The following is a 288358-nucleotide window of genomic DNA, read 5'->3' on the forward strand; positions in this document are numbered from 1 at the left end:
AGTATGCAGACACCCAAACAGTACATGTTGTTGAAAATGGGCATGAATATTAACCTGCTGCAATTGCAGCCTCAACTCTTCTGGTTTCAGGCTTTCCGCCAGATTTTGGAGCATGGCTGCACGGATTTGCCCCCATTCACATAAAAGGTCAGCCACTGATGTTGGGTGATAAGGCCTGGCTCACAGTTGGCGTTTCAGTCATCCCAAAGGTGTCGGATGATGTTGAGGTCAGGGCTCTGTGTTGGCAAGTCAAGTTCCACACCAAACTGGGATAGTACTACTTGTGCTACTACTGTTACTGTCACCATCTGAATGTTAAATGAACTTGTTCAGCAGCAGTTTATCATCATTCACAAGATGCACACATACATAAACACACACACACTGAAAGAGTCACACACATCGGCTCTCATTACCATCCCCTATTTCAATTTCCACTCAAATTTGCCACAGGCTATGTAAACTACAGTTATTTAAAGGGTTATTTTATCAAACTTCTCATCCTGTTAGTTCCAGTTTTATTGCAGTGGTTTTGAGATCTCTGCTGCGAAGACTTCTGCTGCCACCCTGATACATCTGAAAGGAATAAATTTGTTTGTGGCACTCAAGCATTGAAGTAAGACATTTGAAAAAAGAAACAGCATCTTTCCAGAAATGATCTACCTGGACAGTTTTCAGTGGGACTGTTTTTCAACTGAATATCAAAACCGGGACTTAACCAAAAAACAAATCTATTGCATGGCGAGGCAGCAAGATCCCATTAGGGGTGAGTGGGAGAAATTTGTATGTGTAGTGATCTCAGTGAATGGACCCTTTACTGTATTTTAAAAGTAAATTATTTCTGTGTAAAAATACAGGATCATCTGAGAAGCAGAAGGCATGTTGGTCATCATCCTTGAGTGAATTTATGAGTTTATTTAAGTGTAGCAAATCTACATAAAAACTCAAATTAGCAACACAACTAGAAAAGGGTTCAGTGCATAGGATTTCTTAATTCAGTGGAGTACACTCATGCTAAGCAGAAGACTAAAGACCAAGATGGAAGGAAAACAGCTAGGAAGAAAAAATAACTACAATAACAACATTCAGTTCACAGAATAAACACACTTTGTTTTCAGTGACTTTATCCTCAAATATCCCTCTTCCCAGAAAAAGCATCAACAAGAAATCAGAGATATTAGAACATGCAGCAAAAGACTTGCTCTTTGTCAATAATTAAATGAAAAGTCAATCTAAGCAGACTTTGTTTAAGATGAGGATGATAGACACTGCAGATTATATTCTAATTATTTAAAATGATAAACATAGAAACCAGGCTAAAAGCAAATTACTAATATACATGTTGTGTTCATATTATTAAAAAAAAAGGAGTGGCCAAACAATAGGCCTCTGGGTGTCATGGTCCTGTTGTGCCTCTCTCTCATTCCCTGTGTTGTCCTGCCGTTCTCCCCTCCCTGTGTTTCATGTCAGTCACTGTTACTGTTTTGACACTGATCTGTCCCCAAACGTCCACAGTCTGGTATGGGGAGTGGAGAGCAAACCCTTGTCCATGGATAGCAGATTCTATGGTGGGGTGTAAGGATGGAGAAGGTCCAGTAGGTACTGAGGGAGTATGGCATGGAGGGATTTTGTAGGTGATGCGGTACTTGACTGGGAGCCAGTGAAGGTGACTAAGGGTTGGGGTGATGTGCTGCTGGGGCCTGGTGTGAGTGAGAACCCTGGCAGCTGAGTTCTGTACATATTGGAGCCTTTCCAGGACTTTGCTGGGTGCCTCAAACAGGACACACATTGCAGTAGCCCAAGCAGGAAGTAATGAAGGCATGTGTGAGTAACTCTGGACAAAGTTTGAGTGTGAAGGCCAGAAAGAGATTAGTGAGGACAAGAGGAAAACAAAAAGACATTTAAAACGCATCAGTTCCACCCACATATTTAATGAGCATACAGAGGTGCATAAAATAAAGAGGAATTAATTAGAGGAAGTTGGAGAGGAGAAAGAAAGAACCCCACCTGTGCGACAGCAGTTTCTGATGAGAAAGGAAATAAAATAGAAGCTGCAAAACATTAGGCACAGATGTTGTAACCAAGGGACATATGGTGGTTTATCCAGGTCCTTCATTATCAACATGACAGCATCTATAATTTCTAAGAAAGATGTAAGTATGCTGAGTTCAGGTCAGCTACAGTATATCATCCAAGCTCCTTGTATGAATTCACCTTATAGACTGTGGTTGAGAGCGGCGATTTAGCAGGCTTCTGTGAATACAAAAACTTAAGAAGTTGCCTCTAACAATGCCATTGTAGCTTTTGGACCCTAATTCTTTGGCACAGGGAGGGAGGTTCTGTAGCCAAGAATGCTACTAAACACATTCCCTTTTCAGATGTTCTCACTGCAACAGAAGACTGAGTGGATGCTGCTGGAGAGCATTTCACCTCTACGCCTGTGGTTCATCCTGCTGCTACTGTGATGCCCTGTAGGGTCATGTGTGGGCGTGGCCAATCCCTCTCTCCCTTGCAGGTGAAGAGCTGAGGCTGATTACAGTGACTCTGGGCACCTGGGCTCATTGTCCTGTAGAGTATTTGTACCTCCTTGTCCTCATTCTTAGGCTGCTGCTGCTGGGCTGAGGTGACACACCTCCCTGCTAACTGACTGCACTGTTTCTCTCCAGAGGCTCTACCTTTGGTTTTGGTTTTGGATATATTGTGTTAGTTGTATTTACCTTGTTTTCCTGTACATTACGACACCCCTACACACACACTTACCGATGCATCCGTCATCCTGCGCAGACACTACTGAAACAACAGATGTTCATGCTTCATCATTCAATAACTTTAACTTAGCACATCTTTAACTTAATTTGGTTTATTTTGGTTAAATAAACATACCGTTTACCGTGGTGTGTCTACCTTTTGTTGTGCATGAAAGCTCCACTCTGTTGTTTTTGTTCTTTGGTCTTCTTTTTAAATATTTTCTACATTTCTAAGGGTGCACAGGTGTGCTTGATAAACCATGTGGTTGTATTTGAAATATGCTGTCACTGCAAAACCTAAACTCCAAATGCACCATATCTGAGAAATACACCCAGGATATATGCAGCTGAGTTTGGATTCTACCCTGGTTCCAGACCTCAGAATCACTGCCCACACTTTGTTAAGTGATTCAAAAAGGAATAATCACAATGAATGAATGAGGTTAAGTGGAATGGAAAATCAGTCTTATTCTCAGGCTACACTGATTAATCCAATCAAGGGCAAGTTTTGTATGCAGTCCACTGACAAATATCACATCTGAGGCATTGTGAATATTCAGACAAATATCTGCACAAAAATAAACATTTTTAGTGTTCCGCTGTGTTGATTATTATCAACCGCATGAACCATTTAGCGATGTCTGAAATAGCACCAGGCATCCCAGATATTCACAACACGTGTGATCTAGTGGCTGAATTAAGTGAAGATGCACAACAAGGTGTGTACTGGATCACGACGTCAAGAACTGACAAAGGCAAATAATCCCACAGCAGGCTGTTAGTACGTTCTGAGACACAGGAGGAAGACTGAGTTCTATGATTTTTTCTTTCATAAAAGGGAGAGAATGATGAGCGCTGCAGTGTTGTGACTCATCCTGGTGGTGAAACTACCTTTACAGTCACTCTGGGGATTGTGCAATGAAACACACGCACATGCGCACGCACAGTCCCATCCAATCTGCTATTGCGCATGCTGTATCTGCAATAAGTGGAACTCACTCTCGGCCACCTACGTATCTTTTCTTTGAACTGGCTGAAATGCTTTGAGAGATTTACAATCCTGTTTATTTATTCTTTGATCTGATAGATTCTGATGTCCAAAAACATTTTGCCTATTATTTTAGGCAAAATTCATGTACAACTGCTTGTTTAAAACATTTGAGAACTTTTGTTAAACGAAAAAAAATGTTTACATGTTTATATTTCATTAAGTAAGGAAGTGAAAAAAGTTGTGTTTCAGTATTGGAACCCAAATTTGGTACTGTATTGGCACAAAAAACCTCAGGTCATATCCAACATTAGTGATAGTAGCCATAACATACAGTGAGTGGCTGTAGACAAACGGTTGATCTTCTGTAAATGAAGAGTCAGTGTCGCTGCATCCACTCAGGACTAGTCAGTTAACTGACGATCACAATTCTTCTGTTAATATACGTGGGGTTTTTTTCACACTTGCTTTGGCAAATGTAAGCATCTGTTTCCCATGCCGATTGAGGCCAATTAAATTAAACTGATTTGCATTGCTTATCTTGAAAGGCATACTCAATCTTTGACAACAGTTGTATAATGTCTTATGTGCCTCTGAAGGAGCTCTGCCAAATTCAAGTAAATAAATAACCCCCAAATTTCACCATTGCAGCCCCCTCCCTCTGGAACTCCACATCCTTGACTGTATTGACTGTATCTACTTGTTTTCTAATTGTTTTCTTTTTCCTTTGTATCATTTTTAATCCACATTTCAACAGTTAATACATAACATGGCATATAAAATAAACAATATCTGAAAATACTATTTGGATTTTTTGTTTTCTTTATCTGTATATATACTTTATTAGAGTACAATACATACAGTATTTATGATTGTTTGTGATACGTTCTGCATCATTTAATCAGGCTGACAATGACAGAATGAGTTGTTGTCGCGTGTTGTCTGCTGCTCCTGAATGCACCTGAGCCTGCCGAGTATTTGCACTCTTGACCTATAGATGCTATACATCAAAAGCAAGTGATCTGATCTCAACAGCAGCACAAAGGCACAGCCATTCAGTGAAGTGCATATCCAGGCCTGCTACATGCATCAAATCCATTTTCATTAGCCTGAATGCACAACAGTGTAGCTAATGGGATTTAAGATACTTTGGAGTCAGTTTGTATTGAGCTGGTGAAACCTTCCAGTGCTGCTAAATTGTCTGCTAAACAGACAATGGTCCCACCTACGTGGTGTATGAGTGAATGAGTCACTGGTACAGGAAAATTTAATGCACAGACACCATCCACTTTTCCCCTGAATTATCAGAACGCTATCACTTGTTAACCATCAATCGGTGCAAGTTACATCTATATAATAAACAATAGTGAATATGCTTCCAATATTATAGGTTTATTGTAAATATATACTCATTATTCATACCTGTACAAAGTCGGCTGGCCCCATGCAAAACATTTGTATCAAAACTTTATTCAGTAGAACCATTTCTGGAGTAACATATGCCATGCTTTTGACTTTTTCTTTTTTAAGGTTGTAACACAGACCATCATTCCAGGCATCCAGATTTCCTCTTTCATGCAGTTTTACAATAAGCTGCACTTCTGCTTCTGCAAGACATTTCCAACAAGTATCTCAAATCATGCTCAACCATTTATGGGAAAGAGGGGGGAAAGAGCACAAAGGCTGGATTTGACATTACAGCCACTAGCTGCTCACTTTGCTACAGAGTAAAGGTGTGTAAGACAGGTTTGTTTATGATCACAACAGAGAGCAGGACTTTAGCAATATGTATGTTTTGGAGTAATGATAATAAATGCTTAAAAGATGCACACTGATGGATGTTAGCTTCTGACATTTTAAAGAATACATGGCAGTAGCCACTGGGCTTGGAAGCATTTAAGGCTCACCAAATATAAAAAAAAAACATTTAGAGATACCATGGTTTTCATCAGTTTCTGAGATTTCTGTCTCCAATCCAGTACATTGAATGCGAATGGTATTTTCTTTGTGGCACTAAAAATATAAATTAAAATATCTAGCATTCCGGTCACTCTCAATAATCCGCAGACCTAACTGTGGACAAGTGTCATTCAAACTTCTCTCTTCAAAAGAAATAAAACCCTAGAAAAAAAATATTGACAGCTTGCTAGGTGGACTATCCAGAGCAGTGGTTCCATTCAGGAAGGGGCGGGGCACACAGTTTTTTCTATAAGGGAGTCTGGCAATGATCCAGAGACAAGGACTGTTACTTTGTAATATACGTTGCTGTTGAACTTTAAATATGTCATTTTCCAATACTGTGATTACCATAACTAAATTCTATTCACCTTCCAATGTACTGGGACGGAGACTCCTCAAATGGGATGGAGAAATCTCAAAATCTGTCTACATGGCTAGAGACCACCAGAGGTATGAGAAAATACGTTATCTTTATCTTGTCTTTTTAATTTCGGTGAACAGACCATTTAAAGAGTAACTTAAGCAGAAAATGTTGGTGGGTTTTTTTCTGACCTCAAGTGGTTGAGGTTCTCACTTTGCTGCAGGGGTGTAAAAATGTACTCTGAAGGGCAGCAGACAGTTTCAACTAAAACATGTCAACAACAGAATGCTTTTCAGCCGGGTGTAAAGTTACTCTTTGACAGAGCAGCTGCACCCTGAGCCCGACAGAATATCAAGCTGTCAGCATTACAACAAATTTAACATTGTTGAAAAAAAGCTAACACCATAGAAGCTGCATCAAATATGACCATTCCAAACAAAACGTGTCACTTTTCATCAGGTAAAGAAAAGGTGGAACTAGTCTGATTCACTGCTCTCTTTGTACTCTTTAGATGCACATAACTGAAAAGGCATGACTACAAGCTCACTAACTGATTTTACTTTTACTTTAGTGTGTTTGCTTCCATCCGGAGTACTAGTTCCACACCGACAAGGACGGGTCACTTAGAAATAGTATTTCAGCTGACATAGCTATATATAAAATTAATGGCCACCAGTTTTACCAAACAAAGTATAGGGTCATTACTCTGTATTTTAAAATAAGTCCATAAAGTTAAACATCCAACATATATTTGGGCTACAATGCAGTTTTGTTACATATCAAAACATATTTCATCGGAAAACACGGTTGCTACTCTACGCTGCACTATCTGTTCTCTTTTGCTTAAATGTCCCATAACTTAATGTCTTAATTTTTAATAAATGTATTTAACAACTCACTTAAATGACACACTGACCTCTTTAAATAATTTGTAATGGGATGAAGACTTAATGAGAGCTTAATAAAACATGAATGAAGGTGTGCATGTTCTAATTTAAATGCTTTACAAAGTATCACTTTATTGGAGCTAAAAAATTAACACGAGTTATTTTTAAAAGATAAAATAGAAAGAAAATGCATCACATAAAGAGGGAAGAAATGTTGGCTCACTTAAATGGATTTGTGACAGGTAAACAAACTGGCTGCTTTACATTATTAATGTATAAACCACCTAAACATCAAACGATGATGAAATCAAAAGAAAAACAATCACAATCATCACTGGGAAACTTGGGAAACCTAAGCTTTTAAAGAGTCAACATTATCGATCTAAGCCCACTAAGAATGCAACAAAAGTCAAAACCACATCCAAGCAAACATCAGCTAACACAAGAGAAAAACAGAAAACCATGAGAGCACAGAATGAAAAATGTTTATTGAATTAAATTAGGAATGTAATTAAACGTTTGACTGAAATGAATGAAAGAAAACAAAAAACAAAAAGACAAATCTGGACCACAGTTTGCACCAACAAACACACCATGTAGATGAAAAACCTACAGACAACCCAGTTTCAGTACTAGTCTTCACATTAGTCTTTCTACATCGTAGTAAAGCACAACTGCTACTTAAAAGAGACCAAGATACGAGCCATGGGGAGGAGAAAAATCTTAGGGATTTTCTATAGTGACATTTAAAAGGAGGTTATCGATTCTATCAGTGCATCATTCAGTTTAATGCCTTGCTGTGATGAGTTCTGCTCACTGATCAGACGGCAGGTCAACTGTATCCAAGTCAAAATACAGTTTCTTTACAGCTACAAGCTCTCTGACTAAACAAAGGTAACTGCAGTTTGTTCATAAATAAAAACAACAAAAAAATTACACCAGTTTGTTCATGATTTGTGAACACCTACACAACCCTGGGAAATAGTTGGAAAAAATAAAGTTGCTTGATAATTGATTCTTCTGCCAGGGCGGTTCTGGCAGTTTTGAAAACTGGCTGGGCTTTGCGTTTCTGTAAGTAGACGCAATTTTGTTCCTCTTCTGTTGGCTGTTTTGGTTTCTTGTGCCTCGATCAGATCTGTCTGAATGCGGTTGGGCTCACTCCACTTTGCTGTAGTCCTCTACGTGGCCCAGAACCTTCTTCCTCTGCCGTATCATGTGAAAGTAAAGCTGGGGGAAGACTGGGGGGGAGGCAGAGGAAGATCAGTATGCTACCAACAGACTGAGTGAGTTTTAAGTCACACTAGAACAACAGCATAAAGAATCTTTTTTTTCTGTGTTTTTTTTTTTACACACTCAGTGGCCACTTTATTAGGTGAAAGTGTACAATCACAAGGTAAACCATTACAACTGTTCTGCTATAAAGTCTTTTTTTCATGCCTATAATGTTCAGTTTTTTTGCACTTTCATAAAAGGTGTTACCTTAATTATTGAGGTCATAGTTAGTAATGGTGTTGTACTGGACTGCATTAAGTACAAACAGGGAATATTAAAAAATGAGAAACACCTGTCAATGTAATATCCAGTCCAGTACAACACTACCTTTAACTATAACCTCAATAATGAACACACGATTGAACTTACACATTTCTGACTATGTCAACATAAACTGAACATTATAAAATAAATTTATATATATATATATATATATATAATAAAGGCAGAATTTATGGCCGCGTTATTGAATAATAAAAAAAACAAGACAAAAAAATGGAAATGTTTTCTAACAATTGCGACTTTCATAATTTGTAACTTTGATAATCATTACAAAACTATTATTTATTAATTATGTGATAGATGATCTCATAATCATATCTCATTATGTGATGACACTACCTGATTTAATTGTCAGTGGTGATGACTATTAAGGTGTGTTCAACTCAAGTGACGCGACTGCATACAAAATGTGGAAAGACCCAAACAGACACATATTTGCTGTGAAGGTCGCAAAAGTACATCCACGAGGGTTGTAAATGTTTCAACTAGAGGTAAAACTTCACACTTATCCTGAAGATTTATGATTCCAAATCATGGACGTACCAAGGCAAGGAGGAAAATGTGAGATGCTTAATGAAAACAATGCGAAGTTTCAGTAAATTTTCAAAACAGAATTTGAGCTGCCACACAAACACGGAACAGGCACACTCACATACACGGCTGGTGGGTATGTTGCCATCTACCATAGCTACTACAGCTGACATCTGCACAGTTCTAATCATAATAATGAGATAACAAAGTTATTATTTCAAGAAAGTCTTCTTTTTTGTCAAATGCAATGAACTTCTGTAAATTTATGATTCAAAGTAAATTCTTGCTGGAAGCACAATATCATCGCTGCCTGTTTACGGTCATCACAAAAGGGGGAAAAAAAGTTAAATCTGCATGTTGACTTACGGGGAATGTAGGAGATCATGATGAGGATGAGGAAGGTGTAGTAGTCGAAAGAGAAATTGTACTTGTTGGGGAGGGTGACAGAGTACAGGCCCGTCTTCTGCACGTTTGGCAGCGCTGCATAGATAGTCAGCAGTTCTCCAGTCACTCCCATGGGATACAGCACAATGAAAAAGGTGTACCTGCAGCAGACGGGTTTGTGACAGAGAAATAATAAATCATGCATCTTCATTTTTCATTGATTCTGCAATACTGGTATGAACAGCAACACACCGAAGGACATATGCATGACATTGATTTGGATTTTTTACTGTTTGTGCCGCAACGTACTGCATTGTTAACCAGTGCAGCTCTAAACTTAAGCAATGTCAGACAGACCAATAAAAGAGATGAGGAATGCTTGAGAATGTGCTCAGGTAGGCAATGATTCAAGTAAATAATCATCAACACTGACAAATCAATTTGTAAACACCATCATTTCAGTAAATTTCAGTAAAAAAGGCTGAATTCACAGTTTTAAATCACAAAACACAAATAAAATCCCAAAGTTGTCCTGCAGCTGTTGTGATGAAATCAAACAGCTAGCAGAAATCATATACCATGATGTATATGATGATTATTACATCTAAAACAAAATATTTTGATATAGAAAGGAACCAATACAATGTGCTGCAGATGAGAAAATTCCAAAAAAAAAACCTCTGTATGCTTCAAAATTTTTCTAATCATAGAACTGTTGAAGGATGAAGGAGGAAGAGAGATCCTGAACTCATTTTCTTTACAGCGAGAATAAACATAAAAGAGAGAAAATAAAACGCTGAACCTCTTCCCTAACTAGCACTCCAAACCCAGCGACTGTCTCCTCTGATCCTTCACAGAATGTTCCACAGACGCACAACCAATTTTTCTGCCTCTCAGGGTGCAACTCAAACAGAAAGTCGAATACCAATATAGCGATGGACTCATTTGCTACCTAGCAACAAAGACCGCGGGGAGGGAGGCACGTAACAACTGTTGCCTTGGTTGAAGATGTAGATGAATCACATTAAGAAGGTGAACAGATATAGATTGTTATGGGGAAATTGCACAAGATTTTCTTTAGATTTGAAGAATTTGTTTTTAAAATAACTATCAATTTTGGAAGTAATACCTCTAAAGAGTGATGTGCTACTGTAACAATAATTTCTCCTGTAACAGTGTCACATTCATAAGCCTCATGAACCTATCTCATTATATTGTCTACAAAAACAGTTACATATCTGTTTAGGTTTTAAATGAGGTAATGTAAAGAGTAATATAACAAATTACCTTTTGCAACAATTAACAAGCATAACAAAGCAAATACAATATATTTCACTTGGTTGGTTTAATTGCAAATGTTAAACAATATTCCATAAAACTATCCTTGAAGGTTCAACATCATTATTATTACTGTTCAGTGAAATTTAGAGTCGGGTATAGTCTGAAATGTTTCAACACAGGTACCAATACAAACTGCTGAGTTTCAGCATCACTACTAAATACTACAACATTTTTATCAAGAGTTTAGTTTTTTATATATTTATTATCAATTAATCTGTCAATTCTATAATCTGATTAACTGATTCATCATTTTGTGTAATACATGTCAAAACATTGTGTGAAATGCCATCAGAACTTTGTAGATCATAAAATGAAGTCTTACTAAAATACAGTTGGAGCTCAAACAATTTGTTTTATTGACAAAAATAATCAGCAACTTTTTTGTTAATCAAAAATGGCAAAGTATTACTGGTTCCAACTTATCAAGTGTGAGTATTTGCTGCTTTTCTTTGTCATATTTCATTGTAAATTTAATATCTCTTGCTTCCCGTCTCTGTTGGTCAATCAGAACAAGTAATCTGAAGATGTTGCCTTGGGCGCAAGAAACCTTGGATGGTCAATAATGTAAATAATCATTAGTGTCTGATAAAATCATGGCTTTAAATAAAGAAATATCTGATCAGAGAAGTTAACATTTGTCAATACTCTGACCAACTGACTTAATTCATTCAGTATTCAAGTATTGATGATTGACCCAGTACTTACCGAATAACCAATTTCTTAAATGAGTGTTCACCCATGTGTCTAATGAGTAGACTGAGGTACCACCGTTTCACTGCTCCGACACCCCCATTAGGTTTTGATTTCCCTACCTTGCCCATTTGATGAGGTAAGGCAGGTGATTGAGCAGGCTGAAGGTGTAGAAAGAGTAGCGGATGATCTCTGTCACGGTCCAGGCTGTGACAAACAGCAGCACACTGTCCTCACTCTGCACCTGCAGAAGCACACGCGAGCGATGATTGTGAAGAAGGACAGAGAGAAAGACGTGCTTGCATCATGCTGCGGTAGTTACTCTGTTGTGGGCGAATCTAGACTTTTTAATGGCAGAACCATGCTGTTTGTTTCAGATGCTCAGAGATCAGATCACACTGCAGGCAGATGGTCACTATCCACAGATATTAGATTAAAACCGATGCTTATATGGTGTTAAAAAAAAAAAAGCACACTTCTGATCATACATAAGTCTAAATAAAGATTCCACACAGACATAAAAGGGAATGACAGAAAAATTCACCAAAATTCAGCCCTACAGCAAGACCATCTGACTTTACTTACACATTTACTCCTCTCCGATCTATTAACAGGGCAAACAGTACATCAGCTGGTCACTTTCCAACATGAATCCATGTTTACATTTACACTGCCATGTCATACTGTTTTACTACTGATTTACTATTTATTGTGTGTAAGTAAGGAAACAGAGCGAAACCCATCTTACCTCTCTGACACTGTGTGTGACGGCCCAGGTGAGAAAGACCCGGGACATGACCTGGAATCCAGTTAGGACCACAGAGGACGGTACGATTCCTGGGATATGAGACAAAACACAAATGCTTACATATAAGGATGCAAGAGTACTGGTAGTCACTGCACACACTGAACATATGAATTATATATACTGAATATACTATGTGAGTGGGTGTGTGTTTTCTTTTTGTGGAAGTGTAATTTAAGTAAAAGTTGGATTTGTCTATTCTAACCATTAGATCAATCTTTATATGTTTAGATGCTTAAGATAGCCAAGACAATACATCAATCAATAGATTATAGACAGAAAATGAATCTGCAATCTGTTTTTGATAATCCAATTAATCTTGGTTCATCGAATAGAAACTCTTCTGATTCAGAAATGTGAGGTTATTTGCAGCTCCAGTTTAGATATTAGGACTAATCACTGATGACTATTTCTTAGTCACTGCTTTTACAAAAATATAAATATGTATTTAATGTTCCTAGAAAAATAAAACGGAAAGTTTCACAAGCCTAATATGTGAGTTCAGTTACTAAAAGTGGGACCAGAAGAGAAATGGATGCCTACTAATGACTAATGTCATTTATTTTGGAAGGAGTTGGTTTTCTGGGCCTAAATTCCTTTTTTTCCTCTGTTGCTGTTTTACTTTTGGAAAACAGCTTACATGGACCTCTGCAGTTAAAGTTTCCTTTTTAAATCATCACAACACAAACTGGTCAGAAAAACAATGGTTGTCATGTGGAATAGAGTGCTTGACTGCAGGAGGAAATAAAATCTGTCTCCCAAAAAACGGTAAAATACTTTGTTTATGCCTAAATAAATTGGACAACATTTTAATGGCAAATGTTTAATTAGAAAACATGAAAAAAGGCCCGCACAATAAGTGTAATACATCCACTAGAGGCGTTTCGAGCTAATGCTCTTCTTTATGCTTGTTTTAAATGTATAATACTGTAAATGTACTGTATGAGCTCTAGATGCAGTGTCTTCAACTGGCCAGTAGAGGGGAACCTAGATCTGTGAGTTGTGCTATGAAAAGCTTTTGTTTGTCTGTACATATTTACATCTGAGATACATCTACAAATGCAATCTGACCAGTCATAATTATAATGAGACCAGTCAAAATCACACTGTAAGATTTGCTGACTTGTCACAATGAGTTATGAGATATCTGCAAACATATTTTGACCAGTAAAAATTACTTTTAAGATACCTATAATGACATTACTGGTGGTGTCATTCAACTCCTCAAACATACCAAATGACAACAAGATTTCTATGATTCTGCTTAGATTAGCCAAAATGATACATTCAGAGTCTTACAGTTATTATCATTTTGAATGGTAAAATTGGTTGTGCATGATGTAACTGATGCAAGGCTTTAGAAATAATATGGAATTTTGCAAACCTCATTACAGAAACATCCTAAGTCTAAAATCCTATCTTATCTCAGTTTAGGATGACATTTTGGAGTTATGGGTATTAAAGAAATATTTAGAAAAAATCCTCTTATCTTAGGACAGGATTTCAGCTATTGCAAACATCCTAACTGAAGAATTTCCTAAGTTAGGAATCCTAAATAAGGTTGGCGTAGACTCTGTGCTAAATTCAAAGTAACTGCCAAAATGGCAGCACCACTGTTCTTAGGTCTGTATGGCAATTACAATAAAGAAGAGAAACAACATGAACACCAAAATATTATGATTGACTTGTTGGGGGGGTTGCCTGAATTAAAGGTCCAGTGTGTAATATTTCTGAGGATCTATTGACAGAAATGCAATATAATAACTCTGTTTTCAGTGGTACATTACATAATGAACTGTTATGTTTTTATTACATAAAGCCTAGTTCACACTACACAATTTTTAGCCTGATTTGCCGCTTATTTTTTGTCTTTATAATTGCTATCTTTATAATAACAAACAACAGCTGTTTCGTGTGTAGGTTCACGTCATTCCCATTTCCCGTGTGTTTTCTTGACAAAACGTGGTTTGGAGACCAGCGTTGGCTGACACAGCTGCTGTCAGCTCGTGTAGTGTGTGACCCCCTGACACCGATCAGTCATGTAGTGTGAATGCCACAACGACTCAAGACGGCAAGTTGTGTATAGTGAACGGCACAGCCATCGGCCAAAGCTGAAAGTCGTGTAGTCTGCACAAGACATCAGAATGAGCCATTTCTATCTACATAACCGCGGGTCCACCCTTCCATGGACGCGCCATGTTGCACCGCCATGTTAAAAGTGTGTCTCTTGGATATTTAAAATGGAGATGTGTGGAATTCACATATCAAACAAAACCGCAGTGTGTGATTTCATACAACCCCATGTAATGTAATTAGAGATATCTGCAATTAACATTTTGACAAGTCAAATTGTAATGAGAAACAGTGCCACACTAATAAATGGTAAAATGGTCTGTGATACTCTCTGAAATGTCCTGTGCAAGACTGATGTTTTACTGATAACAGAAAGCAGTGGAGGTGAGGGTGGAGGCTAAAGAGAGACTCACCTAGAGCACAGTGCAGTATCTGTGAAAGGAAAAGATAACAGAAAGTTATTCAATATGCCTCTGGAAGTGGAGCACACACGACAGCTTATTTTAATTTATATGGCTTGCTTTTGGATTAATACTGTAAAATCATGCTAATTTTTATATACTATTATTATTATTATTGATTTGAAGATGAACTAATATTCTCAAGACATACTTAAGATGATTTTTTTTAATGTGCACAACTCTATAATACAAAAACTGACTTTATTCTACATAATGTGTTATGTTTCAGTCAAACTTTAATTCTCGAAAACAACTGACACTATTAAGATCAATTAAATGCCAAGGCGATGGTAGTGGTCAGTCTGTGGACAGATTATCTCATGAATGGGAGATACTGACACTATCACTGAGCTACAGTGTGTCTGGACAGGCTCACTGAAACACCTATTGAATTATTTGTATGTGTGTGCGTGAGCATGATTACCACATGTGAATGCACTAGACAATTCTCTTAGCTAGTTTTGAAGCAGCAGGGGGCTTCGATTATCTCTGTAAATTTCGTCCACTGTATTTATATTAGTTTGAATTCTTACAATTACTATCCAGTATTTTTTGGATTCTATGCCTTTAACTTGGTGTGGCCAGGCATGTCACCACGCTGATCATACCAAACACTGTACAGATAACAGGCCTATGCCACTCCACACATACAGACTTGAATCCAAGACTTGGGCAGCTTTTATTGACTTGATGATTTTTCTAGCAGTTGACACAGTCTGGGATTAATAAGTAAACCAGTTTTTGCTGATTCATTCATTCATCCATTTAGCAATGTGAACGCAAACACCAACATCCTCACAGTTGGTTTCCAACTGTCTGCTTAGACAACTTAATAATGTAACTATAAGCATCAACACTGCTGTGAAATCATTACGTGAAACACTTTAATAAAAGGTGACTTGAATGCTGCAAACATAAAATGGATTTTGTGCGCTGATGATAGCAATAATAGTCGTCTTTGAGATAAATACACACACCGTATTTAATCAAATATATTGTAATATTTGATTTTGTCAACAATGCCCAGATATTTGTGCTTTATCTCACCTCCAGAATAGCCCCAGTCTGAAAGAACTTCAGGGGCTTCTCTATGGAGTAGTACAGCCCATGGTAGCTTCCTCTGGCCAGGTAAGCTCTGACCAGACCCACAGCTATCACCAGCCACCTGGAGAGCGGGGGGGGGGGGGGGGGGGGGGGGTCACAGTATTGTTGTTGCAAAAACTGAACGAGATCTACCAGACAATCTTATCATGGAAACAGAAATCTGTGTTAGACATGTGTGGTTTCTGTTTTGAATAAAGGATTCTGGAGTGACAGGGAGTGCAATATGACAGATAACTCCAGCCACAGAAGTTTAAGAACTGATGAGTTTATAAAATAAGTATAATATATGGTATAATAATAATAATAAATATAACAATTCCTTATAGGAAAAAATTGAAAATGTATTCTGATATTTTGGCAAGAGACACTGGATTTTTAAGGGCTTTCCACATTTAAGAAAAATATATACAATATATACCACTAAAATTGTTTGTCAAGGGTCCCTCTAATTTGTTTATATACAAGTTCAGATGAAAATGATATTTTATATTACAGGATATTTCACAGTTGAATAACAAGCTTTATTACCAAGGATGATAGTAAAAGTTAATACAATTCAATAATACATTTTGAACACAAGTACACTTCATTTGAAATTCAATTATTTTAAATAAAAGATTTTTTTTAAACTATATACTTTAATATATTTTTTTAAGAAAAAATTTATGTCAGGTACATAAAAATGCAGCCTTTAAAACATTTGAAGCTGCAGCCAACATAAACTCAAATGCGGATATTAATAATCTAAAATTGGTCAATTATATCAACCACCTCATACTAATTTTTCAAAACATTAATCTACTATCTAGTTTGGAAGCCAATAATCGTTTTTATAAATCTTTTTCTCTATTAACTAACTAGGTGCATAGTTCATATTGAGCCAGGTAGGCATATTTTATGGGTAGAGGACTGTGGCCTGATAAGGGTTTGAGCAGATACAATAAACAAATGATTCTAATAATGCAATGTAATGCATTACATTACTAGATTAGACCTTAGCAGGATTGAAGTTTCAGTTCACACTTTGCTTTCACCAAGAATGTCACTTCAATCAGTCGGAGGCAGTGATGAATATAAATGTCAGGGCCAACTGGGCAGAAACTGAGCATGCCTGCTTAGCTGCTATGACAGCATCTGAATGCAGACACTGCATTTAAACAGCAAAAATATGGGTCTACAACACCCTAATGTGTGCTCAATACAAAGCAAGCACTTTATGGCTCATCAGCACTGAGACGTATGTGACCTAACTGGTTGGGACAGCGAGCAAACAACACCCCCATTCAGTTGTGCAACAGTCTAAAAACCAGTGCAACACAGAGATTTCTCATTATCTGGGCCAGGCAATGGCGGTTATAAAATGGACGTCTTGCTGCTGTAACACAAATCCAACTGTAATCATTTAAATTGCAAAATGCTATGCAATAAAATCCATCCAATTTTGATTATGATAATAACTATAGTTGCTGGACCATATGGTATAGCGGTTGAATAGTAAGATAAGGAGGGTCAGAATCATTATTGACAGGAACTTGAGTTACTGGGACAACCTGATTAACTTCTAATTAATCATCTTAACTTCTTACAATTTTTTTCATATAAATGTGAAATCCAAAGATGTATTTTTGCATACAAGATACAATTCTGAAGAAAACTTTCCATATAATGTCATGTGTTAGTTTCAAACAAATTCACAGGTTCCTTCTTACTCAACCAGTCATTGAATCTTCCAACATCCCACTGACGTTAGCTAATTTCAGTGATAAAGGGGTCCTTAATAAGCCCTTAGCTGGCTCTTTTTCTTCTCCCTGCACAATATTTTTCATTGTAATGTCTAACGTTATGTCATTTGTCTGATTTTAACTTTTGTAATTAATACAACTCAAATTAAAGCGTTGCCCTGCTAAAATAATGACAATGCAACCCCACACTTTCTGGTGTAAAAAAACAAAAAACAAAACAAACACTGAGTGCAGATAATAAGCCATCTGAATTAATATTTCCTTATTGTATGCTGTTTAAAGGAATGTGCACGCCAGGTGGTTGTCTGTTGCTCATCTACCGTTAATCTGTATAAACCGTTGGACGCTGGGGAAGCACACTCACAGCTTCACAGCATGCTAGCATGGTTTCCAATAATAACTATATTACAATTTCCAGATTCATAATCCAAAAAATAACGCCGTAACACTACAACGGGGAAATATTTCTCATATTATTCATTCATGTCTTCCTCAACAGCGCATACACGAATACACAGACGCTTCACCACAGCAGCATTAGCACGAGGAAACACGCTACATACCCCGCTGTCATAACAACGTTGTAAATGACCAGGTAGGCCGTGGCCAGGGCACCGGGTCCCTTCTTTTTTTTCGGGGCCACATCACTGTGGGCCGCCTTGCTGGTCCCCGGAGCAGCTGCCGACATGACTACAACCCTCAAAGGTCTTTGGTCCTGGACGACGGCGGCTACGGCTGTCAGGTTAGGATAGGAACAGGGGGCTAGACCCGGAAGTGTCGTCCTGAAGCGAGAGGATTAACTTCTTCATACTTCCGCTTTCGCTTTGAGACGCTCTCACTCGTATATCGAATTTAAAGTCGGTGCAACTTTCAATGTGTGACTAATTATTGATTTAAGGTATTTATGGGAACTCTTTATTTTTGTGTAAATCATATCTAGGTTATATGTCTCTCGGGTGCCGCCAGACCTGAATAGGATCGCTAGAACAGGAATTATCTTGAGCTATTTTTGGAATCTTTGTCAATTCCCCCTGTTGCGCGTCCCAGACTCTCAGACCACATACTGTTGTGTTTTGATCCGTCAGCGATCTTCAAAGAAAACCCATTTCCCCAGGTATCGCATTGTGTATACATATCTCAAAAACAATGGCAATAAACAACAGGTGTCCAGTCTTCAAGGCCATTGTGAAGCACCTTGTGGGATCATTCAGCTGGAGCACTTTACTGCACTGAATAGCACTTTTAATAGGTTGAATTGAACTTATTCGCATATTATAGCACTTTATTGCATTAATAGCACTTTAAACTGCGTTTCTTTATAACTTGTATTTTACAACGTATTTACTTGCACTTGCATTTATATTTATATGTGATTTCATTGTGGTTTATTGTATTGTATTATTCTTTCTATTGTCTGTCGTATTTTCATTATATTGATCTCTGTAATGAATTGACCTGCCGGGGACTACAGATGAAAATTAGTCTTCTGGCTTAATCTGGCATCTTTGTAGTAAAATGTGTATTCATGTGCCTTATCCCTTTTAATATAAATGAAATTCCGAAAAATGTATTTTCATTCAGAAGACAATGGAGTGATCATCAGTCACAGGTGACAACAAATAGAATGCCAAACAATTTAAAAGTCAGACAAAACCACACACAATTTTCAATAATTGCATCTGTTGCTGGTTATCACAAGTTAGTGTAATATGCATATTAATAAAGAAAGTGATTCTTTATGTTAATTGATTAAAACTGATTGCTTAAGGAGTGACCAAATTGCTTGAGGACCCACAAAAGTGAACTTATTTACTATTTGGTGTGAAATCCTTTGCAATGACCAACCGTCACCAACACTTGGTCATTTCCCTGGTGATGCTCTGTCAGCCCTGCACTGCAGTCACATTTGCTTCTTGCTTCAGCAAGTGAAACACGTGATCCATTTTTTGATCAGTCAAAATCAAGTAAATAACTAATACTAATACTGTATAATACTACTTTATATTGCTATGTATCATTACACTTCTATTAATACTGTATAATACTATATACATCCACATTTATTATAATTTGTTATTGTATTCTTAGATTTTTGTACTTTACTATACTCTCTACTTACCAACTTCTACAATTATTTCTGATCCTTTTATGCCATGCAAGTATCTGTGACATCGGGGATAATTTATCTTTTGTATTCTGATTCTGATTGTGGGTTTAGGATTGTTGTCCTGCTACATTGTGCAAAAACTGGATGACTGTGTAGAAGGGCTACAAATCCCACACGGTTGAGCTGATATGGCTGTAAATCTCAATCTAAAGTTAAGATTCAGCACTTTAAAGGTATATTCAAATCTAATGGGCTGGGTTAGAACCACTACTCTGACTTTACTGTGACTGTGCTGGACATGATGAAATGAGGATAAAATAAGTCTTTGTGCGGTCATGTTCCTCTTTCCCCCACTAGATGTCAGTGTTTTACTTGCCGCATTAGAGTTAACAGAGGTGTTCAACGCAAGTGCCCAATGTTGGAAAAATTTTTATAGGAATTTATGTCAACGTGCTGTACTTTTGATGGTTAAAACTAAACTAATTAAACGCAGTACAACTATTAAAAGTGTATAATTTACCCGCGGCATTACGGTTTTTAAAAGCACTGTTCAGGCATTATCCAAGGCAGCCAAGTTTCCGGAAGAGTAACTAGTTCGCGATTAATGGACAAGGAAGAGATATTTGTTTAGGTTTAGTCCGAGAACACACATACGTGTCTTTTGTCAAGTAGTCAGGCTCTTTATTTAAATCGTTACGATGCCTTTATTTGCCCAGAACCCATTTGATCAAGATGTTGGTAAGCGAACTCGCTGTTTCTTTGGTGTTTTGAGTGTGACAGAGAGCGACAGGGCCAACACCACTTGAAGCTAACGTTAGCTTAGCATGAGTTATTTAGTCCGCTGTAAGTTTAGTCAGCACTACCAGTTTTTTGTAACAACAGATATCCAAAAGTCTCAGCTGCTTTCTTAGTGTGTAGCTGACAAGCTGCGTGATTGCCAACAACTTCCACTAAGTTTATCGGTCAGTTCATTTGAGTTAACTTTGAGACATAACAACCGAGACGTGCTAACGTCATTTAACGTTACAACATCACCTGATCCCAAAGCAAGTCATATTGGTTGTGTACTGTTTGATTATTTCTAAATTTGGCATGTTACAGTAGGAGTAGGACACAGATTAACGATTGTTTTAAATCTTCGTAACGTTAAGTTATCCGTTTCCCCCGATTAGTATAATCGTAAATAGTGAAAAATGCTCATTCTTCCGTTTACAATGATACAAAATCCGTCTATTTGGGAAGGTGGAACTAAAGTTAATATTTTTGCTTTTCACTTAAACGACTAAAACGACAAATATCAAAATGAATGCTAATCGATTAACAAAATTAGTCCGATGACAGAAAATTAATCAGCAGCTATTTTGATCATCAATTAATCCTCAAGTTGAAGTGCCAAACATTCTGTAGTTCCAGTTATCAGTTGTGAGGATTTGCTGGTTTATTTTCACCTTATGTGATAGGTGATGGAATATATTCTGGTTTTGGACTGACAAACCAGCCAATTAAAGCATTTGTGATATTTCTATATTTTCTGACATTTTATTGAACAATCAATTAAGGAAGTAATCAGCAGAGTAAAGGAAAATAGATATAATTGATAGTTTACTGCCTTAATCCAAATTGTTGGCAATTAATCTTGCATCAGCTGATGGCTGAATCAACTACTCTCTTCTACTCTTCACTACTTTGAGTCAGTTTGATTATAATATGTCAGCTTGGTTGAGTTTTGTCACAGTCATGTTACCTAAATTTTCATGCAAATTTCCTAGGTCACCATCCTCCTTATCTGTCTCTTCAACACCACTGTTCTTGTATGACCAGATGACAGTGCACTGTTACACTTAACTGGCTCTCCAACAAAGGTTAAAGTCAAGGGCATATTGGCTCTCTGAATGTCAGGATGGCGAGTGTCATGGCAAGGTTTACCATGACTCATGTGTGTTTGAGTGATTTCCTGCTCATATTTTACAGCACAGCGGTTAGTTAACTTTTAGGCGGAAAGAGAAGTTGTTGGGGTTTTTTGGGGGTTTTTTGTTTTTTTTTAACAAACCTGCTAAACTGATCACAAGTTAAAATGCTTAAAGATTTGGATGGCTTATACCATCTCAACTGAAACCCTGCAAGTTCACACAACAAAACACCATAATATGTGAAGTAGTGTAGTTGCCATATAGGACTCTTCCAAGAAATTTTAAAACTTTGGTACTACATTAACCAGGTTCTAAGATGTGGAAGCTCAGCACTTGCTATTCATAGCTATAACACTTTCCCACTGTGACTGGCATGTCTGCCCATGAATACATTATGTCTGAAGACAAGCAGCCAGTGAAGACATTTTTCTCACTCGACCATATGCACTGTCTCCCTGTTTGACATATTTCCAGAGAAGGCAACCAATGAAAACAACACAACAGATGACTGGGGACTCATTATGGACATCTGTGACAAGATTGGAACAACAACCAATGGGTAAGCTGGAAAATGGCTTTTACCTTTGAGTAATAAGAGGTCATTAGCATTTGAGCAGCACTGTGGTTGAAACGGTTCCTTATGTATGTACAGTGCATCTGTATGAGAATTTGAGTTTAAAATTAGTTTACACTGGACCTGTGCAGGAGCATGTCTCGTGTAAGGGCACTGTTTGTTTTTTAGTAATTGTTGTACTAGCAATTAATCATATTACTTTCTCTTCTGTTTCAGACCAAAGGACAGCTTGAGATCCATTATGAAGAGAGTCAACCACAAAGTGCCTCATGTCGCCATGCAGGCCCTCAACGTGAGTTGCTGCTATACATTCATGCCACCAAATGTACACACGTCTTGGATACGGCAGACATGCCATCAACAACTCTACTGCAAAAACCTGTTCATATGCAAATAGTTTTGCTCAAAATGGAAATAACAGACAGGCAGCTACAGTACCAGGGTTTTCCCAGACATATTGCATATTTTGTGTCATATGGCTGCCGCAGATGTCCAAAATCACCATTTAAAACCCAAGGATACAAAATTATCCTTGAAAAAAGGAAGATTTGGGGATGGTCAAACTCTTCTGTCCCATTTAGGTGTAAGAAATCAGTGTTTACCAATGCAATTTAGCAGCAATTGAGCTTGCTGCTGTAATTGATTTTAATAGTCATATTGTTAAAGCCATACAGGAAAGTGGAAGATTTAATACTCAGAGGGTTTATCTCAGATGTACAATATGAGAGCTTGTTTCTGCGTCTGAGTCATCATGAGCAAATACTGTCGCATGGCCCTGCTCTATATTTAGATCTCTGCGTCCATCCATTCAGATAATTATAACCCTCTCATCATCAAAACCATTTAGAATTACAAAAGTGTCACCTACTATTAATGTGTATTTAAATAATTCAGTAAAGTGAGGGGTAGAAAAGAAACGCATTGAAAACTGATCCTTTTTTGCGATAATTCACTATATACCAGCTGTTTAATCTAATTTTTATAATTCTGACTACTTCTCTTGCAGTTGCTGGGTGCCTGTGTGTCAAACTGTGGCAAAATATTCCACTTGGAAATCTGCTCCAGGGAATTTGCCAGTGAAGTACGGAGTGTGCTGAGCAAAGTATGTATTAAAAAAAAAAATCCCCTCTCCTCCTCCCCAACCATCTACTGTCCTTTAAGAGCCCTAGAGTATCCTACTGGCATGAAAACACAGGAGAAAGCAACACAGCTGTTTGTTTGCATGTCCTCTGTAGGCCCACCCTAAGGTGTGTGAAAAGCTCAAGGCTCTGATGGTGGAGTGGGCAGAAGACTTCCAGAAGGACCCACAGCTCAGTCTGATCGGTGCCACCATCAAGTCTCTGAAAGACGAGGGCATCAGCTTCCCCTCTGCATCCTCACTGGTATGATGACATAAAAAATGTAAATTTCTAATTTACAAGATGTACACAAAGCAAAAGAAGCAAAGCAAATCAAATGCTGTCTTGAATTTATCATTCATCAGGGTGTTATCTGATGCCCCCCACCCCCCTTTTCTTCATATACACTGCATTATTTATAGTATATTGTAGTGTTATCAGATATGCATAAATGACAAAAAGTACAAATCTTACAAGACAACATTACAACCATTATTTATATCTTTTACATGGTACATTTAAATTGAATCAATCAATGGGTACAAGGTTGAAACTTCAATTATACCATCTTATTCCCTGTTGTTTTTTCAACATCTGGTTCCTGATTTAACCATCACAGTTAAGAAATCCAAGATGCCTCCTTTGTACACAAAGAAATATCTTGAACACATTTAGGGATGCACAGAATGTTCAGCAACCGAAATGAATCGGCCTAATAAGTCGAAAGACCAAACAAATTTTACCGAACAATTACGTTGACATGTCTGCAGTGTGGAAGCATTTTAAAGTGTCTGACAAAGACGCAAAATCGCTGTTTGCAGACACTTTTCTGCTGAATTGTCTCGCAGCACATCCACTCCATCTGTGGCTGACTTCTTAGAAAAGGCAACAAACAGTCTGACCCACTTTGAGGGTTTCTGTCACTCGTTTGTGAGAAGGTGATTAAGCTAGCCGCACCTAAATTTGGACTGCACACGTATTCTTGCATTTATGGTAAATCCACTATAACGGACCAGTGCAAGCTGACCAGCAGGTTAGTGACTTTCTCCTGTCATTTTCTCTCTTTACAAAGACAAGTGTTGCAGTATGAGAGTCCTACCTGAAGAGAGGCTATGAAGTCTTCATGTTACGCGACACGAGAACCACATACAACGTTATTTATCAAATTTGGTCAGACTTGATGAATTTAGCGCGAGGATACACATGTGACAACGTCCGCTTTCTAAATAAGTATGGAAAAAAGATGAATTGGATTATATTCACAGAAAGTATAAAACATATTACATGTGTACATGAAGAGTAAATGGACACATGTAATTTACTTTACCAGACCCTCTTGGGCCTCTGACCCACCCACCGTAGTCTCTGTGAAAAACCTTGTTCGGTATTTGGGAAAGTTTTTCATTATATTCGGCTTCAGCCAAGAATTTTCATTTCGGTGCATCCCTAAACATATTGAATTTGCCAAACACTTTTATTCATGTCGAGCCTTTATGATTTAGTCCACTTCTTTGAAAGAATAAAATGTTTTCCATTTGCTACTTTCACCATGATACCAGCCAGCTCTACTACAATTTTGTTGCTTTCCAAAGTGGCTGTTGGCATGGAAGACCTTTCAGCCACCGCCAGATTTAGCAGCATTTTGTTAAATCCAGTTGCGTCGTAACACTTTGTCTCATATGCTGGAAACTGCATGTTTTGACTTGAATGTCATTCAGCAGATGTAATGAGTTACCGGTTCTTATCCAACGAAGGTTAAAATCAAGGGCAACTGGACTTGGTTGAAGATACTGGAAGACGTTTCGTCCCTCATCCGAAGGACTTCTTCAGTTCTGACTGACTGGCAGGGAAACTCAGCTATTTAACCTCAGTGGGGTCGTTATCTCGGGTCATCGATACCGCTGGTTCGTTAATGTTCCTTGTTGCTGTGACGACAGTCGTTACAGTCGTTAAGACTACCTGTGGCCAAGACTGAACGACCATCGTTGGTATCTTCACCTGAGGCCAATAGGTTACGTTTGTTGAGTTTCCTGGGAAGTGATGAAAGGACAGCATTGTAAGTGGGGGATAAGTGGTGGCGTAGACCCCCTCCCCTGTTCAATGACGGCTTCTCAACCCTGGTGTAGATGGCTTCCTTGACACCTCTTTCAAACCATCCATCTTCTCTGTCTAAAATGTGCACCTGGTGGTCCTCAAACGAGTGTCCTCTGTCCTTCAGATGTAAGTAGACTGCAGAGTCTTGACCTGAGGAGTTGGCCCTTCTGTGTTGAGCCATGCGTTTGTGTAGTGGTTGTTTAGTCTCCCCAATATACAGGTCTGTGCATTCCTCACTGCATTGGACCGCATACACTAGATTGCTTTTCTTGTGTTTGGGTGTGCGGTCTTTGGGGTGTACCAGTATCTGTCTTAGTGTGTTCTTGGGTTTAAAAAACACAGGGATGTTATGTTTGTTAAAAATCCTCCTGAGTTTCTCTGATACTCCAGACACGTATGGAATCACAATGTTGCGTTTGACCTTCTTTTCCTCCTCCCCTGTAGTTTTACCAGTTCTTTCACGCTGCTTTGTTTTGCTAGTTTTCTTCCTTTTAATTACAGTTCCAGTCCGTAGACCACAATAACAAAATAAGTGTGTGTGGAGGCTTTTTGTGGAGTGGTGAGCCTGAAGCAGCAGTTATGGCTGTAGTTTCATTGCAGACCAGTGTGTTGCCAGTGTGAAGGCTCAGGTTTAGTAGCGCTCTTCCGTCTGCGTTTGTGTGGCAAGTCTTTTACTGTGCAATTTCCTTTTGACATATTTTACATAATTCTGCAGGAATGTGCGTATGTCTCAGGACCAGGATTGTCTTTATGATCGTTGGGGACGGGTGTTCTCTTCTTGTTTTATGGTCTATTCTTTGTGTGTTTAATATCTGTATGAATTGTTATACAACAACCTTACATGTTTCAAGGGTTGAAGTAAGCTTTGCTCTCAGGTTGTCATAAAGGAGCTGACCTACATCTGTTTCATCTGTGGTTGTAGTCCCTCTTTGGCTAATAGTTTGTGTTACTTAGTGGGAGCTTTGCTTCTTTAGACATTGATTTTGTCACTCCAGATGTGTGTTTTAAGGGAGAAAAGAGAAATTACTGAGCAAGTCAGACATCAACACAAATTGTGTATACTGAGGTATGACGTATTTTTCACTTTATTTGTCTTTCCCCATGTGTTATTTACTGTCAAATTATGCATGCTCTGTGAAGTTGTGAAACACATTTGCTAACATACAGAAACACTGATTACCTCTTAAAAGGCAAATTTATAAACCCATACCCTGTGTTTATTCATTTAGACAGAAGGGAGCAGGTTCATTCTTGCATTCAGCATTTTATTAGCCTGCATTATATTGAGAGGTGTTTTGTGGTGGTTTTATGGCAGAGCTGTTGTATTTAGATTGTATTAGATTTTATCCAGAATAGGAATGATCAGAGATGTCTTGGATGTCATATGCTGTCCCATCCTCCCTTTGTCACCACTGGCTGTTTGGTTGTGGTGGTGTGCTGTGAAATCTGTTTTAATGGGGAGCAGGTGGCACAAGAGGCAGCAGGTATGACATTTAATCTCTGCCAGCTGATGAGCAAACAGCAGCAGGTAGTGGGACTCAAGCTGTGGCAATGCTTCTTTGTATTTATAGCATTTATGGCAGCAGTGTTCAGCGCCTCACAGCAAGAGGGTCCCAGGTTTGATTCCCAGTCTGTGTGGAGTTTGCATGTTCTCCCCGTGTTTGCGTGGTCCATCATCAAAAAAATAGATTGTTCATGTCAGTACCCTTTGATCAGTGCACTGGCTTGTGATGGTTTAAATGCAGAGAACGTATTTCACTAAACCAAACCAAATGTGATATTTACCTTTAGCTATAAGGTTATACTTAAAGTCCTTTTTAGGTGTCTTTTTTTGTCTGTTTTCGGTCACACTTGTTTCAAGCCAAACAAATGAGTTTTTCATTCCATGTTGTTGACCACTCTTTTGGTTTTCATGCCTGCACAGTCTATAGGTTAAAGTTGCCACAATCACGAACTGGCACTCTTCTAGTCACCAGCTTTTGGAGGGTGCCTATAGATGACATTGTAATGTAATATAAAGGTGTATGTATTTCTGGTGCTCTGTAATGCGCCGATTATTTTTTGATTTTGTGAGCTTAAGGCATTTGCCCATGAAGCACTTTCGGGCACTGTGTACTAACATATGCATAAATCCGCTGTGTGTTTGCTCAGGTGTATTTGCTGTTCTGATATCACATTGTTTAGAAGTTCTATTACCTGGATGGGGAATCATTTGTTTTTGTTTTACAACTCAAGACTAGACTTATTGGTTCTAATCTCTTCAAGTTCTGCAATGATTTGCTTAAATCTCACTTGTGACTTGTCCCGTCTTTATTCAAAATACATCATACCATAAACATTTGATTTGTGTTCCAAATTAGGGGGAAATTACAGCTTGCATCCTACACCCTGTAAATCTTCCGTATGTAAAATTAGCATTTATACTGTATGTGGAACAAAGACAATGGACCAGCCTCTGTAATACTTTCTGTAATAGTTTCTGTAATACTACCAGCATTAGTTCGCCTGCTGTGAATATGTGTGTGAGGAGTTGTTTTTTTTAGTACAGTTGACCTGTTTTGTCCACGTTGACCTCATTGCCGTGTCACAGAGCTGCCTCAGGTTACCTTAGACAAAAGGTAATGAGACAGCTGTGTGGAAGGTTTCTCTCCAAAGGCTAGTGCCACATCTCTGACCAACCAGTAGTACCCAACATGAACTGCAGGTGGCATTACAGTCACTGGAAATCAGTTTTACACTACACTCTCACTCCCTCCTGTATATGTACACACACGCACAGAGATGTGACCTTATCTTTCTATATTGGCCACAGGGGTCCTCCACGAAGGTCAGCACACCTGCTGCGGGCAAAGCATCAGATGATGACAACCTGGCCAAAGGTAAAGTGAGACTGCATCATTAAACTGTACATGCACCTTTATCATCATTAGTGCACTTCATCTGTTGTTTTAAGCATCATTTTCTACAACAGATACATACTTTCCAACTGCTGCACTGTATATTTAAGGCTAAATGTTATCAGTGTATACCAGTATTCTCAGAAAAGTACTCCTTTTTCTAAGCAGTAGAACAGTTTAAATTGATTATTGTCTAGATTTTATGTTCCCATTATTTTCACCTTACATTTAAGCAGTCTTCTGAGAACTGTTTGTATTTTGGGGGGGGAGATCAATCCTGTGTCTGTGCCAAGACTACGCGTTGGTCGTTTGACAAACATCCTCTTCTCCTTTCCACTTGTCTTCTGTTCTCTCTTCCTCCCATCCAAACCTCCACCTCTCCCAGCCATCGAGCTGTCCTTGCAGGAGCAGAAGCAGCAGGCGGAGACACGGCCCCTGACTGTGTCTTCTGACCCCCCAAACTGCACCAACGGTAGTGGGGGGCAAGAGGCCCGGAAGGTGCGTGCGCTGTACGATTTTGAAGCAGCTGAAGATAATGAGCTGACCTTCAAAACTGGAGAACTTATTCTGGTTTTGGATGACAGGTATTGTTTCATAACTTGTCCAATCATGAATCAGCTCTGCTTTATCTTAAAAATAGCAATTTTTGTGCTCTACCATTTCTGTTGCAGACTACCTGATCAGTTTCCTTCAGACTAGAGCTGCAACAATTGCCGATTATTCTGCTGATTAAATATTGTTGAGAAAAGCAGCAAATTATTTACATTTAAGAAGCTGGAACCAGCAAATGTTTTGACAATTTTGCTTGACAATATTATCAAAATAAGGCAACTCATTTGACCACTGGATTAATCAATCAATCAAATTTGTGATATTCTTAGATTATGAAATGCAGGCAAGCAGGATTTTATATATATATATTTTTTTGCTACATGCAGTCTATTGCAACACCTATGCAATAAATCCTACCTTTTGTCTGTTCCACAAATAAAGTAAGGAACACACCGGCATGACCCATTTAGCAGTTAATAAGGGTTTTTTTGTATTGTGATGGCTCTGTCTGGTCGGAAACTCTGAAACTCAGTATGGCTCCCTCTTAGAAGCTCATACATTGATGTTAATGCCTTTTTTGTGATTTTTGTTTATAGCGATCCAAACTGGTGGAAAGGAGAGAACCACAGAGGAGTGGGGCTTTTCCCCTCCAACTTTGTCACAACCAATCTGAATGCTGAGCCAGAGACAGGTGAGTCTTTCTGTTGAATCTGAAAGTAAACATTGTAACCTTTTAGAAAACATACCAGCCTCTGTGCTCTTCAGCTATTTTAAACTGGAGCAAATTAGTTTCAGAAGTGCTTATTGAGGTAGTCCTTTTCCTCCACAGTGGCTTATGTTGAAATGACAGCCAGTCCTGAAGAGACAACTCTGGAAACCAAAGTCGAGCCTGAGCCCGTCTTCATTGACGAGGTACTACATTTACTCAGTGCACATCTTTTACAAACCCAAATTACCTCTCAGTCAGACTACCAACCCAAACTTGCGCTCTCTCTCTCTCTCTCTTTTTCTTTCTTTCTTTCTTTCTTTCCTCCCCCCCCCCACACAGGGGAAGATGGACAGAACACTGGCACTACTGCAGAATGCAGATCCTGCAGATCCGGCTCCAGACTCCCTAGAGCTGATCCAGCTGGAGGGTATAAACCTTAAAGCTGGTGTAAATCTAGTTGCTCTGCTATGCAATGTGAGCTACACTATTGTTTTCTAACTCTGTTTTTTTTCTCCCTTCCTAACTGTAAATATCTGAACAGGTGCATGTGAACAGATGAACCCGCTGATTGATGAGAAGCTACAGGAGATTGACAGGTAGTGTGTTTATAGATGTGAACATTATTATTACTGATTTAAGGCTCATCTAAGTGTCCGAGACAGAGGTGGAAAGTTAATGAATGACATGCTGGATGCATTTGAACATAAAAGGTCTCTAATGTTGTTTTGTGCCATTGCTTTGGCAAAATATCTGTCAAACGAACTAAAATCTAAAGGGCGATATGGCTTTGTCCGTTATCAAAACACAAAAGACTGCAACTTAATTAAATAAGTATAAATTTAATATTAAATCATTATAAATAAGTTAGGAGGTTAGAAAAGGAACAAAGTAATGTTTACTCTGAGTACATTTTAAATGAGCTACTTTTTACTTGAGTAGATTTTTATACCAGTAATTTTACTTTTACTTAAGTAAAAGTTAATCAAACTAATTGTACTTTTATAGTACTTTCTCTTCCACTTCTAGTCTGAGATTATCTAACATCCATCAGCATTTATGAAATGTAGGATAAAGATAGCAACAATTAGCTGTTGAGACTTTGAAAGACCAGTGGGGAAATCTGTAGGACACAAATAAAAATATTCTTATCTAATAACTGCCTCTCTCTGTTTTGCAGGAAACACTCAGAGTGGTCAGAGTTGAATGTGAAAGTTCTGGAGGCCCTGGAGCTTTACAACAAGCTCATGAACGAGGCTCCGTTCTACTCTGCCTACTCCAAGATGCAGGCGCAGTACGCACCAACCGGCAACCAAGCTGTAGCCATGCAGGTCAGGAAAATGCCCCAAAGTTGTCCTCTGTGCTGCCCAAATTCTCACTTGAGCAATCATTTAATCTTTAGCATTTATACTTAAACATTTCATTTATGTCGATGTGCATCATAGTACATTAAAACATGTCTAAGCCTGTCTAGATCAGTTAGCCAGCCAGCTAGCCAACCACAAAACAGCGGTACACAGCCAAATGATAAGGTCCCAAGACAAAGTACAAAATAACATGAGTACCTAGCTCATTCTGCATTTTTAGACTGGATTGCCATTGGCTGGCTCATGTATCAATACTGTCTACACTAGCAATGACAGGACAAGTGTTGGTGTTATGACATAAGGAAAGTATTTTAGTTTGGATTTGGTGTTCTCCGAAGAGTTTGCTTCTTCTGTAGCGACATGAATATGGTTAAAGTGTAATGCCACAGAAACTGTAGCTAGTTTTACAGTATGTCTCCTGTCTAAATGATAGGCAACTTGCACACATAAATTAAGTTTGGCAGATGATTGGGCTTAATTTCCCTATAAAAAGCATACGTTGAATTCATGTATGCTTGGAAAACTTCACACCATCAAAATCACAACATTCAAGCTTGCTGTTGTGCTGCAGTCATCTTCGTCTCTGTTTTGTGATGCGTGTTGACCGTCGAGTCAATATAAAGCAGTACCAAGTCATACATAATTTAAGGTGGATTCAGTTAACGGTTGGTTGACAGAACGCTGAATATTTTCTGTGTTAAAGAAGAGGTTTGTTTTGACAAAATGTGTTAACTCCCATTGTGGCCACCCATGAGTACCCTGCATAATTAAGGTCAACACTGAGTAGACTTTCACTCTTAATTAATTCCATTGATTTCCTGATGTGATGTTTTTCAGGTCATGGAGACAATTGAAGACTAATGTAGAGAAAATCATTAAGAGCAGTCAGAAGAAATATACCTTGCTATTATTCTCATATTTCATTTCTCACATCCTCTACTCGTGTGTTATATTTGGCCAGTAAAGCAGTTGATTTTGTTGTTCCTTGTACTCGTCCTGATAGCTTGACATTCAGTCAACCCTTTTTTTCCTCCCTGGAGAGTTGGCGGCTGCCTGGATTTTCTTGGCAGAGGCTGTTTCTCTGCAGTGATTGATGTCACTGTCTCTCCCCTGAGATTTAGAGAAATGTCGACTTCATTGGGCAGGCCCACACCAGAGTGCTACTTGTTCTTTCTGTGTTCGTTTTTTGCCCTTCATCGTTCATTTTTCTTTTTTTTTTTTGCAAGTACTGTAAAGCTCCCCACCAGATGGTTAGTCCACCTGCAGTAACAAGGATTCTGTTATACAGTAGAATTAGAAAAGTAAAATTCTTATACTGTTCATATTTGATATCATCTTATATTATAAAACAGCTATTGTATATCTGTGTTGCTGATGCTGTTCCTTATAATTTGAAAGTGTGAAAAGTAACTGGAATATTCTTCACTTTATTCATGCAACATGGCTGGGTGTTTTATGTCTCACATTCTGTGTCTAACTCCCAGCCAAATATTGAATGATGTATTTTTATTAGACTTGCTAGGGTCAACCTGAGACAGACAGTTTATGTTAACTTTCTGAGGAAATGCAAAGAAACTCTTGGGGTTTATAAGGTCAGAAACAAAGAAACAACATTTGAGAGGATATGAGAACTTAGACATTTGAGGTTTTATAATAGTTCAATTAAATGTGTTGTCGTTTTTGTACTTAATTAGGGCTTACAGGAATAGTTTGACAATCGGGAAATACACTTATTCACTTTCTTGCCAAGAGTTGGATGAGGATTTATTAAACCACTGTCATGCCTGTACGCTAAATGTGAAGCTACAGCCAGCAACCCTTAGCTCAGCTCAGCTTAGCTTAGCACGAAGACCAATTGGCATAGTGACTTACTGGAGTCTGAAATCTGAAGTCACATCAAATCCAAGTACGTGTTACCCAAAATGTCAAACAATTTCTTTAAATACTACTTATTTCTGTATGTTGTGACTGGGTGTTTGCTTTGTAGTATTTACAGTTTATAAAACATTTTGTTTGTACTTTTATTTTGAAATTTCTCTGTTTATTTGCAAAGAATGCAGATAAAACCAAAAATACACGAGGCAAACTACAAAGGGAAAAGAACCTGTGCATGTTGTTCAAAATAAATAAGACTGATCTGACCATAAAAACAGTCAAAACAGCACCCCTCCTTCTAGTGTTTCTTAACACTAGCCCAGTCCCTAGGTAGTTAAGGATAACCTCAATACTAGTTTCACAGAATTTGAACAATTAATATCCAACAGCCTGAAACAATAATGAGTCATATTAGCGAGCTCAAAACCCCAGCCGCCTCCACAGTCAAGCTGGCCAAGCATTTATAGCTTCTTAGTCCCCGAATCACATCCTCTGCATTGAATCCCTGGACCGGGTGCTGCTCCAATCAAGATCATCAAAACGGGAACCAGGAAGTGATAGGGGCACTACATCCGGGGAACTACAAGCATACAGCGAGAACGCTTAAAGGGTTCGAGTGTTTGCTGTTGCCGTAACAATGATGCTCTCAGCACTTATTAAAGCCGATATGCTCCTCTTTCTGTGTTATCTTCAGGGCTACCTTGGCCCGGCCGGCCCTACCTACATGCCTCCTGCAATGCCCCAGGGTCCTCCTGCGCAGCCCTACGCTCTGCCCACCGACCAGCCCGGACCACTGCACTCACTGCCCCCCAACGTCTCAGCCCCACCCAACGGCCAAGCTGTTCAGCCTCCCTACATGAGGTAAGAATTACAGCCCCACCACTGTAAACAGGACCTCACAAATCAGATTTAAAAACTCTGCAGAGACACGCCAAATACAAATAATGACGTGGGTCACATCATGCGACTGATAAAGGTGGCTCGACGCCTCAGATCTTTTAGCATTAATGAGCTACTAGTTTTGAATATTGGTTAGTTAACAGGTCAGGTAGTGTACTGGTAATGTCAGTGGCATAGACTAGTACAGATAAGGGGCTTAACTATGTTATGAACAAGTTTTTATTTTTACCACTGTGAATTTGTAATACTTCAGAAATTAAGGTCTACTTAAAAAATGGGCATTTTATGGGAAAATCTGAAACGATAGAAACAAATAAGTATATTGACTCTGGTTTTTCAAATCAGGTTAACAGAAAGTTATTTTTGCATCACTGTTCATCATAATAATATGGTATGTTGTGTTGGTTTTGGAGGTAATAAGATATATTTATTGTAGCTTTAAATCAAATATAGATTGTATTAGAGCTCAATGAAATACAGTATCATTATATACTTTATCATTTTCCAATATAAGTTTATATGATGTTATGGAAAATGTCTGCAAATCACCCATAAAGTTTCTGTTCAGTGCAGTGAACTGTGTTCAACTGTTACATCAGGTGCTCATCAGGCTACAGCGTAGCACCTCCCCAAAAATGTATCTTCACATCGCGGCAATGCAGACAGCAAGAACTGTGATCGGTCAGCTTGGTAGCATCACATTTCTCCTACGTATTTCTAACTTGACCTTCTTTTGCCTCAACCGGCTCAAGGGTCATACATAAAATCTCCTTCTGATGCCTTCTTTCGTTTCTGTGGTTGGTAATTTTCGTTTTAAAGTAACTGCTGTACAACACTGATCAGCACCAACTCCATTGTTTGTAGCTACATGTTGAGACTCACTTTCTGTATTTGGTGTTGGTGCTAAGTGTCACATCTGTATTTTTTTTTTTACAGCAGTGGTATGAATGCTCAGTACATGAACCAAGCTGCTGGAGCTCCTTACCCACCCCATGCGGGCGTGGCCATGGACATGTCGACCTATCACAACTCCAGCATGGCTCCTGTGTCCTATCCTGTGGCTGCTCCTCCTCACCAGGCTCCTCATCAGCAGCAGCAGCAGCAGGCAGCATATTATCAGCAGCCTCTGCTGTAAAACTCCAACTGACAGCAGACCTAAAATTAATACATACTCCAGATATTTCAGTTTCCAGTGGTGTGTTCGTTAGGCTTACCTCGTGTGACTGTGTGTGTGACTGTGTGTGTGACTGTGTGTGTGACTGTGTGTGTGGCAATTGCTTTGGGAACATTCCTTTAGCCATTTTTGTGCCTGAGCTGAATTGAACACACCTCACAAAAGTTGAAACAACTGAGGTGTGTATCTGATGCAGGTCTGTTGTTCACTGAGTCAGGACTCTCTCTGTGTGCATGTCCTCAGCTTCTGTATGTGAGGCTTAACATGGTGTCAGGAGTTTTCTCCTGTCCGTCACTTCTTTTTCCTGGCAGACAGTAAATGCGGCGCTGGTCTTCATAAACGTTGCAGGTCAACACAGAAGAAAAGTTAGGTTTGCTCACCATTACCACGGCCATGTAATGAGCAGTCGTTGCCTAATTCTGAAGAAATTTTACAATCCACAGTTCAACTCAACGCTACTCCCACACAATGCTATTTCTGAATTGACCCCCTTCAAAGAACATCTTCTAAGGTGGTAACAGAGGCTCGGGAAATGTCCACTCTCATGTAGATAAATGTGAAGTAATGCTGAATTTTCTCTCACTTGTGGCCATCTATTGACACTACCTTGTCTACACCGCAGTGGAGCAGCTGCAGTCCCCTGTCAGCTTCTACACTGGATACTTTCAGCCACAGTACTGTTGTGCAGTAGACAAATGTAGCAAAATGCAAGATCAGTGTAATTATTTGTGCAGATTGGTATAAAATAGACTAAAATTGCAGGTCTGCATGTAAAACGCTGTGTACTACTGCTTTAGACAGTGGTATAGATCACGGCTGAAACGTGTCCAGTATAGACTGTGTGCAAGCCGATAAAAACACAACTTTTTGAAAGCATTCATAAATCAAATTGGAAACACCAGTCTCACGTTGTAGTTTGTACAGGGAAAACTGAGCTGTTCCAAGGCGCTCATGAATGGCCGTCAGCCTTTGCAGACATACACGATATACTAGCGCTATAACTAGTGACACTAAAAGGCATTTTCAAATATATCTACAGCAATGTGATTATGGCCTAAATGTGTTGTTTTCCTTTTAGCTTTTAGTGACCATCTTGGTTTCCTTCCCTCACCAGCATCCATCACTGGAGCTGATCTGTTTTGAACAGAATTTCTGAAGTATAAACGATATTTTCAACCATCAGATATGTGTGTTAACAGTTATATTTGTGTAAATGGTTCAAAAATGACTTTCCCATAAACTCATTGCCTTTTAATGCATTCTGTGGTTGCATTTGATATATTTAAGTTGATATTTTTTGTGTGTATGTGTGTGTGTGCACATGTATGTATGTTTTACCTATGTAAGGGTTTGAGGGCTTACCCATAATAGGTTCTTCATCATTGTAAAATGATACTGATTTTCACAAGGATAATCAGATTTTACATTGTATGACTTCATTGAGCAGCGTTTCGTAATTAGGTTGAGAAATGGTTAGTTGGATCTCTTTTGTGTTTATTAATCTGATGAAATGCAGCACCTGTTCACGATTAATATCAGTACCTTCCTGCCTCCTATCTTTGTGTGGAGTCTCTTCTGCTTAGCGGAACTTGTTAGGAATCCATGTTTTATGCAAAAACACGAATCTGAATTTCATGTCTATTTACTTAAATTTCAAAATTGAAAAAAAAAATCAATGACATTGCCTGTACTTTGAGATATATATATATATATATATATATATATATATATATGACAGAGACATTATACATGTGTAATTTACTTGGTTGGAGAATGTGTAATTATTACTGTGCTTCTGCTTTTACTTTCATTGTCCAGGCAAAATGTTCAAAAACTTCAGAAGTCTTTAGTTGCCGTTAATAAGAAGAAAGCGAGACATGTTTTAAACCTACTATTGGTTTGTCTGCAGTTTAGGGGTTAAAATTAAGAACTAGCTTTTATAGAGTTTACAGTCCTGTTGCAGTAGATCCGTAGTTATTTTTTTAGTCAGAACTGTCTTTTTCCTTTTCGCGCCTCATATTAAAGGCTTTGTATATTAGATGTATATGAATAACTGGTTTTGTCAGTGACATTGCACCTTAGCTTTGTAAACATTAATTTACCACTGGATGCCTTGTTTTTCTGTATAAATCAAAGAATGACCAGGACACAACTTGGGCAAGTAACTTCAGTCTCAGAATCTGCTGCATATGTATAATTCTGTATATTTAAAATATTCCAGGAAAATATCCTTTACCCAGGATTTTAAAACTGCTTTTGTAACAGAGCAAACTTATAATGTTCTTTGAAATAAAAAAAAATGTACCTTTCATTGAGGGTGGTTTCTACCTACATTTCCCTATGGATGCCTTTAAGTAATTACATTTATACAATTAAGCGCAACAGGATTAAAATAGTAACTGTCCACCTAATTAGCTCTCCTATCCCCTGCACATATCACCAGCCACATGAGGAGGCATGATTTATTTATTGAACTTGGCCTTTTTATGGTTTCTTCTCTTTACTTTTCAAAAAGATGCACTGGGGACTTTTAAATGCCAGTGTTACTCTGGTGGTGAAGTGCAGGTAAAAACTGTTCAATTTAATGTTTGAGACAGACACCATGGGCTGTTCTCCAGGATGCCATCAGGACATGTACACAGTGTAAAGGCTTTCTGTGTGGGATTTTTTGAAAACAGGGCGGCTGGTAGCACTGTCTGGTGAGGAAGACAAGAGATTTTATCATCTGTTGTTTATCCTAGTTAATTTGCTCAGATAAAACTGGGCTGAAGAATGCAGCGCTAAATCAGTATAAAGTGTTGGGCTACAAATACTATTCTTTCTCTCTCTCTCTCTCTCGGGTTTACTTGGGATTTTGTTTTTTTATCTAGCCTCCACTATTTTTTATACCTTGAAGAGAATGAATTTGCATAAACTATGCCAGGTAATGCTGATAGTTTAAGCTGCCTTCAAATGCTCCCCATAAAATTTCAGAAATGTAAATAAAGATTTAAATCATTTTAATCATAAATTCAAAAGCAAGTATAGCTACTGTAATTAAGTATCTTTTTTGGAGTTTGTTTTATTTTAGGCCTAACAACGTTTAATTTGATTTGTTCATACTTTCTCCAGGGCAACTTGTTTGGTTTGTACCAGTACAGGAGAGCTACATAAAAAAATATATATATATATTTAAAAATAAATAACACAAACACTTTTATAGGCCCATCTTATTTTGTTCTCTGCCTAGATGCCACATCTTTGATTTCATGCAGGGTTAGGCTACTAATGTTAGCTTAACCAAATTCATCTTTGGTGTATGCAAATGTTTTATTGGGTTAGAATAATTGGATTGAGTTCACAACTTATATAAATCTGATTTGCCTCCATAAATAATTTAGCCTGCACAAAAAAAAGTCATAAAGATGGGATGTGGAATATGGAGCAATGAAGATGGACATTGTAAAAGAAAATGAGAAAATAGACAAAAGAAAAATGAGAACAAAATTGTGTTTGTCCTATTAGTATCTCAAGTTGAAATGCTATTTAGAATTTCTGCGTCGTCGTTGAACGCAGCACTACAGAAGCTCTGTGTGCTGGGATTGGAGGGGAGGGTCAGTATCTGGTCGCACTTATACATGGGCTACATCCGTGTAGAGTGGGACACAACCTCAGAGTCGAGCGGCCGTAGTACAGTACAAGTGTTTTCTCTTAGGTGTTGTGAAGCAGAACCGGAGCAAAACTGGATCCGGCGGTCCACTGTCCGCCACCGGAGCAGCAGCAGTTCCAGTGGAGCGGCACGGAGCGGCAGCCTCCGCCCTGGACCGACGAACTGGCTGAGATGTCCCGGCACATCTACACCCGACACGGGATAGGAGACGGGCTGCAGAAGCCCGCGTTTCAGGTAAGAACAATCGCGTGAAATCATGGAGCCTCTTCTTCTCTTGTTTTGTCATATCTTACAATTATTTCAATGAATTATACGAACGGATACAAATATCCCACACAAATATTATTAATAATAACATTGATAGGAAAATAATATAGCCTATTGTTATAAGAGAACAATTTTTACACTCCTAATAACAACAACATTGGAAATAGATTTTTCTGCAGACAAACTAAGTGTAGTAGCCTACTGCTCTCTGTTAACTGAAGCTACATTTTTCATCGTTCCTGATGAGCCCCTGAGGTGCCATTAATCAAACAGTGGCACAGGTGCTGCAGTATGATGAAAATTAAAAAAGAAATGAAATTGGGTTTTTAATTATTAAGCATTTTCTGATGAAACTCCACTCATGATGCAGGAGGTGGTCCAACTTCAAGTCACTTTCCCACAGAAGAAATAGATTTCTAGCACTGTGCACAGAGTTTATACTGAACAGGGCCGTAATGTGTATCTCTACTGCATCAGTACCATAAATACATTCAGACAAATCTGATGGATTAAATAAGCACTATGGACAGATCAAGATATGTTATCTCATTGGTGCAATGACTGATCATATAAAGATCTGGTATAGCTAAAAATCAGACCTGCTTATTGATATGCAGTATTGTCCACAAAGACCTAATATAACATGAAACATTAATGGGGTTGTTAACCACAGAATAAAAGGTATGGCGAAATCTCTGATGGTCTACATGCTTGTATCATCTCACAGAAGATGCAGTAAGGCTTTTCTTTATTGATAAAACTCAAAATTTTTGCAGATTAACTGAACTTTTGATTGACTTATTGATTAAATGACAAAACTCTGCATGTATTCCTAATAGATTGTTGAGTAATTTGCCAATCCCAAAGGGAAAATGCAGCTTCACAGCAGCAACATCACATCAATCATGAAACAAATGAGATAGATAAATATATACTGGATATACTGCACAATGACAGTACTATATGGTAAAACACCGTATTGTGCTTGGCTGCATATATTAAATGAAGTCAGTTGCACAGTGAATATACACTATAGTGTACATGCAGTTTGTTATAATAGAGGAAAATGAGCTAACAAAAGCTACTGAGATAAATGCATTGTACAGACAGATGGTATGTGGAGGGTCTGAAAATTGCAAGAGAACGCGGGCAGCATTTGAAGGACTAACTAACAAATGATAATTGAATGCTGATGATTGTAGAGCTGTAACAGTTAGCTAATGAATAGATTATTTGTTTACTAGAAAATGAATTACTGTACTAATTAACTACTGTATTTTAATAATCACTTAAGCCACAATAAATGCTGAACATTACCTTGTCCTAGCTTCTCAAATGTATTTGCTGCTTTTGTCTAATATGAAAGTAAAATCATAGAAAGTTTGAACATACAGCTCCATGGCAACTGAGCACGTTCAGTCTGCTTAAGAGAACGGCCCGTGTGACGCAGTCGAAAGCTCCAGAAAAAGCAAGTATGTGGACTTTGAGTTGGGAGTGTTTTGTCAACTGAATATCTTTGGGATTTGGACTGTTGGTCAGACAAAACAAACAATATGAGAACGTCGTCTTGGCCATTTTTCACACTCTCTTGTATCTGTGGAGGAAGTGTTACCTCACTTGCTCCTCAAGCACTTAAACAAATTGGCTAGAAATGAAAGTGGGTCACACAATGTGAATCTGTGCAGCTTAGCAATGCTCATGTAAAACAAATGTATGATGGTTTTTGGTATGGCAGTGATTAATAAAGCAGTAAAAGACGGACTTCATATAATCAGGCCATCACAGAGGACAAGTGGCAGCTGGAAAGAGCCAGACCCCCGTAAAACCCCAGGGGATAAGACGCTGTTTTTAATGGGGCTGCTGGAGGGAAGGTGTCCTTGAGTTAGTGTGGAAGAGAGTAAGGGATAAATATAGGGAAGATAACAATAACAGATTCACAAATACAGAAAATGAAAAAGAGAATTTTGTTTGTGCGTGTGTGCTTTGTCCTCACCAGGCTAACAGAGGGACTTACTCCAGACGCAGCCGACTGAAGAGGTCAGACGGCAGCACCACCTCCACCAGCTTCATCCTCAGACAGGTAGGATACTTTACTACGCCAGCAGGGCTCATTACCATAACTGGAATTTTTAACATAATGAGTACAGTATCTATAGCCTCCAATAAAGCTCTTCATTTAGTACCACTAAGCTTAGCTGGTCACTGCCTAAGTCACATTCTTATTTGTTTAGGAAATACATATGCAAGATTCTTCATCTGCATCTATTACATTTTAATGGTATGATAACCGTCTCAGAAAATATCCCAGTTTCACAGTATCACTGTGTTACACAATTATTATCAGTTACAGTGACTCTTAAAACAGAAGTTGTTTTTGGGGGTTGAACAAATGCTTTCTTGTAATTTCACAAAACATTATGTCCTGACAAAACTTGAAATGTTTTTTTTAAATGGAAGTATGTGTAAAAAGTCTCTCATTTGAAAATTAATACAAAAGGTGAGACTTTCCATCCTGATAAGCAAATGTACATGTCATGATAACCGTCAAGTTTCATACCATGGTAAACTGCTGCATCCCTATCTGCAATACAATGAAATATTGACCATTTTCAATCATGCTAAATATTGCTTGCTAACTTTACACATGTTACGATGTTAAATGTTACATGCCAAATAAATGTCAGCATGTTAACGTCCAATTGTTCAAACATGTATGGTAAATGTAATGTTAGCATTTAGCTTGAGCTGAAGTAGTAGCACCCATATATCAACACAACCTTTTCATGTATTTAAACATAAAATCTGGGTGAAACTACTTGAAAAAATTCTGTGACAGTCTGTGATGAGAACTTTCTGATGTGTGATATCAATCCCAGCACTTACAGTGAATGAAATCACATTTGGGGATTTGTTGTTTGAAGAAACTCCTGTTGAAATTCCTCTCCATCTTTTTTGAGAGACTTGAGAAAGTGAGTGGTCTGACACCAGTGCACCGCTGCTGGTTGCTGACCTCAATCCATCAAATTGTTCATTCCTCAACTTTCACTCACACAAGTTCAATTCTAACGTTAAGTTAAAAGTGAACAAAAGGATTATGACATCAGACGATTTGTTGCCAAGACTAGAGCCTTTGGCCTCTGCAGTAGTTTAGGGAATCAATTACCTTCATTTGTGTGAGCCTGGGAATTCAGCCTGCTCAGCTGCTCATGAGGCGTCCATCAGCCATGTATAATTCATCAGGACGGGGTTAGACAGGGCTGTTTGAATGCAGTCGCTGCTGCCTCCTTTATATGTGCCACTGTAAAACAAATTCAAATGGGTTTCCGGTATTAAGTCTGTTCTGTAATTCATAATACAGAAGATACTCACCCTAGACTTTGACATTTTCTTTGCATTGCAACTAAACTGGTTCAGCATAGACAGTTTAACAACAGAGCATAACACCAGATGAGTATTTTGATAACTAACGTGCCAGTTGATGCACTGTATGTTAAACCTGTTGATATCTCCCATAATCACTGAATGCCCACTGCATGAAGTTGGCATGGAGAAATTATGTGGCTCACAGGAAGGAGGAAAAACAAGCTAAACCGAAACAAATATGAGAAAAGTAAAAAGAAAGAATCAAAGAACGGATAAAAAGGAGAAGAAACAGAATAATTAAGTAAGACAGAAGGACAGAGAAATGTAAACATGAAATCTATTGCTCATTAAACGCTCCTTAACACCCCCGCTGTGATTTGTGTCATCACCGGTGTGATCGTCATCAGGTGAGAAGAGGAGCAGTGGGCTCTCTTTGATTCCCTCGTGTATCCATAGTAACAGCTGCCCTTCAACAACAGGGGTCAAGCCCAGAAGAGGTTGATTCGCAGGAAACAGTACCTCCCCCTCCTTTTCACCAGAAAGTACGATTTCTTTTTACAGTAAATGCTCAGATGAAAAAAGAGAAAGCTAAGAAGAATGCAGCCTTTAAAAAAATTAAGTTATATCCGATTAATTTACCTTTTCCTCCTCTCCAGAGCATTTCAACATCTCAGTCCTTCAGACTTCAGAAGTCCTGTTGGAATCTCAATTCTTCATGCTTATCCCTGTTCAGTGCTTTGAAATCTTGTTTTTATGGCACATGACAAAAGCCTTGACAAAAGGGTTGATTATATCAATTTGTTTATTTTATTTTTGAATGGGGAATTGACTTTGAGAGCAAAATTAGGTAATGTGTTGCATTTCAAGTGCGTGTTAAATCCCCTGTCAACTTGATTTCATATCTCCAGTATTTCTCTGTTAATATTTAATATTCATGACTAACTGAACAAGAATTTAAAGTTAGAGTTTTAAATTAAAAGAGTCTAACACTCAAAAGCTCATTTAATATGATTCATCAGGAGTGTGTGGGTGTGGCTTGATCAGATTTGATTGACTGTGTTGGCAACATAAGCAAACAACCACACAACTGTCATCAGATCGTGATTCAAAGATTGCCAAGCTCACTTCACCCACCTCAAACCAGTGAGAAGAGCACAGGCAAAAGCACAAATACAGAAAATCTCTGTTTACTTTGGCAGACATGTAGGAGCCCAGCACTCAGAGAAATAAGCTAATATGTTGTCATGAGCTTTAAGTGTTTTTTTCTGTAGGGTCAATTCACTGCAGTGTGTTAGGGTTAAGGGAGGATGAGCCTGGTGAACTCTCTGTGGCATGTCCTCATACAGATTAGTCCATTTAAGGGGAAAGGAAATAAGAAAGAGAAAACGATTAAAAAGGGAGAAATGTTCAAACAGAAAATTCCTTTAAGTAATTGTTTTAAAATGTGAGCATGTTCCCCAAGTTCGGTTGATTTCACAGGAGAGGGACAGAATGTGTTCAAGGAGATACTGTTGATCGGTATGAGTCACCACATGATATGCTGGGCAGATCTGATACAGGGAGCTGCTGCTAGAAAGCTGATCCTCCCAGATGGTGTGCTGAACATCTACATGCACTGCCTGCATGGACAGATGTTTTCTCTGCATGGTCGGTGAGTGGGTGCCTGAACAATATCGTGCCCAACCTCTGAGCTCCGTGATAAGAGGATGCCAAAGCTCTGCAGATGTTTGCTCTCAGGAATAATCCAGAGCTGCAGCATTGGACTGGCACAGAGGACCTCTGCTCTGGTCCCATATTATTTGACATTTGTTTACTTAGATAGCTAATATGCAGTACTTTTGTATGCACATCATGGCTAGCTCACATATCCTGTGTCAGGGCATTGGTCGTGCATGTTCTCAGAAATGAACTCTACCTGTCTGCATGATGCAGTTAATCCCATGAATGGTGGGAGGCAGTATATCAGTAAGCCATGTGAAATAAGGTCAGCGCCAGACTAAAAAAAAATACTTTTTCTGCTGTGGTCTGAACATTAACAGTCCAGTAACCTCTTTGTGTGTCATGTTTACATTGTGAAAAAGCAGAAATTCTTAAAGTAGACATCCCAGTGTTGGCCAGGCATGATTTGGCCCTTATGTGCAACCACTATGTATAATGCTGCTTGCATCATGGTCACTTGTTTTGGCATATGCTTGGTAAAAAAAAGTATCACCAGCCTGTCTTGTGGAGTCTTAAAAATAGCATATATAATATATCATATATAATGAGAGTCCTAATTTCACATACATTTCTACCAGACAAGAGAGGGCGGTAACAGTTGGTTGAGGTACTGAGCAATGTGCCACTAAAAGAAGAGAAAAGAAAGACAGTATGTGCATGTAAACAATGTCGACTCAACTCAAAATTCCATGAAGTGTTATGAAAAGAAATCAATCTGTAACAAAGCAGAAGAACAGTCAGGAGGGGAAGCTAGGCCAGTTCTTATTGAGGTCAATCTCTGTTAACAACATGAAAAGAAAAGACAACAATTTCAGTAACTGACGGCACAGGTAAAGAAAACACTTTTTGTCCTGTTGTTGGACCAGAAAGAGACATAGATCTTCAAGCTAACCAAAAAGGAAAATTATTCCTGATCAGGATCACTTTTCCTGCCAATAATGTTGATATTTACAGTCATGTAAAATGGAAGGCTGCTACAACCATGGACATCCAGTTTTATGTGTGCAACAGTATTACACAGAGACATTGTATGATTTAGATGTAGCTTAGCCTGGTAAGGCAACTAGTTCAACAGAGTTGTATTGTTAAATACAGTCCCCCCATGTAGAAGTAAAAAAACCTGCAGGGAAAGAGATGCTGGAAGTGCTTTTTTTAGACATGGTACATTTTGTTTCCCCAACAAGGTTCACTGATCTAAGTTTGAAAATACATTTTTTGAAATTAGACTAGATTCAACTTTATTGTCATTCTGCAGAGTACGGGCACAGAGCTAATGAAATGCAGTATATAATAAGACTTCAATTTTTAAAGGTAGGATCTATAGAACATATTTTGTTAGAACTACAAATGTCCACACAGCATGTTGTTGTGAGAAACTGGTTGCAATGCAAACTGCAAATTGAATGTTGTACTTTAATGAACCAGCAGTTAAATGTTTTGATAGTCTTGTCAGCTGAGACGAGGAATTTACTTTTTAGTTGTAGCAGAAATGCAGCTGTGAACCCAAGACCTCATCAGCACCTCTTTTAAAAAGTCTGAATTGAAGTCCCAGCCCATATATATCAATATAAAGCCGGCAGATTTGAAAAAAGTGTCATTTAGGGATGGCAAAGCTTTTGAAGCCATAGCTTTCTCTTTAAATTAATTAATTAAATTTAATTTTTGAATCAAAATGCATAAAACAGAAACATCTCTTTAACCAAATTTTTCACCTTTCAGCCTAAAAAGTGATAGGGAAGGGGCTTCTTTGCACTCCTAATCCCTCTTATGTAGGTCACTTGTCTCAACTCAGCAGCCTTTATTTTGGGAATTATTGATGGGGCCTGGCCACTGCTCACACTGGCACAATCACGCATACAAACTTGGGCTGCAACTAATGATTATAAGTGGATTTTAATCGAGAAAATAAAAAACAATAGTGAAAAATGCTTGTTTTGTCTGACAAACAGTGCAAAACCAACAAATCGATTATCAAAATTGTTGTCAATTAATTTTCTTTTGGTTGACAAATTGATTGTTCGATGAATCAATTAATTGTTTCAGCTACTACTTATAGCACTGAACTCATGAGGACTTGTGTATATATATATATATTCGTCGCCTTGTGGCTTGTCCTAACCTTATGATAACCACTTCATGTCACACTAACCCTAACATTAAACCTAGTCATGATTCCAAACCTAACCCTAAAACCAAGTCTTAATCACAAAATCAGAGTTTAAACCTGTGGACACGTTTGTCCCCACAAAATGATGAATAAATAAAACAGTCAAACACATTTTTGTGCTCTGGTTTCCTGAGGTCCAAGCTGAACCTCTGTGCTCTCGAACGCCAATAGAGCTGAATATCTTTAGCTATGTGTCAAACTAAATGCTGAGTGTTGTGTTCTTTGTTAAGTTTGGCTTGTGGTCGATTGTGTTACATGTTGTACTGGTAACAAATTCAAACAGCATAACTATGTGGTTATTAAAGGTATATGAATTGAATTATCCTGCCAACCTGTCAGTATAGTCCCTCTCAGTCTTCAAAATTCAATTGAAGACCTACCTCCTCCGAGAGTATTTACTCATAACATGCTCTCGCTCTCTCTCTCTCCTTCCTTATTTAACTAACGCTCTCAAAAAAAACTATCTTTGCCTTACTTCATGCACCTACATTACTTTTGTCAGTTGGAACATGAAACTCAGTGTTGCAGCACTTATTGTTAAAGGCTTGTCCTTGATTTTTGTGGCTGACTTTCATAGGCCTGAGAGGTGTGAGAGCTGCTGAGGACCACAGACACAGGTCAGTCTCTGATGAAAAAGTAGCACTTAGGACCTCTTTGATGTGTCACAGCTGTTCCTCCACAAGAATATCCGATATATGATTATGAAGCCATTATGTGTTTTGAGAGGTGCTTGTTAAGAGGAAGAAAAAAGAAAGCTGTGGCAGGTTATGATGAAGATGCATCATCTGATAGGAGCAGGTGCATGTGCTGTAACACAGTTTGTCAGGAGAGGGCGCTGTAGCTCTACTTTGTCAAGGAAGCAGCTGAGTCGAAATCTCTTGCAGTTTCACATGGATTGAATAATAAAACAAAATAGATCTGCAATTGATGTAATTGATTATTTTTTTAAGTATTTCCCCTGCATAGCTAAAGTTATAGAAATAGTGTATGAACATGCAGGGAAATAATACATATTAGTATGATACTAATTTGAAATTTATATCTAGACAGCTATTACAGCATTTGATTTGAATTAGCTTTCCATTATGTTTGATTAAATGCCTTACCATAGTAGCCTTATGTCAAACTCTATTTCTCTTTTTGACTGATTTGATCATTTTCCCTGTAACAGACATTTATAAATTGATTTTATGGCCCCAGTGCGTTCACAAAGCTGTAAAGACATGATGAACACTTGTTGTAACAGAGAAGCGGCTCAGTAGCATCAGGTCAGGTCAGTATAATCAAACAGCTGTGACTCTGCCCGTGTAAATTATATATCAATCTTTGCAAATGGGTGTTCAGGATAAGAGATTACCTCAAACACATCCATGCGCAGATGACACACAGTTTGATGGTTAACATCGCTCTCTGGCTGCAGACCTCCCTCTCTGCCTCTTCCTTTTTCAGTATTGTATTCAGTATATTGACTGGAGCCTCCACCAGCCAATCGGCAGGCTACATCCCACCTCTGTCATCAACCAGTACTAGAGGAAGGGATTGGCTTGTGTGATCTGAGCTTGGAAGGCAGATGAAATGCCAGGTCGGCTCTGCCTCTGGGGACAACCAGGCTGCCTTATAATGGGAACCAACACTTGCTCGGCTCGGGGGCAATAACATCCAATTCTGCATCAGGAAAACACAGGGCTCCACCTTTTTTTTTTTTGTATCTGCTGCTCTGGCGTGGTCTAGTTGCTCTGTGATCTACCTTCATGTGGAGAAGGAGGCTGCTGGTGGGCTCTGTCACTCCCCTCTCCTCATCATCCATCCTCTCTGGAACAGGTTGATCCTTTATAGCTTCTGTCTTATTTTGCGCCGAAGAGCTGCTTTTTGGAATCTCACTCCTCCATGTACGATAACTTGTACCTACATGGATTTGAAGACTCGGAGGCGGTGAGTGGAGTGGCGTCTGACACTTGTAAACCATGCTTCTTTGTTGTCTCGGGGCGGGTTGATCCCTTCATAAACACCCACAGATTGCGCTGAGACTTGAGCGGGCTGAGCGCACACTCTTCTCGGGGGAGTTGGGAGAGGTTGGGGGAAGGGTGTGCAGAAGTGTGTGTGTTGGCATGTGTGTATTTGAGAGAGCGTGTCTCCCCTCAATCAACCAAGTGTACAGTTTTCTCACTGATAGTGCCAGCCAGATGACTGTTCTCTTCCTGTGTGGAACGAACAGTGTTTCTTCACCATCTCTCCATATGGATGCTGTAAATCTCTGTTTATGAGCATTGTGGGTATTTGTATCTGAGCATGTCTACTGTATGTGATCTTGTCTTCCTTTGTGGCTTGATTTGTATCTTTCCCACTTGTCGGTCTGTCTCTTCCTTCATCTCACCCATCACTACATCAGGAATACTGAAAAGACTGACAGCAATGATCACACACAATGGCCATCTGTATCATACTGATGTGCTGAAGCATCCAAATGTGACGTCTTTCACAAAAGCCGTGAATGCATGCATGATAAACGTCACATTCCCTTGTCATTAAGTATAAATTCTCATTTACCACACAGAGGTGAGATAGGCCTACCCACTGCCTTTGACACAGAGAGGCCAACATTATTGTTGACGGGCAGAGTGGGAATCCATGGATACAAATGTGTCAGAGCAGAGGAAAAATGCTTACAGGAAATAAATGTAGGAGCTGCTGCTGGGTAGAGGGGCAGAGGGAATCCCACTGAGCCAGAATCTGTCAACACCTTTCTGTAACTCCACCTGACATCCTGGCTGCCTTTTTAAGATTGAATGTGGAGGAGTTTTTCACACATTCTGTCCTATCCACAGTATTACCACGGTTTTATCTTCGGGGGAAAAAAAAAAAGCGTTTTTGTGTCTTGAAGAATTAGCCAATGTTCATCTCTCTAGTCTAGTTTTTATATATTGGTTTATCTTATCTAAGGAACTAAAAAGAACACTACATGGCCAGAAGTATGTGTACAGAAATACATTGCACCTGTATATGATTGTTCAACATCTCAGACCCAAAAAGACCGCTTTAACAGGGCCCATTGTTCTGGTTTCAGGATTTCCATCTTATTTTGGGACCTGGCTTCAGGAATCTGCTCCCATGCAGCCACAAGAACATTAGTGAGGTCCAACACTGATGTTAGGTGATAAGGCTGGCTCAATGTGGGAGCTGCAGTTATTCCCAAAAGGAGTAGTATGGGGTTGAGGCAATGGCACTGTACATGCCAATTAAAGTTCTTCTACATCAAACTGGGAAAAACATTTCTTTATTGACCTGGCTTTGTGCATGGGGGCCTTTTCATGTTAAAAGAGGAAAGCCCCAGAACAGGTAGACTGATAGACAGCGGTGTCCACATACTTTTGGACTGACAGAAGTTCTGCAGTGGGAGGAGTTGCTGGTTTGCTGTTTTTTTTTACCACTCCAAATTTCCATTTAAAATATTTGTATTTAATGATATCTATCATATTTATCAGAGGATTGTGTGGTTTAGGTTTGTGTCATGCCCAACTGTTTAATCTTTGTACTTTTTTTTGGCCACTTAGGAGCGGTGGAACTTGTGAACACAACATTGACATATCCTCACTTTTAAGTTGATATGGTGAACTTGTTGGCAAACATTTGCTTTTTACACATTCAGCAATTATAAAAAAATTTTCTCTATCATGTGGATCCATGTTTCTGTCCACCTGGCGAATTTATGCCAAATATTCATATTCGTATCATATTCTCTTTTGTTTTTGGTCTCTACCAACTCCTGGGGAAAATATCTGGCTCTTTAGCTGTTAAATTCCCCACTGTGTCCAATAACTAGTTATAATAAGATAGTAATAACTAGCTTACTGTGTCTGTGTGCTGTTTGGTGCTGAGCAGGTATTTTGCAATTGTTTTTTAGAGCTGTGCCCCTGAAAATAGCTGCCTGCTGCAGCCAAAAATGATCCTATGAGAGCGGTGAGAGTGGACCAAAACTGTGAAGTACGGGCTGGAAAGCTAAATAATGAGCTGAAACTCGCTATAAAGCTCCATAAAGCTCCTTAAAGCTGACCACATGCATATCCACATATCTGGTTCCCCAAAATAACCTCCTCAGAATGTGTTACTCTGTATGTCCTTGATAGTACAGCACAATCTAGAAATACCATCTGTTTCCTGTTGTTTGTTATCATATTGTCCCATTATTATGGGTCTGAATAACTGATGAGGCTGGAGACTATTTGCTTCCACCTCAAACTGTTCAGGAAATGGCTTCTCTGTAAAATCCTACTATCTAACAGAGACTGTCTCATCCAGCCTATTAAGAGACTGTGTAACTGGAACCATTCAGTACTACTAATTTAAATACAGGTTACATGTAATCTTTTGGATTGACTTTTTCCAATTTCAATCAAACAAAGACTCCAGTCACATTTCTGTCGACACACCAGGTGTGTGGGTCTTCTTTGATCCTCTGTCACGGCTTCCATTGAATCCAGACATGTTCATAAACAATCATTGCTGCTGTATTCCACTCTGTACTATGTTTAGGACGGTACTGGCAGCACTACAGAAGACACTTTTGAGGCTCTTACTCTCCTTGTGGTTCGCTATCAGCATTTGTCATTAGCTTGTGGGTGTCTAGATTTTTCGGAAGTGAGACTTTGTCCAGGGACTTTTAAAGAAACAGACAGGGAAACAAATAGATTAGTTGCATTTTCAACCTGTAATGACCTCCAGGCTCTCTTGTGTGTCTCATTTCCAGCTGATTTCTCTTGAATGTGTTATAAGCTGCTCAGGGACATTTTTCTGGGAAAATTCTCCGCCATAGTTATTCAAGGAAGGTTAAAAACAAGGGCAACTGGACTTGGTTGAAGATACTTGAAGACGTTTTGCCTCTCATCCAAGAAGCTTCTTCAGATCTAATTGACTAGGAGTCCCAGCTATTTAACCTCTGTGGGGGCGTTATCAAGGTGATGGATACCACTTATTTGTTAGTGCTCCTGGCTGTTAACGATACGATAGTCATTATAGTCATTGGATTCACCTGAGGCTAAGTCTGAATGAGCATCGTTGGCAGTGTCACATTAGGAAGTGTGATTTTTTGTTCAGTCTCCTGGGAAGGGACGAAAGGACAGCATTGTAAGTGGGGGATAAGTGGTGTCACAGAGCTCCTCCCAGGTTGAGAGATGGTTTCTCTGCTCTGGTGTCAATGGCTTATTTCACTCCTCTTTCAAACCATATGTGCTCCCTGTCCAGATTATGAACATTGTTGTCCTCAAAAGAGTATCCTTTAAATGTACTCTGCTGAGTCTTGACCTGAGGAGTTGGCCCTTCTGTCTTGAGCCATGTGTTTGTGTAGTAGCTGTTTAGTTTCCCCAATTGACATGTACATGTGCACGCCTCACTGCATTGAACAGCTTACACTAGATTGCTTTTTTGTGTGTTTGGGTGTGCAGTCTTTCGGGTTTCGAGTTTTTGGGATAACCCAGACAAGTATGGAATCACACTGTTAGTGCATTTTCTCTTGGTGTTCTTCTTTGATCTTGTGGCTGTTTTTACAAAGGTCCAGATTTGATATCCACAAGCTTTAAGTGCATCCTTCAGGTGTTTGTGTTCCTTATCTTGGGCTTGGGCGCTTGTTGGTATGTTATCAGCTCAGTGGTGCAAGGGTCCTGATAACTCCTAGCTTGTGGTCCAGTGGGTGGTGAGAGTCAAATGGTAAGTATTGGTCTGTGTGTGTGGGTTTTCTGTATACTGCAGTGTGGAGGTTCCTGTCCTCTACAATGTGTATAGCACAGTCCAAGAAGGCCAAACTGCTGTGCCTGACATCGTCTCGTGTGAACTTGATGTTACTGTCCACTGAGTTGATGTGTTCTGTGACGGCCAATGTTATTGCTGAGTATTTTTATTTTAATCATTGCATTGAAGAGATCCTTCCCCTCTTACAGGACTGAAGTAACCCACTTACCACAATTTTACACATATACAGGAATGTATGACTCACTTTTAGAAAAGCAGAGCCTAGTAAACCAGCTGCAGTGGCCGATTATTAATATTGCAAGGATGATTAAAAGTTATTTCAGTCTGAAGACAAAATTGTGTACACCAACTAGAGCCCTTTAAACATTATGAATAAAGTACTGTAAGTAAACCTCAGTCCCTTATGTGGGCTCAGTAATTTTAAAGCCAGTCTACAAGTATGTTTCTTCTCCAACCTTGTTGGTGGTGGACATAATGAAGAGAATGCTTTTAGCCTTTTAGCTTGGGTCTGATAGGCGTGGGGGTCAGGGCAGGAAGAAGGATGGAGATGGGAGAACAGAACAAGCTTTGGCGTCTGCACAGATAAGACTTGAGTGTGGCACGATGGACTCCAGACTGTGCACTTGCCAGAGATAGATAATAACTTCACCAACAACTCATTGTCAGTGTGTGTGTGGGCTGGTTTTACTATATTCATGAGGTCCAAAAACCAGGATACCACAATACCTGTGGGTTTCGACAGCTTTGTGGAAACAAAAACTTGGTTAAAACGTGGTTTTACGGTTAGGTCAAAGTTATGGTTGAGGTTAGGGTAAGGGGAATGCATTATGTCAATAGCATTCCCACAAAGATAGTGACACAAGACAGTGTGTGTATGTTTGTGTGGTTAGAGACAGGAGACAGAAAGAAAAGAGGGGAAGAGGTTGGTTGGTGGGTTGGAGTTGTTGCGTGTGTCTGTGTACATGATAGTAACTTTGGGAATGCTTCAAATTCCCTCATGCTCTGAATACCTTCCACACCTGTCATGACAATTTGGTTGAACATACACAATTTGCTTAAGAGTTATGGCAGTTAATGTCAAATAGGCCACACCTAGAAAAATTTCTGACTCATTCAAATACTTTTACTAAATTTGGTAAAATTTATGAAAATGCACAGTGTGTTGAAAAGGTGTTTTTCAAAAATATTTAATACTACTAATAATATTTAATAATACTTTAACAATCCTTTTAGATATTAACAAGCATTGCCTCAACGGAAATATATATATTGAAGCAAGGAGCTAAAAAAAAGCAGATTTTTCCCTCTATGACCCACAGTTTGGGAGTTGTGCACTCAAAATGCAATTTACTTTATAAATGCCAATGGTTAATGGCACCAAAACCTAGTGAGCTCTTTTTTGTCCAATTGTCTAACCTTCTACTAAATTTCACTCAAATCTGTTTGGTCGTTTTTGAGATCAGTGCTGAAATGATTATAGCTAAAATTAGTTAATAAAAAGAACATCTTTGGGCTTTTAACTGGTGGTCATTGAAGATGTCGTCTTGGGATCTGGAGACTAGGGATCAGCATTATTTGCTAATTTTCAGATTTTATAAACAAATCTAAAACAATAATGGAAAACTTTCTGATGAAAATAATCATTAGTAGCAAAAAAATTTATCTTCTGTTTCCATTCATTTTTTCGAATAGTGAAATGTAAAACAGGTGCTCGGTCTGTAGTGGCCAGCGGTGTGGGACTTTTATTTTCCTTTCCCTCCAGTCCTCCAGTTATAGATTTAATTTGTAATGAGGCAGTAAATAACAGTTATTTGTATCAAGGAATGACTCCCATGGCTCTGAATGGATCATTAGCAGAGGCGCCTGGAAGCCCTGGACAAAGGCATTAATCCTTTCCGTCCAGCCTGGCAGGTTGATTTCAAAGACTTACTGCAGTACAAATCCTCTTTTGCACATTTTGCCATTTATTTTCATTAAATTATAGATATGCAATTGTATTATTTTTTCACTGAATTCATGTAATAGGCTTTATTTGTCTTAACAATATTTTTATTTTTTACATTGGATGTTGCTATTTGGGTACAAACAGATCATATACTTTCTTTCCCTGCATTTGATTGGCAGGTTGAAAGGCAAACTCCACAATAATAAACTAACTGTATGTCACTGCCATCTGTCAAGCATGTCATTTACTCACTATTGGCGGGCATACAGGGCACATCCACACAGTAAGAATACTATTTACCAAGTCATAAGGGTCACAGTGGAAATAAGCCTATGGGCTTTATTGTGTAATTTATTCCTTGACAGTTTATAAGTGTATTTGAAAACTGTCTTCAAGTGAAGCAGTATTATGTGCATTTTAAGATTGTCAAATAAAATCTGTCTATGATAATACAGAGTTTACCATGAACATACCACACCTCTGTCTCCCTCATTGTGTCATGGAAACAGCTGATTGCAATAAAGAATGCAATCACGCAAAACAGCTGTTCTGCTATGAAAGCGGATGAGTTGGTTGTATAAAAAGAAGATGCTATTGCTCGAGAAGAAATTGATGAACAGGGCAGAATTCAAAGCAATAAATCATGGCTTAGTCCTAATGTCAAGCAGTCCTTTGTAAGCATGTTTCCTGCTCCCATGAGCTTTACCCCATTGTCTGTGTGCATGTGTACCTGCACATGCACTGTGTGCAGTTTTTACGGCTGCTTCCACATGTTTTAAAATTATAATTTTTTTACTTTCATTTATCACAGTTATTTATCAGGTTTCTGATAAAGGATAGATAGTTCATAGTGTTGGTGTAAGAGTTTTTCTTTTGTTCTTGTAAAGATTAATAACATTCATAACATAAATGTATTTCTGTAATCTATGTTACTGCCTGGCTCAAGGCTGGCAACAAAAAGGGAGGCCTCACACAGATAATAGGAACAAAAGTGGTTTATTTAACTCAAACTAACAAACAACTTAACTAAGTTGATGGCGTGGGTAGATATGAGGAACATCAGTCATGTCAGAAGTGTGTGGATGAGTGAGAATGAAGTGTAATGCATGTTGGTGGGTGCAGCAAATTAAACAAAGGAACAAAGGCTGGGGTTGAAGCAGCAGGCCAGCAGAGAGAGTGATTTCTAGAAAGGCAGCCCTTTTATGCCCTCTAGGAAGCCCAACCCAGATGGGCAGGTAGACGCACTGGACCCTCCCAGCTCTACCTACAAGCTACACCCAGAATCTGCAAAACAGAAGACATACAGGCAGGCAGACTGGGGAAGTCGTCACATCTAGAGCCTCAACAAGTGATTGATGTCTTCTCTGATGAATCATTTTTTGAATCAATTAAACACAATTTCCTGGAGCACAAATTCACATCTTCAAATGCCTTATTTTGTCCAAAACTCTATACATTCAATTTATAATGGAATGAAACAAAACAGGGGAACGTAAATTTTTAATAAGGTGCCTGTCCCTTTTACTGGCCTCGTGTGGCTACATGTTTTGACAAATAAACACAGTTCTCAATTAGAAGCCTGCTCTGGTTTTTATAGAAGTTTTTTGGATGTATAAAACCTCTTGAAGCCCAACGGGTCCCCTGCTTGAGCTACTTCTAAGCTGCTTAGATTGGGCAAACCAATATAAATGTTTAAACTTTTATCAATATGGACATGCTACACATCGTTAGATCAGTTAGATTATCCACAATTTAGTCGTTTAGTTAATTTTACAGAAGCAATGAGCACCAAAGTATTATTCATTCAAATTTACTGGCATGGTAAAGGAATTAAAGGCCTGTCCCAAATACAGGCAGGGTGAGTTCAGGGATTTAAGCAAATTAAAGCTATTTATTGTTAAGTTTTATGGTAATAGATTATAAAACTTGTTATACTAATTATTTGATTGATTAGTTATTTGATGCAATCCTTTAATCATACAATCCTGTTGTCATCATCTTCATCACTCTTGTGCAAAGATATATTTTTGATTGTCTTTGAAATTTGCTTTATTAATTAATATTTATGTGAGCAATGTTTATAACCACAGTAGTGTTGTAGTCAAGCCCGCCCAAACCGAGACCAAGTCAAGACCAAGACCAGAGTTTATTGAGACCAAGACAAGACCAAGACTTTTAGGGGCTGAGAGCAGTCGAGACCAAGACCGAGGGAGGGCAAGACCAAGTCAAGATCAAGACCAGTTCCCTGCATTGCATGGCACGCAATAAAATGTGGAACGAGATCATAGGTAGTTCTCAAAGTAATCTGAAAGATCCACTTTCCCATTAAAACACCCACATACAAACACTAAGAGCTGAAATCAACGTAAGCATCGCGGGGAGGGGTGACAGTCGTTAACGGTAACAACACGTTTTAGGGTTATTGGTTGCATTTGAAGCAATAAGATTTACATCCAATCAAAGTCAGGATGTTAACAAATCAGAAAATGCAAAAGCAATTTATTGATATTCCCAAAGTTATGGTCTTGACTGGTCTTGAAATAAATCCAGAGTCCTCAATGTCCGAGACCGAGACAAGACCTAGTACAAAGGGGGTCGAGTCCGAGACGAGACCAAGACCATCAAAAAGTGGTCTTAAGACTCGAGTACTACAACACTAGACCACAGTTCTATTGGCTATTTAAAGACTCACTCGCTTGCTTGCAAAATCTGACATTTCTCTGTTTCTAACACGGCATATCTGTCCGTACTGTACATCCCTGCCCTGTGTGAACGGATGCTGTTAACGGGTTGTGTTGAACAGAGTGTGTAGCAGCATCCATGGGGGCAACAGACTGTGCCATCATCTGTTAGGTAAACATTTGTGCTGGGGCCCAGTTTTTCACCCTACTTGGCTGAGTCTGCTGGACTCCAAACGTCCACCAGCTGGCTATCCATCAAAACGGAAAGCATATCCACCCAACCGGATGAACTGGAGATGTACTGGTGTAACAGCACAGAGCCTCTCCACATTTTAATGAGCAGTTCATAGATACAGATGATTTATTTGGGTTTGTGAATGACTTTAAAGATGATCTTCCTCTTACACAGATAGATCAGACATATAAATCTATACCAAGCATTCGGTGCTGACATTTGTTACTTGACACAAATCAGTCAGTATTTTTAAAGGATTAAGGTTTGATCAACCATAGTTATTTTAAAGGTAAATATTACTGTTGCAAAATTCTCAAAAAGCATAAAAAAGAAAGAACTCTACCTGATTGCAAGATGTTTTAAAAGTTGTCATAAAGAAATAAACATTTAAGACAAAACTAGACTAGCATGTGGATCCAACAATATTATGAGAATTAAGTATGGGCTTACATTTAAGGTCTTTTAGTCAATAAAGTACTTCATGCATTGAGAATTCTTCGAGTCTTTGGCTGATGGAAATGCTTTTTAAACACTGAATAAACAACAAAATCATACATTCTGAAGACTGAGGCTGTTTTTCTTTGCTCCTGAAGAGCTGAGACTTGGTCACAGTAACAGTTGAAACAAAAAAATTGAGACTAACAATTTGAAAGCAGGGATCAACTCCACACTTACTGCTGTCTATCTCATGGCTACAGGCTTCACTAATGTGGCTTGACGGTCCAGATTCAAGCACGCGAGTGTAGTCCAAGATGGAATGCCTCCATGAGCTTCACGCTTCGACATTCGAGTGGTGACTTGCTGTATCCACCACGGCCACTTGGACAAAGAGACACACAGAGGTGTACTCTTATCAATCAAGGTCACGATTCTGTAAAATGCTGAATTTGATCATCACAATTAAATGGTTAGAATAGATTTTATAACATACATACATTTAGGTGTCTACCTGTTGGTAGCAAAATAGGCAGAGCTGCTGGTTTCTCTCTGGGATTCATATTTGATCTCTTCCCGCTGGCTTTTTAAATCAATAAACCAGAGCGTGTGTCAAACATAGTTGGACATTGTTTATACTGGGATTTTTGCTCATCCAGGGGTTGGACGTGTGACCAGTTTTGGAAAAAGGATTCTTACTGTAGCCAACTCTGGCCGCTTTTTGGTGGTATTTGCAGAGGGTTTTTGTCGGTAGAAGTGAGCCAAATTTCAGTTTTCTTAAAAATGCATTGTAAGTGTAACTAAGAAGAATAGTATGATCCTCTCTCTGGCTTGAGCCCTACTCGCAAATAATTCCAAATCCTATTTTTATCTTTTTTTTTGTAGAAGTTAAAGTCTACATCTGTTTTTAGCTGTGACAGTTTTGTCACAGTGCATTTAAGCTATTATTTAGGTTGTCAGCTGTTATGTCCCCTCTGGTTTTATTTCATGGTGCTAAACAGAGCCTTTATGGAGGTAAAGGCTGATAGAAAAAGAGTTGGAATATTAGATTGCTGTGTGACCAGTATGAGTGTTTACACAGAAAAGTATTTCTGGAACACACAGTAACATGATATTCAGTGTACTGCACTATTCAGGAGATGTGTCAGAGAAAATGCTGCACTGTCAACATGACAATTATATTGTGGTGGTTTTGTATTAGTAGGCTGTGGAATATAGTAAGTGTGTCAAACAAACTTGATCAAATGCAATATTTCCAGTAGAAAAGGCCCAGCTTGATGTTAAGATCTGGAAACAACACCGATAACAAGAGTAATGTCTGCACATTGTGTCAGGGTGGGTTTGCTGGGGCAATGGGGATTGGACCCAAATGAAACAGGCAGACGCAGTTCATTGATTAATTGCAAAAATTATCTTACATGTAGGTACAGGCAGGCAGGCAGGCAGGCAGATAGAAGTCCAGGTAATGGAAATGCAAAAACCCAGCAACCAACTAGGAACATGGCAGACAGGAAGACCTCACAATGAACAAGGGAAGTATACTGAACATTCCGAGGGTATTTGGTAAACAGCTTGAAGATGGCAGGTCTGGGGAGTTAGAAACTTTAGGGAAAGGAATTGCTTTAAGTTCATAGCGTGGCGAAGTTAAACAAAGGGTTACCAGGGAAAGCCTACATTTAATAAAAAGGTAAACAAATATGAAAGGAGTACTACAAGAAAAAAGAAGTTTACATGTAAGTGTATGTTGCTGCTAAAAACAAGTAATTTGATTATTTGAAAATCTGTCAGACAGGAGCCTGGAATACGTTCAGATCAGGCAGTTCTTTAGTGCCTCGTGTAAAATAAAAAGACTCAATTGTTTTGGTGTAGGTTACGTGATATGTGCCAAGTGCGGTGCTGTCCCATTTTACCATTATACCCTTATAGCCTCTCACACTTAGGCACTTACCAGGTACGTCTGTGATTCTTGAGGGCTTTAGGATGAAGATTGGGATTAAACTGTGTGCTATGTATTGATTTATTTGTTCATTTATGTTCAATCTTTTGAAGGTGAATACTGATTGCAGGAAGAACCGCTTTGATTGTATGACATCGAAGTGAAAGTCATTATTCAATAACTCAGTCATGTGCTATTTCATGGTCATTGCACTATAATGTATACAGCATTACATCATGCAGCATGGTCCACATCATAGTTTTTACATGTTTTGTAATACTTTGGCACTTATTGCTGCATGCAGTAGTAGCCTGCTCAAGCCAATAGGTAAAGGTTTCATTGTGGACTAACTGGCAGAACTAACTGGAAGAACACAGTGTTAACTGTATTCCTATAGTGCTTTTATAGTGCTTTTTTATAGGTATAAATAGAATCCAGGAGAAACTGACAGACAATGGCAGGTTTGGACTAAAGGACAGATAAAGACAGACAGACTGGCAAACAAAGAAGGTTATAAATGAGTGTAGACAGGTGTGTTACAAACACTGTGGGGCCAATGAATCATAAAAGATATTGATGTCATTGTTGGCAACTGTAGTAGCAGCGGCCATGCTCAGTCTCATCTTTCAGTCCTTCGTCTCATTTAATTGCTGATAACTGGTACCTGACCCTGGTGAGTATGACAGACTGCAAACAACTGTACACAGTGCATTCCCTGTACCTGCACTAGAAAGCAATGATGAGCAGTAATTAGCTTTTGGATCTCAGATAGTATGTGCACCGAGCTAGTTGTCCCTTGCTCATGGGGCAGGCGTCCAGTGTTTCTGCTAATGTAGTGATTACTCAGCTGTAGTGTAGTGCGAAGTACAGATTTTGTGTTATTTAGTGGCAAAATCTCCACTGTAACAGCTAACTAGACTGGACAGAGTGAAAAACACTGCTGTGATGTGTATTCATTTCAGCACATATATAGTAACATTCTGATATATATGTTTTCAGTCTTTGTTCACACTCTAAAACACATGTTTAGCATGAGACAAGTAAGAAGGAAGAAATAAAAATAAACAAATAAAAGGAAAAAGGTTAAACCACTAGTTTGATTTAGCATTCAGCCAGTGTGAGTCGTATTGCAGAGCCACCAATAAGGTCAGCTTGTGCGTAACGAATGCTACAACTGATTCTTATAAAGGTCTATTCCCACTATAATAAAAAATGACAAATCTTATTGTGACTGTTAGTTTACAACAAACATTATGTAAACATGACAACCATGTCTGTTTCTGAGCTCAAAGGGAACAGTGCTGCACCAACACAACTGTCACAAATACATGCAGCCACTCCACTGTGTGTAAGACACTGGTGTTATTACATGGTGCAGTTTTAACATTAAAATTGGACCTCAAGCCAGATCTCCCACATGGGAACCAACAGTTACAGTACCAGTCAGCCAAAGGTGAAGTCCTCAGATGCCAAGATGTCCTAGTTACACTTACATTATATGTGTAGATAATGTGAACATACTACAACTCAGCACTGTTTGATAATGGTAGTGTTGAAGTACACACTGTAGATTTAGCCACCTTTGATGATTGATGGATTTATAGTACAAGTCCTTTAGCCAGGGTTCAAGTCACAGGGCCCAACTCAAGTGTGTGCTTTTCATTTCACGCTCAGGAGCAGGTAACATTATCCTGACGAATTCACCTTGGTGCTGTGCTTGCAGGATATTGGCAAAATCACTACCTAACTATTAAGTCTATTTATAGTTTTTTTAGTTTCTACCTTGTTAATTTCAATGTTTGTCTTTGCATGTCCATGTCCCATGTTGGATTGTCTGTTTTTCTTCTTTTCTTTTCTTAATACTTAATCAATAGAATGATATTCGTATTATAGCCCTGTAATTCATAGCATAAAAAGATGTGAGATATAAGATAAGAAAAGGATATATTGTAGTAATTCTGTACAGAGGTCAGTACCAAGGAGCCGTTTTTGTACATCTTTTAAGCATGGTGGTGGCCTTGGATTGAGATCTGCATTTGGATGTGGTGTGATTATCACTGCTGATGTCTTCATCAGGAGGTCTGAAATAGCACCTCCTCAACAGCTCCCACCCCTCACTGCCAGCTTGCTGCATGTGACGCTTGAGCTTGATGAGCACATTGGTGCTGTGATAAGTCTCTCTGCTCTCTATGCATCCACTGTTGCTTCTGTTTATGTTTGCACATTTTCTTCAGCAAGTCGGTCATAATCTTGCTGTCTCTTCAATTCTCCTTCTATCTGCCTTAAATAATTCAATTCAATTCAATTCAATTTTATTTATATAGTGGCAAATCACAACAACAGTTATCTCACAGCGCTTTTCATAAAAGAGCAGGTCTAGACCGTACTCTATGATGCTATTTACAGAAGCCCAACAGTTCCCACCAAGAGCAAGCACTAGGCGACAGAGGCAAGGAAAACTTCCTTTTAAGAGGCAGAAACCTCGAGCAGAACCATGGCTCAGGGTGGGCGGCCATCTGCCTCGACCGGTTGGGGTGAAGGAGAGAGAGGGAGAGAGGGGGGGGGGAGCAGGAGAGGAACAGAGAGAAAAAGAGAGGGATGTAAGGAGAGAGAGAGGGGAGGGAGGCAGCCTACACAATATACACACAGAGGTACAGACAGTAAATTTGCTATAGACTAAATGAAAAATGGTACAGATATTTATAGTAGTGTTAATGGTAACAGTCGTAATGTTAATGATTATAATAACAATAATAACAATAAGACTAGCAACAATAGTCGTTGCAGCAGAGGGTGTCGAGCAGGAACACGGGGGCAGCAGGTGACCCGCAGCCACAGATCCAGACTCCACAGCTCCAGAGCCAGAAAACCTGCAGGAAGTGATAGGAGGAGAGAGGAGAGGGACGAGAAAGCACAAGACTACCGGAAAGGGGAGAAGTTGTGTTAGTAACATGCAATAATGGGATGAGGTTGCATACAGAGGGAGAGAAAGTAGAGGAGAGAGGAGCTCAGTGCATCATAGGAAATCCCCCGGCAGTCTAGGCCTAAAGCAGCATAACTAAGGGATGGTTCAGGACTCACCTGAGCCAGCCCTAACTATAAGCTTTATCAAGGAGGAAAGTCTTAAGCCTACTCTTAAATGTGGAGATGGTGTCTGCCTCCTGAACCCAAACTGGAACCTGGTTCCACAGGAGAGGAGCTTGATAGCTGAACGCTCTGGCTCCTAGTCTACTTTTGGAGACTCTAGGAACCACAAGTAACCCTGCTTTCTGGGAGCGCAGTGCTCTGGTGGGGTAGAAAGGTACTATGAGCTCTTTAAGATAAGATGGTGCCTGACCATTAAGAGCTTTGTATGTGAGAGGAATGATTTTAAATTATATTCTGGATTTTACTGGAAGCCAATGCAAAGAAGCTAAGACAGGAGAAATGTGATCTCTTTTCCTGGTTCCTGTCAGAACACGTGCAGCATTCTGGATCAGCTGAAGAGTCTTAATGGACTTTTTCGAGCAGCCTGATAATAAAGAATTGCAGTAATCCAGCCTAGAAGTAACAAATGCATGGACTAGTTTTTCTGCATCATTTTTAGACAGGATGTTCCTGATTTTCGCAATATTACGTAGGTGAAAAAAGGCGGTCCTTGAAATTTGCTTAATGTGAGACTTAAACGACATGTCCTGATCAAAGATAACTCCAAGATTCCTCACAGTGGTGCTGGAGGCCAGAGCGATGCCATCAAGGGAAACTATATCTTTAGATAATGCGTCACGGAGGTGCTTAGGCCCCAGAACTATAACTTCAGTTTTATCTGAGTTTAACATTAGAAAATTACAGGTCATCCAGGTTTTAACATCCTGAAGGCACATTTGAAGTTTAGCTAACTGATGAGTTTCATCTGGCTTGATCGATAGATATAACTGAGTATCATCTGCATAACAATGAAAGCTTATGGAATATTTCCTGATAATATTGCCTAAAGGAAGCATATATAAAGTGAAGAGGATTGGTCCGAGGACAGATCCTTGAGGAACTCCATGACTAACTTTGGCATGCATGGAGGACTCATCGTTAACATGTACAAACTGAAATCAATCTGATAAATAGGACTTAAACCAGCTTAGAGCGGTTCCTTTAATGCCAATGAAATGTTCCAGTCTCTGCAATAGGATCTGATGGTCAATGGTATCAAGGGTGGACATTTTTTCTGGTCCTCTAACCCAGCAAACACTGACTTGTACCTCATAAGCACGAAGTTGGGAGAGTTAGAAAGGAGATGACTTCATTTATAGTGATAGTATGAGACTGATCTCCAGCCTAAGGCAGATTTGTGCGGGCGGTCAAGCGCCCATTGAGTTCCAGAGAAATACACATACATTCAACACATATATAACCAGTAAGTTTCAAATCTGGCCAAGAAATGTCCTAGTAAATCAAACATTTTTATTAAGAGTAATAAAAATTCTATTCTATTTCTATTAAGGCTAATGTCATAATTAGGGTCCACTTGTTAGAAAAAAGGATCACTCCACTACACTATACTCAGTTGTCACCTTCATATGCTATGGCCTTCACAGTCACTAGATCTCAACCCAGCTGAACACCTGGGAGATTGTGAAATGCCTTGTTAAATGGCACCCTCCACCTTCATCATTAAATCACCAAACAAAGGAATATCGTTTGGAAGAATGGTGGTCATCCCTTCAGAAGACTTCCACAGAGATCTGTGCCAAGGAGCTCTGGAGCTGTAGGCTCATAGTGGAACAACACCATACTAAAAAACTTTATGATTGTTTTTAGTTTAAGTTGTCACCCATCTGTATCTGCAGTAACCCAAGGTCCTTATTTCACAGCTGTTTCAAGTGGTCAAAAAGCCTTATTTGAAGGAAAAGAGCTGCACAGTAACCATCTTGCTTCCATCGAAGTGATTTTAAAAAATTCTGGGACAAAAAAATGAACAAAAATTGACTTGAACAAATGTCAAATGAAGCCAAAAGCCATTACGTGAATAAGTTGTAAAAAAATATATCTGTATGCTAAATATAAAGCCACAGCCAGTAGGTGGTTCGCTTAGCTTAGCATAAAAATGGAGAACAGGGGGAAACAGTAGGCTCTGTCTAGAGTTTTTAAATGTAAAAACCTCTAAAGCTAACAAATTAACATATCAATTGCCTGGCTCAAGTCATGTCAGTCTTCTCATCAAGTCTTGACAAGAAAGCGAATAACTACATCATCAACTATTTGAATAGTGCATAACCAGGAAGAGATGAGGAGACCGGGCTAGAATATGATAAGAACATTAGATGTTTACATTAGAACTTGCCATTTGAAGCTCTTTTCCTGTGATAATAGTTGTTGCCAGAAGTGTAACAGACAGCCAACTCATAGAATAATGTTAGCTATCTGAGGATAAGTGAAAGATTTTATGTATGTTTTGATTATGCAGATCTTTTTATGTATATATCTTTGTGATATGGGAAATGTATTTTCTCTCTAACCCTGTTCTGTGTTTATGTATATATCTGACTATTTTTGTAATTTATAATAAAGTTTATTTAAAAAAAAAACAACAACAACCCATCCAACTCATAGAGGTTAATGCTTCAATGCATTTCCTTATTCAAGGTTTGCTGGAGATTTTCTATGAGATTGCGGACAAAAGAGAATACTCTCTAAATTCATAGTTACTCAAATTACCATGGTTACGAAACAAATGAGACAGGGTTTGCAGTTGGCATCCCAGTGACTGAGTATTGTGTCTGCCTTGGTGTTCCTAATTTTATCTCTAAAAATAAAAACACAGTCTTTCTGAACCTTCCCTCCCAGCCGGTTCATCATCTTTAATCTGTCAGCCTTTGATCCTGTATGGAAACATACAACCTGTTATGTGACAAAGCACCCCCCCCCCTCCCCCCACCACCACACACACACACACACACACACACACACACACACACACCTGGATTTCTGTCACCTTCCACTAATTAATTTGTACAGTCTCTGTGGTTTTAAGAAACAGGCTCTTATTATGTCCTGCATCTATTTGCACAGTTTTGCATTCAGATTAGTTTAGCATTGAATAGGACATCAAATTACACATACACCATGGTTTATTATTGGATTCTCCACCTTGGATGTCAAATTCAATGTGGATCGAATAAAGAAAGTTGTAACCCTGTGGTCTTTTCACCAGAACTGGTACTTTTTATCCCTCCTGGTCACATGTTTTTTTTTCATCTTCTGCATCCTGTTGTTCTCCAGGGCTCAGCTGATTCCTACACAAGCCGACCATCTGACTCGGATGTGTCCCTGGAGGAGGAGAAGGATGGTGGCCGGCAGGAGAGGGAGCAACAGGCCACTGTCCAGCTCGAGAGGGCAAAGGTCAGTTTCACTGGGATTTTCAGGTCAATAGAGCTACATACTGTACTGTGTATCATATGAAACTCATATAATCTTACCTCACCTCACAACAGACACAGGTTCCAGTTTCCCTACTGATGTTAGCCTTAGTAGACCACAATATAGTATTATGGCATAAAGTTTAATAGTGGCTTTTTCTGCAGTATCACTGGTTGTATTAGACTATAGACCTCTTTCACAGCAACATTTTGACTTGTAGTAGGAAAAGCACAGTTGTTACTAATAACATTAACAATGACTCTGTTCAATTCCCAGTTATCCATCACAGTATGTAAATAGAATTCAGCAATTATATTATTATTTCCTACTTTGACATGTCAAAATATCGAAAGTGAAAAGGTCCTTTTGTTGCAAAATAGTACGAGCAGGGTTTTTGCATCACCTTGTTTTTTTCAGGTGTCTTAACCACTTTATTATCCAAAAACAGACCTACACATGTGGCTATTTTATCCTGATGAAGTTATAGTTATATTAGTAATTCTAGCAGTAGTATTAAACTGTAGTTGTGGCATAGCTATTGTAGAAGTAACTGGACTGTCAGCAAACAGCAGCAGTGCTAGTAAGTACTGTGATGCAGCCTTTAACACCAGGAAAAGACACTGTTTCACCTGAAATATATTGATATCTCCCCCAGATCTATCAGTAAATTAATTTATGTTAAATAATAAGTTAAATTAAATAAAACCAGTTAAATAAATGACAAGAGGAAAAATCATCAAGTTTTTTATTACAGCCCTGTAGTTCATAGTAAAAAAAAAGTAGGAAAATCTCCAGCCGTATCTCTGTATATTCACTGTTGCTTCTGTTATGTTATATATATATATATATATATATATATATATATATATATATATACACATATATATTGTGATATAAAATTTCATATTGTGTAGTAGATTTTATTCATATGTACATTATTGCATACTAATGTTGCCACCTTAATGCTGTGATAACTCTTTTCTCTCTGCTGTTTTATAGACTAAATCAGTGGCATTTGCTGTGAGGACAAATGTCAGCTACTGTGGTGCTCTGGATGAGGATGTTCCTGTGGCTGGCACTGCCATCTCCTTTGATGCCAAGGATTTCCTCCACATCAAAGAGGTACAACTCAGGCACTACCCAATAGCGCTAAATCTGTGGCACTGTAGGGAGGATTGAATTTAGTTCACTCCATTTGGTTTATATATCAAGCAGGCTGGCTTTTTACTATAAACAGTTAAACTGCATCTAAATCAATGGTCAAGGTATATTAAACTAACCATTAACCATAGCAGCCTCTAACTTTATAGAATATCATCCGTTACCCCACTGGCCATATAAACCCGACAATGAGAGAAAGTGGCTGCAACCAAACTCAAAAAACACAGCCTATCATAAGAAAACAATCTCACGAGCATTAATCTGTAAGAATTTCCCCATATGTCAAGAAACTATAAATGTTTAAGCACTGTGTGTCAAGTTTTTCTAGTCATAAAAGAAAATAGAAAAGTAAACATTGTGTTTTGGTTAGGTGCCTACTCCATTTGTGAAAATTTAGAACGCTTGGTCATCCCCATGCTCAAATATGTTGATGCAATTTGTGATAAAGATTTGGGACTTTTGCCATTTGTGTAAGAATTGCATTTTTCTGCAACTGGATGGAAAGCACTTTTCTTACTTGTGTCCTGGAAATGCTCAGAAACCCAATCTCTTTTTGGTCAATTTACCTAGGAAAACCATACATCCTCTGAATGCCCTAGGTCTCTAGTTTGTGGATGTAAAGTTTCATAATGCTAATAGAGGTCACAATAGGTCATTTTATACAGTGAGGTCAAGTTTCAAAAAATGGTCTCACTGCAGTGAATTGGTTACTATGGGGACTAACACTATGCAACTTAAATACTATTTGGCTCATTGAATCCACAAGAGTGTCAGCTTTCCAATCATACCCAATTTATGCCATTCAAATTTTGTTCAATGTATACTGAAGCAGCTCCCAATCATTAATTAGACTTGGAATTCTAATCAAATACACGTTTTTAATAAGGGATTATAAAAAGCTTCATTCATAACTGTCCTACCAGAGTTATGTGAAGAGTTATGTGAGGTTTTCTGTCTGTTTTTTTACTATCCAATCTACAGAAGTACAGCAATGACTGGTGGATCGGCCGTCTGGTGAAAGAGGGCTGTGACATCGGCTTCATCCCGAGCCCTCTGAAGCTGGAAAACATCCGACTCCAGCAGGAACAGAAGAGAGGACGCTTCCACGGGTGAGTAGAGGTGGAGGACTGGATGAGAACTGGGATGTCAGAGTGATGGAGGTGTGGGAATCAGCAGTAGTAGCAGAAATTGTAGAAAAGACACACGGCATCAAAAGTGATAAAGAGAGTTGGAGGGTTTTGGGGGTTGTGTTGAGGAGTGAGCCACTTTAGGGATGAGTAAAAGCCTGCAGTTGAGCCGGCAGATATGGAGGAAAACCAAGCTGTGTCGTGTGGTCCAGCCTCTCAGAGGTGTGCCTGGAACGTTGCCACCACAGAATTTTCCATCAGATGGGTTGATGTGTTTCAGCCACTAAGGCAATTAGTGCTGTTCAGTGCCATCATCTTGTTGCCTTGAGTCATTTTGCTCCCCTGTTTCTGGTTTTCTATTACTAAAAGTCTTTGTGTCTGTAGCCTTAGCCTCAATAAAAACAGTGAAACAAAAATCTTTTTAAGGAGATTACAACACAATCAATCTGAGTCAGTTGACACATATGATTAATCTAAACTCAGTATTATCCTATTTTTATTTCAGTTATTTCCTGTATTTATTTATTTTTTTTAGATCTTGTGTAGCTCAAGGCAACCTCACATTAAAGCAAACTAAAAAACATCACAGTTAACGATTCTATGATATGTTTTTTACATCCAAGAAATAGCTGAACTTCATTTTCTGTCTTTAGCAAACTATTTCGTAGCATGATGTGTAGCCTGAGTACAGTCTGTGGTAACATGTTTCCCAGGAGTCAGTGTTTTACTGATGACATCTTGCTGGATTTCACATTAACACTTTTCTCTTTCTATTCACTCTTCATCATTGTAGCAGTAAGTCTAGCGGGAATTCTTCCTCCAGTCTGGGAGAAATGGTGTCAGGCACATTCAAGCCAAACCCCAACACTGCAGGTTGGTCCCACCGATACAAGTCTATTTAGGAGAGGAGACACTGTCATCCGACTCACAGAGGGAATTTGTCTTATCTGCTCTCTGTTTGTGTCTGTAGTATTCATTCAGCTCCTGTGATATTGTTAGGTGTGTTGTCTCATATAAATCCACATATAGTCCCAATCCAGTGTGCACTTATTCACTTGGTCTTTCCTTTCTTTTTCAGGAAAGCAGAAGCAGAAAGTGGTGAGTGTGCCATTTACATATTAATTCATTAATTCATTTTATAGGGGGTTTGTAAAGCACAGCTTGAGTTACTGATAAAAAGTAAAGTGAAGAATTCCCCAGATCTTCTCTCAATGGCTTAGTTCTAATAATTAATGGTAAACTATCTTTTTTTTAAATTTATACATAGAGCACAAACTTGAATGTTATGAATAATATGAATGAATGTGGCTAGCGAGGTATAAATGTATAAATGGTCTTCTGAAGTTGCCTGAATTTCCCAAATTATTGGAGTGATCTGAGCTTCTTTGAAACTGTACTAATAATGACAATGCTACAGAAGTTGGTTAGTATGGAGATTCTTTTGAAAAGCATGATTGATTACTGTATTTACTGTTTATTTATTTACTTGTTTGTTACTAATACTATTTTAAAATGTTTGACATGTTAGAGAAAACATTGGTTGATTGACAGTTTGGAGCAGCTATCCTGTTTTAACATTTCCACCACAGATCATGCCTTTAATTAACATGTCATTCTCGTGGCAGTTGTTCTTAATGAAAATGTAGTTTTTATCAAACTAAAATGGACGGCTACCAGTAATTTTAACTCACCTCCACTAACAAACCTAATAAAACACTAACATTTGTTTTAGTACTTGCAGTGGATTTCAGCTTGCACAGAAAACAGCGATATTTGTTTGGATTTTCACTGGACATCATCACTGGATGAGCAGTGTTATTTAATTTAGAACGATCCACTTTATTTTGCACCTACCCAAAGTCAGTGGGTTATATTAAATTAATTGGTTGCGGAGTCAGATTCCACGCTGCAGTATAGACATAGACATGTCCCGTGATGACATGTCTATAGCTTAAAACAATACTGTTTTATACTAATTGAAAATCATTAAATCATTTTATTCAAATAAAAATGGTACGTTCTTTAGAGCATCATCTCCATAGCTCGGAAGAAGGCTCAGTTGCTTTAGAGAGACACATGCTGATATTAAATCTTGACTGTAGCTGTGTGCCCCCCTCCCCAGGCAGAGCACATCCCTCCTTATGATGTGGTTCCCTCCATGAGGCCGGTTGTCCTGGTGGGGCCGTCCCTGAAAGGTTACGAGGTAGGACGCGCTGCTGCTCCTCGAGCCATCTGACTCAGTCTCTTTTTCACAGCCACAACTTAAGTCTCTTAATCCTTACATTGCTTAGCCAATAGCTTTCTATAACTAATAATAAAAATACCCAATATTCTAGGTTGTGCACTTTCATATACAGATTGAAAGCTTTTTCATCTTTACTGTGTTAGGCCAAAAAGTCTCTTTATGTAATTTCCTTAGAATGACAATGCATCCATTATGGGCCAAGCTGACTTATGGCTTATGTTGCATCATGTTATGGCTTCTTGTATTTGCACATAGGTCAGTTCCTTCTACAGTTAAGATTCCCAGGCATACAATGCCTGCTCATTGATTACCAGTTACCATTGGAACCACGGGGCAAACAATGAACGAGGAGGTTAGAGATGGCAGCTGGAGTCAGTTGTCAGGGAATCACAGCCTTCTTGCCTCCCATTCTGGTGTTACCGTGGTAACAACCTTCTGGGTAAACTGCATTGGTCTGAAAAAAAATGGAGCATGGTTTGAAATTAGAAACAGAGAATAATATGCACTGCATTAAGGTTTTGGAAAGAGATGAGTGAGACTGAACTGGCATTTTATGTTTCCATAAGGAATCGAGATTTTAGATGTTAACCACCTCAGACACCAGTAGCAGGGCTATTCGTTCTGCCAGTGGTGCAGAATGAGGGTGTAGTTACTTGTATTCATTACAGGGTGCTTAATAAGAGAATTAATTGTATCAAGCTTGTGGGAAGGGTGCGGTGGCGGAAGAGGTATTCAGATATTTTACTTAAGTGAAAGTAGCAATACCATAAATACTCTATTACAACTAAAAGCTGTGTAAGCATTATAAGTTCTTGTTATGCAGCAGAATGACCATTGACAGTGTTATATCACTATATATTATCAATCAATAATCAGTACCGATGTATGTAGTATACTATGTACGCAGTATTTTAATGTTGCAGCTAGTTGAGCTGTACAATAACTACTTAATTTATATATTGTTGGGTAGTTTAGTCCATTTTAGAAAGTGGGCTTATGCTTGAATGTGAAATAATAATCTTCAAAGTAACCGGTAACTGTAGCTGTCAAATAAATGTAGTGGAAGTAAAAAGTACAACGTTTTGCTCTAAAATGTAGTGGAGTGTAAGAACATAGTAGCATAAAATAGAAAACGTCAATTAAAGTACAAGTACCTAAAAAAAAAAATGAAGCAATTTTTGGTTCACAAAATTATTGCAAATGTTAATAGCACTAAATTTCATCTGACAACTGCTCCATGTTTCAGCTCAAAGGACATGCAGCCCCTGTCAACCCTCCGTCACTGTCAAGCTCATTTGAACAAATCAGAGTGACAAGTGGCGCAGTCAAACTTAAGCTGTTTTGAATCGTGTATCCACAAATTCATTGCCTTGAGTCACGCACCTCAGACCAATAGAATAATTGTCTGCCCTGCTTCATCTTGAATTTCTGTTTTAATTGAAGGCCTTGGATTGGCTTTCATATTCATCAGCAAAAGCTATATTGGAGACTGGACTTTGTGATCTCCCCCAATTCATCACCTGTGCATTGGTCTTTCCGACACTTCTCATTGTAGCTCTTAATCACTTTATTTAACGTGGCCCACGTTAGTTCTGCAGAGACCCAGGAGGAAAGAAACTGTGTGCGCTGGAGACAAATCGCTCGGTCAAGTGTGTAATTCACAGACCCGGCTCAGCCGCAGCCTGAATGGACTGAATCAGAATGAATAATAGCATTCAACTCCTACTTGTTTTCTATTCTATAGCATATTCAGTAAATTTGTAAGGATGTTGATGTTGTAGGCCTCTTTTGTTTGCTTGTAACATGCCTTTAATTACCTGATATTCTTCTCCTTCCTCTTCCCTTTTCATTTTGTGTCCTCCGCCTTCGTCTTCGATTCATCGATATAGGTAACTGATATGATGCAGAAGGCGCTGTTTGACTTCCTGAAGCACAGGTTTGACGGAAGGTGAGCAGTCAAAGTGAAGCAGGGTCTTTCATACAGTGCATTATCCTGCTGCCACTTTACTCTGTTTGACGCATATATTTTGTGTTGTTTCAGGATATCCATCACAAGGGTAACAGCTGACATATCGTTGGCCAAGAGGTCAGTACTAAACAACCCCAGTAAGAGGGCCATCATTGAGAGATCCAACACCCGCTCCAACCTTGGTAAAGCTACAGGAACTGTTTCACTCAATGATGTGCATTTCTTGTTGGTGTTGATATTGTGGATGTTATGTAATTACCTTCACTGTCCTTCTTGTTGTCATAGTTGTTCTGCTGTATGTTGTTGTGTTCTCGTAGCGGAGGTCCAGAGTGAAATAGAAAGGATCTTTGAGCTGGCCAGGTCTCTGCAGCTGGTAGTGTTGGATGCAGACACCATTAACCATCCAGCACAGCTCATCAAGACCTCATTAGCACCCATTATCGTCCATGTTAAGGTGTCCTCACCTAAGGTAAGATTTAAGGCCATCCAATAAAACTGTTGATTTTCACATTTGTTCCAGCAAGATTCTATATGTAGTTTTTACATTACATTTTTTCATTTAGCTGATGTTTTTATCCAAAGCGACTTACAATTGCTATGTATGTCAGAGGTCACGCCTCTGAAGCATCGAGGGGTTAAGTGTCTTGCTCAGGGACACAATGGTGGATGTGTCACAGTGGGGGATTGAACCCAGGTCTCTCACACCAAAGGCATGTGTCTTATCCACTGGCCCATCAACACCCCCGCTGCAGTTGGTATCTTTTGAGGATTAACATTATTTAATGATAAAAAAGTAACTTGCTGCATTTGGCAGCTAGTAACAAGCAGAATAATATGTCAAACAGAGCCTCAGAAACAGTTTTAGTTTAATGTCCCTGATATTTACATTTCAAAGTGAAATATGAGGAAGCCCATCCAGGCGGTGAGGAGGTCTTGGGTAGAAGGGATTACTTTTACACTTGGTAATCCTAACTCTTTGTAGATTGTGTTTATTCCATAATTGGAGATATTTTCTTGTGTTCTTTTTGAACTTTATATGTGCTTCCCACAGGTCCTCCAGCGGCTAATAAAATCAAGAGGGAAATCTCAAAGCAAACACTTGAATGTGCAGCTTGTTGCAGCAGAAAAACTAGCACAGTGTCCTTCTGTGAGTAAACTTTAAACACCCTTTTAAATCTAGACAAGCAACAACTACTTAGTTAGGCTTTATTCTGCACCAGTGGTATAACTTTGGAAAGAAATCTATATGCAGCAGCAGCAGCAGCTACACTTTTCTTCTTCCTCTCCCACCTCAGGAGATGTTTGATATTATTCTGGATGAGAACCAGCTGGAAGATGCGTGTGAACACCTGGCAGAGTACCTGGAGGCATACTGGCGTGCTACACACACTTCACTTAGCACACCACTCAACCCCCTGCTGGGACGCAATCTGGGCTCCACCGCTCTCTCCCCGTATCCTTCTGCCATTCAGGTGAACAGTGTAAAAGTTGTCTTGTGTTCTCTTTCTTTGGTAATTAATTTTAAAGTCTGAACTCCCTGATTGTTTATCAGTGTGTTAAATGCTGCTCATCATTCTCGCTAAAATATAACTTCACATTTATCAACCTTCCGGCAGAGGAAAACATACTATTACAATGAGGGAATGTTGTGCTTCTGATAAATGTACTACACCTTAAAGCCATAGCTGTGATGCATGCATTCTAACCAGATTTTCTAGCAATGGGCAGAAATGTTTAACGGAGCAAATCAATCATTATTTTCTCTCTCAAACAGGCCCAAAGAAACCGCAACAGTAACCACACGACAACTGACCACTCACCTGTTGAACGTCGTAGCCTGATGCCTGCTGATGAGAACTACCATAATGAACGGGCACGGAAAAATCGCAACCGTCTGTCCTCAGGCTCACAGCACAGCCGGGACCACTCGCCTCTGGTGGAGGAGGACTACCAGGACCCCTACCAGGATTCTTACAAGCCTCATCGTAACCGAGGATCCCCAGGAGGCTACAGCCAGGACTCCAGACACCGGCTTTGAGTTGTGGCCTGCTGTAAACAAAGTGTAGACTTTCTCTAACCAACCACCATGGGCATAAGAGTTGAGGCAGCTTTGCTGTAACATGATGAAACTACTACACTCATTTGGACTGTAACAACCTCGTATCGATGTGTAGTACCTAATTTTCCCTTTGGCCTTGGCCCCTGCCAAATGAGCATTTGAACCTAAAAAAATAAGAATCCTGCTCTGCTCTTGCTTTGATGTGAACAAGAGATGGGACTAGATATAAACGTAGCACAGAAGCAGAAAAGTTATGTTTTGAAGGGAAGTCTAAAGCTGGACCTGCTCTGAATATGCCCCAGATGTGGCTTGTGAGTGAAGTACACTTGCAGGTGATAGTGTACGATGTAGGCTCTTCTGGACCCTCCCCTGCCATCTCAGCTGTTACTGTAGCATGAAAGTAGGACTGTAATTACAGGTCACTACCTGCCTCAAGCCAGTGCCAGATAGCAAGAGCATCCAGCGGTGATGATCAGCACCGAGCCTGTTTGCACGTGTCCAGGAGCTGCTAGAAGCAGAGTATAATGCATCTTTAATGCTCCTCAAGTTTGTTTGCCAATGTTGCCATGTGAGTGTAATAAATCCAGTGGAAGCCTGTTCCCAAGTCCAGAGTTTTACACTATTTCTTTGAAGTGACATGAATGGTGTTGTGGTGTTCTCATCGGGGTTCACAGTAGCTCCCTGTGCCCCCTCTTTGTTGTTTCTTAATTCCATTTTTGTCATTAACCATATCAAGACAGAAATATAAAAATCATGCAAATACTATCACATTTCAAAGCCCCAAACCTCAGGAATGAGAGGTCATTTATACCTAGAAGTGTGCTGACAGATGTAGCGTTTATGTTCTTACCCATCTGACAGGGATTTGAAGATATTTTACGATTTAGTTGTTATAAAAAGCTGTTAATGTAAGGAAGGAACACTTCCATATATTACTAAAATGCTCATGCCAGCATGTTTTACATATGCCATGCATTTATCAACCACTATTGTCTGTCATGTGTTTGGCAGGACATCATTTGGAATTGATGGAATTGGATTTTAGTGAGTTAGTATATTGAGGGCTTCCATGTGTAAATACTGTCAAATTAACTGAAAGAAAGGAACTTTAATTTATTTAAAGTTTCACTTTCAGTTCATTAAATTTATCCTTTCAAACCTTCCAACTTATGATAAAGATAGCTTTCCTCCATCTTACTTTATTAGGTTTTATAAAATAAAGTAACATTGAAACATTTTCATTTCAAGTAGCTACTTAAGGCCCAATTATCATATATCCATATTTTCAGCTAAAGCTTTTTCATTGTATTCATTGAGTTTCATTAAAGACTCCTAATGAGTGAGAAACTATTTGAAAGCACTTGGGCAGGACTGTGCTGCTTTTGTCATAATGTCTTTTACATGCTACTTTCATGGAAATGCAGAGCAGTTCCCTGTTTCTTATTGGATGGATTCACATGTCTGCTACCAGATAATAAAGGATTGATATATCATTACCTTTTAATGACATATCCTTGTATCTTGTAATTTAATATTTGTTGAAAATCAGGTTTTTATTTCATTTCAAGATCGACAAGGAGACTTCAGTTCTTATCTGCCATAAACAGTAGCTTTTATTGTTGTTGAAAACTCTGGAGAAACAATTTAAAATATTTGAATACTGCCTGTGAGAGAATGATGCATTGATTAGAAGTTTGTGTGTGCTGTCATTTTACAGTTGTAATGAAATAAACTGCCCTTATGCCATTGTATGGATAGCACTGTTTTTTGTTCACACACACACACACATGCATTTTCTGAATGCACCATATTTTTAGCATTAAACACTTAATTTATCCTAATTAATCCTGCATTCTGTTGAAATTTTCAGCACCAATTCCTGCCTTTTCTGCATCAATTTATGGTGGAAATGTTTTTAGGCATTATTCAAATTATTGCATTATTGTCAACAGAAACACAAAACTCAGGCAGCAGGTGACAATTTAAAATAAAAAATATACCTTTCAATCATTCTGTATTTCTTTTTCTTTCAATGATTCAGTGTTCCCTCCTCTTTGTGTCTTTGTTTGGGCAAGTTTCTCTTCCCCAAACAAAGACACAAGGCACATTTTCACCTCAAAGATAAATTAATTCATTTTAATTAGTTTGAAACTCCTGGACTGAATATTCAAAACTTTTTGCATCTATCTCGCATAATTGTTTAATCTGACATCTCCAGAAAGATTTTTAAGAGAATAACGTCATAATTTAATCACATCTCCCCGCCCTGTAATCTGCTGTTCATTCCTTGCTCTGCTGATATGATAGAATCCCAGACAGACAGACGCGGAAGACGTTTGGGACTGGATAAACCTGTGCAAAACGAAACTAACTGAAAACAGTTCACCACAAATCCACACGTTAACTTCAGCAGCTCTGAGCAGCGATTCCTGTCACAGCGTCCGCCGGTGTCCCATCAGTTGGGTGGTGTATAATCGCGCCGAGTCGAACCTATCATTTAGGCTATAGGCTACATTAGATTTTTCAGTGCGCGAGAAAATTGATGAATGGCGTGAGGGCGTTTGAAAAGTGTAAATTGCTTGAGTCTCACGCTCAATGCGTGAGAGTTGGCAGCTCTGATTAAATTGATTCATCATTTCAGTTCAATACAAATCATCAACATTATATAATATAGTACAGTTTCTAACATTATATTATATCCATATAATACATTATTCTGACTCTGCGGTAGCCAATAACGAGTTCATATGAAAATGATTGCAGTATGATTTGTTTTATTCCTATTCGTTTGTAACATATAGATGAAACTACGCATGCGCAAGATTGACAGCCGTCGCAGCGTACTTCACAACAGCCAGCTGATACCTACCAGCTAGCCACAGTGGTGAACGTTTTGGTTTTGTTTTCGGTGACACATTACCCGTAGCGACTCAAATATATATATCCTATGGGAGGGACATGATTAAGGATAAATCTTAAAAGTATGGCGGTAATACTGAAACGCTTTTACAGCTCCTCGTCTGTGTAGTTAGCCAGCTAGCTAGCTAGTTGAAGTTGATAGCACTTGATAGCATCAACGCTAGCTAGCTACGTTACAGCGGATTCTTACAAGCTGGCATCAAAAAAACTAATCGTCAGCCATGGGGATACTATTTACAAAGCTATGGAGGCTTTTTAATCACCAAGGTAAGAATGGTGCCGTGGCATTTATCTTGAAATTGTCGAAGACATGAGAGCTAAGTGGGCTCGATTGTCAAAGAAGGCCCGCTTTGAAAGACAGTTCTGCTCCGTTCATGCTAGCCTTCTACACATGACAGTTTATAAGTCCTATTTTTGCTATCATCATGTGTTTCGCTGTATATGTATATACGCTTACCCCGAGTAATAGTAAGCTATTGATATTGATTCCTCTTTTATCTGGTGAATGTCGTTTTACACCAACTCTGCTCACCGTTTCTGCATTAACTTAACGTTACTGTTAGATTATTTATGCCCTCTCCGGTAGGTTAGGTGAAACCAAGGCGATCCCTGTCTGGCTAGTGATGTTGAATCAGTAAACAGCACATTGTAACATGAGTCCCGGCGTATGGTCCAGTGTTTAGCCCGGTTGACCGGTATTATGACTTGAGATAGCTATGCAAACAGAGCACACTAAAGTCAGCCACATCAGCAGAATGTAGGGGCCAATAAGGATCAATGAATGACTTCAGCGTGAATCACATTGACTTTGCACTACCATTGTAATCACATCACCATATCGGTGTAATGTTCAGGAGTACAGGTAACCCAGCATCCTTGGGCTACACTTTTCACTATCCTGTTTTAGTATGTGTGTACCATGTAAGTAGATTACATGCTGTACACTAGGGCTGGGCAATGTGGCCAAAAATATTGTCACAATGATAAAATAATTGTATCAGTCTATGTTGATAATTAAAACAATTAATGTCAAATCATTATTTCTTTCAGGTTTAAAGGCTGATTTTTGCTCGAGTGAAATTTAAAGAAACCAGATGGTTATTTGTGGTTTTAAAATAGTCTTCATGGTCAGAACATGGCAAACAACAAATCTGATGTAGAACATTCAAAACAATTAAGAAAAATATTTTGTCACTCCGTTTTCCTCAACGAAATAAATATCTTAATAGAAAAATTAAGTGCCGATTCGTTCATGATTCAAAGAAATAAATCAAACGTTTATTGAACACTTGTTATATTGTTATTGAGGAAAATTATATTGCAGTAATTATAATTGTTTCCCAGCCCTACTGTAAACTATGTCTGTCACATCTCCAGATCTTGTTTAATGTAGGGGAAAGTAATGTTACCAGACAGAGATTTGTCAGCTGTTGTCATACCTATCATTAGAGCTGAAACAAATAATTGACTAGTCAACCAACATAAAATTAACTTTGATTTGCTGCTTTTCTCTGTTTTTAGTGCCTTTGTAAAGTGACTGTCTTAATGTTTTGGGCTGTTGATTGGACAAAATAATCAATCTGAAGACACCACGGTGAGCTCTGGGAAATTGTGATTGGCATGACAAATTAAAGTCTGAACAATTAATCGATTTAAATGAAAATAATTTTTAGTTGCAGGCCTTCCTCTCATTTTTTTCCTTTGAAATGTCCGACAAACATACTTTGACTGCTCTCTGACATAAAGATTGGCACTGTAACTGTTGCTGTCTTAAATCTTTGTCTAGTCATCAAATTGCACCTTCCTCTGTTAGATCATCTCTGGGCTCTGCTCCATTTTTGCTTCCATCCGTCATGTCACTGGAATCTGTAAGGCTTTTATTGTAACTCCTGGATCTCACATCAGTCTCAGGAAGTCTTACCTTGGCTGTCCCCAGTTGATTGATTCAACCCAGTGGAACAACAGAAGCTCATTCACAGTGAAGAGGACAAGTGGTTAGACATTACAAACGTGGTTATCCATCTGTTCGCTTTAACAGTTTAATGTTAAGGATTCAAATAGACGTTACTTGCAGACCTACTTTGGGTACTGAACGGAAACCCATGCCACAGTGCTGCCCTACATTTAAAGATGCTAACTGTTCGTTTGGTTAGTAGGTATGTATGCAAGCAGCTTAGCTGCCACCTGCATTATCTTTGTATTCTAAACAAAGATTTCCAGTAGCACAAGACTGACCTCCCAAGTGCTAAAGACATTGCACTAAGCTATGTGTTATGTCTATACATGCAGTCTATTATGTTTGCTAAATCTGTATTTTTGCTGAAATAGCATTACTCCTTGTCTTTACAGCTATAGTTTTTTGCTTGTTTAAACATGGTACAGTTGTCCACATTTTGAACTTGTGCATTTCTATTTTTAGCTGCTTTCACTTCCTCATCTTTAGTGAGGTTTTAGTCTAACTGTATGTGGTTATGTGGTTATGTGGTAGGTGCATCAAGTTTTACCATGCAGAAAATACAATTTCACTCTGGTTGTTGATTTTACTGAATTTGAAGATGTATTCCACGCAGGAAAGGTGGGTAGTTTTGTGAAATTTTTCAGGAAGTGTGGTTATTTATAAATCAGTCTAGTTACATAGACATACACATACGGAAAAAGTATTTATTTGCCAGCACTCTATTATCTATTTACATTGTAGTGAAACATAATAGGGCACATCTTATGAATAATTTCATTATGTTAAATTTATCTTCACTGTCTCAATCCGTTAAAGGTTGGAATGAACTGCTGCTCATTTGCATAGTATGCCAGAACCAGTTAGTCTCAATCTTAGTTAGGCTGATTCTGTGATTTGTGAGGAAGTATCCCATCGTTCAGACTCAAGGTGACATCTGGTGTGTACCCAAATCTCCATCAAACTTGCTTTATTGTTCAAAGCTATTATTTGAAGAGGCTCTCTACACAATAGCTTTGTATGGTCCCAACTTCGTGACACACTTTGGGCCGTCCATGTAGCTGAGTGAATTGGTTGGTTATTATTATTATTATTATTATTATTATATTGTAGTTATAAGTGAAATAATTTGCATGGCTGTACTTTGCCCAAAAAACAAGATTACCCACTTGCAAATTTAAAGTCCTTTTACCACCCTGGATAGTTGAAACAACAACTATACAACTGCATTTTGATATAGTTGAGAATGTGTACCTCCAAGCTCACAAAGGTCACAAAAAAAAACTTTTAGGACAATACCTGAAAGTCAGTTTTAGAGCCCTGAAAGCTCTTATCAGCAGGTGACGAAATGCCTTAATCGTCTGCATAGCTTGAAAAGCCATACTTTCAAACATGTTTAGTTACAGAAAAGTGTAGGTAGAATGTGGACTTGAAATCTTTCTGTCCTGCTCTTGTTTCACTTGATTACCCATTTGGCCATAACTAATAACACCAATCAGTCTGAGTTCCTCATCTGTCTTCTGTATTGTCACAGGATCTCAAACATGGCAATGTAATTAATTTCTGGCTTTGAAAAGAGCCATTTAGTGCTGTTGATGCTTAAAGCTGTGCATTATGTTGCAAAAGGTTTATCGAAAAGCAAGCAGCACTTTGATCCCTCGTGTTGTGCAATCTTGTGTCCTTTACCTTTTTCCTATCCTTTTGCTTACTATAGGTCATTTTACTGTTGTCTTGTCACTTTAGTGTATCAACAACAAGATGGCAATTAGAGTGTGTGTGTATGTGTGTGTGTGTGTGTGTGTGTGTGAGACAGTATGTATGCCATCTCCAACCCTGCTGCCGGATTCATCCTGATTGTACAAGCTTTCTTAAGGCCACCCACTAACTCATCTGTAGCTGTGAGAGTACACTGTTCACAGCACCACAATGTCTCAGTTATGCTGGATGCGTGAAGCTACACAATTTGGTACAGAAGGCTAATGCTGAGCACAAAAACGGCTGTTGTTTGAATTGCTCAATGCAGTGCCACATCAAAACATCAAACATCTTTTAAACAGATTCTTTGGCTGAGTTTACATAAGAGTCATACATCAGTCAGCCACCAGCACTTAGCCCATATATTGATGTCACTGTTAGCTCTGTGAATTCTTTGTGTCTTTATTGCCTTTCAGAGCACAAAGTTATTATTGTTGGCCTGGACAATGCTGGCAAGACCACAATTCTTTACCAGTTGTAAGTATCCAAACGTGACACTTTCAGTAAGCTTCCCTATATGTCCTCTCAGTTTTATTCTTCCATATAATGTGTAATAAATGGATGTGGTCATTTTGTGAACCTTCCACAACCTAAAGTGTTTTTTTCCCCGTTTTGTGTGTTATAGTTCAATGAATGAGGTGGTACACACCTCTCCTACGATTGGGAGCAACGTGGAGGAGATTGTGGTCAACAACACCCATTTCCTGATGTGGGACATTGGGGGCCAGGAGTCCCTTAGGTCATCATGGAATACATACTACACAAACACAGAGGTAACAGATGGTTATGTTGGCTAAATGATAATCAAAAAATAATTGTGGTGCTTCCTTTGGCATCCAACTAAAATAGGTAGAACTGTTTGAACTAGAGCTAGACCAAGAAATTGGCCAGGCCAGTGTATTGGCTGATATTAGCCCAAGCAGGTTTGAGGTCATTTAGAAACAGTGTCACCATTACAGAGAACAGTGAGAATTAAAATTTACAACTGGAAAATGTCCAGTTTAGTAGGGCAGCACTATACGGTAAAAAAAACAAACAGATAAGACAGACAGATATTCACAGTTATTGGAAATAATCATTTTTGCATCACAATTTTCATATTCACTTAAAAAAAATATTAAATCATGATGATTCTTGGGGTGACATTTGTTGGGGACTGTACCAAAAAAACAATCGTTGTTTTCTTACATCTGGAGAACAAGATTTGTAGGCCGGGCATCTCTGCAACACTACAGTACTTCAGTAATGCTGTTTTGTCACACATTTTACCTTCATCAGAAAAACTGCAGCTTCTGCCATTTGGGTATTGCACTCGCTTTTAGTGGTGTAACTTCTTGTAGCTGATCTTAAATCTGTACGGATCCCCTCCACGGTTTGGCAATGCAAAGTTTAACCATCAAAGTGTGAAACAGTTTTGCAGCTGCTGTTACTTTCTAAAGTAATAAATACATAAATCGCAATACAGAGTTGCAGATGGATAAAAAAGAAAGCAGAAAACACACATGATTGGGTTAGGGATAGGAGTGACTGATATTTTGTTTAATTGTGCTGCCCTATAGCTTAGTATGTACCTTGGATTTTTTTGAATTTATTTGAAAGGGATATGTTAGGTATCTGATTGTAGATTGTGATGCTGGAATCATTATTGGATTTTTTAAATAGGAATTTTAAACCAACACTGTGTTGAAATTGCTACTGTAGGTACTGTCCGATTTTTCCACAGTAATTTATAAATCCTTGAGAATGTCCACAGAAAATGAATGATTTACACATTATAATGCAGTCCATTCCACTGAGGCAGTGTGTCTATGGTCTAGCAAAGTTGTATTCTTTTTATTAACTGTCCATTATTTCTCTCCATCTTTTCTGAGTAGTTTGTCATCGTGGTAGTCGACAGCACAGACAGAGAAAGGATCTCAGTGACTAAGGAGGAACTATACAGAATGCTAGCACATGAAGTGAGTATCATGGAAATTAGTAATTTTTAAGTATTCGTATAAATGTACACGCTCACACTGGGCTCTCACATGTTCCTCTAAAAACAGATAGGCCCACGTGCAATCATAAAAAGTATTCATGAGCAGTGTGCCAGTAACTTTTAAGACAACAACCTACCGTAAGCCCCCTCCCTGACCCACCATTAATCGTTCAAAACATGGTCAGACTCCCCACCAGAGCACCGGGAGAAATACCGATGTTCCGGTCGCTCTGTGACAGAGACAGAGCGGTGTCGTCGGCAGTTGAAGCGGTAAGAAGAAGACTGGGTGAGGATAAGGAAGGTTTGGGTTGGGCTCGCTGGCCATTTAACGTTCGCTGTATCAGTGCCTTTAGTTGTTCAACATGTTCAACTTTTCATAAAGCCGACATGCTTTTCTGTCACTGTTCACCAACTGACCAATCACAGCCTGGATGAGGCGGGACAAAAATGTTTTTAACGTGCTACAGCAAACTTTACAGTGCTGAACAATATGATTATTGACAAGTTAGTACTTTTGCATTAACAAAATAGACACCTATGTAGAGCATTTTTCTGGCACAATGATCAAAAAAATTAAAACAACCCATAGAAATGAAACGGCTGTAACTGGATTTAATATTCAACTAGTGGTAAAATAGTATATACTGTATAATATTATATGAAATTATAATGAATGTAGTAATTAATATATTATTGTTATAGGTTACTAACAGTATACTTTTAACTGAACATAATACTATTTATTTAATGTATAATATTTACTAATAAACTCATGTATACTAGTTGCTCCGCCAGGTAGTGGATAGAGTCTCTGCAGTGCTTCTAGCCACCTCCTTTGTAGAGCAACACACTCCCTTTGTTCTGTTTTACGTTTGTTTTACCAGTTATTGTTATAAATATTGTTTATCATTTAAGTTTGTTCAAGTTGAGAAATATACATTTCAAAATGTCAGTATTTTGTGAATTTTCCATGATAGTAGTAGATTCATAGTACCATTTGTTTCATTATAATTGCAATATTATCCACAATAATTATATATAAAATATATATGTAGTATATGATTCTCAAATATTATTTCACAATACACTATGCAAAACACAGTCACAGTTTTCATAGTAATGCTATGTAACTTTATATGACCCACTTTTGCAGCAGTGTTTAAGATAAAGACCAAGTTATTACAAAGTAACAGCCTGTCATATGAATGTGCTAAACTGACAAAGCCAAAGGACATCTGTGATAATAATGTTTTCTGATACTAATATTGAAATGTTTTCAAGCATGCGAGTAAAATTCAACTCTCAACTTTATTTAAATAGCACTTACAATCTTTACCCCTCCTTTTCTGATGTCACCTATCTGCCCTCCAGGATTTAAGAAAGGCAGGGCTGTTGATCTTTGCCAACAAGCAGGATGTGAAAGGTTGCATGTCTGTGGCTGAGATCTCCCAGAGTCTTCAGCTTACCTCTGTCAAAGACCACCAGTGGCACATCCAGGCCTGCTGCGCCCTCACTGGAGAGGGGTGAGAACTGCATTTACTACTCAGTTTGACTGTAAAAACGTCTGTGCAGTCACACCATTGTGCTTTTATGTAGCAAAAGTGTTCTTCCAATTGTGCTCAAATACATTATACAGAGATTTTATCTTAATTCTTGTCTATCTACATTTCTCGATTCCTCCCGCTCTTCCTCCCCCCTCCCTCCATCCCAATGTCTTGTTTACCTCCAGGTTGTGCCAGGGTCTTGAGTGGATGATGTCACGGCTGCGTGTGAGATGATGACCTTTGACTTTGATCAAGAGTGCGCCCTTGCTCTTTATTTTCTCTGCCTCCAGAAATGAGCTCGAAATGAGGATGGGGCTGAGGTCGGTTGATGGATGGCCCTGTCCTCTTTCCTGTGATGCTGACGTGGACAGACTGCTGTCAGGACGTTATATTCTTCTGTGGTAATTTATTTTACAAAAGACGCCTGAACTCAGAAAAAAACTTGACCTTTTCACAAGGACATTGGACAACAAAAGAGACTTATTATTTTTATTTAAACTGATATTTCTGCACGGTTTTCCTTTCAGCAAAACACAGAGGTCAGCAAAGTGTCTGACTTAGAACTCTACATGGACTTATTCTTCAGCTGTGTGTGAGTCAAGCCCTATGTGGCCTTGCAGTATTGCCGGACTGGCTGTGGCGGTTTTTATTGGCCACCTATGTGTACAGTCCAGTATTCTCTTTTAACGTGGTGCCTGCAGAAGAATGTTCAAGCAATGATGGTTGATGGTGACTGAAACATTCAGAAAGGAGGGTCAAATCACAATATGCCCTCTTCCTTTCAGTCCCTATGAATAATCACTGAAATAAAGTGTTTTTATCTGTTTCAGGTGACCTGTATGAGTGTCATGAATGAGTATTTCTTTGAGATGACTTTTCTTCTGTATGATTTTACTTCTCTAGGGATAAGATTGAACTGTTTTGTGTTTGGAGCTTCAGTTATTCTTTCTTTAGTCCTTTAGGGGGCAGAGTGTGTCACATGAGGTCATGGTCCCTGATGAGCAGCCAAACAGGAGTAGAGAAGATAGAGCCAGAGAGTAAAACAGTAGGGGGATTCAGGGAGAGGAGAAGAGACCAGATCCAAAATGTGAGCAGCACACACAGTAAGTGGTTAAGAGAAGAAGAAAATACTAATAGTAAGAACTAGGGACGGCCAAACACAAACAATCAAACCAAAGCCAAACTACTCTACTCATTTGTGGTGCTTGCCTCCTCTGCCTTTCTTAGTTAATAGACTTGATGACTCCCCAGATTTGTTGTGCTTTGAGGAAGTTTCTTTTTACAAAGTGAACATAAATGTGTCATCTATGGTGTAGAAACCACAATAATACACACGGTTTCTCACATACAGTGGGTACGGAAAGTATTCAGACCCCTTTAAATTTTTCACTCCGTTTCATTGCAGCCATTTTCCAAAAATCAAAAAAGTTCATTTTATTTCTCAGTAATGTACACTCAGCACCCCATCTTGACAGAAAAAAAACAAATGTAGAAATTTTTGCAAATTTATTAAAAAAGAAAAACTGAAATATCACATGGTCATAAGTATTCAGACCCTTTGCTCAGTATTTAGTAGAAGCACCCTTTTGATCTAATACAGCCATGAGTCGTTTTGGGAAAGATGCAACAAGTTTTTCACATCTGGATTTGGGTATCCTCTGCCATTCCTCCTTGCAGATCCTCTCCAGTTCTGTCAGGTTGGATGGTAAACGTTGGTGGACAGCCATTTTCAGGTCTCTCCAGAGATGCTCAATTGGGTTTAAGTCAGGGCTCTGGCTGGGCCATTCAAGAACAGCCACGGAGGTGTTGTGAAGCCACTCCTTCGTTATTTTAGCGGTGTGCTTAGGGTCATTGTCTTGTTGGAAGGTAAACCTTCGGCCCAGTCTGAGGTCCAGAGCACTCTGGAAAAGGTTTTCGTCCAGGATATCCCTGTACTTGGCCGCATTCATCTTTCCCTCGATTGCAACCAGTCGTCCTGTCCCTGCAGCTGAAAAACACCCCCACAGCATGATGCTGCCACCACCATGCTTCACTGATGAGACTGTATTGGACAGGTGATGAGCAGTGCCTGGTGTTCTCCACACATACCGCTTAGAATTAAGGCCAAAACGTTCTATCTTGGTCTCATCAGACCAGAGGATCTTATTTATCACCATCTTGGAGTCCTTCAGGTGTTTTTTAGCAAACTCCATGCGGGCTTTCATGTGTCTTGCACTGAGGAGAGGCTTCCGTCGGGCCACTCTGCCATAAAGCCCCGACTGGTGGATTGCTGCAGTGATGGTTGACTTACTACAACTTTCTCCCATCTCCCGACTGCATCTCTGGAGCTCAGCCACAGTGACCTTTGGGTTCTTCTTTACCTCTCTCACCAAGGCTCTTTCCCCCGATAGCTCAGTTTGGCCGGACGGCCAGCTCTAGGAAGGGTTCTGGTCGTCCCAAACGTCTTCCATTTAAGGATTATGGAGGCCACTGTGCTCTTAGGAACCTTAAGTGCAGCAGAAATTTCTTTGTAACCTTCAGGCCAGATCTGTGCCTTGCCACAATTCTGTCTCTGAGCTCTTCAGGCAGTTCCTTTGACCTCATGATTCTCATTTGCTCTGACATGCACTGTGAACTGTAAGGTCTTATATAGACAGGTGTGTGGCTTTCCTAATCAAGTCCAATCAGTATAATCAAACACAGCTGGACTCAAATGAAGGTGTAGAACCATCTCAAGGAGGATCAGAAGAAAAAGACAGCACCTGAGTTAAATATGAGTGTCACGGCAAAGGGTCTGAATACTTATGACCATGTGATATTTCAGTTTTTCTTTTTTAATAAATTTGCAAAAATTCCTACATTTCTGTTTTTTTCTGTCAAGATGGGGTGCTGAGTGTACATTACTGAGAAATAAAATGAACTTTTTTGATTTTTGGAAAATGGCTGCAATGAAACAAAGAGTGAAAAATTTAAAGGGGTCTGAATACTTTCCGTACCCACTGTAGCTTTGGTCTTGTGATTATCATCGTGGGTTTCTACTTTCTTCCGTTTTGCAGTATGTAACCGCTGGCCCACAAACAGTTATAAACATAGTCCTATATATGGTTCATTTAAATATTTTTATACTGTGTGAAAAGTACCAGTCTGAATATTGGCCTAGCATTACTCTTTATATGCCTTTGAAACTTTGAGCAGTCAGTGTCACTGTGAAACATATACTCTGGTTCAATCTTAAATTAACAAATATTGCTTTAAGGGCAGAAGGACCTAAACAATTGAACATGTTGACAAAGAGATATAATTTAATTAACATCAACACTTTATATTTTAGTGAATCCTAGTGTGTGATCATGTCTTCACTAGGACTACTGAGCAAACTCCCATCAGCCACAAGAGAACTTTCAGTATTTCACCTCTTTTTTGTCAAATGTTGCATATTCATTCCTTTTTCTATTTAAAATTGGTTATGCTTTCAATGATGTTCATGTTTATACAGATATGCCAATTAAGTAATTAGTCCTGTTTCTAAAAGCTCACAACAATAGTGAACTTTGTCTGATATTTCATTGAATTGAAACACAATCGGACTGAAGTTGTTGGCTTTATTGCTGTGATTTTCACTCTGATCTGTGTGTAGGTATCAGTAAAAAATGTTCATATGCAAAAATAATTATATTTCACTTTAGGTATAACATTTCAGGTATTGTAGCAGCAAAGTCAACAAAATGTCAACAACCACCATGCAATACATTTATGTCCATAATAATTCATTGACATCCTGTACATTTTGTGTCCATTTGCCACTTATCCACAGTGCTGGACAGTAGACCGGTTTGTCCTGTGAGTATTCTGAGTAATGCATCAGTGACTGTGTCAGACACTATAATCGCTCCTAATATGTTACCGGAGAGTCCTTTCATCGACACACTGTTTGCACAGGTTTAATTTATGTTGTTCTGGTATGTGTAATCATACAGCATATCTTTTCAAATTACAAAAAATATAGTAAAATATACTAATTTGATTACTCAAACAATCTGTCAGTTCATACCAGAAACAACTAACCCAAGACATTGCTTGCTTCTTGTAGAGCTAGACAGGTCAGTGCAGGTGTTTGTATTGATCTAGAAATCTGCCTGATTGTCAACCTATCCTGTCATTCTATGACTGACCTATTGGTTTCATTTAGGTCTCTTACCTCACTAGAATTCATTGTTTTTTCCCCTCTGTGTTGGTGGGCTAATATTGACAGTTGGCAGTGTTTATGTTGTGGTTGTCTGTCATGCAGCTGTTGTGTTCTGGTCTCACTGGTCATCACTAATTTTTTCCAGTGACTAAGCATCATGGAGCCCCCTCCCTGGGTGTCGTTGGCATTAGGAAGTCGTTCTTTTGAATGCTAGAATCATCAAGTCTGAACTTGAAATGTAATGCACCAAATGTTTCCATAGCCTGAAAAATCCTCTGCTTGAAAGGTCGGTACTTTTCATTACCATTCTGTGTTACTCCAGCTAACAAACCATCAATAGTGTTTAAAGGGACTATTTCTTCAGTAGAAAGTAGTTTCAATAAACAGTTGACAGTGAGATCTGGATAATCCAGTAACCGGGGAATTGTTTCTGGAAGAATGTGTTGCTGCTAATTTTTTCCCCCAATGCTGCTGCCACAAAGAAAGTTCACTTTGAAATCATGTTTTGTAATTTATGTTAACCCAGCCTTTTAAACATGACTACAGTTTTGCAGATTAGATGGGCTCAAAACTGGAGTGATGTTGCTAATGAAGACCAGGCAGCAGTCACCCAGTGCATCACAGAATGGAGGGCCATTCCCACTTTCCAGAGGGGTAGAGAGACACACATTCAGCTGCTCCTGTCAGTCTTGGTCCTGAGTAGCACCCTGCTCCTGGCACAAAGAGTGAGAGCTAGATATTACATACCAGAGAGATAGAGGCACATCCGTAGAAGAAAGGAAATGTACATATGGTATATTTTCATTCTTGGTCCTGTCCTGTGTCGGTATATCTACATGTTCAGAGTCGATGCCATTTGCCTCTTGGTTTAATTCATTGATTTGATTGTAAATTATATCATAGATGCCCCTGGACCTCAGCTGTATGGTATGGTGTATGTTATCTAGAACTAGTTCTAGGTGTAACTCGTACTTTTTATGCACACAGATTGTATGAAACTTGAGTTAGCAGTCTTTGAAAATGTGGAAATCTGCTTTTTTTGATCCTGCGCGAGGGTTGAGTGTGAATATATATAAGACTGCATCTCGAGCTGACCTGTTGGCCACATTGTTTTAAGGTTTTGACAACATACAAGGGAACAAGGTTAAATTAAATTGTCGTCACCACTGTGAAGCAAATGTTAAGACTTGCCCAGGGTGACTCATTATTCTTTAACAGGCTTTGTCCTTTATCCTAGGGGCATTGGTGATTTATCAGACCTTTCTTTTTCAGATACAATCACATTTGTAATACTAGTAGCTATTACGTTTTGTCTCATATCTATAGGGGCATGTACTCTGTCTCATTCTCTGTCTCATAGGTCCCCAGTTTGATGTTCACCTGATTCTTGACAGGACCTAGCCAGCTGAGGGTCAGCTAACAGATGACATCAACAGATCTGGCGCTCACAGCCCTGCCGGGGCTTCAGCTAGCCTTCTCCTTGCAACCTCTTACGCATATCCTTACACATGGTCAGACTTATTTCCAAACCTTTTACAGAAAAACATTTGTTAACATCATAACACACATCTTTTCACATAGACTGGTACTGTTGTAGTTGGGGTTTTCTCAAGACCACCACTGCCCGTGCCTCACTGCCATCCTCATAACTGTACCGCTGATGCATTAGCCTCAACAGGTGCTCTTTTCTGAAAGGATCACTTAGGTATATTTAGGTTTTGAAATGTGAGAGCACTGCCCTGTGATTGGCTGTGTCGGCCACATGATAACCTGGGTACAAACCGCAGCTGTGTGCTGTCGCCCGGTGTTTCTCTGGAGGGAAGCTGGGGAGGCATTCGCGGCTTGGGAGACCATTATACTTAAAAAAAGAACTGGTAAGCAAAGAATAGGAGAAAAAGCACAAATATTCATATTTTCTACATCCTGCATGGCTTTCCACTTGCTTGGAGATCCATCGTTTCCATCCTCTGCTGCCAACTGGATCCAAGAGGACAGCTGATTGAGGAATAAGGTGTGAGAGCTCTGCTGCACACTGAAGGAGTAACCAAACAATCCAGAACTGCAAGACTCGAGCAAGATCAGAAGAGGCCTACCTTTGGATGTATCTGAAATTTTCAGCAGCAGTCTGGCCATTTTGTCTTCTTTCCAAAATCTCAGCACCTGTCTGGCTATTTTTGTCCTTCTACCTCAACTGTTCCACCTATTTCACTTGTTTTTTTTTTACAGAGAACATTTAAGTTTTAAATTTGAAGAGAGGGCATTCAAGTGCTAAAAAAAGGTATTAAGTCTGCCATCCTATATTTAACCTGCAGCCTCAGAAGGCATTGCATCTCCGTTTGCTAAACAGAGTCAACCAATCAGGCTGTGGCATTAGCTTACATGTCAAATAGCTGAAGCAGTGTTGGGCAGCTGTCGCCAACCTTCAGCCAGGAGGCACAGTTCTTTGAACTGTTTTGTGGCAAGTCAGGAAGGAGGGGTGGCTGTCACACATTCAAAGGCAAAGGCCTGTTATAATCCACTCTATCTCACCTTCCTAATTTGTATTTTTCTCTGTGTAATTGTTGAATTACACTTGTTGCACAGTTTGTGAGGTGCTTCACATATTTTTATTACTTTCTTTAGGATTTGGACAAATTACAAAGTTGGACTATCAGTTTGAGACCCTAGTGGATGGCAAGAGAGGCTTCCTTACTGTCAGGAAATACTGCGGGAATCTTTTGCTGGTATGGCATGCGCATTGGTTGAACCTCAATATATTGGTGTTATATTTTTATTATTATTTATTATTCCTTTTAGCATTGCCTAGCTGCCAGCATCCTAAAATATAACTGGTGCAGTTGTCCTAGGGCCTCTTGTCTAAACCTCAGTATATGCTGTTTGAAATTGTGATTTGGTGCTACTGATAGGACATTTAAGTTAACTCTGCAACACTTATGTTATACACTTCCCCATTAGATATGGTTTTCAGCTTAGGAGGACAGACCTTGTCCAGTTTAAATGATGAATTCCTGAAAATTCCATCTGTGTTTTGTATAGAACCTCTAAAACCGTCCCATAATGACGGAAATTGTGGAGGAATATGAGGAATTTGAGGAGGAGGAGGAGGAGGAGGAGATTGTAGAAGAGGTAAGTGGACATCTTCTCACTGGTTATGCACATTAATCGTAAAGTACTGCTTTGCATACTTTACATAACTATATACTTTTAATACATATTTCAAAATTATACCTAATTAGTTTTGTTGTTTCCAGCCTAAAAATGATTAAACCTTGAGATTCAGTACAGGATCTGCAGGTCCAGTGTCAGGCCCTATGAATAGTTAAGTAAGTCCAGTCAGCAGTTTATGGAACCATCATCCATGACTGCTAGTGGATCCTGTTTCAGACAGACACCTTCAGATGGGTTTTAAGTCTTAGAGATCCCTTAACAGTCAACTATAAATCAAAACTATTTCAAACTGAAGATAGAACATTTTCTGTTGTCCTGTAAAGGTACAGATACCTTTACCAGAGGCCCTGCCCACAACATTATAAATGGAGTATAGTGACGTAAGCACTGCATAACTGAAATATGCATTAGATCAAGTCATTTATTTCCACAGATTGCTGCAGATGACTTTACAACATTCATTTTAATGTATTTTTTTGCTCCAACATATCTAACCTCTAGATGAACACATTTTACAATGCTGTAATTGTACCAGTATAAGGATGGTATCATTCCTGTGTTGCATTAATAGTGCAAGATTGGATTACATACAATTTGGGAGAGCGCCAGTTTCTGGAAGTTACCATTTTGTCTTTTGTTTTAAATAACCTGTTGAAAGTCTTTATCATGATTCACACCAATCATACAATTTGTATCATATTCTCCAGATTATGTGATCAGACCTCATGTTCATTCAGGATGTTTTTATGCTGCATTCTGTGTATGAATTATTGTGTCACTGAAGGTCTCCGTTTTAGTGCCCAATGGAAGAGTGAAAACAGAAGGCTAACAGGTTAATCCCATATTTCCTGGTGAAATAGGATTAAAGTTAGCCTCGTATTTGTTCATACTTAATGTTGCTGATATCTTATAGGGGAGTCTAAATGATTGTTTTTGGCTGTCACAATATCAGCTGATTATAACCAAACAATGAATTGTTATCATTTAACTCCCATATAACATATCAACTGTTTCAAATAGATTTACCATTTTTACTGCAAAGATGTAAATTGTTTGGGAGGCAGGACTGATGTATACCCACATAATCAATACAATCTGATTTCACTAGCACTTTCATCGACACTGTGGAGAAAAATTGCATTGTTTTGTGTAAGATGGCTTCTTATTTAATCTACAGAATGGGGAGAAACATAGTGCTATTCAGGTCAGATATGAAAATATACATATAGTTATAAACTACTATATATATATATTTATACAATACCTTCACAAGACTTTAGACCTAGTTTGATTATCTAATAACTGCAAAATGAGTGTAGTAATAGGTTTTATTTGACCTTATATTTTAAGTTAATATGAAGATAATACTCATGATCATACTTATTAATGAAATGAGGTCATTGAGGGGTGGAGTGTAGAGTTCTCTGTCTGGCATCCAGACAAATTTAGAAGTGGACATCTACGGCACATTGGCAGAGAGATGGAGTGTAGGGAGAAGTAAAGAGAGAGAAAGCAAAAGGGGTGGGTGGGGAGGGATGAGCCACTGTCCTGTAAATCACACTTTGATAGCTGGAGCGTATTAACGTCACAGTGATAGAAATTGCTTAGGAGAGTTGGATGCATGGAAAAACTGCCAGACGGGTGGTAGAGAGGTTGTGTTTGCATTGCTTTGTAGGGATGTGTAGCATTGTGGTTTCATTTATAACTATGGTTCTCTCCTGTCTGATAGACTGAGATATTGAAGCCTCTTACAAATGTTCATCAAAATGATTGAGATGTTCTTTCTCTCAGCTCTGGTTAATCCTACATTTTTGATTATTGGTTAGCGGCCAAAGCCACATGTCTTAAAATGTTTAACCTTATGGGACTGTAAATGTTTCACTGCAATACTTCCTAAGTAGAGGGTAATTCAGGCTCATTCTGTAAGTTAGATTTAGAGTTAGGCTATTAATGGCACATTATGCTATGTGTGGGAATGCTGTCAGTTACTGTAGTCTGAGGTACTTGATTGCAAAAAAACGTTTCCCCTTAAATGGAGCGTTTTTCCCAATTTACAAGAAAACAGTTTTTTCTCTTACTTCAGGTAATATTTAACCATGCAGACATGCTTGATTAAAAGCCCAAGAATATCCAAAAATCTCAGAGATTTCTGTCTCCACTCCAGTACAATGTAGGTGAATGGGATTTCATTTGGGGGATCCACAGCATTGAAAAACTCTTTCCAGAAAGAGAATAATTGTTGCTCCGGATGATCCAAGGAAACAGCTGTCGACAGTTTACATGGTGTTCTGTGGATTATTCTTGGAGTAACAAGGACATTGTTTCTTGAAATTCAAGGTGCTGTTTAAGTTTTTGAAATGCCACTCTTCAATGCGGTAAGCACCACAAATTCAATTCCATTCACCTTCACTATCTTGTAGTGAAGGCAGAAAACTTGAGACACATGTCTCAAAATATTTACCAATAAAACCAAAACTATCTGCATTGCTAAATATTACTAGAGGTAATTTGGGTGGACCATTCATTTAAATCCATGAGAGTTGTGTGTGAACAGACATGGAGTTTTTAAAGGTGTCTACAGTTTGTGTACTGCTTGTGTTGTAGCAACTGATAACAGGAACAATGGTCTATGAAATATAAAAATAAGAATAGAATTAATGTCATGTGAGTGCCTGGTGTTTATAGACTTGGTCAAAGAGTTACAGTGGTCAGGCTGACGTAACACAGAGGATATTAATGCTTCTCTTTTCTCTGTAGAATACATGCTTAATTAGACTGCGGTCAAAATTACAGTTGAATAAATCCACTGTATATTCATCTCTGAGGATTTGAACTCTTTTTCAAAACTATTTGATTGGCCAGAACAGCTCCTAATGATTAAACCCCCAGTTATTATACTTATTGTGAGTGTCAAGCAGTAAATTGATGAGCACCAGAGCTGGTGAAAAATCAACCTCAATCCACTTAAAAGTACTGTGCTGTTTCTCCCATAACTTGTTCTGGCAGTTTTGAAACCCCAGAGTGTGTCCTATATTTGTAATATGTTGAGCAGATTACGACGACGACTGTCTCTGAGCAAAAGACTCAGGTCTTTCAGGTAAAGCACCTCCTCCCAAGGGACACAGTTCAAACAGTGCAGGATGATATGATACCCCTCCCTTGTCTTGTCAATGGTGCACCCCTTTTTTTTGTCTGCATGCCTGTATGCATACTCTGCTGTCTGGTTATTTCATTGAAGGCAGGGCAGAGTCTTTTGTCTTTGAAGATTTTTATGTTAAAACCTTTAAAATTAGTAACCCCGATAAAAATCAATTAAAACTCTGCATGGACATTTTCAACAGTTTTCAGTAAAACATTTTTTTGCCAAATACGCATTTTAATGTGGCCTCCAAGAGACCAATGGCTGCTTTTTGGAGAGTTGATTGCTTCTTCTTATTACTATAATGTATCGCCCTGTTGCTTTGCTTCCCAACAGATGATATACTATAACCTTCATCTATATGTGTTGAGCCTGACATTGCATGTAGTGCAAGATGCTTATAGATACTGTAGGTGTTACTGTAAATTGAACGATTCCTATTCACTTGTGTTGGTTTTGACTGTCCTTCAGTCACCCTTCATCTAGTATTATCTCAGTACATAGTCATGCCAATATCCCAACTATCTGAGTTCCATGTAGAATATTTTACTGATTCATTCATATCCCTGTAAGTCTTGATTTGAATCACTTCAATTACTGAAGGTGAGTTCTTAGTGTAAGAGGTTTACTGCAGACACACAAATTAATATCAATTTGATAAGATGTTTTCCCTTCACCTTGACAAGATCAGATCGTTATTTAATCAGTTGTAGTTGCAAAATACCACAGCCCTGTTGCAAGTGGATGTAGTTTTACTTCCTGGCTAATATGTTTCCTGTAATCAAGGAACCTAGGCCCTTGAGTTTGTTGGATAGTTAATTGTATTTCCCTCTGTACTCCTCCAGTCTGGCTTGCCTACCAGGAAAGTTAGGAAGAAGGTCAAGGTGGATACCTCCAAGTTCATGACTCCATACCTGGCCCACAGCCAGAAGATGCTGGAGCAGTTCAGCCATGTAAGCAACAAGTTTGGGTTTGAGGTTGAAAATCAGTACTTAGCTTCTGTCTATATGTTGTTTGGTTTAGCGGTATTTGGCTGTGGAAATGATGTATTTAAATCAATTCCCTTTCATTTGAATATTTGTAGTTCAGCTTTACTGTTACTTCAGGATATTTTCAGTGGTCACAGTGTGTATCGTGATTATTGTACTCAACTCAGTGATCGCTCTTCTTGACAGAACAAGTACCGGCAAGCTTATGACAGGTCCAAAGGGAATGCTCCTGCCATCGTCACTGATAGCCCTGAAATGATTCGGATCAGGAAGGCCCAGGAGCAGCTGAGCGAGGTACTACTTAGGACTGTGGCAATATTTTTCCCCAAATCATGTTGTCTAAAGTTTAAAGATGATGGATGGAAGGTATTGGAATGTAAGATTTCTGATTTAAATCCCATCGTAAAAATGCTTAAATGAAACTGTTCTGGTGTGATCTACGGCATGATTGTGGAGCAGAGATGCTGAACAAATTTATTGTGATTTTGTCTTTGGGTAAATGAAAGTGTAAAAAATATTAAGATAATAATAAAACTCAATTCCTTAAACTTGATTTGATTATGCTCTTGTCATGAATGAATAATAAAAAATGACACGTGTCATCATCAGGTTAAATACCGCATGGAAGGAAACAAGGCTCGGACGACAAGCTTGTATGATGGTGAGGCCAAAGAGGTCATCCACGTCAAGCGTGTATCTGAACTGATCAGCAAGGTGAGTAACCTAAACCTTCAACAATATACCAAGATTTGGAAAAAAAAAAAGATTATTTTTGAAAGTTTAACACCAATGATGTTTATCTTTTTATAGGTTCTGTACAGACAGAAGTGGGACGAGACTAAGGACAGGTACCTGCTGCCTCCCGATGCTCCTGAGCTGGTCCTGGCTGTGAAGAATGCTGCTAACTACAGCAAAGTAAGCACAATTGAAGCCCTCTATTTTATGTTAATAAAGAGGATTTTTGCTGAAATTAGAAAAGCATCTGATTGTTCTGATTGTAACATTTCATATAAAAATGTCTTTTACTTTAGAAACTTTACACTGAGGCCTGGGATGAAGAGAAGACCCTGTTCTACCCTTACAGCGACAGCCCTGAGCTGCGCAGGGTGGCCAAGGCACAGGAGGTCCTCAGTGATGTAAGCTGAGCTTCCGGACAACACCCACTTTTCAGCTGCAGTAAATGAAAATACAGTACATGTTTTCCAACATTCAGATTTTGGACGGATATGTGGTTTAAATACTAATTGAAAAAAACACAGTATTGTGACATCATATTTTTCTGGGAAAAAAGCTTTTAGTGATTCTAGGGTTAGGCAATATGACAATGTTGTCAACTGTGGGAGCTCTTTATTGGAGTTACAGAATTTTTTTTGTGTCAGTTTAATTCACTGAAATAACTCAATGTAGACATTTCTATCTAGTTTATTTATCTATAAACAGTTTTTTAAGCATCTCATCCTAAAAAAAAGCATTGAGGAATGTATGGATGGATGGATGGATGACAAATGTCACTGAGCATGCTTGGCTATGTGCCTCTGCGTTAACACTGTTTTGCTAGTTTAAGAGTTGAGACTGAACTCTGCATTCTGCCCTTTCAGCTTGATACACAAGAAAGAAGAGTTTAAATACAGGACATTGTTAGGCTGGAACTGAGAGTTGTAGGGGCGAGTGATTAAATTACTCTGGTCAAGATGTACCACTGAAGCCAGTGATGGAGGTAAAAGGTGTGATACTGCGGTTGAAACGGTTTTGAATCTGCAGTAAATATACAGCATCACTATCAATATATAACAATTAACAGTTGGGATAAAAAAAAAAAATAATAATAAAAACAATTACATATACCACGATATAGGATTTTATCCATATCGCCCCAGTGATTTCAATGATTGTAGTTTGGTGCTGTTTCTTGTGGTTTTCTGATATGAAACAATGTAGAACATCTAACACATTGTTAATTAAAAAGAAGAGGTAAGCTGTGACTTTAAGTAACTTTCCTGGATTGCTGTGATACAGTCAAACTTATTCTTTCATTTTTATTTTATTTACGTGAGCAGTTAATTTCTCACTGACTTTGCTGGCAGATTGCCATTCAGCATCAGTCACAGGCAATCACATTTTCTCCACCTTTTCCCTTTCAGGGTGCATTTGTTTGTGCTGAGTCAGATGTATCATGTGTAGCAATTTCCACTCTCATTGCTTCTTTTTGAACACAATTGCATTTAACCTTTTCTGCTGATGTAGGAAAGTCAACACTAATGAATGTAGATACGATCTGTGTGAGGCAGACTGTGCAGTAAGGTCAGCTGTCAATGTTGAAGAATTAACCACCTCAGTAAATTTCAACTCCTACTTTTGTGCCCCTGCAGGTTCGCTACAAGAAGGGTCATGATCAGCGCAAGGCCAAGTACACTTCTTTGGCTGATCCTCCTGAAATCGAGCTGGCCAAGAGAGTGGCCCATCAGCGCAGTGATGTAAGCAGAACAATTTTAAACTAGTGTTAAACATGGTCACACATTACCTGTGGAGTGTTTGGAGCAGGTATGAGTAATTGCCAGGCACATGATGGGCTGACAGTTTGACTTTGGAGACAAAAGCCCAGGCTATCTCCTCTTAAGGGGCAATTCATTTTCTTTCACTCAGGGTATTTCATCACATATTTTCAACAACACCAAACTGGCACAGGAGAAAATGTAACTTCATTGCTTCTTAGGAAAATTTTAGAGGCTCAAACTTGCACCTACATGGAAACAGGGCCTTCACAGACCTACCAACTCTGAGCAACTACTACGGATAACTGGCCACCTGCTCTGCTGTCATATTACTAGCCACACTTAGCTGGAAGGGAGAAGCCAACAATAATCTGAAATTACAGTGATTCCAGTCATTCCTAATGTGTTGTATCGAACAGAATATGAAGATATCTAGTAAATGCCTCTATATTCCACACATTACTATACAACAAGATCTTTATTATGTAAAATTAATCTTCTAATGCTGATATGTTGATCGTGATTTGTTTTCCACAGCTGAAGTACAAGGAAGATTACAATAAAAATGTGAAGGGTCAATGGTGTGAGACGCCATACTTCGACGTGGCCATTGGCAGGATGGCGATGGACAACCTCAGCAATGTAAGATTGTACTAAATCTACTATTACCCCTACTAGGGGCAAGTTTTTCAGAATATTATTAGTTTGTCATTTTTCTGTATCTAACCGTCGACCTTTTCTTTTTTTAGAGAAAATACACGCAACAGTATGAGGATATGAAAGACCAAATTTATTTCATGCAAACAGACACGCCTGTTTATGGCACAAACAAGAAAGCTCGTACTGCTATTAGTGAGGTAAGTACACACAAACACACACACACACACTGACAATGTATTGGAGTATTTTTATAGGTCCTATCTCATGTGGAAGATACGACAGAGAGTTGACCCATGGCTCAGAGCAGAGTGTGAGTCAACTTTTGACGCAGGGACACTCTGTATTGTGCCCAAACATGCACTGCATAACTGAGAGATCTACATTTGGTTCACTTTCACTGCACAAATTCATCATTCATCAGTCATTTCACTAGTCCCCAGTAGCAACACATCAGAGGTGATCAGATGTAAAGAGGCTTTTCAGCTACTGAATACATCACAGCCACCCACACACAATGCAAATATATGTAATTTTAGGATACAATGAACACACACGTATTGTTCCAACATGACTAAGTGAACCAACGTTCTGTTATATGAGTCACTGTTTCAACGACGTGAGTAAACATCATCAACACTCTTTGTTTTCTTTTTACTCATGTTTCTGTTTTCAGGTCCAATACAAGAAGGAATATGAGAAGAATAAAGCGCAGGCTGACTACAACACGCTCCCCGCCACAGAGAATCCTCTCCTCAGACAGCTCAGATATGCTGGCACAATCCTCAGTGATGTAGGTGTCTGACTACGTAGAAAGGAATCTTTTAGCACAGCTGGTTTTAGGAAAAATTATGGATGATATTTTGGGGAAAACAAATGACAAAATCTTAAAAATAGTCTAGTAGTACTATAACAATGTATCATTACTGATCTCCATGTCTGTTTCCTGTGTAGACAGTGATGCTTGCATGAATTTGACAATTGCTCTTCTTAGACAACTAAAAAAATTGGGCAACTGCAAAAAATTATTGAGGTGGTTGTGGGTGTTATTTAAACCATCTGGAAGTCACTTGCAGTTCCCTTTTGCATACAGTGAGTCAGCTGGTGCTGAGAAGGATTTAATTGAATCAAGTTAACAGTCTTACTGACATGTTGTCTGCAGTTAGCCATTGAGTTTGACATCCACTTCATGTGCCATAAGGAGAAATGATTTGTTGAGCTGTTCTTTTGTTTTTGAGTGTTTTCTTATATGAGTTACAGTTCATAATTTATATGTGATTTTTTTGTTCATCATTTGTTTCACATCGTCTTTGCAGAAAGTATATAAGTCCAGCTATGAAAAATCCAGGGGTTCCAGCATCAACTACTGTGACACACCCAAGTTTCAGATGGACTCAGTACTTAAACAGTTCAGTGATGTAAGAATAATCTACGAGTTTAAATATTTTTTTTGTCATAAACCAATGGTATTATTATTGTTATAAATATATGCATTTTGATTATTTTTTAGGCACGTTACAAAGATAAGTATGAAAACGAGGTGAAGGGCCACTACATTGGCAGCTATGAAGATCTCTACATGCTTCACTGCCAGAAAGTTGAGGAAATGAAGAAGGAGGTAAATCATTGTGCATCTTCCTTTCCTTTTTTCTAAATTAAATCACTGATGAAAAATGTATTGTGTACTTCATTATATCTTTCCTCATAATTATTATATTTTATCTTGCAGCAATTATATAAAGCTGATTACGAAGACATTAAAACAAGGTGCTTCTTCCCTCAAACAATTACGCCTGAATATGAAGCTGTGAAGAAGCTTCAGCAGTGTAAAGATGTGAGTAGTCTTGGCTAATAAAATGCTTCTTTGCAGCAAAACAGATTCACATGTTTTTTGTGTTTTGGTATACTCATAAGTCACAAGATGTTTCTATCTTGTGGTTTTCAGAAAGCTTACCGGCAACATCCAGACACAGTGAAATTTACACAAGTGGTGGATTCGCCAGTTCAGGTTCAAGCCGCCATCAACGCCAAGCAGCTAAGTGACGTATGTATGACTGCATGGACCACATTCCGTTAGTACTGATACAAAATGCATTAGAATTGAAATTGGTACCGTGTATATCTCATAAACTTCCATTGGATCAGACATGTTACTTATGAATATTGCTGTCATTTGAATTCCTTCTTACTGTATGTTCACATAAATCATAGACATGATTCATGTAAGGTTGTTTGTGAACATACCTATTTTTTATATTGCCCATTTATTGAGTGAAATTGGTACAGTCACCAGCTAATACTGTAGATCAAATTCTCCTAGATATCACCTTGTGACCATGTGCCCAATCATCCACATAGCCCAGCTGTCTTTCTGTGGGCACCATGGAAACTGGAGAGCCATCTCTCTGTAGTATATAAATAGCAACAAGCATTCAGTTGGCCCAGAATAAACCCCTGTGATCAGAGAGGGGCTGGGGAGGCAGGGAAAGGGATAGTCAGTAGGTCTCAGCTAATACACTGCTGCCATCCAGTGACTGAAAATCAAATAACACTTCTGTCAATGTACAAGTGAAGGAAATTCAGATTTTTTTTTTTCAAATTACACATCATTTTATCACTTCTTTTTGTAGTTGAACTACAAAGCAAAGTACGAGGAAACAAAGTTCAAGAACAGTCTGCCCCCAGACTATCCCTTCTTCATCCAGTCCAGAGTAAACGCTTTTAACCTCAGTGATGTAAGTAACTTCATTTCCAGCAATCACCTGAACTGACAGCTTTAATTTAGTGTACATTTTTAATTTCCTGAATGCCATGATTTTCTCCTTGCAGAACTGTTACAAGTATGATTGGGAGAAAACTAAAGCGAAAAAGTTTGAGGTCAGAGGCGATGCTATCTCGATCCTTGCTGCCCGTGCTCACACAAACATTGCCAGTGATGTAAGTAAGCTGCAATATCAGCCTTTATGATTTCAGTATTTCTTGAGTGCTTTGTATTTCCGTTACTTTTAGTACACGTTTACTTTTTTTAATGAATCTACTAATTAATAACCTTTTGCTATTAAATATATATTAATATATTTGCAGGTTAAATATAAGAAAGAGTATGAGAAGAATAAAGGGCAGATGGTTGGAGCTCTCAGCATTAATGACGATCCAAAGATCTTGCACTCTGTTCATGTGGCCAAAATACAGAGTAATGTGAGTCAGTAGCTTGCTGTGATGTTCTAAATTATGTCCCTTAATAATAATGTATTAGACCTGAGATAAGGGGCATTCTTAAACAATTTCTTACTGATATCTCCACAGCGGGAATATAAAAAGAACTATGAAAAGATTAAGACCAAGTACCATACACCACTGGATATGATGTCAGTCACCTTGGCCAAGAAATCCCAGGGGATTGCCAGCATGGCTGGGTATAGGAGCGTCAGCACTAACTTCTTCCTTCCCCATGACAGTGTGCTGTTGGACTTGGCCAAGAAAGCCAACATCATCCAGAGTGATGTAAGTATAGGCAGACTTTACAACGTCTTATTGTTGGCACTGTGGTTTTTTGTTATAATCATAATATAAAACGTATATATAATTGCACGGTTGTTTTGAGATTAATTATGTATTCAGTGACCCCATTTAATTTTTTTCTGCATCTCAGAATGAGTACAAGTCCGACTACAACAACTATACCAAGGGTTCCCCATGGGTCCCCTTTGGCTCCTTGGATGTGGAAAAGTGTAAGAAAGCTGGTGAGATCCTCAGTGAGGTATGTGCACAACATCATTGCTTCGGTCTCCCCTCTTTACAAATTCCCTCTTGACATTAAAAAAGGACATTTTTCATAGTTGGTAGGATATGCGTTAATCTACTTGTTTCCTACAGAAAAAATACAGACAACACCCAGACAAGATCCCCTTCACATCGATTGACGACCACCCCTACACACTGCAGGCCAAAGTCAACCAGCTTCAGAGGAGTGATGTGAGTCTACTGTCACACTCACTGTTAATTCTGCAGAAAGAAATCTTTCACTTTGGTTCACTTTTTTTCTCAGATAACTTTTGAGAAGATTGTTTTTTATCTTTACTTTGATCTAAGTACACATTACTTCTGCCCTCATTGCTTTCTTGCCTTACAGCTGTTCTACAAGAGAGGTCTGGAGGAGATCCATCAGAAGTACTCTCTGCCTCCTGATGTGCCTGAGTTGCTCCAGGCCAAGTGCAATGCATACAACATCAGCAAGGTAAGGCAAGGAAATACTGAGAGATCACTTTATTGAGTCATATAAACCAAATATTTTTTCATAGTACACTTTTTAAGCAATCATTTTGGGTACATTTAAATTAATTTCCTAATATTCATTCATTTGCACTGACATATACTGTAGGTGCAAATGTGTGTGCATGTAAATACGTAGTGGATCCATGCTAAATGTATTCAGTGTTTGGATTTTTTTGTTGTTGCTTTTAATCTGTAATCTGTCATTTCAGAACTACTACAAACTTGCCTGGCAGGAGACAATTGCTAAAGGTTATGACCTGAAGCCTGATGCTATTCCTATTATCGCTGCCAAAGCTGCAAGACATGCTGTCAGTAATGTAAGTTTCCTAAAAGACTGAACCAACTTCTGAGGGTCATGTGCAAACTCAATTTTAACATGCCCTTCTTGTTGCATCATATACTTGTTAAAATTCTTTAAATGCTAAATAATTAGGGATGGTGTATGCCATTTTACCTCTAGGTTCAGTATAAAAAGGCTTATGAGAAAGCCAGAGGCCACCATGTTGGCTTCCGCAGCCTCCAGGACGATCCTCTGCTGGTTCACTACATGCAGGTGGCTAAGTTGCAGAGTGACAAGAACTACAAGAAGGACTACCACAAGGCCAAGCTGAAGTATCACACCCCAGTAGACATGATGAGTCTGGCTCACGCCAAGCATGCCTCATCAGTGCAGACCTTTGCTGGCTACAAGCAGCACCACCATAATTACTTTCTTTTGCCTGACTCGATGAGTCTGGGCCTGGCTCGCACCATGAGCTTCAATGCCAGTGATGTAAGTTTAATTTCACTTTTAGGGTCTTTTGTGTTATAATTTTGGTAAATATTTTATGTCATGGCTAAAAGATTGTGTTTCCACAGGGCTGAAACTTTGCAATTCTCACTTATCTCTTTTACTTTCCAGGTTAACTATAAACTGGATTATGAGTCCTCGGTCAAGGGAACTGGCTGGATTCCCATTGGTTCATTGGAGGTGGAAAAAGCCAAGGCAGCAGCAGCAGCTCTGGATGAGAAAAAATACCGCCAGCACCCTGACACCATCAAATTCACTAGTGTCACTGACTCCATGAACATGGAGCTGGCCAAGGCCAATGCCAAGATCCTGAATGTGGTGAGAAGGAGGAAACAGAATAACTTCTTGATTTGCTCTAAAAATAATCAGTTTTAGATTTTAGTCTTTGAATTCCTTTTCAGAATAGACATAAACCAATCCCTTCATTGTTATTATGCAGAAAGAGTATAAGGCCAGTGGAGAGAAGTTCATGCACACTTACCATCTCCCTGCTGATGCCCCTGAACTGATGCAAGCCAGATACAATGCTGTCAACATCAGCCAGGTTAGTTGCAGATTCTTCCATTATTTGTTCATTATCTTTCAGCCTTTGTGTACTTTTAAACTGTATATAGAAATTTAATTGTTACTTTGTAACATAACACTGATGATCATTTTATTTAGAATTACTACACCTATGCTCATCGTAAAGATCTGCTCAAAGGACATCATTTGAAGGAAGATTCCATTCCCATTGTTGCAGCAAAATCTTCCAGAGACATTGCCAGTAATGTAAGTTGTGAATATGCTAATAATAATGCTAATCAAATGTTACTAAATTAAACAATGCTATTCATACCTAATGCTTTTCTTTTATACAGTACAAGTATAAACTGGCTTATGAGAAGGCAAAGGGCCACCATGTCGGCCATCGCAGCCTCCAGGACGATCCTCTGCTGGTTCACTACATGCAGGTGGCTAAGATGCAGAGCGAAAAGAACTACAAGAAGGACTACCACAAGGCCAAGCTGAAGTATCACAGCCCAGTAGACATGATGAGCGTGGTCCACGCCAAGCATGCCTCTGCTGCTCAGACCATGGCTGGATACAGGAAGATCCCTCACAACTACTTTCTTCTGCCTGACAACATGCACCTGCAGCGGTGTCGCAGCATGATGGAGATTCAGAGTGATGTATGTTCTCACTTTTCACTTATATGCTACCATGGTGTAATGCTAGTATAATTTGTGCTTATATAAATAAATGGATTATTTACATAGTTGCAAAGCATTATGCACAGTGATGATGTAAACTCTTCTAGATATTGTGAGAGAAATGCTTTCTCTTTATACCCACAGAATGTCTACAAGTCAGATTACAGCAACTACTCTAAAGGCTTAGGGTGGGTCCCTATTGGTTCTCTGGATGTTGAGAAAGCCAAAACTGCTAGAGCCGCGCTGGCTGAAATAGGCTACCGCCAGCATCCCAGCACTCTCAAATTCACAAGCAAGACTGATGGCATGAACATGGCTCTGGCTCTGGCCAACACAAAGCAGCTGGACAACGTAAGACTGTCTTATTTTTTACATGTGATCAAATACCTTTAAATCTCTTTAAATGTGTTAAAATATTGATGCATATCGGAACTTCTCCTGCTAGAACCTTACAAAAATTCACAGGTTTTATGCTTATTTTTCCTTCCCATTAGACTTCATACAAAGCTTCTGGTGAGAAGTTCATGCACACCTATCATCTGCCAGCTGACTGCCCTGAGTTCCTTCAAGCTAAATTCAACGCACAGACCCTTAGCGAGGTTAGAGAACAATGCATTTATGGAAAAAAGAAAAGTTTGATACTGTTTTATCACCCAAATATGCAAGTCAAATGAAAATGAATGGCTTGATATGCCAAGTCATCTGTGTACAATACATTGTTGTAACACTTTAACGTTTACCCACAGAGTCACTACAAGCACAAGTGGCTAGAAGATATTGCCAAGGGATACGACATGAAGCCTGATGCTATTCCTATTCTGCATGCCAAGCAAGGCAGACACATTGTCAGCAATGTATGTAGATTATAAATCTACCTGAACACATAATAAATTCAACATTTTAAAAAAAAAACAGTCTATCATCTACAGGTAACTAACTAATTTTTCTTTATCTTTTAGGTCCAATACAAGAAAGCCTATGAGAAAGCCAGAGGTCACCATGTTGGCTTCCGCAGCCTCCAGGACGATCCTCTGCTGGTTCACTACATGGAGGTGGCTAAGATGCAGAGTGACAAGAACTACAAGAAGGACTACCACAAGGCCAAGCTGAAGTATCACACACCAGTGGACATGATGAGTGTGGTCCACGCCAAGCAGGCTTCTGCTGTTCAGACTTATGCTGGTTACAGAAAGATCCCTCACAACTACTTTCTTCTGCCTGATAACTTAAACTTGCAGCGGTGTCGCAACATGAATGTCCAGTCAAGTGAAGTAAGTGGCAGCGGTAGTTTTATCAGTGAATTGTGTCTTTTAGGATCAAACCCATGTTTGTAATGCTACTAAGGAAATAATGGTCATTGATCTTGACTTCAGAGCTAATATGCGTCATAATCTCATTGGGTTTTTTTTTTAGTGTGATTACAAGTCTGAATGGAACAACTATGTCAGAGGTACTGGATGGGTCCCAATTGGCTCACTTGCAGTTGAGACCGCTAAAGTTGGTGGTGAGATTCAGAGTGACAAGAAGTACCGCACTCATCCATCCAACTTTAAGTTCAGCAAGTTGATGGACTCCATGGACTTGGCTCTGGCTACTGCCAACAATCAGATCATGAACAAGGTACAGCATTTTCACATGGACAGTGCAGGATCACAAAATATAAATACTCTTGTTCACATGCGTCATTCATTTGTTTTTCTGGTGTCTATATTTACAGAAAGCATACACTGCGGCTTGGGAGAAGGACAAACTGACGGTCCATGTCATGCCAGATGCTCCTGAAATTGTCCTGGCCAAGGCTAATGCCATCACCATGAGCAATGTAAGGCTTTATCTTACATTATTTAATTTCTTTGCTAATAGTATTTTATTGTATTGTGTTTGATTCATATCAATTTATATATTTTCACAGAAACTTTACAAAGCTGGAGTTGTGGAGATGGCCAATAAGGGCTACAACCTCAAAGCAGACGCCATCCCAATTGTTGCTGCCAAGTCTGGTACCACTATCGCCAGTAATGTAAGTTGTAAATAAATTGTACCAAGTCAAGAATTTTTATATGCTATAACCCACTATACATGCTAAACAAGTATTTATTTATGTCTTACAGTACAAGTACAAGTTGGCATATGAGAAAGCCAGAGGTCACCATGTTGGCTTCCGCAGCCTCCAGGACGATCCTCTGCTGGTTCACTATATGGAGGTGGCTAAGTTGCAGAGTGACAAGAACTACAAGAAGGACTACCACAAGGCCAAGCTGAAGTATCACACACCAGTGGACATGATGAGTGTGGTCCACGCCAAGCATGCTTCTGCTGTTCAGACTTATGCTGGTTACAGAAAGATCCAGCACAATTACTTTCTTCTCCCTGATGCCATGAACCTAGTGCTGGCTCGCACCATGAACACCCAGTGTAGTGATGTAAGTTTGAAATGTTAAAATACATGCTGTGCTATTCCCTCAATAATTATGTCCATTTATAAAGGCAGATAACAATTAATAATTGTAATATGATTCCTTGATTCATGAGACCTTACATTTCTTTTTAGTGTGATTACAAGTCTGAATGGAACAACTATGTCAGAGGTACTGGATGGGTCCCAATTGGCTCACTTGCAGTTGAGACCGCTAAAGTTGGTGGTGAGATTCAGAGTGACAAGAAGTACCGCACTCATCCATCCAACTTTAAGTTCAGCAAGTTGATGGACTCCATGGACTTGGCTCTGGCTACTGCCAACAATCAGATCATGAACAAGGTACAGCATTTTCACATGGACAGTGCAGGATCACAAAATATAAATACTCTTGTTCACATGCGTCATTCATTTGTTTTTCTGGTGTCTATATTTACAGAAAGCATACACTGCGGCTTGGGAGAAGGACAAACTGACAGTCCATGTCATGCCAGATGCTCCTGAAATTGTCCTGGCCAAGGCTAATGCCCTCAACATGAGCAATGTAAGGGGTATTAAACTGTTAAATCTATAGCTTTTAGTTGATACTGTATATGTTTAATGGTGATCAGTTTGTGAATGTAATCACATTTTTATTTCACTGCTATATTACTCTTTTCCAGAAACTTTACAAAGCCGGTGTTGTGCAGATGGCCAATAAGGGCTACCACCTCAAAGCAGACGCCATCCCAATTGTGGCTGCCAAGTCTGGTACCACTATTGCCAGTAATGTAAGTTGGAAATAACCTATTGTACCATATCAATAAGTGTATATACCACAACCCACCATGCATGGTAATTAAGTATTTATTTACTGTTACAGTACAAGTACAAGTTGGCATATGAGAAAGCCAGAGGCCACCATGTTGGCTTCCGCAGCCTCCAGGACGATCCTCTGCTGGTTCACTACATGGAGGTGGCTAAGTTGCAGAGCGACAAGAACTACAAGAAGGACTACCACAAGGCCAAGCTGAAGTATCACACCCCAGTAGACATGATGAGTGTGGTCCATGCCAAGCATGCCTCTGCTGTTCAGACTTATGCTGGTTACAAGCAGATTAACTCCAACTACACTGTGCTACCTGATGCCATGAACCTGCAACTAGCCCGTAACATGCAGTTCATTGCCAGTGATGTATGTAGAGTCTAAGTTAATCATCTTAAAATTAATTATAGAATTTAAATTTTTATAGTACCTAATTAGATGTTTTAATGCCATTGCTGTTAAAATTCTCCCTCAGAACCAGTACAAGAGTGAGTATGAAAGCTTCACGAAAGGAATAGGATGGGTTCCTATTGGATCATTGGATGTTGAGAAAGCAAAAACAGCCGGACAGATCCTGAGTGAGAGCCGATACCGTCAACATCCTAGCAACTTCAAATTCACTAAGGACATGCATTCTATGGATCTGACACTGGCCACTGCCAACAACCAGATAATGGATAAGGTACTAGATAGGACTTGCTATGAAAATAACACAAAAAGCTCTTCCCTAACGTTTATGTCTAATGATATCAAACCAACAACTACATTTTGCTTTTAGCAATCCTACAGCAAAGCCTGGGAGAAAGACAAGACTTCAATCCACATCATGCCTGATGCAATGGACATTGTTCTTGCCAGAGAGAACAAGAGGCACTACAGTGAGGTACTGTGAGATACCTTCATTTTTTTGCACAATTTCCTCACAAATTTTCATGATTTGTAATCTGTCATGAATTGTAATGAAAAGTAAATCCTACGTCCCATGGTAACCACAAGGCTTTGATCTTGACAGACAGGAAATTGGTACATCACTTCAAGTTAGTGTACATTTGGAAGTAGACATGCTTTCCTTTATAAAAATGTATTCTCTCTCTCTCTCTCACTCTCTCTCTCGCTGTCTCTCTTTCTCCAGAAACTGTACAAACTGGACAATGAACTGTCTAAGAAGAAAGGCTATAATCTTCGCGCTGATGCCATTGCAGTCCAGGCTGCCAAAGCCTCCGTTGCTATTGCTAGTGATGTAAGTGTTTGTTTGGTTATTTCTATCCTGTACTACAACTATATATATTATTTCTCATGCTTTCCCCCTCACTAGAGTTTGGTTATGAAAACTTTTGCACTTGCTTTTTTAGTACAAGTACAAGGCAGGATACCGTAAGCAGGTCGGCCACCACATCGGTGCTCGCAGCATCCAGGACGACCCTCTGCTCATGCTGGCTCTGAACTCAGCCAAGATTGCCAGTGATGCTCTTTACAAGAAGGACTTCAACAAGTCCAAGACAAAGTTTAATCTTCCAGTGGACATGATGGCGTTTGAACTGGCAAAGAAGAACCAGATTCAGGTCAACCACGCCAACTACATCACCCGCCTCCACAACTGGACTTGTCTGCCAGACTCCAGTGACGTTGTACAGGCCAGACATGCATATAACATACAGAGTGATGTGAGTATAAATCCTTGAATTATACTAGAAAGTTTTCATGTTTATTATGTATATTTTATTAGTAAAAGCAGTTTTGGAACATCTTTCATCATAATAAAATCATTTTGTTTGGTCCAGGCTGTTTACAAGGAAGATCAGAGGATGATGCAGGGTATTGGATGGGTGCCTATAGGTTCACTGGATGTTGAGAAGGCAAAGAAAGCCGGTGAGATCCTGAGTGAGATGAAGTATCGTCAGCACCCAAGCAACTACAAATTCAAAAGCACCACTGAAGACATGCCGATGGCTTTGGCCAAGGCCAATGCCCAGATAGTGAACAAGGTATTTAATTTAACATTTTATTGTGTTTCATTTCCTTATTTCCTTATTCATATAAAACATAAGAAAGGCAGAGGGCATGGAAACAAAGTAGATCGCTTTATCAAATGAGCTTGACCCTGTTTAATAGATGAGTGTAATTTCCTTAAAATAAGATATTTAACTGTAGAGTATTAAAACTTCTAAAATACTTGAAATGACCCCGTGCCAAAAAAAATTATAACATTTGAGTAAATGGAATGTGCAACAGACAAACATTTGATTCTTTCAAATTTATTGTATATCCAAATATCTCCTGAATTGTTCCATTATGTTAAAAAAAGTGCCGCAATTTCTGTAGCTCTGTGAAAAATAAAATCATGTCATCTGCCTTAGATGATAGTACATGCTCGTTATCAGTGATATTTAAACCGTAAATATTTGTTTTTTCTCTTTCACACAAAGTGAAAGGTTTGACAATAAATTTAAACAACTACGGTGATAAAGGACAACCTTGTTTTATGCATCTACTTAAAGAAAACAGATCTGAGGAGGTCTCTTTTGTGATGACTGCAGCCTTGGGCCTTTGTTATTCAGTATAGTTGTAATCCATTTAATAGGATTTAGACCCAAAATGTATGTGTAAAAAACTGAGAAAAAGTTCCAGCCGACTCAAAAATCTTCTCTGTTTGATGAGATAAATAAATCACAATCAGGAGCAGCGTAATTTTATCAACGGAGCATTTGTTTAAGATCAGTGTTGATTTAATTATGAATGAAAACCAAAGAAATCTTCTTCTAAATGTTACATTTTTATATGGAAATTTAACAAAAAATGTACTTTACAGAAAGCTTACACTCAAGCTTGGGAGAAAGACAAGACTACCATTCATATCATGCCTGATGCCATGGATATTCTCTTGGCCAAAGCAAACAAAGTCATCTACAGTGAGGTGAGTCCTTCTCAAAAATGTTCTTAAAAAACTCAAGTTCTACCTTTTGAAACAACATACCTCATATTATGCCATAATTTTGCAAAAGATGCTTAAGTTTGCTTGTGTTTTTATTTTTTACACAGAAACTGTACAAGCAGGCAAATGAAGAGGCCAAGAAGAAGGGATACGATATGCGAAATGATGCCATTTCCATTATTGCAGCGAGGGCTTCCAGGGACATTGCCAGTGATGTATGCTGTTGGATTATACCAATAATAAACATTTACCATAAATGTATTACTGTACATATAACCATGGGACTTAGTTTTTAATTTTTCTTCCAGTATAAGTACAAGACAGGATACCGTAAGCAGGTCGGCCACCACATTGGTGCTCGCAGCGTCCAGGACGACCCTCTGCTCATGCTGGCTCTGAACTCAGCCAAGATTGCCAGTGATGCTCTTTACAAGAAGGACTTCAACAAGTCCAAGACCAAATTCAACCTTCCAGTGGACATGATGTCCTTTGAACTGGCCAAGAAGAACCAAATTCAGGTCAACCACGCCAACTACATCACCCGCCTCCACAACTGGACTTGTCTGCCAGACTCCAGTGATGTCGTACAGGCCAGACATGCATATGACATACAGAGCGATGTGAGTATGAATTTAAAAAATGCGTACTGAGGGAGGTTATTTTGTTTATGGATTTATATTTTTTCTTAAAAATTTTGAACATCTTTCATCATAATAAAACCATTTTGTTTTGTCCAGGCTGTTTACAAGGAAGATCAGAGGATGATGCAGGGTATTGGATGGGTGCCTATAGGTTCACTGGATGTTGAGAAGGCAAAGAAAGCCGGTGAGATCCTGAGTGAGATGAAGTATCGTCAGCACCCAAGCAACTACAAATTCAAAAGCACCACTGAAGACATGCCGATGGTGCTGGCTAAGGCCAATGCTCAGATTATGAACAAGGTATGAAATCATCAATCCTCAAAGTTCTGTTAGGTGTAAATGATACAAAATGACTAATTTGAACTCCTTATATGATAAGGAAATTTTCCTTTCATAAAAATGCTTCCTTCAGAGTTCAGAATATGAATAAACTTGCATATTGTTGTTTTCTATTACTGCAGAATGCCTACGTTGAAGCTTGGCAGAATGAAAAGACGAAGATCCACATCATGCCTGATGCTATGGATGTTCTTCTAGCCAAAGCAAACAATGTCAATTTCAGCTTGGTAAGTGAAAAATAAAACATTTAGGGGGAAAAAAATATATAGATTACTTTAAATTAGGGCTTGAAGATATGGTATATTCATTAGAATATTTTTTTTCTTTTATCAATACATATTTATTTAATTATCACTCAGTTCTACTTATTTGAGAATACATGTGCTTATATATGTGGGGCATTTGTGTTTGGTTATAGAAAAAGTACAAACAGGCAAATGAAGAGGCCAAGAAGAAGGGCTACGATATGCGCAATGATGCCATTTCCATCATCGCAGCCAGGGCCTCCAGAGACATTGCCAGTGATGTAAGCTGTCTGATTATTCCAATGATAAACAGTTACATACATTTATTGCCATACATGTAAACATGGAACTGAGTTTTTAATTTTTCTTCCAGTACAAGTACAAGGCAGGATACCGTAAGCAGGTCGGCCACCATATCGGTGCTCGCTGTGTCCAGGACGACCCTCTGCTCATGCTGGCTCTGAACTCAGCCAAGATTGCCAGTGATGCTCTTTACAAGAAGGACTTCAACAAGTCCAAGACAAAGTTTAATCTTCCAGTGGATATGATGGCGTTTGAACTGGCCAAGAAGAATCAGATTCAGGTCAACCACGCCAACTACATCACCCGTTTGCACAACTGGACTTGTCTGCCAGACTCTAGTGATGTCGTACAGGCCAGACATGCATATGACTTACAGAGCGATGTGAGTATGAATCCTTGAATTTATACTAGAAAGTTTTTGATTTTATTAATGTATATTTTTTAAGTGTTGAAACATAAAAACATAATTTTGTTTTGTCCAGGCTGTTTACAAGGAAGATCAGAGGATGATGCAGGGTATTGGATGGGTGCCTATAGGTTCACTGGATGTTGAGAAGGCAAAGAAAGCCGGTGAGATCCTGAGTGAGATGAAGTATCGTCAGCACCCAAGCAACTACAAATTCAAAAGCACCACTGAAGACATGCCGATGGCTTTGGCCAAGGCCAATGCCCAGATTATGAACAAGGTATGAAATAATCATTTTGTATAATATCAAACAACTCTATCGACTACTTAAGGATATGATAAGGAAAATATTTAATCATATAAATTCAGCGTTCTAATGTAAGTAAATTCTCATGTTGCTGATTTCTGTGACTGCAGAAAGCATACATGGATGCCTGGGAGAAGGAGAAGATGAAGATCCACATCATGCCTGATTCTATGGATGTTCTTCTAGCCAAAGCAAACAATGTCAACTACAGTTTGGTAAGTAAAAAATTAAATAGTAATGGTGGTACAGCATCGTTTATTTAAGGATTACGCTCCATGTTAGTTTTATATATGTAACTTATTTGAGGTGACTGTGTTTGTTTACAGAAAAAGTACAAGCAGGCAAATGAAGATGCCAAGAAGAAGGGCTACGATATGCGCAATGATGCCATTTCCATTATCGCAGCCAGGGCCTCCAGAGACATTGCCAGTGATGTAAGCTGTCTGATTTTGTTATTTAATTGAAAAGTGAAAAGTCACAGTAAATTGTAATGATCCTTATATTATAAATGTGATGTGTATCTTAGTAGAGGTGACTAATTACAGTTTGCCAATAGTAAATAGTTGTTTTACTTTGCACATTGTACAAAACATGTTTTTTTTTAACTGTTAACAAACAATGATATTATTTTAAAAATTTTCCAGTACAAGTACAAGACAGGATACCGTAAGCAGGTCGGCCACCACATCGGTGCTCGCTGCGTCCAGGACGACCCTCTGCTCATGCTGGCTCTGAACTCAGCCAAGATTGCCAGTGATGCTCTTTACAAGAAGGACTTCAACAAGTCCAAGACAAAGTTTAATCTTCCAGTGGACATGATGGCGTTTGAACTGGCAAAGAAGAACCAGATTCAGGTCAACCACGCCAACTACATCACCCGCCTCCACAACTGGACTTGTCTGCCAGACTCCAGTGATGTTGTCCAGGCCAGACATGCATATGACCTACAGAGTGATGTGAGTGTAGCTTCCCTGCTAATTTGCTTGTCTTAGTCTTTTATTTGATTTTCATACTACCAAGAATGTCAGGAATTGAAATTTGTGTTACTGCGCTTCATAGGCTGTCTACAAAGCTGACCTGAAGTGGCTCCAGGGCTTGGGCTGGGTCCCCATTGGCTCACTTGATGTGGAGAAAGCCAAGAAGGCTGGAGAAGTCTTGAGTGAAAGGAAGTACCGCCAGCACCCCAGCACTGTTCCCTTCACCAGCACAACAGATGCCATGAATATTGTACTGGCAAAGAATAATGCTTTGACCATGAACAAGGTAAAATTCATAAATTATTTGGGTAAAATGCAAATGAATTTTTGTGTGAAAGGGCTAATACTATAAAATGATTATCTTGATTTGCAATAAAACTGGGATTAATTGTGTTTTCTTCCAGCGTCTCTACACCGAAGCATGGGAGAAGGACAAGACCAAACTGCACATCAACCCTGACACTCCTGAGATCATCCTCTCTCAGCAGAATGCTATCAACATGAGCAGGGTTAGTATACTTTTTATTGCACGTGATAAGAAGATGGCCCCTATCTTATCCGGTATGCAGTTGTGGTTATCTCTATGTCAATTAGATTGTTCTTGTGTTAAAGGTGCCAGCATCTTCTAACTGTTTAAAATAACTTTCACAGAATTTGGAAATCTGTTTGTTGGCAGTTGTGTGTACTTATTAACCACTTTAAGCCTCACATTACTCTTAATAATAATAATAATAATAATGCATTACATTTATATAGCGCTTTATCATGGAAACTCAAAGAGCTTCACAATGAAGTGGGGAGGACTCACCTCAACCACCACCAACGTGTAGCACCCACCTGGGTGATGCACGGCAGCCATTTAGCGCCAGAACGCTCACCACAGAGAGGGCTTGAGACAGAGAGGGAGGGAGAGATTGAGACAATTACTATGGGGGATGATTAGATGGCCAGATGGTGAAAGCCAGGTTGGGAATTTTGCCATGACACCGGGGAACCCCCTACACTTTGCGATAAGTGCCATGGGATCTTTAATGACCACAATAAGTCAGGACCTCGGTTTAACGTCTCATCCGAAGGACGGCAGCTCCCACAGCACAGTGTCCCCATCACTGCCTCACTGACTTTACTTGAAGTAGCAGCTAGATGATGATTATTACACGAATGTGATCCCTTGAGCAAAGCCCTACTGCAAGCCTTATAAGCCACAATTACACCTCCATTTGTTAAAATGGTTAACACAAGTTATCATGTACTGTATGTCCTACATTTCAGAAACAATACAGACAAGGTTTTGAGGCCACCATCCAGAAAGGCTATTTCCTCCCTGGGGATGCAATCTCTGTCAAGTCTGCTAAGGCCTCCAGGGACATCATCAGTGATGTGAGTGACTCAGACTGTACCATATACTATATATTATATTTATTTGAGTGACACTTTGGTATTAGACATAATGTGAGAGGTATTCTAGTTCTAACATAAAATGTTTTCTGCTGATATTATCAGTATAAGTACAAGACGGGATACCGCAAGCAGGTCGGCCACCATATCGGTGCTCGCTGCGTGCAAGACGACCCTCTGATCATGCTGGCTCTGAACTCAGCAAAGATTGCCAGTGATGCCCTGTACAAGAAGGACTTCAACAAATCCAAGACCAAGTTCAACCTGCCAGTGGACATGCTGAATCTCGAGCTGGCAAAGAAATGCCAGATTCAAGTCAACCATGCCAACTATATCACACGCCTGCACCAGTGGACATGTCTGCCAGACTCCAATGACGTTGTCCAGGCCAGAAAAGCCTATGATCTTCAGAGTGATGTGAGTCCTCCTGTGACATAGTCATCATATCTCAAAAATATTGTGCCATGTCCCCTGTGCTTTTGTTCTTTTTATTGTTACATGAATATGCTTTTCCCAATAGGCTGTGTACAAAGCTGACATGGATGAGGTCATAGGGGTAGGATGGGTCCCCATTGGTTCACTTGATGTGTTGAAGGCCAAGAATGCTTCAAATATTCTCAGTGACCGTCTCTACAGGCAGAAACCAGACAAACTGAAATATAAATCTGACATGACTTCCATTCCCATGGTCTTAGCCAAAGCAAATGCTGAAATCATTAACAAGGTGAAGAATATCATATCCCTTTATTTATTGTTTTATTTTTTTTACAATTTGTTCAATCTTTTTACAGTGATTAGAATTTGTGTAATTTTTATTTTTCTCTTTCTCACCACAGAGAAACTACATTGCTGCTTGGGAGGCTGACAAGGTTAAGAATCATGTGTCCCCTGACCTACCTGAGCTTTTGCTTTCTAAAGCTAATGCTTACAACATCAGTAAGGTAAACTTAAGTTAGTATTCTGTATGCATATCAATGTTATAGCCATAATGATTTTCATTTTATAATTCATATATAATTACATTTCTTTTTCAGAAACTATACAGGGAAGATGTTGAGAAGATCTTCAGAAAGGGCTACAACCTTAAGCCTGATGCTGTGTCTATTGTTGCTGCCAAACGTGGAAGAGAGATCATCAGTGATGTACGTAACATATAACTGAATGCTTTTCTGTCTGATATTGACTTGTGCTAATTTGTATATTATTTTGTTAATTATCACTTTACTCTCTCCACACAGTACAAATACAAGACTGGGTACCGTAAGCAGGTTGGTCACCACATTGGAGCCCTTAGCGTCCATGACGACCCTCTGATCGTGCTGGCACTGAACTCCGCCAAGATTGCCAGTGATGCCCTGTACAAGAAAGACTTCAACAAGTCCAAGACCAAGTTCAATCTGCCAGTCGACATGCTGAATCTTGAACTGGCCAAGAAATGCCAGATCCAAGTCAACGATTTCAACTACAGAACTCATCTGCACAACTGGACCTGCCTACCTGACTCCAATGATGTGGTCCAGGCCAGAAAAGTCTATGACCTGCAGAGTGATGTGAGTATTGAAATTTCTTATAATGTGTTTCCAGAACATGGGAAGAAAATGCTGTTTGACTTCCATTTTTCTCCCTCTGTGACTAGGCTGTGTACAAGGCTGACATGGAATGGATCAGGGGAACAGGTTGGGTGCCAATTGGTTCACTTGATGTGGAGAAAGCCAAGAAAGCGGGAGAGATCCTGTGCGACAGGAAGTACCGTCAGCATCCCAGCAACTTCAAATTTACTGCCAAGACAAGTGACATGCCATATGCCCTTGCTATGGCCAACGCCCAGATCATGGACAAGGTAGAGATAGCGCATCTTATTTTGTGTTTCTTGACTAATATCGTGTAACTCTGAAAATATTATACCAAATGTTTCAGTATTTCCCTTTGTTTGACACCAAAGAGGATCATTTGTTTTAGACAAAGCCGTGTTGCTTTATAATAATGTTTTAGACTCAAATAAAATCATGTCTTACTAAAACATGTTAATCTGCTGTTTACAGAAAGCATATATTTCTGCCTGGGAGAAGGATAAGACCAACCTTCACATCATGCCTGATACACCAGAAATCATCCTGGCCAAGCAGAATAAATTAAACAACAGTCTGGTAATGCATTACCTCTTCATGTAGTTGTATAACCAATTACTACCTCACAGATTATTATCATATTAGTAATTGTTAACTGGCTTTATGTATCTGAATCAGTTAATTAAGTTAAGTTTGAAAAATGATTGACATTGCCCTGTAATTTTTGTCTTTTTACTCTAGTGTAAAGGAACTTGTCTGCTCTATAGTTATTACGGTGTATAGCACACAATGCATATATCAGACACCCTGACAGCATTATTTTTGTTTCCCCAGAAATATTATCGTGAAGGCTATATGGACACCATAAACAAAGGGTACTATCTTCCCAAAGATGCAATTTCTGTTTTATCAGCCAAGGCTTCCCGAGACATCGTCAGTGATGTAAGTGTGTACTTGCTTTTAAACTTTTTCACATTCCCTTGAATTTTACAATTATAAAGTCCTATGCAGCATTTTTTTATTTTTCACTGCATTGATTTCAAACTAATCAACATATTTCTATCACAAATTTTCAGTACAAATACAAGGCTGGTTTCCGCAAGCAGTGTGGCCATCACATTGGTGCCCTTAGTGTTAAAGATGACCCACTGATTATGTTGGCTGCTCATGCAGCCAAGATCTCCAGTGACAACATCTATAAGAAGGACTTCAACAAGACCAAGACAAAGTTCCATCTGCCTGTAGACATGCTGACAATTGAACTTGCCAAGAAATGCCAGCAGCAAGTGAATGACTTTAACTACAGAACTCACTTACACCAGTGGACCTGCCTGCCAGACTCAAGTGATGTGGTTCAGGCTAGAAAAGTGTACGACTTACAGAGCGATGTAAGTACATTTAAAGTATTGCAGGCTTGTTGATAGCTGATGAAGTAAGAGAGAACAGTGTTTGGTGGGTTTAAAACTGATATTTGTTTTTTAGGCCGTATACAAAGCTGATATGGAGTGGCTGAGAGGATGTGGCTGGTCACCACAGGACTCTGTGGACGTCATCAAAGCTAGAAATGCCCAGACTATTCTCAATGACAGGCTCTACCGCCAGCACCCAAGCACTGTGAAGTTTACCAGCGTTGTTGACCTCCCGGCTATCGTCTTGTCCAAGCAAAACGCTGACATCATCAGTGATGTGCGTTATAGAATCTTGCTAAATGCCTTCTCTAGTGAACTTAAAACTTAACATTAAACAATTTGACCAATCATCTGTATACATGAGTGTTTCAAAATAAAGAAGTTCATTTTCTTGTTTTTTTTTCTTTCTGACAGAGGAAATATAGGGAAGTCTGGGATAAAGACAAGCTCACCATTCACATGCCACCTAACGCCCCCACCTTTGAACTGTCCAAGGCCAATGCTATCAGCATCAGCAATGTAAGTTTGTATTATTACAAGTACTGTACCAGGTATATCTGAAAAAATTTATAAATATCTTAAAAGTATATAAATATCTTATTTGTTGAAATGTATTATTCAATCAGCACATGATTACTGTGGTTTTTATGTGCTGTCTTTTTGATCATACTTCTTGTTCTGTTCAGAAACTGTACACAAAGGCATGGGACGACCAGAAGGCCAAAGGCTACCATATCAAGGAGGATGCTATCTCTGTGCTAAAGGCTAGAGCTTCCAGAGATATCATCAGTGACGTAAGAAAAAATATAGACACTGCTTAAATACAATAGATTCGTAATGTGACACTTTCTGACTTTTCATCAACTCTATCGTCTCGTCTCTTTTAGTATAAGTACAAGACGGGATACCGCAAGCAGGTCGGCCACCACATCGGTGCTCGCTGCGTGCAAGACGACCCTCTGATCATGCTGGCTATGAACTCAGCAAAGATTGCCAGTGATGCCCTGTACAAGAAGGACTTCAACAAGTCCAAGACCAAGTTCAACCTGCCAGTGGACATGCTGAGTCTTGAGTTGGCCAAGAAATGCCAGATTCAAGTCAACCATGCCAACTATATCACACGCCTGCACCAGTGGACTTGTCTGCCAGACTCCAATGATGTGGTCCAAGCCAGAAAGGCCTACGACCTGCAGAGTGATGTAGGTTTATAGTAGTGATCAGGGATGGTATTCTTGGATCTTTTGATGACATACTCTGTACTCCCATTTTATCCCAAGAAAAGCTGACATTGGGATTATTGTCCATGTACATTTTTAGTGTCATGGAAACACCTAAACAAATATGCCCGTTTTGTTTCCTCAGGCTGTGTACAAAGCTGATATGGAGTGGATACGTGGATGTGGATGGATGCCACATGAATGTGTTGATGTTATTAAGGTGAAGAATGCACAGAAGGCCCTGGCTGAGGTAAGCGTGACTATGATTTTACTTTGTATGTACTTGTAAAATCAAACATCTATATACATTTGTACATCTTCAAAAAAATCTTCAGAATTTATTTAAGCCAGAAAAATCAAATGTATCTTCAAAATCAAACAAGTCTTTCTTACTATTTTACAGAGAGGCTACCGTGTCAAGTTGGATGAGCAGAAATTCACAGTTCCAGCTGACAGAGTCGACCTGGTCTGTGCCAAGAATGCTGCTGAGGTCCTCAATGAGGTGAGGGTTACGCTCTGCTTTTCAGAGGCTGTTTAGATATTCAGTTAAACCACCTGACAGAATAGTAGTAATGGCAGATTTTACTTTTTTCTCATCTTAACTGAGTTTGGACATCTCACTCTGTTCAGGCCAAATATCGTGAGGCCTGGCACCAGGACAAAACCAAGTTCTCACTGGTGGACACTCCAGGTCTTGCCACAGCCAGAGAGGTGGCTAAGAACGTTCACCCGGTAAGATGACTCCTCATGGGAGGTATTTGCTACATATGTCAGTTCAACAATACTTTGTCCTATACCAATCGTACCCTCGGTTATTATCAGCTTGACAAACAATAGATTTTCATAAGCATATGATAACTATTTCCATTTCTTGCAGAAACTGTACACCAAAGATTGGGATAAGGTCAAAGCCACGGGCTACTTCATGCCTGGAGATGCTGTACCAATCAAGCAGTGCATCCAGACGTCGAAAGTGCAGAGTCAAGTGAGTAGTGGGACAATGTTTCATCTGTTTCGTTCATAACAAGAACATTCATGACTTCTGTCTGTCCTGTAGCACAAGTACCTTGAAGGATACCGTAAGCAGGTCGGCCACCACATCGGAGCCCTCAGTGTCAATGACGACCCTCTGATGATGCTGGCTCTGAACTCAGCCAAGATTGCCAGTGATGCCCTGTACAAGAAAGACTTCAACAAGTCCAAGACCAAATTCAACCTGCCAGTGGATATGTTGCAGTTTGAACTGGCCAAGAAATGCCAGATCCAAGTCAACGATGACAACTACAGAACCCGCCTGCACCAGTGGACATGTATGCCAGACTCTAACGATGTCATCCAGGCCCGCAAAGCCTATGAACTTCAAAGCGATGTGAGTGCTAATCACACCAACCTTGGACTTATATATTGACAGAAACTTATATCTTATTTTCCTAATATGTATATTTGTTTCTGTCTTCAGTTTGTGTATAAGGCTGATATGGAATGGATTCGTGGCTGCGGCTGGATGGCAGCTGACTCTGTTGACCACGTCAAGGTCAAGAAGGCCCAAGAGATTCTCAACGAAGTATGTTTACTATATTACATTGAGTCTTTTGATGTGACTATTTTCTTTTAGCATGTTTTGACATTTTTGTGGCAGTTTGTGATGCTGTAATTTTACTTACAGAGGCTCTACAAGAAGAATGCCAAGGAATGCTTTGGAAAATTCACCCTGATTGTGGACCGCCCTGAAATTGTCCTGGCTAAGATAAATGCTGCCAACCTCAGTGATGTATGTAAAACTCATTTATACATATCAAAACATTTAAACTGCTAAATCTTGAGATGCGTACTAATAAACAATAATCAAATCTAAAATTCTGTTCCTACCACAGCTGAAGTACAAAGAGACCTTCAATGCAGAAAAGGGTCATTACATTGGATCAGATGACACTCCTCAACTGGCCCACAGCAGGGAGGTGTCTAAGAACATCAGTGAGGTAATGTAAAATATTTAGCCAATTCATTACTTTCTTTATTAATTTAGTGTGTTTGTTGATTGCATATCATATATTGTATAAACATTTGCCTGCTTTGTGTGATTTCAGAAACTCTACAAACAACAATGGGATGAGTCTAAGGCTACAGGCTACCAGCTGAACCATGAATATATCCCACTTCTCTCTGGCAAGAAGGGCAGGGAGATCGCTAGTGATGTGAGTGTGTTCACACTCACTTCATAATAGTAGTCATTGCTGATAAGGCAAAAGCACATGGACTCATGTTCTTGTCTTACAGTATGTAAACAAAATTGAGACTTTTATTATTATTCCTGATCTTAATAGGTCAAGTACAAGGATTCCCATGAGAAGGCCAAGGGTCACTACATGGCTGGGACTCTAGTGGACTTCCCTGAGGTGATGCGTTGTGGAGAGCAGGAGAAGAACAAGGCACTGGTAAGATATTCATAATAATTGTCCTTTTATTCTATATATCAAGGCATCTTCATACATTTGCAAAGCCAGTTGCAGTAGAAGTTGTTTGTGAAGATTCTCAGTCATCCGGGTCATAGTTATCCAAGAATGGTTAAATCAAGGGCAACTGGACTGGTTGAGTGGTAGAGGAAGTATTCAGATCCTTTATTAAGTGAAAGTACTTACCACACTGTAAAAATATTCCATTACAAGCAAAAGTCTTGCTTTGACAATGTTACTTACTAAAAGTATATTATTTAATAAATATTAAAACTAAAAGTATTCAACACGGAAAATGGCCCCTATGGCTGTTGTACTATTATGCGTTATATCATTATATAATATTTGAACTGAACTAATTATTATTTTCTCTTTATATTCGACTGATTGTTCGGTTTGTAAAAATTAATAATTCATAGTCATAGTGGAAAAATAGTAAGAAATGCCGTCACAATAACCCTGAGCCTGTAGTGACACCTTCACAATGCTTGTTTTGTGTAACCAATAGTACAAAGCTCAGAATGATTAAACAATTTTTTTAATTAAATTAAGGAAAAGCAGCGAATGCTCACATTTGAGAAGCTGGAACCCTGGAATATTTTTCCATGAAAAATGGCAACTATCAGCTATTTGATTAATTGATTAACTGTACACTGTTTGGTAGTATAATTTATAACAAAACATCATATTCTATAAGCTGTATAACAACCACACTAGCACTTTAGCACTTGCACTTTCATCCATGGAACTATGTTGTCAACAAAGTCCTTTTTCTTCTGTGTTTATATTTTCCACTTGTGAAGTACAACATGTCGATGCTTCTCAGGTTCTTGTTGATGTGTTTTGTGATGTATGATGTCTTTTGTGAATGTTAATTTTTTTTTTTTTATGAAGAAACTGTGCCCAAGCAGAATTTCCCCTTGGGGACAATAAAGTTAACCTAATGTAACCTAACCTAAGTATAATTTGTAATTAGTAACTAAAGCTGTCAAAAATGGAGTGAAATACAAAGTATAAGATTTCCCTAGAACTAGAAAGTAGCATGAAACGAAAAAACACATGCACCACGGGACATAAAGACTTTACCTTTGTGATCAGAATAATGGACAACCAGGTTAACTGTGCTTCAAATTAAATATGGTTCAAGGACACAAGACGTGTGGCTTTCAGATCTTCTACATGTAGCATTTTTAACCATTTGAATTACTTTAATTTCTAGAGAGTAGGATTTACATTTGTTATAGTCCCCATAAGATTATTTTTAGGTTAATTTGTTTCATATTGTTAAAGACAATGTCAATAACTTTCCATGGTATGCATATCTTCATAGAGGGTCTACCAGAAGGACTACCATCTTACCAAGACCAAGACCCACATCCCATCTGACATAATCGCTAACCAGGTAGCTAAGCGGTGCCAGGACATGCTGAGCGATGTCCTCTACCGTACCTACCTGCACCAGTGGACTTGCCATCCTGACCAGGAGGATGCCATTCGTGCCCGCAAGACCAATGAGATTCTCAGTGATGTAGGTCCTTCTTCACTGCACATCCGCTGCTTGTACTTGATTATTTATTGTGCAAGATTATTTATTGTGCAACGTCCTGTTGCAGCCGTTTGGACAGTCTCATATCACATCAGCTGTTTAGAAATGTTATGTGGTTAATTTGATAAAAGCTCTCTTATGGTAGATCTTCAAAAATTGAGCGCTATTGTAAGAGCAGTTGATTTTCTTTTATTGTGCCTCAACTTGATGCAGGATATCCTATACTAGATTTGTTTTGTTATCTGTAAGCAATAGATTATAGAAAAATCCAGATCTTCTCTCCATTATTGAAAATATTAATTTGTGCTTTTTGTTATTGTCATTTGATAGGTGTTCTACAAGGATGACCTGAACTGGATGAAGGGAATTGGTTGCTATGTCTGGGACACACCAGAGATTGTTCGTGCCAAGAAGTCCTACGAGCTGCAGAGTGATGTGAGTAAAAATATGGAAGATCACAGGAAATCTTTAGATTTTGTTTGGTGAAGATGTTATTTTTTTGGACCATCCTGGCATTTAGAAACAAATTATTTATTTTGCAGAACTGTGATAATTTACCCATGTACCATCTTCCCTTGTAGCTTAAATACAGAGATGAAGCCAAGAAAGAATTCAACAATTACTCCATTGTGACAGACACCCCAGTTTATGTGACTGCTGTCCTGGGTCACACCTGGGCCAGTGATGTGAGTGAACTGGACTTCTAAAACCATTTATTTATATTTATATATATATATAATATTTCAGTTTAAAAGGCCTAATTAAATGCAATAATAAAAAAATTGTCATTGACAGCTGAACTACAGGGAGGCTTATCATAAGGAGAAGCACCTGTATACTACCGTTCTGGATACCTACGACTATGCCAGATGCCACAACTTCAAGCACTTCTTCAGCAACGTAAGTGAAGATAAAAGTATTTATTTTTCAGTCGTCGACGAGATTAAAGATGTCAGCTTTGTCAACGGCATCTTCACACGCAACATATTGATTGTGTTCTGGATTTTCTTTCAACAGAAAAACTACTCTGCTGCCTGGGACAAAATCAAAGCCAAGAGCTACCAGATTCCACATGACTCACACGCCCTGAAACACGCCAAACAACAAAAGATCATTCTCAGCAGCGTGAGTTCAACTTTGAACTCTGTTCATTTCATTCCATGTTATTATGCTGGGATTTTCTTCAGTTGTGAGTTTGGCCTTTGACCTTCAAAAGACAATGTGAATCTTCTTGCCCCTTTAGGTGAAGTACAAGGAGGACTATGAGAAGTTCAAATCCCTCTACAGTCTGCCCAAGTCTCTTGAGGATGATCCTGGCACTGCTCGCTGTGTGAAAGCTGGAAAGCTGGTCCTAGATGTAAGTTAAATTTGTTGTGCAATTTCATCCTCCACATGTCTGCATTTCTTTTAATAAGGAATACAGAAGCTACACAGAGCTCTGTTTTAACAAACAAGCAGCTAAAATGCATCGAACTGTTTGTGCATTCATAATGCGAGTACTGAAAGAAGCATCTGTTGTCCATCTTTATAGCGTCTGTACAAGGCAGACTATGAGAAGACCAAGGCCAAGAACCACATCCCACCAGACATGCTGGAGATCCTTTCTGCCCGCAACACCCAGTCAACCGTCAGTGGTATCCACTATCGCAAGTATTTGCATCAGTGGATATGCCTCCCTGACATGCAGGTCTATGTCCAAGCCCGCAAAGTCAACGAGCAGCTCAGCGACGTGAGTAACTGCCATCAGCTTGCTATTCTGTGGTTGTTACTTTGAAGCCTCAATAGCTACAGATTGGTCAAAGTTACAGCCACATTCTTGCACGTATTTTGTCAGTGTATCATTTATGAAATTATACCTTCTTAGTTATCTAGCATTTTTCTAGCATCCAAGATCATTTTAGATTTGAACAGATCAGAAGTTTTGTCTTTATCCAGTTACCAGCTTTTTGTAAGAACCCAAAAAGTGAAAATACAGTTCGGATCCTTAGTATATGTTTTTTTTGTTTTAGCTTGTCAGTCAGTCCATATACTGCATAAAAAAGGGTCACGTTCTCACCTGCCAAAGTTACTTAGCTTGTGTTTTGTTGTGTGCTCTCCCCAGATCTTCTACAAGGATGACCTGAACTGGCTAAAGGGTATCGGCTGCTATGCCTGGGACACCCCAGAGATCATCCGTGTCAAGCATGCTGGTGATCTTCAGAGTGAGGTTAGCACACCTGATATATTCATTCTGATGCTATCCTTCTTTCCATATCCTCTTCAGTTATTTGGTTTAGCTAATCTTTATATTCCTCTTCAAACAACTTTCATTATTTTCCCTCCCTGGAAATCCTCTATAGACTTTTTATACTAACTAGTATTTAATCAAAAGCGACGCTGATTGCCATGTCGTTGTGTTTTTATTCCAGAACAAGTACAGAGCCAAAGGTGTTGAAGCTTTCAAGGAGTATTCTGTGGTAACAGATACTCCAGTGTATGAGACAGCTAAGCAGAATGCTCAGAACCTGAGCGATGTAAGTGACTCTTTTAATGTTTTTAACAATGTTGGGTCATTACTATGTATATTTCATTTCTAAAAAATCATGGCCTCTGAGTCACATCTTTGTTTCTTCTCTTTTTCCAGCTGCACTACCGCTATGATTACAACGCCAATATCAAGGGCACCAACACTGCTCCTGCTGTTACCATTGAGACAGAAAGGGCACGCCTGGCTAACTACATCCAGAGTGATGTAAGATAATATTTCTTAATATTCAGTGTACTTATTTAGAATTGACTGTCCTATATGTAGATTATGTATACTGTAAGATTTTTTAAAATTCTGGATAGAAGGAACAGCCAACAAAAGACACGCACTCTTTTGTTTCTGCTATAGTTAACAGTATTAGGACACACAAATAATCATCATTTTGCTGAAAATGGTGTCATTTTTACAGCTTATTTTTTCAGCTATGATCTTTACAGCTTTTACCTAATTATGTTAAGTCAGTAAGTGTGTTTCTGTGTATTGGTGTGTATGTTTTTCAAGCTAAAATGCATCCTGTCTCATCATGTTGTCTTGGCCTCTCTCAGAACTGGTACAAGGAGGCAAACAAGGCCTCCATGCCCACTGGTTACTCCCTGCCCCATGACACCCCACTCATCAAGCAGGTTAAGATGAACAGCGTTGTCACCAGCAATGTAAGTACTATCACTGTCTTGAATCAACCAATTATCCTGTTCTTTTGACAGCGATTAAACCTTTTTGCTAATGTAGTTTTGATCTTACTGAATCATATACTTTGCTAACTTTTATTTGGGTAGGTGAAGTACAAGGAGGCCTACGAGATGATGAAGGCTAAGGCCTACACTCTTCATCCAGAGGGTGTCAACTTTGTCAATGCAAGGAATGCAAACAAGATGATCAACAATGTAAGATAACCCACTTCTGCTATTGTTGACACCAGACACATTAGTGTTGATGGAGATTTACATTAATGTCAGATACACATATCAGATGAAACAATGTCATGTGTTCCCTTCTGTTCTTCCCCAGCGTCTGTATCGGGAACTCTACCATAAGCAAAAGGACAAGATCCACACAACCTACGACACCCCTGATATCAGACAAGTCAAGATGAACCAGGAACACCTCAGCGACGTATGAAACCATTTTCACACAATTCCTGTCATTCTTGTGCCTATCCTTTTTTATTATGTAGCTTGATGGAGTTGAATAGTATGCTCTGTTCATGCCCCCTTTTTGTTCCCTTCTCATCTTAGTTGTGCTACAGAGAGAAGTACTACAACAGCAGAGGCCAGCTGATCTCTATGCCCATGACGCCCCAGCTATTGCACTGCTACCACGTCAATCAGATCACCAGCGATGTATGAAGAAATGAGACATAAGTTTGACACAGATTTTCCCAAAATAACTAACTTTACTTGAAAATATTGGTTAAAATGATTATTTTTTGTTTTTTAGCTTAAATACAAAGAGGATCTGATGTGGCTGAGAGGCCTTGGCTGCTTCTTGTATGACACTCCAGAGATGGTCCACGTCCGCAACATCACCAAATTCAGGGTATGTGGAATATCCCTTTATATCAGTGTAATTCATTTTCATTTCATAATCAACTTCCTGCAGTGGAATCACAATCATTTGTATGGCCTGTTTTTCACTTTTATAGGTGAGCTATCCAGTGGATGCTAAGAAGAACCTTGCCAACTTCTCCGTGGTCCTGGACACACCAGAGTATAAGCGTGTAACTGAACTTAAGAGCCACATGAGCAACGTGAGTCATTTTCCTTAAACACATCTTTATCACATTATATCAATAGTTGCTGAATTGTCAGGTCTCCAAAGAAAAGTAAATGCCTTGGCAGTTAAATAGCCTTTAAATAGCTTGAAATGTCTGTATTCTGTCAAAAGTTCAATATTGTGACTTGAGATGTGATTGAGCTTTAGACCTGACCTTTTTACTTTTTTATTTCCAGATGATCTACAAAGCCCAGAGCAAGCAGGAAATGTCTAAGGTCACCACCACTTTGGACTCTGTGGACATCCAGAGAGTCAAATGGGCCCAGCAGCTGACTAACAAAGCAAGTTCATATTCCATCACCAATGTATTGTTTTACACAGACTTATTTTCTTTTCCTGATAAACTAATTATTATTTTGTCTGTTTCTCTACAGTACAAGTACACCGATTTGGCTGCTAGGGAGAGAGCTCATTTCACTCCAGAATTGAATACTCCAAACATGGGCCATGTTAGAAAAATGAAAGTGGTCTGCAGTGATGTAAGTCTTCACCTTCCTCATTTCTTCTTTATTTTGACTTAGATATCCTCACTGTTTATCACTGGTCTATAATAAATTCATAACCCCAAACCTCCTTGAAATTTTAATGAGAATATCTTAATAGTATGTGTTTGTTCGGTTATATTTTGTAGCTGGCTTACTGCTATAGAATAGTAGTTACTTCAAATGTTCTCAGTGAGCTCAGTTATCAAAGTTATGTAACAAGATTTATTTAACTCTCTTCTGAAAATCATCCCTGATGTGTTGCATTAATTATTTCTCCCCTTAGAACAAATACAAGGAGCAGTATGAGAAGATGAAGCACAGATACACTGCCATTGCTGATACACCTCATCTTATCCGGGCCAAGAAATCCTACCTCCAGTCCAGCGATGTGAGTATGCTCATTGGCTAACCTTCAACACAAACATTTATATCAGTACCATAAACCAGGAAAGGACATTTATTTCCAGTTTTCACTCTAGTTCTCCTGCTAAACCTTCCATTTAGCAGCAAACCTATATATGATTTTGAAGATATATAATGCCATTATACTGTAGATAATAACAGGTCAGTGTTGCTCTGCTGATTTCAGAGTATTAATACCTGCAATTAAACCTGTGTTACTCCACCTGAAGAAGCTACCAATTAAGCCAAGAATTTCATTAGCTTATGGAGATTTTTTTATCACCTATGATAGTCTAAAAATGTTTTCATAAACTTTCAACCATACCGCAAAATTCAATCTTTACTAATCAGTGCAAAAATGTGGCGTTTGCCTATGAATGATAATTACTGACAGAGAAGAGATTCTGTAAATACTACAATATTTATTTTTGTTTGATGAACATATGACACATTTTTTGTTCTTCTTGTCTTCAGCTGCGTTACAAAGAGACATTTGAGCTCGCCAAGGGCCACTACCACACAGTCAAGGACGCTCTGGACATAATCCACCACCGCAAAGTCACTGACGACATCAGTGAGGTCAGTAATTGAAATTAGCTTGTTAATTATTTGTTAGGGATATATTTATTTGAATATTTAGAAAATGATAACAAAACTTTTAAGATAATTTTAATTATTTATAAATTAATTATTTAATTTTAATTATGTATAAATTAATTATTTAATTTAAAATATATTATAATATTTTATAATAATAATATTTATAATACCTATTTTGAGCTCTTTAATCTCTCTCACTGTTTTTTTTCTCCATCTCTTCTCTTCAGGTTAAATACAGGGAGAAGTACATTAACTCTCTGGGCACATGGAAGTCCATCCCCGACCGTCCTGAGTTCTTCTTCAGCAGAATTGCTAATGAGAACGTCAGCAGCGTGAGTACTGTTGACCTGCAGTCCAAAATGATGTACCCTGTTTTAAAATATTTAACTACAGTAGGTAGAAGGGCATATAGTATTATTGACATACTATGTAATACTAATAAATTTAATCTCTTTTTGTGGACCTCTTTAGGTCAAATACAAGGAGGACATGGAGTGGCTGAAGGGTATTGGCTGCTTTGTGTGGGACACACCTGAGCTGGTTCAGGCTGAGAAGAACAAGACGCTGTATAGTGAGGTAAAGGATCTGTTTAGTTCATAATTTAGCATTTGTAATGTCAACAATTTGATAAAATGTTGTAAAAATGCTTGTTTTTTTTCATACTATAGAAAATACAGTATACTACTCATGATGACTTAGGTTCATATTATAAGTATGCTTTTTATTGTAGTAAATGAAGAGGTCTTTAATGGATTGTTATATTTGTCTGCATGTTCCTAATAACAGTTTCATTTCTTGGTAACAGAGACTGTACAAAGCCTCCTATGAGAAGAACAGAGGCAACTTCAAATATACCTCTGACACTCCGTTCTTCCAGGCTGCCAAGAATGCCTCTATTCTCATCAATGACGTGAGTCCCTGTTATTCTTTAACCCAGTACAGTAATTCAAATTTTTATTTTTGTAGCAAAATCATTATTATAATTAGTTTGTTGAAACCATTTGTAAAATTGACACTGGAGATACACATTGAAATCACATTTCTGTCTCTGTGTGCATCTCAATTTGACTCTCAGTTTAGTAGTATTATCTGATTATTGCATATAATGTTTACAACCTGCTTTTTTTTGTGTAACCATAATACCAGGTGTTTAAAATATGTCTATTGTTCTTCATAGCAACTTCTTTTAACCTCTCTTTGTCCCCTGGAAAAGTTTCATCACATGACAGTGCGTATTGTTTTCTGGACATTTGTCTTTAACTACCTTCTGACATTCTGAGCAGAGGTTCTACCGAGCTAATTATGAGAAGACCAAGGATAGGTTCACCATAACTACAGATGATCCTAGATACCAACTGGCCAGGGAGAACAGAAAGATGAGCCAGGTAAACTCCCTGGGTATGCTGTACGACCGGCCTGCCTCCTCTGCTGTTGCCTCCAGTCCGGTCCTCCAGACCTCTGACACTGACACTGACACTGGCATGAGGTCATGGACAGACCTGCTAGTGGTCGTTGTCGCATGGCTATGATAGTCCTTCCAACACGATACATTTTTCTCCCTGTCTGTACCGGCCTTTGCTCGTTCTCTCTCTTTCTTCTCGTCCCACACAGGTTATTGTGAACAGTGCCACTCAAATAACCGCTGGAACGCTATCTTGAGTGAGCAGGACTCTCCTTTATCTGTGCCATCAGAGAGACAGTTCAATCACTCATTTACCAATGATTAAATTATGCTTGATAAATCATGAACATGTCTAAACAAGCCAATATCAAACTGTCAAGCCAGCACTACTCAAGATGATGATTTCTGTCATTCTGAAGGTACAGATGAGGACAAACAGCTCTTTCGTCACACTCGGATCTGTGGAGTACTGCTCCAGCCCTCCTAGTGTTACTGCTGTTTTTCATGTGTCCTCAACCATGGCATGCTGTGTGTGTATGTCGTTGTGTGTGTGAACAGGCAATGTATAAATCCAGAGCAAAGGATCTGCTAAAGAGTGGCTGCACTGAGCTACTCCGCCCTGACATCCTCACAGCCCTTTACCAGTCCACTATGAGCAGTAAGGTAAACAGCCACAGAGCGGTGAACCATGGTAACTCTGACTCCTGTCCACAAACAAGCAGAAAATAAACCCTGTGTAGTTTTAAGTCCTGCTATTTCTGGACATGGTCTTATCACATCAAATACTCATCTTGTAGAATTACATTCCTTCCATTCAACCAATTTTAACTACTAAAGGGGTTTTAATAGGGCTGGACAATAAAACAATAACAACAACAATGTAATTTTTTTCAATAACAATATAATAAATGTTCAGTAAAAAATGATAAATTTTTGACTTTATTCACTTAAATCATACACAAATTAGGACTTATTTGTTTTATTAAGATGTTTATTTTGTTGAGGAAAAGGGGCTGAAAAAAGATTTTACTTTTTTTACTCGTGCATATTTGTTGACAAAGATTTTATCATAATTGTTTTGAATGTTCTCCCTCAGATTTGTGAAGCTATCCATTGTTTGGCCTCAAGTGTTGATCATAAAGAAGAATTTACACCACAGTTAACCATCTGGTTTCTTCAACTTTCAGCCTTTAAACTCGAAAGAAATAACTTTGATACTTATCGTGATAATTATTGATATCGAAATACATGAAACCTTTTATCAGGATAACATTTTTGGCCATATGGTCCAGCCCTAGGTTTAAACTTCCACAAATTCCATCATTCTCCATCATGTTTTAATCTCTCCATCACCTATTCACATTCTATTCATGTCTTCATGTCTCATTGATGACTGAACCTCATCTTTAAATGCAGTGCAGTAGTTGACCAGCAGTAATAAAATTGCAGCATTACAGGCTGAAGCTTCTGCAGAGACCGAGGATGTAATGTATCTGTACATTAGTCACCTGCTATACAGTTAGACATTTTGTTAAAACCTATGTATAGACAGTTTTCTCCCCATTTGTTTTTGATGGGAGCCACAATGTCTTTTCCAATATCTCCTCTTAAGTAAACCTCATCTTCATTATCAGCCTCAAATTCAGTGAGCAATAGCATAAGATGGATTGCTGGTCACCATGAACTACATGGGCACTGCAGACCTTCATGAATAGTGGTAACATGTGTCATTGTCATGCATTTTCATCTGATAAAATAACCCTTTATGTTTGTGCATGTTTCGTGAAGCATGTCTTATATACTTATGCATGGCACCAATTCAATCATTAGACATACAATATTATTTTTAGACAGAGAATTGCTACATAATACACGTTAGTCAACTCTTTCTGACTTTGCATATATACTGTCAGGGAACTGTCCAAGAAAAAGAAGAACAGTAAATGGAAACAAAATGATCAAATAGTTTTTACGTCGTTTTATTGTGTAGTAAATGAAAGTGATCGTTTAAAGTCAACCGATCTTCATATGAAGTGACTCAGTGTCCATCCTGTCTTTTCAAGAACACTCCAACATCTCTTTTCATGAACTAATTCACCCCTTTTCTTTGGCAGTTCTTATCTTTACTTTAGCTGCATAAATTAGAAGCAAGACAAGTTGTCAGAATACACATGAATAAAAGCAAATGATTACAGCAGCAAAATGATTTTGAGTGATACTAACTTTCTTGTGTTTACACGTCATCGTCTTCCATCAGTGGAAGTACAGGGAGCAGTATGAACGTGCCAAGGACAAGTTCACCTCTATTCTGGAGACTCCTGAGTATGAGGCCCACAGACGCAGCAAGAAAATCAGCGATGTAAGTTTCAGATTTTTCAGTCTTTACATCTTTTTAGTCTTTAAGTGTAATTTTTAAAAGTCAGTGTTTAATGTTTTTGTTTGTTTGATTCTTTGTCTTTTGAATTGCTCCTAACTATGTGATGATGATTATTCCTCAGATCATCTACAGGATGGAGTACAACAAGACCAAGGCCAAGGGATACACCTTGCCTTATGACACTCCATACCAACAGCACATGAAGAAGGTCAAGGACATTACCAGCAATGTAAGTTCCACTCAGACTGGCTGCACTTTTAACAATTTTTTTACAGAGTCATAGGAAGACATAATATGAAATACATTTTTGTGTTTGATGGTATGTTTTTCATGCATCTTGCAGCTAAAGTACAAAGAAGTGTATGAGAAGAGCAAGGCCCAGATTAACATGGACCCCGAGGCTCATGAGATTCGTGCTGCCAAGGAGGCCTACAAGAACATCAGCAATGTAAGTGTATTTAATGGCGGTATCAGGGAATATCACTTTCTGTTCATTACTGATCAAAGCTGAACTTGACATACACAAATCTTTTCCGTTTTTAGCTTGACTACAAGAAGAAATATGAAGCCACCAAGAACAAGTGGATCTGGACAACAGACAGACCCGACTTTGTCAATGCTGCCAAGAACTCCTTGCAACAGAGTGATGTGAGTTGGTGCTTCCTCTTCATTGTGTGATTTCATGTTTTTGTTTTTTACAACATCCAACAGTGTTGCTCTAATTTTTGCCATCATTGATTCACCCACAGATTGAGTACAAGTATGACAAAGAGATGATGAAGGGCTGTGTGATACCTGTGGTTGATGACAAGTTAACCCTCCTGGCTATGAAAAATGCGGAAATGGCGAGCACTGTGAGTTTTTCTACATCTTTGTTACCATCTCTAATGAAATGATATATACTAAATAATCTAAAGTAATTTCAAACAACAAGACTACTTCAGCACTGAGTGTTTAACAAACTTTACAAACAACCTTTCTTTTGCTGCCCTCCAGGTGAAGTACAAAGAGAAGTATGAAAAGGAAAAGGGCCACTATGTGCCGGTCCAGGACACTCCTCAAATCCTCCATGCCAAGGCTGTGCGCACTCTGGCATCAGAGGTATCATTCAGTAAAAAGTCAATCATTTTTTGTATACTTAAGAATTTTGTACAGGTTAAGAAGACATTATTCTAAATAACTTTTTTTAATCACTTTAACAATACATGTGTTATAAATTCTTCATTTTAATCCTCAGAGCAAATACAAGGAGGCCAGTAAGAAGGACATGCAGTCTGGCTCATTCACTACCCTGTCTGAGACTCGTGACACTGCTCACAGCAAGGAGATCAACAAGCTTGTCAGCGGGGTACAACTGTCTTACATTTATTTCACAAAATGAGCACAGCCACCTTATAATCATGGTGTATTTTTGAACGGCTGGCCTTGACATTCATTTCTCTCTTTCTCTCACAGAAATTGTACAAAGCTAAGTTTGAGAAGGAAAAGGGCAAGTCAGTGTATAACAACATGATTGTTCCACCTGATGTTCAGCATGCCATGTCAGTGGCCAAGTGTCAGAGCAATGTAAGTCATCTCCGCAAAGAAATGACGTTGTATCGATTTTATTTACAGCACACAATCACCACGTTTCACAGCCTCTCAAATTTCTCTACAAATTGTCAGAGTTTACCACATACTATTCTGTCTTCTCTTCTGCCCAACCCCACAGATTTCCTACAAGAAGGATGCCAAAGCCAACCTTCACTACACCAGTGTAGTCGACCGTCCTGACATACAGAAGGCTACCCAGGCTGCCAGACTTATCAGTGAGGTAATCCGCAAGTACATGCATCAAACTTGTATATTAAAGAGTAAAACCTGTACATGTAAAGGCAGAAATATGCTGTACAAGCCTGATTTTCACTGCCAGAGTTAGCCATAAAAATATGTAGACCCACAAATAAATATGTCCCACTGCTTAACTGCTCACTGCATGTTATTAGACCTTTTAATGAGAAGAATGGCAACGAAAGAAATATGTCGCATTGGCATGGTCCCCAAAAGCACCGGTATGACTCCACCACCAATGAAGCCACATTTTTCCATAGAAAATGAATGAAAAATTGCTGTACCATCAACACTGTTTGACTGAATAACAACAATGAACAGTTTTTTGTTGTTTCATCTTTGGTTGCCCACTGCCTTTTAGTGCACTGATTCTTGTTTGGTATTTTTTCTATCAGATCGGCTACCGTGACAAGGCCCGTGAGGAGGCAAGCCGTGGAGGTTCTCTGGCCTACCGCCCAGACATCACTCTGGCCACTGAGGTGTCCAAGCTGACCAGCCAGGTACACCTAACCAAACCAACCATCTGTCTTTTACAGACGTGGGCCATGCTGCTTTCCCAATGGTTCCTTACAGTTACAGTCATCTCCTAGAAAATGTATCCCTTATTTATTTTACATACAAGATGGCTGGAATCAGTGGTAGCCATATTACACCAACAAAGGTCAGATGTCCGTCATTGTCAGTTCAGCTTCCATAAGCTAATATTTGCAGACTAGTATTGCTGTGGTAGATGCTTAACAGTCCTGTAGGCCTAACGATAGAACTAGCAGCTCTTTCATAGCGCTTCCACTGCCATCCTGCATTATAATCCATGCCTTAATCTATCGTTGTGACTCCGTGATTGGAGATTTACATGTTTAACTGCTCAAATCATTGTACATGTCCCAAGCCTATCTCTAAACCTACACTGCTCCTCTTCCTATATCCTTCTACACTTTACTCTCCTTATTCCTCATCGCTTTCCTTTCCTGTCTCCTTCCATACTGTCCTTGTCTGTGTGTTCTTATCCTTCCATTTCACTGCGCTTTGTAGGTGGAGGCCAAGCCCTCCCTCCATGGAGCAGCTTCCTATGATACCCCCCAGATGCGCCACATTAAGAAAATGAGTGCTGTGACTAGTGATGTAAGGAGGTTCATGCCCTAAAACCGAGGGGTTGCTGTCTGTCTCCTCTGTCTGTTCTATTATAATCAATCCATTGACTGACTGGTTTTGATTTTACTGCAAGGATCGCTGAGCCTTAAGTCATAAGGAACTTTTAAAAAGGATTTGATTCAGAATATCAAGTTATCAGTTTGATTTGTCTTGCAAACCTGTGCGGTTTAGCATTGTGTGTGCCCTCTGCTCTTTTGTTTGTCTGAGAAGCTGTGGCTCAATGCTAAGCATAGACAAGTGTTGCTAACCCTGCACTGGTGCCAATACTGTATGTTGTATGTATGACACTATTTAAGGATATTGCTTTGTTTCACCTTCTATTTAAAGCTGGTTCATCTGCAGATTTAAACACAGGTGTAAATGCACCTAAAATACATAAAGAATGGGAGTGTGAATGAGATTAGATCACATTAGAGCACGAAATGTTACCACATAGTGTAGTGTTAACATAAATGTGAATTGAAGGCCCACCTAGTCAACTTTAACAACTCCAAAGTATTTGCAAGTTTCCCAACCATTAAATCAAATAGGAGTCACAAATTGTCACTTGAAACTCATTAGAGATGCATGCTAATTACGTGTGTGAACTACAATCCACCTGAATCAAGGCACAAACTGGAAACATCTGGATGTAACAACAGTGTCCTTGGGCGTCTCCACAGCTGACCTGTTTGGTTTTATTGAGAAGAACCCTGATGTGATTGCTTTATTAATGAAGTTTGTTACCTCTAATAGCTGCAAATGCTGCCAGGCAAACTGCAGCGTAGACCCAAACAACAACTGATTTGTTTTGTGATACTGCTTTGTTATTCATAATAGATTTGTGTTCATAGCCAACTGTTTGTTCATTTGCTCTATAAAGATAAAGACAAAAAGCCTTTGAGTGCACTTACATGTAACTTTATTTACCAGGAAAAGGCCACACTGAGATTCAAAATCTCTCTTACAGGAGTGTCCTGGCCAGAATAAACTCTGAAATAAGCATTTGAAAATGTTACAATGCAGGGTCTGAACCACCGTCATGATGTAGAAATACAATATGTTAGTAATCTTGCCATAACTCCACATGTTTACATGTGTGGAGTCATTTTTGATAAGACAAAATTGTGTTAAAAAACTTCAAATAAATATAAAATAGGATTTTCTTCTCACGCCTGGAGCCAAACTGCAGATGTGAACACATCCATAGAGACCTTCTTGCCCTCCAAGACTAATGGACACTATGATTGCTGAATGAAAAGGGGAAATGAACTGATGCATGTAAAAAAAAAAAAAGAAAGAAAAAAAAACTTTTAGAGAATACACATTTTGACCACAGTTGTTTTTTTTTGTATAACAAGGGATACAAATTAAAGAGTTTAATTAATTAGTGCTTATATTCAGAAGCATTCAGTCTAAATTATTCACACAAATATATTGCAATAGTTTTGAAATAGTTTAAAGAAATCTTAATTACTCATCCCTTTTTATACACTATAAAAACACATTATTTTATCCTTTTAAATGTTTCCATTGAGATGGAGTCTGTTAATCTTCCACTGTTTTTTGTCTCCCCAACAGTTACCACTTATGCTAACTCCTATATGTATGTATCCCACCCTAATAGCTGAAGTACAAGGAGAAGTTTGACAAGGAGATGAAAGGAAAGAAACCACAATATGACCTGAAGGAGAGTAAGATTTACCAGACTTTGAAGGATGCCAGTGTGCTGGCTAGTGAGGTAGGTGCTCACATGGCCTCATTCTGTCAACCGCCTTTCAAGACACAGATTAGGCTACACAGATACAGGATGATTATTACACAGATAAGAGGTAGTGTGCTGTTTGGAGACATTTTCCTACTTCAAATTCATAGATGCCTTCTAATGTCTCTGCATGCACTTAAAGTTTGCTGAGTTGTTAGAGTAGCATAGCTTCAGGCGTCCCGATATTCCTAATGGTTAAGGTGCATACTAAACAAATGTTCATGGCTAAGGTCTGTCTAATCTTACCATTCAGCATAAAGCACCTTCAAAATCTATGCAGCTCTGTCTCAAAGTGTTAATATTAATTCCCCCGAAACCTTACCATTTATTGAAGGCTCTATTATTTATTTTTTCTGTAGTTTTTGTTCAGTGTATCTATTAGAAACAGGGTCACAATGTTTTTTCTGTTTATGTCATAAAGGTTAATTCCAAATCTATCAAAAACCCTCATTAATAATCTGAGGAAATTACCATTATCAGTTACAAAGATCACCCACTGTGTATGTTAATTTGTAATTATGAGTATGTCTGCTAACGACACCTGCAGGTTAAGTACAAGGGTGACCTGAAGAAGATCCACAAGCCTGTGACTGACATGGCTGAGTCTTTGTCCATGCAGCACAACCTGAGCACCAGCAAACTGTCTAGCAATGTAAGACATCATCCTTTAACCATCTTACATTCCCACCCAGGAAGCCGCTGAGAGTCAGATCAGTTTCAGTGCAATCTCTGTGCAATCTCTGTGATTTGTATTGAAATGTGTCTGAACTCAGTGTTCCCGTCACCCCATGTACCACAGTAACAATCAACATGCTGCAGATTATTGACCATCTCATGGATTTATGCACTAAACTCCATCATTCACACCATTATTCTGTGACCTCATCTGGTAGTGATCCTTACCCTTCTTGACCTTTTGACCTTTGATCTTCCCATACAGTCACCTTCTTTAACCTCTACTCCTTCACTCTTTCAGTTTGATTTACTTCCTCCTGTAGTTTATACAAACCTAGTATTTTATTAATGATCGCTTAACACAAAACTCCCTGTTTCTCCTTTAATTCTACATAGTTTTTCACACAATTATTAACTACCATTTTTAATTTTCACTCATTGTTTCGTTAGCATGTCATATTTCTTGACATTGCTAAGAGCTGTTTTAAAAAAAAAAAAAAAGAAAAGAAAAGTTACTAATTTTGTTTCTGTCATAAAACATGAGGCTTTTTTTGTACTATGTAATGGATGGGAGTAAACTCCAGGCGCTCATTTTCTCGTTTGCTGTACTGAGCTGTCTTACTTGCTTGGGAATTCCCCCGTAGTACCGCTACAAGAAGAAATTTGAGGAGAGTAAGGGTCACTACCATATGATTCCTGACACACCAGAGCAGCTCCATCACAAGGAGGCCTCTGAACTTCAGAGCAATGTAAGTGGTACAGACTCTGGGGGTCAACAAACACTCCGCCCACCCAAAAACACTGTGTGAATGAGATATTTGCATATCACATCTTCATTTCCTGCACTGACAGGATGGTGATGTTGCATTCATTTGTTAATAATTTAAGTTGGGGACAAAATAACACTCATTTGGGTGTTGAACTAACTTTAAGCCTACTCTGGTACAATTCATCAAATTGTAACATTTATGTTTAATATTGTACATGACTCCTTCCAAAATAAATAAATAAAAGATGTCAAATGTCAAAATTATTTCACAATTTAAAAACAAAAACTGCCAAAGATTTAACTGACAGAATCTTTTTAGAAATATTAATTTATACATACCTCAAACACGTCTTACAATTTTTCTATTTGATTTTCCAAGCGTACTGAAATGAACAGCAACCGGAATATAATGTACCTGTCCAACGAAGGTTAAAATCAAGGGCAACTGGACTTGGTTGAAGATACTGGAAGACGTTTCGTCCCTCATCCAAAGGACTTCTTCAGTTCTGACTGACTGGCGAACGAGTGTCCTCTGTCCTTCAGATGTAAGTAGACTGCAGAGTCTTGACCTGAGGAGTTGGCCCTTCTGTGTTGAGCCATGCGTTTGCACAAACGTTCGTTTGAGGACCACCAGGTGCACATTTTAGACAGAGAAGATGGATGGTTTGAAAGAGGTGTCAAGGAAGCCATCTACACCAGGGTTGAGAAGCCGTCATTGAACAGGGGAGGGGGTCTACACCACCACTTATCCCCCACTTACAATGCTGTCCTTTCATCACTTCCCAGGAAACTCAACAAACGTAACCTATTGGCCTCAGGTGAAGATACCAACGATGGTCGTTCAGTCTTGGCCACAGGTAGTCTTAACGACTGTAACGACTATCGTCACAGCAACAAGGAACACTAACGAACCAGCGGTATCGATGACCCGGGCCAACGACCCCACTGAGGTTAAATAGCTGAGTTTCCCTGCCAGTCAGTCAGAACTGAAGAAGTCCTTTGGATGAGGGACGAAACGTCTTCCAGTATCTTCAACCAAGTCCAGTTGCCCTTGATTTTAACCTTCGTTGGATAACTATGACCTGGATGACTGAGAATCTTCATAGACATAATGTACCTGCTACTGTCTGTTGAATACAGTTGACAATACATTTGTGTGGGCTGTTCCAGGTGAAATACAAGGAGAAGTATGAGAAGGAGAAGGGCAAGGCTATGCTGGACTTCGAGACACCCACATATGTGACTGCTAAGGAGGCCCAGCACATGCAGAGCCAGGTAAATACCCTGTCTGTCTCCTCTGTCTCCTCTCTTTTGAAATGGCTTCAGATGCAATTCACTTTCCATGACCTGCCTCTCTCTCAGTCTGAAGATTCTTCAGTGCCTGCTATATATTAACCTGTATTGTAATGCCTTATGTGGTATTTTGATATGCTTGTAGGATGTCCGGGTATTGTTAATATTGGACTTGGAAAAACCTTTTTGCAGTGCCTTTAATACCTTTAAATCAAGACATGTGTTTCAGTGCGTGTTAGTTGAAATATGTTGTGAGTTGTTGATTACAATTCGGATCACAGGAAATTGTCCCTTGCACTAGTGGTCCTTCAATGTTTTCTATTCTGAACTAGCTGGTAGAAGGCAGTGTAAAATGTGTTGAAATTAAACTTACCCAATGCCTTGCGTATTGTTGTTCCCTAATACTGTGTATATAGACTGCTTAATCTTACTCTCATGATGCAGGGATGGTAAAGGTAAAGTATGTCTCAGTCTATGAACATTTTTATGGAGAAACACAATACATTTATTTTGATTATCATTATTACCGTGACAAACCCCAGACTCCCTACATTACAGTTGCTTCCGTTCTCTTACACTTCACAAATGCACTCATGCACATGCAGAAATAATCACATTTAAAGGCTGCAGATACAGGAACGGGTGTAATTGTAAGGCGAATGGTGCAATCTGGGATGAGGTAACTGCATTGTGAACCAGCACTGCTTGCATGGTGTTATCTGAGCTGAGTCTGTCCCATGTCTTATCTTTGCGGGCAATAGAAAGACTATAAGAAGGACTTTGAGGACCACATGAGGGGCAAGAACCTCTCAGGCTTGGAGGTCACCCCTGCCATGATACATGTCAGACACGCCACCAAAATAGCCAGTGAGGTAACTAAAGGATAGTTTATACCTGACAACCTCCCCTATTTACCTCACCTATGCTTTATAATCCTACTAAGACTACATGACAAGTACAGTCCCTCTTTCTTTTCACCACTTTCTTTTAATCCCACAAGTGTGTCCTTTTGTCTTTACTTCTTATAGGTCCACCCATGCAATAAAATGTTTGTTTGTTCGCATGATTCACTACACAGCTATAAACTATTAATAATACTACATTCATCCATCTCCTTCTCTCTATCCATTGCATGACTTTTAGCAAAGTAGTTGTTTGTATGTTATTTATATCTGTGTCCGTTGACATCTTGGACTCATAATTTCACAATCACGGCTTTTTGTTAAAAAGTCTGCTTGCCTGCATTCATTTGAATGATGCCGCAATGTTTTTAAGGTGAATTGCTGACTGAATTGTTTTGTTGATATTGTTGTTATTTCTTTCTGTTTCCACGCTCTGATAAAATGTGGTTCTCCTAGTCTTTTATCAGGATTGTTGCCAAAGTCACCAACGTCTCTGATCTCTCTGTAAAAATGTGACTGATTGTAACAGTCTTCACAGTTGTATACCTAAACTCTGAATCTTTCCCTGTTTAAGTTTATTTAATTTTTTGGAAGCTTTGGTGACTTTGAGCTCAAAGGGCAAGCCACAGAGTTTGCCCACTGTGCTACTGTCTGTCTGTACGCCTTGGCCTGGCCTGCCTGTGTGCCCTTCTCTGCAGTCTCTCTGTTCTTCTTCCATCCTGTAGAGAGAGTACAGGAGGGATCTAGAAGAGGGAGTGAAGGGTAAAGGGCTAACTGTACTGGAGGAAACTCCGGAGCTTTTGAGAGCAAGGAATGCCACTCAAATCCTGTGTGAGGTACGACTGACTGAGAGCTGATGGAAACAGCATCACGCTCTCAACCGAGGGCCTTCCCACAATCCTGCTCTTGGTGCATCACCTGCTGAATCCCATCCCCTTAACTAAGCTTCATCTTCATACTAAAAGGGCACCTGCTGAGTTTGACTCTTGTCCCCGCTTGATGACGTCACTAATTTTCCAGCACTCTCCTTTCTCTGATGTCTATAAAGTGTTCTCATAAGCATAACTTGACCTTTACCCTATTTGATTTTCCTGTGATTTTGTCTTTTCTTTCATTCTTTCTTTCTTTAATGTCAGATAAATATTCAAAAAATCAACCTCAAATTCAGATATTTTGATGAAACATGTTGCATTATTTTTTCTACAGGATTGTATTTTTTACTTTAGTTTATTGTTCGATTGTTTATATTACAGCGCATTTAGACAGGCAGCCGTAGCCCATCTACAATACAGAAGGACCAAGAAAAAAAGGCTTAATGCTGTGGTCAAGATGGCATCAAAGCTGCGTACAAAACGTCACTCATTAAATTCTAATTTAATTCATTTCGTTGTCAAGATATGCTGTGAGGCTGATTTTTTGGAGTGCACGATAGACGTAGCACTATAAAGCAGTTGATATTTTAATAAACTGCAGTAATAGAATATTAAGAGAAAACAGGTTTACTGAAAATGTCTAATTTTGCTTTAACACACTGTCTTTAACTACTGCTGTTTTTCAGTTTTAAGTGGAGCTTCACACACAACCTGCTGGAAAAAAATCCTAATTTCTTCTAAGCTTTATTCACCATTCCCCTAGATGTTTCCCTCGGTGTTTTGGTATTGCAGCCCCACCTCCACCCCTCCCCCCACCCTTATGAATGAGTAGAAATCCTGTTATTTATAGTAATCTGACAGTCATGTCTGCTTTCATCAACTACAGTGATTTAATACACTTTCTCACCTGTAATATTTACAGAGAGAGTACAAGAAGTCGCTGGAGCAGGAGATCAAGGGCAAGGGAATGTTGGCTTTGGCTACAGACACCCCCGACTTCATGAGGGCCAGGAATGCTACTGACATCCTCAGTCAGGTCTGAATCACATTGATTCTGATTTTTTGCTCTCAGCAGACGTGGTGGGAAATATATAGATGATTCATACATGCATATAATCTGGACCAATTCTGGCATATTTTGCAGTCATGCTGACTGTTTTCTGTTCTTTAGACTAAGTACAAGCATACCGCCGAGATGGACAGGGCCAGCTACACAACTGTCATCGACACCCCAGACATCATCCATGCTCAGCAGATGAGGAACATTGTCAGCCAGGTAGATTACCATAAAGTTTCATTCAGAAAATATCTCCTTCTAGGTTGCTTACCTGTGCATCTGGAGGTACTGGTACCTCTTGGGAAGTTCATATCCTTGATTACAGAGGTTTTTAAAGATGAATGTAACTGTTTTTGAATAAAATGGCTTTATATTGATGTATTTAACTGCTTATAGAAGTTTGAATGTACTGGTTTGATAGTGGGTTGCGACTGTTGCATTTGTATATAGGGAAAAGGCTAAATGTTTTGATTGTATTTTATTGTTTTATATTTGTACTGTATGACTTGCTGTCCTGCTTCCTTTCTTGGCCAGGGCACCCTTGAAAAAGAGATTTTATCAAAATGCATTTTTTCCCCTGGTTAAATAAAGGTTAAATTAAAATAATCTGGAGACATCTCACAACAATTACCTGAGGAGTTATAAAATACTGTATAAATATATTTTAAAGTGTTTAATGTAATCCTGCTGTTTGCATTTTTGTCTAAAAGAAAAAGTACAGAGAGGAGGCTGAGAAGACCATGTCTCACTATGTACCTGTCCTGGACACTCCAGAGATGCAGAGAGTCCGTGAGAACCAAAAGAACTTCAGCACTGTAAGTAATAAATGTAAATGATGAATTATGCTGCTTCTTACTAGAGCAACATGTCTTTGACCGTTGTAGGAGTTATAGTATGAAGTCAGTTCTTCCAGTGTCTGGTGGCTCTGTATATGTCTCCATGTCTGCTGTAAAGTATTGTATTCAATACTTTATACTATTTTGTTGGTGTTCTCTGATTCAATTGAATCCAGCTGTAAATTATGTGTTTCAAAGCAGTATAGTATGTTTTACTCAGGCATTTATGTGAAAATTGCTTTCAAGCTAATCCTGACCAGAAACTAAGGTAATTTTTTTTGTTCAAATGAACTAGTAGTTTCTGCACTGGTTTGCTTCTTTTTTATTTTACCTCTTTATCATTGTGAAACATTTTAACTGCACTTTTGTTTTTCTCCCTGTAGCTTCAATACCAGATTGACCTTAAAAACATAAAGGGCAAAGTGTCTTCTGTACAGGACACTCCTGAAATGCTTCGTGTTAAAGAGAATACAAAGAATTTCAGCTTGGTATCTACTCCATAATATATATATTTTTAGTGTTTTCTAATAACACATTTTTTCTGTTTTTCTTAATTTTTTTTAACTTTCTTTCCTCATCTTTAACACTCCCTGAAATGCAGCCCTTATTTCTTTGGACCAAACAGATATTTTTTAACCTTGTAAAATAAGCAGCATTTTAATTCACGCAACTAACACATGACATTTTGTTGTATAGTGTACCATTTACACTTATTAGTGCAGAGCTTGTGTGTTGTTAAATACTATGTTCACAGCACCATGTAGTTGTGGAAGTGTCCAGACAAAATGTGTCCCTTTAAATGTTGATTCATGTTTGTTTCATTCAGTGTGTTTTTGTTGATGTGTCTCCAACACTAAATCAAGGATAGTTTGAAAATGAAATCAAGCTCCTAGTCCTCCATTATCCTGGAGTTGAAATCAAGCTAACCACTGGTTGCTGCTTTCATTCCTCCTCCATGTAAAGATTCAGTACAAAGAGGATTTGGGAGGAGGAACAGCTTTGCCCAAGACCCCAGAGATGGAGAGAGTTAAACGCAATCAGCAGAACATTAGCACGGTACTCCACAGAGTGACCCTGCCCTCCTTCATCTCCTCCTCAACCAGTCTTCCCTCCATATTCCCTCCTCATCTAGTGTTCCAGAATATAACCAGACTTTACTTGACATGTAATCTCTTGAAATGGCCATTTTCAATCCAACTTTTTACAGAGATTTTTTCATGCTATTATTTTACTTTTTTGTTTATTCAAATTTAATTTACTAATTATAGGACTTTACGGAGCCCTCAAAGGCCCCAAACGTTTTTACCTGTGGATACACATAGATATTTGATGAGATTGTTTGTACAATACACTAAATGGCCAAAAGTATGTGGACATACCCCATCTGGGTCCATAGAGAAATGGTTTTCACAGTTTGGTGTGGAAGAACTTGAATGGCCTGCACAGAGACCTGAACTAAACCCCATCCAGCACCTTTGGGATGGACTGGAAGTCAGGCCTCATCACCCAACATCAGTAGCTGACCTCACTAATGCTTTTGTGGCTGAGTGGGAGCAAATCCCTGCAGCCACAAGATTGGAGGCTGTTATAGTCGCACATAAATATTCAAGCTCTACAAAGTGTAATGTGTAATTTAGGGTGTCCACATACTTTTGGCAATATAGTGTACATGGCTCTTGTTTCTACTATAAAATAAATTGGTCACTCAAGTTAACATCTTCATTATCTATTGGGACTTTGAGGGCTCTGTAGGACTTTTTTTCTCATGATAAGTTATTATATCTAAACCCTGAAATAATAAACTAAATGAAGTATCGTACATTTTAAAGCAGAAAGTGCAAATCTCCCAACTTTACTTATAGCCAACAAACCCAACTACTAATGTGTGATAATGTGTTATTGTCAGTTGTTCCAAAGTGTGTGCTGTTGTTATGAATGGATGGACGTGTCTGTGTCTATTGTACATACTGGGCTCTTGTTTGTCCCTGTCTTACTCTGTATCTGTGTAACTTATGCAATGGGCAGATACAGTACAAGGATTCTGTGGGTCAAGGCACAGCCATACCAGATCTCCCTGAGGTGAAGCGGGTCCGTGAAACCCAGAAGAATATCAGCTTGGTAGAGGATAAGGACCCTTATCTTATTCCCTTATAATCATTTCCCAAAACGTCCTCTGACCTCTCCTACTTTTTTAAGTCTAGAAAACATTACCTTCCATGTTTTTAGTTTTGGTTTTCCCTCCTCCATCCTAACTATGTTTCATAAATCACTCGTTTTTACCAGCCTTGGTTGATGACTTGATTTTGAATTCACATTTACACAAAACCATAATTGCCATTTATTCTTTTCTTAAATTAGTCTGCATTTCCCTGGATTTTTTATTTTAATTTCTTATTTTTGGCATGCCCTTTCCTCCTAAATTTTAAACTAATCTGCCTTTGAGTGTGTTACCACCATATTTGACTTTTTTGTGCTGTCTCATTTAAAGCTTCAATACAAAGCAGAAGTGGGACAAGGCACGTCAGTATCAGAGACCCCAGAGATGGAGAGAGTTAAACGCAATCAGCAGAACATTAGCACGGTACTCCACAGAGTGACCCTGCCCTCCTTCATTTCCTCAGCCAGTCTTCCCTCCATATTCCCTCCCTATCTAGTGTCCGAGAATATAGCCAGACCTTACTTGACATGTAATCTCTTCAGATGGCCATTTTCAATCCAATTTTTTACATAGATTTTTTCTTGCTTATTATGTTACTTTTTAGTTTATTTTACATTTTAAAAATTAAATTGTAGGATTTTACAGAGCTCCTAAAGGCCCAAAATGTTTTTTTGTTAACTTGTTGAAACACATGCACTTCTTTGCCCACCCAATTTGATGTTGGCGAGATAATAACTTGTTCTCACAATATGCTAAATGGCCAAAAGTATGTGGACACCCTGCTAGGTCCATAAAGTAATGGCTTTCCCCGTTTGGTGTGGAAAAAATTCACTGGCCTGAACAGAGACCTGAGCGCAAGGCCTGACTTGCATTCAGCATTCCATTTCATCCGAAAGGTTTTGGATGGGGTCATCACCCAACATCAGTAGCTGACCTCACTAATGCTTTTGTGGCTGAGTGGGAGCAAATTCCTGCAGCCACAAGATTGGAGGCTGTTATAGTCGCACATAAATATTCAAGCTCTACAATGTATGTGTGTAATGTTAGGGTGTCCACATACTTTTGGCAATATAGTGTACATGGCTCTTGTTTCTACTATAAAATAAATTGGTCACTCAAGTTAACATCTTCATTATCTATTGGGACTTTGAGGGCTCTGTAGGACTTTTTTTCTCATGATAAGTTATTATATCTAAACCCTGAAATAATAAACTAAATGAAGTATCGTACATTTTAAAGCAGAAAGTGCAAATCTCCCAACTTTACTTATAGCCAACAAACCCAACTACTAATGTGTGATAATGTGTTATTGTCAGTTGTTCCAAAGTATGTGCTGTTGTTATGAATGGATGGACGTGTCTGTGTCTATTGTACATACTGGGCTCTTGTTTGTCCCTGTCTTACTCTGTATCTGTGTAACTTATGCAATGGGCAGATACAGTACAAGGATTCTGTGGGTCAAGGCACAGCCATACCAGATCTCCCTGAGGTGAAGCGGGTCCGTGAAACCCAGAAGAATATCAGCTTGGTAGAGGATAAGGACCCTTATCTTATTCCCTTATAATAATTTCCCAAAACATCCTCTGACCTCTCCTACTTTTTTAAGTCTAGAAAACATTACCCTCCATGTTTTTAGTTTTGGTTTTCCCTCCTCCATCCTAACTATGTTTCATAAATCACTCGTTTTTACCAGCCTTGGTTGATGACTTGATTTTTAATTCACATTTACACAAAATCATAATTGACATTTATTCTTTTCTTAAATTAGTCTGCATTTCCCTGGATTTTTTATTTTAATTTCTTATTTTTGGCATTTCCTTCCCTCCTAAATTTTAAACTAATCTGCCTTTGAGTGTGTTACCACCATATTTGACTTTTTTGTGCTGTCTCATTTAAAGCTTCAATACAAAGCAGAAGTGGGACAAGGCACGTCAGTATCAGAGACCCCAGAGATGGAGAGAGTTAAACGCAATCAGCACAATATTAGCACGGTACTCCACAGAGTGACCCTGTAACCTCATGTGCTGTACATTCATTTGCCTCCATCCGCCCGTCTACCTCACTCTTCATCTCCTACAAACACACTGTCATAACCTCTTTCCTGAGCCTTCACCACGCGTTTAGTGGTGTTATGGTAACTGTTAATGCTTGTCACATCAAACCAACTATGCAGATATAACACCAATGAGCCTCGTGGGGTCAGCTAAACCCCACTGTGTCTCTAACACAACTTGCTTCTTCATTTCTCAGGTGTGTTTAATTCCATGTTTCGTGTCTGCTGTGATTTTTGGTGATGTGCTCTCTATGTCCTGCAATTGTCTCTGATTGATCTGCTCTTTATTTTTTCCTTCACTGTCTCTGCATTAAACCTCAACTGTGTGTTGGGTAGATAAAATACAAGGACTCTTTGGGTCGAGGCACAGCTATACCGGACCTCCCTGAAGTAAAGCGGGTGAAACAAACCCAGAAGCACATCAGCTCGGTAGTGGAACAAAACTGAACTCCTAACTGTTGAGAGTGGACAGTAGTGCCCATCAATAATGCCCATCATAAACATGTCTGCTACTTCCCCTGCCTCCTTCCATCTAGTTTCCTGAGCTCCAGCCCTGCAATCATTATCATTCTCATCCGCGCATTTCTTTTTTTCTTTTCTCCTCTCACCCCTTCAAATCATCTTTAATACTCAACCATCAACCCCCCCAAGCTGAGTGAACCCCACACCCCCTTTCATACAGTATTTTCTAACCCGCAGCCCACACATAAAGCTGCTGCGTGCTGCTTAATTAATTTCTACTTCACAGCAAATGACAAGCTAGATCTCCTGCTGAAGCGTTCGTGCGTGTGTGCGTGCGTGCGTGCGTGTGTGCGTGCGTGCGTGTACGTGTGCGTGTGTTTCCATATGTTTGTTTCTATAACTGATATCCTGGCTGTTTGACAGGAGCTGCCAGGATGAGTCACTATAGGACCAATTTCTGAGACACTGCTTAAATATATTCCTAAATGCAACAAATGTCACATCACCTGAAAGCAAATATTTCCCTGAGATATATTAATGTTTCCTGAAAACTGCTTTGTCTGTATCTTCTGTCTAAGATTTGAGGTTAATCCAGGTCTATGAAACCAGTCCTATAGGTGTGTGGTCTGTGTATGGTTCAGAGTGTCTGATTGGCCCCTTGGGGCACTGTGCTTCTGTCCTGTAGGTGTTGTATAAAGACAGTTCAGCCAAGGGAACTCCTGTGGTGTTCACTCCAGAAATGGAGCGAGTCAAAAGGAACCAAGAAAACATTAGCTCGGTACCTTCAGAACCACCGCAAGAACATATTCTATTGAAGAAATATTCTTCTACCCCATGTTAACCTTTCCTAACCGACTTGTCTCCCAGCTCTAGTTAATTTTATTAAATCTCCCCACTGCACTCTCTATTTAATTGTGTTTAATACTAGCAGCTGTGGTGTGTCTGTGCACATCATCACCGCTAACCTCTCCCGTTGTTGAAACTACTCCACTTCATCTTGTTTCCCTGCCGTCGTCCCACTGAAGATTGGGACATAAATCTTGTTTGATTTAATACTTTAACCTCTTAATAAAAATATCCCTGCTAATTCATTCGTCTGAAATCCCAATAATACGTGTGTGTCTTCTTCTCGTGTGTTAACGGCTACTGTTTGATAACTTCAGGTTTGAAACTTTTCAGATGCTCACTGTGTGTCCTCTCTTCCTCCACCTTCCACCAGGTGCTGTACTCTGACAGTTTCCGTAAACAGGTTCAGGGCAAGGCCGCCTTCGTTCTGGACACACCTGAGATGAGGCGAGTCAGGGAGACCCAGCGCATCATTTCTGGAGTAAGACCTTGTGGTTGTTTGTTTAATTGTGTTTATGCACCTTAAGTTTTATTTCTACCCCAGTAGTTTACTTTTCTACTAAAGTACTTCTCTAGTTAAAGTGTAAGGCTGGTGTTTGTTATTCTTTACTTTTCTTGTCAACAAATCCCATGAAAAGACCAGAACCAACAATGTGTCTGTCCCTACCCTGTAGGTCTCAGCCCCAAGCTGATTTCTTCCCACTGAAGATAAAAAAAAAATAGGTCATGAATATAAACATTTATTTTCATAAAAGGCTCAGTAATTTTCTAAAACAGATTTTAGATATTTCAGATAGATTTTTAGAAAAACGTTACTCAAACAGGAGTAAATAGTGCATTTATTGAGGACTATTTTCAACGGAGGGTTAATACACATTTTGGGCTCTAGTGGGTATTTATGGCAGCAGGACCGTGTATGTTAAACTGAGCTGGTGTGACTTATTGTTTTTGGAGCTCTGGCACGGAGAAATAAGCTATGTCAGGCTTTGGCTACTCAGACAATACTTTTTTGGGGGGGTCTTTTAATGGGATTTGTTGACAGGAAGAAAAATTTAGAATATTCCCAGAGTGTACTGCATCCTAAAATATCCCAAAACACCACAATAAGGGGGATTATTTAAGGGCATTCTCTTTTGAAGTCACAGAGATGTGCATATTTCTAGAGTGGTCATTACATGTATAAACTGTGGTTACACTTACTGTGGTTGTGATTGGTGCTTTCCAGGTGAGATATCATGAGGACTTTGAGAAGAGCAAGGGCAGCTTCACTCCCACCACCTCTGACCCGGTGACAGAGCGCGTGAAGAAGAACACCCAGGACTTTAGTGACATTAACTACCGTGGCATCCAGAGACGTGTGGTGGAGATGGAGAGAAGACGTGCCATTGAGCATGACCAGGAGACCATCACTGGTATAGCTACAAGCATGCAGTCATTACTTTCATTACTTGGTGTGTTGAAAACTAAAGAAATGGACATTAAAGTTCTACTAAACAAAATTTGAACTGAAGAAATCCAAATCTCCGCATTGAAAGGCAGTTTATATTCTTTAAGAACTAAATGAAAATACTCCGCATTGTTTGAAAAACTGGCTCATGGAGGTCCTATTACTTGATAAAAGCAAATTAAATACAATCAATAAATACAATTAAATACCATCAATCCAGATTCCTCAGACGTTTCTAACCATCTGGAAAAAAATATTTCTACACGATGAAATAGATTTTTAACCCACTTCCCAAGTTGCAACTCTATTCCCTAATCCAAATAAGAATGGTTAGTAATACTTGTCTATATTTTAAATAGGAAGTCACAACTTGGGAACCAGGTTGAAAATCTTAATTGTGCAAATATTTTTTAAGGAGAACCATTGAGGATCCTGGAAATACTTTCTAAACAGCTGTATATGCTGGAAGATTTTCATTAGATTTTTCAAAGATCAAGGGTTGATCCACCAGATACTCCAGCTCTATGACTCAAATGCTAGTACATGAGAGGCACAAACGGGGGCAAATTTTAGACACAGACTGAGATGAATTAGAAATTGACCAATCCTGTATTTGCCCTCAGATCTGCGTGTGTGGCGCACAAACCCCGGCTCTGTGTTTGACTACGACCCTGCTGAGGACAACATCCAGTCGAGGAGTCTGCACATGATGTCAGGTGAGATGAGAAGCTCATAGGTCTGAAGAAGTTTTGCATATTTAGTTTGTCCTCATTTTCCCAAATGATTGTAAGATATTGGCCGGAGGCTGAAGAATGGGCTCAGTATGCTTTATAGCAATCTGCCCGTTATGCTCCAATGTTTAAACAAAGACAAATAAATGAATAGAAATCTGACCATTAGTTTTTGAGTTACCTTGTCCAAACTATTAAAATAAAACTAATAAAATTTTACACCGCATTTAGCAATTATAAGCAGTTATTTATTTTTATTTATTTTATTTTATTGTTTATTTGAAAAGGGACAATGTAGACTGATCAACATTCAAAGCAAAGAGTAAGTGCACCCGAGTTAGCCACAGGCTAGTTTTCATCGGCAGTCCCCTTGCCAGGTGTTATTGGGCATCCTAAAATAGTAAACTGTTATAATACAATAAAATACATTATACAATTAACTTACACTGTGTAAAAAAATCATAAACAATCGAGTAAACAAGATGAGCAGATAAATGCTTGATAAAGTATAATATAGCTGAATGTAAATTACTCACATGGACAAATCTTAGAGTTTGTTTTACAACATTTATTAATTGTACGTTCAAATCATTCACAGGAGATCTTAAAACTGTTTATAAATGAGTTAAAAAAAATCACAAGGATATATTATTAAATAAGAATACATCTATGGCATATTATACAACCAGGGCACGGCAACTTGCTGGCCCCCAGCTCTTTAGGGCAGTCTGAGAAACCAGACTGAATCAACAAAAAGAATCATCCATGTGTTAAATTAAACAGATTTGTAGCAGCTATAGCTCGTATGATGCAAATGTTACATCTGATAATATGACTGGGTTTTACATAAAGTCTTAAAGAACCATTTGTATCTTACCGCTGACAGTGCAAGCTCAGCGTCGCAGCAAGGAGCACTCCCGCTCCACCAGCGCTTTGAGTGGCATGGCTGATGAAAAGTCTGAAGTGTCCCAGGACGCTGACCCCCACATGTCTCTCTATAGCAACGGCTTCATGGCCTCCTCTGTTGGTAATGATCCCGAGTCTCCACAACAAACTTCAACATGATGTATTATATTGGCGTGTCAGGATATTTACTAAGTATGCGGGGTTTAGCATCTACACACTGCAGTGTAATTGTATTAATAATAAGACTGTGCCTTGTTGTTGGGTCTGTTGTTTCTTTTTTAATCTCTGCAGGCTACCAGCATGCTAAGACGGTGGAGGTACAGCAGAGGTCATCATCAGTAGCCACCCAGCAGACCACAGTCTCCTCCGTCCCCTCACACCCCTCTACCACCGGGGTTAGTGACACACATTCACTTTACACGCACTGCACAAGCCGGTACGGAGGCGTAAAGAGTAACTGAACTGCCCCTGAAAGTCTGACCTCCACTGGGTCAACTTCTCACCTCGCTGCAGTGATGCACAGGTGTTCTCCGGGATCCCGTGACTTCACTGTTGGGTGTCATTAGAGGTGCAACAAAGCACGCTTCTTCTGACCACACCTAACCACATCCATCAGTGATGCTGAGTGTGGTCACAGGTGAAACTGGAAACTTCTAGCCACAGCGGGCAGTGAAACTAAGACTTTCAGCCTGCTGTTAAGTTTTCTGTCTCAAACTTGAAGCAAAGTTCACACTAAACTATCTGCATGCCATCCTCAAATCTTCTATTGGAAAAGGAACTTTATGTTGTCATACAGTTGTGACTTGCACCACGTTTTCTTGTGTTATTACACACTTCCATCCATTTTGCGGTATTTTACCACCTCATATAGTAGCCTTTGTATGTTCAGATTATGAAATCCCTCCTAGCAGCGTGACTCAACCTTATCCTTTAAACTCTCGCACTCACCCAACCCTTCCTATACTCCCGAGTGACTCCTTTCCTTTATTCTCTGCAGAAAACTGTGCGTGCCATGTATGACTACGCTGCAGCCGACAGCGACGAGGTGTCCTTCAAGGACGGCGACGTCATCGTTAACGTGCAGTCCATTGACGAGGGATGGATGTACGGCACCGTGCAGCGCACCGGCAAGACCGGCATGCTGCCAGCCAACTACGTTGAAGCAGTTTAAAGCCCGCCCATCGTCCCTCCGGAATGGGCGAGACACATCCACAGGGCAAACTGATTGGTCTTCCTGTGATCACAAATGTGGCTTAGTGCAATGTGTATCTTTTAGTTTCTTGTAGCTCTGTAACTTTATTTTAATTGTGTTGTAATTCTCGTTAGTAAGTCTGTTATCATTCATATGCTGCTGCCCCTGTTGCCTGTGGATGTGACATAAGCATCTTAACATAACACATATAAATATTTCTGATTATACATACTATGGCTACTATGAATGACAGACTATTTTAGGTTGTTTAAAGAAAAGCAAGACTAACTAACATACGTTCTGTCCCACTATTTTGTAAAGTTCACAAAATATGTATGATTATATTAAAAACAATTGTCCGAGTTATACTGAGAGAGGATTTTCTCATAAAAGCAATGAGCTCAAATAGTTCCAGTTATGCCTTTAATGGAAATTCTATGGAGAGCAAAAGGGAAATTATTAAAATAATGAAACTTATAAGGAGTCAGTTACCATCTACCTCCTCTATGAATAAGCCACTCCTGCAGAGTTGTATGAGACAAGCCTCAGTCTTCCCTCCTTTATACTGAAGGCTGGCCACTAGTAGAATGTGTGACTTGTTTCTTCCGATTATTTAGGTCCAGGTAAGGCACGTCCTCTACCTTTAATCAGTAGCTAATAAAGCACACCAAGCTCCTGCAGCACTCCGCCTCCTTCTTTTCATTCTCAATTTTCACCTTTGGCAAAGTCTTTTTTTCTCTCCAAGTAGTCTTTATAGATTAGCTGCTGGATGGGTCTACTGTGTAGCATTTACAGAATAATAACCACGACAGGTTTCTCCAACCAAATACAGACACATTCATAGAGAGTGACAGAAACTGGGTTTTTAAAGCCAATATCAATATTTGAGAGTTAAAAAAAATCGTGTTCTACCCATTACATAGACATTTATTATGGTATTTTAATTTGATAAGAAATAAATCGTGTCCAAGATAAAAACTGAGTTTGGAATTTTACACTTGGAAAAAAACCCAGATAAACCCTCTGGTGGACAAACTATGTAAACTATGTAAAACCTCTGAGTTTACAGTACTGGTATGATATGGTTGAAGGTTTAGTTGGGAGATTTATACTACTGCCATACACACTGTTGACCAGTATTTAGATATTGTACTTAAGTTAAAGTAGCAAGACCATAGTGCAGAAATACCATGTTACAAGCATTCAAAATTTTACTCTACACATTATCATTATATAATTATCGATACATTAATATGTAAGTATCACTAATGTTGCAGTTGGTAAAGGTTCAGCTAATTTTAAATTACTGGTTATACTGCTTGGTAGCTTAATCCATAATAATCCATCATGATTTAGTAGTTGATTGTTGTTGAATATTTGTTATATTAATCTAAAAGTAACTAAAGCTGTCATAAATGTTTTGAAGTATCTGCCTCTAAAATTTAGAGCAGTAAAAGTATAAAGTACGAATAGCATATAATGAAAGTACCTCAAAATTGTTCTTAAGTACAGTACTTGAGTAAACATTACACCACAGCTGCAGAAATCTGCAGCTGTGGTGTAATGTGTAATGTTTCATCATTCAGTCTGACGACTGAATGATGAAATGAAAACTAAATGGGAATCCAGTCAGATCATCAGCCTTTGTTAACTAGAAGAGAAAGAAGTGACATCTTTAGGCAATATATATTTTATTAAAAGGACAATTCCAGCAGTGTTGTCTTTCTTTCGGTTTTAGATCACTGTAAATTTGAAAAAGTTTAAAAAATATCTTCGAAGTGCGTGCATGTGAAAACATCAATATTAAAGAAACAGAAGTTATGAAATCAAAAAAAAAAGGAACAGTGAATGCATGCTAGATTTGTCCTTAATGCTGCACCATTTCTTTGTAAGGATTATTGGTACAACTTTCTAATCAGGCACCCTTTATAAAATGGTTTTATACAGTTAAGTTATAACTTTGGGTTGCCAGGTCATCCGGTATTCATCCTCCTCCGGCTGGACTCTTGTTTGTCTTTTTAGCTCCTTAGTTCATGACCTAGATCTCTGACCTTATGGATCACTCACTCATTTATTAACAACTTATTTACATTTACAATTAAAGACTTTAAACCTTTATTATTGACTTAATTACATTTTTAATTGCTAACTTTGCTATCTTAATATAAAGTGAGGCACATTTAACTTTTATTAATTACACTATTATTGACTTGCTATGAATGACTCTCCAGAGATGTTTCGTGCTTTATTAACCTTATAAATACTTTATAAAGAGTGCCTTATTAGAAGGTAGTGACAGATTGTGTGTTCACAAAACAGTTGGACAGAAGGCAATAAAATCTCCAGGCCCCTAGCACAAAATGACCATATCTTTTCACGTTACTAATGTGAGATCAGTGAGTCGACCATAATGTTGCCTGTGGCAGAGATTTGAAGCTTGAAAACTGTCTTTGTTTCAAAATGTTTTTTGGGGAAAAAAACATTTCTGTTTTCAGTTACAGGTTAAAGCAGGTCAGGGAGTCACAGGCTCCTGTGTTGCCAGTGTGGTTGCAATGCCTACATACTACAGATTAAGCAAATTTCAGATAACTTTAAGGCTCTTCAGCTTCCTCGCTGGCTTCTGAATTAGAAGCCACTGCTTTCTGTCACATTGTGTCAAATGATACTGATTTGTGGTTTTCTTCATAAAACATCTGGCCTGCGTCGTGGCTCCTGAGAGTCCACTGTTCACATTTGAGTCAGCTGGTCCCCTGCTGCAGTGTGAGCAAACCTGCCCGCTGGTGATACTGCTTCTCCTTGGCCGCGGCGATTTTTGCAGACAGGTCCACTGGCTTCTCGAAGAAGTTCACCAGCGCCTGTTCGGTCAGTAGCGAGGCCAAGATCTGAGCGTGGCTGACTGTCCACTCTTCATCTGCCGCCAAACTCCCGTCACCTCTGCTGGCATCCACCCCAGCATCTTCGGCAGTCACCTGTCCCGCTCCTTTCGCCTCCTCTTGGCTGGTGACCTCTGACCCCAAGCTGTGTCTACGGTGGCCAGCCTCGCCAATCTGCAGCACAAGACTTGTTACAGTTGCAATAGCCTGGAAGAGGTCGTTCTCCTCTGGGTCGCCATGGAACATGCTGTAGAGCGTTTTACAGAACTGGATGAACTCGCGCTGTGGAGGAAGTGATGAAGAAGGTGTATATCAGTGTTTAACAACATGATATCATCTAAGTTTTTATTTACTGCAAACCAACAGATTAGTGGGGAAACAAAAAAAATGATAAGTAGATGGATAGAAAGTTACTCAACAATTTTGATCAATGAATCTTAAATAAAATATTTAAAAAGTCATTTAACAAACATTCTCTGCTTGCAGCTTTTTCAAATATAACAAAAAAACAGTTTTATCACTCATTATCACTGTAAATTGAATATCACTTTACATATCCCAGCATGCATTGAGTGAGAAGCAGACTCCAGACAGGTGAGTGCCTAAAAATTTCACTTCATTAGAATCTTTCAGTTGTTTGTTTTTTTAAATTGAATGCGATTATAGTTCAAACTGTCTTTTCTTTTCTGATATTACCACTGGGAGGCGCCATTGACCACTATATTCAAATTCTGTATATAGTGGCTCTAAGTAAATTCTATACACTTCATTTTACCACAAAATAATCTATATACATACAGACTTTAGGGGTTAAATATAGGGAAGCACCACTTTTTTACTGAGGACCAGTGTACTGTACTATTTGCAGTGTAGTGCAACACTAGTACAGCATGTTCCCAGTACCTGGTTCATGAGAGGCAGAGGCTTTTCCACATCTTTCTCCTTCTCTTTAGCCAGATCCTGCAGCATCTGCTTCAGTTGCTCCTGGTAATCTTTCACTTCACCTTCAACATCTGGAAAAATATTCAGTGAGTCAGAGTTTCTTTAACCAGACACACAAAATACACTCACAATCACATAAATGTATTTCAACCTTGCAAAACACATTATACATTGCTTGTGTTTTCTCTATGTGCTTGTGTTTCCTTTAGTTGTAGTGTGTTTAGCTAATAAATCAATAGTTGATGAATTGCAGTGTGTTTGGACTGACCAGAGGGCAGATTAACATAGAGGGGTCTGTTCGTTGACAGCAGGGGGCTCTTCATCAGAGAGGGGTCATCCTCACTTTCTGTCAGAGCTGCAGGCGCTCGCACACACACACACACACACACAGTAGAGTTAATCAATCAATTACAGCCCTGACTGCAGCTTGAAACTCTCATGACTTTAATTATGTTAGCAGAATGAATGACCTGGTGGGATGTGCAGGCGGTACAGCAACCTTATTTTCTCATTCAGCTCTTCAGAGTACAAAGTGTCTGAGAGGGAGAGAGAGACAGCATATCAGATGCACAACTCCCTCAAACCATAATAAGTTCTTCACAATGTTTCTATGTAAATAAATGTCTGTTTTATAGCAGCAACACATTTGCAGGTTTTCACTTGCTGCTCTCTTTGGGAGGGCATTTACTTTTCCAATTTGTTTGGTGGACACAAGACACAATAGAGTTCCATCCACAAAAACTCACAACACCAACCACAAGACATGACCATAAAGCAGTGTCTCAATCTGTCGTGATTAATCCATTCCGTCTTCCCTCCCTTTACCTACCCAGCCAGCCTGCAAACTCTCTAAAGGTAACAAGGTTGTCGCGGTCCTGGTCCAGCAGGGTGAAAGTGCGGTTGGCCAGCGTGTCGGTGTGCTGGTTCAAGCCGCTGGGCCACGGCACCAGCAGCCCGTACAGGCTCTTGAACTGGGGCCGGTCCAGTCGGTATTGCCTCTCCATGTAGGAGTGACCAGAGTCACCATAACGCCAAGCTGCCGCCTCCGCCGCTGCTGCAGCGCTACTGTCACCCCAGTACAGACTGATGAAGTGCTCCGTCTGGAGGGGGAGGAGGAGAAGATAAAAAAAAAGGAGGGAATGGATGGAGGAGGAAGCAAATGACAAGCAGAAGGATGGTTAGAATTAAGAAATAGTTTCCTTACACAAGACAACTAATAATGTTATTGCTAAAAAGGAAATTGGTTCATTTGAAGAGGAACAAGAAGATACCTTGAAGAGGTCGTAGGCCTCAGCCAAGTTCTCTGGAGAGATGGAAACATCTTGAGCCACCAGTCTCAACTGCACAGACACACAGAGGGAAGAGATGGAGGTCTGAGTGCAGGAATTACAGGTAATTTGTTCAAAAGGTTGTAAAAAGATTCAAGATGCTAAACTCCAATGTTAGCCTTAAATTTACTTTTTTTTTTTTTTTAAAGTCAGATTGTGACAGTGTCACAATTATTTTCCCTGTCTGCTCACAGCATTTTCTTTGGTGGTGTCTTCATGAGCCTGCAGCACTTGGATTCTGTGTCGACAGCGAAGCCTCTCAATCTGTCTCACTGACAGGTCTCCGAATTTCTGAGAAAACACAAACAGCAGAGAGTAAACGGAACTTCAGTGCAACAGCAAACATGTCATCCTCCACAAATGTTACCTATGGGTCAGATCAACCAAAACGTACCCAAATTAGCTATGCGTGACTACCTCACTTGTCCTGTAAAATGTGAAACTATTAAAATCACAACATAAAATGTGCAAAAACCACAACTATCACATGTGTGTGCTTCTCACCTCGTAGGACTCATTGATGAGGTTAGTGATGTTTGTGTGCCCCACAGCAGGAATACCAGTGTCGCTGCGGCCTGTCTCCTCCACTGCAGGCGGCGAGGATGGAAGACAAGACGATTCTTCACATCCCACCTGGTCCAAAAAACTGCAGAGCATAGAGCTGAGGGTTCACATCGTGCCATTCCATGTGCTTTCAAATATTTTCAAAAATAAAAATAATCCCATTCACTCAATGTACAAATATCGAATATGATTTAGAATTCATGAATGAATTTGGCATCATGGGTTTGATTTAAGTTTTTTTTTTTTTATATGACATCAGGTTCTAAATGTGCAACAGGCTCATCCCTGATTGTCTCTTACAAAACTTGAGTGATTTAAAAACCAGGAAATGCCTCAAACAGAAATGTCAAAATTATTATGAACATACTTGACAATTTAATTTAGTTACTAAAATTTAGTTATTTAGTTACTGACTAAACACGACTTGGATTTACTTTTAGAATGCAGTCAGTCAACTTTACCCAATCTACCTTGCTAGAATCATAAGTGCTTGTCCATCATCTGTGCTGGCAGAGAGCTGTGCGGCGTTGGCGTCCAACGCTGCCAAACCCAACTGGAATATGGCTTTGATTCCATGGAAGAAGAAACTGTCAACCACGCAGACAGCGCTGTGGAAGGGCAGGACGCTGAGGAAGAGGGTGAGGAACCAAGAGAGGGAGACAGAAGAGAGGGTGGAGAGGTCTTGGACGTTTTCGGCCAGCTCTGGCAAACGCTCCCTGATCAGCTCCTCAAACACGGACTGGTCCACCTGAGCTCCTGCAGGAGGAAATAATGGAGTCACACGCATCAAGCATGAGGAAGTGTGTTTGTGTGTTTCGGTTGGAGTCAGTGGAGGGGTTACAGGATGGACTTGAGCATAGACAGGACTAAATTAGAAATTCTGATACATACCCATACAATATCTGAGTTGCCGGAAAAAAACAAATTCATTAAACAAACGTTCTGATTTGTTAAATCTTATTTAATGCAAAAACAGTCATACTAACATTGTCTAAATTAAATACAGTATACAATTGGAAAAATTGTGATTAAATCAGCAACTACTTGATCAAAGAAATACAATTCTGACCAGACATGTGATGCCAGTTTTTGGTACTTGACTGTTTGCTGCTTTGATAGTAAAGGTATATCCATATCCTGTACTTTTACGTTCTTATAGACTGGAAGTTTTAGTTTTGACCACTATAATGCAGCAGACAGCTTGACATTCAATTTGACTGTTATTACTTAAAGGACCAGCCTACAGTACAAACACTGGCTCTTGAAAGGGCCTTTCGCATTTTTACGCAAGCTCAGCAACCATGACGTCCCAAATTTGTTAGTGGGCCACAGTTTTGAACCCTCAAGTTTGGCATATTGTGCATCACCATCTTGTTTTTTTGGAACCAGGAGAGACTGTATTTGGACGAGAGGGTGAAGTTGGGGTGGCATCCGCATTTCTATATCAGACAGGTTGCAATAGTAACTACTCGTCAATCACAAGGTAACCATGCCTTTAAGTACATCCTGCTTTATCATCTATTTTCCTCTAAATGGGACCATAATTTACAAAATTAACATGATGCTGTGTTGAAGAAGACTTGAAACTAGCAATAAAGACCTAAACCCATAAGGAAAGTGTTTACTGAGGTAATAAATCAAGTGAGAAGTAGGGTAATTTTGTTACAGACTTCTATACAATCTGATTTCTTTTTGCAGCCAGTGGAGTCGGCCCCTGCTGGACATTAGAAAGAATGCAGATTTAAGTCGCTTCCCCATTGGCTTCACTTTTCATTTTTTTTGTTAATACTAAAAACAAGATAAAATAACTCAAGCCTCATCCATTAAGTGCCAAATCTATGCCCCACATACATTCTCACAACACAATACAAGCGTCTGGATATTAAAATGGAGAAGGAAATTGCTTCAAATGCACCTTGTCATAAATAAACAGCCCCACAAACACAGGAAATCACCCCTTATTCTAGAGGCCAAAATAAGCCTTTTGGGTTGTTTTATGAAGCAGCAGCTTAGAGAAAACAACCGCAATATAAAACAGATGTTTAAAGATAGATTGCAGCTCTTTAATGATCCAACAAAACGTAATGTGGTTGAGTGACTTTTAATAATTTGTGTACTTTTAAACAAGGTGAATGAGGAAAAGAATCTTAAAACGCTTCATTGCTTCTCTTCTTTTTGGACCCCCTGACCTCTTACCTATGACCCTGCGGTTGAAGTAGTCAGGCAGCATCCTCTCACAAACGGCCACCAGCAGCCAGAAAGCTTCTTCTTCTTTAGCATAGAGCAGCAGCACCGACGACAGGATGTTCATAGACTGGACAGGAGCAGATGAGAAAGCGTAAAGATTCAAGAAACACACAAGGATCAGCAGCCAAGAAATGTTTAATTCCAGATACGATACTGTGTTTACGTTAATTGATAGATAGTCCATGTGGTTATCGATGAATGATGCACAACGTGGCGGCTATTATACTGGATGTAGCCTGGAATGACTTTTACAGTGTAAACATTTGCTTTAACATTTACAGTTTTTATTTCATGATTGGTTTCCTTTAAAGATGTCCAAGCTGTGTACCACGTAAAAGTTACATCAGTCTAATCTACAGAGCAGTAGCAGGAGTTAAATCAGTGTAAGACAACCATTACAACTAGTAATTTTATTAACTATTGCTGGTAATTGGCTCTACTGCAACAGTGCCTACAACCGCCGTTCCTACCAATCCTAGTGCTACTAACAATGACCACACCTTCTAGCTCCAGTACTACTGCTTCTTCTGCTGCTGCTGCAGTTTCTATTTATTTACCTGCAATATTTTTTAGAAAGCATGATAGCCAGTTTCAGGATGATATGGTATTTGCTAGAGTGATAAATGCAGGAAATAACATTCATATACTTTCAGTCCTTGGTTTTCTTTTGGTTATCTTTGTGACCTCTGACTTCATGTGTTCCACTCACTTCTGAAACCAAACCTACGCCCTTGCTGCTACTACTACCACCACTACTGCTGCTGCTGCTGCTGCTGCCACAATTACAGTGAAGTCATATGCTGCAATATTTGTAAAGTCATCAGGTCCCTACCTGACAGTATCCGATCTTGGGGTTGCGGTGAGCATAGGCGGTGAGCACACGTCTCAGTGCAGCGATGCCGGTGGGGTTTTGAAAGGCAGGATGGTCCGGCAGAGAACGGTGAAGGTCCCGCTCAATCTCCTCTGTGGCCAGGTTGCTATGGCCCATTGACTTCTGCACTAGGTTAGTGTAATAGCCCTGATGGGACTCTAACTCTGAGGACGCATCTGCACACAGGTAAAGGTAATGTAAATAATAAATAATAAGCATCTTTGCCAAAGATTAAAATGGCTTCCTTCTCACAAGCAACTTCCAAACAGCCCCTCAACTCTCATCCATCACATCATACTGTTTGTGGTCACTAATTGCCCATCTTAAAGATTTTCACCCCTTTTAAAGCAGTATGAAAATCATACTGTACTATCATAGAAACAAGAAACCAGTGGCTGTCCTGGAGGTAGAAAAATGATCGACAGGATCTGTTGCGTTTATGCAGCTGCTCTCCAGACAAAAGATTAATCAAGATAAAAACCACAGCAGATACTCCACCTCATTGTGGCCATTCTCTATTTTAAAATCCTTTAAAAACTATAAATTCCCTCAGAAAAAAAAAGATAGTCAAACAGAAGTGTGTTCTGAATGTTTATTCTGTTTATTCATATGGCAGTCTTTCTTTCTCTGCCATGAGAACAACTTATTCAGACACTCACTAATGAAACTGTTCATGTGGCAGTAGAATACATCTGCTTCTCATAAATCAGTACAAACTGTCTAGTCAGATTTGGTTTTATTTTTTGCTTTTTCTGAATGTGAGTACTGAAAAACTTCAATTAAAATCTTAGATTAAATAATTGATTCATAATTGATGCATTATCCTTTTAATCCAAGTAATATTCATACTGGTTGAAATAAACAATTCGATATTAGCCTGTTTTGTTTGAGAAATAGAAATGCTGCAACAAAATATCCCAGGAATAACAGTCATATCAAAACAGGATACAGTAAGCATAATTAGGATATTAACAGAACTGTATGATTACATGAGAGTTTTGTAAAGAAACATCAGTACTCACTTTCTTTGTCTTACTGCTGAGAGGTTTTATTTCCCAAGTTAAATTATTTTTTATTTTCCAGGCATCAGTTTCAGTTTATGTAACCCAGACATAGTCTTCCTCAGTGAGATTGAACTGAGGAACTGACAGCAGACCAAAATAAAAGCTGGTAGTTTGGTTTTGAGGTGTTGCCTTGCAGCAGATGGAGAGAAGAGGATGTGAAGCCCGAGTTCCCTGCACTGTAATTTCGTGGGCATCGCTTTCACTTTCCCTTTTCAGTTGAATGCACCGGTACAACTTTGATTTGATTGCTTTTATTGCAGCGCCCCAAGACATTAATGTTAGCCTTGATGAGCCGGTACCATTAACAACCCAGCATCAAATAACTTGTTTATGCTCATGCTGAACTTATTTTAAATCTGTACATTAGTCAACCATTTATATAAATTAGTGTACACTAAATGTTAGAAACACCTCTCAGTATAATACTGTGTTCTCCAAAATGACTTTATAGTTGAATAAACACCTCTCTAAAAGAATTTCAACAAAAGTAAATATTATAACCTTCATGAAGGTAAGATTTATTGCACACTGTGTTGAATGTAAATGTGCAACCCTTCTTTTGTCAATTTTTCTGATGTGTGTATTGTCTTCTGATAATGTGTAATTATGCCACAAGTGTTAATATTTTTACTGTGATTTAAGAGTAAAAAATGATATGGTATTACTATTCTCAACTTAAACCTAAATCCAAGTCTGACCCGAAAAACAGCCTGTTGACAAAATTATTGTTCTGCACAATTCACATAGAAGCCCTATCTTTCTTTATTTCTCTAGCTTTCTCTTACCAGAAAGTGTCATCCACAGCTCCCCTCGCAGGGACTCTGGTATGCCCATGGCAACGAGTTTTTGGATCTTCTCTGTGCGGAACATGTGGACGCCGCGACCGAACTCTGTGAAATGTTCCTCCCACAGCCGCTCCTTCAACTGCTCCGTGCTCTGGCACAAACGCACAGAGTCAGAAATAAACATGATGACTTGCTGACTGCGTGACTGGTTTTCTAACGACGCTATTTCAGGTTCATGCACTACAGGTGGTTTTTCATTTGCAGCAACTTTTTCCTCTTTCTTATGTTTGTAATTTGGATGAACAGATACTTTTAAAATGCTCAAGTCTGGGCTCTGATTTAACTCTGAAATCAATGAATTAGTCATTGAAAATGTGACTTTGACTGAAGCTGAAATATCAGACTCCACTATACCTTTTTGTGTTGGTTCCTGGCTGGTTTTGGTGGAAGGCTGTCATCAGAGCCTCACTGTTGATTGTGTTACGCAGAACCTGCTCCTCTATTTCTTCTTCAGCAGAGAACCCAGTGTCATAGTAGAAAGTGTAGTAAGGTGTCGGGGAGCTCTGAGGAAAATATGAGAAAACAATCTGTTTTTTGCAGAAAGTTTTCTACATGTCAAAAGTGAGCAGTAAAAATAATTTATTTTAACAGTAATAGCTTTGACTTCACGCTGTGTTCTTCAAGATCTGGGTGAAAAACATCAGAAATATTTTACTTTTTTCTTATTTGCCCCTTATCTCAAAGCTTAACAATGTGTTTTTAGCTGTGCAGTAAGTGTTAAAAATATTACAGGGTCATATTTACTGCAGTGACTTTTACAGACGAGTAACTAAGGGTCTTTTTCAAACATAAAGTTTACAGAATATTTACAAAATGAAGGAGATGTCATTCACTTTAACATTCCACCAGCAGCAGCTAGCCTTCTTTTTCTTTTAATAACTGGTGTTAGGTAAATTTGTTATAACCTATTGAAGAGAGGCCCCCCTCCCCCCCACTTCCATGTCCCACTTCCTTGCCCCATGAGTAACCTTTTCATGAAGTTTCACAAAAATCCATTCAGAACGTTCAGAGTTAAATAAATAAAATTCACAACATCACACGTACCATACTCCTCTTGCCGTCTCTCTTGCTGCGGAACATGGACTGTTTCCACTGCAGAGCTCGGAGTCGGCAGTTCAGGCTCTCGACCAGCTCGTCTCTGTCCTGCAGCTCAATCAGCTGGAAGGCCTTCTTGGTCCGAACACTCACTATGACGGGGTTGGGAAGCAGACTGGTGCTCTCTGCTTTTTCTATGGACAACACCTGATGAGAAGTCAACAAAACACAATCAATTATCCCTCATATGAAATGAGAATCAGAAAGTAGGCTGGTTCGGTTCCGAGGGATGAGAAGCAACAAGCAAAAACTAAAATGAAAAGGTGCACAAAACACTGCCCTCATAACCATTTGTGTTAAACCATACAGCACAATTTAAAACATCCACAATCAATAATCATGGTACAAAATTAATTTTGCTACTCAGTTCATCAACATACACAATCTGGATACTTTAGAAATAAACATACTCCACTTGAAATAGTGACAAAATAAATTATCAAATTACCAAAATGTGTAACTTAATACAACAATATCAATAATGTGATGACCTCTCCATGACATGTTGCTTTCATACTAAACTTAATTTAAACTAGAGTTGAGTGGATCAGATAGGTACATCAATTCACAGGTAATCTCTTACTGTAGCTCAAAAAACTGTATCACAACACAACTGTAACAGATGGGAAAAACTAATATATTAAAGTCAAGCTTTGCAATAAGTGTGCGATAATAAAAGAGACTACAGAGGTTAAAGAGAATGTGGAGAAGCAGAAGGGAAATTATTCCTTCGCAGTGGCAGATTGTGTGGGTGAAAGTGATTTTTTTCTAAAGACTTTTCTATAGACAATGCTTCAACAGGAACCAGAGGAAATAGAGGATTAAACTGCAGCAGTGGAGGCAAGAAAGTATGAATGAATCCTGACATTGTTCATGAACTGGGCATCTGGCTACTAATCTCTGCTTACAATGAACTAAACCCAACTCAAATAGGCCAACAATAATGCTAGAGTAAAATGTACAATTTAAAATTTTCGGTAAAGATATTCAGTTTTGAAATATGACGGAGGGGGGGTTCACATGCAAATACATATGTAAAAAGTGTGCTCTAATCTAGAAACTACTTGACTGAATACCCTAGTGAAATCAGTTAGTTAGCCCTGCATTTCTCTCATTATTTACACATGGCTCACACCCTCTGTTCGGCATGCGTCCTCTGACAGTTTGTGCATTATTTGAACATTTAGAGGTGGAGTGGCCCTAAATCCACCACTGTAACAATCATAAAAGCAGCTATGCAATGATCAATTCATATAAAAAAAAAGGTATATCTTTAATTCAGAAAGATAAGGCACTGTTGTCCTATGATAGAAGAGCTTAGTATTCACCTGATTTCCAAATCCTGACATTTTCATTTAGACCACTAATTTTTCAGTAACAAAGTTTTTCAGAATTTCTAAAAGGCTGAATTTGTCCTTTAACAAAGCATACATGCACGCTAACAGCCACTTAAATTACTGCAGCTAATAACCTTCTCCTCTGTACTATAATGTGTTAGTTGTGTCAACATTATCTGCCACGTGAAACCAGCAGCTGGCAGAGTAAACACAGCAAACTCACCTTTACAGAACACTCTCAGATAAAGGCTCTTACATCACTTAGACAAAGAGGCACACAAGTCATTGGTTTAAAATGAACAAATGCTCTTGGACATGTGTTTCTTGCTTCCTGTAAGCCTTTACAATATTGAACTTTACAGAAATAAAAATAACATGTATTTAGTCTGAATATAAATGGCACAAAGCCACAGTGTGCACAGTGTCATCATTGAACACTGAACTCTAATATTGCCAACACATGGATGACTTCAGTTTCTGTGTGTTTTTATTTTATTATTAAACAGGTAAGGTGGCCAAAATGACTTAGTATATATTACATATCATATATACATCAGATTGTACTCTGGGCCTCAGTGAGCCGTGACGCAGGCAGGTACTGTACCTCTGAGAGAGGTATGAGCAGGATGCAGTTGCCTTCCTCTCGGCTGGAGAAACACAGATAACTGTCAGTGGTATAGAGAGTCCCGGCTGTGTGGCAGCGCGCATGTGGTGTCCATACAGAACACGAGGCCACCTCGTGGAGTTTTTCAACGCGAGGTAGACGAAACAGAGCCAGGACGTACTCCCTTAATGCCTGTTCCTCTAGGATCCTGGGAAGAAGTTGAGGTAGGGGAAGAGTTAGGCACAGATGTAGCTTGGAAAAACAGGTTCAGAAGCAAAGAACCTGGGTTCTATTTGAGGTTCAGTCAGACTGACAGCTGCAAGAAAAAGTCTGCCTCTTGTTCACTTTCTCAAAAAAAAAAAAGGCAAATGATTATAATTTACTTTTTCCTACTTAGTGAACCCTGACAGCCGGCCAACTCAAGTGCTACTTCAGTCAGAGGCACTTATGTCAAGGAAGTGATCATTTATAGCAAATGTTTATACAGTTTGATTTGGCAGAAAATGCCCTGTTCTTTCAAGGAGCTCTCAGAGACTCAGAGCGGCCACAAGGATTCTTCTGGGAGAACTAATTCCCCCTTTAGAGTATCTTCAGAAACATAAGCTAAGTGGAGCTGTTACATGGCCTAGTTTGCTTGTTGTTAGGCGTGATAATTTACCACAGTACAAGGCTAGGAAGTGACAGATTAGTATAGTTCTGCTTTGCAGACTGTAATCTATATTAATAATAACTTCTATCATTTCATCCTGAAGGACCAAGAAAATTCTCTGGATCACTGGACAAAATCATGTGACTTTAGGTAGAGGCGGACAGAAGTTTGCTGTAAATAGATCTCATTTTCTTTCCCAATGCAAACACTGTTCTTCAGCCCAATAAATCAGGACTTGGTCAATAACATCTTTTGTTTTCTCTATGTATGTTTCTACCGCTTCCACTGTTCCATTATAAACTCCTTCATCTGGCATGTAGACCACAGACAAACAGACCTAAGAGCTGCAGTGGGGATACTCACATTGCATTTTAGGGATGTTTGGTTAGCCTTTGTGAGAACAACAAGGGGTTAGACTGCTGTCCTGCAAAGAAATTCCTTGCCAACTTTGAAAAGTTAGGTTTTCCGTGTTATTGTAGTTGGTCTAAAACGCAACACACAAGGACATTGTGTTTATATGGATGGATTTGGAGGCAGATTTGGACTAGGGAGTCTGCCTCCAGGCTGTCATGAGAGGCAGCTTACTGCCCTGCCAAAGTCTGGTTTTAGCCCTGAGGAGACGAGTTCAGTTTGAAACACAGCAATTGTTTTGTTCTTCTTTACTCTGTGACCCAAATCACAGATAGATGTGTCCTTCAAGCACATCTAAGAACCTATATACAAATTAATTTGTTTTACTATACATATACTGTATACTCACACAGATACTGGAGGATCATAGAGATGCACAGTAAGCCATTTAAAACACCATTTCTGGTCAAGTCCAGCATGACAAAATGCAAAAAGTAGGTTTTAGGTTATTTTATACAATATCCAGGTAGGTAGCACAAATACAAGTTTAAAGTTTTCTAGACAGACACAAATGGTTTCAATCCACTTCGTAGGATTTTTTAAATAAAATGTAGTCAATCGATTAAAACATACATCTTACATCCAAAACATATCCCTACGACCTAAATTAAGTAAAAAAATCTCCTGTTAGTTAAAATGCATTCCGAATTTACCGAACTTGTCATGTTCTGTGCGATTTATGTCATCCGATGAGCAAGGAAAATGGCATAACTGCACCATTAAAATGCCAATAATAGACATTTTCAAGCCCTAAAGGAGTTCACCATTGTTAATTCCTACATAGGCACTACGCATTGAGTTTACTGATTGTTACTAAATGAACTGCTATTTCTTTATCTGACAATTTCTCTTTCTATATTTTAGTGTCACAGCCAATCTCACCTGCATGGTGATTTCCTACTTTCTTTTTGTCCCCATTCTGGACTCTTTGTGGTTTCTGTGACCCATGCATGTGCTTTTTATTTCCTCTTCCCTTTTTCAGTTCTCATCTCTTGACTTATGCATGCTCAGAGGAACCCTATCTACCGTGTATACAAAAACACATTTGCTATTCACAGGTCCAAAAACCAAAATACATTTGTGTGATGTGGTCTGCCACCCAGTCTTACATCCGCCCCGCAGCTCAGGCAGTTTACTTTTAACTCACTCGACTGTTACTTACCGGCTGTTCATAAAACTTGGGTTATAACTCAACATAGGCCTACACCTAACGCACCATGTAATCTTGGGTTATTTTTAGGCAAGGCCATTCTTAAGCTGCCAGTATGCTTCTTCAGAATCGTTTGTCAAATGGTCGAATGGCTTCTGAAACCCTCTCCCCCCTACACATTTTCCACGTCAGATGAGGGGGAACTTTGTCCGCCCATTTTTGTAACAAACACGAGAAGTTAAATTAAGGCGTCTTCACGGTGATGCTGTCGTTTTCTGTTGGTAACAGATACTAGAACCAGCACTGACCTCTTGCTGATGCGTGTGGGCTGCTGCAGGACTCGGTCCAGCTCCAGGCCTTCGCTGTCCATCAGCCGCCTGAGGGCAATGTCAGCCAGCTGACCTATGACCCCGAATGCCTCGTCCAGGTTCAGGAACATGGAGAATTCCCTCTGCCGCTGCCTTGTGTTGACCCGGATCGCCTCCGTCATCAGACCGGTGGAGACCCGCTCCAACCGTGTCACCTCCGCCCAGGGAATCACAAACTTCACTGGGGAAAAAACAAGAGAAATATTTGACTGACTGACTGCTTGTCATAGTGAGCCACCCTATGGCAAATGTACATGAAACTTTTCTACTTGTATGGGGAAAAAAACAAAATCAAGCACAAACATTCAAGTGTGGAAAAGTTACTTGCTTATACTATGTCACAATATAAGAAGTGGGGTAAGAATAATAAAAGGGTATCTCTTGAACTCAAGTTAGTATTCTGAGGAATCATAGTTTCTCGGGTGAAGCGAAAATTATCTGAAACAGTGAAGAAGTGGTTTGTTCTGCAGGAGTGGTTTGAGAAGTTTCTACGGACGTTTTGGTTATTTTTTACATTGACTTTTTCTCTGGGTTACTATTGAAATCCAATGCAACCCATGGTAAAAGTTGCCGTCCACACAAACGAGCAAGCTACATTTTCACGGACACCTTCCAAACATACACGTGGTGCTGCTCAAAAGACTTTCAGTAGAGCACTCCTTTGTTGTTACTTCGACGCTGACCTATGCGTAAAATACAAGCATGGGTTTGCAATTATTAATTTTTTTTATTTACGTTGACAATATACATATACCTCCCCAACTGGCTTTGCGTTCAGTCTTTTGGTTTGAAAATCAGAGCTCTCACTTTGGAGTACAGACCTTCCTTCCCCAGCAGGAAGGAGTAGAAGGCCATGTGGTTGATGCTGAGGTAGAGGAAGCCCTGCCGAGGCACCCGGCCCTTCCAGCAGCAGCAGGAGTAGTACGTAACCAGTTTCTCTGACGAAGGGAGGCCAAAGTGCAGCTCGAACTTCAGCAGCGCCTCCCTGAACTTCTCTGGGTCCCCCTCCTGGGCGGCCTGGCGACCCCGAACCTCCTCTGCAATAAGACCCTACAGAAGAGGGAACTTTCATTCATTACCTCAGAGCAATTTACATGACTTGCATCATCAAAGGCATGGAAATGTAGGTTATAATCATCATATAATCTACAGTGAGGTGGAGGTTTTACTTTGATCCAACAAATGCCTTAAATCCTTTGTAAATCCACAGGCTTTGTCAACAAATCTCAAAATCTTCCTCTGACAGGATTCATGTCAGCACTGGCAGGTTTTGCACCTTGACTTTTCCTTTGACAAAGCTGGCGACATCCTCCTTGTTCTCAAACACAGACAGAGAGTGAAGCAGGTTGTGGACCAGCCAGTCCCAATGTTTGTTCACCTCCTCTATGGCAGCTCCTGTCAGACAAAACACAGGAGGGAATTCAACAGCTGTGACCCATCTAATGGGTCATTTGAGGGTACAGCAAAACATTGAGATGTTCTCAGGTAAACTAACACTACAGATGGCAAAAGAAAGCACCCAACTAAAACAGCAAAGTATCTGAGATGAACAGATAAAACAAGAAAGCTGAGAGCAAAGACAAACAGCAGGAAGGTGGAAACTTGGAAGAGGAGACTTGATGGTTCAGCTCACCGCTGGCGATTACCCAGCTGATCTGGGAGCCGGGAACCTGGAGGAGAATGCGGAAGGGGGTGACCCTGGCATTGGAGTCCAGCACTGTGTCAAGCGCCCCAACGAGGAGACCTGCAGAGATGACAAATCACAGAGAATCAAACTGCGGTTGAAATTACATATCAAAAGGGACAGGGCTCAGGCAGCAGCAATATTTTTATTGGCTGTGTCCAGAGTCATTGTCCATTGTCCTCTGCTTTGCACGTTTGCTGTTTTGTAGTGCTGTCTGAATTCTCTAGTGAGAACTATTATAACCTACCTTAAGAAAATGCGGATCCACATTAACGAACAGTGCAACATAAAACCAGAAAACAAGCTCCTTACAAAAGTTGTGTCTACTTACTTTTGACAAAAAAAAAAAAAACACTAATCAGGCCTCTAAAATCCCCACTGCAGTGAAAATGAACAAATATAAATGCAGCCCTAAATTGAGACTGTGAGCCCCAACAGCCACAAAGTTAGCACAGGTGTATCTGTATTTCATTATTTTGAGTTTTTATTATCACATTATCAGGCAAAGTTGAGTAAGTCAATAATTAGATGAACCAATGTCAAGCTATTAAGTTAATATCTACATGTTAATATGACCTAAAGCTATGCTAATTATCTAATCTACACAATTAAGCAACCTGACTGTTTTGTTTTTTTTGCCAAGCAGCAGTAACCTTCATGATATTAACTTTGTCCTCGTTTAACTCTTAACTAAGTACTGGGTCTACCTACAGAGGTTTTACATGGCGACATCAACATGTAAACATAGTGTAATGCCTTCACATGCCATTGAAAAGATGCAGATTTAACTATTAATTTTACTATAACATGATGATGTGAAACTTTTGCGCTCATTTAACATCACCTCTTAAACAAATAATAACAATAACATCTACTAAAAATACATTCAAAAACACATTCTTACTACACTGTACAACTACATGATGAATGCCATTTTTCCTTCTCTCTGTTCATTATGTGTCTCGCAAAGAACAGAGATGAAGAGTTCATACACAGACAGCAACACTTCACAGCTATATGACAGAAACACACCCACAGGTCTAAAGTTGACAGAGAGATATTGACCGGAGGAAAAAGAGAAGGCCTACAGGGGAGAAGACTGCTAATGTTTTTAATTTTTGTTCTTATTTCTGCTTTTATTGCCATTTTTATATTTATTATGATGCTTATGTGGCCACACTGGTTCTTCAATTCTTTTCAAAGGCCTTCATATTTATGTATTTTTTTTTTATCAACTTATTTTCCTTTAATTCTGATATCTGCCTACATTTGTTAAGGTTACACAGTTTCTAGATAAAAGTGAGCACTGCCAAGTATTGCGATAACATATTGCGATTTATTACCTTTTTTCAACTGCAAACTATGTCCCCAAAGGAAAACTTTTATTAACATCTGTTTTAGGATAGGATAGGACAAAGTTTTCATTCTGTTCATCTCACTGTTTTGACCAACTTTCTACCAATCCCGCTGACCGTGACCTCTGCACCTTAGTAGTGGACTGAAAAAGCAATAGATTTTATTATTCTAGTACCAAAACGTTATATTTTTGTGGTTGCAATATTAATCATTTACGAGGGGTGTAAAGAGACACTTAGCTCAAGAGACAAGAGGAGACACAATATATGACGAGACAAGATTTTAAAACGTTTTTTAAGAAATCATTGCTGAATTGTATGAAATGACGTCTTAATCTGACAGATGGCAACAGATCTCGTCACATGCCCATCATTTACATAATAAGAGATCAATACTTTGCATCTGTGTATTGATATAATATTGCCAGGTGAATTATCGCGATACTATACTGTATCGATTTCCCACCCCTAGTATATTGCATGTTATTGACTGATTCAGTGCTTGAGGGTGGGCATAATTGTAGTCCTTATTTTACAACATGCAAGATTGAGAGTATTCAGCACTTTATTATTTTTCAGCACATTACACTTATGTATAGCTTTTTTAAACAAAGCTCCACAGTCCAACATTTTTATGTAGACTTCTTTTTTTACCTTCACTGTAAGTCAAAGGTTAGGACTATACTTTAATACATACATAAACAGCCAAGATTTAAAAAAAAAAAAAAAAAAACTCTGGAATGGAAGTTTTTCACCCAGCTTTACTTTGACCTGGTTTCCAAGGCAGCATTATCAGCCAGATCAGCCCTGCACAACACATCACTGCATTTCAAAGTTATGACTGAACAAGATGGGGGCAGTCAGATCTCTATCCTCATGTTTAGCAGTGCCTTCTCTGGCCTGGTACACACAAAAGAAAAAGCATACATCTATAAAAAAAAGTTATACATGGTGAGAAGAGGAATCAGTACCAGCTCTTCTGCATACTGGAGTTTGTGTATGATTTAACTCAACATTTTCAGGATAGTCTGCCCATAAAACATTCAGTGAAACTGCCTACTTCTGACTAAAAGAGCTACTATCCTAAAAGTATTTCATCAGAGTGGGATTCACTGTAGACTTTTGTAGTCTTGTGAGGGTCAAAATGCTGTCAAAGAGACTTATTCACCCATAAAATGTATGCCTTTTCTTAAAATTATAAATGATTAAATTCTCTGTATGCATCACACAGAATATTATCCTAAAATATCATCTGCCTCAATCCAGGAGATTAGAGCCTTCAAAAAGCCCATAATGGTGAAATCCTAAGCAGGTGTAAAAGTGTAAAAACAAAGTTTCTCCTCCAGCAGACAGCTCTGGCTCTCAGCCAAATGTAAACCACATCAAGAATCAAAGCCGAGCTGCCTAAAGCTGCAACCCCGGCAGCTTGGCAACTCAAAACCATCCTTCTGTCACCACAAAGCCCAGAAGGAGTTTACACTGGTAAACTCCAGAAAAGGGAGTCACAATGAATCATCAGCTTTCTCTGCTATGGGTCACATTCTGGGGGAATACCGCTGTGGAGACATAAAGGCCACTTTAAACCCTTATGAGGCTCGTAGAAAAGAAAAACAACGTTCTGCTTTCTAATTATCTATGTGTCTTTTTTGTGTTGCTTTGTGTCATTGAAGGCTAACTGGTCAAAAAACAGACAAGCAAAAATGTACTTTAAGTGTGCTTTGGCTTTATAGAGAAAGGTATTTGGTTAAAAAATAAAAAAATAAAACATGATTGGTATGAAGGGATTGATCAGCTGCAGATGTTTAGTTGCCCATCCCTTCTCAGAAATCCTGCTAAAAGTATGTAATCACTGGTGGGACAGGGGCTGGAAAATGTGTTTTCACAGCTTTGAGACCACACTGAATTTCAATTTCTATATCAAGCTTTATAGCTGAAATTTATTTATTTATTTATTTATTTTAAATCAGACATGACCATAAAATAGACAAGTCTGGTGTGTGTCATTTCCTCCACCTGTGTGGCAGGAATGCCAAAGTGAAGGCTGTTTAATTAGTTAATGTTAAAAGATGTGAGAACAGAACTTGAACCTTGATCCCTCTCACTATGGGAACAGTGGGAACAAACACAAACACAAAGTAAACCCCGGACAGGAAGTCCCTACTATTCTATTTTATGAGAAGATATCTGGTTGGGTTTCCAACAGGGAAGAAAAAAAGAGCACAAAGAATACACTGTTTGTAACATTTGCCTGGTTTAACGACATAAAGATAAGCTCATCATCATACTGTACAGGCAACGTGCCAATGTGTCTGTAAAGCACGTTGCACAGATACAAAACACAGAGAGGAAGTGAGACAAAGGAAACAGCAAAAATGCCATTATGGAGAAAGCTGTAACTCACAGGAGTCAGTTGGGTTACAGCTGTCACAAGCGTGTAGTCAGAAATTTGTACAATAATCACTAAATGCAACGACAGAACCTGTTCTGCAGGTTGCACTATTTTTAAATCATGGCATAGTAATAACAGCATCAGTGCTGTGATCACCACCTTCGACATCTAATACAACAGAATCCCAAAGAATGACAAAACCTGTAATTCTCCTACAGGAAATTACAGTGAGAGATCAGTTTCCCAGACAAAGTGTAGATGAAACTGAAAAGACAGGCCAGAGTGTTTCTGTGGTTAGGAACAGTGATCCTGTTATATTTAAAGCATTATTGTCGCCTGTAGAGTCACGAGAATACTGCTCTTGAATATTATCACATGTAATTATGTTCAATTTGCTATGTGATGTTTGATTTTCATGTGGATTACAGGACTGCTACAGTGTACTGTGTGCATGATTGAAATGAAAAGAGGTATAACAGAATGGAATTGTGATTTTAACCTGGTTAATTAACCAATATAAAACACATCAGCAAGAATAGTGAGATATCTATCACCAAACGATATTGAAAATTGCTTGTATGATCAACACAAAAGTGGCAAATCCTCACATTTGAGATGCTGGAACCAGAGATCAAAGAGGAGGCTAAAGCTTAACTAAGCTAAAGCATCAAGTCAGAAGCCTGACCTAAAAAGTGAACCTAGAATTTGATTCACATTTCAGTTATTCCGTAAATCTTAGAACCAAAGCTAACGCAATCAGGCTAATTCAAGCCTGGTTTAAATAGTCACGATAACTGCCCGAGCACGACTCTGTAGCGAAACAGTCCTTAAGTGTTGCTGGACTTGTAGGACCTTTCAATATGCACATCAAAAGTAGGCTTAGTAATGCCCCCCCCCCCTTACTTCTGATCTTGCCTTTGTTATTTTCTTTATAGGAAGTGAGAAAATATTGATATGACAGAAAGGATTGGTTGCAGACTTTTATAGAAACAGATGTGTTTCTATAATGGTCACAAATTGTTAACTAAAGTAGACAGATGGAACTTAAAAACTGGTTTAGGACCAGTGGTTCAGATCAAGTTAACCTGTCATGTAGTTATAACCTTATTGTCATGGCATAGTAACACACACAGACTTTAGTAAACCAAGTATCTGGAACAGGGGCTTTCCTGTGGATCCTGTGATTGGAACAGTCCAGAATTTCCCTGCTTTTGGGCCAACAGATCTAGTTAACTCTTTAACCCTAATTTGAGATGATCCTGCCTGCTGTCTCTTTGTGGTCTTTCCCTGTGTTGTTCCTGTCGTTCCTATTTGTGTTGTTTACTTGTTTACTTTACTTGTAACTCTGGCTTCTCCGGCGTTGTCATTGTTTCCCTGTGGCCCTGCCTATAGTGGCTGTGGGGCCTTTCATTTGCTAGTCATTTTTCCTGTGTTAAAGTGTTTTTTATTTACCTGTGATCCTCCCTGTCGGCTCCCCGTGGCCTCTCCTCCTCTGCAGGAGGAAGAAGTCGTTGTTCCTCTCGGTCACCCAGAGCTTCAGAGCATTTTTCAGCAGAACTTCCTCCGGGTTCAGCCACATTTCTTCCAGCAGGGAGGGACCAGAGGAACCCCTCCACCGTCTCGATCTTTGCAGCGAGGGTAGATCAAGTTTTCTCCGCCCGTCCTCCGGCTGGGGAGCTGCCCGATCGATCCTACAGCGGCGGGGTTTCGGGTCTCTCCATGATTATCCTGCGCTGCCAGCTGCAGGCTTCAGACTTCCTCGCCTCACGTCTGCTCCCTCACGCCCGATTTGCAGCAGCTGTACACACCAGCCAAAGATTGTCAATATGAGAAGATGACTCACTCTGTTGTGAATCTGGTTTCCGCTGTTTTGCTGAGTGAAGTTTTATTATGAATAGAATAGGCCTATAATGTTATTTGAGGATCTTATAATAAACTAATATTTTCGATACCAGAATCACAAATAATTCATCTTTTTTAACAAACTCTTAGTTATTATCTGATAATGAATATAAAATAAATAATAATAATAACAAAAGTAACCTAATAGACTGTCAGGGATCTTAATTTGTTTTGATCCTTTTTGTTGGTGTTAAAGTGTAAGTCTATTATTAATTATACCCATAAAATTCTATAAGCCTCACTGTTTTTAGCTTAGTATTTATTTTCTTTTTCTTTTTTACTTATAATTTCCACATATTCTAAGAGAAAAAAGTTAACAAAATAACCAGAAACTGAATCTGTAAACTGCCACATAACTAAATCCCGTTTACTGTATGGTGCACTTTGACTTTTGCAGTTGGAGGAAGTGGCAAACAGTGTGCATGTTAAAACTATTGGAATGCCTACATCCAAGACTAATTTATGTACGAATTACAATTTTCAAACGTTGGCTCCCCCCAGTGGTATCCACACTTTGACCTGAATTTTCATGGCTTGTTACGGCCCTAGCCGTGTGTCCTGTGTTGTTTTGTGTACTTCTCCTTCTCCTGTAGTTCTCCGGGTACTGTCCTTTCCCCTGCCTCGCAGCTTTAAGGGGATTGGCAGCAGCTGCCCCTGATTTCTCAATCAGTCCCAAGTGCAGAACAAGGAGAGAACAGCAACCAGGCTATGTGGTTGGTCTTGAGAGGCCATCCTGTGTGGCTGCCGAACAGTGGGTCAGATGGTGATGCTTGGGTGCAGCAGGAGTGGAGCTGCGTGGAGCTGTGGGCTCGCAAACTCCCTCAGAAAAGGGAGGGTGTTAAGTGTATCTTTAGCTAAAAACCTATATAATCTCTTTTAGTTAAATAGTTCTTTGTGAAAACTGTGTGTTTCTGTGTCTCTTCTGTTCCTGTAGGGTTGTTTGTTAATATCTTTTTTGTTTGCACATAATCTGTTTCCTGTCTCTTTTTGCCCAGTGTTCAGTTATATTTGTTACTCCTCTTCATCTCTGGGCTTGAGCCAAGTGAGGAAGTAAAATGGCTACTAATAATATTATTTACAAACAAAGTTTTACAAATTGCCTTGCATTGTGTTTTTTATTTTTTTTATTTCATTTTACTGATATGGGCCTATGTGATTGAAGTTGATTGATTTATCATTAATAAATTATAAATAATGACTTTAAAATAATTTTTTTACTGTGCATTTCAGCGAATTTCAGATTTTGAGTACAGCTCTTCTGCTTTGTTTTGATCACATAAAGTGTGATATTAAAATGCTCATGGGATTTTATTGCCACAGTTTTGTTGGTACTTGAATGGCTTTATTATACTGTAAATCCTTCAGTCTAAGTATCTACAAATCATTCATTCTTGTTTTAAACTAATTTTAGATATGTAACTATCTGCAACAATCAGTAACATATTAGGCTACAGCTTTTTGATGTTTTAGCTTACAAAAGAAGAAAAAATAAAAATAAGTAGGCTATAGACCATATTGAATAGCATATACAAATAACAATCAATTTCTCAACACAGGGGCATGAATACTCCCCAATAATGATAATATAAATAATACCAAGAATTAGGAGGAGAAGAAGAAGAATTGATAGTAGGCCTATGGTGTGGAGTAACTTAAAAAATTAAACCCAAAATAATCAATAAGCCGATAAAATCCAGTTGACAAAACTAACCTTAAAATGAAAAACAGAAGCAGCTCCCGCAGAAATTAGCAGATGTTTTCTAAACAATTGTGAACTAAAATATGATATACTGATTGCAAAAGAACTACAGCGACTGGAGCCTTAGTCACATGCACAAACATAACTCTTTGAGGCCGTCTGCGGTAGCCTATGTGAAAAACGGGGGCAGAGTGGGAGCTCTTCTTCTCTTCCGCATTTCACCTTTCCTTCCGCCAGTTCCGGCAGCGAGCCACTGGCCCTCCTGCGATTGGCTGTTCAGCTGACACAGTGTTCAGGTTTTTATAGGATTATTAGCAAACAATGGTTTATTGTATTAATTCAGTCATTCAGCATTATGAAGAGATATTATTATTATTATTATTATTATTATTATTTAACGTTTTATATAGGGCCTATCTTAATTTGTTATTTATTCTGTACGCTGCTGGACCTGGGAAACGAATTTCGTTCTTTCATGTTTTGCATATTTGAATGACAATTAAGAACTGAACTGAATTGATAATGCCTGAAGTAATTTTCTTCTGTTTGATTTCAGCAATTGAATGTTTAATTAAATGACGTCTTCTCATTACATGCAGTTTCATTTTAAAGCCCTGAGCTGTTGTTGTGTAATATCTAGAGTGATTTATAAAGAGCATTCCTTACACAAATTATACCCTTATTGTACAGTCAGAATTTTTCTTTATTTGTGACAGAAACATAAATTGTTTTATTTTTTGTCAACACAAGCACAACACATTATGATCATCATATACACTAAGATTTCAAGGATTAGAATATAATTGGTGGAAAAAGTCCATTAGGGAGCTCCAGGCCACAAATGTGCTATTGGGTTTCCATTATGTGCAGTACACATCAAACTATACATTATAGCTTTCATTATTTGGTCATTAACCGCCATTACTCCTGTTGAAATAACACAACCTGGCCCTCATCAAGACAGGGCACCATTATTAGGTAATAATCCAGGACCTGCCTTAGCTAATAGTGCCAAATTTGCCATCAATGAAACTATCAACCTAACAAATCAGCATGCAGTGAAACTGGGGCTTCTGGTATCCTGGGGCCAGTTTTGCTATCCTGGATAGAGTCAGACCAGCAATTAATATCACCAAATATTCATTTGATCACAGATTGATCAGACCTCTGTAGAGTATAATAAGAAGGAAGATGAAGCAGAAAAAGAGGAAGTGACACAAGTAAAAGCAGTAGATGCTTAATTCTGACAACAACATCTCTACATGTGACACCATTTTCAGATAAAGACAGTCCAGTTAGATTGGCCTCAAAATACTGACTTTAAGTAAATGATCAGATTCTGATCAGTTTCACTGGCCTAGTATGTTATATTATTTACCACCATATTCAGTATTGTGTGTGTTTTTAACGTGCAATGTACCTTTTGCCTTATACAGTATGAGTTGCTATTAAGTTGTTAATTTACTTTCTGTAGCCTAACTGCAATTTTGTAATTTTATTTTTTGTGTGATAATTTATAGACCATCATTTTACATTTCAGAAATAAATATTTTACTTTTAACTCCATTGGATCTATGTGACCATGTGGCGTTCATACTATACTAGTGTAAGCACAGGTATATCCAATTCCAATTTCATTTTAAAAGGGGAATTCCTTACAATTGGTGTATGTGTGTGTGTGTGTGTGTGTGTGTGTGTGTGTGTGTGTGTGTGTGTGTGTGTGAGAGCAACAGCTGCTGTTTGTACGTTTCACTCCCGGCAGCTACAAATGGAATGCCCCGCTCCCACTCCTTATATGGTCATACTGAGCCTCAAAGGGAAGTTGGTGTCACTTTTATTATTGTCCTACCCCATAAAGCGTCCGTTCCTCATCATTTTAAACAGGAATTAATTACCGAGCTGAAGCAACATATAAAAAATAAATAAAAAACATGGCGTCTGTCTTGACGTAATATATTCCTAGTTAAAGTTATTTTATTTGAACCCTGGTCGTATTGTGTGCTTATTTGAGACAGTCATAGGTTTTTGTTTTCAGCCGGAATCGGTCCGTCCGCGGTCCTTCTGTTTCCGTGTCTGGGAGGGGAGCGGTGGTGTGATTTTAGAGGAAACTTTTTATCTGTCAGAATGCAGGTTAGTAACTCTTAATTAGGCTTTTAAGTGCTGTGGTTTAACGTTGATGAATGAGAGGATCTAACATCGGTGGATGTCGGTGTTGTGTGTTGAAATAATTTCAGTTATTTGAAACTTATCCAGCCGTGTAACGTTAGCTGGGCGCATCAACTGTTCAAATGTTAGCTCTCCCATTAACTTAGCTAGCTAAGAGCTCAAAGAGACAGAGAAAAACGTGTCAAACATGAAATTAGCTGGCCATCTACTAATGATTTGGTCATCATTTAGTTACAGAGTTGAAACTGTGAATAATCTGATTATTTTCTCAATTATTGATTGGCTGTTTGCTCCATAAAATGTCAGAAAATAGTGAAAAATGTCGATCACTGTTTCCCAAAACCCAAGACGACGTCCTCAAATGTCTTGTTTAACGTTAGTCCACAACCCAAATATATTCAATTAACTGTCATCTAGGAATAAAGAAACACGAAAATATTGAGATTTTTATTTTTTGCTTTTTCCTCTTATATAATTACTCAAATCCATTAATCTCATAATTGGTTACAACAGTATTTGGGACTGGAAAGTTTCAGCTACAGGGGTGTCTTTTGGCTTGCAGCCTCCATCTTCTCATTTGTTAGCTGTTAATCCAGAGGAACAACAAATATGGTTTGTTTTCTCCCCAGGACCCGAATGAAGACACAGAGTGGAATGATATCCTGAGGAAGAAAGGGATTCTTCCTCCCAAAGAGGTACCTAAAGATGATGAAGAGGAAGAGCTGGCCCTCCAACAGCAGTCTGTCGGTAAGAGAGACGGATAAAAATCAGTATTTCATTGTAACTAAATGTGGGAGATGCATGTTTCCATCTCACAAAACATTGTTGAAAGTGTCACCCAAATCAATTTTCCCTATGGTTTTTGTTTTATTTACAAATGTACCAATGAAAATCATGTAAATTATATCAGATATGATATGCAATATTTCTGAAAGAATTCAGTGCAGTCTAATAATAACATGGGATGGATTATTTACAGAACAAGCAATCAGCTGCTGTGACTGTTGTTTCTCTGAACAGTTAAAACGTATGAGAGCATGACGATGGAGGAACTGGAGGAGAATGAAGATGAGTTCGGTGAAGACGATGAGGCTGCCATTGAGATGTACAGGTGAGGGGAGGTTATGCAGGCAGGGGTCTTTGTGAAGGGCTTCAGAAAAACTGTACTTTTGTACTAAAGGACACAACAGTGGCCAGTTTATGTCAAAATGTGCCAGCGAGCTACTAAATCATGGCTTGATCCCAATAGAGTAGAATGTGAAAAGTAAGCATTTGGCTGATGGCTAGGGTTATGTTCAGCACAAGATAGTTTCCAGGAAATAATCAAGCCAAAAAACATAGTCACATGGTGACATAGCGAGTTTCAACATAGTCATCCCAACCAGACCAACATGTCAGTTGTGTTGATGGTCTAGATTGGTAAAGAGTCTTTTAGAATCTGTTCTGATATAATTTGTTGTTTAAATATTGTTGGCTTCATCTGAAATCAAGTCAAATTGTATTTATACATTCCATAATCACAAATTTGCCTGAAAGCATGATGGCAGAAAAGAACAGACACACAGAAGGAGAGAGAGACACAAGGACAACATGCACAGAACACAGAGAGAAAAGAGGCAAAATCTCTTGTATCCAGATTCAAACGTCTGTAATAGGGCACCAACAACCAGGGGGGAGAGAGAGGTCCCAGGATGGTCCAGCACAGAGAAGTAGGGCTGAACGATTTTGAGGGGGGGGGTCTGATAGCGATTTTTCTGCCAGATATTTTGATTTAAGATTTTATTTAAAGTTTAGCTTAAGTTCAGTATTCACTGCCGGTCTATTTTTGACTGAAGCTGCGTCAAGCAGTACAGAGCAGATGAACCGGGAAGGAAGGAAGTCAGGCATAGAACGGCGGAGAGAATCTGGTTAAGTTTCAAAATAAAACACCCTTGGCAGACTAACAATCGTATATCAACAATAAATCACAGTTAAAACGGACAAAAAAGACACAATTTAACTACATACCCTACTTAACTATAGTAGAAGCATAAAAATCAAGGACAACCGAACAAATCAACAAAATCTGACCAAGTCAGCAAAATCAGACAAGTAAAACGCTCTTATTCTGAAATGCTCCATGTGGGATATGTAGTGTGCACAGAGCGGAGCGGAACGGGCTCACATAGAGCTGTTATCTGTAGTTGAAGCACAGAAAATGGGAAATTAACACATAAACAACGTAGGGCAGGCTAAACGCTCCGCTGCTGGAACACTTGGTGTTAGTTGACGCCGGACAAAACCGCAGCACAGCCGCTGCTGCCTGTGTCTGTTCACCTCACGCCATTATCCCACATTTTTCTCTAATTTTGTTTGCTGTTGTAAAATGTAGGAATCGACCGATATGTTTTTTTCCAGGCTGATCCCCATACCGATATTAGTAACCAATTAGGCCGGTGACCGATGTGTGGAACCGATATACATTTGCTGTAAAATTTTGTCATGTTTAATCTTTATAAATAGTAAATTAAATGAATTAGAGATCCACCCCAGAGATGGACTTTTTAACTATGATTGATAAAATTATCATACACTTTAAATAAACTGTATTTATTTTATATTGTTAGGATTTTATTGATACTATTTATTGGTTCTGTTCTTTAGCTATACTCGTATTGGTTGTTCATTACTAAATAATTGCCTTTTAAAAATGTTATTTATAAAAGACTAAATTCAGAGCAGCAAAAAAATTAAAGTTTACAGCAGCAAAGTAACAATATGAAATCAGTATCTCATTGGAAAGAAATGGAACATGTTAAATAAACTATATTCCTGACGTCAAAATACTGAGTGAAGTTTAGAAAGAAGAGCTCAGACGTAGATATCAGTCCTTCCTCATGTCCTCCTCCTCCCTCTGCTGCTGCTGGTAGGGAGGAGCTGGTTTCTCTCAACAAGCAGCTGAGTTTACAAGGAGTTGCTAAATTTTAAGGTACGTAGCATCTCGGCTAAACAGGCTACAGACGGAAAGATTTAGCTTATTTATAACTAGCTATTAGCCGAGCCAGCACATGTGCTTGTGTAAAACCAAATACAGCTGCGGTGGTCAAAATAAGGCTTACCAGTAAAAGAGTGATACTGCATCAGTACAACAAGCAGTAAAAGACTGACTGACAGGTATGACTGATATTGCTTGGTGCACGTTCCTGCTTGTTGTACTGATGCAGTATCACTCTTTTACTGGTATTGCTAATTTTGCTGTAGTTATGGTCAACTTGTGTAATCTACACTGATCTGCTCCGCAAGCTTTGCTCTGCGTGTGCATGCGGAGCTCTGCTGAGAGAGGAGGGGAGGGGCTGCAGCGTGATGGCTCGCTCGTTCTATTGGCTACTTCCGCACAATAGTCAGTGTTGATAGGCTATTACTCGTGACTTGTAAACAATCAGTTTGTAGCCTACTGTGGGCGGGACATTGCTCCAGCTCACAGATTGGTCAGTACAGATGGAGAGAAGCGTCTGCATCAGAGCCAAAGGAGCACGTTTTTTATTAATCAATTATATCGACTATCTGTTTTTAAAATAACCGATGCAGATTATTGTAAAACTGCTGAATATCGGCCGATTAGCTCATCGCGTTCTTTCAAATCGCAATTTTGATTTGAAAAAGATTAATCGTTCTACAGAGAAGCCTGAGAGAAGGAGCCGAGGAGAAAACTAGATGTCTAATAGTTTAGGTTAACAAAACTCAATTACTTTCTCACAGGTGAAATTATCCTTCTTAAACATATGTGCACATTCTGTTACAAGTACTGAACTGTGTGTTGGTACTGCACATTAGGACATTGCTGTCATTTTAAGACATGTATCATATTTTCCTCTGTTTTTGAAATATCAATTATGGGAATTTTCTTCAACTCACATAAATCTATAAACCTTTAACAAGCTCTCATAGTGGAATTAGACTTCTTTAATATGAGTGCCCACTGAAACCCATTCACTCTGACACTGAGATGTGTCCCCTTGCAGACAGAAGCGTCTTGCGGAGTGGAAGGCGACTCAGATGAAGAATGTGTTCGGGGAGCTGGGGGAAATCTCAGGGCAAGACTACGTCAACGAGGTCAACAAGGCTGGAGATGGCATCTGGGTGGTGCTGCACCTCTACAAACAGGGGTAGGTCAACCAACAAAATATAGTACCTGAACAAGTACTAGAAAATATTTGAGTTGAATTTACCTTGTCTAACTTGGGTAAATTGACTCTTTAGACTTTTAAATCTTTAAGATTACACACATACAGCCTACACAGCTGTTAAGATAATATCAGGACTTGTTTTGAGTCAGGTTTTTGGGGTGTATGTAAAGTTTTCAACAGATTTCTATGACTATTTTCTTTGTTGCAGCTGCTGACATGTTAGCAAGCAAAAACTCAAACTAGTCTACTTTAAAACATGAGTATTGTTTTTCCTTATGTGAAAATCTGCTTTGGGGAAATCCTTAATCCAAAATCCTATTTTGTAGGAAAGGAGTGCGTAGATGTGGGGCAGGACTTAAACTACAAACCTTGGCAAACATTTTGTAGAGATAAAATGATAAGTTGAAAAAAATCATTTGTTGCAAGCGGAAAGTGCAGCACTAATAGGTCTATGTGATGTTTTCTCTGCGTTCCCAGCATCCCTCTGTGCACACTTATTAACCAGCACCTGAGCTTGTTGGCCAGGAAGTTCCCTCAGACCAAGTTCCTCAAGTCCATCTCCACCACCTGCATCCCTAACTACCCCGACCGCAACCTGCCCACCATCTTTGTGTACTTTGAGGGAGAGATGAAGGCCCAGTTCATTGGGCCACTGGTCTTTGGGGGCATGAATCTCAAAGTTGAAGGTAGGAGGGGAAAAAAAGAGCGGCAGGACTTTGAACACACACTTAAATCTTCAGGACCATCAGGGTGGATAAAGTAACGCTAGTGTGACCATAAAAACTTGAAGAATTGTTGGATCCCAGTGTGACTGAAATAGCTGTAAATGGACATTTTACATTTATTAGACTTGTTGTCTCAGCAGATTGACATGTTGATGAAAGCGTTATGAATAGTCAGTTAAAAAAATACACCTTGCTCAGATTAGTGTCAAATGTTAGTCTTTCAAAAAACATTTTGTTTAGGCATATTGCTGCAGTTTTAATGTAGTTTAGTCAGACAATTTGGACATAGACATGTTTTATCCATGCATTCTTAAGTAACAGTTGTACTATTTTATTAAATGTTCACACAGACCTTTGATCAAACACACTAATGGTTTTAGCTGTGCCTCAGGGTTTCTTCTGAGGAAATTCCAGCAGTTGCCTAAACTTAACAATGCATTTATTAACATAAAATATCTGGAAACGTTCTATAAGCTAACCTTATATGCACATTCTATTACCAGTACTAAAGATCCTTAAGCTACTGACCAGATCAACGTTATCACTAGACAGCGATAATGTTGGTTTATTGGGGTGGAATGGATCATTTTACACTTTAATTTGATAGACCTAGCTAAAACTAATGCAACCTCCCTGCAAAATTATACCTTCTTATGAAGGTTAAAATATTTGTTGAAAGTGTTGAGGTGTTGACTTTAGGGCCATTTTGGAAGCTGTAGTTTGTGGGGCTGTTGAACTGCAATGCATTATTAAAATCACCACTCACAGTGTGTAACATTCTGTACATTATTTCATAATATTTTATGATTGAAGTGTTATCTGTCTTGTCTGTCTCACCCAGAGCTGGAGTGGCGGTTATCAGAGAGTGGGGCGATAAAGACAGACCTGGAGGAAAACCCCAAGAAGCAAATCGAAGACAAGCTAATGTCATCGATCAGAGGTTCCCTTCCTACTCGAAAGGACAGTGACTCTGAGGACGAGGACTATTAGGAAAAAACGCCTGTCACTCCAACTGACCTTAAATCATCTGCAGATGGTTTGAGCAGGGATGGCATCTCCTGTATCAGCAAATGCATTTCATATTTTGACCATGTAGATGGCGCTCTCATACAGGGATCAGTCCTGCTCAAGGGTGTCGGACGGGACACTTAGCTGGAGAGAATCCAACCTATGATCTTGTTGTCGAATCAGCCAGCCTCCTGTCTATCTCTGTGGGAAAATCAGCACAACAATCACTCCTTTGTAATTTCAATAAACATCCAACCCCATCACTTGAGTCTGTACAAAAGCATCAGAAACCGATTTTAACTTTTTTATTACGTTTCAAGAGAATTGTCACAAAATGTACATGTACATTTAAATCTGTTAAATTAAATGTGAGTTCACCTTTTTGCCACAATAATCTGTGTGTTGCTAAGTCCTATTTTTTTTTTTTGGAAAATGTCACTGTTAATTACAAAGAACTTGCTGAACAGATAATTTGAGTGTTTTGTTTGTGTTTTGACACCCATGTCTTGTGTAACGGTATAATGTTTGTGCTTGGGAGCAGTTTACATTAACACACACCAATTGACATTTGGAAGCAGGAAGACACATGGCAGCCTTGGCAGTGCAGTTCAATTTTTTTTTTTCCATCTGTACAATAATTTGTTTTTTGTTAACAAAAAGTCGTGTTTCTGTCTTGAGACTTGTCAGAGATGCTGTGCGTTGCCCCATCAGTCTTTGGGTGTGATGTTCACAGGCTGCGGTTCTTCTGTTAAGCCTGATGTCCCTTTTTGTTTTTGTAGATTTTTCTATTACAACATCCCCTCCGGCAGACCTCGAATCTTCTGTTTCATTAGGAAGAAAGAGAAAAGTCAGTGTCGGCAGTAAATCGAACCTGAACCGTGATGTAATTAAATGTAATTTGCGCTGGCTGTCTTAATGACTGGTTCACTACTTTTTCGCTTCCTGAAAAGGTTCACTTTTTGTAGACGGAAGAGAAATGGAGAAAGTCCCTTGTTGAACCTTATTCCAAAACAGTGGTTCCTAAACTGAGGGGGTCCGGAACTCCTCCAATTTATTTATTTTGTTTAAAACTGAATAGTTTCACCTCTTCAAGACTTGTTCATTTATTCACACAGGCCTTCACATCTTAGGTTTTCTCACCAAAAGTACCACCTTCTTATTTCTTCTCTGGGAAAGCTTGGGGGAAAGTCGCATCAAGGGATGAACCGAGTGAGACTGGAGGAGGAAAGAGGAGAGTTAATTTAGAGAGGATTAAATAACCGGTGACTCACTGTTGTATATCGAGATGGTGTTTTAACCATGGTATTTTGAGGCTGCGTTCAGACCTATATATAGCACTGGGTCAAAAACATGCAACAGTCTGCATTTTTATGAGCCTCGTAACAATTTATAGAAATACAAAATACAAAAATGAAATTATAATCTATCAATATGATTATACAATGTGTAATGCAAATGAAGTCCTTGGATTTATGTCTAGTAAATCCAAGGAATTGGACAAGTGAACAAGCAACTGGCTTTGGTCCTGACTGAAATATGTCCATAGCACAGAATCTAAACTGTTTCTACTCAGATTTGTAAACCTGTTTCTTTAGTCTTGATCAGATATTTCTTACATCCTTTTATTTAAGCAATAAAATGATTTAGGACAACAGTTGTTGTACGTGTTTAGACTCTTGAAAATGTTCCACCAATACTCAGCCTAAAGCTTCCAGCAGATATTTCATGTTCTCTTTCAACATCTAATGTCAGTGATGCAAAAACTCGATTGGAATCAGTGACATTAAATGAAAGCAAAATTACATTTTAAAACAAAAGGAATCAAAAAGGTGACCCCACCAGTTTGTTTGTTTCTCTGCTCACCTCATGTTGTACAGCTCCGACAGAGTTACGTGCTTTAGAGTAATGAAACAGGAACTGGAAAAAGGGAGAGATTGAGAAAGTCAGTGAGCTGCTGCTGAAAAACATATTAGAAATCAGAAATAAACAGAACTGAGGTTGGAAGCTTACTCTTTTGAAAACATTCTGGACTTGCTCCTATGGGGAAACACAATTTCCGTTTAATAACAGAAATAACATGTAAAAATCAGGTTTTTTATATTGTATTTATAGGATGATCCTGATGGTTGCATTGCATCATTGTCCACTTTTACTCTCACTACCATACTTTCACTGCATAACTGTTATTTCTAACACTCATTCTTGTCACACAGAGTACAGTGGAGAAACACAACCACAGTAACTCCTGTAAAATCTAATTTGAATGCCACAACCAATAAATTAAAAGCCATTCACTGACGACACTTTGTCATAGACACTTTGATTCAACAACTGTCAGTTCTGCAGCTACAACCTAGCACAGAGTGCCCTACCTGCATTAAAGGTGTTCTGTTTAACATATCATTAGCACATAATCCTCACATAAATTGAAATAAACAAAACCAGACCATCACTGAGCAGACACTCAGCAAAGGACTCATGGGAAATGTGGTACTCTTGAATGTTAACAGTAAGTGCTAAGGAATATGTCTGTCTGATAATCTCCACTGTACTGTACAATATATATGATATTATGTACGTTTAAAGTGTTTTTATTGACCATGAAGTGTTTTTGGTGTTTGCTTTTCACCTACCTCATTCTGGTCTTGCCACAAAACATCACTCAAATCTCCACTCTGGATGCCGCGCATCTGCAGACAAACAATGTATAATGTATAATGGACAATTAATGCACTGCAGAATCCAAGGATAACAAATAAATATTACTTTTCCTAATAAAGACAGTTATAAGTTTTTTGTTTAGTTTAGGTAATTTGCACAGTAAAGAGGACACAAATACACTACAATACACTAAAAAAGACAGTAACTACAGTGCAGGAAAGGAAGAAAGCCTAACCAGCTTATTCCTCCCCTTATTTAAACAAATTGAAAAATGTATCAATATCTATTTATCTATATACACAAAAACACACAAGCAAGCATAAACAGTAATAAAAAAAAAGAAAGAAAGGGCGAAAACTGAATGCATATTAAAGGTGGTGGTTAGCCACTGAGAAGAAATTATGTGAAAGTGTTAATGAATGTTATAGGGATGAATGTAAAATTAAAATATTATTCCCCACCTTTCTTAACACTATCCCATCTTCCCACTGATCGACAGGACTGGCATCTGAGAGAAGAGCACATGTGAGGACATACTGGAAACACCTTTATACCAGGGCAGAATCACAGTTATGAGTATGTGTGTTTGTTGTCCGCTGTAATTACAAAAACCTTTATACAATAATCTCACGAGAACTTCCAATATATATTTGGTGCAATACTAAATGTAGAGTGACTTTATGATGAAACCTGTTTGTATGAGCCGCTAAGCCAGTAGGTGCTCGCATTTTAATGAAAACGCTGAGGCCTTCTGCAAAGAGTGCTAGGAACTTTACACCTATTGATATTATTAATCTCCTTATACACATATCTCCTTATATTAATCTTCTTATATCCAAATGTAATCATAACCTACAGTATCTTGAGATAATGTGATTGAGAATCCCTCAATTCTAAACCTAGAGTATGTAAGAGTAACTTAACACCAGTCTTGACACAGTGAAGCTGACGTGTACTTAAGATGTGTTACATGTATTACAAGTGGTTAGTGTGACAGAGCGCAAGCTTTCAACTAGTAGAGGTCTGTGAAATTATGCTTTTTAACCAGGTATTAAGGTAGTTTCCAGTGGTAACAAGTAACTAAATGCATTTACTCAAATTGTGTACTTAAGTATATTATTAAAGATATACTTTATTTAACATATATAAATGCTCTCCCAGCATAACTTGCTTTGTCATTTAATTCATCAAGAAGACTCCTCCAATGGACAGTTGGATCGTTTACCCTCTGAAGCATCTCCACTAAAATGTATTTTTTGTTAAATATCTTACTACAATTTGGTACATCTTCAGACATGATGGGTTAATGTAAAATGGGAAACCCATGACCTTTTGTTACTGACATGTAACAGCTGACCAGGTGGCACTTTAGACAGTCATTAGTAAAGAATATTGAATGAGTTTCTTACTGTTTAATATGTATTCATAGTATGGTTTATTTGAATAGCACCTTTCAACCACAAAGGCAACTTTACATAATGCCATAAAGGTTCTTCCTTTACAATGATCCAACAAGTCTGATGTACATGTTAATAAATTGTTGATAAATTGATTGTAGGCCAGATACTCTGCAGCTCCAGTAAGTATTGGAAGCCTCCACTGAATGGCTTTTTCTTTCTGAATTACAGAGGAGCAAGCTAAAACTACAAAGCAACTTACTTTTATCTCTGAAGACCAAATACACCAACTAATTTCTCTTAAACCCCTTATAAATGTTAAGTTGAAATACAGTTTGACATTTTAAGGAGTAAGACCTCATTAAACCTATGACAATACCTAGTTAATGCTCATGATTCCCAAAATACCTACTTTTACATTTTACAGGAATTAAATGTAATTATTAGTTTACATTCGTGTGTGTGCGCACATTAATATATAAAACAGAGAAAACGTTTTTTGGTTAAGTTTTTAAAAAGTATAAAGTATCAGCCATTACTGACATGAACAAACCCTTACGATACTTTTTAGCAAAATAACGTATTCATTTAGATGTAGGGCCTAGTTGAGTTCAGTCCTTGTTTTTAGGGGTTTACATGTAGCCTAAATCAATTTAAATATGATCACCCACCTGTTGTGCTCCAAGATCCAAGAAACCAGAATAAACATAAAAGAAAAAGTTGTCGCACAGTTGGCAGAGTCATGACTATGTTTCCTCGCTCCTCTTCCCGTCTTAATTCCTCTCCGGTCTGCTGGGTTCGGTTCGGTTCGGGATCTTGGTGCCCAAACAGCTTTGCGATGTGAACGCCGTGCCCTCAGTTTAAAAGCACACAACCTGCAGGGTGACAGGCATCCGCACATACGCAGAGGTGACCAATCACACCGACTCGGTCATTAGCCCACCCAGTTGCGCAAATCCAACCACCCTCCACCCATCTCTCTCTCTCTCTCTCTCTCTCTCTCTCTCTCTCACACACACACACACACACACACACACACACACACACACCTTTTTCTGGGAATAACACTGTACTAGGATTTTTTTTAACACAACTGATGCAATTTGGGTTGTCTGCTGATGTGTGGTTGTTAATGTGGATACTATGAGTGGACATGATGATGAAAGCAGCTAATGAACTACATGAAAACTTATAAGGGAGAAAATGCTAAAATTTCACCTAAATTGCTCACATATTGTCACATTAAAAAAAGTTGATTAGTAAAATGTCCCTCAACTCCGCTGACTTTCTAGTGCATAATAATAAAAAAAACACTTGAGTTATATGTTTTAGGAAAGGAGCTGCTTTTTTGGTGGATTTTAGTTGTAGCAAGTGAGATGTTATTCTGTATTTAAGTCCTTTTCTGCCAAATATTTCACCACTGCCATGGCATTTTTGGTGTATGTTGGCTGGGCACCTGTACATGGATGACACAATCAAACAAATACTGGATGCACTCATTCACATAGAATAATAAAGGTGAGTCACATTTGTTAGTAGTGACTCAGGCAAAAGGATTTGGAGGAATCATGTTCAGCCGGCCCTTCATGATGTGTTTTGCAGTAATGTGCTGACTGATGCCGACATGTGCAATAGCAAAGCAAGAAAGGCGTCATTTTCTGTAGTGTGAAAATTGTAAGCCATCCTAGGCTGTATGGATTGTGTTCACGATGATATATGTAAGTTAATATAAAATGACTGTATATGTCACCTGCATAGTCCAGACATTTAGGCTGATACATTTATGGTGGTTGTCTATGTGATGATATTCAGACTCAGCTCGCTGCCTTTCTGGTTGATTTGAAGCAGATGCGTGACACAGAATGTGACACATGTTTCATCCGAGGGCAACAATGCGCAGAAGGTTATGTTAATATGATATGTTAATGTAAAATACATTGCAATTGTTTGTTGTATAATCATACATGAATTGGTTTCTTTTTTGTTATTTCATAGAGTGATCGAGTTTTGTTTTCCTGACACATTCCTGACATCACTTATTTCTGGCAGAGAGATTGGTAAGGCTTCCCCAGAGTCATGAGACTCTGTCTCCTCCACAGAGTCAGGTTCTCAAAGTACTCCTTCCAGAGATATATCCTCCCTAGTTTCTACTCCTTGCCCTCTCTTTTCACTCAGGCTTCTCTGTGCTGGACAATCAGCTGTCCTGGGACATGTTTCTACCCTGGCTGTCAATTGCTTCATTTCAGATGTTTGGATCTGGATCTTCACCCTCCGGGAGATTCACCTCTCCTCTTGTCTCTTGCCCTCAGTTGTGTGCATGTTGTCCGTGTTTCTCTCTCCCTCTGTGCGTGTTTATGTTCCTCTGTCCTGCCTGTCTGAGTGGTGTGCTTGAGTTCTGCCCCTTGTGTGTTTGTGTAGTCTGTCTTCTTCCAGGTCTCCGTGGTGGAGAGGAGGTCGCGTGGCTCAGGTCTGTTTTGTGTCACCTGAATTTGCTCGATGTCCACCCAAATCCATATTCATCATATGTTTACAATCAATCTATAATTTTGTCATCCTGACATACTAGAATTTCACCATATTGGTCTATTCTGTCCTGGAAGAGGGATCCCTCCTCTGTCTCCACTTCCTGAGTCATCTAATGGTTTACCAGAACCTCTTTGGGGAAAACTAGAAGTCCCTCTCCATGGCCTCTCTGAACGCCTCATGCATCTGAGGTTTTGCTTCTGACCACCAGCAGAACCGCAGATAATTCTTAGCTTCAGGGGTTTCCTAACTGAAAAGCATCTTTATTAAGCTTTAGCCTCAGCAATCGAGTTTAACCATCCTTGTTATTGTGCCTCATGTGGATTGATTGAATTTGTTAAAAATTAAGATATGCTGTAAATGTTTTGATTGTCTTTTCCCCCATACTTCTAGCACTGATTTTACACAAAATCCGACCCTTCAGAGAGGAGTAAAGATGACTCGCCATTGTCACACAATTTGGCTTTATGTCAGTCTGCTCACTGCCCTGCTTTGTTGTGTATTTTGGTGGAAGATGATTGTGAGAATAACAGGCAAATAAATTTACTCCTTCAATTTACTCCTTGATTGGCTCTGCCATGTTTTTAAGCATCTTTAAGCTCATTGTTTTGGTGTTGTGGCACATTACCTTTATGGTTGATTGTGTGATCTCATCAATCAGGAACAAACAAACTCTGATAACCCACTGTACAATACCTGGCCAGAAACTGGTTGGATCATTTGGCAACTAAAGAGATCAAATCATTTCTCAGAAGTTGGTGGCGACCAAAACGGAGCTAAACTTAGGAATTATTATTACTAACTTGGAACTGATTGCTAACTCATTAGCCAAAAGAAGAAAAGAGACAATATGTCAGATGATGTGTTTTTTTAATTTTGTTGTGAAGCTCTTCTGCCTCGAAGTGGCCAAAAAAATTCAAATCAGTGTAGCAGGATTAGGTGTTTGTGTGTGCCTACTATAGAGACAGCTGTTGTCGATCTGGTTCTTTTTTATGTAACATATCGTGTAATATGTGAAACTGGGATCCAGACATCATTAATAAGCATCTGAAATGATGTCTGATAACACTTTTTTTCTAAGAAATGCTTGAGGGATGCATTTTGTTTCATACTGTAAATTTTCACAAGGATAAAAACTCTTTTCGCCAGCACTTTTTGCAAAAACATCTGACTTCCATGGAACCTCACTGACTGTAGAATATATATATACTGAATACTGTATTTGTGTGCTTTTTAGATTAAATGTATCTTGTCTACATCCATCCATCCATCGTCAACCGCTTATCCTGCGTACAGGGTCGTGGGGGGCTGGAGCCAATCCCAGCTGACATCAGGCGAAAGGCGGGGTACACCCTGGACAGGTCGCCAATCCATCGGAGGGCATCTTGTCTACATGATTAATTTAATATCAATTTGCACGACTGTGAGTAACAAGTAATACATTCAAAAACAGCTTCGCATCAGACTGACTGAGCCAGCTTCCCTGTTTTGTGGCAGAGTTTGTGACTCTTGAATCTTCCCAGTGTGCAGTGCATTTAAAGATCTGGTAATCACAGGCCATCTTGTGTGATTGGCCTGCAGAAAAACAAGGAAATAGGAATAATTGAGCCACAGAGAAGCAGCTGAAGAGCTTCTTATTCACATCTCATTTTGAAAGATGGACATGCTCCATTCGATGACACTTAACACACCACAGAGCCACAAAACCAAGTACTTATTGTGGATTATGAAGCATAGTGACGGCCCTGACAGTCACTGTGCTTCAAAAAGATATGTCGTTCCCAGCTACCACTTTTGTTTGGATCAGGAAACAGAGTCACAACTTGAAAAATACATAAAAAATATTTTCATTTTCTATCAAGATGGTTAAATGAGTCCAAAAATACTTCTTTCCTGTCAGGAGTGGCTTTGCCTTCTCCCCCATCCTCATGTTTTTTGTGTTTTCCGCTCCCTGCTGTCTCTGGGCCTTTCTCATTTCCCAAATTTCTGTCTCCTCGACTCCTCGATCCTCGAGCGTGTGACCCGGAAATTGATCTCAGCGCGACAGATGTCCTTCAAGATGGCGCATTCTTAAAATGCACAGCGAGGATCGAGAAGGCGAGGAGGCAGTAATTGGGAAATGAGAAAGGCCCACTGTCTGTCAGTCTGTGGGGCTTTTCTAATTTCCCAAATTTCCACCTCCTCGACTCCTCGCGGCCTATCCTCCCACCCGAGATGCAAGCTGGAGGGGGAGACACGAGGAGAGAGGAGTCAAGGAAACGGGCATTTAACGAAATGTGATGTCCTTTCCTCGGAGCCGTCATTTTAAAGCGACGTCCATTAAATATGACCCGTTGCTCAGCTGCATCATCTGTCCACTGTTAGAGCTGTGATCTCTGTCAGAGCAGCAGACCAGCTGTTGGCTCTAAAGGCTACAGATCATTTCTTCACAATCCAGAAACATGTCTGTCAACATCATAACACATAAAACATCTCAAGGTTCCAATAAACATTATAGCATCGGTTGAAAACAGTCAGATTACAGCAGCCTAATCCTTCACTAGGCTACACAGTAGACTAGGCCTACCACTTATTTGCGGTGTGCCTTTTGTCTTTAAACAGGAGATCATTACAGCCCTCAGCTTGATGAGATGAGCGTTTTCATCATCAGTCCCTTCACAAATTGACACAGTGACATTTATCTCATATAGCCCCAATTACAGCTGTCATCACAGGACTCTACTGTTGGAATGACGTGCAGACTACATGGGCACTTTTAGACTATTAAAACATGAATCAGACCAGTGCTGAAAGCTCTGGTTGATTTTACAGCCTAATAATTTGACTTCAGCAGCTGTTTTGTCACGATTATAGCAGCTGAATTGGTGAGATGCGCGGATTGGCTCGGACGGAACTTATACCCATAAATCATCCACCCGCCCCCCACCAACTAATTATTTTATCAGCTGCATGTCACGCCTCTTGTAAACATCACAGCGGCTGAAAATACACCGGTGTATCCTCCCTTATGACTCGTCCAGCAAGCCTCCTCGATCCTCGCTACTTGATGGGCATTTTAAGAATTGAGATGTCCTTCAAGATGGTGTGCTGAGATCGATTTCCGGGTCACATGCTCGAGGATCGAGGAGGCGAGGAGACAGAAATTTGGGAAATTTGGCTACCTCTCTCCGGCTCACCACCTGCAGCTCCACTCACCTGAGGCTCATCAACAATCAACCCACTCTGTTAAATACCCTGGCTCTACAGTCACTCCCAGTTCATCAGTTAACCTTCAGCTGTAACAAGTATTTCTACTCTCTTTGAGCTTCCCTTGTTCCCTTTTGCTAATGTCTTTTTCCTCTGGCTGTCTTCAGTGCACCTCAGCTGGTGTTTGAAGTCACTGCTTGTCTGTTTGGAGAGAGCCAGACTTCGCTGCAACTTTTCCACGCCAAACCCAAGACCCCCACTCCGTCCTGCCCTCTCACCTTTCCCCCAATCCTGTAACCTAAGTGAAAATTAATTCTGAGTTACCATTCATTTGCTTCCTTCTCTGCTTTTGGATCCGTTGAACTGAAACCTAACATTTCCTCTAGTGACACCATGAGGTTGACATTTGTAGTTTCAAGGTGAAAAGTCTATCTACAGGATGGATTTCCATCATATTTGATACATGTAGCTCTTTTCTACAACAGGAACTTAGTGATTCATAACCAGTTGCTTCCCATAACCTGAACTTCTAAGAGCCTCTAAGTATGACTGACACACACACACACACACACTGGATAAAATATTGTCCAGTTAATGAGCGTTATCATCAGTCTTTGTTAACCCTATTTATTAATTGACTCCATCCATTGGGCTCAATGTGACTACCAGTAAAAATGCTTCGGAAACTGCTTTTTGTAACTTTAATTTTTCATGATTTAGTGGCAGGGTGATCAAGACACATTTAAACATGTACATTTAAGTACCCCATGCAAGTGACCAGCCTGGGTCACTTTCCGGTGAGTTGCCGAGGTAGATATGTGAGTTTGCTGCTGAAGAGAGCCCAGTCAGTTACAGATCCAGTGGATTGCCAAAATAGGCATGTCAGCTCCCTGGCTCACCAAAGTAAAAGCCTAGTCAGAGATTGGGTCGCATGCCTCAGAGAGTGAAATGGAAGGAGATCCTTCAGAGATCACAATGAAAGCTTTTCAGTGACTAAATAGGTTGCTGTCTTCGACACAGACAAAGCCTCCTTTGGCCTCTCACTAGTCTTATTTTTGGCATTTTCCCTGCATCATAGCAATGGTTGTCATCTTTCCTGACAATCTATGTTTGTGCTCATGTTAGCTGTTTTTGTTTTGCCCTGAACAATCAGTAGACACTGATATATCCGTCAAACCACTGTTATTTTAGTCATGAGTTCTGTACTGGTTGCTGGGATTAGATAACATTTGTCGTGTTGATCGAAGAATGTGTGGATTAAGGAGTTGTTGTTTCTATAAACTAACTTACAACAAGTTGTCGGCTGTGTCAGTTTCATCACCGCTTGTTGCCATTTTTGTTTGGAATAGATTCTGGTCCTCATCACTCACTCATCTTCAACCATCTTCAGCCAAAGGTGGGGTACACCTGCACAGGTCGCCAGGTCACACATAGAAAAGTGGGAGAAAGCTGGAGCAACCGGAGAGAACTCATGCAGACACAGGGAGAACATGCAAACTCCACACGGAAAGGGCTGGGATGACCAAGGTTCAAACCCCAACTTCTTGCTGTGAGGCGACAGTGCTAACCACTGCACTACATGCCGCCCTTTTAGATTTTGGTCCAGGCACAGAACAAAAAGAGGACCTTTTCCTTACTCCTGCACAAAAAGCTCTGATTGCCTTAGTCGTTTTCACAACAACTCACCTGTCTGTGACGACACCAGGCCTGTTTAAATGGCTGAACATACTGGACATGTCGGTGGTGATTCAAAGGTGTGGAACCAGGCTTTTTTCATTCAGACACTGTAGATGTCCATCCTGTCTGTCCTCAGAATCAGTACCTGTCAGTACATTCTCTGCACAGAGCGTTTGTTTTTGCTTACCCTCCACAAGTTGATAGCTGGTTAGTTGCTGCTCTACGTGCTGTGAGGGAGCCGAGATTCTGCAACAAAAAGAAATGTTCCATATAGCTTTTGTTGGTTTTGGACTATTTAATGTAAAGGAATATTATATATTTTCTGCACCATTATGGGCATCATGTGGCCAGTTATGTTCAGCAGGTCATCTAAACTTTTCAGATGGGTTGAAGGCACACAGTCACTCTTTGTTATTCTTCAACAACAATTGTTATATTGTTATCTTTTCAATGTATTACTTGTTATTCTTCAATTGTATGATACTTTTCATACTTTTCATACAAAAGAATAATGCATCCACACACTTTAAAACAGAAACCATTATTTTAATCAGAGATTATTAAAATAGATTATAAATTATGTTTCTACTGTGGCAGCCCCCACAGCACCCCCCTTCCCAAGCAAATGGTGGGAACAAGAGAACTGATGCCTCTGAGAGTGTTTCTGGTGCAGTTGCCTACCTTCAAGCGAAAGACAAACATGACCACACGCATGTCAGCTTCATCGTGGCCAGGTCTAGTTTAGCCCCCACCATTACTAACAGGATAGACTGTGTACATATAGGCGCATGCATGTGCATGCAGGTGGTTTCCAGTGCAGCTTTTTGGACTGATTGGTTTGTTGCAGCAGCTGATCCATCACTATGAATGTTGTGATGTTATGATGTTTTTCAGTTTCTGATGTTTGGTAGTCTCTGATTGCTGCCTCTGTTTATGTACAAGTATGTTTGATTTGCTGCTGCATCCTCCTAAAGTGTAGAAGTGCTGTTGTTAGATTGCATATGATTGTGCATGTAAAAACAATGTTCTCCTTCATTGCGTCACAGACTAAAAGAGAGCAAAACAAAAAACAGATTTTCCAAAAACCTTTAAAAACACATTGCACTGGGTCACATGTTCCATTACCATGAACACACACTGTAGCTTATTTTGACTCAGTTCCATGCTGCTGGAAATACTCATCAATAATCCATGGCAGAAAATAGTCTCCAACAAATGTACAATTTACTCGTGATTGATTTGCAGTGCTCAGCTGTAGAAAATTACTTGAATGAAACCATGTGTCTGAAAGCCATTTTTAGGGAAGAAACAAATGGGCTTGGGGCTGAGTGCCACAAACAGGGTAGGAAAGTCTGAAAGTACTGAGAAACTTCTCATGGGATTCATTGACAAGAAACATATAGGATAATGCCAGCCTTATCCTATAAACTAACATCCTCTGGCATATATTGTTATCTTTTCAATGTATTACTTGTTATATTTTACCAATTCTCAGTGAGAAAAATACATGTATCCCCATATTTGTCTGTGGAGGTACTAGAAAACAACTGGCTCTTCTCTAGAGTTGACTTATAACAGAAAAGGATTTAAGGATTTTTCATTGTTGTTTTTTTGTCGGGGTGTTTATCAAGCTCTGGCGTTAATGAACGAGTCCACATCACTTTAAGGCACATCAATGCTCTTCCCCTTATTAATCCCATAACTCAACTTGCCCTGCCAGCCGACCTCACCTTTAAACTAGCCCGGACTGTCGCATCTCACATGGTCGATGTAGCTCAAGTGCTGCTCAGGGAACGTTAGAACACACAACACACAATTCAAAGGGCATTGCTCATTGCTTTTCAATGACCATGATATGTGATCAAATTAGACTACAATGTTTTCGTTGGACCAATTTTAAATTTGCCTTTTCCTCAGCCTTTTGGTGTGGACATATGAGATAGATGTTGCCACACATCCATTTCAATTCCAAGGTAATTGTAATTGAGCAGGGTAACAAAAAGATACATGGCTGCAAACAACATGCATGTCAGGAGGCACAAAGCTATGATCTTTCGTGGAAATCAGTAAAAACCAAAAAATAAAAAGTCCACTTGTCTTCAACTTAAGACACAAAGTGGGACAGATTCTTACAAAAAAATATGTTGCTTGTTTAATTTTTTGTACAAATGAAATTGTCATGGTCTATCCATGACCAGTCTTGTGAGTGTGTTGTGGTTTTGCCTGTCTCTCTGTGTGTGGTGTGGTCTTCCCAGGTTCCTGGCTCTCCGGCACAGCTGCTGCCAATCTGCCAATCAAGCCTTGGCTTAAATACTCTGCACCTGAGCATCAGATTGTTGTTCTCACTCCAGTGGTAACTATGCACTGCCAAACTGCTTGAAGACGTCTAGTGATTTACTTTTGTGAAGGAGCCTAGTGTAACGTGTTTTTCTGTGTTTGCTTCAGTGCCTGGGATTTATAACCATAACTGGTCCTCTATTCAACCACGCTATCTTCCCCCACCATTACTAACAGGATAGCTGATACCAGCTCCAGATAATTCAACAGCACTATTCCACTCACCGTTTATATTATCATTAAAACCCTCTTTTGAACCTCAACTCGCTGTCTATGTCTGCTTTTGAGTCCAAACCACACCCGACGTAACAGAAATACTGGTTTTGACCCATATATTTAATCTTTCAATTAAGTGAAAGTAACATTAATTAATGTAATTTGGGAGTGAAACAACTTTTTTATACAGTCTAACTTGTAAAATCTGAAAATGAATGGAAATACTAAGAATAAAAACACAGACATAGTTCAGACAATATAAACGGGCACATTACATACGCCATGCAAACTCTGCAGATGCTAACATAAGTGTGTGGGATGTGCAAGCTATTCGCTTACATAGCAAACACTCAAACGCTTATGTGAGAAGCAAGTCACAGTCACAGATGTTGCTGCAATAAATTAAAATAACTGACACGTTCTCATCACAGGGCTTCAAAAACCAATTCAACCAGTTTGGTTAGGTTTAGGCACCAAAACCACTTGGTAAGTGGTAAGAGGTAAAGATCATGGTTTGGGTTGAAACTGTAACTTGTGACAAGTTGTAACTTTAAAACTTTAAATAACTGAACTTTACTTTTGGTTTCAGCGAGCAGATTGGATACATTGGAGTTACTTGAATGCCCAGGGTGTCTGGTACGGACCCTGAAGGTTACCTTGAGCATTAAGTACCAATGCTTCAAAGCGTAAAAACCTTTGAAAAGAAGATGGTGGGCTGAAATATAGTGGTAGTGGTAAATACAATTTAAATACTCAAAGTACCTCAAAGTTACATTATTTGCACCTCTTATAGTAGTATTGTAGTCTAACTCAGTAGTGCAAGAGAATGGAAGTAACACTGGTGTGTTTGGGGCTTCAATTCTTACTTGTCTTACTTGTCTTACTAAAGCTTTACACACATGTGCTCTTATGCAACAAAGCATCATACATTTGTTTTTTCTTTTTCTTTTATGTCAGTACCTAATTAAAACGAAACTGAACTAATTGCCCCCTTTTACCAAGAGGCTCTGGCTGTATATGTGAATTTGTGCTTGATCAAATTATGTAACTTCAATCTGTTTGCTGCTGTGTCTTTGGGTGCATCACATCATTCCGTGGTGCTGATTCTGAGTCTCCAACAGCGGAGCGGCTTGTTCAACAGCAAGTGGAATGTGTGGCGGGAGACAGATGCTTTCCATTAACACACAGTGTCCAATGTAGCACAGTCAGCATGAGTCAGAGGACGGCGCTGGCGAGGCGTAAACGAGAGAGGAGAGACAACTGTACTGTGTGTGCAGCAGCTGGATGAAAGAACAAAACAACACTAAAGAAAATGAGACATTTTCTGTGTCTGATCATTTCCCATGTGCCCATGTAATGTCATTGTTCATGTGGGCTGGAACACTCAAAAACTGAAATGAGAAACACAAAAGTGGTGACAAGGTATTTGAGCTGTCAAACATGCAACATTTTTGTTATATATGGCAAGAATGATTAAAAAGTCTTGGTTTTCTTTATTTTCCATATTATCTCAGACCTATTAGTATTAACAACAAATATTGTTTCCATGATTTGCAATATGATGTGTACAGTATGAAGAGATGACTGTAGAGATACACTATTACGCGCTATTATATACACTATCAATAATGTAATATACACACAGTGGCAAATGGAGGTATAATTTTTTTTAACTTTAATTTGAGGTCATATTTTGCCTTAAATTGGTATAAATTCGTGTTCCATGCACCTCAAAAGTGTGTGTGTGTGTGTGTGTGTGTGTGTGTGTGTGTGTGTGTGTGTGTGTATCATTCTGACCATGAACATGAACCCTACGTACTGCTCCTTAGAGAGGTAGTCATTTACAGTTAACAGTTATTGACCAACATGTCGAGATCCTGCCTCTGGCATTTCCAACAGCCAAACATCACAGGCGCAGTTAATTACAAAGAACATTGTGATGATTCTCTGATGATGACTAGCTCTTCAGCTGTAGGGGAAATCTAGGATTGTGCAAAAGGGACTCCTAGATCCTGATTTATTTCATCAAATTCTGTTTTGCTGCTGCATAGTTCTTGGGAATTTTGGGTAAACTGTTTAACTGAAAAGGGATATTTGAACCCATTGATTAGTAGAAGGAAAAAAAGTGCTAGAAGTCCCTATTTGCATGTGTCTACAGAGAGTATTCATTATTTTGTCTTATACTGAACACTTCATCCCTCCTACATCATCTCAGCTCTCCTCCATCCATGACATGCAATAAACTATTCCAAATCCATATAATTATTGACGTAGTCTTTGTTAGTGAAACTAATTTGGATCCACAAACACTTTGTCCTGGCAATGTCATCCCTAAAATGGAAAACAGCCTTTTCAGGACATGCAGGAGGAAAGGTGTTTTCAGTTTAAAAGACTTGTTGGACGCAAGCGATCAAAAAAACTCCATTCAACCTCCTGCATGATTTGTTCTTTCAATAAACAAATCTTTGGAGCACGCATAGACGAGCAGTAAAAGTCAACAACGCATAACAAACAATGATGGCCCAGCCTGATGAAGCACCATACTCACAGCTTCAATAAAAGCACTTTTACCATGGACTAAAGCAAAACTGTACTATGGAGGATAATCTACAAAACAATGCTGAAAAAAATCACAGTGTGTCATCTATCTATTTGTACAGACAAACATTTGTGTATGTGCAGGTGGAGTGATAAATACACATTGGTTTCAACCTTGTCTTGTTTGCTAATTTGTGCTGCTTGCCAGTGCAACACCTTGGGTATTTTCTCACAAGATAATTGTTGTGGAAAAATGGAATTTAAACAGTCTTAAACAATCAGTCAAATACTGATTAAATTTCAAGAAAACATCAAAGAATGATTTGCATTATACTTGTCAAAGTAACATCGGTATATTTGTCCCGTGATCATTTTTGTTAATTACATATTTTTTCAATTGCTTATTTACATTTCTGTATACCAAGAATTCATTGTGTCCCATCATGGGAAAATAATGTATGGGGTTCAGGAGTACAGAGTAAGGTGGAAAGAAAAGTGTCACCATCGTGGGATTGGCTCTAAACCACTCTGTGACTGAACAGAACAGTGAATCGTCCCATACTGTTACAAAACATTCTAGATTCTGCCTCACTTGTCCACTTTCCTCAACTGGCGCAAGGCTTTCAAAGTTCATCATAAGGGAATGAAAACAGGTGCTCTATGCTGCTTGTCCAGTTAGGTTAATGCATTTTTATTTATGTATTTATTTTATTCAGATGTGGTGGATGTAGCAGAAGGCAGCAAATCGCTGTCTTATTTACAGTAATTTTGTGTTATGTTAGGTTTGAACATAAATTTAACCATTCTAGACAATAGTATGTAAACATGTGCAAAATGGAGGGTAAATATACAGTTCATGATTTAGTGCTTTTCTATTGAAGATACCAAAGATACCACATATGTCAGGCTGAATTAGCAATAAATGAATGAATATTTCACTCAGTGTAAACATGTGTAAACATCATATAGCTTTCATCTTTATATGGGCAACACTCAATGCACACACAAGACCCGCTGACACCCCCATCACACCAGATAAAAACAGTTAGATACAGCTTGATCAGAAATCTTAATGAGGGTCTAATGATTGGAACATAACAACTAAATAGTTAATAGGCCTACTAACTGAGCGACTAAATAATGTGAAAGCAAATGATGGCCTGTGTAACAAATTTCTGGCTCCTTCTCAGTTTATTAAGGCTGGTTTTCTACTTAGCCTCTGGCAACCTGAGTTTCATTTTCACCTCACAGTGATACTATACTGATGAAAATCAGAGCGCGAAAGGGATTCAGGTTCTCTAAAAGGGGCACTCCACTGATTTTATATGTCAGTCAATTTACTGCATGTTTAGCAATCCTCAGCCTGTGAAACATTCAAAAATTGTGTTTTGTATCTCTGAGAAAACAACTCAATTGACCTCATTTGAAAAATCTCTGCTTGGGTTTGGAGACTACACAATTTTAAATAAGTCTGTGTTACAAACTGGGGACATGACATTTGACAGAAATTGCAGGGAGGAGGCCCTGCGATGGACTGGCGACCTGTCCAGGGTGTACCCCGCCTTGCGCCCGATGTCAGCTGGGATTGGCTCCAGCCCCCCCGCGACCCTGTACGCAGGATAAGCGGTTGACGATGGATGGATGGATGCACGGAGGAGCAATGAAACAGACATGATTCAGTTGCATGATGGGATCCAGGGTTTTTAGAGCTTGACCTGCATCAAAGACTGAAAATCAGGATATCTCAAGCTTCTTGTAGAAACATATTTTTTCCAGATGCCAACAAAAATTTGATTGTGTTACTGTATTCTGGGGTTTCTGACTAACCTGAAGAGTTCAGCCTGTTTAAAAGACTGTTATTTGGATCATCTGCTGATGATCTTTTTTTGTTGATTGTTTTTATTTAGCCTTTTTGTTGTTCACATGTTCAATAAAGAGTAAAAAAAAAATCACTAACAGGTATTACTTGTGAGTCAGACGTGTTGTCACAAGCAGGGAATGAAATGAGTGGAAAGTGTGAGTTCTGACAGCCATCAATGGGCAGTGTTGATTGGTGACACATTGGGGCATTAACTGGTGTGTCTCCATCATGATTCAAAGGTTAATCAGAAAATGTGACAGTCTGTTCACACTCAACTACACTTGTGTTGATGGGTCACTCTGGGATGGGTCCCATTCACTGTCCACAACAAAGATGAGGATAACATTCCTCTACTAGTGGCTGTTCCTTCCCCGCACAATTTACAAACTGAGTGTGCAGCTCACTATTGTCAGCGGAGAATGTCCTCACCAGAAAAGAAACAACATAGGTTATTCAAAGGCTAGGTTCAAACTCCTAGCCATGTAAATCCTGAACCACCAATCAATTGCCAGATGATTCCAATTTTTTGAATATGGAGTGATTATTATACCTAATGCCAAATTTAAAAAAAATTAATAGCCCTTTGCATGTATGTATGTTTTGTATCATATTTGATACATTCAGACTTTATTGCAATGTTATGCCCACATATCATGTTTTTAAACAACAAAAAACATACAGAACACAACATACATATATAAGCCTTTTATCATCGCAGCATCATCATCTTCCTCTAACTGCTCTATGTCACTTGAATTGCCATCTATAATCAGGATATCTTCAATGCTGTACTGTTTTGCCATTTCAAAAATACAAACCAAACACAATTTACTGTGTATTTCACCTCTGAATAGGTAAATTTTTATTTAAAATCAATGACCAAAAGACAGTTATTATGAAGTCCAATTAGACATTTAGCATCTCGATACAGCAGGAAAATACAATATAGTCAAATTTCTGCAGGAAATATACCAAATTATGCCATCAATTAGTTTACTTAAATAATTAGGAGTGTATGTAGCTTAACGGAATGTGTAGAAGGATATGCAATAAAACTATGATTATTTTACAGATGTGTACATAAATTACCTTATATACCTGCTTCAAAATAAGTTATGAAATATTAATTAATTATACATTTGTCCAATCCAGTAAATATTCACATTGAAGTATCCAAAACGATTTGAATGGTTTTCTCACCTTAACTCCTTCAAAATGGGCAAACGTTCCTTGCAAAACCACCTGTAGATCACCGATTGACAATGTCTGTTTTGGCTGTCTCAAATGAAGGACCTATGGTGGACTATCAGTGGGGGGGATTATCACACTGATGATGTAGAGGTCTCTAAAACTCATGTATCATGTATGATACACTTGGCGTTACAGGGTTAAACCAATCCATGTTTACCTGGCTAGTGACCTCTTGTGGTCGTGCAAATAATCATGGTCCTCTCCATAAACTTTTTGTCTTTTTTCTGCAATTTATCATCTTGAGTAAACTGAAATTTTACTACCATGCAGCATACCCACATAAGACACACACAACCACCTCTAAATGGAAGGACCTAAGGTTTATCTTCACTGCCCACTCACTGCAAAAATGTATTCTGGGGGTGTAGTTTGGAAGGAAGCCTGAAGGGAGGGGGTGGGATTTTTTCAGTTGGATACTTCTCCACTGTTGCCTACTCTAGCTTTAAAGAACAGGTTTCACCAACAAAAAGGCTACACAGATTTAGACCATATCGTTGACAACATAGAGTTATCTATACATGACAAACAAAAGAAAATAATAAACAAATAAATAACCAAATGAAAATGTGGAGAAAAAAAAAACTTCTCTGAGGGTTTTGACAATAAAACCAAAACATATGGTATTTAATCTGGCATTAAAATGGGAATTTGTCATTCGAAAACTAAAAATTTAAATTAAATTAAAGCTGCAAGCAGCGATAGGGCGGGCCCTCGCACATGTAGTGTGTTGAGGTGTGAGGTGGCCACATTTGGTCAGAAACAGCTTACTTCCTTTTACCAGTGGGTGGCACTATGATGTTGAGTGAATATTTTCATGTAGATGTGTTCAGGACGGGACTGTTATTGACCATGTAAAGTTTGGTACAGATCTGAGCATGTACACTTAAGTCATTTAACTTCCTGTTTTATGGCGAACTGCTGATGTTTGACGCCACGCCACAGACAAGCCCATCAGCGAAAACTCACAGATAGAATAATTTTTCATCGTCAATGACTTTAGAATGCACAGTAGAAAATAGAAAAAAGTCGATCCGATTAATTCCCTAAGAGGAGCTTGTTAAAGTACGGACCTTGTAAAAGGCCATAAATGGGCTGTAATTGCACATTCAAATCAAAATGGCTGACTTTCTGTCTGATTTCAGGTATGGCTCCAAGAGGCTTTTTGTGCGTCTTGGGATGATACATGTACCACAAACGTTTTGTGCATCTTGGTGATTCAGTGCGCAGGGGCTGCATCTTTGAAGAGACACTTCCTGATTCCAGCAGGTGCCCCTATGAGAATGAGTGATTTTTGGCTTGTAGATGTGTTCAGGGCGTGACCCTTATAGAATGTGTGAAATTTGGTGGAAATATGAGCATGTACAGCGAAGTTACTACAACTTCCTGTGTCATGACGAAGCATCAAAATTTGACGCCACGCCAAGGACACGCTGTTATCCGAAAACTCACAAGATTCACAACATCAATGTCTTAAGGCTCTTCTGAGACTGTTTTGAAGCAGGTGAGGCATATATGTTGGGAGTAGTACATAACAGCAAAAAACTTGACACTTCCTGTTGTCAGCAGGTGGCGCTATGACATTGTGTGTTTGTTGTCATATGGATGTGTTCAGGGCAGGACTCTCATCCTACATGTACAGTTTGGTGAAGATCTGAGCATGCACACTGAAGTTATAAGAATCACTCCAAGAGGCTTTTTGGTACGTCTGAACATGAAATATGTGAGAAATTTCATAGGTGAAACGTGCCGCAGGGGCTGCTTAAAGGTAATTTCCTGTTGCCAGCAGGTGGCGCTATTACTATGGGTGAATGTTTGCCTGTAGATGTATTCAGGGCGGGACTCTTTCATAAAAATTTCAATTTCATACAGATCTGAGAATGAAAGGTCAAGTTACAACAATTTTCTGTGTTAATTTCCACATGTCTGTGTCTGTGGTTTGTTATCTATGGTGTGGACGTGGGGTCTTTACCTTCTGTGGGTGGGTCTTGTGTTGGATTTGTGCTTATGTGTTTTAATGTAAAACACATTTCCTCATGTGTTTTTCTTGTAGTGAAGTGAGCTATGTACATTTGTTATTTGTCATGTACATTGTTTACATCACTATGTAACAATGTTTGCGTCACCAAAGAGTGGATAGCTAGTGGAATTGTGTCCTTAATGTTGTTTAAAAAACAGCAGTAAAGGAATGACGTTGTGCCTTTGCAAACCCATGAAATTATACTTTGTTAACATTTTTTCATTGCTTTGAATCACCTCAGTACACAGATAATGGTAGTACAATACATTTTCATTGTTTCAAGTTTAAGGCGATGACATTGTTTAATCATAGTCATTATCATGATTTACCTAGCAGTGTGAGAATTCTCCATTTAATCTGAAAACCAAAGTCACTCCTCAGAGGCAGACTGAAATTCAGAAGGTTACCTTTCACTTCAGTCATGCCGGATCACCCTGTGCTGCCTTAACTGCTTTTACTGGCCACACAGACACATTTACAACTGGCAACTTCAGAGAGCCTCATACGGTAAATGTTGCATTCCTGACTATCTTCTAATGCACAGAGTCATGCAGTGACTCAGTGCAGAACAGAACGTCTATCTTTACGACCTAATTAGTAACAAGACTTTCCGAGAATCCAGGCCGAGCCATGTTGTGAGTGTGAGTCTGGCAAGAATTGATTTGTCAGAGGAATTTCATTAGCACTTATTGGCAGCTTGACAACACCATTCACTACTGACCCATGTGGTAAGTCAAGAATATGTATCGATCCCATAATGTTCCAAGAATGGCTGGAATAATGATGATTCCAGCCATGTATTGTATTTGGATGTATTTGGCAGAAAAAAAGAGTTATCAGTATACAGAGGTTTTTCTGCTCACTTTATTTTAAAATAGCAAATAACAAAAGTACTTAAATATGTTTGTTAAATATAATTCAATTCAATTTTATTTATATAGCGCCAAATCACAACAACAGTTATCTCACAGCGCTTTTCATAAAAGAGCAGGTCTAGACTGTAAGCCCAACAGTTCCCACCAAGAGCAGCACTAGGCGACAGAGGCAAGGAAAAGACCTTTTAAGAGGCAGAAACCTCGAGCAGAACCATGGCTCAGGGTGGGCGGCCATCTGCCTCGACCGGTTGGGGTGAAGGAGAGAGAGAGAGAGAGAGAGAGAGAGAGAGAGGGGGCAGGAGAGGAACAGAGAGAAAAAGATAGGGATGTAAGGAGAGAGAGAGGGGAGGGAGGCAGCCTACACAATATACACATACAGAGGTACAGACAGTAAAGGTGATGTTGCTATAGACTAAATGAAAAAATGGTACAGATATTTATAGTAGTGTTAATGGTAACAGTCGTAATGTTAATTATTATAATAACAATAATAATAATAGGACTAGTAACAATAGTCGTTGCAGCAGAGGGTGTCGAGCAGGAACACGGGGGCAGCAGGTGACCCGCAGCCACAGATCCAGACTCCACAGCTCCAGAGCCAGAAAACTGCAGGAAGTGATAGGAGGAGAGAGGAGAGGGACGAGAAAGCACAAGACTACCAGAAAGGGGAGAAGTTGTGTTAGTAACATGCAATAATGGGATGAGGTTGCATACAGAGGGAGAGAAAGTAGAGGAGAGAGGAGCTCAGTGCATCACAGGAAATCCCCCAGCAGTCTAGGCCTAAAGCAGCATAACTAAGGGATGGTTCAGGACTCACCTGAGCCAGCCCTAACTATAAGCTTTATCAAAGAGGAAAGTCTTAAGCCTACTCTTAAATGTGGAGATGGTGTCTGCCTCCTGTACCCAAACTGGAACCTGGTTCCACAGGAGAGGAGCTTGATAGCTGAACGCTCTGGCTCCAAGTCTACTTTTGGAGACTCTAGGAACCACAAGTAACCCTGCTTTCTGGGAGCGCAGTGCTCTGGTGGGGTAGTAAGGTACTATGAGCTCTTTAAGATAAGATGGTGCCTGACCATTAAGAGCTTTGTAGGTAAGAAGAATGATTTTAAATTCTATTCTGGATTTTACTGGAAGCCAATGCAAAGAAGCTAAGACAGGAGAAATATGATCTCTTTTCCTGGTTCCTGTCAGAACACGTGCTGCAGCATTCTGGATCAGCTGAAGAGTCTTAATGGACTTTTTCGAGCAGCCTGATAATAAAGAATTGCAGTAATCCAGCCTAGAAGTAACAAATGCATGGACTAGTTTTTCTGCATCATTTTTAGACAGGATGTTCCTGATTTTCGCAATATTACGTAGGTGAAAAAAGGCGGTCCTTGAAATTTGCTTAATGTGAGACTTAAACGACATGTCCTTATCAAAGATAACTCCAAGAGTGCTGGAGGCCAGGGCGATGCCATCAAGGGAAACTATATCTTTAGATAATGCGTCACGGAGGTGCTTAGGCTCCAGAACAATAAATTCAGTTTTATCTGAGTTTAACATTAGAAAATTACAGGTCATCCAGGTTTTAACATCCTGAAGGCACATTTGAAGTTTAGCTAACTGATGAGTTTCATCTGGTTTGATCGATAGATATAACTGAGTATCATCTGCATAACAATGAAAGTTTATGCCTTAAACCAGCTTAGAGCGGTTCCTTTAATGCCAATGAAATGTTCCAGTCTCTGCAATAGGATCTGATGGTCAATGGTATCAAATGCAGCACTAAGATCTAATAAAACCAGTACAGAGACAAGTCCTTTGTCTGATGCAATAAGGAGGTCGTTAGTAATTTTCACCAGAGCTGTCTCTGTGCTATGATGAGCTCTAAATCCTGACTGAAAATCCTCAAATAAACTATTGCTCAGTAGAAAGTCACACAGCTGTTTAGCAACTGCTTTCTTCAGAACCTTAGAGAGAAATGGAAGGTTAGATATAGGTCTATATATACACAATATACACTATATACACAAAAAGGAAACAATAATACAATAATTTAAAAAATAATGTAAAAATGTAAAAAAGGATGGAATTGATTGTACTGTATACTGTATACATATATAGTAAATAATATGGTAGTAAGATTTAATCAAAAAAAATTGCAATCAATAATAAATGTATATTAATTAATAAATAATATTGATATAGTTTTTTGTCTGACAAAAATCTCAAAATAAATGTTGCAATTCACATACATTTTAGGTTTAAATTTTTGACAATCCTCAAGTGGGACAAATATCATTATATTACAATGTAGGAAGAGAGTTTTGCCTCACTAAACACATGAACTTGACTAGACATGTTCAGCTGTGTGTCCAAACCAGACGGCCTCTCCAGAATTCAGACTGCCATCTTGTGGTACACTCGGCTGCTTGCATGATGCATTAAGGTGTTACAGTGCTAAACACTTAATTCACTCACATAATTAGTGCTAACAATGTAAGCATGCATAATAATTTAATTTACCATGTTAAGATCATAATAATGGTATTAAAAACATAATTGGAAGGGTTGATATTTTCAGTTTTCTACAATAAATAATGTGAGTTGATGAATCCACCACAGTATCACTTCAGTTATTACAGTTTTTATCAGTGAAGTTAATTGAATTAGTTATTTATTTAAACAGACAATTTGATCGTGTGTGTACACAACAAAAGCAAAGACAAACAGAATACACAGATTCTATACACAATACACCAATTAGTTCCACACATACAAAAAACAATTTCAGATGGTATTTAGCATATCTTTAGTTACTATAAAGATATATGTTCTGACCTTGAATTCCAGGTTAGGATTCTTTGCTTTCTAATGCCTTTGGTGAACCCTAAGCACCATTTTCTATCCACCTGACCTCACACTTACATTTTGACATGTTTTTATAAAATATCTCACTTTTTGTCTCTGGGAATTTCTTTTCTTGTGTCCACTATTGTGTTACTATGTAAATCACTTTAAATTGCATGTGTGTGGGAAATGTACAGACTTGCCTGTGTCATCTTCAAATGAGTAGTTTTTAAAACCCTTTGTGCCAAGTTCAGTTTCAAGTTCACATGGTCCAACTAAATAACCTGTGGCTTGGCGTTATTATTACAGTGTTTTGACATGATCACATTGCAGAATTAGGTCAAATAAATCGTTTTTAAAGAGAAATAATATACAATGTGACTCCTCTCTGTATGACCATCCCACCTTTCATATGAGATATAATGGTGAGTCAGGTGTGTGAGTGCATTGTGCTAGGATACAAAGAATCAAGAGGCTTTAAGGTGCAGGGAAAGTCATGCACATGTACAACATTCACATAGTCAAATGCAAAATTATAAATTAATTCAACAGCAAAATGTTACAGTTTAGTTGAAAACTTATTTAATTATCTTTTGCTACATCTATAGTTATCAACAGTTATCACATTTGTGTACCTGTACAGGGAGGAAAAGGGTTGGGTGATTGGCAGGAGCAATAAACTGAAAACTGGTGAGCGGATGAAGCATCGAGGGGTCTGGACAGTTTCATGAAAATGCAAGGCCTAAGGGAAGAAAGAGGGAGAAGAATGAGAGAAAGATATGATAGACTGCTCATAGCAGAGTTTTGCTGAATCATTGAACTGTTCGAATGATCAGAATGTCCCAAAGCATCCATCCATCCATCCATCGTCAACCGCTTATCATGCGTACAGGGTCGCGTGGGGGCTGGAACCAATCCCAGCTGACATCGGGCGCAAGGCAGGGTACACCCTGGACAGGTCGTCCCAAGACATTTTAAAATCAAAAGATTATCGAGTACGCTTGGGTTTGACACTTTGATTTGACACTTACTTATTTCTTATATGAAAAAGAACTGACCTCCAAGGTATGTCAGACTGAAGCCAGAGCTGGGCTAGAGAGTGTTACCATTACAGTGAATGCAATTACCTTTCCATGTAAATAAAAGGAAATGGGAACAGCAGACGGCAGTCATTGCTCAAATTGCTCAAGGATGTTGTTCAACAGGAAACTGAAGGAAGAAATGTATTTTTATCAGCTCGCCTTTTGTGGAGGAGATAAGTGCATGCATGCGTGTACATTGGGGATTGTGTAAATGCAATTGGCACGGGCGCCATGGCAACCACGGCATCCCCTCCTCAGTAACCCCGTCCTCCCAGCTGCATGTGTGAGTGCCAGCAGGAGGAGCTTTCACGTGTTGCTGCTGACTGCTCTTATTGTTCACTCCCATTGACTCCACACACGTTGCACACTGGAGCTGGTGGACAGGTGGTGCTGTAGGTGTGTGTGTGTGTGTGTGTGTGTGTGTGTGTGTGTGTGTGTTTGGCGGGGGTGTACTGGTGTAACTGCCCAGACTGTGTGCATGTGTTTTTACTGAATGGTGTTGGAGCCACGTGCTGGTGATGAGGGACACTGTGCACTTGGCAGAGATGGGGGACAGGGGGTTACACAACTGTTCCTGCTATTTGATATTTATGGCAGAAAATGTGAGTTTGATAAATACAGAATAGAGCAAACAGCCATGAGAGGTGTGCAATCACAATCCTGCAATTTAACTGATTAAAGAAATGAAACACTTTGTGAATGTGACATGAAAATACAGATATACAGATGTGCTATCCGATGTACAAACATTGCTAAGAGCTGCAGTGGAAGGTTAGCTAACTGCAGAAGCAGAAAGAAAATTATACAAAGCAGTATATTAATGTAATGTATATATTTAAAGATTTTTTTACACTTTCGTACAGCAACAGTTTGCTCCTCTCTATCTCTCTTGCTTTAACACATCATCATAGTCCACAGTTTGATTGACAGGTGGTCTCTGACAAATGCAGTGCATCACAGTAAAGGTGCAGACTAAATCACAACAAAAGCCATTTACATAGTCGACCTTTTAGAGAAATGGGTGAATGTCTACTGTCAGGGTTCATAGACGGCAACAAACTCCAATGTTTTTTTTTCATCCCATTAAATTGTATTGTTTTAGCTTACATGCAGGTTCTTTCTTATAGTGAGTTCTTCACTGTTATGTTTTGATCATTAGCAACATGCTACAACAACAAGACTGTTCCTCTTCCTTGTGTTAGTATTTATTCCAGTAATCCAGTCAGCTTCCATACTGGTTCATCTTGTTCCAGGTTGTGGGAGGCCACCGTCTGTTCCAGCATGCACAAGGCAGGGTACAATTTAATAATGTCACTGGTCTGTTACAGCTCTAACATACACAGATAAAAACATTCACAGGCACAGCAGGTTTGAATTTTTGATCTATTAGTTCTAAGGACATGTATGTATATAGTACATAGTATGTACATAGTTTTCTTTTTTGTTCTTTTTCTATACTCGGTCTTAAACCTGATCTTATTCTGTTTTACATAATGCTATTTATTAAAAAAAGAATTTCCACTGTTGTGAAATTTGCTCTATATATTAAATGTGTTTTAATAGAAATGTCAGTGCTTTCTGTCTTGTTAAACAGTTAGTTCAAGTGTTGCTTCTGTCTGTACTCAACCTGTATTGCATGTCACTCAGAACAGCACAGAGGACAATAAAGAACTAACAACCCTGGGTTACAGTATTGAGACTCACCCCATTCTTGCAGAATAACTGCAGGTCATCTGACCATCAGCCAGGACAGCAGAGCAAGCTCTCACGTGTTGCTGTCTGGCTAATCATATAAAGACAACCCTACCAACTTGTATAACTCTGTACTTCCTCTCGCCCTTCCCTTTCAAACCAACCAACAAAATCAATACAGCAGCGGATAATCATGCTCTCATGTTCACTTCATGTCCTACAGCGATTATTCGGATGGGAAAAGATGAACATCTTGTCTGAAACAAAACTCAGCTTGTTTGTTAGGAGAAGTTTTCCACAAGAAGTGGTTTTCTAATATAATGGGTCTGACTCATTGCAGTCAGCAGATGGACAGGGAGGGTCATTATTATTTTTGACATAATTGAGGATAAAGAGTACAGGAACTTTTAAATAGAATTTGTATGAATGGACGCTTAAAATGTTGGTTTTTTTAGGCCATTTCTTTGTACAGAGGAGGTAGTTCATCTTGTCTGAACATAGTTTTCAGAAAAGCAGCTGCACTCAATTATGGCTTATTTTTGCATGTGAGACCTACAGGAAGTAGACAAACAAAACAAATTACCACCACTAGTGACAAAATTAAATATTTTCCAGCCTAAGGGAAGAAAGAAGGAGAAGAATGAGAGAAAGATATGATAGACTGCTCATAACAGAGTTTTGCTGAATCATTGAACTGTTCAAATGATCAGAATGTCCCAAAACATTTTAAAATCAAAAGATTATCGAGTATGCTTGGGTTTGGGGGTCTAACTCTTATCATGGATAGGCACACAACAGTTTACTAGCTTACCTGCTGTCTGATAAAATCTAGCACTCCCTTTTTTTTGGTATTATTATTGTTATCTTTTGCAGCTCATTTTGATGAAAAAGAAAACACTTATTACTTATTTCTTATGTGAAAAAGAACTGACCTCCAAGGTATGTCAGACTGAAGCCAGAGCTGTGCTTAAAAAGTGCTGACAATCTCTCAATAGATCTCTCTGCATCTAAATTATATTAGATTGGGCCTTTTTACCATTATAAATGTGTCTAGTTCTTTAGGATTTAAGATTTAGATCAGACTCTGAAGTGCATTTGTATGTGTTTACCCATCATTCCCTCTGGCTGTAGACTCATGGTAAAAAAGACTGGTCAAGTGGTCACATAAATTAGCAAGGCATATACTGTTTAAATACTGCGTCACTCAGTAAAACATCACAGACACTGGCTTTATCACGCGCTCAGTGTAAGGAAATGAGAACAGCTTGGTGGATATGACTGTGCGTATCATGCTGATGGTCATCATGCCTGTTTTCACACTGTGTCATACTCAGATGTGAGGGACCTCACTAGTTAGTGGGTATATAGAAATAATATGCTGGCTGTTTTCCAAGGGTCAGGCAGCATAGGTCTCTCTGATGGCAGTGACTGTTGGGATAATCCCAAGTATTACAGTCTAGTAGAGGAACCTCAGGTGTGTGTTGGGATTACTACAGGGATTTAAGACATGAGGTGTTGGCTGCACTGATTTCAGATGCTGGCAGCTATTGTGTAGACATCTGATCAAGGCTTCACACCCGACATCCAAAAGTAAAAAATTTTTGGTCATGTTCAATATGGTGGCTGCTATATCAAACCTCAGCAATAACATGTTCATTTGAACGGAATGTGATGTAAATATACTTTGTACTGACTGGGACATTCAAGGAGTGGGAGATGAGTGAGTGAGAATGGATATACTGTGTGTCTCATTTCCAGTTTGTTCCTCTTTTTATAAAAAAAAAAATCAGGGAATTTATGTTTGAGGGTTTTTTTTTTTGGATGTCTGAAAAAAATATGATGATGAGAATCAACAACACCAGCCAGACCGAAACCTGATTTTGAAAATAGCATTTTCAGTAAACAAATTACAATTTTTAAATCTTACTTAGAGGGATTCTAAGTACTCATTTTGATTCGGCCACTCATTTTGATTTCCTCCCTATTTTATTTATCCCCTCTTATTATTAGAATATTCCTGTGTCACCGAGGAACATACTTACTATCAAACATGGCAAACAGGATACTCTTGGAATAGGAAACTATACACTTTGGGTTGGGTTATGGGCCTGCACACATTTGAAATTAAGAGCCTTAGTCAGTAAGGACTAACTTCTTTAACACAGAGTATGTGCATTCTGTTTATTATATGTGGGAAATGGAAATGGATTTCCTACCAAAGCCAAATGTCAGTTCACTGAGAAAATGAGAGAGAGAAGGCAGTATGACTGCTCCATGTGAAGTCATGTGATACGTAACTTTAAGTACGTTGACTACATAATTTGTCAAATAGTACGTCCAAAGTTGAGCCTTTGTGGCTTCAATAATGGGTGAAAGCCTAGTACAATGTAATCATTACATATGTGTACTGTATTAAAGAGCTGGACATGTCTTTCTTAAACACTTCCTTGTGCCATAATTTAAAGGTGGAAAGGAATAATGCAGTATTCCTCACATGCCTTATTACAACATACAAGTAAACTGTCATAAGAACAAACCAAGCACATGAATGTGGGTGGTAATGGCACAATGGATAAGACGCCTGCATTTGGTGTGAGAGACCCGGGTTCAACCCCCCACTGTGACCCATCCGCCATTGTGTCCCTGAGCAAGACACTTAACCCCTAGTTGCTCCAGAGGCGTGCGACCTCTGACATGTATAGCAATTGTAATTCACTTTTGATAAAAGCGTCGGCTAAATGAATAAACGTAAATGAACAACTTGTCCAGCTGAATGTAGTGAGGTGGCGCAGACCTTCCTCATTGTCAAAATATGATGAACACAGAATAAATTATTGTATTCCCTTTTTATTGTGTACATAGCTTTCAATTCAGAAACACTAGCCTACTTTCATTCACAAGTCATGTGACACAAGAGTGAAATTAGTGACTGTTGTCTTGTGCTATGACGTAATATGTTGGTTAAAGTGACAAATGTAATGTAGGAAATATTGAAGTTTAAGTTTAAGTAACAGCCTACATGCTTAAGTCACATTCTCTGCATCCAGATCAGACCCTCCATTAATCACCCAATGTCACCATCTAGGGGATATAATCAGACATAATAAATATTTCTGCAGAAGTTTAACTTCAAAACAAAGCATAACATCCACTTTTTTAAATTTTAGAATGTGTTCTATTAGGACAACTGCCAAACAAATGAATGGGGTTACTTGTGGTAAGGACATAATCCATCTTCAACCCTCAAACTATAAAGCGTTCCAGTCTCATGGGGCTGCTAGCATGGGAAAATAGTGTACTTAATGTTTTGTTTAAATATCATTCATGGCTAGGTCAGTTTTTGCTTTCATTTTAACTATCATGAATTCAAGCTGACCAAAGCTGCGGTCCTCACTTTTAACAGCCCCCTTTCAGGACAACAAGAGTCAATCTCTGAAACTAAAAGGTGTAAGTGGAGTTTTGTTATACCCTTAATCAGTGTAGACAAAACAAAGCAACCCATGTTAAATTACTGTCAGCCTGTATCACTTTGGGACCAGTGTATGGAAGTTGTTTTTTGCCTTCTGGACAGTGTTATAGAATACCTTCTGGTAAACAAACAGGTATTTAAGTAATCCTTTGTACCATATGTACAATCAATATCATTAACAAACTGCATATTAACACTGGGACATTAAGGTTTAGACTATTCTATGACGCAGGCTAATCAGCAATAAGTGTATTCTGTGGTGGTGCTACTGACAATTTTAGTGTCTAACACAGAATAGTTCAGTAAACCTGATGAGTAGAAAAACATAATAATGGATGAGGGCAACAACCCCTTGTTCTTTTCGTAGTAGTGCAGAGGTGTTTAGCTGTAGTGGGTGCAACTGCCACCTTCACATTTTTATGTTCTCTGAGAAAACATTTTCCGTCATAGCCTTCTAAATTATTTTTAGATGTCTAATAAAAGTACAAATCTGTGGGTGTCATTTCATCTAAAGCTTGGCTGGCTGTGCAATGGAAGGAATATGATTCATTATTGTCACCTCGTGCGCTCATACACTTTGGTGATAGGCTTTGGCATGAAGCATTCCAGCATTTCTGTTTCAAATAGGAGATCTATGTCACGAAATGACAAAACACCAAGAACAAAATGTGGGTCACTCAAGCCTGTTTCATAAGCTAATATAAGATGATAGAAAGGAGTACAAGTATTGTACATTAGCATGAAAAATCATTATCAAGCACTTACTGTTGTATTTGTACACGCGACTCCAGAGAATTACTGCAGGTGTGTGCATGGGTGGCCTACATGTGACTGCAGATGTCTATGTCTGTGTTAGTGTGCAGGTTATATCACTCCATGATACCTTATCAAGAGATTCATCTTGTTTCAGATGCCCCTCCTTTTTGTTACAACACCCCATCACACACAAAACACAAACACACACTGTGGAATAGGTAGGACAGCAGTGTTATTATACTTCAGGGAAATGAGTCACAAAGGCTCATGTCACCCATATACAACTTTACAATTATGAAAGTTCCCAGGAGGGATGTTTTTGTAGGAGAAACTACACTGAGAATATGTTCTGTTACACATTTCATCGCTACAGATTCATCTAGCTTACTGGTGATACATGTAGCAATTTTAAATCAATATATTTTATTGTCAGTTGTAAAACCTTATAGTAGAAACAGTTTTCAAATTCCAACAGGACATATTTTCTCAAGTATCTCTATTGATATCTAGCCATGCAGATTTTGACTTTGAGATATATGTCTCAGCCTCCCCTCAAATACAATAAGGAACAATGAAATTTAGTTTCTGCTGCCCACAACATTGAAAAGTCACATCTAAAACATTCAACAGCAGCACATGGTTCCACAAAGAGTGTCCCATTACTCTGGATAATCCACAGATCCTGACCTGTAAGATTAGATAATAATGCAGGATCTGCCATTAGGCTCTAATAATTTCAATTGTCATTTTAACTGATGGATCTGTAGTGATGCACATTTGCAAATAGTCTTTTTATTTATCCCCAGAGATCTACAGTATTTTCGGGGTCAGAAATTCAGGTATTTAGCTATTCATTAGTGCTGGTGTATTCTGTTAATGTAGACTTTGTTTAAATATGTGGTTATATGAACTGCATTTCAGACTTCAAAGATTTGTACATGAAATATTACAAGGTGACATGGTTAATTTATATGCTATTTTACAACAGGGCTGTATAAAGAAATGCAAGTTGTAGTTTCTTTTATGCTAACAAAATGTAGACTACAAAACAAAAACTACACAAATGGTGTATTGATGGTGTTAATAAGTCATAAAAATAAAAATAAACAAATGTTCCTGATGGAATGTTGTAAAAGACTCAAAGGTTGTGTTCTCAACAGGAAGCTGAAAGAATGATAATTGGACATCATATGTTTACTTCAATTTGTCAGACTTTGTACTCTCTCTTATCTTGTGAAACTACTGATTACAAGCAGGATGAAAGTCAAAATAGAAATTGGCCTGCTAATTTTCTTTCTTCTGAATTGTTCTGAAGGGCTTTCAGTAATTTTTTAGATTTATTGTACAAAGAGATGGATATATATATATATATTAATGTTTGTCCTGAGTACATCAGTAAGAATAGGAACACAATTATGTTGGCTATGCTTTATATCTATAGACATCAATGTATTTCCCCTTTAGCTGGGGGCCCCATGTAGGAGTAAAGTCCGGTCCTGGTAGCAGGATCGAACCAGCCTCCAGTTTCTCTGAAAGGATCCAACTTCGTGAGCTGGTTGCTGCTTGCAATCCCTATAGTTCCTGAATTGGGTCATAACTACAACATTCGAATAGCACCACAAACTTTGAGGTTGGTTGAAATCCAAAATCTAGAACCAGGCTTCTTTTTCTGTTTATTTTTTTGTCTCGAGTCATACATAACAACTCCATAACCAGACGCGAAACACTGCTTATATAAAGCATTACATAAAACAATTGAAACAATCCCACAGCCTGAACTATATTAACCAGGTACAAAATGATAACTCAAGTCAAAACAGAACACGAGGATCCCTCTTATTTCACCTAAAGGCATCTTATTTTGCTTATCACGTGTGGAACCGCATTAAAAAAAGACAATAACTGTGCGCTTGTTTTGGTACAACTCAGTCATCCACGGATGTCTGAGAGGTTATACAATAAAACAGCGTTATATAAGTGAACCACATAACTGGCCAATAGGAGCCCGCCTCGTACGTCACGTGACGCTCTGCGCTCGCTTCTGTGAACTGTGCATGAAATCCGAAGAAGAAACAACCTTTAGCTGCTGAAGCTAGCTGGCTAGCGACCAAGATGGAGTACCTCCGAGACTGCTTTATTTTTATCAGGGGTGTTCTCGTTTTCTAAGAGGAGAACATGATACGCGGATCCGGTAAAATATACGGGTGTTGGGACATCGGGTTGAAAAGAGTTCGTTTGTGGAGTTCGACGAGCGCAGAGGGGGCGATCGGAGTTAGCTAGTTAACAAGCTCTAACGTTAGCTAACTGTCGGCTTGCTCCAGGAGTCTCTTACATAAAACCAGCAGTCGATCATTAGAGCAAAGACGAAGGGCTCTGGGCGTCTGTAGCTGATCTATATGTAATATATCCTCGTCTTCCATGTAGTGTTAACTATTTTAAACCCTAAACTTCTCCTTTGTTGAGTTTTTATAGTATCTTAACGATTAGTTCGCACGAAAGGCCAACTTGTAATTAAGCTTCTTACTTGCTAGGCACCAAGGACTTTACCCACCGACTCTCGACTAGACATGAAATTGCTGTAGAATCATTTTTCGTGTCATCTTAAAAGCCACATCATTTGGAAAGTTTCCATTTGTAGCCGGGAGACTATATCAGACCGCCTCCCCTCATTCGCTGTAAAGGGGGCGAGAGTAGGCTGCCAAAGCGGAAAGCTTAGTAAATAACACCGCCCGACAGAGCCGGTGTTTACACGGAATCCACGTCCCTCTAGGTAGCTATAAGGTGGTAACTTAAGTTTACTTTTTGTGGGACTTTGACACGGACCTACTTTATCAGGGTGGAGATTGTATGACTCGTGATGAGTTCTGACCTACTTCCAATGGCCAGCGATGATAGTAGGGTACAATCGGGGGTTTGGTTTGATAGCAAGACGTAAATGATAGTTTGCATTAAATTGGGGTATGATTTCTGAGCAGCGTGGGGAGTTTGACTCAGTGAACCTCTTTGCCGTTTAAATAGCTGACTTTCCCTTTGGAAGAAAAATATGGACACAGGGGTAAGGTCACACCAGGGCGAGGTGTTCGTCCACCCGCTCTCCAACCCTGGGGCCGCAGGGATATTTCCCGAAATGCTGGAGGTGGCAGAGGAGGCCAACCGGGCTGGGGACTTTAACCTGGCCGTTGAGATATACAGCTCCCAGCTCGCAGACCTCCAGCAGCCGGACAGGGGTTTGTGTCTGAGGAAGGCAGACTCTCTGGCCCGCGCCGGTCGGATTTCCGAGGCGCTTGACTCGTACTGCACAGCGGCCAGCCTGGGCAAACTCCGCCCGGAGGAGCTTCCCCTCCTGGTGGAAACCATCGCCCGGACTCTCCGCGAAAAGAGCTGGGCATCACCCGGACTTTAAACGGACAGGGTAAAAGCAGCGGCGGGGAAGACGGGGTTGAAAGTGACAGAGAGTGTGGAGAGGATGAAACCCTGGAGTTGTTTTCATGTCGCCTCTGCAAGTGTCTGCTCCATGAGCCCACTACAGTGGAGTGCGGACACACTTTCTGCAAACGCTGCTTAGAGGACGACTCTGTCAAAGACTGTATACACTGCAAACTAAAGTTGAACAAAAAAGATGGACTGCCAAACGGCCGGAGATTAAACGTTGTTCTCAGCGGCCTGCTGGATAAACTGTTTGCAACAGAGAGCAAAGCGAGGAAATTCTGGATTGAGGGGGAGGTTTTGTGGAAAAAACAGGACCTTTCAGATGCCTTGGAGAAGTATAATGCAGCAGTGGATCTAGGTAAGGAAGCACAGCTTTCATGTACACAAATAAATATTTCATGTACTCTTTTATGTGTTTAAATATGACAGTTTAAAAAAAAAATCAAAAGTATAGTGTTTAGTGCAGGTGACCTACTTTTTTTTTTAGTCTGCCTTCCCGGTGTCACCGGCAAGTGGCGACACTCCTACCCATCTAGACTACACTGAGGTCAGGCGTTATATGACGCACCGCAGCTCGTTACCTAAGCAGCACACATACCGATTATCGTCTTCACAATGACGCATTCATACATGTTTTCTATTTCTACTCTGTAGTGATTTAACTGAGTAACCTTGGTGAAGGTATGTGTGTATAATTAAGCTTTCTGGACATAATTTTAGTTCTATTTATTTGCATAACACTTAATAATAATAATAATAATACTGCATGAATACATTCCTTAGCAGTGATAGACTGAGTTGGGCTTAACTCCTCCCCTTACTGGTGGTGTTTCATAAGCTGGCAGCATAAGATGTGTTGGATAACATTCAGGGAGGATTGACTATGGCAAACTTTTAACTGTTGGTATACAACAACTTGCTTTGACAGTCAAAGTGACTCTTTTAATAGGCACCATCTTTTGGATTGTTGTCACTTGAAGCAGTTGTTCCCTTGAACTTCGATCCAAAATACAGAATGTTCTGTTCTGTTGGCACCTTACATAAAGAACACCAGTGTGTTCTTATTAATTTTGAGCCAGGGCAAGTCTCATGTTGCACAGTTTGAATCCTTGCGGAAAGTTGAACCAACCTCTTTCCACCTCTGGCCTACATATCATATCACATTAAAATACATTTCCCATGGTCCTTGAAAAGCTTAATGGGTGAAACAAGGCTGGCATAGTTGGGATATCTCAGGTGTTCACACTTATGTTGGTTTAAGAAATGGATTAATTGGAGAAGAAAGTGTCAAGGGAAAGGAATATACTGTGCTCTAGGTTTGGGCGGTGTTCTGGTATTTATTTAGAGATCTTGATGGTATGACTTAATACTGTCAAAAATACAGACAGATGGTCCTCTTTCTATTAAACTGATACAGAGATGCTGCATTGAGCTGATGTATTGTAGTGTACTCCCTCAACCTAGGCAGGTGAACATCGCTATGATCCCTTTCACTTTTCCAGCAGTTGGTATAAAAACACACAAGGTTTAGCTGCAGCCTTCATTCGCTGACAAACTATAACCTACACTGTACATGTACTGCTGAACTTCCCTGCTCACCTTTTCCTCTGCTCTGCTGCATTCACCTGTCGCTCTGTCTGTCTCGCTTAACCACACACTCGCTATGTACACAAAAAGAAGTGACTGCGAGTGGTGGCGATAACTCCACAGGACTAGTAAACAAGAAAAATGCCTCTGCATCTGTTTGGGAGTATATTGGTTAATCCCGATGATAAAGGTCAGCCAGCCAACAGGGACGAAGCTGTGTGCACATCATCTTCGTTCAGCCCTCTGATGTGTCAATGGCAAGATGTGTCATCAGGTCCTCCAGGAATAATCTATAAAATAAGGGCACTTTTTGCCTAACTATTTAATAGTCTATGGGCCATATGTATTTTAAACCCATCAAGACTTGTCTAAGTAGGTTAATTGCATTTTAGACGCACAGCATTGTAGGCTAGACAATGTCATAATGCTAAAATTACTCCTATCATCAGCAGCAGTTTTAGCTTTCAAATGGCACCTTTTCAGATATTTATCTCCCCAGACCAATATTGATTCATGTTGTTATGGACTCCGGGTGACAAGAGGACAGAGTGCTTTCACAGCTTTGTCACTGCCAGTCAATGTTTTCCCAACAAATGCAGCAGGACGCCTTCTGGTATCTGTGATGCAGGATGAGCGTAATGGGCTCATGATGTCAGCAGAGGTACAGCTGTTAGCCAACCTGTGCCTTTTATTTTCCACTTGGTGGTTATCTGTGCTACATGTCTTATGTGCTGCCTTTACAGAATGAAAGTGATATAATGGGTGTATTTGTGTGAGAGAGTGAAACAGATGGGTGCAATATTGGGTACTGAAGGAGAGATTGCAGTATTTTTGTAATGTAACACAACCTGGGAGAAGCCGCTGCCTACATTTCTGTAAATAGCTTGTTTGTTTAAAAAGATATTGAAGGAGTACAGTGTACAATGAAATTAAAGAGGTCATATTATGCTGATTTTCATGTTCATAATTTTATTTAGGTGTTGTACCAGAATAGATTTGCATGGTTTCATTTTCAAAAAACACCATATTTTGTCATACTGCACAAAGCCGCTTCAGCTGATAAACAGCTTTGGTTCAGCCGTACATGTTGGAGCCCCCGTCTGATCCTGAAACATAGACAGAACAACACAAACTAGCTTTGCAACCTATGGAGCAAGAGTTGTAAGTTATTATAGGGGCTATATGTAGTTTTTTTAATGAAATTACTTATTAATAAATCAAATTTTCATTGCCTTACTGTCAATGGGCTCAAAACTAGTTTAGAAATGAAGCACACACTTGTTTTCTCTTTTGCTTGCATCAGCCACTATTCTGCTTTTAATGTGAGACACCGGGTCGGATTCAGCCCTGTGCACGCTCCGAGCCTCTCAGACTACAGCGACAACACGGCAGCTAACGACATGCAGTCCGCTAACACCATAAAACAACCAGCTCACAGAAAACACACACTCCATGTAAGGATACAAAACAACAATAAAGGCTTATGTGCTGAAACGCATCAGACCAAACAGATTCAGATGATGTCGAGTAAAAACACAGTGAACATCTGAATGGCTGGAGAAACCAGCATGTTGTGTGAAGCGGTCTCCCTGTCTGTCTATAGACGCTGTCACACTGCCTTTTTTCTGGGAATATTGTACCAATATGCGGCTTGCTGTGCTGTATGAAAGATACAGAGCCAGTGTTGAGCTGCTTCTGTGCCAGGAACATTGAAGTAACAAAGCCTGAACATGTCCTGAAAAAAGCCACAGCCTGCCTGCCGTTCTTTTCTGCATTTATTGCCGGATTTCTATATGAAAGCGGTTGTGTTTTGGATTATGCTCGCTCGTGAGTTCAAGCGAGAACGCGTACGAGCACACACCTGGTTGCAATCTTAAAACAGCACTGTTAGTGGCCACTGAAAACTCCCTAATGCCCCTTTAATTTGTAATAAAGTATCTTTCATACGTAAAGTTTTACCTGTGCATTGTCTCTACATCACAGTAAAAACTTTATGACTGCCTGGAAGGTAGGTTATTTGAATATAATTTTTAACTATCGTGGTTTGAGGGAGTGCCACAAAGTATTTTACAAAGGATTGCCGAGCATTAAATGCATGTTACATAGTGCACAGTTACGACTACTGTAACAGTCAAGCTTTTTTTAAGGCAGTTCAGGAGCAGTGTTTTCTGCATTGTCTCACATTTTCTTTCACTTTTCTCACCTGAAGTCTTCCGTGTGTCTCACTGGTGAACAGTTATGAGGATGTTGGAGCACATCTAGTCTGAGGAACTGCGTTTACCTTTACCATCATAGTCGAGCTAATGCAGTATCTCAGTCATGCTACACTCTGTAATTTCATGGGTAAAAGTGTAACCCAAGGCCTAAGTCTTAATATTTCTCACTTATAAACAATGTCTATTTTGCATTAGGTCTAAGCTCATAAGACCCTGTTTTTGAAAGTACAGTAAAAAGAGGTTGAGGCACAGTGCCACCATGATCAAAGTAATCCCTTATGTTTTTTTGATAACATCTTTATCATGTATCACATTACTGTTTATTAACACGAGGTATGGTTCTAATTATGCACTAATATGATTTTATTAAGTCATAGGGAATATCTGACCTTCTCTTATTCCCTCTGATGTGTACCAATAGATTTTTAAAATATATATTTGTAGTAGAGATGCAGCAGCAAAATACAGTCAGCTAGGAAAAACAATTTGGCAAATATGCAGCAATAATTATTGTGGAGCACTACTGGGTTTTCTTAAACCTTATATGGGCTAAAATCTTTACTGATTGCTGATAAGCTGATTAAACTCTACGAGACAGTATTTTGGGGATTTCTGTACACATGCATTTGTTTCTGAAAGATTGCGGCTCCTTGTCAACTAGCTACAGCAAATGTGGATTTATAACTGCATGCAAAAATAAAAGACAAGTCAGTATTATGTCTCTGAGCCATTTTTAATATTTATTGGAATGTCATGGGAGCCTCCCAGGTTTAAACACACCAGCACAATCTCCCTAACATTGTGTCTACACAGTAGGCGTTTATCCTTTCGAGCATAACTACAGTGATTGTGTATTTTGAGTCTGAGCACTACTAAAATGCCAGTGACCTACACTCAGTACTGTGGCTGAACGCATCCTGTAGGCACAGACGGAGCTCTAAAGCTGCTGCTGCAGATTTGCTAAAGTGCTGCTCATGCTATGTTTTTGGGGTTTCCCCAGAAAAGATGCCCCTCTCTGATTGGCTGAATCGATATCAGGATAAGTCAATTTAACAGCAACTAGCAGATTCAAATAACACACCATCTGCATGGGCAAAGAGTGCCAGAGAGCCAAATGTGTATCTGTTCAGTTCACAAGGAAAAAAAAATATGGTATCTGGAAGGTTGATTCAGACTTGTAAATAGCAACTACCCTAAAGTACCATGACAACAAATCAGAGGAGTTGCCAGTTTAAATTACCTTACACATGCTTGGCCTACAACATTTTTTTTTTTTTTTTTTTTTGCCCAAAACAAAATGAAAACTTAAAGTGATTTTTTTTTTCATGACTAATCTATTACAGAAATCCTCCTCATATCACGCCATTTAGTTTGATTTAAGGGTTCTTGGATACAAAATGGAGTTTGATCAGTTCCTGGGGTGCACTCGGAGTTAAAAATGAATATCCGCCATGATGTGCCAATTGCATTTGGTGGAAAAATAAATTGGCAAAGTGGCCAGTAAATAGTTTGGAATCACAACTTAGAGCCAGATTTACATTGTGTTTTCCACATAGACTAATGTGACCCTCACTGTCCACTGCAGCTATCATGACGTCAGCGAATCAAATCATGATTTATTCTCTAATCGTAATTCAGAGGTTGGCTATATTTCATATCAGCTGCAGCAAAGTATAAATATCAGAAGGCCAGCTGTATCCTGTAACATTAACATGATTAACAGCAGGGCTACGCCTATTTACTGACACTCCCCCACAGCCACGCCTCTTAGCTCAGAGACAGCACAGGTACCATAAACTCTTACAAAGGACCATGAATGTGCTTCTAGTGACAGTCAAAGTCAGAGTCTGACAGCAGCTACTCGTGGCTGGTTAGTTCTGACTACCAGCTCCATATGGCATTTCTTGCTATGCTGAGCGGTGGTCAGTCTGGGCAAACTTACCTCCCACATCACACACTACGTAGTGATTGTAGTGAGAAGCGTTTTGAGAACAGGGGTGACAAAGACATGTTTGTCCAACGTGCAGGCACAGTATAAGTTAAAGTGCAACAATGTAATTGATTTTTATTGAAAAAGTTCAGAATAAAGGTATTAAATCACATGTTATCCACTCATAATTGTCTCCTTAAAGTGATGCTAATGATGACTTTGCATACTATAAACTAGAGGTAATTATTTTTCGCCAAATAATGCCTAATGCAGGTTTATGGACAATAAAAAATATTTTTGTCTTAACACACACAAAACTTGCAGTATCCAGATCCATCTGTAACTACATCTTGCCGGCATTTAGATACATTTGTTAGGGTTAGAAGTGGTACACTACATGTAAATAACACAATTGCGAAAATATTAATAAGAAATGTGTTGTTTTTCTGAAATTGCTCTCCACCTTTTCTCTCTCCACCTTATGTTCCAAATGTTTATTCCTGCAGTCTCGCATAAAAGCTGTTTGGAGTCGTCATAGCACAATATTTTGGGGACATGTAATTATTGTCTGTTGGTCCTGCTGTTGGCATTTGTGCTCAAGTCTCAGCTGACTCAGCTCAGGCAGCCTGTTCACCTTCTGTTCAGTGGCTGGGAAGATGAGATCCAGCCTTTTGGAAAATGGTTTCTGAATCACTTTCCAAAGTGTTTCAGAATCCAAAGTTCCACCGACGAAGTGCCAAAGGCAAAGGTCAATGAGCTTAAAGGAAACTGTAGAAACCGTGTTGAAGTACTGTAGATACTGGGTTTGGTCTTTTCCGAAACTGTCCCAAGCCAAGGATGGAAAAAGAAGAGTTGTTATTACATTATTTGGTTGAGTTGTTACATTAAGACTAGGAGACGATGCTAACAGACTCTCAAAATGTCTATCTAAAAAGATTAACACAGTGACAGCATTTCATACTTCTGAAGAACTGTCCTCCTGTTTCTTTGCAGCTTTACACAATTTTGAATAGTTTTCCACAACAATGTGTATTTGTTTATTTTATTTTTTAAGGGTTAGGGTTAGATGGATTTAATTCTCCGAGATAACACAGGAACAGTTTGGTCCAAAAATAATGTGATCAGTAGTTAGCTGCATGAAAATAAACCATAGCTAGCTATCTTTCAACAAATCCTATGTCAACACAGTTGAAATACTGGAAGTTCTTGTTTCTCAGAAAAGAAAATGATGACAGTGAGGTGTATCATTTGCTAATGTGGCACACAAACCTGCTAGATAATATTGCCACGCAGTGACTGTTTTATAACAACAGACTAGTAATTGTCTCTGGAACGACTGATGTTATGTAGCTGTATCACTACACACACTACACATGTTTCATAGCATTCTCGCTTATTAAATAGGTCACTTGTTACATTGTTGCCCTACTTCTGTGCAGACCTAGAAAAAGTCCATCCCCTGGAGGGCTATTCACTGACCTTGTGTGTGTGTGTGTGTGTGTGTGTGTGTGGTTTTTTTTATTTTTTATTTTTTTCCCCCCTGTGGTCTACAGTGCCCTCTTCAGGCAGACTGCTGTGTCAGCGTGCTGAGTTGCACATGGAGATGAGGAACTTCAGTCAGGCAGTGCAGGACACCAACAGCCTCTGTAGATTAAAACCGCTCTGGACAAAGGTGAGACACAATTTTGAAATTGTCTTTTTTTTTTTTAAACAAATGTTCACTAGGATCTTTTGGTCGTAAGCATCAGAAAATTGTTCCTTTCCTGCTCTCAGACAACACTGTCCACTACTGTTTCTAAGTAATAAAACTACATAATGATGGTGCCACAAGTAACTGTTTCATAGTCCATTTTTCACAAATTTATGCATTAAACTTTTTTAATTTAGTAGTTGTGATATAAGACATAGTATGTATAGCAACCTTGGAGAGTTGTGAACATATATGGAAATTAAAACATTTTATTCTAAACTAAGATATTTTCTTTTTGCAAGTTACCCCCATTCTGCATATTAACATTATGTTGGTACATAATGTGCAACATTAGGGATGCAGCTAATGATTATCTTCGTAGTCGACTAAACTGTTAATTATTTATTCGATTAGTCACAATTAATTTCTCACCCCCTAACTCTAATTAAACCATATAACTAATTAAATACCTTTTAAGTGAATTACTGGACTCCAACACACGTCCTAACTAGCTAACGTTACCATTAAATGAGCGAGGTTTACTTTTCAGAATGAACACTAGGGAAGAAGACAAGACAGCGTAGTATACTCCTATAATTCACTGATTTACTTTTGCACTTAACATGTTTGCCTTCACAACTAAAAGAGCGTTCTCTTAGCCAGCATCATCTATGAGACCTCAAAACCAAGAATGCAAAGAACTATGGAGAACCTGCTCCTACATAACAGCCAGGTTTTATCACCCAAAACAATAAGCCCACAATCTGATTTATTGGGTAGGTTTTAACTTCCTTACAAAGATTTTTGTTTTGGAACTGTATATAAAATAAAAGCAAGTACTACAACCACAACAGTAGACTAACAATGTAAAGTGTATTTAGAATAATAAAGCAACAGTTGCTCTCCGCTTCTCACATGAAAGCTTCTTCTTCGTGAGTAGTCTCACAGTCAGGCAGTCGTGGCAGACAGTGGAACGATACAGCCCCTAGCATTGCAGTTAGAAATGAACAACCAGAAATCTTCATAATGAGAAGATTCTATCTTTCCCTTAAACTGCATCTCTGTAACGATGCATCGACAATGAAATTTCACGTTGACAAATTTTTATAATCGACGTCATCATTTACGTCGACTAATCGTTGCAGCCCAGTTAGAGCTAACCACCCTGGCATAATGTTACAATATTTTTGAGGCACTTTGACAATAGCCATGTTTCCATCTAATTGTCATGCGAATTTTAAACGGACTTTTGAAATTTCTCAAAAAAGTGTTTCCATCAGCTGGTTTGGCGTGAATAAACCAGGCCTAGCTACATTAGTAGTTGACGTTACACATGGCTGTAATAAACAAGATGTATGGGTTCCAAACCAGAAACAAAACCAGCCGCGTGGACCTGAGGGCCACTGATCTTAGAAAAATGTAGAGAGGTTCTCAGAAATGTGTTTCAACTGGGCAAACTGTTACCAGCCATGTCTCCGCGCATTATGATAATATCTGGCCAAGATGGCGACAGTGGAAACAGCTAATCAGATGTGATTTTATTTAGCGCATTAACTCTTCTTTTCTTTTTCTTTTTTTTATTTGACAAAGGCAAAAACCACCTTAAGCGAGCGTAAAATCTTTTTTGCAAAATTAGGATGTTTTTGAATTTTCGAATTTTGCAATCAACCTTTTCTAATGCAACACTTCAAAAAGCGCTTAAACGTTGATGGAAACACTGCTTAGAAGCTGCAACACCAAAAGGCTATAACTTGTAGATGTAGTACACAGCAATATCATGTAGTTGTTAACATCTTGTGGTAGAGACGTATGTGTCCTTTCTGCCAGAGCTGTCAAGTCCTATCAAAAAGTTCTAATTGGAACAATCATCCAACGATGGCATCAGCTTTTCATAAATGACTGTGTTTAGATTTAGGTGATTTTCATGTCACTTGGAAGCACTAAAATTTGTTAATTATTTATATTTGTATTATTTTTATGTGTTCAGAGTTGTCATGCCTTTGTTTGTTTAGTGATAACAATCAGATGGACAAAATACGTTTGTTTGTTGATTTTCTTTTTGCATATAGAAGAAAATACTGGATCTCGTTAATCGCACGGACGCACAATTTTTATGTTTATTTCAGGCTCACTTTCTGAAGGCCACAGCGTTGAGTAAAGCAGGCCGGAACGATGAGGCCTTGCAGGAATACTTTGTGTGTGTGGCGCTGAAGCCTGACTGGACCAAAGTTAAACTGGAGGCTCAGAAGGTAAGAGAAGCTCAGTTAAATAAAAGAAATGCTCATCAAGTATGCTTCCAAACTCTTGTTTTTGTGAAACGCTTATTTTGCCCATAAAACCTTTTAATGGAAATGACAGCAATCTGAAAGAAATACCTAAATATTGCAGTAAAGTAATATGTTTTGTTGGAAACCCGACCTGCATCAACTTCTTCTTGTTTTATTAACTACCATTTGTAGCATCAGTATATTGCTTACACCTACTGTGACATGGCCCCAAGGAAAAGCAAATTTCCCGACTACTCCTTTTCTGTGTGTATTGTAAACACTGACCAAGTGCCTTGCTTTATTTCATCCTGCAGATCCTTAGTGAGCTGTTTTCCTCTGTGTTTGAGAATGAGGACCTACCAACGCCGCTGCACCCACTGCAGGGGGGGATGGCCACCCGCCTCATCAAACCACCGGCCTTGCTCAGGTCTCTGAGGCCGCTCACACAGAGACCTGGCTCCTCCTCACAGGTTACTGCACACAAACACACTGAGACCAATGGAAACATCTGTCAAAAGGACATTTTAACTAAATGCTTTAAGGAACACTGAGAAGATAAAACTATAATAATCAATTATTGCTCTGCCCTTTGTTTTCTGTTAACTTTATTTTACTGCAAACCTTAGTTTTATTTTATTTACAAAGTTGCCCCGTGTATCATCAGCTTAAGTCCTTTACCCCTAATGATCTGAAAACCCCTTTAGTGTGGAAGGAAGACATTTGAAAACATGAAAGATGTTTTCCATATTTGTGTAATTAGGATGATTAGTGTGATCTTGGCCTTAGGCAAAGCATATTGTTATTTGTGTTTATGTTAGCAGGTTCATATCAGGGAAATTCATTGCATCTTGATACATGGAAATAGACTGGATCTCTACAGACAACTGTGCTGATTTGCAGTTTTATTTCTCAAAAAGTACACTGGGCCAACTGTTTAAAAAAAACTGTAACTAAAAATGACTTCACCAAGTAAATTAAATGTACTGCACTGCATTTTGTACATTTTGAATGAAGGTGCACTGGAGCAAAGTGCGGCTGTCAAAATGATTATCCCTTCATCATCGTCTAGCTCAATAATCTCTGTCTGTCTGTGTGTCCAGGACTCAGAGTTCAATGTGACTAAAAGCGCTCCAGTAGACGACTCATCGTCCAGACTGTCTGCTCCGTCTCCTGGACAATCAGACTGCGCTGCAGGGGAGAGCAACACCAAGACCCTGGCCGGCGTTCTGGCTGCACTGCCAGCACCACCTAGTGGCCTCAAGAGGAAACACAGCGGAGAAGGACCCTCAGTGATCTTCAACCCTCCCTCTAAACTGCTCAGACCTGGTAAGAGAATCTGAGTGATGACTCACATAAAAGACTGATCACTGAATATGGGTGTATTACTTTATTTTGAAAAGTTTTCTTCTCCCTTGTGTTTTAATCGTGTTTGTGAATCGCTTTTTTGTTTTATTTCTTGAGTTTCGCAATACCATAAGCCGAACAACTAAAAATAGATATGGACCCAATATTACCCTTTTTTTTTTCTTTTTTTTTCTACTTGGCAAAAGTTGTAAATAATTCACTCTTATTGGTGTCACCGATTGGATGCTTGGGGAACCAACTGGTGTTTTTTGATAATCATCAATAAATTATCAAATTTATTAAATTGACTATTTTTATTTTTCAACTCGTGCATAACTTTAACCCCATCAGTAACATAAATCATTGCTGGTCCAATTTGTTTTGTGTACTCATTACTGCTTTTGAGTAAAGTGGGGAATTTCAGCATTTGTAGTAGTAAAACAAAGCGGGAAATTAAGAATTAAACGATGTAATTTAAAACTTTTAAAGATTTTTATTTGTATTATTTTATTTCTTAGTTAGACTGCATTCAGTAACGACCTAGTGAACGCAAAGAAGCATAACACCATCATTTTAGGATGCAATGCAATAATAAAAGGAACAACTAGTACAACTAATTGCTTTTTTAAATGACTAGTAAGTATATACTTTATATAATCAAATTAATGTTAAATGCAAAGAAATTTGTTCCATTATTACGCATTACATACAAGTTTTTTTAATGACAAACAGTCTGATTGTCACTCCAGGAAAACAAAGCACGAAAACGAATAACCTGAACACACAGATATGTGTATCCTGATGTTGTGATGTTTTGAACAGACGAGGTGAACAGCTGTCAGACGGCCACGGTGTGTGGAGGGAGGACGGTTCCCGCTGAGCTGTTGGACAGTGGAGACTTGGAGTGTTCACTCTGCATGAGGTGACAGCACACAGTCCAACATTCCAGCACACACATGCGCACACAGTTACTGCATGCATACACAGTATTCACAGGTTTCAACAGTTGGGACCAAAATGACTTCAACACTTTTATTTTTTATCTGAATGCAATTATCAAGACGTATCTGCATGTAATACATGATGCAGCCATGATATCATTGGCCAACAGCCAGTGTTAACGGGAGCATGTTAAAGTTTCATGAGTGTTTTGTAATTTCTCCTCCAGATTGTTCTATGAGCCGGTAGCCACTCCCTGCGGACACACCTTCTGCCTCAGATGTCTGGAGCGCTGCCTGGACCACAACCCCAACTGCCCTCTGTGCAAGGAGAATCTGTCAGAGGTACACAAACATTTTATATAATCCAAAATGCGAAAACACTTGGTTCTCAATAGGGTTTTACCTCCATATTAAAAAGGTAATAACATCCTCAGTGTTGTGACTTTTGTGTAGTTTGTAGTAGTGCTGAAAAAATTATTTTATCTGATTTGTAAACTGACAGATGAAATTAATCAACATCAGTTTTTATAATTTGAAAATTGTTAAAGTAATTTATCTGTCAAATATATACCAGCATCTTCTGGTTCCAGCTTCTCAAATGCGAGATTTAGCTTTGGTGGGACAAAACAAAGTATTTAAAATTTCAATGGGTATTTTTCTATATTTTCTGACATTTTATAGGGCAAACTGATTAATTGATAATGAAAATGACAGCATAGTTATTGTTTGTGTTGTCATTGCAGTATCTGGCCACCAGGGGCTACAACAAGACCCTGCTGATGGAGGAAGTGCTGCAGCGTTACCTTGGAGATGAGCTGGCTGAGAGGAAGAAAATCCATGAAGAGGAGATGAAGGAGCTGTCAAAGTCAGTTTCACACACATGCAAATACACACACCCACACAATGAAAGGGTTTATTTACTATGTAAAAATAAATGTTAGGAGTTTTTTTTTAATTAGAACAGTAAAACCCTAAACCTATACAACCGATACAGAGACATGTCTCAGTTAATGTGGATTTAAAGTGTTAACATCTTATATCTTATCTTAGGTCTTGTTTATTCAGAATGCATTTGCTCTGTTTTTTTCTACCTCTATTTAACAAAAATAAGGTATCCAAAAACATTTATAATGGAGAAAAGTTATAATTTCAAATAACAATAATCAAATGTTTACTGTATGTCATGTTGACTTTAATTTTGCCCTCTTAGAGTCTGATTTGCTAGTTCCAGATGAAATTAAGTGGTCTTAAAAAGCCTTAAACATATTTTCTACAAACACCTCAGTCTCAACAAACTCTTCTGTGTCTCTTGTAGCTTAAACCAGGAAGTGCCCATTTTTGTGTGCACCATGGCCTTCCCCACCATCCCCTGCCCGCTGCATGTGTTTGAGCCACGCTACCGCCTCATGATCCGTCGCTCCATGGAGACGGGCACAAAGCAGTTCGGCATGTGCATTGCTGACGAGCTCAAAGGCTTTGCCGACTACGGCTGCATGCTGCAGGTAAGTGTTTGCATCTAGCGCTGTCACAGGATGTCACTCATTTGCTAGTTTTCCTGTCACAGATTTTCTCATCTCACTCCGCTGTATGCATTCAAATAAGATTTTATCAGTGTAAGTACAAGATAAAATTTCCTCTTTCAGGTGCGAGATGTGAAGTTCTTTCCTGACGGTCGTTCAGTGGTCGACACCATTGGTGTGTCACGGTTCAAGGTCCTCAGCCATGGCCAAAGAGATGGCTACCACACCGCCAAGATAGAGTACCTGGAAGACAAGAAGGTGGGCTGAGGCTGTGGATGTATTCATTTCAGACACTTTGCATTATGCTACTGTCAAGCAAATGTCACTCAAGGTAGAACTCAGGTTTTTGCCTCAAGCAACTTTGTGATAGCTGAGCAGTGGGGGGAAAAAGCTGTCTTGAGTTCCTTTCTGAGTCACTGACAGAATCTTTCCAGAGGGGGGAAAACTGTCCTCCTCCTGCACTAATAAATACATACGTTTGCCGATGTTAATATGCTTAAATTATTGTTTTTTTTTTCAGCAACTTCTGCCATCTTTACTCATCTTGGTCAGTGGTATTTTTAAAAACAAAATTAAAATCTGTGTCCAATCAGGTGGAGGGGGAGGAGCTGGTGGAGCTTCTGAAGCTGCACGACTCTGTGTACGAGCAGGCAAACAGCTGGTTCACCTCCCTGAAAGACAACATGAAGAGCCAGATCCTGAGCCACTTCGGACACCTTCCCAGCAAAGATCCCGACCCACAGGTGTGCAAACACCCGTGTAGCATAATTTCACCTCTTTTACCGCGATCACTACAGATTTAAATCTAAATATATGATGAAACAAGACGCCATTTTACCGTTAGCCTCCTGAAACTGCTTGAAACAACACAGATTGCACATTGCTGCCCTCATTATCTGCTAAGATTATGTTGTATAAGATGTTTAACGAAGGAAAGGATAATTTAAAAATCCACGATTTCATGATGCTTCCTTTGTAGACATGGTTTTAAGAAAAAAAAAAATTGCTGGTTATCCAAGACTATTGTCAAAAAGGAAAGCATGAATATGAATACCATATGCTTAAGAATGTAGTTAGGATCACTGTGTCCAACAAGTGTCCTCGTATTAAAGCTGCATTCCTTGGCAGTCAGAGGCCTAGGGAGCATGGATATTTTCCTAGAGCAGTAAGTAGGTGGGACGGTAGCTGTTTCCTCGATCAGCTGCCTCAGGTTTTCTTTTTACAATTCTCTGCTGAAACTGGCAGAAAACCAGCACTAGAGAGCAAATGCACAGTAATTGTCAGTGGAAGTCAGTCAGTGGAAAGACGCATAGAGGTGAATAGACACATTCGTCCTGTAGGTTACATAATAAATGTAGTTGTCACAATCTTTAAGTCACAAATTTTAATTTAATGTTTCATTTTTGAGTGAGAAACTCAAAAAAACTCTTTTTTTTGTCATTTTTCCTACCCCGTCATCATCTAAGCAGTAAAAGTTTTATAATATACAGAAATCAACTGTATGTATCTTTTCTCTTCTGCAGGGCAGTCCCAGTGGTCCGGCCTGGTCCTGGTGGCTTCTCGCTGTCCTTCCATTGGAGGGTCGAGCCCAGCTCACCATCCTGGCCATGACATCCCTCAAGGACCGCCTCATTGCCATCCGCAGGGTCCTCATCTTCGTCACGCGCAAAAGGCCGCGGTGATTACCCAGCCGCTCGGGGAGACAGACCTGAACCGCTTGGAGTTCTATGCAGTTCAGCAGTTCATTCGCTCATTTGTTCAGTCATTCATTTGTTAATTTGATCACTCATCGAATGATCCATTCACTCGTTTATACGTGTGCATTTTTCATTTACTGGCCCATACCTACATCAGTTCGTTCTCTCAGATGCTCATGAATTCCTTCCTGTGTAGCGCAGCATTTCTGAGCACACGTGTCAGTTCTGTGGTGAGCGTCAGGTGGGTCGGGTTGCTGGCATGAGGACATTCCTGGTTTCACTTCTGTCTGTTTCTGTCTGTTCATCCAGCCAACCCCCACCTGCGTTCTCTCACTGGACGAATCAGGCTACAATATCTGAGCAAGTGACCTCTCACCTCTTGTTCTCTTTTGAGGCAGAGGTAAAAGCAGTAAGCTGTTTAGGTCACTTCTGGGTCATTTCCCCGACTCTGTTATGCAGGAAAGAAAATTTATCAGAAAATCAGTGTGAGTGAAAAGGATCAGGTTCAAGAGGAAAAACCTTTCCTACATACACTAAGCAGTATTTCACATAAGCTGAAACAGAAGTCACCCACTCGAAAATTCACCTAGTGCAACATGAACACACCTGTGATGACTGCAACACACAAAAGTGAATGTACTGATGAGGCTGTAGTATCTGGATGTTCATCCCTTTTCTCCCTGCTACATTTTTGGAATCAGTTCGGCAAGTTGCACATGAGGACAGATTCCTGAGTGTGTGTGTGTGTGTGCCCTCGCAGCAGCTGCTTCACTCTAAATCTTCCTGACTGAGCCAAAATTAATGTGCAGAAACCTGAAGCTTTCTGTCCGCTGCCTCACCCTGCGGTGGGCATATGTACCTCAGACTGTCTTGATAGAAAGTTACAGGCACCATGAGAGTCGTTGCACTGAGATAGGACTGTGGTTTGCCCATGTTAACACTAAAAACCACAGACTATACAATGTGTGAGAACAAGTCTACAACAACGTGCTCAACTTGTTTTGAAAGGAGGTTCAAGTAAGAAAGTCGGGCTGTTGCACAAGTTCTAGCTACATTTAGGAGACAGATACGAATGCATCCTCTCGGATACAGTTGAAACTTTAATGTCCTATTGTAGCATATCTGTGGGACTTAGTTATAGGGGTCAATTGTGTACTTTTTATGTTGTTGTTTTTTTGTCTCTCTCTCTGCTATGCCCTTAAGTGTATGTGTATGGTGAAATCTTAAGTTGAGTTATTTATATGTATATCAATGTAACTCTGAGGCCTTTGTAATGTTTTATTTAAGGAACGTTTCCCCTCTATCGCTTTCTCTCTCAGTGCATTTACATGCACACTGCAATGCAGCAATTATGGTGCTTAAAGTTGAGTTTTCTTGTAAACAGTTTGTTTATAGTCAATGTTTCTCAATAAAACATGTGTATCCTTGAAGCCTCGAAACAGATGAATAGGTTTCCTTCCTCATACAACATTTTTTTAACGTGTTTTTGAATGTGCGTCGTTTATTCTATCTTCCGTGCCTTTACTGGCGCAATGCTGTGTCTCTTAGCACCCCCAACTCGTTATCGGTTGAAAAGCTTGAAACTGTCTGCAGGAATTTGTCTCAATAGCGCAACTAGTGGTCAAAAAGTGGTTAACGTTGCACAATAAAACCCCAAATTTATACAATGAGTGAATGAAAAGTACCATGTGTTTTGTTTGTTTGTAAGAGCAAGCAGGTGACCAATACGATTTCCTGCTGATGGTTTCAAGCTGGTCCACTGATCAAATGGTGGTTGCAGTAACATGTATAAGAACCCCCCCCACACACACACACACACACACAAAGTTTTAGATTAAAAAAAAAACAATGCAAATGTTTTTTTGAAGATTTGATTTGTTTTGGTGAGAAACACTGACTGTTGACCTGACTGTGTTTGTTTACAATCTGATTCAATGGTGTACCTTTTTAAAAGGAAGGATGAATGGTAAAGGAAGTGTTGAACGCTTAAATTTAACTATCTGCAAGTTATCAAATGAAATCAAGTATTTACAAGCCGCAGTGACTCATTATGCTTAACTTTAAGCCGGTCAAGATGTTTTCATAAGACAGCTGTGGTTGTGATCTTGGTGTGCATGTAAATGCACTGTTTCTCTGTATAATTCTGACTTCCAAATGTTTGTGACTACTGCAGTCACACTGCATTTCCCTGGTATATTTGTAAAGGGAGATCTTAAACCTATTTTTTATCGCAAATAAAGAAAAACCCATTCTGTCCTGCCTCTCCCTGTTATTTCGTAGCAGCTCTTTATTATTAATATTTAGAAAGTGAGGTAGATTAAATTTCCCATACAGCAACAACATCCTCATGGACCCATATCGGACTGCCATGCTCACACTTTTATGTAATATTAAGTGGATGTTTGTGACCTATGAAGCAGATCCACTCCACAGGCTTGTCAATGACAACTTAAAAAGCAGGTTCATTTTACTCATCCATATTTAGTTAATTCGGAACCGTTCCTCCACAACTTTGAAGATGGAGGAAATATCTTGCCACTGACAGTCAAACAAGAATGTGACTTACTCAAGAACATCCTGGCAGTGGTTTTTAATCTGTGAGTCTCATAAACTGCCATTACATGCTTGTGATAAATCCAATCAGCCCACTGAGTTAAAATGTGCCTTTGATCCAAAGGAAGTTAACTATGTTCAGTTCATTAAGCTGTTTTTCCCACAATCTTTCATTGGCTTTTCATTCATTTCACTGGTTGAGTCCATCAAAATTTACCACATCACACCTTTTCTCCTGTATACCATACTTTATTTCTCAGATGTTCTGTGACTTTATAAGAGAAACAAATGTTAAAAGGCTAAATTAATTTAGTAAAAAACCTTGTGAACATAGATGAGTAATTGTTGGTACATAAGGAAATCAGGAAGCCAGTTGCTCAGAAACATTTGGGAAATAAAGTATAATATCTTGGAGAAAGATTGTGTGTACAAAAATTAGAAAATGTCACACAAGGAAAATAAAATTGCCCGACTGAAACATGCTCAAGATTGGTGTTCTGTTATAGTCGATATTATGTTGATGGAGGATTCACGAACTGAATGAGAAACGGTTTGAGCAAGCACATATGGACTACAGCGTTTACCTAACCTAGTTTGAAAGTAGATCATTTCTAGGCTTGGAGAGAAAGGCAGGCCTGAGACGTCTGAGCTGAGATCTTCAGAGTTGACGTGGACTCTTCAGGATACACCCATCCATTACCACTCTGCTACAGAAACATGTCACTGAGTGGAAGGTTAGGTGCTTACTTCCACACTTGTAGATGAGGCTGTTGGCTGGTGTCTATATTAGTAACTAGTCTGTAGTGCAGACAATAAGCATCTTCCTGTATTTTCCCCTCCTAGGCTCTGCCACTGAATGTGTTTTATATAGTCTGCGCAGTGTGACTGTTGCTGGGCAAAGTGAATTTGGGTTGTTTCTTTTTTTAAATGTCTCCGTTCTTCCCTGCTGGGCTGTAGGACACACTCACGCCTGTGTGCCACATGGGGGCAGTGTTGAATGGTGAGATGAATTGTGGGGGCAACGAGTTCACACAGGATCCTTACTAAGAGGAGAGAGAAGACAGACAAAACAGAAAGGCAGACATCCCAGATAGCAATTTCTGCTTCAAATTAGACTCTGAGGATGGTCATTTACAAGGTTCCTGGTGGACAATAAATCCCGAAGCAACACATTCATGTACAACATCCAACATGATTTGGCACCAACTTGATGTTATGTGATTTATACTTTGTAAACTGAGCTCTAGTCATCATCCTGAAAGTATCCTCACAACATCAGAACATTCTATCATTATCTACAACCTATCTTCCAGAAGATGCACACATTAGCTAGACACAAAGTCTGGTACTGAATAGTATGTAGTGTCACTCAAAAAACTGGACATGATGCATTCTTTTCAGGTGAGTGGCATCTCATGGAAATCTTTCTGTAAAATCGTAACCGTAAAGCCAATCCCAGCTGACATTGGGCGAAAGTCGGGGTACACGCTGGACAGGTCGCCAATCCATCGCAGGGCCACACATAGACAAACAACCAGTCACACTCACACCTAAGGACAATTTAGGGTCACCAATCAACCCTAGGCCGCATGTCTTTGGACAGTGGGAGGAAGCCGGAGCACCCGGAGAGAACCCACGCAGATAATAATAATAATAATCCTTATTTGTAGAGCACTTTTCAAAAACAAGTTACAAAGTGCTTTAACAAGTGTAGAGAATAATACAAAAAAACAAGATAAGAGCATGAAAAATTAATATAAAATTAGTAAAATACAATAAAATAAAAGGGATAAAATAAAGTCAAATAAGATCGGGAAAGGCTCTCCTATAATAGTATGTTTTAAGAAGGGACTTAAAAGAGTTCACTGACTCAGCTGACCTGATTTCCTCGGGCAGGCTGTTCCAGAGCCTCGGGGCCCTGACAGCAAACGCTCTGTCCCCTTTAGTTTTCAGTCGAGACTCTGGAACAGACAACAGACCTCTGCCCGAGGATCTCAAGGTACGTGCTGGTGTGTATGGGACTAAAAGTTCAGAAATATAACAAGGCGAGAGGCCATGAAGAGCTTTAAAAGTAATCGATAGAATTTTAAAGTCAATTCTAAAACATACTGGGAGCCAGTGTAATGAAGCTAAAATAGGAGTAATGTGGTCATATTTCTTTGTTCTGGTTAAAAGCCTGGCAGCTGAGTTCTGGACAGTCTGGAGTCGATCAATAGATTTTTGGGTTAAACAGGTGAAAAGGCTGTTGCAATAATCCAGGCGTGATGAGATGAAGGCGTGTAAAATGGTCTCGGTGTCCTTAAAAGTTAACATAGATCGAATTTTTGCTATATTTCTAAGTTGATAAAACCATGATTGAACAAGCTTTGTGGTGTGCTGCTCGAAATTTAAATTACTATCAAACCAAACACCAAGGTTCTTTGCCACAGGCTTAATGTGATTTACTAGGGAACCAGCAGATGGCAATATTTGATTTGCCATCTGCTGAGACCCAATGACCAGGATTTCTGTTTTGTCTGAGTTCAGCTGGAGGAAATTATTTTGACATCCATTTTTTAACTTCACAAAGGCAGTTGTTAAGTGAACTCAGCATTCCAGGGTCGTTGGATCAGACGGGCAAGTATATTTGTGTGTCATCAGCATAAATATGAAAAGAAATGCCATGTTTATGGATAATATGTCCAAGGGAAAGCAGATACAAGGAAAACAAAATGGGTCCTAAGACCGACCCCTGAGGCACACCATATTTAACTGGACAGAATGAGGAGACATAGTTGTTTACAGACACACAAAACTTCCTATTTGACAGGTAGGATGAAAACCATTCTAGGGCAGTACCAGAGATCCCCACCCAGTGCCTCAGTCTGTCTAACATGATGTTGTGATCAATGGTGTCAAAAGCAGCGCTAAGGTCCAGGAGTACTAGGACTGAGCACATACCTTCATCAGCAGACATTAAAAGGTCATTGGTGACTTTAAGCAGGGCAGTCTCAGTGCTGTGGTACTTCCTAAAACCAGACTGAAACTTTTCAAATAATTTGTTATTTTCCAGCACAGTGAGCAGCTGTTTGGACACAATTCTTTCTAGAATCTATGCAATAAAAGGCAGTTTTGAAATTGGTCTAAAATTATGTGGGAGGGAGGGATCTAAACCAGGTTTCTTTAAAAGTGGGTTCACGCAAGCCGTTTTAAAATAATCAGGGACACAACCAGTAGATAGGGAGCTGTTGAAAACAGAGATCAAAGGTGGCCCAACAGAATCTATTACTTTCAGATGTAACACCAAAATGTTTGACCTATCAGATTCTGTGACTACACCCAAACAACAATGTTTTCCTAACCTTAACCAAGTACTTTTGGTGCCTAAACTGCAACCGCTTCACATCGTCAACAAAGCCTTAACTTCACAGTCAAGCGCCACAGAATCTGATAGGTCACACAGACATGGGAGAACATGCAAACTCCACATAGAAAGGCCAGGGCAACCAGGGTTTGATGCTGTCTCACCAAGTTTTTCTTAGCACGTGGTTATTTTATAGAAACTTGTCCCTTTATCTTTCTTGGACCATGTAAACTTTTCCATCAGATTTAAGGTAAATTGTTAAAGAGAAGAAAAGGCAGCTTCATTTGTTCACCTGTTCTGCTCTGGCCACCATATGCAGCTGCAGTGCTCTCCGACAGTAGTGCAGCGGGCATCGAGCAGCTGCTCTCTCATGTTGTCTGCTCAAACCCATCTGAAACACGCCCCTTTCTCTGGAGGCAAACCAAAGACAATAAGTTGCCACTTCCTGCTCGGAAGATTGTTGAGATCATTGACACAAGAAACAGAGGGCCGTGATCCAGAGCAAGATGTCTCCACAACTTTGGGCCAGATTACAGTGAAATTGTGTGTGGATATTCTCCAGAAGAAGAAGGACTGCAGTATGTGTGTTCAGGCAAAGATACATCTAAATGTATTTTGAAATAATACACCAAATACCCTAATTTTAAGTGTATCAAAATGGTCTACAAAATACAGCAGCCATGCCATGTATCAAAATAAACCACTGCATTTTTGCATTTCGAAAACACCAAAAATACTTTTGCAGTACAATGTTGCTAATGACAATAAGGCACAGGTGTGTGCATTTAACAAGTTACACCATCTTGTGGCTTTCTTTTGTTTTTTCATGCACAATGAAAACTTTACATAGGCTGAAAGTAGCAAGCTAATGTTAACTGTGAGGGCTGCTACTTGGGTCAAATAGTTAGCTAGAACATTACGTAAACTGATAAATGATTTAGCCTAGACTATTAAAATGAACACCCATACATAATATGAACTGTAAACAATTGTAGCAATTAATGCTAAAAATCAATGGAAAGCTAGCAAATTATACATTTCTCACCTTGATCTTCCTCGCGTCTGGATCCATTTTCTGTTCTGATCTCAACTCATCTCAAATCTGTCCAAATTACTGAGTAAACATCAAACAGAGACAGAATTTTTATGATGCCATCACAAAGACTTCTCACAAAGCATATTACAGTAGTATTTTGATACAACAATTTTGAAGCCATTTTCATCAACACTATCAAATACAAATTACAAAATCCTATTTTGTATTTGAAATACATGTATCATAAATACTGTCCATTCCTGCATGTGCTGCCTCTTGTAAAGTAATGGCTTGATTGCCTGGGTTCCCCAGAGGAGGAAAACTAAATTATCTGACAAACACCTGAAATATTAATGACCTCATGGCCTTTTCACTTAGTGCCATCCTGAGGACAAACTTAGCAGATTTAGTTTCACTTCAATCAATAAGCTCTAAAACCACCAAAAAACTGCCAGTATGCTATGTTCCAAGTGATGCCTTTTTAATGCCATGTTACACCGAAACCAGAAATCACATGATTTCGTTTTTTGAAAGTGACTCCATGAATACCATTAGTTGTTTCTTTTTATTGTTAATATTTATTTGATTTGGTCTCTGTTTTTGATAATTGCTGGGGGCTCGGTTACTGTATATTTACATATTTTTCATTTATGTTTTTTATTGTACTTTTATTTTACTTTGTTGTATTGTAGGAACATTGAACATGTCAGAACCTCTTGTTCTGTTCGTCCAGGGAAAGTTGATTGAGTACTTTTGGTTTTGAGCTCTGCCATGCTTTACATTCATACAGTAACACACCCTCAGTCCTGGCAAGCTGTACTGTTGACGAAAACAATAATGTCGCTTGCTCAAGAGCATCAGGGCAAAGGCTGTTAGAACTATTTTGTCTTAATCCTGGTTTTAATATCAAGTGTGATGTAGTGACGGACCTGATGTTCCAGCTTCAACAAATACCATTCTGACAAAGCTCATACTGACCTTCTTCTTTTAGCTGGGACACATGCACACATTCCAATGAGTACAGAGCGAAGAATAAAAGAGGAAGCACTTGCATATCAAACACAAACAGACAGTGTTTGCTGAGTGTTTGACCAGTTCAAACACAGAACCCCAGACACACACAGCTGAACACACACACAATGGAGTCAGAAAAGAAAGAGGAAGCAGACAGATGATTAATTATTTATTATTATTTTCCAGAACTAATAATAAGACAACAGAAGATTAAAAGAGCTTTTAACGTAGACTCTAAGGACTGTAGGTTCACGCATGTAATCCATATAATCACTGTCAACCATTTCTTTTGAAGCTACTGCAAATTAGTTCCAGTGAAAAGTTGCATTGGGATTATTGCAGAGATCTCAGAGACAAATATTTCAAAACCATAGCACACATATGGCTTGAGGTTAAGTGAGAAAATGTGTGAAGTATTTTTTCATTTGGGTCAACTGACTGTCAAACAGCTTCGAAGTGAGAACCAAAATGTTCCCACTTTCTAAACACATTGTCACCAAGATAGAAATACAAGAGCACACACACAACATTAACATGGAAGATTGTCTCTGATCTGATTTACTTTGATTTGATGCTTGTGTGACCTGACTGACAGCTGTGGTTGTTAAGTCGTGGTGTTTATGTGTATGAGTGTGTTGTGCTAATTTGTTTGTGCTAATTATAGATTCAAATGCATTTACACACACACACACACACACACACACACACACACACACACCCACACTATAGTCGGACAGGCTTGCTGTAGCCAGTAGTGAATAATACTCTCAGTATATGTCTAATCACCTAAAGAACTGTAAAACACACATTGTGTATTGTATGTTTATCTGTGATCAGCAGGCTGCCACCTCGAAGTTCTGTTTGATGAATGTTCACACACATCACCACTGACACTTGACATAGCTGTTGTCCACCCTGAAGGTGTGGATGCAGGGAAGTGGGTGTGTTTTCAACAGATTAAAGAGATTAAATACCATTGTTGCTATATTCAGGTTCGGCCAGCAAGCTGGCATGGTTAGAAATGTGCCTTTACTCACCACCAACAGATTTCAGACAGTGTCCTCCACAGTACTATTTTTATTGTTCCATCAAGCATGAATCATATGATATTGGCTGACTGGACACGGAAATAATTAACTTCTTCCGTAGTTTTATGATGGTTCAAAACTACCATTATGAAATATTATGCCATGGCCACAGCTGCCTGCTGTGGCCCAAAATGACTGAGAGCTGTGAGAGTGAACCAAAACAGTAAAGTTGCGGACTAGAAAATTAAAACAATGAGGTGAAACTTTCAGGGTTACTCATTGAGCTACACAGAGCTAGGAGTCTACTCTCCAGGTCTCGCATACACTCAGTAATTTAGATGTCCATATAGCCAGAAATCCTTGAAATATCCTAGCTATAGATAACACATGAAAGCAGGGAACACCCAGTGGGTGATACTTTGATGTCTGTGGGTCGTCCCCCTCTGTCACCTTCAAAGGAAAAACCAAAGCACAAGTTTTAGGGCAGTGCACCAACATGACATGCTACATCAGTCCTTGCCTGGAAGATTTTATATAAAGCATGAGAATGTATTTTAGATTATCTGCTTTAGACAATGTTATCCAAAGCAATTAATGTTATCTGATGTAATAATAGTTTACTCATGCTTTTGCTATTTTATTATGTTTCTTCCTATTTTTGTTATGTGCTGTTGTTGAATGTTTGATCTGTGATCCACATTTGCTTTTTCAAGAGAATGTTACAATAAATGTGATCGGATAAGGGTTTGGAGTTAAAGTTACGTTAATCATACGATAATAACATGCTAACTTAGGTCTTGTTTGTTTTTACTCTTACTGTATGTAGAGTAGTACTGATAATCAGCGTATGTGTGCCCTTTTCTGTTAATGACTCTGAAGTCCTGTGGTTTATGTTCAATGTGTGCCAACAGATGTTAATTTCTTTTTGGCATTTGTGGACAGAAAAATTAAAGTGAGTGAGGCAGTGGAATAAGCTTCAACATCTGGATAACCAACATCATTAACAGGCAATAGTAAAACTGTGTTAGAAAGAAGCACACATTCCTGTGGAAAAGAAAATAGAAAGCATTGAAGTTACAGCAGAAGATAGATTTTTTTATGGACACATTTAAGAGTAGATAGAAGGGATGTAAGAGAAGAAATCCACTGTGCGTTTGCATTAAAAACTAATTGAAAATGACAAAAATCTTTAAGCGCAATCGACTGCATGCACACGTTTTTACAGACTGTGGGAGGGGAAAGAGAAGAGAAGCGAATAGCTCATTGTGATTAGGTAGGACCATTTGAATCATTGCTAAATGTCATTTTATCAAGTATGTTAGATTACAATGTTAGAATACAAATCTTATAGTACCTTTGTTAGCCTCCCTAGCACCTCTATGAAAGGCAATATCTGTCAGTTGATCGTTCTACAATTTTAGACTTTCCAGACTGAAATATCTCCCCCAAAATGTATTCTGTCCCTGTCAGGATGAAATAATGGATCCCCTGACATTTTATCTAGCACCATCATCAGGTCTATATTTAAATTTATCCAATACATTGGTTTATGACAAGAAACCTGCAAAACTACATATGGGACATTCCCATCAGCCTTACTTTGTTGTTAAGAAGCAAATGTTAGCATGCTAACACGATTCCATTAACTTTTTTTGTTGTTACGTTTTTCCTCCCTGCAGCTCCAGCTGTTCATATAAGCATATTTGTTTTGCCTTGTCAGCAATCTTGATGAAAATTGTATTGTTTTATTAAAATGGGAACACAATTTTTAGGCAGACAGTTTTAAAAGAACATAGAAACTCCAAAGTGTCTTCAAAAGGTACAAGCCCTGGCGACCTTTACTTCAATAGTTTCTGACTTACCCTCAAATATTAGTCATCACTGGTCCAACCTGAAATTTTACTGTTGGATGACATCAACTTGAAGACATTACCAATCATACCAGTTCACACAAATTCAGAATACAACTTGGAAACTAGATTAGTGAAATTACATTGTATGTTATCGGCATGTGGTTCTTAATGTAAGTACGTTTGCTAACCAAAATCAAAATGGGCAGTTGACAAGTGATGGTAGTAGAATATAATGCAGCCTGTCTGGATATCATACCTTTCAACAGATCAGCAGAGCAGTGACAGCAGTACTGAAATATTTATCACTGTTTCCATTTCACACGCTCTAATTGCTCTGTATCTATCTGATGGGGAGACAAAGCGGGGGATGCAAACAACGGCTGAGAGAGGAAGAGACATGGAGGGAAAGGAAGAGGTTGACAAAATAGTTCATGTAATACACTGTAAAACACCTAAATCAACCCTAAGTAAGAGTGCAAGTCAGATACATATTTACATATCACAATTGTCATTGGTGTTAAATATTGAATTATAGCACTATATTTGTGAATTCATTTTTCACAGTTCTTCACATGCGGTGGAAACACAAGCAGATAATGTTGATTTATTTCCTATATTGGCTCCAGCTTGTCACGGTTCTGTGTTTTTCTTCCCTAAGGCTGGGTTTACACGTGATTGTGTGGTTAATAACAGTCACAGGTATGGCAAAGGTTTTGATGTTGATAGCACCACCACAACACTACAGTTTTTCTTGCTTAATGCTGGTTTGAAACTGCAACAAACTCCACCGGCATCAGAAGGAGATAACACTGCTCAAGCTGGCCACCCACAGTTTTTGTGGTCTCCACTTAGTCAAGGCTGTTTCTGAACGTTTTAGGCCAGAATTCCACTGGCAGCCAGGGGACTGATCTTTTCTTTATAATATTTTTTAGGAATTAGAATACTTTCACAGTATTTATCATATATATTCGGTGTCATTTCATCCACATCATCTGTCCATAGATCTCTTTCACAGCAGACATTATGGCATGTCATAGCAGGAAAGGCATAGGTGTTATTGGTAACATTAAAGGTGATGTGAGTCACTTTCAGTGGAACTGAGCTATCATTAACAAAATGTTTATCACATGTACTTTTCCTACTGTGACAAGTAAAAATGTCTGCTGTGAAAAAGGTCTAATAGTACCTTTGCACTTACTACACCAGTTCCTGCCATGTCTTATCCTGGTTTTAATCTTATTCTGGATATGATGTGGAACATAAACCTGGTTATTCATTCATTTCCTCAAGTCTAACATCATCCAAGTTACAGATAATCTGTGCAGGAGTGTCTCTGACGCCTCAACATCACAATCAGGCTCTATTATTTCTGTATTGAGGTGCAGGTATTATTTTCCCCACACATCAAACACCAAGCATCTAAATGAGCTTATATCACAACATAAATCGCTCTGTAATGGGTGTACATGGCTGCAGTTATTGCTATCCAGATATCTCTAATCTCATCCTACACCACAGTCCGACCACTCTAAAGAAAGCTCAGCCCCAACTCTGATCAGTTGTGTAACTCATATCACTCAAATCACAAAACTCACAGAGTCATTAGCCAGATAATAATAACAACAAACGCACAATACATATAGAGTTACAACCACTAATTTGCCTTTGCCATTTTTGTTGTTTTCGTCCAAAAACAGCTGTTTTCTGTATGTGAAAATTTCGCCCGGGCCACCACCTTGGTATTGTGCAATCCCTGAGCTGTTAGGTTTCGTTTCTCTCATCAAAATGAAGGAGAGAAGAAGTGTTGCTCAGGAACAGATGGTCTTTATTGCCGTCTACAGGCTGACCCATAGGAGCTACACAGACATCCAATACACCAAGGATGTTCTGTTTTCAAGTTGTGGGCCTACAGTAGCATTTTAATCTACAGGATGATGGTTTTGATAGTGATATTGCTATTAAAATATATCTCCATTTACCTTTTAATTGAAAAATAAATAGGTTTATTTACACTTGATTCATATTCCTTAGCTTCTGACGTTTCAAAGGAGAATTATGCATCTAGGCCTAACGGTTGAGGAGTTATTACTGATTCATTTTGGTTCTGGTATTTTAGGAGTTTTTCCTGGAAATAGGTGTCTGTTTCCAAGAGGGTAAGTCATGCTGGCTAGAAATTGTGTCTGACTTTTTCGGCCGCTGCAAAACGGCACAATGTCACATGACATTAAAGCCTTGGGGGAGACTTTTTTACGGCTGCACAAAGTGGGAAGCACTTCTATGATGACAGAACTACCCTCATTGGTTTTAAGACTTCACAGACACGCACGACTTGTGTGTTGTTATTATTCTAAGAGCTTCAGATTCGTTATCTCTTCTGAAGGGGATGCAATGTATTTGATCTCCTTCTGGCAGCTCACTTTTAAAGTGTGGTCACCGTTTTACACTATAGTTTTCAAATCCTTGCAAAAGCTTACAAAACACTTCAGGAGTGTTATTGTAAAAGATGTTAAGTATTTGCACCTACTATGGTGGCCCTTTTTTAACAGTAGCCTCGGCACTAGCCTATACACCTTAACCCATTGCCTAAGATGTTTTCATAAGATACTGGGAGTGTGTCAAAACTGAACTTGTTTCCTGCCTGACGATAGTCTAAACAACATATTTTGGAGTCAGTAAACCTTAGTGTATAGGTTTTGCAAATCAGTCATATTGAGGATAACACTTATGTACATAAAAAAAACACCTTTGCTGTTCATTTTATTCCTCAGGCAAAAATACAGGATTTCAAATGCATCGATTTCAAATGCATCGATTTCATCTGCGACAAAAAAAGAGGCAAATGCTGCGAGGTCAGCCATTGTTCTAAGCTCACAAACTCTAGGGGAAGTAGAATGTATCCGACTTGATTGCAGTGTTTTTATACCCCATCCCTGTAGTCGCCTGTAGCTCACTTTTGTCTATCAAGTTGGTGAAGGTCAGCAATCCCAAAACAGACAGTTTGCAATGTTTTCGGATGTCCTTGAAACGTTGTGGATTTGGGTTTCGAGTTATGTTTTCTCCTGTTTGTTGTTTGTCGCCAACTTTGTAAACACAACTGTGTGTAAAATGCATTGCTCTTGTTTGCACAACATGGTGTTCAAGGCACCACTGTTTCCGTTGAAAAAACGTTTTGCTACGTTTTGTCAGTGCTGAATTCAACCCTGCAGTCATCTCTAACGCACCTATTACAGGCTGAGGATTGGTCAATTTACAGCGCCCCTCTTTAGATGTGAGGAGCCAATGAAATTCTGCTCAGGGCCCCAAAATTTCTTGTGCAGTCCCTGTTTGAGAGAGAGAGAGAGGGGTGGGGGGAGAATGAAGAGAGAGAGGGGGACAGAGAGACATGCGGACAGACAGCGAGGGCGGAGAATACAGGCAGAGAGACATACAGAGAGAGAGAGAGAGAGAGAGAGCGAGAGCGAGGGAGCAGGCTGGGCTCCGGCAGTTGGTCGGTATGTAGCAGCAGCGGAGCTTCTGCCGGGGATTACAAAGAGGTAAAAACGCGCCTTGGATAGAAAATATCACCAACTGGATTAAAATAAGACCACCCGAGGATGCGACGCACACCTTCCGCCTGAAGGAGAATAAAAAACACGCCGATATTCCGCTGATTTATCACAGTTTTTTACGAAAATGGCGAACGACTCCCGGCCAAAAGTCTGGTGGATATAGACCTCGCATCCCTCAGGGTGAGTGTGTGTTACACAGACATTTTCAGAGTACATTTAAATTTTTTCATATTCACAAATAAAAACACAACCACGTCGTATGCAGTGCTGTTGTTGACACAGCCCTGCGGTGGCTTTTCTTTGTCCAAATACTGCTGGCATGCGAGGCCAGCAGACCGGGCGCAGCTGACTCCTACATCGAACGAACCCACTTGTAAATACTAACGTTACACTTAATCAATTATTTTATTTGTTTGTTTTTCTGCTTAAAAAATACAGGATCCTGCTGGGATTTTCGAGTTGGTGGAAGTGGTTGGAAATGGCACCTATGGACAAGTCTACAAGGTTGGTGTGAGCCTCCATCTCTACTTGTGTGTGGTGTGTGTGTGTGTGTGTGTGTGTGTGTTAAAGCCCAACCTAGAGAACAAACGGGCGGAAACTGAAGCGCAAACATGCATTTATGTATTTTTTCCTCTCTCACGGTCTTAGGAAAACGTTTATTATAACATGCCCCCTCCCCTCCTCACTTGGGACCGGTGCGGTCTGGACTGGATTATCTCTCTGATAGCGTTTGGGCCTCTCGCTGCTTCACATCTATTCATTAGCCTATTTTTTTATTTTAGCAATGCAAACATCATCCCAGTACACCTATTTTGGTCCCCCCCCCCCCACTGCCGTCTCCTCCTCCTCTCATCCACACCCCAGTAAAATATGCCTTGCATACTGTATGCTTTGCATTGCATTGATCAGGCCAACCCCATCCGTGCATGACAGCCTTTACCACGCTGACCGACTTGTGCGCCATTGGGTGGGCGGTGTTTCATTGCGCATTTGTTCACACCATTGCACAGCAGGCCTTTTGCTGGAGTGGCTCTGTGTTGCATTAATGGGGATAGCACTGATCGCACACACACACAAACAGAGGAAAAGGTATTTGATGGAGACCTGGTTCTCCTGCAGCCCAGATTTCCACCTCCAGTGCTCCATCAGAGATGAGCAGCGACATCATCCTGCTGTTGCCTTGTATAAATGAGAGCAGAGGAAAGAGGATGACTGGGTCAGAGCTACAGGATCTGCCCAGGCATTTACTGAGCGTTTCATTTGAAGGTAATCGCATGCGGCTCTCTCATGTGAGGAAATGTGCATTGTTGTTGTATGTGGCAGATTGCAAACCACAGTGTTGGTGTACTTTATCAAAGCCTTGGCATTTCTGAACATGCTTTGTTTGGAATTATGTCATGTTAATGTCATATGACCTGTAATCAGAGGGGGAGAAACGTTCAACATTTACCAAAGAAGCATTACATTATGGTTTACTTACCATGAATTATGGACTTTGTTGGATATGCCCAAGCTTTCTCTAAAACGAGATTACCAGTCATACTTACCACTTGGATGCTGTATGCTCTGCTAAATATACCAACCTCCACATGACATTGATGGCTGCATTAGCGAAGCAGAGCCAGAGGTGATTCAGTCACTTCAAAATGAGAATATACACCTGGAGACAAGTTGATATTGTGAAGCTGGATAGCAGTGCACCCTAAATGATGATTTTCACATCATCCTTGTAGGTGGATATGTGTAAATTTCTTATGACAGCTTCAGACTTGTACGAGCTATGTTACTATATTTACAGTATTATAATCAGCTCTACTTGAGAGCAACACGCTACTGTGTGTGTGTGTGTGTGTGTGTGTGTGTGTGTATGGTTGAGTTTAAATGTCATACATGCTTCCATGTGGCTCTGAAAGAGTCCAAAATAGAGGCAGGCACTGTGGATGTGGTTCTGTTTATGCTGTATCGGGTGTACGTTCACACAGTGCAGTCCTGCAGTAACATACAGTCAGCACAGTCATAATTTGGGGATGCACAAGTCCACTAGTGTCCACATGGACCCTTGCAGACATGAGCAGATGATATGCGGAAAGTATATTTTGATCTTTATTCTTCTTCCTGTATGACATAAACTGGCTATTGCTTAGCAGTTTATCGGCTGATGTTTATGGGAAACTTAACACAAATTAACTAACAAACAGTATGGCGTGCTCCTGGAAACTTCAAAATATAGGTCTATATGAGGAGCCATTTTGGGCCTTTATGTGCACAGCTGAAGGGGATGTTACTCACTGGAACTGCTGCAACAAAATTAGGTCATAAGATGTTGACACTGAATCATCATTGTCTGAACATAAATCGTCTGTAATCTCATGCACATTAGTACCATTTCTGTCACATGACGATCAGAGTAACGGCATAATAAACATCCAGGAGTCTGAGCAGGAACCTAAACTGTTGGCACTGGCTCGCTCACATGTTTAAGGGTAAACAAGACCTTGCAGGCTTTTTTTACACAAGTTCTGTGTGGCCTCAGTGTCCACAGAGCTATCTCAAGGTCTACTGTATCTCCAGTTCTGCCTCCTGAGGATTACAAAGTGACCAGCGGCCTTCAGCGATTCCACTTCTGAGAAGAGTGTCACTTTGAATCAGACTTTATGGTCATGGACAATGAGGACGGCCCTGAGGCGAGCCTCAGTGAACCCCTGCTCTGCTGTTACCTCAGTGTGAACAATGAAATGTGTCCTGATAATTATGCACAATGACTGTCGTATGCATGCATTAGGTTATATTTTTTGTGCTAGGAGAAAGCGGCACCACTGAAATCACATCTTGATTTGCTTTGAGTTTTTTCTTTTTGTTTTATTTGGGGTTTTTTTGGCTCGGGGAGGATGGTGGCTGCTGTAAACGTTACATTAAAGCAGGGGACAAGGGGTTGTGGAAATGCTCAGATGCACTGGAACACAAATTAACCTTGACATTTTGAGTTTAGTTCCTCAGGATTCGGTGAATCACAACCACGTGTGCCATGCAAGTTTGAGCGAGAAAGAACCAAGCTCTGTTTGTGTCTGCACTGCCTGCCTCACAAACATCTGACCCAAAAGCATGCATGTGCGTGTTTGGGTCTGCACAAGTGCACTTGATCCTCAGCACTTGGTGATTGGTTGGGCTTCCCAGGCCAGCGAATGGCTGCAGAGTGTGGCTGACTGAGGTTTGTTGCAGCTGTGTGCACCGACAACAGCTGTTGGGATGGAAAAATAAAATAGGGTGGTGGGGGGTGGAGAGAGAGAGAAAATACAGGAAACGAGAATCTAACTCAGAAAACAGAGAAGCATTCACCACAGTGTTTTTGTTTAGTTGTAAGACAAATTCTGAAGGACCTCAATGTATCTCTCCACATTGTTTGACAAAGTACATGTTAGATCATAAACATCTAGGAAATCTGGTGTTCAAAAATCCCCATCTTAATTTTTTTTTGTTGAAATTTTTACTTCTAAGTGAAAACATCTGTCCGTATGTTTTCAATTTCACTTGTTTCCCATGCGATTTTCTTGATACTCTTGCGGTGATCAGCCTTATTCTTGATAGTAACAAGTACTTCTCATTTATTTAGGTAATGTGATGTTTACAATGTCGGAAATTGTCCTCTTTTTTTCCCCCTCGACAAAGCCAAATTAAAAGCAAAATAAGTCAGTTAATTGAAGACATTCGTCAAGAAGAAAACATCAGCTATCAGCGTATCTGAAATTATAGAAGCAAAAACATGACTGCAAAAAACAACAACACATTAGAATAATCTAAACTTCATTAACATCAACGAAGAGTAAAAAGGTCAGATGTCACAGTGTTTCAGTTTCCATTAAACGGTGGGAGGTAAAGGAAAAATCAAATCAGAGCTGAAGAAAGAGGCAGAAGGAATTTTTAAAAGTCCGGGGTAAGACCACACTAAGCATGTGGGGCTGGGAATCCCCCTCTCTGAGGAAATGGTTTAACCCATTTATGACTTGCTGAGTTTTAGACTCACTGAGCCTCTTACCTTCAAACCACATCTGTAAGTGTTTCAGTTTTACTGAGACAGCCTGCCTTTAAGTTTAGAAAATGAGAGCAAGCAAATGAAACCTTTTTTTTTTTTTTTTTTTTATTCTCTGAAATAGAGCAAAGCTGGAGTCGACAGACAGCAAGTGGATGTTTGTGAGGAAGTAGTGAAACGGCGGAAGTCATCAGTGCAGTGATGATAAGTTGGTGGCTTTGCTGTGATAACCAGATTAGAAAACCACATCTCTGTTCCTGTCAGTCTTTCATGTATCCACATGAAATGTTTCAGCAGTTTAGAAAATGACAACATGAGACAGTAAATCCTACTCGACTGGCTGATGTAGGCTCTAGAAATGGGGTGCAGATAATAGTATTGTTAATCATTTGTGTTATTAATTTCATTACCGTCATGCCCAAGAATATAAAATCAGTTTAAACAATTCTTGAACTGCAACTAAAAATTATTTTGATTAGCAATTAGATTGGATTTTTCAACATTTAATCTATAAAATTTATACCACTCTTTTTCCAGAATCCAAGGGTTCAGCTTTACATTGCTCAATTTGTTCGACAAACAGTCACAAACCCCCCAAACAGTCATATTGCGCTGTAGGTGTTTTCAGCAATTTCTGTAACTGCATGGAGATTTCAGCAATTTCTACTTCATATCAATTCAGGAATATGCAGTGTCTCACTCTGAAGCAATAAAATATTATTATATTTATATTGTGTATCGTTCCCTAACCTGTCATTTCAGTGGTATGTGAGGATTTCTCTGGAGCCTTCCTGTTTTTCTACAAGGGAAACTCCAGTGTCGGATCGTGCACTGTAGATGAAGCCTGCCTGTCCGCTGAGAGCTTCTTATTAAAGTAAACGTTGGTCCTGTTTACCTTTCAGATCGGAGGATGTAAAACATCAGCAGCAGGGTCCTCTGCACTGCTGTCTTCTCTTGTCTTGCATCCATGCTGTACTTTTTTCCCCAGGGAAAAAATGCCCAAGTTGAAACTCCATTCTTAAATTACTGTTGGTGAATAACCCTCAACATAAATGCTGCTGATGCAGATCACACAGGTGTTTGTTTTTTGTTGACTTCACAGGAAGCCATTGAAGAGAAGCAAGACTTGGTGTGATATGATAACTACTTTTTAGTTTTGATTAACAGCTGTGCAGCAGCATTTTGTGTTAGCTGCATGCAGGAAACGTTCATATTTTGGAGGTTGTTTGTCACAACTAATGATTGTATTGTGGATTAATAACTCTATCTAGAGTTCAAGGCATTGTCTTCAAAATGATTCACATTGCAGTCTAACACCCTAAGGTATTCAGTTTACAGTGATAAAAGCATAAAATTCTTACAAGTGAGAAGCTGGAATCAGGAAATAAAACACACACAGATAGAACAGATAAAAAACAGCAATTCAAAGCAGTTTCACTTCCTCTGCTTCTTTTCATCCTGGCTTAATAACAGGAAAGATGCTTGGTTTTTGTCTGTTGCTGATAAAGTGAAGCTGGGTGTGGCTCTCCACACTCCACTAATAATTTGATAACCTATGTATTATTTAATTGAAAGCATAAAGCACCCTGTGTTCTCTCCTATGTTTAATCATTCTGGCATTTACAAGAACTGTGAACGCAAAAAAAACTGCAACTAATGACATATAATTATATTACTTAAGTAATCTCTCAATTATTATTTGAAATTTTATATACAAAATTACCAAAATAGTGAAAAGTTTCATAACAATTGTCTTCAGACATCTTCTTTTGTCCAAAAATCGCAAATTTTCAATGATATAAAACAGAGAAAAGCAGCATTTTTGCTTCATCAGTGACTTAAACGATCAATTGATTAGCAAACCTGTTGCTGATAAATTTCCAGTAGACAGGCTATAGTCCGTCATTTCAGCATCTTCAATCTTGAAAGCAGAAAAAAAGTCATCAGAAGCACAGAATTACATACCTCTTAAACTTCTATAGTTCTCTACTTACACCAGTTCTATGGAGAGCTATTTATAGGCCAGCCCCCACTCTGTAAAGTGGTGGAACTACAAAGCTGTCAGAAGGAATAGACTCATGCAAAGCTGGCTCACCGACCTTCCGGCTATTCAAACAGGAATGTTAGTCGTGTCTGCTGTGACCTTTCACAGCACAGGAAGTGAAGTACGACCGCAACCAACAACAACAGCAGCAGCAGCAGCAGCAGCAGAAGCAGTAAAGCGGTGTCTCCACTGAGAACTTTTCTTTACAGTCATAACTACTGTTATCTACTTTGACCTTTCCAAACAGTAGAAGTGGAAGCTCTGCTGCTGATAGCGGCAACAGGAACTTGACTTTGTTACGATTTATGATGGAGAAGTTGTGCCGCTTTTTGTTCCCAACCAGGGCTGCACCTAATCATTGTTTTCAGTGTTGATGAACAAATAGGGAATCTTTCAGTGTAAAGGTTCACCAAAAGTGTGCAAACACCCAACACACCAGGGCCCGTATTTATGAAGCTTCTCAGAATTACTCATAAGAACACGGCTAAGAACTGACTTAAGAGTAAAAAGATTCTTGGCTCAAAGCTGTGCTTAAAAGTTATCAAGCATCATAGTCCTAATTTGAGTGAAGTGTAGGACTAAATCTGAAGTGTCAGTCTTAGTGCTGATTTACGACACTTTGCTGTGCCGCAAAAAGGATTTTGGATGACAATGTAGCCAAGGACCAATCACTGAATAGATTTCCTTATTTAAGAATATTCTCAGATAAACTGATAAATTGAATGGTCAAATTCCTAATAGGAGTTTATATTCAACACACGTTTAACATAAAGACTTTTCAAGAGAATACATTATGATATAGGCCTACACATTAATAAATGAAGGATAAAAAAGTTTATCTTTTATATGAGCGCCATCAGATGCACCTACTACTCCTGTATTGCTGGCTATTTGCATGAACTGTGTTTGCTTCTATCGGATTACGGGGTGTTTTGTTGGGAAGTCGATTAAAATCGTGAAGCTCTGAAGCTGAAGTTCCATAATTGTTTTCATGACTATTCGGCTTATTGATGCTTGTGATGGCCAAAATCATCAGCATTGCTGCGTTTGTCCTGTGGCAAATAAACAAAACGTCATCACCACCTTCAATTTAACTGAAAACGCATGACTGCGTAAAGTCAGTGACGAGATGACATCCCTCACCAACTCGCTGACAAAGATTATGCCTACGCTGTCCGACCGCATCTAATTAACTGTGTCGTCAAATAATTCAGAAATTCTTCCTCTCCTAAAATATTCGCGCATGTCTGTCTCCACAGTGCCATCACAAGCCCCTACTGGCAGCTCCTAACCACTTGAGAGACCTCTTGAGCTGTCTTAAATAACTGGGAGAGTAAGAGTGATTCTTAGCTTTGAGAAATTTGATAACTTTCTTTTATTCTTAAGTTTAGAAGTAGGAGTAAATTTCATGAATTCTCAGCACTTAAGACTAAAATGGCACTTTGAGAAGCTTGATAAATACCAGCCCAGAACCCAAAGTGACTTCTTTACACTGCTTAATTTTCATTCTGACCATGTTTTAAGAGCTGGAAGTTCTTACAGTGCTAGTTGCTTTTTTTAAGGCTATTTATATCATTAATCATCCCTAAAAGCACAAAGAACTTAAACAGCATTTAGTGCTCAGAGGATTAATTGATAGAAGTACAAATGCAAATTATAGATACAGTGCTTATCTTGATTGGATCATTATTAATCCCATTCATTAGTCTTGATATACTGAGTAAGGAAAGTTTCAGTTTTAATATGAAATGCATCTGTAGACTTGGCTGGTTGACAGAGCACTGCTTTACACCCATATGTCAATGAACTGTTAAGAATACCGCTGCAAAGGTAATACACTGATACATTAAATGGAAACACAAGGAGTATCAAAGAGTAATTAAAAGTAGATTTTCTTTGACACAAAGGTGACATTCTTCATACCCTTGTTAATGAGTCTGTTAGCAGTGACCAGATCTGCCTGCTAGCTACAGTTAAGATAAAAATAACCGAGCCTTAGACAGTATCTGGGTCACGTTCTTTGATGCTCACTGTTTGGACACAGATGCAGTGACGGTGCTGCTGGTGATTCTCAGTGGATTCATACAGCAGTAGGGGTGGGAATCACCAGAGGCCCCATGATACGATATTATCACGATATTTATGTTGCGATTAGATTTTAAATATATTGAGATATATTGCAATTTATTACCTTTTTCCAACTTCCAATTAGGTCCCTAAAGTCAAACTTTGTCAACATCTGTTTATCTAAAAAGATACATTTCTCTGTTTGGTCCTGTTAAGTTTTCTAGTGGACTAAAAAAGCAATAGATTTTATTATTCTAGTACCAAAAAGTTAAAACTCCCATCTGCAATTTATATACTAAAATACCGATACTTGGCGTCCGTGTATCGTGTATATTTTTTCCCCCACCCTTATACAGCAGCAGGATTTCTGTGATTTGTTTTATATTTGCAGGCTTTTTGAGACATTTCTGTCACCGAGGCCATTCATTGCTGATGTTTTTTACACGATTGCCACTAAAATAGGAGAGACACCTTTAGCTTGGATGGCATCTAACAGACATCACAGTTTAACTGCCCTCTATTTTATTAACTGTTTAATCATTTAGTCTATAAAATGTAAGCACATATTTTCCTCATCATGTTGTCTTTACTTGGCTGGTTTTATCCAACAAACAGTCATGAATCCAAATGTATTTAATTTAAAATCCTACAAAACAGAGAAAAACACAAAATCTTCATAGAAGATACAACATACTTCCGGGATGTATTTTTTATAAGCCAGCAGGCAGCAAGATGAGATGGCACAGAACAGGAGAGGCTGTGACAAAGATGACGCTGCAAGTTCACTTGGCTTTTAGTCCAAAAGCTTGCTCAGCTACCGAGACGCACTGTTTAATAAGAGTTTGTGGACAGAAGAGGAGCTCCCTTTTCTCCTCCTCTGCGACCCCACCCAGCCACTTAGGCCCAGTCCAGAACCTGGATGAAAAAGCTCTTCGTCCTCGCTTCTTGCTACTTAGAGCCCATCCTCGTTGTGGAATGCAAGGGTCATGCTGCATCCTAAAGAGGAGAAAGAGGAGAGATGTTGGGATTAGGCAGTTGAGGGAAAAGGCTTTTGAAATGAGGGATGGATGCAAGAGGGAGAATGGGGGGGGGGGGAGCAGAAGGATGGTCAGTTGCTCCTGTACATCCTTCCTCCTTAACACTGGTCATGTGTCTCTGTGGGGATGAAGAGGAGTTGGGGGGGGGTTTGATGGAAGGCACCATGGCGGCTGTTATCCCTCAGCATGAGACGGCACACGCTGAGGGGAAGAGTAGGGAGTTGACAAAAATCATTTCTTCAATTACTACAATTTTCCCACTTATCCAACACTTCCAGTATGTTTTTAGATGCAATTGCTCAAATGTGAAATGAACAATTTGTTAAAGCCTTAAAGTATTCTTATACTCTTGTATATGCACATCATAATGTATTGTTATGATGTGCGTGTAATCCTGCAGTATCTCAAGGCGGCCATCCTGCCTGTTGGCCTTGTGGTCACATACTTTCTTTAGTGTTCATTAACAGGTTAAGTAGGGAAAGTTGTGTAGGCTATATGACTCCTTTTTAATTAGTGTATTTATTTCAGAAGAGGGTGCAGCCATTTTGACACCAGTTTGTTGACACTGTACTCCACTTGGCTGGTTGTATTTATGGTCTGTATGATACAGCATATTGCTGAAATAAGTCAGAAAAAATCAGATATCCAGTCAGAATGTCAAATGTGGATTTCTGCTTTTCTCTGTTCATGTCATTGTAAATTGAATATATTTGGGATTTGAACTGTTGGTCTGACAAAAAAAGCTGTGTGAAATTAGCACTGTTTTCTGACATTTTATTTATCAAATAATGTACACCAACATGTTGTAGAGTTTAATGGATCATGTACTGAAAAACTATCAGCTGATATGGGGGGAAAAATCCATTATAATGTTGATGATGTAGAAGCTTCTCAGCCTCAGCTAAATGCCTAAAATTTGAAATGTAAATCCAGACGGCAGCATCAGCTGTGTGCTTGTCCCACTGACACTACTATTAAAAACTCATCATAATTAACAAATTGCCCCTTTTTAATGTTTTGCCTTTGTGTCTGCCGGCTCCTGTGAGCCTTGTTATATAATCCAACTATAGTATGTGCTAATGTGGTGTTGGGTGGAGCGTTGGACGCATGCAGACAGTGCAAACAGATGGCTTGTTGATGTAGCGGCGAGGCAGTGATGCTGAAGAGACAGAGAGGGTATTAACTGTAGCTCACTGTCTGTTGTGTCACATTTAGCTGGGATTTTCTCAAAGGAACATGAAACAAAATAAGTGAGCTTTTATATTGTAAACCAGCGCAATATAGCTGCTAGAGCTGGCTATCAAACTTCAGTATTTTGAGTTATGGACCAAAATATGTCCATCGCAGATTCAAAATCTTGAGTACTTATTTGCTGATCAGAGAGTTCCTGATTTAAATCACAGTTTTGCCAATATTTATGCTGTAATTTATTTTGTGGAAAAACATGTATATACTGTATGTCCAGTGATTCAATCTCTCCTTCTTTTTCCTTCCTTCCACTTCCTTATCTTTGTCTTTTCTTTAAAAGCCCAACTCCAATTAGTTTAAAACTCATCATACCCTTTCATGTGTGAGTGTGTCTGTTGTATCATTAATTATTCAAATTTCACCTCATGTCAGTTCAGTTTACATCAGAGCCATACCTCTGCCAGGCATTAGGTTTGATTCCCACTCTGCTTAAAAACACCCAAGATGTGGATGTACTTCTACTTCTCTTGGCCCACACTGTGTTACGTTAGTCTTGGTGCTGTCTGGAGTAAAACTGTTCAGCTTCAGAGGTTCTCATTGTGCATGTCTATGGATAAGAGTGTCTAAATGCTAAATGTCTGAAATCTAATTTGGAAGCTGAGGTCGTGAGGTTGCTTCTGTGTGTGAAGAGGCCGTTGTATGACTTAGAAGGAAGGGGATTTGTAGTTTATTAGGTTGATAATGCTCCTACTGCGGACAGACATCCCTTTGTATTTGCTCTTCGGTCCTCGGCTGCAGTCACACTGGCAAGCAGATGTGCTGATAGACACATTAAAGGAGGTTTCTAAGGTTGAGCTTTTTACTTGCAGCCTTACATAGCTGCGCTGTTAGGAGCAGAATGTTTCTATGATTAGTAATTGTTTTAGACAGAAGAGAAATGTTTGTTTGAGTTTCCGTTTGCTTGATATTTCCTGCATGGTAAATCAGTCATACTTCAATAACTGCTGACGAGCCACAACCTCTAAATTCTCAACATCCATGTGATCAAAACTAAAGTCCAGATGGAGCAGCAGCTTCAGGGAAACGGATCATCATGTAAACTAAAAAAAGAATAGATACATCTGATGTTAAAAAGCTGGCACCACATAACATTTTCAGAAAGTATCAGGATGTTTTGTTATTCAAGAGCTGTGTTCTTTGAAACGGTCAAAGTCATGTTGGTAGATGCTCATGTGATAGAGTCATCATCGCCCTGAACCACAGAATACATCAATGCATCTATTCAAAGTCAGTGGATTGCCAAACTCATTTGGATTAATCCTCTGGGAACATGAATGTCTGTACAAAATTTCATGGCAATCCATTGAATAGTTGCGAGCTTAGCATACTGCAAGCTAAAAAGACCGAAGAGAGGTCACATTTTTTAGTTTATTTTCCTTTTATTGCAAGAACATGATCCCTTTCTGGATCACAAATGAGGAGGATTGTATTTATTTAATTGATCCATTATTGTCTATATAAAGATCATAGCATAACTTAACCCTAGTTAACTAACGTTGTATCGTCACAAGCCATTCTCTGGCTCTTCTTGTTAGCACAGCATTTTAACTATGGTAATAAAAAAAGTCCTGAAGATTTTTTGTTAATGTGGCTCATTGTTTCATTGTCATCTGGAGGCACTTGCACTTTAAACCAGATGGCAATCAGTAAATCCAGTCTTCATGTTAGAGCTGCACACCAAAGTAATAAAGCAGGAACTATTGGAATTTGGTTAGCACAATAAGGGTGCAGTTAGACTTTTTAGCTGCTGCAGCTGCTGTTTAAGATGTTTCACCACTCACAGTTGAAAATGTGTTTCTTTAAACTAAGGCAAACAGGGATTTATAATAGAGCTATCACAATATGTGGTAAGACAATTGGAAATATATTTCTATTTTGTTGGAATGGAGAAGCCCCACCAGAAGCAATGACAATCAAATTATTTTCACTTTATTAGCATTTATCTTGATGAGTTTGGATTTCAGCTCAGGTAAATGGTCATGAATGTACACACACACACACACACACACACACACACACACACATTTCCAAGGTTAGAGCATCAGTCATGCGTTTCCAGTGTTCCTAGATGGGTTTCATGCGTCTCCCTCTCTTTCTTCCCAGCACTCCACCCTTATTGATTTTCCATAGCACTAGCTAGGATCTTGGACAACGGCCCCTTCATTCTGTTATCTGTGTCCTGCTCTGCTGATAAAACCCAGTGAAAGCCTCTCTGTTAAGAGGCAAAATGGCTGCCATTTGGGCACAGCATGCTCTGAGTTGGGGGGCTTTAGGTGGTCATGTGTCAAAGCAACCAACTCGCTTTTTTTAGGTTTAAAAAATGGGTGTTTATCATAGTGATGTCTGCTCTGATGATTTCACAAATGTGTACTCGTGTAGTTGGATATCCACTTTGATGTTTCCACATCTTTATTCATTGAAGAGGCCTATTGTTTTTGCATAAGGAAGGCTGAGAAGAATAAAGCAATTCAATCGTATATAAGGCTGTATGTCTTTCGACTTTGAGTAGAATCGCTCACGTCTGGAGCAACTAAGGGTTAATGGTGCGTTCCATTTGACATGGGAACTTTCAACTGGAACACCCCCTGAAGTCGGATTTCCGACTTGGGAAGTCGGGAGAACCGCACTACCCCGACTTTGTGATCGGGCTATCAACAGTTAGTGAAAGCTGTACTTTATACTATTTATTAGCACTTCTGTGTACTTGTGACTCATAAGTGTACACAAAGTGCTGTCCAACAGCTGTCTATGGACGTGTTGCTACAGTGTTTAGTGTGAGTAAATACCGCACAATGCGTTTTTTTAAATCAACCGGCGTATCAATAGCTAACCTGGCTAGTTGTAAACAAACAGCTAGCCGAGCGAGGTTTTCTGACTTGTCAACTGGAGTGCCGTCAACTCGGGTGTGACGTCATTCCCAGCTCCGACCTCCAACTTCCGAGGTAAATGGAACGCAGCAAAAGTGTCTTGCTCAGGGACACATTGGTTGATGTGTCAGTGGGAATTTAACCTGGGTCTACTACACCAAAGGCATGTGTCTTATCCAGTGTCATTGCCACCCCCCATTGTGTTAAGGTTTTGCTAAACCAAATGAATGATTCTGTGTAACATTAAGTTATCTTCTGATATTTAATGTAAACCAAACCAGAAAAAACTAGAAGTAGCAACATTCTGTGAATGCTTTCTCAGTTTATGGCCAGACTGTACAGACTGTGGAGTCCGAGTTCATGCTCTAAACTGTTGGCCAAACATGGATTGTTGAATCCAACATAGTAAATGGTAAAGGAGATTAATGACCCTGGGATATTTTGCATTGGTGCTAAATGATGAGCTTCAGATTAAAGATTTAATTTTGAGATCTTGTTTGGAGAAGAGATAATTTATATTTCAGAGTTGGGACAAATCTTTGGATGGGCTGTCCTCCAGGGAATCTGGCTCTGGCTAAATGCTGTATGACTGAATAAGAAGTGGATTAAGTGACCCACCAGATAAAGGCACAACCCAGTATCCCTCCTTTTGGCTCATTAAGCCTCTCCCCACACACACACACACACACACACACACACGCGCCGCCTAACTCTCAGCGTCTGGTCAAGGCTCTTAATGACAGTTGTTGGCATGTCTGAGCTTCTGTGGTTTCAACGGGTGGACATGGTGGACTGTGCGAGTGTGTGTAGAGTGTGTGTGTGTGTGTGTGTGTGTGTGGGGGGGGGGGGGTCTTACTGTATGGGTGGCCATCTGGAGAGAGAAAACAAAGCTGCTATTGGTTAGGTGGGGGGGCTGTTTGTCTTGGGTACATGTTTAGGATAAGTCTTAGAGAGCAGATTGCTGAACTGAGGCCTGTCTTTTAGTTTAAAGTTACAATATGAAACTTTTCTTCTTTTGAGGAAAGAAGGGAGTGTCATCAGTAAACCTGTGATATACCTGCACCAGTCATGCACCAGAAATGTTGCTAAATTTCTTCCAGAAATCAACCAAGATCAGTGTTATGTAGATTTGAGGTGTAAAATAGGCCAGTCAATGTAATGGTTCAGTTTGTATGTACAATTGTATGGATTTTGGATGGAGGGCAGCCAGCTATGTCATCATCTAAATGTTTGGTGAATAGTATCTATCTGAGTCTCCAGACTCAAACCAGGCTTATAGTAATATTGTGACACAGCTGGGCTTGCTTGACTACCAAAATGTCCCTAATGGCACTGAAAAGGTCAATTCAGTGTATAATGTATGACAAATGCACAACCACAAGTCTTCAGATTGCTTGTTTTATACGACCAACTGTCACACATACTCAATTTAAAATGATATAAAACCGTGAAAAGCAGCATTTGAGAAGCTGATTCGTTGATTTCCAAAATTGCAATTTACTTCTATGTTGATCGATTAATCAATTAATTAGCTAATTGTTTGGGCACTAATAGGAAACTGAACACAGAGACCCACCTAGATCTAGAACCAAATAATGGAGAATATGTTCAGTTTATTTGCTGTTTTTAAGCAGTTCTGAGTATTTTTATGGGAGGCCTGCTTTGTTGTACTTAATTTCATGTATTACACTATTATTATTATTTTAGTGAAGCAACAGACTTTGGAGTTTTCAAGGGTGTTGAATGCCTTGCTCAAAGACACATTCACAGGATACACTGGATGTTAATGGGTTAAAACTTGAGACCTTCCAGTTAGAAGCTGATAAAATTATTTCATCCGGTCTATGAAGTGTTTGTGGAAATCTTTCCTTTCATCTTTCCTTTCACACACACACACACACACACACACACACACACACACACACACACACACACACACACATACTTGTTGCTGTAGAGATAATAAATCCTGCTTTTCTTTCATGGAGCTCTGTAGCTTCTTTTAGCCCTGCACACAGCGAGGCAGCTGGCAGGGACGACTGACAGCCTCATTAGCGTTTGTTTTCATCTGCTTCAAAATACTGTGAGCCGGTCTGAGCTGTCACCTGACCACCAACTCTGCCGCGTGATTGGCCCGCAGCAATGAGCCTCAGTCAGCTGACCAGAACCCAGGCCTCTGATTGGGCCAGAGTTTCTGAAAGCACTTCCTCCTGTAGCCGGGCAGAATCTGTGCAAACTCCCATGAGTACCAAAGGGTTTGAAATCATATATAGGCTGCAGTCAAAAGAAAGACGGTACCTGTTTGCACATGAGTCCTCTGCAATTGTTAGGCCACCATATAGTGGGCGAGAGAATGAATTTCATGATTCAATCCTGCCAGACGAGGATATCAAGAGCTACAAACAGCAGCTGTATTTATTTATTTTTTTGATTTGTCTTTGCTTGATGTGTAGGTGGTGGATTCTAATGAATCAATTTAGGACGTGCTTTTAGCTGAAGAGAGACACAAAATCCTTTAGCTAAAGTGAAAACCTGAAAATAATCTAAACATAAAGATACAAGGTCTCCATCTCACTGTGCTGACATTTGGGAAAACCTCACGAATGCAGGCGATGTTGTCGTGACTCTGAGACTGTTGGTGTTACCAGGCAGATACAGAATGGCAGCTCAGATGTTGCTCATGCAGGGAGGGAGAAGCTGCTGGAACTGAGTTTGAGTTGTTAAAGGAGTAGTCAATGGGTTATTTTTTTAAATCCTTGTTTTCCCTCTAAGTCTGAAGTCACAGTAGAAGAGCAGCTTAATCTCTGTGCATCCAGTCCAAAGATAGGTTTAGTGTACCTTAGCGTAACACAGTGACTGGAAGCAGGGGAACTGCTAGCTTAACTCCAACAAAATATATTAAAAAAAGTATGCCTAAAAACTCAGTTCATCAGCTGAGAGCTCGTCTTCGGATTCTGGGGTTGACAGCAAACAAGCTGTCCCGTTACATTTTAATATTGCTTGTTTATAGATATACTGACTGACTGATCCTAATCGGAGAGGAAAACCTGCACAACCATGGGTATCGAACCTTGAATTTTTCAGTGACATATGTTCATGTCATCTATTGGAAACTGTCAAGCACAGAAAGTCTTGTGTACATCTTTAATCTTTGATTTCCTTATCTAAGTCTAAATCATTTTTATATTAAAGACATTTTTTGAAAAATAATGTCAGGTTCCAAAACCACTATACAAATAATGTCAAACAATACCTAGGAGTAACCTTTGTGGTCCAGCTGTGGAACCCTTGTTGCATGTCGTTTTCCATCTCACCACATCTCCTGTCATGTCTTTACTGAGAAATCTCTGATTAAAAGGAATAAAAAAGACATAAGGATACAAAACACACTAACCCACCCATATGTGTACACCCACGTCTGTCACTTTTTTCTGTTCTCACCATTGGATACGAACACAAAGCTCATCACTCTCAGTTGTTGCTAATCACGCACACATCATTCTCCTCTAGTGCATCTATGATCACGGCAGTTAGAGTCTGTGAAGGAACCTTTTTGTTGTTGTTGTGGGCGTTCGGGTGTTTGGATGCTTGTTGCTTTGCCTCAAGCATGTTGACAGCAGCCGGTACACGGGTCACTGTAGGGTTGTATCTGGAAATGATGCCCGCCTACTGCTGCTGTTTTTCTACCAGCCTTTATGACCGCCCTCCCTCTGACCATCATCTGTTCACTCTGGTTTCCTTGGAGACTGGTTTGTAAAGTGTTCAGCAATCCGACACTCTGTTTGACAAAAGGAGGGGATCTGGCAAAATGGTCTGCAGTGTCTGATTTGTTATAGAGATTAATCAATTGAACAAGAAAAGTCTCAATGTAATTTTTTTTTCATACATATTCCTTAAATATTAGGTATATCATGATGTCATATCAATCTAATGTGTATGTCTTACAGTTTTATTTTTAAAAACTGTATTGTTAGAACTACATGATTGTAGCTCTAAACATATTTAGGGTGATGACGTCATGTAGTGACTTCTAGCAACTTTTAGGGCAGCCAATAGCTACTTTCTTTACTGAGGAGTTGGCAACACTGCTCGGGACTTCCCTAGCACTAAAGATTTGTGATGACCAATCCTCACAGAACCTCTTCTGCCACTGTGTTTACTGCTCACCTTACTCTGCTTTGTTTGCTCCAGCTTAATGTGGGAGTCGCTGAAATGTTACGCTTCTTAACTTTTGTGTTCCTTTTGTTACTATGCGTTTTGTAAAACAAGAGAGAAAATATTATCTCACAGGTAGACAGAGTCCCATTGTTTTCTAAAACACTCAGGTACTTATGACAAACCCTGACTGTTTTTAAAAAAATTTTTAGCATCAGTGAACCAACTGGTGTAGCCGCAGGTTTGGTTGGACTTAAAAAAAAAAAAGAAGGAAAGGCTGCATGAGACTTTCGATGTTCAGTGAACTGTAAAAAGCGTCAGCTTTGGCCACTTGGAAACACACGATCCATAACTAACTCTTTTCTGTCTTCTTAAACCTCACTGACACGTGGCCAACCTCAAGGACAAGCCCGGACATGTCTGCAAATGACAGTGACTGCTATACGTGTGTGTGCGTGCAACCTGTGTCCTAGTTACACACCACATATTGTTTCTGAACTTGATTTGAGTATGTAGCACATTTACACTAGGTATATACTTGGTATATTATTATCTTACATAGCAGGTGTTATCGTCCTTACCATCATTTTTGACTTAATTTTTTTAGGGCACTGTGTAGCTTTGGAATTTCTTCCTTTCCCTCAAGATTTTCTTTTGGGCAAATTCCAAGAATACAAAATCTTTGATTTTTTAATTATCATTAAGTTATTCATATGTGTACTTGTTTTTCACTGTCAGGTTGTTTTTATAATTTAATATATATGTAATTTTGCAGAGATGGCCATAATACTTGAACTTGAACCTGAGAGCGAGAGAGAAAGAGGTATGATGTGTAAAATGAGTAAATGCTGAAAAATTTGGCCCTGCAGGGGAATATCACCTCTGAATAGGTGTGTGTGTTCTAGTTTATTCTGCTCAGTGCCCTTTGGAAATATCTTTGACCCCCACTAGATCTGTCTTGATGGATTGCCCATTTCTTGTAATGTTGCCAATTTGGGAGTTTCTTTTGCTTCAAGTTAAAATGTATCTTTACTATTTGTTTCTCTGCAGTCTGGTCTTAAACATTTCTGTACATACATTTCTCCTCTCTCTGAGATGATATCTTGAAAATTTGTAATAGGTCTTGAGTCACAGAGGTGCTATAATGACTTTATTTTTTCCTATCGGGCATTACATTGGCCTGTAAAACAAGGTCACATGAAAAAGTGCTTAGACACTGAAAAACAATATTATAATAAATTCAATAATACAAAGTTCACGCATCTATGTTTCTAACTACCGGCATGATGAACTGTTTCCCTCACTGAAGGACACTAAACCTCCATTTAAACAGCTGCTCATGTCCACTCTATCGGCTTGGCTGATGATTTGACTATTAGTTTCAAAGTCAATCGTATATCATGACAATACCACTTTCTCAAAATCGTTTTACCACTGCAAGTCATCTACTTACTCTGTTTGGACATGTTTAACTATTTTTGGAAATTTTTCGGACACCAGTTTCTTTGATGCACTTGTCTCTCCTTTGATAGATGCCGGTGAGTGTTGAGTGCTCCAGTGTGTGCACTCTGCCCCACATACTGTAACTTGTCCTACTTCTGATCGGCCGCTCAGGGCTCCTTCACACTCAGAAATGTCATAAAAAAACAAACAGTCACAGAAAGAACCCGCTGACCATCTGAGAGCTGTATGTTATGCAAGGCCCCATTTTGATGTGTGACTTCAATTGTCAGAGTTTGTGCAAAATATCCAGAAAGAACAGTATTGAATATTTAATACTTGATCATCTCTTATTTTTGTATGGATTCCAGGAAAACAAAGGCAAAACTGATTTTAACATTTGCTTTTTTTTTTGTTTTTGTTTTTTTGTCTGATCCGAATGAGCGTCTTGGGATAGAGGCTGCTGTGTGTTGTACAAATTGTAAAGCCCTCTGAGACAACTTGTGATTTTTGGCTCTATAAATAAACTTGACTTGATTACAAGGGATATATTGTGTGTGTGTGTGTGTGTGTGTGTGTGTGTGTGTGTGTGTGTGTGTGTGCATATTTACAAGCAGTGGAAGACTAGAACTGTGAAGGACAAAATAAAAGACCTGGATAAACGTTAGAGCTGCCAAGTCATAAAACACCTCTCTCTCTGTCTGTCTGTCTGTCTGACCACTATTTCTCCTTGTCCTCCTCGACCATGCTTATAAGACAAACCCCTGATCCCCCCCAACTCCCTGATTATTTGATTTCATGGTAACTTGTGAGGCATATTGGGATTGGTTGTTTTTGGGTTCTCAGCTGATGAAGCCTCAGACAGGAAAAGGTTAACACTTTCAGTGGAGGCTGTTTTCTTTCAGTCTCTTTTGGGTCAGTAGCTTTTGATGGTATGACCTATAGTATATGTCCTGTGTTGTGTGATAGTAAACATGTAGTCTTTGGGGTTTCAGTCTCAGGTTGATCAAGGTGTCACCTTTTGTCTGAACCAGATATTAGAATAAGAATCAGCTTTATTGCCTAGTTGGTATAGAATACAATATGTAAAATATGACAGTTTATGCAGCTATAGGCAAAATATTTACATCAGATTTACATGTGCACACATTCACAGCATGTACTGTAAAAGGGGAGAAGATGGCCGGGGGGGGGGGCGCTTTTCAGAGTCAGTGACAATGGGGGTCCCAGGCCTTGCTGATGAAGCCAGATGCAGATGGAAAGAAACTGTTCTTACAGCATGTGCACAGGAGGGGTCGGCCACAATCTTTCCTGCTCGCAGGTCTTGGAGGAATGGTAGATTGCAGCCAATCACCTTCTCTGCAGAACAAATGTGCTGCAGCCTGCTCTTGTCTTTGGCAGTGGCAGCTGCGTACCAGATGATGATGATGATGATGGAGGAGGTGAGGATGGACTCGATGATGGCAGTGTAAAAGTGCACCATCATTGTCTTTGACAGGTTAAACTTCTTCAGCTGCCGCAGGAAATAGATCCTCTGCTGGGCTTTCTTGGTTAGAGAGCAGAGGTCCTGTGTGATGATGGTGCCCAGGAAGTGGATGGTGGGTAGGCACAGGGTTGCTCAGGCTAGACTCTGGAATCCACAACCATCACTACTGTGTTCAGAGCTCCAGGTTGTTCTGGCTGCACAAGGTCACCAGATGGTCAATCTCCCACCTGTAGAGCTGAGCCTGATGAGGATGGTGTTGTCTGCAAACTTCAGGAGATTAATACAATGGTGACTGGAGGTGCAGCTGTTGGTTTACAGGTAGAAGAGCAGAGTGAAAGAACACAGCCAATTCTCAATCAATTTGGCACATTTACTGAAACAAATTTACAAATGTCAAAACTCCTAAGTACAATCCTCACACCACGTGGTACATTCAGCACACTGCTCTATATGACTTGCAAAAGGTGACTACTCAATCAAAAGAATTAACTCTGGTTTCAAATATAAATAAATCCATCACTGAATAAGTTATTGCCTTTATTGTTGCTTAGACCCAGACAGAGACATCTTGTCAAATGACAGTGTACTTTAAAAGTGTGATAGTTTCACACAATGGTCCAATTGAGATCAAATTTCTAACTTTGTATATTTAGGCAGCTGAATAGCATTGATGTCAGCCTTGTCACACACTATACTTTCAATAAAACATTTATTTCTCATTGTAAGAGAAAAAAAACACAACAACAACAACCTGTTCAAGAACCTCATGTGTCATTCAATCTCTCCTCTCTGTCTGGCCACAACATTTCATTGACGCCACCATTCCTCTCAAAAGGTACCTTGTAGATTTGCTTTATTGCAATGTGATTTCTCTTTAGTACTTATTCAGTTATGGAGAGGCTAACAGTGTTGACATTTAGAAAAATAATAGTAATCGTGTAGGACTACACTTGGAATATCTTTTAGTCTCATAGTATTGTTTGCTACGACCATATTACAAATTTCAACTTCTTGTTGAGCAGTGAAAACTGATCTTCTGCAACCACCATGGGGCAAACACTCCAATTCACACTAAACAGAAAATACAGCACAGTGCAGTCAGTGTATTCTGCATACATTCTGCGACATGCATTTGCTAATACTGGAATATCAGTGTAATAGTATTTGATTACATACCTGTTTTCTCTTCTGAACGTCTGAAACTGTGGATGGCCCAGATTAGGCTGCACTCTCCGGCCAGCTTCAGTCATACTTAGACCATGGTTTATTACATGGTCTATAATTGTTGCCCGGATCTCATTTGAGATTTGCCTTTCTTCGACTCTTCCTCGTCCTCTCTGCCTTGAGAACTGATTGATAATGAGTTTCACCTGTCAGCTAAATTGCACATTGAGCCAACATGGTGTTTTGCAATGACTGATTAATTGGTTAGTTGTTTTCAAGCAAAAATGCCCAAAGTTTTGTTGTTTTGTTCTCATGTGAGGATTTATGTGTTTTTTCTTTGTGTTTTGTGATGGTAAACTGAATGTCTCTCAGTTTTGGACTGTAGGTCAGATAAAGCAAGCAATTTAAGATGTACTTTGACCTTCGGGAAATTGTTATAGGCTTTTTTCACCATTTTGTAAAATTTTATGGACTAACCGATTAATCAGTGAATCTATAAAAATAACCACTAATGAAAATAATAATCAGTTTTCTGCCCTCTTTCTGTAGTTTCATACATGTCAGAATGTAATTTGTCTCACCTGTAAGTATGAACTAAGATAAAGGGATTATATTTGAGTTATTTGAATGAACCCTGTAGCCTATTTTTTTTTTTAACCAAAGCTAAAAATAGGGGGATTTGAAATTTAACGGACAAGCATGGTCTCATTTGAGGAAAATGAATATTGGCATTAAATATTCTCAGTCGCTTCAAAACAAAATTTCAGATTTGCTTCCCTAATGACTCAGCCAGTCTGAGGTTCACTGTATGGATGAAGGGCCCTTCGGCAGGGAGGGTGTTTGTTGTCGGACATGATGGCCGGGCTGTCACGCCATGTGGGTCGAGGCAGGAGCCCAGAGAGCAAATGGGTGACATCATTCCTGAGGTTAAAAATCAACCAGAGGAGGTGGGTGATGCAAGCCTGATGCAAGCCCACCTGAGCAAAAGCCTGAAAACCTGAGGAGGATTTACTGTCTCCTCTCCTCCCAAGTCTCCTCTTGCTGGCTAAATAAATCATATGAGGCTTTCCAGCGTCAGAAGTGTCGGAGGGTTTGTGTTGTCACATGAGAGGAGCCAGGCTGCAGGGATTAACAGCCAGAGCAGAATGGAGGACAGTTTTTCTTCTTCGGCTGTGTTCACGCTGCAGCTCCTAAATCTTATGTTTGATTCCTTTTTACACATGAGTGGCATTAGATGTTTTTTTTTTTTTTCAGCAGGTGTAAAAAGAAAAAGACTGCATGAACAGTTTTTCTGTTCCTGACATGACTCGGTAATCAGGTGTGTTTTCTCTGAGGACTATTGGTTTTTTACTTGATAAATTGTACACTGCAGATAGTGTTGATTTAGCGCTAAGCTCTTTTGATGTTGCAGTATATTGTTTTGTACTGAATTACATCATATTGGAAGGTGTTCCTATTTTTTTTTGTCCAACTTTAACTGCAGTTCTGCAATTGAATCCTGCCAAACAAATTGTGTCATGCTGGTCTCACCACTAGTGCAAAACATTTTGGTCTATGGTTATTTGACTCATCAAATCTTTGACTAAATCTTTGGTAATCAGTTGTTATGTCGTTGTAATGATGTAAGTAAGTACTTTCTTGGTACAAACCCAAGACTTTTATTCAGGCAAAGGCCTTGATTCATCAGTCGATAATGTTTCTTATTAGTTGGAGGCAACCTTGTCAAATCCCTCTTTGTGTTATACATCATTTAACCTTGATGCAGACTCTTCGTTCTTTCATGTCACTGCGCAGAGGGTCATTCTAGTATTTACTGTCCGTTTTATGGGAGAGAGGACGTTTCCTGATCTTTTGACCAGCCTTTTTCCACCATAATTCTTGTCTGTCTACAGTCTCCTATCTAGTGAAGCAGAAATGCCACCTAAAAGCTGCTCTGTTACTCATTTGTCTGCAGGACGGATGGATGCAACTTCCTGTGGCTGCTGATTACTCGCAGGTCTTTTCAACATTGCTGCCACTTCACATTGTTGTTAGATACGAGTTACATGCAGGAACAATATCACCCAAGACAAATCAGATAAATTACCATCAATGTTGTCAGACTGGAGCTTGAAGACCTTTGTGCTCTCTTTCCTCATCCCACTTTATTTCCCTGCGTTGCCCTTTCATTTCACCCCCCCCCCCGCATCCCTTCCTTGCTGTAGGTTAAATCTCTGTCTATTTATAGTGTGCAGCAGCAGAGTCGAATTGTGGGTCAGTATGTTGAGAGGGAGGAGGGGCTGCTGCTGCCGCGTGGCGCATCACAACTTGCACAACTCCATGTCTTGAAGGGGGGAAAAATTTACCATGTCTGTTGTAAGAAGATAAGAAGTGTCTTTTGGGGGAATTAGGAAGTAAAAAAAGGTGCCACTGGTTGCTCATAAATTAAAATAGATAATGAGAGGGACTAATGAACTATAAAATTATTTTTCTTTATTATTTGTATTTCTGCTTCTACTGTATAATCAGTGACTGTTCACACATACACAGACCAACCTATTGTACCTGTCAAACCGCCTGTTGGGTTGTGTTGATGTTGACAGAGGGAAAAGGTTGGGTGGAGCTGAATCCAGGTCAGCAGGCGGTGCACTATTATTAGCACAACCATCACCCAACTATTGGTCACCTGAAAACAAAAGCTGCACAGTATTGCTTGGAATAACATTGTGAATTTTGGAATATTTGAATCATATATCAATGTTTTTAATAAAAGAGGTGAGCTGCAGAAATTCTGCACAGCATCACTGGAGAACATTATTAATTTCAGGATAATGATAATTCAGCTGCTTAAATCTGTGATGAACAGAAGACAGATAAAACAAAAGACACAATGGATCTATTATATTTTGCTTTTATACTTGGAAAAAGTTATTCGAAGAAATTTGAAAAATGAATGCCCAAAAGAGGATATATTGCTGTCAGGAGTCTTTTTGCTTTTAGCAGCACAGTTAGTATTTTAGATGTGTGCTTCTTCATCCACCAGTAGTGTTATTCTAGCAGCTAATCTGAGCCAAATCAGCCTCCCTCCTTCAGCAGCACAGCCCTCTCAGGAGTGAGCTAGTGTTTGTGCAGTTACTGTTGACTTTAGGCTTTTACTGAATTACTCTTTATTCCTCATGATCCAAACAGCTCTGTGCAAATCAGCTCTATGATGCTGCAAAGAAGCACTTCAGTCCAAAGAACTGAACTCTGGGCTGTTTTTGCCCCGTGCCTCGGCTGTGCTCTGAATAGTTTTCACTGTGGCTGTTCAGTATGTGCTGTAATTCTTTGTTTTGAATCCCTACAGATGTCTTTTCACTGCACTAAGCCCCGGCAAAAGTCGTCATAATGTCTGAATGTGCTTATGTGTAATATGGTTAAGAATGGAGGCATCATTGTCCTGTGCCAGAGCTAAAAAGTGAGATTGATGCAGCAGAAAAGGATGCTGACTCGACTGTTTTAATTAAAACACAAGGGATTATTTGTATATTCAGTGGCCATTTAGGAACACTAACTCTTAAATCCATTTTTGTTGACATGTTGGTATGTGGGGCCACTTTGAAGAGAGAAATTACTCATCATTATTACTGTGACCTTTGGCTTCTATATGGCAACCCCTCGCAATGGTTGTCACAAGGACCGCAGTGCAGAAAACCTTCTTTGTGTTGGTTTACTCAGAGCTCCAACAGAGTCAGCACTGTCTTCTACATGTAAAAGGGCTATGTATTGGTTTAAAAAAAAATACAAGTGCAGAAGGCCAGGTAGTTAAAAGAACTTGCTAAATAAAATTTCAGTTGATTAAAATATAAATCTCATGTTTGATTTCAGTTTTCAGTTCTTGACCGTTTTTTAATACTCTGTGCAACAGACAGAACAGACAGGTATTGAGGTTTGATACCCTGACCATGCCTGAAACATTTTCCGTTCACAGATTGACAGGCTGCTTTACTTGACTGATCAAATTTGAGCAGATTTTTAGGGATGCACTGATCAGATACACTGCCAATCCCTGGCTTTATGTTACCTTACATAAGAATTATCACATTGTGTTCCACGCAGTATGGTATACAGATTTTAAATTAGGGAAAAAGAACATTTGAACAAAACGATGACTCAAACTCCATCAAAAGCCTTTGAAGTGCTTCACTGTCAGCTGCAGAACTTCGATATCTGGATGGATTTATGTTATTTATTTTTTGATGTCATCAGTAGTCAGTTTAAATTGTATTTCTCTCTTGTACTTTTGAGGTGACACGTTTCTGTAAGGATTTCGTACCTTTGCTTTTTTTTCATCTCTTTTTCTAGCTTTCTATCACTTGTCCAAACAGAAAAGAACTGAAAAGTGCTGAACAGGGCAACGGAAGATCTCTCATACAACAGAGACCCAGTGTTATCCAATCCTCAGTCTAAAATTTCTCCTCTCTGCCCGCCCGCTTGCCGCCCCACTTTTCTTTTTTCAGCTGTGTTTTTTCACTGGCGGTTAAACGTCTCTGTCTTAATTAAGGGCGCCTCACCCTTCCCTGTGCTGAAAAAAGAGCCGCTCTCTTTTATTACGGCCCACTGTGAATGTGAAACCTCCTTCAGACCTCACTCCTTGCCATCGCAGCGTCCTATATTTACCAGTGCCACCACCCGCCCCCCTCAAAACTCCCTCATTACCCTCGCAGGCCTTTGAAGAGGTGATAAAAATGCCAGTGTAGAAAGTTCCAGTGGTTTGGATATCGCCCTGCCCTTGTATCTGAAAATGGAGGGTGTAGTTGGCATCCCTGGCTGCAACCTTATAGGAAACATTGCAAGTACATGTCACTGACTGAAAAACACAAAATCATCAGATTGTACAAACAAATCTCCCCCTGGCAGCATCATACCCCAAACCACTGAGTTCCTGTGACTTTGTCAGTTTGTCTGGCAGCAGCTTCCTGTCTGGAGAGAGGGCTGAGCATGACTAGGAATCGACATGCAGGGAAGCTGCAGAGGTGAACTCGCAGTCCATACTTTTGCTTTAAATGACCGAGCAAGAGGAGGAGAAGAGGATTCATGGAGAAGAGCATTTGCTTTCCTTGGCCCTTCTCTGAAAAGCTTGGCAGAGTTTTGCACTCTTTGAAGATCTCCTCCCGTCTTTCTGTCTTCCTTCCGCTTGTATGTTCAGAGGATTTTGTTTATCTGCCAGCTCTTCCAGCACTTTAGACACTGCAGTACCCTTTGCACCATCTATCAAAGGGCAGAATCATTAATGGAGCGGGGGTTTGGTTTGGAACTGGGCCTGGCTGTTTCGCTCAGTCAGATACATCTATATATTACCCACTGCGGGGGAATCTTCCTCCCTTCCTGTCTTTTCCTGTGTCTGTCTTTGTGTTTCTTGTAGTCGTTAGATTCCATCCTGATGTGCTGTTTTGGGGCAGCAGGCTTGCCGTTTTGAATTAAAGATTCACCAATAGCAATTTTATTGGTTAATTAAGAATTTAAAAATTAAGTCTTAACTGTCAATGCTTTCTTTTTAAGAACTATAATTGACAGCATACACAAATAATAAAATAAAAACTTGTCTTAAATGGAAAATGATTTATTTATTTTGTTAGGATCCCAATTAGCACCAATCATAAGCATTGGCTGTTCTTCCTGGGTTCCATTCGATTGTAGGTTCATAATAAATCATTGACTATTCTCCAAAAGTGCACTAGGTTACAGAAGCTTCTCTCACTCAAGCAAAAAAAAGGTGTGTTTACTGTTGCATTGCCTGGTCAGTGCCTGTAAAATATCCACCGTGTCTTCTAACGTAATACCAGATTAAGTCTCTCTCTCTGTGTTTCTCTGCTAGTGTGCTAAAATGGGTCTTGAAATATCACTACTTTGGCGGACTTTAATATAACCCATTAAAGCCTATGTGGGGAAACGCTTACTTTGGCCTTATAGGTATCACAAATTGCATGTCAGTGGAAAAATTTTATGGTTAGAAGGTACCACACAAATAATATTGCAAGTTTAGCTAAAGAATTATTCGTTGGCCCACACAACATAAGCAAACTACGGGGCTGAAGTAGTTTTGCAGATTAGTATGTTTATCTGCTGGTGAGGACATTTATAGTTGTAAATAAATGAGATCCTGCGTAGTTAAACGTGGGATTGCGGGATAAAATAATGTAACTTTATTTACACTTTAAGTGCTCATATTTTAAATGAAAATGTCCTTCAGTTTTAACTTTTTGGAAAATTAAATATCTTTAAGATTGTCCTGATGCACAGGTTGAAAGAAATAGAAGCTCCAGCTAATGAAACCTTTGCAGATTTTGGCATCTCCCAATAAATCTAGCTCTCTAGTTTCTTTCCCTGCATGATTCCTCCATGTTTCATGTCCTGTTCTGATGGTATCAACAGGAAATACATCACATTAAGGAAGAAAGGCTCTCTCAAAATGCCATCTCAATGAGACAGAATATTTTTCTTTCTGAATCAAATTCTTGATTCATGAATTTTAGGAAACAAGCAGCAAGATTATAACATGTAAGCGCATCAAATGTCTTTCACTTTAGTGACTGTATGTCAAGTCTTAGGATGTCTTTGTAAGACAAGCATACATACACACACGCTGCACATGTTATCTACGTAAGCATCTCGAGGTGTGCTCACAGTCATAATTCTAATAAATAATAATTTAATAAATTGTTTAAATGATTAATCAGATAACATAGTCAAAGACATCTACTGATTAATTTACTGATGTCCTAATTGTTGAAGCATCAGTTTGCTATTTAAGTATTTGCATATTTATTGTAGTGTTCATGACTGTGTGCCTCCAGGGCTGAGCTGATTCTGAATAAGTGGTTGCAGGAGTGGCCATCTTGCATCAATGGCCGGGGAAAGTAGGCCACCGGCCACTTTCACACAGCACAGATAAATGGGGCCGAGCGGAAATACAGCTGATCTCCACGGCACACGTGTGTCATCAAAATGAGCCATGTCTGACATGGCCAGCCACATGCACATGCTGCACTTCCACTTGCGCTCTGTTTCCCACCTCAGATGGAGCTGAGCAGCTGAGTGAGCAGGCTGATGCTGTGTGATGAGTGGCAGCCTGTGTTTGATTTGATACATTGTTTAAACCTGCTACTTTAACAGTAAATCAGAATCTTTAAATTCTGTTGCTTTTCTGTAGCATTCATTTTATTTAGTCTTCTTCTTTTTTAGTGGTTTACATTATACCTTCTTTTTTTGCATTTACAGTGTAGGTATAAGAGCATAGTGCTATTTAAAGAAGGGGGCTGTTTGCGGCAGAGATGGGGACTCTAGTTAGAGACTTGGACTCGAGTGCGACTTAAGTCGCACACACAGTGACTTCAGATCTTGTTTGTTTTTAAATCTCTTAATGGGCTGGCACCATCGGTTATTTATCTGATATGCTGATTTTGCACACTCCAGTCAGATCACTTAGGTTCACTGACCTGGCTTTTAGACTGTCCAAGGTCCAGACTGAAAACCAGAGGGGACTGAGCTTTTTCAGTAGCAGGTCCTAAGCTCTGGAACTCTCTTCCTCTCAACATTAAAGCAGCTACCTCTATTGAGAGCTTTAAATCACTTTTAAAAACACATCATTTTGCACTGGCTTTTAACACATGCTGAGCTGTGACATTTTATTGTTGTTATTGCTTTAAGTATAGTTTTTATCTGTTGTCTGTTTTTATTGTTTTTGGCATATTCTGTTTTAGAAGGGTTTTATTCGGCTATTTATTATGCTTTTTATCTTATGCTGTTCTCTGTATCTGTACAGCACTTTGGGGCAGTAGTGACTGTTTATAAACGTGCTATATAAATAAACTTTGACTCGACTCGGACTCGAGGTGCGGGACTTGTGAACAGTGTTTATTTTTTAGGAAACGTCTGATGAGCGTGCTGTTATTCCCTCCCTCCGTTACCTATAACCTGCCTACGTAACATCTGGTGCGCGCGGCCGCACGTAAGACAGTACAACAAACACCGCCGGCAGCGGCTGTGCCATTCATCATAAACCGTGGCTTTAAAACTTCATACAACAAGATCCAAACAAAGAAGCGTGAACGCGAACATGTGATGAGTAAACATGTTTAGCTTAGCACTGACCATCTAATGTTAGCTTGCTTTTTACTTCAGCTACGACCTACGGGAGGTTTACTCCGACTGTCGTTCGTTATGAAAAGATGAATAAGCGTTTGTTTACTTGCCAAACTTGTGGTGGTAGATTAACGTAATTATTTACGTCCCACTGGCTGCCGCCACCTTAATTATTGCCGTTGGCTAGAAAGAGGTTACAGGCTTATTGTTGATCATGTAACCTTACAGTTTTATTTAGTTATAACGTTACACTGGTTTGAGAGTCTGTAGGGTGTGTTGACTTACAGTAGTTTATAAGCTGTCATTAACTGCATTGCACATTACATGGTTGTGCTCTGGACGTTAAAAACAGGTTACGGCTTTATTGTTGACCATGTAACTTTACAGTTTTAGTTAGTTAACTTTACACTGGTTTGAGAGTCAACAGGGTATGTTGACTTACAGTAGTTTATAAGTTGTCATTAATTGTAGACGCATTGTACATTAGGCTACATGGTTGTGCTCTATAAGTTAAAAACAGACAGGTTTATTGTTGATTATGCAATGTCACAGTTTTATTTAGTTAAGGTTACAATGGGTTTAAGAGTCTGGGGAGTGTTTTGACTTACAGTATTTAATAAGCTGTCAATAATTGAATTGTACATTACATGGTTGTGCTCTGTAAATGAAAAACAGGTTACAGTTACAGAATTCCTTATAGCCATGCAGTTTTATTAGCAACCTGGATTGAACGCAGCAGGTGATACAACATTAGTAATAACCACGAGAGACTTGAGACTTGACTTGGACTCTTGCTCAAAGACTTGTGAGCATCTCTGGTTTGCGGTGCTGGTTAGCTTACCGCTAGAGCATGCTTGTACAAAGGCTAAGTTCTTGCCGCAGCGGCCCAGGTTCGAGTCCGACCCTCGGCCAATCGCTGCATGTTGTTCCCTCTCTCTCTCTCCCCCACATTTCCTGTCTTTCAACTGTCCTATCTGACATAAAAGCACAAAAAAGATCCTAAAAATGTAATATTATTATTATTATTATTATATATTATAAAAATAATAATAATATAAATATGAAGAATATTGCTATTATTATTGCAGCAGTACAACGTAACAATGTAGTAGTTTATGTAGCTATTATCAGAAGTCAAAGTCCCTGTCAGCAGCACTTATGTAGGGAAGATTCATTTAAGTTTACATTGTAAAAGTAAAAGAAAATAGTAAGACAAAAAATAATAAAAATACAATATACCTAAACACACAGTGCTTAAAAATTCCAGAGTTTCAGTCCTGAGTTTATTGATAAAGTTGAAGCTGAGTTCAGCTTGAAGAGACCACCTATTCTTTGACCGAATTGTAGATATGGCTTTTAACTGTCACTATGAATATTATGTGAATTCCAAAAACAACATGTTTTCTTTCAGGGTTGACTGTGATTGGTTAGCTGCATCACCAAAGGACTGGAGTCATTCTGGGCCCAATTAAGGGTCCGGGTAGGGTCCTGGTGCATTGTGGGTTTCCGGTTAATATGTCAATGTTTGCAATATGATGTAAGTGGATAGGAGTGATCAGCATGTGAAAAAAAGCCTTTTGAGGCAAGACAGACTGTGAGCTGTGAAGTGCAGGAAATTGCGTCGCCATTCTTTCCATATCTAATTATTCTCTGGCCTATTTCAGACCAGGTTTGTGTCCTTGAGTCCCTTCTGGATGCAGTTCCTTTATTTACAAAAAAAGGCATTCAGGTAGGTTTTCCATGTTTCTGTCCCTGGCACATACTGCTTTACAAAATAACAGTATTACAAGGTTGTTTATTAGTTATTATACAGCACAAAGCTGCATAACGAAACAATATTTTATGTTCCTTTGTGCTACACACGTTAATATATATATGTAGAGAGAGAGAGAGATATATCTATCTCACTAATTGAGGTTTTTGAGTTGCTTCACCACATTCACTTCAACATAGTTTGTAAATGTGTGACTCTTACAGTACTGAGGCTTTGGACTGATTTGGCACTTTGTTCCATCTTGCTCTCGTTTTATCTAATCTCCACCTAATTATTAGACATTATCATTATATATTTTAATCCACAAGAGGAAGAATATCCTCCTGTCATTAAGAGCCTTACAATATAATTTTATCTGACTACATTTCTAAGTTTAAAAAAAAAAAAAGGGTGGTAGCTTAGCCATTAGCGCTACCCACTCACTTCAGAGAGCGGAGAGGCTAAAAACACAGTCAACCCTGGCTAACAAGCTAATTAATTTAGCACTTTAGCCTAACGTGGCCCCGCTCTAATTAATCTCAGCATTGGTTTCCAGGTTGAATGTAAGCAGCTTCTGGCCCCCGTGGATTAGTCGGCCTTGCTTCAACAATGCTTATACTCAGTTTTTTCCCCTCTTATTTCACTGTTAATTTTCACTCACATCATTTGCATTTTAGTGTTTTATTTAAAAATTAGGCTGGGATCCCGCTGTGGGTTGAGACAAGACTTAAATCGCTAAAGAAATTAATGGTTTAAGCTGGTGATGCCTACACAAATTCCCTGAAATAGAAGGCGGATGTGCTGTTTAATTTTCAGCAACCCTTAGATACAGAATTCTTACTTATTAATGTTACATATTGTCATCCGTCTATGATCACTTAATTTTTTCTCATTCGCCGCAAAAGCTAAGCTAAAATACTTGGATGCTTTAAAAATCAGTAGGTTCGAGCGTCCCTTCGAGGAACTCATGCTCCTGTTTATAAGCAGGACGGAAATGATTACAGTCTCTCGTCTGATGTTGAGTCGGTGGGTGGAGGTTTTGTTAAGCCAGGCTGGAATTAAGATGGTGTGTGGGAGTTGTGGGTCACTGAGTGAGCTGCGGAGGGCAGTGAGCCAACCAAGGGATAAAAACAGATGCTCTGTAGTTGAGATTACCTGTGTCCCACTGTGTTCCTGAGTTTTCAGTTTATATATATATATATATATATGTGTGTGTGTGTGTGTGTATATGTAGGACACCATCGTTCCTCTCTTAGTCCAATGTTCCTTTCAATACTAACCAACAGAAGTTGTTGTGGTTAAATGATACTTAAAGAAATGAAAATATTAGGGTAGAAAAGGATAACCTTGGCCAGTCTATGCTCAGAGTGGCATAACAATTGTAATAGACAATGTACTACAAAGCTAGAATATACTTTGATTTAATTTACTTGTGTTTTCACAGCAACTGACTTGACTCATTAAATCAGTTCAATTCCAAAAGTCTGAATGAAAAATGGAGTTGGTTAATCTGCCCTTGGGATATAAAGCTGCAAAAAACAGCTCATAAATAACGTAACATTAGGTCTCTAAAACAAAAACTAACTAACTAAAACATAAACTGTGCTGTTTGCCCTAAAAAATGTATTTGTGATATCAGGAACTGCTACACGCACACTGCTTGACATGCAACATGTGATCGCTGACCAAAATACTTTCGTCTGCATGCTATGCTCACAATGATGATACAAACATGACCTCTTACTCCATCTTAATTTAGGCTACGTTCAGACTGCAGGCTTTAATGCTCAATTCCAATTTTTTTCCCAGATCCGATTTTTTTGTTTGACAGTTCACATTACTGTTAAAATGTAACCCATATCAGACTCCAGTGTGAACTGTCCGTGGCCTGAAAGTGAACCGAATAACGTGACGTCAACTAGCATGCACATAACTCAGAAGAGAACCCGCAACCCGGTGGTAGAAAGGGAATTTGTGAGCAGATGATAGCGAGGTAGAGAAGAAGGAGCATCACATGTTTATTAATGGCTTTTGTGGAACTTTTTCGTTCACCGCGGCTCCGTCTACAACAGAACTTTGACAACAGCTGCTCTAGAGCTACGTCAAAGTCGCCTCAATTCCAACCTGAGTGTCTAGACTGAGGTCGCATTTAAAAAGATCCGATCTGTATTAGATTTGGACCACATACGAAAGTGGCCCAAATCCGAACTGGAAAAGATCAGATTCCATGTGACTTGGCCTGTTTACATTGTCATAAAAAGATCAGACCTGGGTCACATAGGAACAAAAAAATTGGATTTGGGTCACTTTGGTCTCCAGTCTGAACGTAGCCTTAGTGTCTTAGCAAGCTAATTAGCACTAAGGTTGATGAGAAGGTCATTTGTTTTGCAGGCAAAAGTCAGAGCATTATCAAGTCATCAGGATTCATCCTCTAGGGACCACACAAAGCACAAAATATCTTTGCAATGCATCCAACAGACATCTCAGTTGTAACTGTAAACCACTGAGAAGTACTGTTAACTTGCCCCTTTCGAGTGGCATTAACTTCTTTCCTATAAAACATTGGTCACTTTATCTAGCTTCATCCCAAGCCTCCAAGCAGGCCTCTCTAACAGGATTTGTTTAATAGTGTACTACTCCCTGATTCATATCTCTGCAACCCCCAGTCAGCCAAGATCAACACTAATGAGCCTTTGAGAGAGAATAATAAGCTCCCAGCAGCCGCTTGACTGTGTCTTCTCTGGACGAGGGAGGACAGCGTGTGGAGGCGGAGTCAGCGCCGAATCTCAGTAACAACAGGGGTAATGGCGTCCGACAGCGAGCTAATTCCTCCGGTGTACTCAGCCGCTTCATCTGGGCTCTGTGCAGAGGCTTCAGACCCGGAGGCAGAGAGTTTGATGAAGCAAGGAAGCGGCGACTCAAAAAACGCTCAATCCCAAAAACACTTTTTCCCCCTGATATGATGGCATGCTAAAATTTGAGTTTAAATAGCTTTTCAGTTTGATACCAGTTAAGTACCAGTTTTGCAAAACAATCAAAGCTGAACCTACGGCTGTTGTCTAAACTCAGTTTCATGTTGCATTTCTACACGTTTACAATACGATGCAGCCAGTTTTATCAGTGTCTCTTTAAAATGCTGTATATCTTTAATTGGTGGGAATTAAACTCTGTGAAGAAGGTGGTCTTTTTTCAGTATATGTCCAAACTAATCCTGAAGTGTTTAGATGTACAGGAGACCAGACCTTTTCCACACAACATTTCTGAGCAATAAAAGGATCGACTAGTCCTTTGGTTGGTAAAATACGGCTTGTGTTTGTTAAACAGAACAGATATAACCAAAAAAAATAGAACTTGTCTTCTGATTAACCAAATAAACCACAGAACCTTTATCTGCTCATCTTTTTCTTTTTTTCCTGCCATCCAACTCCATCTCTTTTCTGTACTTAATGCCTTTCTTTCTGCCTTTGTCTCCTCTTTCGTGTTGTGTTTTCCCTGCTGATCCTCCCGGCTCAGACAGCTAATGGAGGAATGTCATGATGAAAGGAGCAGTGAGAGGACCTCTGGTCGTCTCGTTTTTGGACGTCCTCTGACTTTACACCCAGGGAATGTGGCAGCGTCTCTTCTTGTCACTTTAAACTTCACCTTGAGGCGTGAAACAGAACCAACTGCTAAAGCTGTTTTTGTTCTTCTTTTG

The 288358-nt window shown here is 39.3% G+C and overlaps 10 protein-coding genes across 38 annotated transcripts in view; 7 read left to right on the forward strand and 3 right to left on the reverse strand.

Annotated features, from left to right (window-relative positions):
- Positions 1-7405: 7405 nt before the first annotated feature.
- Positions 7406-18393, reverse strand: hacd2 (3-hydroxyacyl-CoA dehydratase 2). The gene is made up of 7 exons (XM_038721093.1): positions 18191-18393; positions 15829-15946; positions 14734-14752; positions 12191-12279; positions 11565-11686; positions 9394-9572; positions 7406-8180 (listed from the first exon to the last, which is right to left on the reverse strand). The coding sequence occupies exons 1-7, from the start codon at positions 18313-18315 to the stop codon at positions 8098-8100; spliced, it is 735 nt and encodes a 244-aa protein (XP_038577021.1). The 5' UTR covers positions 18316-18393; the 3' UTR covers positions 7406-8097.
- Positions 18394-20296: 1903 nt separating this feature from the next.
- Positions 20297-37212, forward strand: stam2 (signal transducing adaptor molecule (SH3 domain and ITAM motif) 2). Its single transcript, XM_038721094.1, has 14 exons — positions 20297-20472; positions 22119-22203; positions 22435-22510; positions 23225-23320; positions 23454-23600; positions 28243-28309; positions 28713-28911; positions 29476-29570; positions 29709-29791; positions 29928-30015; positions 30130-30184; positions 30766-30916; positions 33522-33688; positions 34664-37212. The coding sequence occupies exons 1-14, from the start codon at positions 20433-20435 to the stop codon at positions 34860-34862; spliced, it is 1548 nt and encodes a 515-aa protein (XP_038577022.1). The 5' UTR covers positions 20297-20432; the 3' UTR covers positions 34863-37212.
- Positions 37213-38501: 1289 nt separating this feature from the next.
- On the forward strand, positions 38502-75745 carry cacnb4a (calcium channel, voltage-dependent, beta 4a subunit). 3 transcript variants are annotated; one of them, XM_038721097.1, is made up of 14 exons: positions 38502-38784; positions 40814-40897; positions 65296-65415; positions 66433-66555; positions 67576-67703; positions 68518-68594; positions 68800-68819; positions 69844-69924; positions 71856-71914; positions 72008-72117; positions 72253-72404; positions 72987-73082; positions 73231-73407; positions 73710-75745. In XM_038721097.1, the coding sequence occupies exons 1-14, from the start codon at positions 38722-38724 to the stop codon at positions 73971-73973; spliced, it is 1554 nt and encodes a 517-aa protein (XP_038577025.1). In that variant the 5' UTR covers positions 38502-38721; the 3' UTR covers positions 73974-75745. The 3 variants fall into 3 exon arrangements, with proteins under 3 accessions (XP_038577025.1, XP_038577023.1, XP_038577026.1); XM_038721095.1 differs by having other exon boundaries at positions 38503-38784; positions 68515-68594; XM_038721098.1 differs by lacking the exons at positions 38502-38784; positions 40814-40897 and adding an exon at positions 47602-47998 and having other exon boundaries at positions 68515-68594.
- Positions 75746-76813: 1068 nt separating this feature from the next.
- On the forward strand, positions 76814-84984 carry arl5a (ADP-ribosylation factor-like 5A). Of its 2 annotated transcripts, none has more exons than XM_038721099.1 (6): positions 76814-77180; positions 81039-81099; positions 81248-81395; positions 82497-82580; positions 83972-84123; positions 84330-84984. In XM_038721099.1, exons 1-6 carry the CDS (start codon positions 77135-77137, stop codon positions 84376-84378), a joined length of 540 nt encoding a protein of 179 aa, XP_038577027.1. In that variant the 5' UTR covers positions 76814-77134; the 3' UTR covers positions 84379-84984. The 2 variants fall into 2 exon arrangements, with proteins under 2 accessions (XP_038577027.1, XP_038577028.1); XM_038721100.1 differs by lacking the exon at positions 76814-77180 and adding an exon at positions 78483-78507.
- Positions 84985-90106: 5122 nt separating this feature from the next.
- Positions 90107-155148, forward strand: neb (nebulin). 20 transcript variants are annotated; one of them, XM_038721103.1, is made up of 141 exons: positions 90107-90183; positions 90932-91032; positions 91346-91435; positions 94530-94574; positions 95462-95569; positions 95792-95899; positions 96215-96319; positions 96416-96520; positions 96637-96741; positions 97975-98079; positions 98635-98739; positions 98847-98954; positions 99431-99547; positions 100071-100172; positions 100265-100372; positions 100484-100588; positions 100700-100798; positions 101385-101489; positions 101584-101691; positions 101839-101952; positions 102061-102258; positions 102407-102514; positions 102631-102729; positions 102887-102991; positions 103239-103346; positions 103490-103801; positions 103931-104137; positions 104259-104363; positions 104483-104590; positions 104680-104991; positions 105157-105363; positions 105507-105611; positions 105759-105866; positions 105972-106283; positions 106426-106632; positions 106730-106834; positions 106925-107032; positions 107124-107435; positions 107564-107770; positions 107868-107972; positions 108091-108198; positions 108291-108602; positions 108709-108915; positions 109012-109116; positions 109366-109473; positions 109586-109897; positions 110015-110218; positions 111043-111147; positions 111273-111380; positions 111474-111785; positions 111903-112106; positions 112268-112372; positions 112564-112671; positions 112764-113075; positions 113176-113379; positions 113517-113621; positions 113733-113840; positions 114051-114362; positions 114466-114669; positions 114788-114892; positions 115656-115763; positions 115887-116198; positions 116302-116505; positions 116618-116722; positions 116816-116923; positions 117020-117331; positions 117418-117621; positions 117824-117928; positions 118184-118291; positions 118426-118737; positions 118832-119035; positions 119173-119277; positions 119445-119552; positions 119646-119957; positions 120121-120225; positions 120379-120477; positions 120606-120707; positions 120853-120960; positions 121033-121344; positions 121435-121539; positions 121642-121746; positions 121850-121954; positions 122063-122170; positions 122300-122410; positions 123759-123956; positions 124305-124409; positions 124556-124660; positions 124770-124874; positions 124992-125099; positions 125218-125331; positions 125506-125703; positions 126076-126180; positions 126383-126487; positions 126598-126705; positions 127047-127154; positions 127278-127385; positions 127510-127614; positions 127737-127841; positions 127939-128037; positions 128144-128248; positions 128451-128555; positions 128649-128753; positions 129043-129147; positions 129636-129740; positions 129989-130093; positions 130233-130337; positions 130567-130671; positions 131045-131146; positions 133421-133522; positions 133662-133769; positions 133884-133988; positions 134084-134188; positions 134290-134394; positions 134537-134641; positions 134778-134888; positions 134996-135106; positions 135252-135353; positions 135766-135870; positions 136403-136492; positions 138129-138242; positions 138814-138918; positions 140881-140985; positions 141765-141875; positions 142631-142741; positions 143700-143813; positions 143949-144053; positions 144545-144649; positions 145054-145158; positions 145634-145726; positions 146696-146788; positions 147159-147251; positions 148264-148356; positions 148727-148819; positions 149218-149310; positions 150029-150121; positions 150563-150670; positions 151415-151601; positions 152260-152352; positions 153254-153394; positions 153565-153668; positions 154271-155148. In XM_038721103.1, exons 3-141 carry the CDS (start codon positions 91367-91369, stop codon positions 154442-154444), a joined length of 19074 nt encoding a protein of 6357 aa, XP_038577031.1. In that variant the 5' UTR covers positions 90107-90183; positions 90932-91032; positions 91346-91366; the 3' UTR covers positions 154445-155148. The 20 variants fall into 20 exon arrangements, with proteins under 20 accessions (XP_038577031.1, XP_038577029.1, XP_038577035.1 ...); XM_038721101.1 differs by lacking the exon at positions 131045-131146 and adding an exon at positions 131722-131826; XM_038721107.1 differs by lacking the exon at positions 136403-136492.
- Positions 155149-156139: 991 nt separating this feature from the next.
- Positions 156140-178037, reverse strand: LOC119904445 (TBC1 domain family member 8). Its single transcript, XM_038721122.1, has 20 exons — positions 177694-178037; positions 172447-172557; positions 172090-172208; positions 171635-171863; positions 170754-170994; positions 168236-168443; positions 166244-166441; positions 165554-165702; positions 165140-165288; positions 163252-163466; positions 162369-162486; positions 160643-160928; positions 160113-160254; positions 159801-159899; positions 159552-159620; positions 159110-159380; positions 158751-158816; positions 158549-158635; positions 158242-158351; positions 156140-157620 (listed from the first exon to the last, which is right to left on the reverse strand). The coding sequence occupies exons 1-20, from the start codon at positions 177818-177820 to the stop codon at positions 157204-157206; spliced, it is 3411 nt and encodes a 1136-aa protein (XP_038577050.1). The 5' UTR covers positions 177821-178037; the 3' UTR covers positions 156140-157203.
- Positions 178038-181868: 3831 nt separating this feature from the next.
- Positions 181869-188372, forward strand: pdcl3 (phosducin-like 3). The gene is made up of 6 exons (XM_038721123.1): positions 181869-181972; positions 182638-182755; positions 183029-183119; positions 186010-186153; positions 186652-186860; positions 187741-188372. The coding sequence occupies exons 1-6, from the start codon at positions 181967-181969 to the stop codon at positions 187887-187889; spliced, it is 717 nt and encodes a 238-aa protein (XP_038577051.1). The 5' UTR covers positions 181869-181966; the 3' UTR covers positions 187890-188372.
- nms (neuromedin S) lies at positions 188313-192879 on the reverse strand. Its single transcript, XM_038721124.1, has 7 exons — positions 192637-192879; positions 191030-191076; positions 190541-190597; positions 189918-189944; positions 189771-189824; positions 189048-189122; positions 188313-188728 (listed from the first exon to the last, which is right to left on the reverse strand). Exons 1-7 carry the CDS (start codon positions 192707-192709, stop codon positions 188696-188698), a joined length of 366 nt encoding a protein of 121 aa, XP_038577052.1. The 5' UTR covers positions 192710-192879; the 3' UTR covers positions 188313-188695.
- A 29446-nt stretch (positions 192880-222325) lies between these two features.
- Positions 222326-241154, forward strand: LOC119904448 (LON peptidase N-terminal domain and RING finger protein 2-like). Its single transcript, XM_038721126.1, is given in 13 exon segments — positions 222326-223648; positions 223651-224064; positions 230993-231111; positions 233256-233378; positions 233711-233866; positions 234497-234722; positions 235563-235662; positions 235909-236023; positions 236425-236546; positions 236997-237183; positions 237325-237459; positions 237795-237944; positions 238725-241154. Coding segments are annotated over 13 exon segments (2334 nt in total). The 5' UTR covers positions 222326-223320; the 3' UTR covers positions 238884-241154.
- A 12039-nt stretch (positions 241155-253193) lies between these two features.
- LOC119904449 (mitogen-activated protein kinase kinase kinase kinase 4-like) overlaps positions 253194-288358 on the forward strand; it is a 103204-nt gene continuing 68039 nt past the window's right edge. For all 7 annotated transcript variants that reach the window (XM_038721127.1, XM_038721130.1, XM_038721128.1 and 4 more), the window contains exons 1-2: positions 253194-253453; positions 253712-253777. The gene's annotated coding sequence lies outside the window, so the exon portion shown is untranslated. The remainder of the gene's footprint in view (positions 253454-253711; positions 253778-288358) is intronic.

Source organism: Micropterus salmoides, unplaced genomic scaffold (genome assembly GCF_014851395.1).
Source record: "Micropterus salmoides isolate LMB-PRFRI ecotype aquatic unplaced genomic scaffold, ASM1485139v1 Ms_hic_scaffold_15, whole genome shotgun sequence".
Classification (NCBI taxonomy): Eukaryota; Metazoa; Chordata; class Actinopteri; order Centrarchiformes; family Centrarchidae; genus Micropterus; species Micropterus salmoides.

What these genes read in the sequence shown, in the direction of transcription:
- pdcl3 (XM_038721123.1), top strand. An exon ending in CCTCCAACAGCAGTCTGTCG is followed by an intron (nt 182,756 to 183,028) that starts GTAAGAGAGACG and finishes TTCTCTGAACAG; the next exon opens with TTAAAACGTATGAGAGCATG. An exon ending in CATGAATCTCAAAGTTGAAG is followed by an intron (nt 186,861 to 187,740) that starts GTAGGAGGGGAA and finishes TGTCTCACCCAG; the next exon opens with AGCTGGAGTGGCGGTTATCA.
- neb (XM_038721101.1), top strand. Translation starts at nt 91,367, where the DNA reads ATGACGGAAATTGTGGAGGAATATGAGGAATTTGAGGAGGAGGAGGAG. An exon ending in CCTATGATCTTCAGAGTGAT is followed by an intron (nt 116,199 to 116,301) that starts GTGAGTCCTCCT and finishes TTTTCCCAATAG; the next exon opens with GCTGTGTACAAAGCTGACAT. An exon ending in GCAGGGAGATCGCTAGTGAT is followed by an intron (nt 122,171 to 122,299) that starts GTGAGTGTGTTC and finishes TGATCTTAATAG; the next exon opens with GTCAAGTACAAGGATTCCCA.
- arl5a (XM_038721099.1), top strand. Translation starts at nt 77,135, where the DNA reads ATGGGGATACTATTTACAAAGCTATGGAGGCTTTTTAATCACCAAG. An exon ending in GAGGCTTTTTAATCACCAAG is followed by an intron (nt 77,181 to 81,038) that starts GTAAGAATGGTG and finishes ATTGCCTTTCAG; the next exon opens with AGCACAAAGTTATTATTGTT. An exon ending in ACCACAATTCTTTACCAGTT is followed by an intron (nt 81,100 to 81,247) that starts GTAAGTATCCAA and finishes TGTGTGTTATAG; the next exon opens with TTCAATGAATGAGGTGGTAC.
- stam2 (XM_038721094.1), top strand. Translation starts at nt 20,433, where the DNA reads ATGCCTTTATTTGCCCAGAACCCATTTGATCAAGATGTTG. An exon ending in TGATGACAACCTGGCCAAAG is followed by an intron (nt 28,310 to 28,712) that starts GTAAAGTGAGAC and finishes CACCTCTCCCAG; the next exon opens with CCATCGAGCTGTCCTTGCAG. An exon ending in AGAGCTGATCCAGCTGGAGG is followed by an intron (nt 30,016 to 30,129) that starts GTATAAACCTTA and finishes ATATCTGAACAG; the next exon opens with GTGCATGTGAACAGATGAAC.
- LOC119904445 (XM_038721122.1), bottom strand. Translation starts at nt 177,820, where the DNA reads ATGTGGCTGAACCCGGAGGAAGTTCTGCTGAAAAATGCTCTGAAGCTC. An exon ending in TTGTCAAAGGAAAAGTCAAG is followed by an intron (nt 171,864 to 172,089) that starts GTGCAAAACCTG and finishes CCTCTTCTGTAG; the next exon opens with GGTCTTATTGCAGAGGAGGT. An exon ending in GAGACGGCAAGAGGAGTATG is followed by an intron (nt 165,703 to 166,243) that starts GTACGTGTGATG and finishes TATTTTCCTCAG; the next exon opens with AGCTCCCCGACACCTTACTA.
- cacnb4a (XM_038721095.1), top strand. Translation starts at nt 38,722, where the DNA reads ATGTCCCGGCACATCTACACCCGACACGGGATAGGAGACGGGCTGCAG. An exon ending in CAACACCCGCTCCAACCTTG is followed by an intron (nt 72,118 to 72,252) that starts GTAAAGCTACAG and finishes GTGTTCTCGTAG; the next exon opens with CGGAGGTCCAGAGTGAAATA. An exon ending in CGTATCCTTCTGCCATTCAG is followed by an intron (nt 73,408 to 73,709) that starts GTGAACAGTGTA and finishes TCTCTCAAACAG; the next exon opens with GCCCAAAGAAACCGCAACAG.
- hacd2 (XM_038721093.1), bottom strand. Translation starts at nt 18,315, where the DNA reads ATGTCGGCAGCTGCTCCGGGGACCAGCAAGGCGGCCCACAGTGATGTG. An exon ending in AACGTTGTTATGACAGCGGG is followed by an intron (nt 15,947 to 18,190) that starts GTATGTAGCGTG and finishes CCCGCTCTCCAG; the next exon opens with GTGGCTGGTGATAGCTGTGG. An exon ending in CATGATCTCCTACATTCCCC is followed by an intron (nt 8,181 to 9,393) that starts GTAAGTCAACAT and finishes CCTCCCCCCCAG; the next exon opens with TCTTCCCCCAGCTTTACTTT.
- nms (XM_038721124.1), bottom strand. Translation starts at nt 192,709, where the DNA reads ATGACTCTGCCAACTGTGCGACAACTTTTTCTTTTATGTTTATTCTGG. An exon ending in ATGGGATAGTGTTAAGAAAG is followed by an intron (nt 190,598 to 191,029) that starts GTGGGGAATAAT and finishes GTTTGTCTGCAG; the next exon opens with ATGCGCGGCATCCAGAGTGG. An exon ending in TGTGGCAAGACCAGAATGAG is followed by an intron (nt 189,945 to 190,540) that starts GTAGGTGAAAAG and finishes GTTTCCCCATAG; the next exon opens with GAGCAAGTCCAGAATGTTTT.